Here is a 231,670-nt window from a genome sequence, read left to right as displayed (position 1 = left end):
TGATCTTTATCTCACTGAGCTGTACTCAGTCCTCACTTTGCATATGGTACCAGCAATGGGAACTGCCAACAGAAAAGAGAAAGCTTCTGTAGATTAAATGGAGCAGACTATTTTTATATTTTGAAAATTTCATTACTTTATTTGATTATCAGAGTTGTACTTTTGTTAAGAAAATGAATATTTTTTTTAAGTTAAAAGAATGGAAGACTTAAGTGCAGGGTAAGATTATTTTTGTACTTTCTTTAGGGCTCAGGGTTGGTGCTGTAAAATGAATGAGCTTTGTATGTCTCTTTGTCAGCTTTTAATGATGTGTATGCCTTACATGTGTTCAGAACGTGTGACTGAAAGACGCAGATTCTCATGTTGACAGCCATTCAGATTAAATGCTAATCTAATGTAAACCTCTTGCCTTCCTGCTGATTGGCAGTAACAGACCCCAAGTTCAGTCCTCAGGGGTTCTCTTTTAGGTAATACCCAAATACAGTTGTAAGAATATGGGCAATTGGATTAAACCAGTCGGGTGCCTAATGGACAGCACTTCCCCACCTGCATGCAAGCAATTCCAACAAATGGATTTACACAGATAGAGGAAGGAAAGAAAAGGATAATGGAGTTATGCGTCGCTGGGTAGTGCTCCATAAGGCAAACCATGCCCAGTTCCTTGTCCTTGTTGAAGCATAGTGATGGCAGCCCAAATCTTCCGTACTGGGCTGGTTGCTGGCAGTCAGTAGCTGAGCTGGTCACTAGTCATAGACTCATAGAATCATTAAGGCTGGAAAAGACCTTTAAGGTCACCAGGTCCAACTGTCATCCCAGTCTCCCCTTCCAGGTCATCCCCCTTGTAGTTCCTGCTTAACGATAATCACAGAATATGCTGAATTGGAAGGGATACACAACGATCAGCAAGTTCAACCCTTAGCCCTGCACAGGACCATGCCTGAGGCACACCATGTGCCTGAGAATATCATCCAAAGGCTTCTTGAACTCTGTCAGGCTTGGTGATGTGACTACTGCCCTGGGGATCCTGTTCAGTGCCCAGCCACCCTCGGTGAAGGACCTTTCCCTAATATCCAAATTAAACCTCCCCCACAGGTCACAGGTAACCACATATCTGAGCTGCTTCCCTACCTGGCACAGAGGGAGGGGGTTGCTGTTGGAGGCTGTGCCTCCTGCAGACGTGTTCTCCCTCCTGCCTCGCTGTGCCTGCCTGTGAGCTCCCTGACCTGCCTCGGCTTAGCTGGATTAGATCCCTTGTGCCGAGTCCCCCATTTTAATAGGTGGATACCACCTCAGACATCTGTCCCTGGGGAGTTCCTGAAGGCTGGGACCTTCTGTGTCAGGTCACTGGATTTTCAGAGAGGCTCTGAAGATTTGAATACTAATTCCCTAAGTCAGTCCTGTACTTTATAAGAACTGCTGCTCAGTTCAATCTCTGCTGTGTCGTCTCATCCCTATTTCACCGTCTGCATTCTCAGTAAAGTAGCTGAAGTGGGCAATGTTTTAAAGAATACCCTGCTCTTGTCAGTTCCTTCCCCCCACCCCCCCTTTTTTTTTTTACCTTAACCTTTTTACCTTAATTCTCTGCAAGACTACAGTTCAAATGTGCAGCACGAGTGCTGGGTATCATCACTACAAAAATGCTTATAAGCTGTAGTCCTAAAGTATGAATTCAGAGAGCTTTCATATCACTAAGCACCAAATCTGCTGCACAAACAGATGCTATTTCACTGGGAAGCTTCATTCAAAAGACAGAGCAGCAGCATTTGTCTGTCTCTGAGGCAGAGGAGGAGAAATTTTTGCTATATTGCACCTGAAAATTTAGTCTCTGAAGACACAGCCTGGCATGACAGAGCTGAACAAACAATGGAGGGATAATGGTCCTTGAGCTGTGGCACTTTGCAGAGTTGGGTCCTCAGTACCACTTCAGAGACATTACAGAGCAGCAGCCTCTGACCCCAATGGAATAGCAGCAGAGTTGTAGAATGGTTGGGAAATGTGCATGTTTGCTCTACAGCAGAAGCAGAAATAAATCTTATTTCCTGATCTATTTCTTATCCCTGATGATGTTAGATGAGACCATGACTTTCAGCTACACCCTTCAGCTGTCTGTCCTCATTTTTGCTGTGCACTTCTGTAGATGGTAAGGAAGAATTGCTCAGGTCTAATGGAACTGATGGTCACTTGCTCAGCTTCACCCATGGAGCTACTTTAGACCCAGCACCCTGCCAGTGTGTCCTTGCTGATGTACATGGAATCATCTACACTCAGCAAAGGGTAAAAAGGATTTTCTTTGCACCTTAGTGTTTTCCATCATGGAATTTTATGTTTTACCCAGAGGATGTTTTTTCCTGCCTAAGGCCAGCTTGGGCCATCAGCTTGTCACCATGATGGTAGAACCAGGTTTACAGTGTTTCTGTTCAAATTGTTTGGAGCCCATGAGGAATTACTTCTTTGTGTTTCCAAAAGAAACTCACCCTTTGATCACCTTTGAAGTCATCTGCACATTTGCCACATCCAGCAGCTTCAACAATTCCCCCAGTGCTGGTCGTGTTGGATCATGAGTCTCAGTGCACAGGTACTGCTGACATCAATGTGGGATGGAGCCAAGCTGGATCCAGCTCCAGACTCCTGAAGTCTCAGCTGTGCTGAGCTGGCCAGGCAGAGAGAATGGGCAACTCCAGAATTCTCAGAGAGACTTGTAGAGGTGAAAAAGGAGCCGTAAGAGAAGAAAACTCCCCCAAAACACTCTGTAGTCTCTCCTAAGGACTCTTGGGTTATGCTTGGTAACTTGTCACTGATTTGGGCCTTTTTTTAATGTTGTTTCAGTGCAGACCAGCCCATAGCTTTAGGAATAATCTTGTGATTACAAATCAAGCAGCCCTGAGGAGAAGGACCTGGGCGTGTTGATTGACAAGAAGCTCAACACAAGCTGGCAATGTGCACTCAGAGCCCAGACAGCCAAACGTGATACCCCACCTGGAGTGCTGCATCCAGCTCTGAGATACCCAGCAGAGGAAGGACATGGACCTGCTGGAGTGAGTCCAGGGAAGGCCACAAAGATGCTCAGAGGGCTGGAGCACCTCCCCTATGGAGACAGGCTGAGAGAGTTGGGGTTGTTCAGCCTGAAGAAGAGATTCCAGGGAGACTTTAGAATACTTTCCAGTGCTAGAGACCTGGAGAGAGACTTTTTACAAGAGCCTGTGGTGATAGGACAAGGGGGAAATGGCTTTAAAGTGACAAAAGAGCAGGTTTAGATTAGATAGCGGGAAGAAATTATATTGTGAGGGTGATGAGGCCCTGGCACAGGTTGCCCAGAGAAGCTGTGGCTGTCTCCATCCCTGTGGAAGTGTTCAAGGCCAGGTTGGAAGGGACTTGGAGCAACCTGGTTAGTGAAAGGTGTCTCTGCCCATGGCAAAGGGGTTGCAACTGGATGATCTTCAAGCTCCCTTCCAACCCAAACCATTCTATAATTCCATGAAATAAGCAATTCTCTTAATGTAAGGATTTCCTTCTTTTGAGATTCCTAGGGTTATACTTTAAATGCAGTATTTGCCCACAGAGTGCACCAGGGCCAGTGTAATCCCTTGACCAAACTTTTTAGTGGGTGACTTGCACTTGCTGTGCCTCTTCAGTTACCCCACATGGCAATGTCCTGTGTACAGGTAGTTCCTGGTGCTCACCTGGGAAGCTGAAGGAGCTCTTCAAATCTGTTTGGTGCAACCTGAGACTGAGCTCGCTTCTGGTGGGAGACTGTCTTTTGCCAATCTAGACATAATACAAATGGGTAACAATTTCAAAATAAGCAAATTTTCTTTGTTCTATGACATGGCCTGTCAAACTTGTAAAACCTTGGCTCTGTCTGTCCAGAATCTTGGATCTTTACCATTTCATCCTACTGAAGTGTCTAGCTTACCTTAAGACTACTAACCCATGGCACACTGGTTTCTATAATTACTAGACAGTACATACCAGAACAAAGCAACACTATTACTTCATGCTATTAAGAGGCTTTGCTGTGCAAACAACATTTTGCAAAGCAGAATTCCAAATTTCACAAAACCAGGGTTTTTGGTCTCTTTTCTTTTTCACACTGCTTGGCTGCATAATGAAATACTAGAAGCAGCATTTGAGGCAATTCAAGGGCAATGTGTCATGCAGAGCCAAGTGTGCTCAGCCCTAACCCTCTCCTCCTGTGGGCTAGTGGGATGTTAGAACCAGAAACAGGCATGAAGAAAGACTGTCAGGCAGCTGTGAAGAAACACGGACTGTCCCCAGGATCGAGCCTGCTTTGAATGCACACCCAGTGCTGAGGCTCTGGATTCAATGACTTTCTGGTAAGGGGAGCTTTAATCATGGACCACCTGCTGATTAAACAGTGACCATTACTGAGAACACAATTGTTATGTAAAGGACGAAGCCCATGGTTGCCAAATTATTCCATCCCTTTCTCTCCTCCCCTGTTCATCAAAAGCTGTAACTTGTAGTTGCACCATGCAATGCTGAGTGCTCTCAGCAGCTTTTGCCACTGTTGTAACTTTAATAGTGCATTTTTGTGGACAGTGGCTAAATTTCCAAATAGGCAATGAAAAAAAAAGATTATCTTAGTCCTGAGACAGCAGCTCCAATTCTATAATCTACTCACTTGATGCCTTCTCACACAGCAAGCGCCACTGTGAAAGCCTGATAAACTGCTTAATGTTATCATGCTGTGATTTTATGGGGAGCAATCTTGGATTAGTCTTTTCTTCAGTGCTGCAATCCACGTTACATAAACTTGTGCTTACATAAACTTTATCTAACTTCACCTTTGCATTTTCTCTCTCTTTTTCACTACAAAAACCCACAGAACATTTTTTTCTGTCAGGTTTTAACTGGATGTTCCAACCACAAAAAAGACACGTGACAGCCACTTCCCCAAATCCACAGAGATGGAAGCACGGAGAGGTGCTATGGGCAGGTACAGGAGGAGAAAAGGATCTTGCTTCTACACACTATGGATATTCCACATGATTATACTTTGTCCCAAACTCCATGAACCTAAACTGGTGCTTACACCAGTGCAAACCCAGGTGCACTTCTGCAGGCACTGTTCCTACATAACACCAGTGTAGTATTTCAGGCTTCCTCAGAAGTGAAGAAATAGGGGACAAGGCAGCGCTTTCGAGGATTTCTGTATTATCCCAGTTTACTATTATCTAAAAACACCAACATAGTAAAGACCAAGATGTAAACTTGAGCTCAGAAACTTGTAAGAACACACATTTTCAACTGCTGGTACAAAGACCTGGTCTGTACTGCAAGAGGCATAGTTAAAAAAACACTGCTCAGTATAAAAAAAAGTCAATGCTTCCAAGGATCAAATAAATAATTTACAATGTAACAAAAAGCATAGAAATCCAACAATCATTTGAGACTGTTGTTGAGAACTTGCAGTCCTACACAGTAAATAAAAAAGCCCCCCACCATCAGACAGGCATTGCAAAATCACTGTCAAAACTACATTTTATTGCCGGGCTGTTCCGAAGCGCTGCCGCTGTCCAAGGTCTTGGAGGAGCAGTCCCTGAGGACTTCCAAGGTGATATCCAGGCTTTCAGAAGAAGCAGATCTACACCCCTGTGTGGAACTGATGATGTCCAAAGTTTTGGAGGAACGGGCACTGTAGCCTTTTGCACTGGCATCTCTTATGATGATCTCCTGCATGGATGTAAATGTTAAGGGAACAAAGCCCTCGCTGTCCGCTGTGAGAACGATCCAAGAGGAACCTGTGAAGACACGTAAGCAGCTGTTGACAATTTTTGGTGTAATTAGGTATGTTTAAGGTATAAAACCTATTTCATAGAATCGATTGGGTTGGAAAAGACCTTGGAGATCATTGAGTCCAACCCTTGGTCCAACTCCAGTCCATTTACCAGATCATGGCACTCAGCAATCTGCGTTTAAAAATCTCCAGGGATGGTGAATCCACCACCTCTCTGGGCAGCCCATTCCAATGCCTGATTACTCTCTCTGTAAAGAATTTTTTTGTGATATCCAACTTAAATTTCCCCTGGCAGAGCTTAAGCCCATTGTGCCCCCTTGTCCTATTGCTGAGTGCCTGGGAGAAGAGACCAGCCCCCACCTGGCTATAACTTCCCTTCAGGTAGTTATAGACAGTGATGAGGTCACCTCTGAGCCTCCTCTTCTCCAGGACTTTCTTCTAGAATGAAATGCTTCTGTACATTTATAGCTTTTCTACCAAAAAAAAAAAAAGTAAGGGAAGACACAGGTTATATATCCCAAAAGACATTTGGCAACTAGGACGAAATTTGCCTCAAGATGAGACAATAATAAATGCACACTTCAAATGATTCATAACCATCCACACTTGTTTTTAATTAGCTATTGATAAGCTGCTTCACAGTTGTGCAGATATTGTAAAAAGCAGACATTTAGTAAATTAAATGACAAATTAATGTAATATAGACAATTTAGAAACTGCTTCTATTGTGTAATTTCAATATACTTCATTCCAATAAATAAAGGACAGAACACTACACTGTACTGTACAAACCCCATGTCTCTGGTCCATTTGCCTTTTGACTTCATCGTTAGCATTTTTTTACAATTTGAAATAATTTACTGAATCTGAAGTACTGACTTCAGCCAATCCATGTAAATCAGAAAATTTTTATACTTATATCCATTAAGCTGATGAAGCAAAAGAACAGAGTTCAGAGTGGGTAAGGGAATTCAGAGAAACATTTCCAGCTGTTTGTAAATTTAAATTATGTAACCTCATGTCACAAGCAAGGTCACAAGAAGATTGTAGCTTAAAAGCACAAAACACTTTAGTCTTTCAGCTTAATATCTCATTTGGACCAAACTTGAAAATACCATTCCTACTTTGCCCATTTGTATTTCAAAAAATCATATTCCAACAACTACTTAAAGAGAAATAAAACCTGCACAATGGTAAGAGCAGGGGCCTTAGATTTGGGATGGTTGCTCAGTGGTCTGCAAGCAGACAGCAGACACACTGGGAAAAAAGCTGGAATACAGTACAGGGAACACCTGGAGTAGTGAGGGATCATATCCCAAAAGTGTTTTCTACCTTTGCCATGAGTAAGACACTCAGAATTGACATGTACACAGACACAGGGGATGGGCATGGCAAGAACAGGTAACAGCAGAGATGACAGCAGTGAGACAGGCAGTGTCCTTCACTGCAAAAACTGATGTGAAATGCACTGCTAAGGGGTACAGAGCTACTTCTGTGTTTATAAAGGACTGCAGTGTTTCTTAAAGGAGACCAGATGCTGGAGCTACAGAATAAAACATAGAAAATTGTGTTCCCAAAACCACCAGACACCCAAACCTTGTAATTCAGACTTCTGTCTTTAGAATAGCTGAAAACTTAAATAGAACAGTACTGACAGTAAGTCCTCTGTGTAACCAGTTACTTGCTAAGGGGTTTTCAATACATAAAAGTTGGCTCTTTTCTTTTTAACATAAAGATTCTTCGCAGTAAAAAGAACAGAGAGGAATCTTTAAGTTCAAATACAAGTGAACAAACTTTTATTAATAATTGTTTGGGGTTGGAATATGTATATTGCTCACTGAGAATGTCACACAGAATCATAGAATCATGGAATGGTTTGGGTTGGAAGGGACCTTCAAGACCATCCAGTTCCAACATCTCCCACTAGACCGGGTTGCTACAAATCCCATCCAACCTGGCCCTGAGCACTTCCAGGGATAGGACATCCACAACTTCTCTGGAAAACACATGTTTAAAGTGTTTCTATTGGATAATCACAACATACCATGTTGCATTTCCACAAGAGAGAGGTTGAATATCTGCTGGACGACGTTTAGGCAGAGTTTACCATTGCAAAGAAGAACAGCTCGACTTTCATCTGAGTCACTTCTGGAAAGCTGCTTCTGTAAACGTGAGAAAGAGTCATTAGACACCGCGCCATACAGTAAGCATAGATGTCAGAATGGCACTAATCAGAACAGGATCACAGAAACTCAAATGCTACATTCATTCAGACCCATTTGCAAGATTTATCCTTTAAAGTCTCAGCTCTCAAACAGCTGCTCCGAGTGGCTGCAGCAAAGAACTGTGCTCATTCACATGTGTCAGAACAAGAGAGGACATCACGCACTGCTGCTGAAGAAACCATGAGCTTCATCCACAGTGCAATCCTCACTCTCATCCTTCCACCTGGGAAGGACATTTTCCCAGGGAATTTGTAAAGCTGCAGGTTTCCCATCTCCACACACCCCCTCTTTGATCCACAACTTAAGAAGATGAGAGAACTCCTGCCCGTGAATGTTGGGGTGAGGAACAGACTCACAACTCGGAAGAGCTTGTTTGTCTCACCTCTGACCATCACTGCCCCAAGCCTTAAATCCAAAAAGCATCTCCAAGAAATATGCCCAGTGGGGCAGAGCAAAACATTTTTTATATCTAAAAAAATTAGTTGTTGCCAAAACTACACACTTTGTGCAGAATAAAATTCACAAAACCACATCACTTTGCAGGGAAGCCTTGATAATATCTCTGGGTCACAACAAAAACGTGATCAAGTAAATTCTGTCTCCTTTTCCATGCTGTGAATGGACCGATGCACCCATAAGGACAGCGTATGGCAGAGGGGAAGGTGGAGATCATGGAATCACAGAACATCCTGAGCAGAAAGGGACCCACAAGGATTATTAAGTCCAACTCCTGGCCCTGAACAGGACCATCCCAAGAGTCACACCATGTGCTTGACAGCCTTGTCCAAACGCTTCTAGAACTCAAACAGGCTTGATGCTGTAACAGTTCCAGTGCCCAACCACCCTCTGGGTGAAGAACCTTTCCCTAAAATGGAACCTCAACTTCCCCTGACACACCTTCAATGCTCTTGCATTGAAGATTCTCATGTGCTCTTCGCCTTCTGTACTGATAAACCCATCCCTGTCAAAAACCTATTCATGTGGGATACTTTGGTTTCCGCAGTATTTTGTAAAATACATCTCATCACTTGGAAAGCTGAGAAACCATCAGGGCTCAGCACACGAGGTGAGGATCCCTGTTTGTCTGTTAACAATTTCTCAATCAAAAATACTCTGGCTGAAGTTAAAACCCAGCATTTTCTGCCAGATTTTCCGATGTCATTTGTAATTCAAAGGTCAAATGCTTTTCCTGCCATAAATCATCAGTGAGCAAAATTTTTGACTGAAAATGAGGCACTACTTTAATCTGTGAAGCTCCATGCAAGTGCAGCTAACCCAGCTCTTGGAATCACAGAATAGTTTGGGTTGGAAGGGACCATAAAGGTTGTCCAGTTCCAAGCCCCTGCCACAGGCAGGGACAGCTTCCACCAGACCAGGTTGCTCCAAGCCCCATCCAACCTGTCCTTGGACATCAAGACAAGGTGATATTTAGAACTCAGTTTCAAAGCACATTTAAAACAAGAGCCGAGTACGAGAATTTAACAAAGATTTGTGCTACCTCAAATTAAAGGTTTCTAAGAAACACCTCATAAATGCAACATCAGACTTTCTGAGGGAAATGTTCACTTTTCAGAGTAATGCTCCATACATAATTAATATTTAAGAGAGCTACAAAAATAAGATATTAGTTATTAAATGTTTACAATGGAAAAAAAGTGAAGAGAATGAGGGAACATGATCTAGGGCCTGAGAGTTCAATGCTGCAAAAGATGGTAATAATTTTTTGCAAAAATAAAGCTGAAAAATAAGAGCTTATTGCATATTGACTAAGGTTTACTAACCTGACTTCTAGAAGAGACCTAGTAGATTTGTGCCAGGTTTTGATACTCAGGTAACTTACCCTTTCTAGCATGAGATTTTGCAAGAGCAAATCTGTCAGGCAATGAAAGTGTTTTTCACAAGAAATTTCATTTTAAATCCATTTTAAATCTCTGTTAATGGAATTATCTATTGCATCCCTAATGGTCTCTTTCCTCCCAGATGCTAATTAGCAACATTTCTGTTTCTGAGCCAAAGCAATTAGCTTTACTTTCAGTCTCCATTATTTTAGTTGTCCTCACAGGAGAGTGGGAGATTGATAACAATTCCCATATGAGGAAATCTTGACTTGTCTAAATTTCTGAACATAAGGCTTTGGAAGTTGCTTAGGAAATCATTCCCTTCTGAGAACTCCATACAGGGCTTGAATTCCACAACTGAGCTGCCACATGTGGGTCCTCTGGAGTCCCAGCAGCCCCTGTGCAGAGGGAGCAGGTGTGGCTGCCCGGGTCAGAGCCGAGGGGCTCAGCCCAGCATGAGGTGGGAACAGGGAGCTGCACATTCCCGGATCTCCTATTGCTTTTCAAAACACTGGAAGTCTAAGGAGCAATGGGACTTTTAACAGCAGTCCCACCTACAGGAACATTACAAAAAACATTAAGCCATAAACGGATTTCATCATTAAGGCTTCCAATATTAAAATTACCTGGCAGGTGATGTTAATAAAAGACGGTTCCTGAGAAGGTGGATACACTGGAAGACTCCTCTTCCCAGATTTTAGCAGCTCAGTTAATTCACAGAGATGATGCTGCATTTCTGTGAAGTTACTAGACAGTTTCTCCACATTTTTCAAAAAGTAACTTGCCTCCTTTTCACTGAACAGGTAATTCTTGTAAGAGTTGGGTATTCTGGATGGTGCCTCTGCCTGCCTTTTGGGAGATGTTGGCTTGTTTGATGCAGCAGACAGTGCCACAGTCCGATTGACCGGTTCAGCATCCAGAGTCTCAACAGCTGGAGGAAAATTCAGGGAAATCTTTTTGTCTTTGAGGTCACTCATGTTCAACACCAAGTTCTGTTCATAAGCAGGACTCTTGATTTCTTCAATGAGTTTCCTTCGGCTTGTAGGGGACTGAAGGACAGAGCGATCCGGTATCAGGAGCCCACGGCTCAGAGGGTGAACATCTCTAGAGGGATCATGAGGAATGTTGGAAACATTCAAACTGGAGCTGCCATCCACTGATGCACATGTTGAAGGACCATCCTCAAATATTAGTTTCTTAATCATCAATCGGATCATGTATTTGTCTGATCTTGAAGAGGGAAGAAACGCAGGGTCACTGAATTTTTGGCTTCCAACCATTATCAGTAACAATTTATTGGTCAAGAAGCACAAACCCTTTGGTTTCTCACTTTTCTCTAGTTGGATTTGTTGAATATTGGGTAAATTGGATGAAGTCAGTGAATAGACTAAAATAACATTACAAGTATTGGAGGCAACCGATACAGTTTGAGTTCTGGGGTCAAAAGCCATTATGTCAGGAACCAGAATGCCAGGGATGCTCACCTTTTTGGTAGAGGTAACCTTTCTTTCAAACGTCACCAGGATGAGGTGTGAAGAATCTTGGCCACTCCCTGTCAGATAGTCCTTGGGCCTCAGGTGAAGGAGAGGGCTGGAATCAGCACCCTGCTTGCTCGAAAGTATATGAGTTAGGTCCACAGGAGATGTCACTACAGACAAGGGCTTCTCAGTGTCCAGGGACTTCTTCCCCCCATCCATGGAATACTCCTCCTCCCCGCCCAGGCTGGACTGAGAGGGGAACGACTCCGTTTCAACGCTCAAGGGAACTTCAAACGCAACCCCAGCATTTAAGCCACAGATCTTGTCCAGAGGGAGCTCAGTGGCAACGGCAACTTGGGAATTCTCTGTGGCCTTGACGGCACAGATGTAGCCTCCCACGTCAAAGATTGGGCAGAAAGAACAAGCACTCAGCGTTTTCTGAGCGTCATCCCAAATGTAAGAGTGAAGGGCACTGCCCACGCCCACGACCAGGCGGTTGCCATCCTTGGTCCAGCACGCACAGTGGACGAGCCCACTGCCCTTGATATCTGCGCTGATCCTGGAGCTGTTGAGGTGGACAGAGGGCAAGACAGAGGCATCCCGGGTGGTCAGCACGGCCAGCACCTCCTTGCTGGGGTGCCACACGCAGCCCTGGGGGAGCACAGGGTACGGCTCACTGATGTCACAGATCTGAGACACCAAGAGGTTGCTCCTGTCGGCACCGCTGAAGCAGAGCTGCCAAATGGTGATGTGCTTTTTGTGCTGAACCGTGAGCAGGGCTGGGCCCTCGGGGGGACACGGGCCCCAGTACAGCCCATGGACGTGCTCAAACTGACCAAAAACACTCGAGTCACCGAATTTGGGCTCTCCATTGTGCAGGTGTACTGCAGTCAGTATCACCTGTTTCCCGTCTGTCCAGGCAAGTCCATGCACTGGGTGAATTGCTTGGCATAAGGCATTGAGGCCGGTTCGCAGGAGCTTCGCCCTTCCCAGCTCCATGATTTTTAAACTGAGACATCTAAAAAAATCAGAATGAGAAACAAAAATAAATTATTGTAGCAGACAGAGTACAATACCTGTGTGATTACTCAGCTTAGGATCCTGTCAGTGCTGGACTCTTCCTTCCACTGAAGTCAATATACACATAATGTTCACCTATGCTTAGTTACCAAACCCTAGAATTTATAGTTTGTAATATTTCCACAGTGAAGCACAATTTTAAGTGAAAGAAACTTTGCTGTTTACATAGGCTTACCATCAGGTTTCTGCTGCATTTCCATGACAACACCAGTCCTTTCATTCAAATCAACAAGTTGCTGTTTTCACAGTATTTTCTGATTATTTCAGTATTAACAATTTTCAGCACATCACATCTCACTCTCATCTTCACAGACCATTTGTGATCCCTTAGAAGTATAACCAAGCATTAATGTATTATCTACAAATCTGATCCTGTCTTAAGCAGGCCAGAACCAGGCATTTGTATGTTTATTCCAGAAAGCTCTCTAAAAAACAAATGCAATTTTGAAGGAAGTTGGGATCAAAGCAGATTTTTCTGAGGAAATGAATGAGAAAAGAATTTAAAAGAAGCCATACACAAGGCACCAACACTTTGGAAAAGTCTGGGATTTTATATATGAGCTATGAGCAATCCCTACTCTGTGCACAAAAGACAATTTAATGGAAGTGATGGTTTCCTCACTTAAGATTCTCCACAGGGTTTGGTGCAGCTGCAAAGTCATGGCACAGAACAAGATGGAGCTTTAATGGGAAACATGAAAAGCAAGAAGTGTTTGAGAAAGTCAAACTGTCAGACTGGAAGGGTTTAACACAAAGTGCAGGGCCTGGCACCACTGGGTATTTTCATTAATTATTTGTGGATGATCCTAAACTTGGAGGAAGAGGATTGCAAGAGTGGATTTCAAAGACTAAAACTGCATAGAAAGTTATGTTATGATGATCAAGATAACTTCTTCTCAGACCAATAACAAGGGCAAAATAATATATTCAGCTAAGGAAAAGAACCCCACCAACTTGGATACCTCTTCAGGAATAGCTGCCTAAGTAGAAGTATAGCAAAAAACGGCCTGGCTTACAGTGGGTCACAAAGTGAGTATTTCAGTAATGTGAGAAAGTTGCCAAACAGCATCATTCTGCAATGTTTTTAGGAGAGATGCCATACACAAGGAAGGTAATTACCCCATCCCCTCACTGCTACAGCATCTCCACTGGAGTACTGCACCTACTTCAGAGTCCAAGGATGATGGAAATGCCTAACAGAGCTCAGGGACCAGAGAGACACACGGAGGATTGGGATCTCTGCCTGGAGAACACCCACCAGCTTGCTGATAGGAGAACATGGATCCATGCTCTCCAGGCATACTCTGGATAGTGCAAGATAATAATCAGATTAGTTCCAGCAAAGATTTAGGTCAGCTATTAAGGAAAAACTGTGATTATAAGTGATAGCTAAGCATTCAAGCAGGTTACCTTGGAGAGGGGGGAAAGGCACTCCATGAATTTCATAATCTGTAAGAGCCAATTAAGGAAATGCCTGTCAGGGATAAGTTTAAGTACACTGGATCCTACCTTATGGTAGAAAAGCACTATCAGAGACATTTCCAACTCAACTTCTCCACTATCTACCTGGCCTCTCCTCTACCCTCCAATACAACCAACCTCGACCCTGCTAAGCAGCTGCCACGTGCAGGAACTTTAACACTGGATGTTGGCTGGGCAACACTTACTGATGGCCGGGAGGCTCGAAATAACGTGCTTCACAGGACACGCCAGGATGCTAAAGCCTCCTGGGCCATCTGGAGAGGTTCCTGTGACAGAAGGGATGTTTTCCACTATCCCAACGAACCTGGAAAAGGCGACAGAGCAGGAGATTCATTTGCCACTGCCCCCCAGTGCCCCGCGCCCAGACCGTCACCGCCTCCTGCAGCGCCCACCAGGCCCAGCGCCCCGGGCAGGTGCCGCACCACACACCGGGAGCTCGACGACACACGGTGCCCGTCCCAGCCCCGGGGGCACAGGAGCCGCTGGGGGGACCCTCCGGCCCTGGGCGGCGGCGGCGGCCGCCCGGACAGCAACCGAAAAAAACCGCCCGACCGCGCCGCCGTCCCCCTGCTCGGGCCCGCCCGCACCGATATTCCCCGCCTGCCCGGGGGCCCGCCCGCCGCTCTCCGTCCCTCGCGGCCGCGGCCGCGGCCTCGCTCACCCGCCGAGCCCGCGGCCCGGCCCGGCTCCCGTGAGGCGGCCCTGGGGCCGTGCAGCGCCCGCGGCGCTGGGCTGTGGCGGCACCGCCCTCCCGTGCGGCCCGGGCCCGCCTCCCCCGTCCCTCCCGCACGGCCGGGCCCGCCTCCCTCCGTCCGCCTCCCTCCGTCCGCCTCCCTCCGTCCGCCTCCCTCCGTCCGCCTCCCTCCGTCCGCCTCCCTCCGTCCGCCTCCCTCCGTCCGCCTCCCTCCGTCCGCCTCGCACGGTCCCTCCGCACAGCACCGTCCGGCCGCTGGGGGCGCCAGCGCCGCCCCGCCCGGCCGCTCTGCAGCGGTGCCGCTCTGTGGCCCGGGGGATCGGCGCTTTGTGACCCGGCAGATGCGGCGGGCGCGGCTCCGTCCCTGCCGTGTGCCCTCGGCTGGGCCGGGGGCCATCTGGGGCTGGGATTGGGGATCAGGGAATGTCCGGAGTGGGAAGGGACCCATCAGGATCGTCGAGCCCTCGCCCTGCGCAGGACACGCCACTCCATGGGCCCGGGAGTGTCATCCAAACTGAGCTCTGTCAGGCTTGGTGCTGTGGCCGCTGCCCTGGGGAGCCTGTTCAGTGCCCAACCACCCTCTAGGAGAGGAACCCTTTTCTAATGGGCAGCCTAAACCTCCTCCCACTCAGCGTTGTGGTGTTGCCCCGAGTCCTGTCAGTGCTCACCACAAAGCAGAGATCAGTGCCTGCCCCTCCTCTGCCTCTCACGAGGACGTTGTACCTGCAATGAGGTCTCCCCTCTGCCTCCTCCAGTTTAACACACCAGCGCCCTCAGCTGCTCCTCATATGGCTTCCTGTGCAGACCCTTCACCGTCTTCATGACCCTCCTTCGGACACTCTCTTAACAGCTCAATGTCCTTTTTATATTGCAGTGCCCCAACTACCCACAGTATTCCAGGTGAGGCCACCCCAGTGCAGAGCAGAGTGGGACAATCCCCTCCCTCACCTGGCTGGCGATGCTGTGCCTGATGCCCCCCAGTACAGGGGTAGTGAAGCATCACCAGTGGATTGAGGGAGGTGGTTGTTGCACTGTCATCACATCCATCGCTCCCAGGGGCCACACACTGTGTGACACCTCAACCCACCACCTGCCTGCACTGAGTGACTCTCAGAGACGCCTTGGAAGGGACCACAGGAGATGCCTCCAGCAGCAGGACGTTGGGTTCCCAGTGTGGTGTGTGACCCCCTGCAATGTGAGGGGTCACACTGAGGTGAAGACAGCATATAAATATCATAGAATCATAGAATTGATTGGGTTGGGAAAGACCTCCGAGATCATAAAGTCCAACCCTTGGTCCAACTCCAGTCCCTTTACCAGATCATGGCACTCAGTGCCACGTCCAATCTGCGTTTAAAAATCTCTAGGGCTGGTGAATCCACCACCTCTCTGGGCAGCCCATTCCAATGCCTGATTACTCTCTCTGTAAAGAATTTTTTTCTGATATCCAACGTAAATTTCCCCTGGCAGAGCTTGAGCCCATTGTGCCCCCTTGTCCTATTGCTGAGTGCCTGGGAGAAGAGACCAACCCCCACCTGGCCAGAACTTCCCTTCAGGTAGTTCTAGACAGTGATGAGGTCACCTCTGAGCCTCCTCTTCTCCAGGCTAAACAACCCCAGCTCCCTCAGCCTCTCCCCATAGTCCCTTCACCAGCCTTGTTGCTCTTCTCTGGCCCCGCTCCAGCCCCTCAATATCCTTTCTGAACTGAGGGGCCCAGAACTGAACACAGCACTCAAGGTGTGGCTTCACCAATATAGCACAGAACCATGCAATACAACTTACCTGATCCCAATCTGTTGCATCAAGCATAACTCCTTAAAAGCCTTTTGTAAAAGTTAATTTTATTGCAAGACTGTGCTACTTTGCCACTCCTCAGCACTTCAGGTCATCATACACTTCTTGAAACAAACACTTTTGACAGGATGTTGAAATACTGGAAAAAGTGCCTTAAAGAACTGCCAAAGGTGTTGAAAAAGAAATGCTTAAAATTGTTGCAGGATCAAATATGTAAGAAGCTCAAACTTAGCAAAAGAAGAACACTAGGTGGTGACTTGGCCATATTGCATGAGTGCCTTTACAGAGGGAGGGAAAAAAAGCACTAAAAAGCTTTTAAAGTTAATGAAGGGAGGTTTAACAAGAGCAGTGAATGGATTCAAATATGAAGACACAGCTGTGGGTCTGACTGACCACTGGAACAAACTACCAACAGAGAATCTTCATGCTAAAGCTTGGTGACTTTCAGGCATATACCATTTAAATGCAGATTTTGTCTCAGTCACAGAAAAATTTCTGAGCTCAATAAATAGATTTTAGATATCTATGTATCTATGGGATTCAAGGTAAAATTCCATGGGCTGTCTCTAACCAAAAAAGCTTAACATAATTTGACTGTTTCATACCTGAAAGGGCACCTGCAAGATGCTGAAAGACAGGTTGGTGCATTAGAGAAGGTTTTAAGGAGTAAGAAGGTACTTGTTCTTATACTGTTTATAATGTCAAAGGTTTATGGAAGAGAAATCCCTGCTAATCAAGTTGAAAAAAGTTAGAAAAAGTTAGTTTCCAGATTCCTTTGGAAGCTTATTCAGAAAAAAAAAAGTGGTGATGGGATAGAGGCAGGGATGGCTGGAGGTGGAGAAAAGGATTTGTGTAAACTGTTGTAGTTTTGAAATGAAATAGAGGCATTCTGCCAGCTTCAGGCCCTTGATATGCTGTTAGTTGCAGTAAAAAAATAAAGAAATACATCAATTTTGGAGATAATGAATAGGTTTCCAAGGTTATGTTTTGAGTTTCTAAAGATAAGCAGAGGACCCGAATGCCAACTTCTCTGTGGTTTATTATCAGTTTATAATCAATTTACTGATTATAATTTTAATCACATAAGAATCATGTTAAATAGTAATGGTTTCATATTTTTTATTTTCATATAAACTTGAATTGACTATCCATGTTAATAGACAGAAATAGACATTTCAAAATTGTTTTAGAAAGCAGAGAGACCACAGTTTAATGCCTCAAAGACATTTTCACACTAAATGTTAATTTTTGTTTCCTATACCTATAATTATACAATTAAATATTTTTAAAGACTTATTTTCATCATGTAAACTCTCTTATATGTATAAATGCTAATAGAGTCCTATAAAGGAACCAAGAATATCACAAAAACTCACAGTTCATTGAAAATCTGTAAAATAATGTTTTCACTGAAATGAGATTGTCTCCGAATCACAGAATCAAGTCTTGGAAAAGACCTTTGAGATCAAATCCAACCTGTGACCAAACATCGCCTTGTCAGCTGGACCAGAGCACCAAGTGCCACATCCAGTCTTTCCTTCCACATCTCCAGTCACTCTACCAGCTCCCTGGACAGCCTGTTCCAGTGTCTAATAACCTTTTCTGTGAAGAAATGTTCTTCTGATGTTCAACCTAAACCTCCCCTGGCATAGATTAAGACTATGTTCTGTCATGCTGTCACTTGTTTCCTCAGAGAAGAGCCTGACCTCCACTTGGCTACACCCTCCTTTCAGGGAGCTGTAGGGAGCAACAAGGTCACCCCTGAGCCTCCTCCAGGCTAAGCACCTCCAGCTCCCTCAGCTGCTCCTCATCACACTTTTGCTCCATAGCCTTTCCCAACTGTGTTGCCCTTCTCTTAACTCGCTCCAGCACCTCAATGTCCCTCCTGAATTGAGAGGCCCCAAACCAGACACAGGACTCAAGGTGTGGCCTCACCAGTGCCCAGCACAGGGGGAGATTTGAGGCATTATTCGCTGCCTTGGGTAATGGTACAGGGTACACGAGGGCATCAGAAGAACAAATGAAACAACCAATTTCAAATAATGTGAGTGTTTTAAAAAGCCTATTAAAACAAAACAGAGGAGGCTGCACCATTTCCTGACCAGAGCACAGTCTCCTGCCATGCACTGAACTGTGCTTTAACTTGTCCCTGTCCCACTCACTCGCTCTGGCCGAGCGGTCCCACCTTCCCCTTGACCTCCACCCACCACAGATGGACCCTGTATCCCTGCATCTCATCCTCGATCCCTGCATCCTCCCTGCCTGCCCTCATCTCCTGGTTCCCTCTCCACCACCCACCCCACAGCCCTCCATGGGCTGCCTGGAGCCACAGCCCCACTGCCCCCCAGCACTGCCTGGCCAAGGGGATCATCCCCCCTCACCCCTCAGAGCCACCCCAACCAGTGCCTGCCCCAGCCTGTTCCAGCACTCAACCTACCACAGTGCCAGGACGGTGTGTGGGTAGTTATTGTTACACCTCGGTGTTTATTTCTATGCCTAACAGTGTGTGTCTTATTTGGGTAACCACAGCCTGGTTATTTTGCCTTGTAGAACAGCATGGAAATGGCTGTAGGCAGCTTGGCCAGCAGCCACGAGCCATGGCTACTCACAGTGGTTATTCCTCAGCAGCTGCACTGCAAATAAACATCTCCTGTTTTCTTTCTTTCTTTTCCAGACTTTTCAAGCTGTTCGCTGCTGATACATGTAGTGTGTCTGTGACTTCAGGGATTTTAATGATGCAGAACCCCTCAGCAGATGTATATAAGGTAGAAAGTGAGGCAATGAAATTATGCAAGAAAAAGTATTTAAAAGGCTGAAATTACAGAAATTCTTTCCTATGGCCATGCTCACTTAAAGTACATGTTTTGGTTTTTAAAAACATATGATTGCATTGAATCAGGCTTATCCTTAAACATTGAGCAGGCTCACAAATCTGTTCACAGGCCCTGCATGGAGAGCAGATTTGCCTTCTCATAACTTAATTTGTTGTATCATTTGGGTGTCTGCTTTTCAAATTAGTTGCAATATAGCGTTAATAAGAATATAGGAGAGTCTGAGGCAGAAGAGTTATGAGTATCTGTTAGAGGGAGGGAATGGCAGGGAAGGAAGGTGAAATGGATGTGGTAGAGAGACACACTGTAGAGTTTTTATTTATGTACTCCGTAGATTTTTTCTTTGCTCTTACTGAACATATATATATTCCAAGAACATAATGTTTTAAGGGAAAAGAATAATTTAAAGATGCTTCCTCTGAACTTAATAAACACCATTGAAAGAAAACATATATTTAATCCAGGTTATGGACACTACTGAATGAACAAATTGATCTCATAATAGTATTTCTTAATGGGAAAACTTAATGAGGCACTTCCATGTAATTTAGACCTCTAAAATGTGATGTGGTGAAGCTTAAGATTGGTAGCGAAAAGATACAGATGTTTTATGTGCTTTTTATGATTAGATTAAAATGTTTCTTCTTCATTTCAGGAGATGATTAGTAATGGAGATAATGTAAGACAAGCAACTTTTCAGAAAATATCCTAGTCCTGAGTCAATATCATGGTGTTAGAAGGTGGCAGACGGTGCTGGGGGGTGTGAATAGGATCCTTGTGTGTGACTCACTGAGAATTGTGTCTACTCAGCTTGGCTGAGTACAGCCAGATGGGGTCATAGTGTTTCCACAGCACAAGCAAAACTGAATTTTATGCTCTGTGCACAAGGTCTTGCAGGGGATTCCTTGTGGCTTCAGGCTTTGAGGAGTGGAGTGAATTAGTGCAAATTTTGGGATTAGAACAGTAACAAAGTCAGTGGGAATTACTGCTTTTCTCTGCAGCTGTAGCTACCACACATGTCCTAAAGCAGTTTCCACACCACTCCATGTCTCCTCAAGTCTAGCAGGTTGCACTGCACAGGTCCAACACTTTTCTGCCTGTTGTAGAGAAAAAGGAGACTCAGGATGTTGTTTATATTAGTTTTTAAATAGCTGATTGTTTCCTACACTGGGAAGAAGGCGTGGGCAATGCAGAAAACTCACATAGGGATGTTTTGTCATCCCCTGCAGTTGTTCTTGCTGTCACAGCCTACTTTTTCTGCAGGTAAAAACATGCACCAGTGGTTTTCTGTGTCTGAAACAGACCATCAGCTAAATTCTATGCACTCTGTTGCAGTTCAGGAGAGACAGATGCTAGAACAGAGCAGAGAAATGAGGTCCAGGGTGGATGTCTGTGAGAGAAACTGGACAGTGGTATTGCTTAGAGAAAAGGATACTTTATAAAGAGAGACCTAATGGACAGAATAGTTTTCAGGTATGTCACAGACAGCTGCACAAAGCAAGGACATAAACAGTAAATACGCAAAATCTCTGATTTGAGGGAGGAAAATGGACCTTCCCGAGCAGTGGCATAAAGCTCTGTGCCAACCTAATGTATTTGCTGTGCTGTGGAAGTGCTAGGAAGTAAAAATCAGTCTCCCGACTAGTCACACTGTGTTGTATACCATAAATAACATGCAAAACCAGAATAGCATAATGTATATTAAAAATGAGATAGCCTTTTGAGAGTCTTTCCATTTTAAAATTGATTTGGGTAAACCAGTTGTGTTGTAAATAAGGATTTGTGATATGACAGTGTTCCTTTGGAATAATCTTTCCAAGAACATTTCCAGGCATACATCTTAAGAACAAATAATATCTTCTTTTAAATTACACATCTTTGTAACTGTGGTTAATCCAGAATCAAGCTGATACACAAATCACATCGTTACAGATACTTAAAATTATCTTGTGAAAGAGATTGTTCAGATCTTAATCTTTCTGGTGGGCACCTGGAGTTCCCTTTCACTTGTGCCCCATATATAGACATCTTTTCTCCTTCTTCTCTGTAAACCTTGCTGTGAGAACTCTTTCTCATGGCTGTAAACTATTCAGTCCTAGATACTGCCTTCTCTTACTGGTGCTTTTACTATTTTCCTTTTATGTAACTAATCTGCAAAAGCACTGCTTTCATCTTTGCTGCTGCTTAGGGTAATTCTGCATTTCTGGCACACTGTTGTCATGCACAGTTTTCTTTTATGCTGTTACCAGGTACAAGTGCTTTGAGATAACAGTGTATCAATGCAGATCAGTGTAGCTATATTTTGTGTTGATAACAATATCATTGATAGCTAAATAAATTGTTAATGAGGAAAGGTAGACATGGAAATGGAGATGACAACTGTGTATGAGTTACATGAGCATAAGAATATTTACAAACTGACTGAAATTGCAACTTGTTTGAAGTTCAAAGGAAATTTTGACAATAATTTGTAGTGGAGCCAGTGCTCTGACTTACGCTTTTTTTGATTCATTTGACTTATTTTTGGGTGAACTAAGTTTCTGAGGGAGAGATAACAAGGGAAACAATTAGCAGCATACTTACAAATCAAATGGTTTTATGCTGTCTAAGGTAGGTAACATGTAACAAAATGGAATGAGTCTTATTGTGAAATGCACAGAAGTGTTAAACTTAAAAAGAAATTTATTGATAATTACAGAGACACAGAATTCACCAACATAAAAGGTATGAGCTATGATAGCAGTGGGCATATTAGTAACCAATTGCTGTGATTTCTCTATGCTGGGACAACTGTGCAGCTGAGCCGTAGGTTGAATTGAGAAACTGATCTGCTTTCAAAGTGTTCTGGTAGGTATTTTTATCCCCATAAATGTTTGGGCCCATATATTTCCATCCAGTGACTGCAGGATGAATGAGCAGGGGTCCAGTGAGTATGAGGAGGCTTGTCACCAGTGCTTCGGAAAATGTCACCTCAGCGTCCCCAGGCTAAATTTCCATAAGGACAAGAGAGCTTTTCTCACATGGCAAAAGTTTGCTTGTTGACTGCTGGATTTAGTATGTTATTGTGAATTTTGTACTTAAAAAAAAAAAAGTAGTGTTTGAGAGCTGTGTCTTTCCATAGTGCCTTTTATATTTTTTAAAATTTATTAAGTATGTTTGATTTGAAGGACAAGACTGTTGCCTCTGAAGTGAACTAAAGGTTTGCATTTGTCTGGAATTTCAGTTCCGTTTTTTTCAGTCATGGTGTTTAGATGTTTAGGTGTGTGCTGTGTCCTTCCTTAGCTGTTAAGGTACCATGGTGCCTGCTGACAAGTGGGATGGATCCTTGCTAAAGGACAGAGGTTGTCAAGTATTAATGGTTTTAACTGACAGGTCTGTGTAACACTGCAAATGTCACCTCATATATGGGAGATGTGTCTGTGCCAGTCCTGAAGTTTGGCACGGTGTGCCCCCAAACACTTAGTCTGACCTGGCTGTTCGTGCACGTGTCAAATAATAGTGGAGGAAAGGGAGGACAGTGCACTGAGCACTTTGGAGACTTGTGAGAAGTACCCAAATGTCACTGCCTTGGGGCTAATGGCAGTTCTCTCCTTGTCCATTAGATAATAGAGCAAGAAGTACAGAACCTCAGCAAAGTGAGTTTGCATCTAACATGAAGATTGTGAAATTGCCTCAGTCTGTTGGAAGCACAAAGCCACAGCATTGACTAATTAATGTATATCTAAACATATAAAACTACTATTAACATAAAACCCACTATAATACATATAATACATAAGTTAATTTCAGTTGTGCTTGACAATAGAAAATAAATTTATACTTTCATGTGTGACATTTCATAACACTCAGGATTTACCTTGCCTAACTCCACATGCTTAAATGTCAGGGCTGATGAGTCCAGTTCTAAAGGATGGGTTAGTGCAACCTGGTGCTGTATGTTGGGTTTTTTTTTAAGAACAAGTTAGATAAATGTCTGACAGGAGTTACTTAACAATTAATGGCACTGTCCTGGGTTAGAGAGACAGACTCTTCAACTACATTTTGGATGGGGAAAATGGTACAATGCTTCTGGTTTTCTGTTAAGGCAGGAAAATCTGAAAGGAAAAATAACTAAAAGTAAGTTCGTTTTCCAAGCTGAGAAAACACAGATGAAAGTGAGAATCAGGGGAAAGGAAGTTAGGCTTGATGTTATAGTTTGTACTATTTCAGTGATTGAAAAGATATTAAAGGAAATTCACGACTATAGCAAACACTATTCTAGAATATTAGAAGAAAAAAGGGGAAAACTAGTTAGGGGTGATACAGGGCATACTTTATACACTTCCTGCAGTAATCTTTCACTTTTTAGCTATTATAAAGAATAAAAAAAAATTTCATTGTGAAAAAGTCAGCATCAGAGATTTGCCAACAGAATTTCAGATTACTTTGACTTTGTTGCATTTCATTTATATATTGTTTTATTATTGTTCTCACAAAAATGTTTTCAAAATCAAAGAAGAAAAACCCTATGTGGAATATAAAACTTCATTGTTATAATTTTCTTAAGAAGTGTGCCAATACAAAAAAAAACATGAAGAGAAGGCAGACTGGTGCATGCTTAGCAGGTAACTTATGGAAAATGTAAGGTAAGTTTTAATTTTACTTTGAAGCAGATTGTACTTTTAAGTAAAGCTATAGCAACTCCTAAAAATATACTGGGATGCATATAAATGTGCTGGATAAAGATGCAGAGTAATTAAAATGGAAATTTAGACTTTGTGGTATGTTGTTTATTCCTCACAGGGGAGATGTCTTGGAGGAGCTGGCACACCATTTGGACTTCTGAGCGCCACTGGTGTGGCATAATGAGGGTAGTCATTCTGCTTCCACTTCTAATTTAAGCTGCTAGTCTTCCTAGCTTTCCTCTGCTTTAATTACAGAAGACAGAAGTCAGGTGGCTCTGGACAGGAGCTTAGTCCCAGTGGTCTTGTTATTCTTCCAGAAGAACCTGTCCTTTCTCCTGGTGAGATGCTAAGAAAGGGGGTTAGTGCTTTCATGATATTTAGGTGACCTGAACAACTCTCCTTTTTCTAAACTGAGTGATTTTGCCCCCATGAAATAGCACTTCTGGAGGATGGTGAATGCTTCTCAGTCTATGCTTTTCTCCTTTTCACAGCCTACTCTGTGCTCAGCTAGTTCAATACAAACTCGGTCTCCACATGCCTTTGTCACTCTGTGCAAAAATCTTCTGTACAGCTTGTGCTTAATAGAACAGTCATCCTCTACCTCTCTACTTCACTGATTCTCCATCTGTTCTCCATCCAAACCAAAGCTGAAAATTTATCCTCTGCTTTGAATAAATCTCTTCAGCACTTCTTCCTGTTTTTATTGCTTTCAATTTTAATTTTACAGCCCTGTGATAGACACCAGATATGATAGTTCTGCACTGTGCTGCTCTCCTAAATCATTGCCTGAAAACAAATATTTTGTTCCATTGTTGTTAATTTTTAAGTCAATCTATACACTTTAAAAACCTGTTTTCAAATATGTATACACAGTAGCATGTTCATAAGTGTGGGGGCAGTTCTATTCTTTAATATTATACAATTTTCAGTGATATATAGTATTTTTTTCTTAAGCCTTCCTATGAAATTGTGTCTAATGAAATGAACTGAAGTCCTTGTTTGTTACCAAAGTAATTGTGCTTGGTGATGACAGAGCCTTCAGACAGATTGGTTACTTCTTAGTTCAATATTCCTTGTATCATACAGCAGGGAAAACAAGCTCACCAAAGTATAACAAATCCAGAAATTCATTAAAGATCACAGAACTAAGTTTTTTTAATTTTACATACAATTATTCCCTGAAATTAATTGTTTTGTCATCTGAAAGTTTGTCATTTTTCAGCTCCAAAAAAAAAATCAGAGAATCTCCTCTTATTCCTGATCTTCTCAATATTCAGATTGTTTTGTGGAAGAGTAATGCATGAAAAATTAAAATGGTAATGTGACAGACTGACAGTGAAATGTCTGGTTATAAATTCTGAAGCATCTTCAAAGCCTGGATACTTAATGATGTCTGCTAATTCAGATTTTCACCCTCTCAGAGTTCTTCTGTATTATATTTTCTATGTTTCACTGGCCTCAGTTCAAGTGGACCAAACTATGGGACTGTCACTCATAGAAGATAGTATTTGTGAGAAAAATGTCATTGCAGTTCTTCCTTTAGTTGAGCCTAAGTAGTCCTCTAAAATATATCCTCTCATCATTCTAGTAAGTTATAATTAAGTTTCATTTTGCTTGGCCAAAACGTAAGTATTGGAAATGCCAGAGCGTGTTATGGGACACAAGGATGTTATTCAAGTGTATTTGCAGGATTAGAAACATCTGCTGCTTGGAAATTGCTATGTCATTTAGAAATCTGATAATGTCTTCCCTCACCATACTAAGTCTGTGAACCTTTGTGCTACCTACTTGATTTCAGTGATTTGTGCTGATTTCAGTGAAGGAAAGCATGACTTAAACCAAATTTTTGAAGCAGTAATAATACAAACACCCTTTTGAACAAAATTTTAATTCAAAGTAGCAGGAAATCCAATTAACCCAATAACTGTAAAGTAACAGATGTGTTTAATAGTTAAAAAGTCAGATTTATTTTATGTTTGGAGTCTTTTTTTTACAATCAGCAATGCTCCTTGAGACTGCTTGAAGAGATCTTTGTGAACAAGGCAGTACAAATACACCTTGTTACCTGGCATGCCTGTGGTCGTAGGTGATTTACAATGATGATTCCTTTGTCTCTGGGAGGATACTTGCATGAGGAGGACATGAACTCTATGAATCAAAACTGTTTACTTATTTCAGGAACTAAAACTGTTCCTTATGAGATTTCTGGCTGCATCACTGGAATGGTACTAATGCCACACCTCCAGATACATTAAGGTCCTTCAGAGCCCTGTGAACAGGCTTGCTGTGGTTCCCAGGCAGGGAAAAAAGACTCCCCAGGAGTATTTAACAAGACCCAACATGCACATATGAAAAACAACTCCTAAGAGTAGTTTAAGTGAGTGTCCTGCTTTTTCTGTTTCCCTGGCTGTACAGGGTGAAGCAGGCACACCTTTCCATGGTTTCAGCAGTACAAAATGCCCTCACACACGTGGCTACTCATTATGCATAATCCATCCTTTTGCATTTAGAGGAAAAAGAGTTGAGGAGTTCATTCACTTCTTCCCTTTTGCATAATTCTGTCACCATAATCATGATAGTTTAATTTTCATGAGTCTGCCTGACTGATTCTCAGCTGTACCTGTATTGCCTCTTGTCTCTGAGGGTGAGGTTCATCTGGCTAAGTGTAAATGTTTGTGTTCAAACCAGTCCCCCTGCTTGTTTTTGCAGTTAGTGGAAAGAAACAGGCACTTATTTACTTGTTGAATAGGGATGGTTCACTACAATCAGTTTTGGAAATCTCTGTTAGGGCATGAGTAATCTACTGTAGAAGTGCTTTTTTGGTTTTGACTGATGGTGCAGGAGTGTAGATGAAAGGTTCAGTGTTGACACTTGCATTTAGCCAAATGAAACTTACATTCAATGTCTTTGATCCTTAATTTATCTTGCAAGATTTTTTCTTTCTCTTCTGTGTGCATGTATAACTCTACATGCTGTGTAAGACGCTGGCAAGAGACAGTGATGCAGCCTTTTTAATAATTAAACATTTTCCTATAAAAAATAAACATTGCTGAGAATGTTGCAGGTTTCCATGGGATCCAACTAGAACAGAGAAGAGAACCTGAAGAAGTGGGGTTTTTTCCTTCCATGAAGATAAAGGCTCTTTAGTTCTATTTTATTCTTGTTGTTACCTTATGATTTTTAGCATAATATTGCTTCTCCTGAACCTTCCTGACCACAATCAAAGTAGACACTAGTCTCTCTGCACCACTGACTGCCATTGGTAGCAACAGCTGTGGTGAGCTTCACTCTAGAGCTGATCATTCAGAAGAAATCCTGAGGGTCCAGCCCACCCTAGGATGTAGCTATAGTGTAACCATGCCACAGATTTTACAGTTAAAATATATTAGAAGTACTGAAGACAGCTTTCTAGTCACTCAGCGTCTGAGACTGCAGAATGTCTCTGTATTGCAGAAGAAAAGAAGGTCATTAGAGTTCTTTGCTCAGAAATTATGTCACTCTGCTCGGTGGTCGCATCGGGATGGTTTTTTTGTAGGAGTGACCTCCACAGACTTCTGAACTGTCACTTCCATCCCTTATGATTATCTCTTGTGTGGCTTTGAATATTAATGGCACAAAGCCGTCCTTGTCTGCAGTGAGCACAATCCAAGAAGAGCCTACAAAATTAAGCAAAAATAAAAAGAACATGAGTGCAGTGCTCTGCTTACGTAAATGTAGAAGCACGTTTTTAAAAGTCATCCAGCACACAAGCAGAGCAGGGTTTCTTTTTGTGCACTAAAGCCTTATTACACTAATGACATTAAGGTCTGACAATCCAAGCTCAATACACCTTTGTATAAATGCAGTGAAGGGCTAAATGAAAGGGCTTGCAAGGTTTGAGGCATTTTGTCCCTTATTTAAATTAACTTCCAAAACGAGATGCATCTTTGCCAGTTCTGATAATCTGTAAGTATCTCCCTCTTCTGAAAACTCAGCCAGCCTTCCCATGCTGACTGTTGTTCTACTGACTTCTGCTTAGCCTTTTCACTCATCTGCTCTACCCAAATCATAAAGAGATCATAAAAACTGCAAAAGTTGGCAAAGAGAGTGACTGTGCTTTATTTGGCCTAGAAGGGAGTAGGTTTTTCCATCTCCTTTACTGTCAAACCAAGATTGTTCAGTATGTTTTCAAATTCATACAGCAAATGGAAGTTAAACCTTGAATATGATTTACCAAAGCTGATACAATAAAAGTTCTTGTCCTTTAATTATTTATTGAATCTTCTCATAAAGAGAATGAACAAAACCCGAATGACATTTTTTTTTACCTCTGAAAAGAGACAAGATTAAAAAACCAAAGACCTCAATACAATTCAGGTTCACGTTCTGTATTGCACAGAAGCAGAAAGTAAACTTTCCCAGCTTTGTTTTTTACTGTCCTTTGCTAGTCATCTTGAAAATGAAGCTATATGTACTACCTATTTATTTTTTCCAGTGATTCACCTGTTTTCTTTTGGACTAGATAATGCAATTCTTATAGAAAATAGTGAATTCTTCATTCATAATTATTTTTCAGTTCGACATTTTATGAAAAAGAAAAAAATTCCTTGGTAACTGAAAAGCATTGTGGGAGCCCTTGTATGGACACACTTTCCTTAGAGCATTGAGCCTGTCATTACTGAGCAGGGGCAGTAGCTGGGATAGGAAGGAAAGAAAGCCCTGATATGGTTTGTGTTGGGATTTTAGATTTTGGGAAAGAAAACTGTGTCTAAAGTGGAATATGAAAAAAGGAAGTGTGGAAAATCCAGAAGAACCATGCTTAATTTTTGTCAGTCATAGCAAAGCATGTGCCTGGACAAGGCAGATCTCCCCTCCTTCAACTCTTAACAAAGCACTTTTCCAGGCTGAGACACTATTGCATGTTGTCATGTCACCTGTTACATCATAAGAAGATTGTCATTCCAAACCATGAATCTCTAATCTTCTGCTCTTAATGCTTTATTTCTATTTCTGGACAGACTTCAGATTCTGTGAGCAGTGGGCCTGAAAGTGGAAGTCCTGCTGCCCAAATGAATGTTCCATTGTTGGTCAAATCAATGAATACTCTTATGTCAAACTCTTGGCACTTCTTATTTTCATCATTGAAAATGTTCATTGTAAATGTTGGAAATTCTCTGTGTCACTGATCACACTTGCTCTGAAACATATCCCACAAAATATTTCAATGGTGGAAAAATCTTGTGCAGAGTTTAGCACCCTTTTGCTATGAACAATTATTAAGATGATGATGTGCCAAAAGGAGATTTCTATGTGCTGGTACCAGGGCACTCCATGACAGACTATATTTAGCACAGGTAATGGTATTACAGTCCTGGACTTGGTGCAAACATTGAGCCTGAGCTCATTGCTCGTATAACTCTGATGGTCTTGCTGTGGGCATGAACTTGGCCTGCAGTTATGAATCATCCCCCCACCCCATCTATTAAATTTTAAGTGTTTATTCATAGTAAAAAAGGCCAGGCTGTCATTATAAGACAAGCATGCTCTTCACATACCCTTTAATTATATAGTACTAAAGGATGGGAGTGATATTTTTAAACTTCACATTTAATATTCAAGTCAAAGGAAACTTTTAGGAATATAAACGTGTGGCACCCAGAACTGAATAAGGAGCTGAATAACTGCTTCTGCTCCAAACCTGATAATTCTTCAGCTTTTCTTTTTGCTGCAAGCAAACAGACTCAATTTCAGAAAATCCAGGCAGAAAGAGGAATACATTAGGATGATTCTGAGAGATTATCTTTTTGACATCTCTGAACTCTAATGCATGAAATTGAGGAGTTGGGCTCTTAATGAAATATTCAACTGTTCTATAGAGCTGAAAATAGGTTTTCTCAGTCCTGTTGTTTATTATGGGCATTTCTCTCTAAAATCAAGAGCTGGAAATACAGGCCAGAACTGGTCTCTTTGTCCTGAAGTGCTGCATTGTGTTACTGTAGAAGGCTGGGAAATAACTCAGTCCTCAACAGCAAGGTAGAGTTTTTTCACATGTGCTTCCACTGCACAGTCTTGGGGGATTGCTTGACAAAAATATGAAACCTGCATATCCTTATCTTGTGGAACAACCTCATAAAGAGGATCATAATAGACAGTGATGAGAAAAGCCACCAAGAAGCATTATAGAGAAATGGCTAAAAATGTCAGTGTGTGTGTTGCTGAGAAGGTGACACACAGGAACCAACAGGGACAAGGCAATTCAGAGACCAGTCTGGGGCCAGGGTTTCCCTCACAGCTTTTGTCCTTACAAGTTAATTGGTGGTGAGTGGCAAAGATAGGAGATTGGCAAATAAGAACATTCAGCTTCATTGTTTATCTCACATTGAAATACTCCCAAATGCTAGTTGATACATAAGTATGTGTATCATATTCTGAGAATGAACTTTTCACAAGCCTGTTCTCTGGTGGCAGGTCTGGGACACGCTTGTAAAGATGGGTGAAGCAAAATGCCAAAAGGTCTCAAGGAAGCATTTCTACTTCCAACTTACATACTGTACTGAATATTTTCTCAGCCTTCCTCTGCAAAGACATCTAACATATTACTCTGCTAATAGGTCGATCTGCAGCTACTCAGCATTTAAATGATTTCAAGAGACATTCTGCTGTATTTCAGACAGGGGAAAACACACACTTGTCAAAAAAATCATCTGTCTCACTTTGCTACAGTCTGGGGTAATTATTCTACCACAAATGCCTCTTTTATGCTAAAAATCACAGGTGAAACCAGATACCAGAAATAAAAAGAACATACCATGTTTCATTTCAATGACAGGCAGATCAAACAGCTGCTGGACTAAACTCAAATGGATCTTGCCATCGCAGAGGAGAACATCTTTTGTTTCTTCAATAACTGATCCATTTGAAAAGCTTTTCTTCAAATGCATGTGTGTAAAAGAAAAGAACTTATTAATGGCTTAGACATTGAGCCTGAGTTCTTTGAAACATTCCTCTGCTTTTACTCCTTTCACTTCTTCAGTCATTTTGCTTTTCCTTTGTCTGTCTTTCCTACAGTTGAAACATGACATCACTGTGCAGTGCCATTCTAAACGCAATCTCAGTCCCATGTGAGGAGGATGCAAGTGCCTCTTTGCTTTCTGTTTTGTTTGCTGCAGCTCAAAGCTCCATCAGCCCTGTGTGTGTAATGTACTGGGTCATGTGTCTGTTGGGCCTCTCTGCCTGAAGAGTCAGCTCAGTGGAAGGGAATGTATCCTGCCTGGAATAATGTTGTCCAAGATGCTGCCAGGGGAAAATGAGTGCTGTGCTCAGTTTCAGCTGTATGTGTGGGCGGTTTGATAGCCATTGGTCAGCTATTCCACCCCAGCAGAGTAACCTCAGGGTTATTTTGGCAGAGGGAAAATTGCACAGAGACTGGACACAGTGACAGTCTCTCTGAGAAGCTGTCATAGCAAGGTAGCTTGGGAATCCTGTGACTTTCTTTGAGGGTGAGGAAATATATAGATTTACAGCCCTGGAATTTGCTCTGACATTCACTGAAAGAACACACTTGAATACAAAGGTGGCTCATTTGTACTTCATGAAATTTAGGTGGCCCTGAGAATTGACACCTTTGTGTTCCATCATTCTGGTGCATGGGCCAAAAGATAGTTGAACTACTATGGTTATGCAGTGAATATATATTTCCATTTACATTTTCCTATCTATTTCTCACTTGAAAGTATTTTTGATGAAATTATATATGAATGGGATGTTTTCTTCTAAATAATTTTGTTATACTTTGTCCTGTGAATTTAATTTTGTTCTTTCCTTGTTCTCCACCTGTGTAGTTCCATGTGTTATGTTTTGCTTTGTTTTTGTTCTTTTTTCTTTGGCATCTTGATGTTTGCAATACCCCCAGATTTTACATATTTGTTATGTGAATAAACAGTCTATTTGCCTCATTTCCTAGAGCTTTCTGTTTTATACATTCAGAAGGGATCCAAAGTAATGCTGCAGAATGAGTTGAAAGGATGCCATCTATCCTGACTCTTGTTCTAGTCCTACCCTGTCTGTGTCTACTTCATACGCTTGAACCTTTGTTGCTAATGTGAAACTTACAGCTGAATGAATTCACAACTGCATCTTCTCTTTCTGTGCACAGAAATCTAACCTTTGACTAAATAAATGTCTCTTTTAATGCTTGTCTTCACGTCTAATTGTTCTGTCTTTTGACAGTTGCTCTCTCAGTGAGCATGTGCTTTTTTCCTGTGTACAACCATCCTGAATCAATCACTTTCACTTTTCTGTACATAGTGTCTATACTGTCATGCAGCCACTTTGGATTCTGTAAATCAGAATGTCTACTGGCAGCTGCAAAAGTCTTTTCCCCCACTCTGTTATAAATTGCTCATGCAGATAGTCTATGGCTCATTGTTATTTATTTATGTATGAATTATGATTGATTTTATAAATAAAAATCATAAAAATGTCTTTCCATTAAAAGCATGAATTTTCCAACTTTCAAAAGTCTTCTCATTTCTTTCCCTATTCAAAACATTCAGAAATTTCTTGCTGCATAATTAATAAAGGAAATACCTAAGAAATGCATCAAAGAAGTTATAATTTTTTTCAGTCATAAACCTATAGAAACTTTTCATTATAACTACATGAGACAATTTTCTTTGTCATTTTTAGGTCTCTTCAAATTATGTAGTTTCATATTCTACTGAACCCAAATCCACCTAAAACTCAATGGGCTGAATGTTCAGCAATGAGCAAGTGCTTTGCATGGACATTTCAAAGATGCTCTTTGCCTCTGCAGGTATTTGTGGAAAGCTGCATATTGTGGATTAGCACATCTAACAACTCCTTCATTCTCCTGATTTCAGGCTGAAATAACAGAGTTTATTCAAACTGATACTTCAGTTAATGAATTCTAGAAAAAAGTGGACTGTGAAACAGGTACATTGCCTCACCCTGAGTGGTTAATTGTTTTCATGTAGATATGCTTCAACTCAAGAATAATCAAAAAACAATCCAGCTCTGCTGCTATTGACTTGAAATCAATTGAATGGAAATGTATACTAAGGATGGCTTTGCTCTGCTTTGTTTCCTACTTAGCCTTGCATGTTATTGTTGGAACAGCCATTGGAAGTGGAGCACATTTTTGTATGTACAAAACTGCATGACATCTGATTTTTATCCTAAACAGTATTTCAGGTCCTGACCTCAAAGATTGTTTCAGAGTTGTTTATCTTTCATCACTTGTGAGCATTGATATGAGCTATTCTCTCTGTCTTTGTCATATACTTCTGTTTATAATGATAAACATATTCATCTTTACATTTGTTTTTATCTGTAGACAAATTCTGTCATGTAGAGAATCTTCTATTTTAGTCTTCTAATTTTTCAGCCTTTTGCCTTTCATGCTTAGTTTAAGTGATGTGTGCCTGCTCTTTGAGGAATGTGTTCACACGTCATCACAGATTACCTGATTTAAACCCATGTGCTCTGGTCAGGCAGGTAACTCTTAGTATTCCCTTTTTATAGAGGATCATACCATTACACTGGAAGCTTAAGAGATTTACTCAAGGTCATAGAAGCAACTTGTGACAGAAGTACAACTAAAATCTCACCTTATTACTTCCCATTTTCATGCCTTAGCCCAAAGACAATTTCCTAGTAAATTATAAATTTAATCCACCTCTTCCCAAAAGCCATGCTTGGTTTTGTTGTTATTTATCTTCAATAGAAGCCAGAGGACTTGAAATTCCCAGACTGAAATCCCTTATGTTAGTTGCTTTATCCTAAACCAAAGTTTATTGGTAGACTAAGAACATATTAATCACAGAAGAAACAAGTATATTTTCGCTTGTGTGAGTGGATATTTTCAAATTAAGTTTCTTTAGCCAACTTCCTGTAGTATGTCAGTCCAACTATCCCTCAACAAAATACAATTCAATAATTGTTTTCCTTCCCCTATGTCAGCCTGCCCCAGGTCAGATTTTATAGCCTATAAAGGGTGTTCTGGGCAGCAGCCAGCCCATCACAGCAGTGCCAAACTGTCTCTCAAAACTCACTTTTTGGAATGCAAGTATGTAAGAGGAGAAAATCATTTACTAAGGCAAAGAGGATCCCTGCATTAGATGTTATATACTGAATGTCTGCATGATAAACAAACATGTTTTCTATCCCTTTTTTGCACCCCCCTGAGCCATCAGCTGGAGCTGCTTCTGCCTCTTGACCTTTTCACCATTCGTCGTGTATTTCCTAACTCTGCCTACGCTTGCCTGGGTGCTGAGATCATCTTAATGAACTTAAATTCAACAACTGATGAAACAGTGAGCTAAATAAGAATGTGCTACCAATCACAATTGGTTTTACTGACACTTGGTTGACAATCAGTGCAAGTCTGAATGTGTCTTTCTTGCCCATGAATTTCTAGGAATGTAAGTTGTTTTTCAGATGAGGCCTCCCAGCTGTGTGCCCAGTGCTGCATTGCCTGCTGAGTGATGTGCCTCACTGAGGTACCCACACAATGCCTTTGTGCTTTTTATGAAAGTCATCTCAAAGCCACTTAACATGTACAAGCTTTTGTCATCCTTGGTTGTTTCCAGCTAATGAATATCCAGTTTAAAGCAGATATTTCATCTGTTAATCCTAGAATATATCACTATGCATTTCATATTATTTAGTTCAATTCAATCCTTTTTACTCTAGGTGATAAGGTGATCACTTTTCAGGTGTGATATCCAGATCGTCTATTGAAAATACTACTGACTTAATGGCATATGCAGATTTTATTAGCACAACTCAGCAGATTGTTAATGAAACTTTTAGATGAGCCTGAAGATGAACCATGAGAAAATCCACTAATAATTTTTTTCCATTTTCTTCTATATTACTATAATTATTTGCTCTCTTCCTTCCAGCAAATTCCTTAACCATCCTATTTTTCTTCTATTAATCCCTATTCTCTGCTGTTGAACAAATAATTTCCCCTGTGGCACAATTTCAAGAACTGTACTCAATTACAGGTATTTTGAATATGCTTCATCTCCTTTGTGTTAATAATATGTTCTTTTATAAAGGAAAAGTACCAGGTTAGTCTGTCATATCTCTGCATGGTACAATGAATACTGCTGTAGTTACCTAGAACTGTTTTCATTCTCTTAAAGCCTTGATTTCAGCTCCATGTGTTGTGCTCAGTGCTATTCCAGATTTGATACCTTAATACCCATTAGTAAGCTTTATTTTACCTTGCCCCCACATTGTGCAGGATGAGAAAAAACTAGTAAATTAGCTAAATGTGGGGGGTTCTGGCCCAGAAGACAACAGAAAGATACTTAAATAGAGCACTGAAGAGGAACGAGAATGATGATGTTTCACATTCAAAGTACCATGTCTCATTGAGCCTTGAGCAGCATTGCCACAGGTAGTGCTGTTCATCAGGTTTGGCATCCTGCAAGGCTGTCGCTCTGATTCCTGCTTGATTTTTGGTACATCCTGGCTTTGTTGTGTTGGAGATCTTAATACATATGTGCTTGCCCTTATGTGGGACATTTCCAATTGCAACCTTAATTAACCTGGCAGAGAAGCATAAGCCTGTAAAATGTTTACGCTGGAAGAGATCTGAGGTGCTCAGAGGTGCTTAAAGCCCAGTGCAGTTTGCGTTTATAGCTCATCAGCATTCCAGGTGATACGATGCTGGGATTTCTCTACCCTGTAAATAGTTCTGCAACTACTGTTTCAGGTGTGTTGTTATCTAAGATACACCCTTTGTACTTTTGCTTCCATGATCCTTATGTTTTGAGTGTTTTGTTGGTTGTTTTGTTTTAACTTAGATCTTTGCTTTTTTTGAACAATATGAAAACTTGGCTTCATTTTTGACATCGCATGTTCCTTTTCTTTTGTGTCTGTGTATCCAACAAACAAATCATCTGCTCTAATAAAAGGTATTGTGTCTCCTCTGCCTGTCTGCTATTGATCAGCTTCAGAACACTGTTGACAGAATTTGTTCATAACAAATTCCTCAGCCTTTGCTCAAAATGTTATCCATGCATTAATCACACCTTCTCTTGACTACTGCAGGTCTTTCTTTTACAGTCATCCTAAATCTCTTCCTTCTAAATTTCAGGATAGCTGACTAGTTTCTTACTCTAGGGAGCAGTCATATCACCTTCCTCTTCCATCATTTTCATTACTTACTTTCTACTGTTCAACCCAAGTCAAAATTGCCCTTTGGATTCCAGAAAGGTTCATGGTCTTATTACAACTTATCCCTGCAACTTGGTCTTTGCTCATTTTACTGTGCCCCCCTTACAGCTCCCTTCTTTACATCACCTATTTCTATCAGAAGAACTTTACTGCCACAGGTTTGGATCCTATCTATTCATCTCCCAGTTCTGTGTAAAAAAAATTGTTTGTTTTATAGCTGACTTTGGCAACAAAGTTTCCCATAGTAAATTGTATGAAGATCCCATAAAAGCACAATTTGACTTGTATGCAATTATTGGTGAGCCCTAAGAAAAGAAAGTAATTGTGATGAATTGCTGGAAAATATTTATTTCCTGTTTAATTATGCCAGATATGCTCTCAGTGATATACACTTTTGTCATAATACTGCTTGTGAGCAAAATGTAGAGCTTTAAGATATTCTTCAGATTAAGATGAATCTTATTCCTTCTGCAGAGGTTTGCCCAAATTCCTTTCATTTCAAATCCAGATTATTTCCACTGTAATTAGCTTTTGAATGAGACAGTTTAAATATTCTGCAGCTGTTTCTTTTCTGAAGAAACAGGATGACAAAGGTCTCTTTTTGCAAAATGAAACAGAAACAAATCTGTGACATCCTCTTTTTTTTTTAAATTTTTAAATAATATCCTCTTATTGCATTTGTCTGTCTGCCCTCCCACAGTACCCTGAATCACAAGTCTGTATGTGATGAAAGAGCAATAATATTTGCTTTTCAGGGCTGAATGATCAAGTTACCTCCAGTGGCTGAATGCTATTACACAAGTGATAGTGCAGTGACATTTCCAAAGTGTGAGTGATCGTGGTTTTCTTCTAAGGCAATGGGCTACAAAGAATATAAATTCTGGTAGCACTGCATAGATGTGAATTCAGAGGAGTTATAGGCAGGTTTGCACTAACAGGATAAACAAAGGTTTTAGAGACTGTTTAGTGAGCAGACATTATGAATTATTAAGTAAAAATGTTTTGGTTTATAGCGTTCTAAGCAGAACAGAAAAACATGCATAAATATGTCAATAATGCTTCTGCACCACAGTGTTTGTAATTGCTCATTAATTATTGCTACATTTTTATCTATTGTGTTTTAAACTTTCCTTTTATGTTTTAGATGCATAAATATGGTTATGCAGTACTGATCATTAGATTTTATAGAACAATAGGTTTCTCAATGATGACTGAGCCGCTGCTGTGCTGGGGATTATACAGACACTTAAGAAGACATGCACTTGGTACAAAGAGCTGAAAGATAATGGCCATATTATTGACTGGACTGCAGTGTTCCTGAAGCTTAGAATGTTTTCCACTGGCTGATATTTATATTATAAGGCAATAAAGCTATTTCCTGACTTCTTGCACTGTGAACACAGAGTCTGGCTGGAACCCACAGCCCAGCTGGTCGCTGAGCTCACGGCGCGCTAATCAACTCCTGAAGGAGGAACATGGTTCAGATGTCTGAACCTAAACTAATCAAAACAACTATTTTCTCTGAAAATTATTAGCTGCCTATGAAGCAAATATTTCCCTGTCTGTCTGGAGACCTTTCTGCCAAGTCTATTTTTCATTATTTTTTGGCATCATGCTGTGATCCTGTTAGATTTCAGAAGAGGGGCTGAGCTATGCAAGGCATTAATCGAGACTTGCCCAGGAAAGCTGTGTGTGGAAAGGCATTTCAGTGGCACATTTTCTGAGTCATTATAATGTGGTGCTAGCAGTGCTTGCTGCTGGCTCAATGGGAAACTAACCTGCTCAGATAAATAAGCCTTCCTTTCTAAGTGTAACAGTATTTTAGAAGCACTGAATTTTTTTTGTCTTTGCTTCCAAAGGTAAAGAAAACCCAGGTTAATTAATTCTTACTGCTTGTGCAAGCAAACATGCACAGCAACTTCGGATCTTAGATTAATGTTATGTGTCACAAATAAAACTTCTCTTTGGAAAGGTTAATCCAATTGAATCCTAGAGATAGGGCTGCTTGCTAAATAAATAAGTTGATTTATGTTAAGAAATCAGAATTAATTTGAACATGCTGGAGAACAGAAGGCCTTGCTTCTTGGCCAATAAAATCCTAAATTATTTAAAGTAGATATGTTGCTTTTTCACCAGAATTTGTATAATGTATTCAACTTAAATTATTGACTAATACAGATCGAAGGCTTTGCTTTTATCTAGAGGAGCCAACATACAAGAATCTGCTTAAATGCCAAGCAAACAATTGCTGAAAAGTAATGAACATGATTGAATTGAGTCATCATCCCCTTAATGAGTGTTGAAGGAGGGGTACTTAGAAGTCTGTATGGATTCCTTTAAAGTAAAAGGAAGTCAGATTTGGTTTAGAAGTACATGCTTCAGCATCATCACAATGTAATGTATTGTCTTGACACAATGCTGCTTATGTTGCAGTAGATAAGAATGCATTTATAATTGGCAACTACATCCCAAAAGGGACCTCAATTTTAGCAGCAACACCACTATCATCAGCATGTTCAAAAATCTGAACAGTATAATGTTGATGTTACTGCACTAAGAAGAATAGCCAGAAATAATTACCCAACTTACATTCCTTAGTTGAAATTCTTATTGAAGCCAGTAGGAAATTTGCCAAAACAAGGGTAGATAGGAGCATGATGGTTTGACATTTTTCTATTTCTTTAACAGAATTATAATTACATATTGACAGATTGGGGGGTTTGTTGTTGCTGTTGAGGGTGTTTTTTCCAGAAAATTTTAAGTGGCAATATGTTTTACAAATTGAGTACATCCAGCTCTATGAAGATTAGTGGTGAGAAATCAAAGTAGTAATAAGCCAAATTCATGTCATGCCTCTTTGAGTTTTCCATAAATTGAGATTCAATACTTTGTTTCAGTATTTCTGTGAGTCTGGCTATCTTCAGACTTTGGGTATTTGAGTTCAGGTTTGAATTAATTATGTTTCTGGTGGGCCACTACCACCCTACTTGTTGGCTCAGTTCTGCACTAAGCTAACATATAAACCTTTTGTGCATTAGCAACTCTGGCTCTGTTCTCTCCCTCTGACAGATGCACACAAAATCAGCCAGTGTTCAACACAGTTGTGCATAATCAAAGAACAAACAGACAAATCTCCCACATGAAATATCCTCTAAGGTACCCACATCCTCCTGAGTTATTGTTCCAATGACAAATTATAATTCCACTTTAGATTAAGCTTGATGCCAAACCTAAGTTACATTTCTCACAGATTGATAAGAATTAAACTGCATCCTCTTGAACTAAAGCTGCTAAACAAATACAAGATTGTTGAAAAATTTAGTGTCCTATCACAATATTTTTAAGCTGATAAAATGTTACCTGGTGAGTGATATGAACGATGGGTGGCTCCTGTGAGCATGGATAGGCTAAAGAGATCCTCCTCCCATTTCGGGTGAAGTCTGTTATTTCAGAAAGACTCAGTTGTAACTCATTGAAGCTGCCACAAAGTCTTTCTAAATTCCTAGATATGTGACTCACTCCTCTTTCACTTGGCAAATTGTTGTTTTTAGGACAATTTGGTGTTTCTTGGATCACATTGAACTGCACTTTTGGGGACGTTGGTCTGCTGGAAATCCTGGTAGGTGATCCAAAACCACGAAGAGACACTGAGCGATTTGTAGGTTCAGCATCCAAAGTTTCCAAGGCCATTGAGGAGTCACCTGGGAGCCTTTTTTCATCCAAGTCACTCACACTTGATGAAGAGCTCTGTTCATAACTAGGGCTCTTTACTTCTTCAATGAGTCTTCTCCTGCCACTCGGAGATTGAATAACTGTGCTTCTTGGTATTAACAGCTCCCTGCTTTGAGGCTGATCTTCTGTAGCAAGATTTTCAAAGAACTTTCTTTTTCCAGGGATATTAACAGAGGATTCAAAGTTATAAAACATATTCTGCTTAGTCTCAGGCAATGCTGAAGAATTTTCTTCCAGCATCAGTTCTTTGATCATAAGACGTATTACATACCTGTCTGAACTTGTAGATGGAATGAGATTAGGCTCAGGGAACTTCTGCTTACCAATCAGAATCAATAAAAGTTTATTTGTTAAAAAGCATAGGCCTTTTGGTCTTTCATTTTTTTCCAGCTGGATTTGTTGAATGTGAGGCATGCAGGACGAGGTTACTGAATACACCAGAACAATGTTAGAAGTATTAGAGGCTACTGCCACAATCTGAGCTTTAAGGTCAAAAGCCATTATATCAGGAACCAGAATACCTGGGATAGTGACTTTTCGGGTGGTGGTTACCTTCCTCTCAAAAGTCACCAAGATCAAGTGAGAAGAATCTTGACCATTTGTTGCTGCAGAGTCTTTGCGTTTCAGAGCAATGAGAGGACTGGGATCAGACCGACGGTGGTTTGCAAGGATATGGGTTAAATCCACAGGACCTGATGAAGAAGAAGCAACTGAATCAACACCTGATCTATCTGAGTCTATGGACTTTCTTCGCACGTCCATGGAGTATTCCTCATCCCCAAGCACCAGAGCAGAATGTGAGATTAAAGAACCAGCTTCTGTACCAGATGGCACATCAAATGCAATGCCCACATTGAAACCACAGATATTATCTAAAGGAAGCTCAGTAGCTACAGCAATTTGGAAATCCAGTGTGGCTTCTATAGCACAGATATAACCTCCCACATCAAAGACTGGGCAAAAGGAGCAGATATTTAGAGTTTTCTGAGCATTATCCCATATGTAGGAGTGCAGGGCACTGCCTATAGCAACTACTAAACGATTGCCATCCTTAGTCCAGCAAGCACAGTGGATGAGCCCACTGCTTTTGATCTCTGCCTTGACCCGTGTGTTGTCAGTACGAACAGCATGCAAGACTGAAGCATCTCGTTTGGTAAGCACAGCCAAGACCTCCTTCTTTGGGTGCCAGACGCAGCCCTGAGAGAGCAGTGGAAACGGCTCACCAACTTCACAGGTCTGAGAAATCAAGGGTTTCTTCCTCTCTGCAGTGCTGTACCCCAGCTGCCAAACGCTTACGTGCTTTTTGTGCTGAACAGCGAGCAGAGCTGGGGTGTCTGTAGAGCAACATGGGCCCCAGTAAAGCCCATGAACATGTTCAAACTGACCAACAACACTGGAATCTCCAAACTTCAGCTCCCCATTTTGATAGTATAAAGCAGTCAATATCACTTGCTTCCCATCTGTCCAAGCAATTCCATGCACAGGGTGGATGGCCTGATATAAAGCATTGAGGCCAGTTCTCAGCAGCTTTGCCTTTCCCAGCTCCATCTTTTTAAGATTTCTGTCTAATGGTGGTTGTTCCAAAGTACAGAATCCACAGAATTCTCTTGTAGATCACGATGAGGAAAATTTTTTCTCATGTCTCCTTCCCTTCCTTTTCCAGAATGAAGCAATTGTTTTCTGCTAATAATCCAAGAGCCTATATTGTGGACTCCTCCCCTGTAGGCCTGCAGCTGCTCTTCTAAGAATAAATCCACGGCAAAGCTGCTTTGGCTATGTCTTTTCCTGGGAGGAGTTTCATCTTCATGTGATGGCTAACAAGGTTTAACCAATTACTGTGCATTTTCGTAGAAGACTATTTTTAACTCTTCACTGCTGGGAATACATTTAAAAATAACACTCTAATACAATACCTTGACCTTCAGTGAATGACGGTCTTTGATGAAGAGAGAGATCATACACTGTTAAGCTTAAGTATTAAGCTGTAGCCTGAAATAATGACCTGATACTTCTTTCAGCCAGCCTTTGAAGGATAAAAGAAGATTTAAACATAACTGAGAACTGTACAAGGCAGATTGCAATCTCTGATGGGCAGCACCTTTCAGAGAGACAAGATCTTAAGTGTCTGCGAAAGGAAAGTAGAAAAGAGAAATCATGCTCTGTTCTGTTAGTAGTTACAAGACAATGAAGGAAGGTGAGATTTTTTTTAAAAAAGAAAAAAAGCAAAGTAGTCTAGAAGAAAAGGCAGGTGATTAGCGATTGGAATTCATTTTACTGGGACAGATTTCCTAGCTACAAATATATATTGATCTCTTATTTGGTTTTCCCAGTCACCTGTATCTAAGGGCTGTTTCCTCATCATACAGACAAAATGCAAAGGGGAAGTAAAAATTTTCCTGTTTCTCTTTACTCTTCAGTGTCTACAATATGTAACATAACGTTGTGCAAGATCCTTGAGTTGACAAAGACCCAGAAGACCCAAGTGATAAACTGTCACACAGCAGAGCCCTGTGGGGATACACCAGTTTGTGTCAACTGTGTTTCTTCAGGCCCAGAGCTGGTTCAGACGGACTGCCTTGGGTGTCTCCATGCTTCCCTTCTCAGTGCATCCTTCTCTGGGATTGTCTTGGACAGACTCTTGCATATCACTGAACATAAATGCTCAGGGTGGGATTAATTACTTCAGTATAAGCAACCATTGCTATTTTCAGTGCCCTGGGATATCTGAGACAGTCACACTGGGCTGGCAGATATGGCAGAGGACTTAGAGAAGGGTAGTGCCATTCTGGAGTGGCAGCTGGCAACAGAGAGATGATCCCTAGATAGTCCCTAGACTGTCTAAGATGGCTTTAGAAGCTTATGTGCAGGTAACTGCATCCCATCCTCAGCATCTTTTTATAATTTGTGTTTTGCCCATGTGTCTCCTTTCAGCTTTCGTGTAACTTGTGTCTCTTGCATTTACATTAAAAAAAAAGTGAATAAATTAGACTTGGGGAGTGGTTTACAAATTATCAATGTAAAAACTATAGTTAAAGATGTGAGACTTTACTATACACAATTTGCATCTTTGGCTGATTTATACATTATATATTTTTATAGTACCACCCAGGGAAAACAAACTCCTCATTGAAGGCAGTTGGACCTTGATTGTAAGAACTTTTTAATATCCTTTTTCCAGGTGTATTTAATGAGGATAGTGCCACTTAAGAATTCCCAAATTTATGTAATCATATCACATGCTCATTCACAGCTACTTGCTTTTTGTGGATTATTTAATGAAGATTATATCCAAAGGAAAAATGTTTTCATATTCATCAAGGACAAACCAGTAAGGATGATTGGAATAGGTAAAAATTAAAAAGCTAAATATGCAGGTTAGAAGATCCCTTTTTATGGCAGACTCCTAAATTTTGGGTCTCTATCTGTTCCTCCAGTAAAACCACGTTTTTTAATGATTTCACCTTACATGTTGCTGGCACAGGTGCCACACTGCCATACCTATTTCACTGGGAGTTTCCTCCACGTGGTAGTAGAACTATTGTGTCATATATTAATGTCAATGTCCTATCCATAATAGTTATAATTAATAGATTACATTAAAGTACAATTCCACCAGCTCCACAAATTGGTAGAGTATAAGATACTTTTGCTTTGCTTTAAAATAATAGTGTTTCTCTGCTTTGCTGTCTTCTGGATGTATTTTGCTGAAACTGATAAAACTGTTCTTTAGCACAGCATCTCATCTATATTCTGCACCATTGTGCTTTAAATATCCTAACAAAACTATGTTGCAGCTGGATTCTAGCAACCTAAAATGTGGTTTGGATACAGAAACTTTGCCTCAGTGTGACTGAAATGCTCAGATATTTTACTGAGGATGATGTGTGTTCTGAAGCTATGCTGACCTCTTGAGAGCATGGAGTGACTACTCATGAGGAAGACTGGACTTTTATATACTGTTGTTTCTTTTTTTCATTTCATCATCTCTTAAAGCATCAGCTCGTCAGCAGAGTCTGTGACATTATTAGAGGGTGATGCAAGGCTGAATCTACAAGATTTGCCAGCAACAGAGCCATCCTCAGTTTTGAAATTCAGATCATCTCACTGAAATGTTGCTAACTATTTGCAGGAGAGCCACAGTGAGATTTTCATATCTCTCTGAAGGCATTAGGAAACAGGACTTCATCTGAGGTACTTACATTATTTATAGTTAATTCTCTAAGATTTTTAGATAGAAAAATAGCAACATCCACCAAGTTCCACTGGCATGGTAATGAGCTGGGAGGCAGTGAGCAGGAGTTTGCTGTGGCCTTTTAAAAAATCCCTAATGCTTAGTGTTCCTTGGAATCTGCAGGGTTTGGACAAACTGCAAGCTCTACCCTGTAGCAATTGGGCTGGAACCTCAGCAGTCATCGGGGGTAACATCTGAGGATCTCAAGGAAAATTTGCTCCCATGATTCGTTCTGTGGGTGGTTTTCGGTGGGAGGCAATAATGTGAGCAAAGAACTTCAGTGAGAACAGAATCGTCTGGTACCCCCATAAACACCACATGTGACAAAACTCATTTGAGATAAGACTATCTTTCAGGTTGTATCTTCAAAACACTGTAAGTAATGGAAGACTTGTAAAATATACAAAGGGTAAAAACCTGTAAGTTATGCCTTGTCTGTAGAATTTAAACAAGTTATATAGGGGATCAAAGCAATGAACTTTTGCTTGGCATAGTCTCATTTTTAAAACCAGGATAAAAATAGTAGGAAAAAACAAATTTCTGCTCATTTAGTTATTGTATTCTTCTGGGGAGAAGTATAAATTATAGAATCATAGAATCATAGAATCGATTGGATTGGAAAAGACCTCCAAGATCATCGAGTCCAACCCTTAATATTTCTGCATTACCCTGTGGTGCGCAGATCTCTTCAAAATAAAGGCTGGTAATTGAAAACTCTCCTGGGTGATACCACAGTTTTCCACCGAGACCCCAGAGAGCAAGATGAAGAGTAACCTGTTAGAAATCTGAGTCACTCCAGTGTGTGACCACAGTCTTTACACCGACAGTGAGCAAGATTCTGATCTTTTATCACCTCTGTGCCTCTGATTAACTTTGATACAACTCAGACCAGAATGTCACCCATGGTTCAAACAAGGTGGCCCCTCAGCTGGCTCTGCTCTGCAGTGTGATTCCAGCCAGCCAGTCCTTGGTGCTTTGGAGGAGATGGTGGTTAGAAGTCGTGTCTTAAGTCCAACACTGAACACGGAGCTGCACACAGCTGCCAGTTGGTAGCCATGAGTTCCCACAGCTCATAATGAGTGGTGGGAAATTAATCCAGCCTTCATCATTGCAGAGGGTGAGCTGCCCTTTCTTATAATACCAATTTTATATTGCTTTTTTCCCACATTGCTATACCCATTATTCAGGGAAACGGTGAATATCTTTTGAGTTCAATATGGATCAGAACTAATGAGTTCCAGGTTCTTAAATATATTTACCTGTCTATTTCTTGTCCAGTGGGAGACTGGTATCTAAATACCTCTGCGGATCTGAGTTCACAGACTTGCTGGAAAAGCTGTTTCAGACTTAATTTTCTCCTTTACTCATGGTAAAATAACTCTTCCAGGCTAAATCTTGCTTCAAGTTGATTAAATTGATGTTAATATTCCTGGTGACTTCAGAGGAAGACAGATCCAGCTCAATATGTAATAAAAATATAAGAGTAATAATTTTTCTAATACTAATGTAACTCAACTTTATGAAATGTCTAATGCTCTGTGGTGTTTTTACTTCAAAAGTATTTCTATTTAAAGCTACTCAGCATGATTTCACCAATTTAAGTTGATGTGTCATTTACTTCAACACTTTCAAGAAGCTTGAGTATTTATTTACGTAATAAATACATATTAAATGTCTTTATTTTTCCACATTGGCATTTCTTTTCCTTGAGATCTGATTTTAAAAAATAGTTATCTGTCACCAGCTAACTGGAACTGAATGTGAAAGTAATGCACAGTTAATAAAGACACAAAATCCGTAATCTGTCAGAGCAGATCCACTGATCATGATAAGTATAAATCAGTGCTCTTCTGACAGGGATGAGTCTGTGTGCTGTTACTACTCTCAGAACAGGATTTTTCCCACTAGCTACACATTTTTGTACATATGTCATGTAAAGTGGGAAAGATCTATATGGAATATTGTGGGTTTTGCATACATATATTTAAGAAACTGTTAAGAAGTTTGGTTAATTAAAAAGCATGTATGCAAATTATTATGTAATGGCCAGCCCCTCACCTTTTCTATGCAAGCTACATCCAAACTAAGTAGACTTCAGGAAGGACAGCCACCACTTCTTTCTAAGACTATTTTTTTTCATATTTGCAGAGCCTTGATCTGCCTGGGCCAAGGGCAACAGACTGGTCTGATCTGTCATCTGTAAATAGAGGCATCTGGTACAGGGACACATGATGGAGGAGCAAGACAACAGCTTTGCATCTTCTTGTAGATGTTCACAAAATCAGTAAGCTCACTTTCACACTCAGGGATATGCTGCTAGACAGCAACTCTCCAAATAACCAGAGTGTGTGACTGACTGTGATGTGGGACCTTGGATTCTCTGAAGTCCTCCTGAGTCTCAGGGAAGGCACCAGAGATCCTCCATCACATCATTCCAACCTGAGCTATCCATCCCTCTTGCAGAAATGTTGTCAGCAGTTCTGTTGATGTTTGTGGCTCTCAGAATTCCCTCTCCTCTGTAACAGAAAAGCAAATATGCAATTCTAACATATCAGTCCAACACTTTTGGGGAAATAGAGTCAGCAGAGCATTTGTTAATCACCCAATCTTCCCTTTTTTGGTTTAGAGTGAGACTCCTGTGGCTCATTGGAGGGGGAAGAAGGGAACCAAATCTTTCCAGAAGGCCACTTCATTCAGGCTCCCAGCAAAGGCCTAATATTTTTCGCGTTTTCACAGTGCTAAAGCAAAATGGGTGAGGAATTAGGAAGTAAAGCACATAAAGGGAGGTTATGCAAAGATGATCACAGAATGATACTCATTTCTCGTTTAATTGTATGTGTGAGATTCATCCCACAAATTAAGATTTCTGTAAATGTTAGTTTCTGTTGTGTAGAGGTATATACGTATGGCTCCCACTGGGCAACAGAGCTGAGCCTCAGCTCTCTAACGTAGGTCTAGACAAACACACTGTAGTTGTCTAAGTCAGACCCTGCTTACTGATTCACTTAAAAGTCAGTGGTGAGAAACAGATACTTTTAGGGCATGATTCATTCCATCCTGAAGTACCTAAAACAGATGAATAGCTCCTGCTTTATGAGCCTCGCTGAGGTACCCAGATAGGATACGGGTACGGACAGATGAACGCCAAGGAATGGCTGCGTAGTCAGTACGTGCATGTCTGTTATATGCAGCACATTTATCCTTGATCAGCCCACCAACAGCCCTTTGTAGAGCTGTGTGATTCCTGCCCACATCCTTCCCACTGCTGAGTGCCTCTCTGTTTCAAACCTCTAGTTTCTGACCTAATGCTCCCATATGCCAGCCTCTTGTGTATGCTTTATAAAACAATCAGGTTTTTGATAGAAACTCCGGCACTTACATTGTCAAAATTGTACTGGGCAGAAGAGCATGAAAAGTTCTTTAGGAAATATTCCTAACTTGGCAAAGAGAGGAAATGCATCTTTCCATCTGTAAGTCAACATTCATCTTCCAAACTATAAGAGTCTTTTTCTTTCATAGGCATTAAGTGTATTTATTTTTGAAGACATCTCTTATTAGTACCTTTTTTTAACATGATGGTGTAAATTTATACTTTTAAAATGATATTTTATGGTCTCCACCAGGCACATCAGATAAAAGATGAACTTCTTGCATGGCTAAATGCTCTTTGCCACGGTGTATGTGCTCAGTTAGATCACTCTCGATTGAAAGCCCGTTGAGACTGGAAGAAGAACAAAGGATAGTAATATTTTTAGCAGATATATGTTTATCCCAGCTTGATAAATTGCAAGGGTCATTAAACTCTGCCAGCTCTGGGAAAATAATTTATTATTGTAAAACAACTCAGGACAGCATAAGCTGGACATAACCCTGTATTCAAACAGGTTGGTTAACAGTGCAGACATAGTCAAACTCGTAGCAATGCTTGTTTTGGAAAGTGCACTAGAAAGCAAATTTTATAAATTATATAAAAATAGGTTGCTTCTGAACCATGCGGGTTCTATTTTCTATTCAAGAAGTTAAACCATGGTTGAGAATATTGACTGAGAAAGATTGTGGGGTCTCTGCGTCTTATTTTGCTTGATGTGTGGGATGTGCTTGATAATAACACTTACAATGGCCAGGATAGTTGAATAGTTTACTGTTGCTGTCACTGGTAGAGATGTTCTACTTGGGACAATTGCAGAAGTGTCTAAAGAAAGCTGATTCCCAGTTGTATTTGGAAACTCTTGTAATGAAACTCCTTTGACTTGGTCTTCCCTAGAAGTGTTCTTGCTAGTTAGACTTAGCAGGATCTCCCTACCTCCCTGATACAGACAAAAATACTGGTGAATGTTCTAACACAAACCTGCTAATTAAAATGAAATGGTGGAGACACTGGGATGCTGTTCAGCTGCTTGTTTAGGTAACTGTCCATGTAGGCTGAAACTGAGCTATAGTGGATGACATTTTTAATCCACAGCCTTTAAACTAGTTGAAGTGTTAGGTAGAATTGTATTGAAGGTCCTGTGGGGTCTCCATTTTTACTGAGAGGCTGCAGTGGTTCTGTTTCAGCTCTCTTTTTTAACTCAGGTAAGGCCTTAATTTAAAATAAAATAAAAATAAAATACTTCTTCCTCCTTCCCTAGTAGAGAGGCTTTTAAATTTTTTTCACTTGAAGGTCAGTGTAAGCCTAAATACCTGTTCTTCAGGATTCAGCCACCTTGACTCCATAGGTGCAAAACCTGCTTTCTCTAAGGGAGCATCAACCCTGATGGGGAGCTGAATACCTGAAACATTACTGTTTGTGTTTCTCCTAGAGATAACATAAAAAGCCTCAGATTTTCAGTGTCTGTTGCTGATCTGTTGACACTTACCTAGAATTAAAGCTGTCCCTGGAGTATCATGCAAAAACCCCTCAGTTTTTTACAATCTTTCTGTGCTGTCCTACTTGTAGTTGTACTGGTATGTCCTTCCTCTCTGCCTGCTGATCTTTTAGTTACAACTTCAGATCATTTTGGTCAGGAGGTTTCTAGAAACTCATTAAACAGTGCTATAATTGCACATGCAGAAAAAAGGAAAACAAATACAGCCTTAATTTTCCAAGTCCATTAGCCAGCTCCCTTGATTCATTTATCTGGAGGATTGAGAATGTCAGTTAATTTCATTTCCACAGTTACATTTCCCAAAATCATCGAAAGACTAATCAGGAGCTTGTAGCTAATATTTGCGGTTTGTTGGGTTTTCTCCTGTTGTTTGAACTGCTTCCAATATGTCTTGCCAGTGACATTTCTTCATGCAGCAGAATAAATACCAAAACTATAGAGAAAAGAATTTTACTGAAGAAAGCAGCAAATGTGTTGCCTTGTAAATACAAAGTTTCTCAGAGTCACTGACTTCCTTCTGTAATTTCCATGGCAAAGAAATGACAGAGCTGGAATAATTAGTTTAGTGTTTGTATATGTGATTCCAGTACTGTTCCATTCAGTTTGAAAGACAGATTTACTTACATTTTTTAATCCATTTTTTTGCTATGAAAGATTGGATGGAAGAGAAAATATAATACTCTTGGACTATCCATTTAAAATACAGTTATTATTGGAAATTTTATTTGTGATATAACACTGCTTGACTTTGTGTTTAAACTCTGGGTCCCAAGGTTTTTCATTTATTTGTGATAAAAGATGACCTCTCCACCTGAAGAGCTGGAATCTAAACAGACAGAGCAGAATGATCATTCTTGTTATATAAATGAAATACTGAGGCACAGAGCGATTCAGAGCATATCTTGAGTTCAGCAAGCTGCCTTCAAAACAGTAGGCAATGAAGCAATATCCCTGCAGCAATCTGCATGTGTGCTAATTAGTCTGGATGGATGCTGCAATTTCGTATTTATATTGCATCTGAGGTGCTAGCTAGCTTTGTATTAGCCACTTTGGAGCATTATGCATTGCAAACAGATCCAAAGTGATTTAGGGTCATGCAGTCAATTTCAGCACTGTGGTTAACCTCGCTACCATTACTTCATTTCCTTCTCTTGTTCATCTTTCAGGAAAAATATTACAGACTCATAAATCAGTTCAGGGGAAGGGATCTTTGGAGGCCATATGGTCCAGCCACTTGCTTGGAAAAGGGCTGACATCAAAGTTCAATCAGGTTCCTTAAGGCTTTGTTTGATAACTCATCTCGAAGACTTTTAACCTGTATTTAGTCAGAATTTCCCTTGCTGTAACTTGTGTCAATTGCTTATTATCCTTTTGTTGGGCATCTCTGAGCAGAGTGTGGTACCATCTTCTCCACCACTCACTAGGTAGTTGTAGATGGCATCTGAGACTCTTTGTCTTCTGCAGGGTGAACAAACCCAGCTCCCTCCCTCTCTCCATATTTTCCTGCCACAAACAATACTGGAAGGTCGGGCTTGCTCCAGTGTGTCAGTGCCTTTCCTTGGACTGGGGAGACAAGCCTATGAGACCATGAGCCTGTCCAAACCCGGGTGTTTTGGGAAGTGATAATTCCATTAATCTCTTCTGGAAGCAAGCTCCATTACTAAGGTACTGGCCTTGCAGAATTTTTGCCTCCATTTCGGAATACAAACTACCAAGTTCTCAGCTCTGGCAGCTGCTGGTGCATATCCGGATGAGCCGGAGTTCTTCCCTGTGCATACCTGAGGGGACTTCACCTAGTCCTCTAAAAGGCTTTAGAGATCAGGTCCAAGAACTTCATAATGATGCACACAAAAGTGCTGTGACAGAGAATATGTAAATATCCAAGTTGGGAGAGCCCAGTGACAGAGAGATGGTGGCTTTCAAGGCAGTTTTAATGCTACTGAAAAATTCCAGCTGCAGTTTTGCATTCACAGCCACAGCTACAAGAGGAAATACAGATACAGATGTGGATAAGGAGTTCCAAGAGGAAGATGAGGATTCAGAATAATTGCTTCAGGAAGAGGTCTTATTCTGTTTCAGGATATTTGGAACAAGTAGCAGTTGGGAGAAGGTGACTGTGCTGCAAACCTGTGGTAACCAGCAGTGGTGAGAAAGTGAGACAGCCTTCCTATAATAGATACATTGAGATTTTTGGGTTTGATCTGCTCATCAAATGGCTGACACTGTGGATGTGCTATGAGAATTGCCCTAGGCATGTGCTTTGAGAGAAATCCCCGATTCTGGCCTGACTCTTTTGTCAAGGCTGGTGATGCACAGGAACATTCGCAGTGACGTGACCTGCTGAGCTCTGCAGGCTGGTGTTTATTTTGATCAGGTTTTTTTCCAGCGTGGTGCTGCTTTTGCATGACCTGTACCCTTTAGGATTAAAATTACTTGGTGGTGCATGTTGGTTTAGTGAGTCGAACGGTCAGTATTGGTAACACATTTTTAGTTTGTTTTCAACGTTCATAGAACACTGGTTGGGTTTCAAAGTAATGCTGAGTTCTTCTCCATAGATGCTTGGAAGGGAAATGAGTATTTTTGGGGGTGGGGTGGGGTGGGGGGTGGCTTCCATGAATTTATACATTTGCAGAATTTATGCTTTCTGTTTATGGGCAATTTAGGTGTTTTCCTTCCGGGGTGTGCTTCATGTGCATATGGAATCTATTACACATGATTTGTAGATCCTTTGTAGATTCTAAAAACAATAAAGAATGGGATTTCACAATATAAGAACCATGAGCTAAATTAAAACACCCTAAAAATTTGAAAAATATTTGCCTTCCTAAAAGTGGAAGTGCACAAATAGTTTGTAAACAGTGCAGGCTATAGGTGGTTTAACTAAAGAAAACAAGATATTCTACTGGTAAACTCTGAGGATTTGGGTTTTTGAAAAAAACTCATAATGACTGTGGTCAACTTGTTCTCTTTGTGACCACTGAGGAATCTCAGATGTTGGAGTCATGTGGTTCCATGAAAACATGTGAGAAGGACAGTTGAGAGAACCTCCAGCTTTTCCAGGCCACTGTTTCTGTTGTCAGGATAGAAAAACATGCTGTGAGTGGGTCTTGTGGTAAATGGCTGTTCAGGAAAGCTGAGACTAACAGACTTTATCCTTGATACAGATATGCTGGGTCCCAAAGTGGGAGGAGTGGGTGTCATGCAATGGTTTTCAAAGTGCATTCTTAAAACACTAATCTGGTCTGCTTTGATAATCTTGTTTTAGCCATTTCCATGGTCATGAACTTTCCCTCTTAGTCCCTTTGTCCCTTCTGTTTTCCATCCAATTCTCTGCCCATCCTAAACCACTTTTTCTTGTATTTCAAAGGCTTTCCTGAAGATATGGACACTCCTTGTTTCAGTCTACTCTTCCAAGATCTTCATGTGCTGTGAACTTGTTAACAACACACCTTTGAGGGTCTTGATGCCTCCAGTGAATACTGTAAGATGACGTCAAAAATTTTTTTAAATATTCAACCGACAACTTTGAGGTATCCTGTACTCCCTTTTTGTGTCTTGGAATTTAGTCTCACCTTTCTTTGCATGTGTTTGGGAATATGAGTGTAAGGGATCTAATTAGCTCATGCCCAAATGAAACTCTATGTCTGCATTTAGAGACCCAGCATGGAGCAAGAGGCCATGGGATAGGATGCTTATTAGTTAGATACAACCTGTTAGACAGAGATCACTGCTTGGTGCCTCCTAATCCTGTCTTGTGGCTCATGAGTTTTGCTGTTTGTGGGGTTACTCTGCCTGAGGATGCTGCAGTCGGTGTTTAAGGCCTGTTTTACGTGGTGACATTCAGAGCAGAATTCTGTGATCCCACCTGAACTATATTTATTTTGTGATTGAGTCCAATCGCCTCCTGCCACAACACATGACTAGGGAACAGCTATCCTTCTCCCATCATGGAGAGATGTGTGGCCCTGAAAAAAGGAAATATGTACTCATAAAAGGAACCCAGCAAAGTATAAATGGCTTTTATCCATAAGACTTATGGCTTCTGATGTTCTGATTGTCTGAGGGGACACAGACATCTACCTGGAGCCCAGATGAAAGCAGCTCTTTCTTGTAGCCAAGGGCCCTAATAGGACACCAGGTACCTAGAATTTCCCTTCATAACTCCCCTTATGTGCTCAGCATTTCCTGTGCCATCCTTGTTGCTCTGTAATGACTCAGAGGCACATCTGGAACTAGAAATGTCCATGCATTCTTAATACCTCTGTGCCACTTATCTCCTACCTGGCATTTTCCTATTTCTCAAATGCATTTCAGTATCTTCCTGTTGATCAGAAATCAAACGACAGTCTGAGATTGGCATTGAAATGAATCAATTTTCAGAATTTGCACTGTTACAGACCTGCCACGATGAACTGTGTTAAGTGCCTGCTTATTCTATATATGCTGCATATAGAGGTAGAATCCACTGGGAGGCAGGTGAAAGGAATCCCTGTCCAGTCTTCACTACTGCTTCTGAACTTGTGTAAGCCCATGCTTTTCCTCACTTACCCCCCTGAGGGGAGCTTCAGCCAGCCAGCCCCAGTAATTTTAAAGTGTCTGAGCCACAATAAAGATACATGCAATAGAGCATGTAGGTGAACAGTTGGATCAGAGTAGTGTGAAAAGCTGCGTGAAGATGGTCAGTGTAGCTCAGAGCGTAGATGACTGTTACAAACCAACACAGTAATTCTCCATTTCACTCACCCTCACAACTGCCCATATAGAGGAAAGTCTTTTTGCTTGAATGGAACACAGTTTGCAACAGATAAAAATCCCAAAAAAGCAATGTCAGAGAAGTGCAGGTTGGAATTAGATGGATACAGGCAGCTCTTTCAGTCGGAAAACTGATGATGTTGCGGTTCCATTTTTATTTTTAACCCAGAACACAGAACTATAAACAGAACTATTCCTTTAGAGGCAGTGGAAACTCTTGATATTCAAGTACAGAGTAAGTTTATGAGAAAATAGTATTTTTCATCTATTACACTTGTACTCATCAGAAGTAGTTGCAGCAAGATTGAATATGTAATCTCACATCACAGGAACACCTGAGTGATACATACATGGATTTTCCTATTTAAAACACGAATATGAACAAGAAGTTATAAACTATTTTGCATTGAAACTCAAGATCACTGCCAGGCTGCTGGAGACCTGCCACTGCTACTGATGTGTGGGGTCACCACCGGTGGGTACCACTGCCCTGATGCTGCTGCTCACCAGCATAACAGGGAGGACATTCACTTCAGCGTGAACACGCAGTGTGCGAGTACAGATGCTTTCCTTCATGTAACGGGAAACGCCGACCCTCCATTCGCACCGAGCCCCGTCCTGGTGTCCGGATGGTCTCGGAGCGCGGTGTCTGGTTCTCTCGCCTGCCCCTCTGCCTGCGTTGTGCAGTGGTACCGCACCGGTACCCCCTGAGCCCTCCCGCCGCTCGGACTCGGCACGGGCACAGTCAGACACGGGGGGGGGGGGGGGGGGGGGGGGGGGGGGGAACGGCGCCGAACCCCCCAGAGGATCCGGCGGGGGCCGGCGCTAAAGCGAGCCCTGCCCGGGGATGGCAGCAGCATCTCCCGCACGCCCGCGGGGTGCGGGGCGATGCAGGCGGGCGGACCCTCCGCCGCACAGTGCCCCCGGTCCCCGCAGCCCCCGAGTGCTGGGAGTGGGGCGGCCAGCCCCCTCCCCTCCCCTGCTTCTCTGCCCCTCCCCGGCCTCCCCGCCCCTGCCCCGCATTGGCTGCGGGCGCTGACGGGCAGCCGGGGCGGCCCCTGCCCGCGGCCGCCCAGGGGCATTGCCCGCACTGGGGGTCTGGCCGCGCTGGGGAGCGGGGCCGTGCGGGCTGAGCGGAGCTGAGCCAAGCCGGGCTAAGCCGAGCCGAGCCGCGCCGAGCCGGACTGAGCTGAGCCTGAGCCGAGCCGAGCCGGTGCCGCCATGGGGGTGGAGATCGAGACTATCTCTCCCGGAGACGGTACGGGGCCGTGCGGGGACAGCGCTGCGGGGACAGGGCTGCGCGCGGGGCCGGCCGGGTGCGGGACTGCGGGAGCGGCGGGACCGCGGTGCGGGCGGGCGGCGGTACGGGAGGGGAGGAGAGGGGAGGGGAGACGCGGCCGCCCCCGCACCCCGCCGCTCCAGTCCCTGGTGCGGGAGAGGCGGAGCGGGGCCAGGCGGCCGCCCGGGATCGCGGCGGCGGCGAAGGCATCGGCGTTTCGGTGGCACACGGTGACAGCTGCACAGCCCGAGCGCGGGGTCAGCGCCGGCGCCGCAGGGGAGCCCAAACTTTCCTCGGTGGCGAGCCCGGCCTCGCCGGGTCCACCGGCCGTCCGTGTCAGCATCCCCCCGGCGTGGCACCACCGCCGCCCGGTCCGGCGTGGGATGCTGGCGAGGGCTGAGGTCCAGCCCGGGTGGCAGTCACTCACCTCTCCTTGGCACACGCTCGCCTTTCCGGAGCCAATTCTTAGTGTTCTGCTCTTTTGTGGGATTATAATGTAATTTCATGAGGGTTTGGGTTTTTTCTAAGAGGATGTAATTTCTAACGTAGTTACGTGTGTATCTAATAGGCCAGGTTCATCCTTGGCTCATACACAACCTTTCTTCAAGTTGATCGCAGCTTAAGTTTCTTGGCCCAATGTCTTTCCTTTCTTTTGGGTATGCTTTTAAATTGGCTTCTTCCTCTCCTGTTTAGCTCAGGGGATTGAATTCTTCTCTTGGTTGCACAGATGTAAAAGCAGAATAGTTGTGTGGGTATAAGTAATGGTGCTGGGTTGAGAGTAGGAAGGAGGGTTGAACTTCACCTCATAGTGGTACTTCCTAGCTATTAAATAGATCAAGGCTGTCTTTGTAACCAATAAGCTATTCCAAATAAGGTTATATGGATTAGTTCTCTTGGTTGCAAATCTTAATCAAGGTTATCTGACTTTAAACACTGTCTTAAACCACAGTGAGTCAGTGGTCTCGCAAATTTCTGCTTTTAATTTAGCTTTGGTGTGAAATTATGTAGCTTCATTGGCTTTGCTGGTGGTACACTCACACAGCAGAGTATGTGTCCACAAGGTCTGATACTGCTTTTCTCACATGTCTGTATAACAGTGTATCATTTGAATAATACCTGTTTTACCAAGGGTAGGGTTCATCTCACATAACTTTTCTCAGGTTAGCTGGCTAGTCTAGAGCAGTCTTCTGGGTTTTCTCTGTGGCCATGTCCAGAGAATAATTCATCTTGGCTCTCTCTGGATAGGCTGGCTTTCTCTCAAAGCACTGCTAATTCTCTGCTGTCAATAGAGCAAGCCCAGGAGACTGGCATATGATAGTTGCCTGTGTTTTAGATGGCTGGATTTAAAACAGATGAGTGCCACAGTAGCATGCCATGGTGCCTTAACTGGATACCTATTTGCACTGCATTTTGTGCAATCCACAAGTAGAGATACTCCAGCCAGCAAAGCTGATGAACGAGGCTGTTCAGGTGGTGCTTGGAAACACCATCTTCTCAATTTAATGTTGTAAATCTTGGTTCATCGCATTAGTGTGCCCTCCTGCCATTTATTGCTTGTGTGGTTTTGAGGTGTGAGCCCTGAGGCTGTAGCTTATGTGTTACTTGGTGTATCCCCCGCCAAGTGCCCTGTAATGCATATCTTGTTACTGTGTTAATTCTGACTACAGGGGCCAGAAAGCTGACTAAGACTCCTCAGTTTCACAGAATCATAGAATGGCTTAGATTGGAAGGAGCCTTAAAGATCATCCAGTTCCAACACCCTGCCATGAGCAGGGACATACTCCACTAGACCAGGTTGCTCAGAGCCCCATCCAGCCTGGCCTTGAACTCTTCCAGGGATGGGGCATCCACAGATTCTCTAGGCAACCTGCCTGAATCCCCAGGTTTTAGCTTTCTGTTAAGGATATTCTTTAATAATTAGTCTTGTTCATGCTTTTAAGTGCTGGTCTCGTTGATACTTTATGAACCTGGGCATTCCCTTGGCCAACCTTGAGGAATCAAGATTAGCAACTTTAATACACCATTGGCACCTAATTGAGCCTGGAAAATCATGCTTTAGCTTTTAGTGCCTTTGGCAGTACCTAGAACAGGTAAAATAGAAATGGTAATTTGATTTTCCAGTGTCAAGCAAATAATTTAAGCCTTTTTTCCTGTCAGTATGAACATTTTAGGAGGAGCTACCAGGCAAGAATTTAGTGTATTATTGCTTTACTGTTGCCCAATGCTACAAAATGAAACAGCCTTTGTATGTGAAAATTTGTGTAAAACCCACCCCTGATAATTAAAGATGCCCTCATAGAGCTCTCATGAGTGAAAGGCATTAGAGATGTGAATACAAATGGATTTTTTCACAATGTCAGACTAAGACTTTATTTTAAAAACTATAGCAAAAACATTCTAAGAATTCTAAGGTTAAAATCCATGAACTTTTGACTCTTGTTTTGCACTTATAGAATGTAAATATATACATAATATTGATATGTAAGGAAAATATTACTGGGTCTAAAAGCTAAATAGAAGCCTAACTATGACCTTGTACCCTAAACCATCCCATTCCTGTCTTGAATATTAGTGATTTGATAACATGGAGTCATAGAATTGTGGAATAGTTACAGTTGGAAAAGACCTTTAAGATCATCAGGTCCAGCCATCAACCTAGCACCAGCACCCTATCCAACGTTAAGGCACGTTCTCAAGTGCCACATCCACGTGTTTTTTGAACTTCCAGGAATGGTGACTCCACTACGTCCCTGGGCAATCAGTTTCAATGCTTCCCTTTCTGGGAAGGCTCATATCCAATCTAAACCTTCCCTGGTGAAACTTGAGGCTATTTTCCCTCATCCCGTCGCTTGTTACCTGGGAGAAGAGACTGATTCCCCACCTTGCCACAATCGCCTTTCAGGTGGTTGTAGAGAGGAACAAGGTCCACCCCGAGCCTTCTTTTCTTCAGTCTAAACAACCTCAGTTCCCTCAGATGCTCCTCCTCAGTTGTATGAGGATCCACTTGTGCTTACAGCTGTCATGTAAATGTCTCAGAGACCCGAAAGTAACCTAATACCAAATCTCAGTCCAGCATTTTCTACTTAAAAGATAAGCCTGTCTAGCTAGATCAATCAGAAAAAATAAAAGAGTAACGTTTTATAATTTCAACAGGACGGACATTTCCAAAGAAGGGTCAGACGTGTGTGGTGCACTACACAGGTAAGGCATGTTCTGAATATTCTCCAGATACCAATTGCCCTGTGTTCAAGAGTGATTTCAGATATTTGTTGTATTTGTTTGCTTTGTTCTGTCACTCATAATCCATTGGATAGTGTTGGGGTGGATTTCCTGAGTATTTCCCTTGGAGCTGAGCTGTTCAGGCTACAGTGCCTAGATGTGCCTGCTGGCAGATTTGCCATGGGTAGCATTTGATGGTGAGAGGTTTGCAGATGAAGCTGCAGACCTGATTCATTAAGCCATTTTACTAGTTAATGAAATTGAGCATGAAACAGTGAAAATGCTGGGCTCGTATTTTTCCAACCCCTGATCTTGATACAGACAATTAATGATTGTATATATCTTAAAAGCATGTGTCTATGTATTGGCAGTCAAATTCATTCCAGATTGAACAGATCAATACAAGGTCTATTTAACACCTGCTTTATGTACTTGTATGAATCTTAAATGGTGAGCTGGTTAATGGAGCTGTTTATGCTGCACCTTTGCTCAGAAGGAAATTGTCCTTTAAATCAGTTTATAACGTTATGCTTTGTATGTAGTTATGTAAGTTGTCAAAAGGATATGAAAATCTCTGCAGTCTGAGCCCCCACCTGGGAAGTTCACATCAAGAGCTGCCATTTCATGTGGCCTTTTCCTTAAGAAGTCAACACATGTAGGTGATGTGGGGTTTGACAGTTTCTAGTCTAGGCCTGAATCTCTGAGATCGTCTTCTCCTCTAGTGTCAGGATGATAGGGAAGTTCTCACTGCTTTCTGTTGCTTTCCTTCAATTTTGTACTTGCTTCTGCAGCTTGCAGCTGGAGCAAGATGGGAACATTTTCCAGTAAACATAACTAATGAAGTAAACCTGTTTGTGTTTGCAAAAAGCTTTTTGATATAATTTAATAATACCACCATGCAGAAGGTTATATGGGAGTTAATGCACTGGCTTGAGGTGTAGGTTTTCTGGGTATAAGCTCCCATACATTTATATATTTAGAGTATTTTGATCTGATGAGGATTTCTGGTTTGAATTAGGAGAAGTTAAACACATGGGTCTTCCATGCCAGTCCCAGCTCTTACAGACATTTCTCTGTAACTTAGATCTGAAAATAGATGTTTTGAAATTATTTTTGTGAAGATGCTGTTTCTGTTCCTGTCCAAACTTCAAAAGGTTTTATGAAATAAAATTGTCACCTCCCACCCCTAGTTAGTTCAAGATGAATTTAAATGTCAGAACTGAAATAGGCAAAAAAAAATTGAGCCTAGTGGCTCCCACAAAGCACAGTTTTCTGGTTAACTTCAGAGAGAGTGTGAGTGGTAAATGGGAAAAGATAAGAGGCTGCATACTCATACTGATATTAGATACTGTCCTGGATGAGGCTATCATAAGCTGGCTTTGACATAAAAGACTTTATAAAAACTCATTAAATCAATCTCTGGTGTAAACTGTGCTTCTTCCATACATCTTGCTGTTGGTGCTGTGTGACCTCTCTTAACTCCCAGGTTAGAACAGATACCAGGAAAAGCTCATCATCTCAGTTCCACTGCTGGTGCAGTCTTTGGTGCTGATGTTTGTAAAGAGAACCCATGATTAGTGGATAAAGTGTTTCCTTCCAGTGGTCTGTAGAGTATGTGGTTAAGATGATACATCAATGTAAAATTTTAATTTAAAATATTGGATCAGACTACAATATAGCTTATTTTCATACTGATGAGATTCTGAGTATGCCTGGTATTTATCTTGGAATAATCTCTTATTTATGTGATCTTATTAGGCCTCACTGTACTTAATACTTAACCTCACCATACTCCTGTGATTCCTGCTTTGGGAATTGGGTAGCTAAGTTACAAGGAAGTCCTCAAAGGTACCCAGAACATCTGTCTTGACACCTAAAATGGGAGTTAGGCTAAATTAAGACACCTAAGTGCAAGGAAATGATCCAGAAATCCTGCTTTCCAGAGCTGCTTAATATTGTGAGCGTGTATAGCTCTCAGGTTGCCTCCATGTTCAGCCCACAGGAGCCAGGCGTTGAGAACCGGTTGTTGCGCGACCCGCTGTAGCCTTGAAGCTGCAGGACCCGTCCTTGAGCCCGGAGCACTGGCCGGGCATGATGGCGTGCTGCTTGGACACACTGGAGGGGAACAGGAGGCCAGGGGGAGCCCCAGAGAACCCCCAAATCGTGGGACACCCCCCCCAAATCCGGGGAACCCCCACAGGGACCCCCCCAAATCCTGGGACTCCAATGGAACCCACCCCAACCCATCCTCGAGCCCATAGGACTGGCCTGGCATGATGGTGCTGCTTGGACACACTGGGGGGCATGGAGGGGATCAGGGGGACCCCCAAAATCTTGGAAGCCCTCCCATGAGACCTCCCCAAATCCTGGGACACCCCACAGGCATCCCCCAAAATCCTGGGACCCTTATAGGAGCCCCCAAAATCCTGGGACCTTCCCAGGAACATGAGACCCCCCAGACATTGAGCTCCTGCCTGAGCACGACATTGTTGAGGTGGACAAGGGCACAGCCCATGGTGGGACCCCCCAATGCCCCCCCCCAATACCACAAGGACCCCTCAATGACCCCCTCAAGGCCACAAGGACCCCCAATGCCCCAAGGACCCCCCCAGTGATCCCTGCAGACCTCCCAGTGACACCCCAGACCCACCGGACGTTGAGTTTCTGTCTGAACATGAAGTTGTTGTTGAGGTGGGTGATGGCCCTGTCCACGGCGTAGCCATTGGCCATCTCCACCATGGCCACACCAGGTTTGCTCTTCATGAACTTCACCTGCACGGGGTGGGGACAGGGGGGGACAGGTGAGGGCACACCTGGGGGGGCACACCTGTCCCAGGACCCCCAGAACCACCTCAGGACCCCCAAAATGCCCCCAAGCCCCTCCACTCCACCCACCTTCTTATAGAGGCAAAAGACGTTCTGTGCTTGTGGTTTCTCCTTCTCTGGTCCAGGAACCCCAAGCACCCCCAAAACCCCCACAAATGCCCCCCAGGACCCCCATAACTGCCCCCCAGGTGCCCCCCAGCCCTGCCCACCTTCTCCGTGTTGCCATAGAGGCAGAGCACGTTGAACACATGGTCACAATTGTTCCTGTAAGGAGACGTGTTCTCAGAAGTGAGGGAACCATGCACTGACTGGACTCCACTAAGATCTAGAGATCATTTGGATCCCCAGAAAAGCCTGACCTCACTGGAGTGCTCGCAGCACAGCTCTGAATCCATCATCAATCACAACAGAGACAGCCACCTCCAGCCAAAAACACGTCTGGTGGGAGCCCCCTTGATGTGTAATAACTGAACAGTTGTTTCGGACGTTGCAAACCTGTCCTCACCTGGCTTTTTCTGGAGAAGAGGGTCATAGCCCTGTTTGCCACACCCTTAACTGCAATCATTTTATTTTTGGGGGAAGAAAGCTGAAATTTCCCACTCCATCCAGTTTAGGGATATTCAGCACTGAGGAAGGCAAGAGCCATGGGCTAGGAAAGGAGCAGGCAGGAGGGTGAGTAATTGGTGCAGGCGGTCATGCAGAAATATGGGAGGAGCTCTGGTACAGTCCTTGTCTTCGGGAATTAATTCCATACTTTTTAATCCAGTGATTCTCCCATGTGGTGTTGCCCAGCCTTGACAGCTGGGCAGGCCACGCAACTTCTTGCAGTGGCTGTTCTGCTCTCATACCCACACACACTGTGGTGACACAGCTGCTGGCGCGGACGTGGTTGGTTCTGTGATTCCCTGAAGGGCTGTGTTTTTTTGTGTTTATTTGGAAAAAAACATTGCCTGTCCACTATTATTCCTGTCTTGAAGGAGAGAAGAGGCTAGAATGGACTTTCTTCTGCCAGAGCAGGTTACAGACCTAAGTTCCAGTGGCAGCAGGAGTTAAGGTGCAACCCCACTAGGGAGCAGTTTAGAAAGCACCTCTTAGTTTAAGCCAGGGTTTTTTTCCTTCCCTAAGGAGTGCTTCTCAGCTGCTTTACAATTAGAGCAGCATTTTTGGATTACCCTTCAGAAGTACCCAGTTACCCTTTGATAAGATGCCTGACTTTGGTCCTGTAAACCACCTGCTAATTTTTCAGCTTTGCACAGCTCATTGCAGATCATTGCAGAAGATTAGATAGGAGAACTGTGATATAAGATGAAACCCAGTCCCAGTCTTAGTATATGATGGAAAAATTATGTCAGATTCCACAATTTATCTTTGTTAAGAATTATAACAAATTTCTGCTAGCATCCAGCATCTGTGTTGAGTCTCAGAAGTTACCTGATACAGTATTATGGTAATGGGATTAATAGATAAGGCAGTGTATTGGCACTGAAAATGCATTTGCAGCAGCACTGGTTTATGTCTTATTTTTTGTCAGAGATTTCACTGAGCAAGCTTCTGAAAGCCTTTGGCAATCTGCTTACTCCTTCTGTTTTCCATCTGCAAAATTATAGTTGTACTTTGTCTGCCTTGTGTAGAGAGATTGCAGAGAATTTGAGATATGAGCTGTCTCCTTCTTCATGCCTAATGTAATGGCAATGGACCAGTGCATAAACAGGACTGAGGCATTTTCTGCAGTTTTTTGTTTCTTGAGATTTAAACTTGTTGACTCTGGCAACAGGAATTAGCAGTGCAGAGTTTTCAAAGATTTATGAAGGTGATGCAAAATGTGGCTTTCAGTTAGAAATGCCCCTAAACAAAACCTTTACTAAGGTTGGGAATGCTCTGTCTGGAGACCATGAGGTGAAATCTCCACTCCAAGAAGCTGAATCCCATTCCTGACCCTACTGGTGTGCCCTCACACAAGCTTTGTGTGTACTGAGTCCAAATCTGCACATAGTAGTGGGATGGCAGCTTTTTTTTTCCAAGTTATTTGGAGTTGTTATTCTCTTCTGTTGTCCCTTGTGTTGTGCTTGGGGCACAGCTGAATTCTTAACCTCTTTGTCTTTCTCCTTAGCCACCTGTAGAACTCTGATAATAGTACAATCACCCTTAAGGAACTGATGATATTTGTTGTGTGCTGGAACAGACTTATTTGAGTGAGCCTATAAAGGCACAAGAAATCATTAACTACTTATTAAACTGGATTTCTCTCAGAGAAGATTTTTCATAGACTTTTTAGGCTAGAGCAATGCTCCCAAATTTGCATCAAATACATTTTCAGTAGCATAGAATATTTCAATTGGAAGGGACCTGCAATGATCATCTCTTCCTACTGCCTGGTGATATCAGGCTGATAAAAAGTTAAAGGATGTTGTTCAGGGCATTGTCCAAATGCCTCATGCACTGGCAGGCATTGGGCCATCAACCACCTCTCCAGGAAACCTGTTCCAGTGTTTGACCACCCTCTCAGTGAAGAAATGCTTCCTAATTTCCAGTCTAAACCTCCCCTGGAGCAGCTCTGAACCATTCCCAGGGAGAAAAGCACAGCAACTCTCTCTCCACTTCAATATTTCAATACTGAGAAGTTGATTTTTAATTATTTTTTTTACACTTAAAGTGTAATTCCCTGTTGAAATAAATGAATACTATTCCATTATTTCAGCTGAGCTGTACAAATTCATTCCGTTTTAGGAAGCAGGTTTTTTTTAAAGCAGAACAAATGATTAATTGTTCTTTTCCTAGTGGTCTGAGGACAAATTTATATCATCTTCTTTTCCCATATACTGTCAGAATTACTTTATATTGTTTCTTCAGCTTTGGCAGTGGTGCAGTGTTGAGAGTTATGGTTGTGTCTGTGAAGTTGAAAGCTCTTTATATAACAAAAGCATAATACATAGATGCAGATGAACAGTAATTTATAGAATAGGCTTGATATATCATGATTAAAAAAGCTATTTTCCATTTAACACAATAGAAATAAAATGCAATTCCCTTGAAATAACTATTGCCGAGAAGAGAACAGATCTGCCTATTTTTCTTGGATCAAAATCAACCCAGTCTTAAGTGTATGTAGGAATAGCCAGAGATTTGTCTACACTGACATGCTCTAAAAAGACTAATGTAAATTCAGAGTAACTTTGCAGAGTATCATATATTTGTCTGTGAGCATGACTGGATGTACATTAGCTTTGTGTGAAAGCACTTTGTGCCAGGTGAGTACAGGAGGATGTTGTTTCTCTGGTCCTGCTTTCAGAAACATCTGTAGCACCTGAGTGGGAGCTCTGCATATGTTGCTGAGAGAAAAATTGTACTAAGTAAGGCATTTAATGAAAATTCTTGGTCTCCAGGAAGCTGTCTAGCTGGGTTTGGAAGAGAATAGTGAGCACTGCAATTAGAATTATCATTAATAAGAATTGTATTGTAACAGACATGATAATTGAGGCTTGATTTGTAGCCAGCTAAATCCTGCTTACCTAGAAGGAACTTAATTGTTTTATCAAGCATGTTTCCAAGATACATCATACTGGAGGAGTATGATGTCTGTCCATCTTTTGGTCATTGCCAGTTTTCTGTAATTTTTCACTTGATGCCCTGGTTTGAAAGGATGAAAGCCTTTTGCTTCTGCAGAGATCTTGGTGGCAGCTAAGCACTCAAAACCATCCTTTTTCTTTGGTGAATCATAACTGCAAAAAGTAGCTTTAGTCCTCTGTGAAGAATGTGCTCTTTTGCTGCCCCTTAGAAACAAATTTGCCAGTCTTAAATCTTTTGGAAAAACAGGTAAAATTCTCATCTTTGCTTATTTAACGTTGGTTATCTGGAAGTATTTTAGCTGTGACTTCAGCGTGATAGTGATCAGAGTCCAGAAGCAAAAGTCTGAGTAGAAGAGATTTCTCCTATGCATTTTGCTGCCAGTTTAGTGACTGATTCAGGTATATTACTTCTCTTTCATTTTTAAAATTTGACAGAAAAGAGGGCTGTGCCTCTCAAAACTGTCATGAAATTAATGTTTGCAAGTGCTGTGAGACTCTCTGTAAGAAGAAGCTATTGACGTGAAAAAGTGATTTGATGAATAAAAAGGTTCAGAGATTTGCAAGAAAAAAGGTAGCAGCTTCAGCAGCAGAGTGAATGAGTTTAAACTGAGCACACCAGGTTGTTGCCAGATGGAAAAGGATCAGTGTAATAAACTGTAGCCTCAAGTTTCCCAGTTGTTCCTCCTTTGCTGCATTGCTGTGTACAGTGCCCATCAGTTTCACTGGCATCACTTGTGGTGTTAGATGCTATTTAATGTAGGTAAATGAAGCAGAAAAGGACCTTGAAATTATCCAACAGCATTCTTACTGGCAACCTCAGCTGCAAAGCCGTGGTTTGACTAAGAATTGGAAGTGTCTCCCCTTGAAGGTGCTCCCTGTGGCACTGGGTGTTATTTGGACAGCTGCTAAGAATGCTTTGAGCAAAGAAAGGGAAGGCTTCAGGATTGCCCCTAAACACTGTCTTACTTTCATTAGGGAAGGAGGCAGGATGAGTTTCATTCTTGCAGAGTAAAGTAGATTATAAATAGATTTCTTCAAGATAGCATACATGGACACTTCCCCCTGACAGAGCCTTCTCTGTCAGCATGAGACATGCTGAGTGATTTGGTGACTGCTGGCTTCGATTTTGGAGCACTTGCTAACCTTTACAGGATTTCCTTTCATGGAGGGATTGTAGCATCATGCTCCCTTCCTATTGTGCATAGAAATGAAACTGCTAGCAAATAATTAAACCTCCTACTCCTACCTCACAAAAGCCTTGAAGAAGTGAATTCTGAGATATTAAAAAAAGCTCACAAGGCAGATTATCTAAAGTACCAGAGAACTAATAGCCTCTGTTCATCAAGTTTTTAATAGCCCTGAACTGATCCAGACCAGCGCCATCTTTTAGAAAATTAGATTGCTATTTCAAACAAAATACTTTTGCTGGATCCTCTTTGCACTTACTGTCAATGATCCCAGTGTCCTCTGCTTACAGCCCACACCTGTATTTGAGGACAGACCTGAAAGATTTGCATCAATTCTTGATCATTAGAATTCCAGGTCCTTACAAGAATGACATGATTTTTCAGTAACTTATGCCCCCCAAAATCAAAGCATTGTTGAAAAAATTGTGCAGTGAATAGTGTTTGTTAGTGTAAAATGTCCCAATGGTTTATCAGCTGACACCAGTGACAGGTTGGTCTCCCGTTATTGACAGAACAGAACTGACTTCACCGTATTTACCTAACTAAGAAGCCTAAATTGAGAGCCTGGTTACCTTAGGTTACCTAAATAATTAACCTGTGGATACCTCTCTCTCTATTGATAGATAAAGAGCTTAATACGGTTCCTAAGCCAGGCAGCTCAGCTGGGCAGGGTGCGTGGAAGGGGGATGTTCTCCTGATCAGGCACCACGCGGTGTCATCCCTCTGCAGTGGGTACACGGCAGGTGTTTATGTAACACACCACACTCAGGTGTCTTACTCGAGCAGGGGCTGTGTGGCCACAGATCTCTGCAGGCTTGTGATCTTCAGGGCTCGGTGTGTTGGTCTGAGTGCTGTAGGGATGTGTGGGGGAGCTCCCTGAGGAGGACATGGCTGGGTTTTTGGCACTGGGAAGCTACTGAGCCAGCAGCCCCGGAGGACGCGCGTTCTGCTGCGGGAAGTGACGAGTTGCCCTTGGCAGGAGTTCTGCTGAGTCCTGCTGAACCGGGGCCAGGGGGCTGGGGGGCTTCATTTTGAGAGCAACACCTTTCAATTGAGACGTACTATTTCGCTTTAGTTCCTCAAGGGCATTGTACATCTTCCTTCATTTTTCCCCCCCACAAGACTGCTGGCTGCAGAAGTTTGTACTGCACATCATTCAGTGTGAGCGATTTGAAGTGTTGTAGCCACAGTATCATCTACAGAGCCAGTGGATCTTTGTAGCTGAGGCTGCATATCCATGCACTTTGACAGTGTGGTGTAGTCCTTTATCTCACATCCAACACCCTGGGTCTTACAAAACTCTGTGTTGCAGCAGTGGTTGTGAGGCACATTTGATTTGTAGCTCTCCCTCTGTCTCTGCTTATGATATCCCAACTCTGCTTTTTTCCTTTCAGATCTTTTCCATTTAAATCCTGCACAGTTATGTTCTTAGTTGTCTCTCACTGCTCTAATTCACTTCCCTTTGCACACTGAATGACGTGACTACCTTGGTTTGGCAAGATTGTCTCCTCTTCCTCTATCTCAGTGAGAAATTGAAAACTTTTGTTTTGTTAAGGGTGGTTTGCTGCTGGACAGAGGAAAAGACTTAACACTTATTTAGTTCATTTTCCAATCACCAATTGCTACGAAAAAAATACACTCCTGGATGCACTGATTTATCTAATTTTTAATGACCAAAATGAAAATGCTATTTTGCTACTTCCTAACTGGTTGAAGTTCTGCTGTTGCAACATTAAAAGTAGCAGCAGCTACTTTTCTAAAAAAGATTTTCTATCGAAATTCTTTTTACTGAGGTAGGAAAAAATTCAAACCCAAAACCAAAACACAAATATTTGTTTGGAATTTACATTAAAGTACTATCTAGGGATTGTAGTAAGGGGTACTTATATTTTTGGTCTCTTCTGTGGATACATTTCTGTTTATGCTAAAAGCACTTATTTTCAATAAGAGTTGAGGGCCTCATACTTTGGGAGGAGAAATCCAGCCATATCTAGGGCACATAAAAGAAAATAGAAGGTGAGCCACACAGTGGACAAGTTCCTGAGGCATCGCCATCAAGTGTTGCCATTTTCTGACTGGAATGTACAATTTTCAGCCTGAAGAACTGAAGTAAATTTTTCTTGTTGTGAAAGCTTTAATTTTGGTGAAAAGGTCTTTCCTACAAATCTTGTTTTGAATGTTGAGGATCTGAGGCTGAAATTCACTGTCGAGCTGCCAACTCTGTATCTTATATCACAGATTATGAGTTAGAAGAGACCTTAAAGATAATCTCTTTCCAACCCCCCTGCCAGGGGCTGGGACACCTTCCACTAGACCAGGTTGCTCAAAGCCTAATCCAAACTGGCCTTGAACATTTCCAGTGTGCTCACATTGGCATCCACAACTTCTCTGGGCAAGCTGTGCCAATGCCTCACCACCCTCACAGTAGAGTTTCTTTCTTACATCTAATCTAAACTTGCCCTCTTTCTGTATAAAACTGTCATCCCTTGTCACTACAGACCATAGTAAAAAGTCTCTCTCCATATTTCTAATAAGCCCCCTTCAAGTACTGAAACTCCTTACTCCCTGGAGCCTTCTCCAGGCTGGACAACCCTGACTCTCTCAGCCTGTCTGCGAGAGGAGGTGCTCCAGCACTTTGACCTTTATCATGGCCTGCTCTGGATCCCCTCTAACAGGTCCACATCTTTTCTGTACTGGGAGCTGCAGAATGGATGCAGGACTCCATCCAGGTGGGGATCTCAGGAAGAGTGTGAGGGAGAATCACCTCACTTGTCCTGCTGGCCACACTTTAATGCACTGGCTTTCTGGGCTGCAAGTGCACAGCTATGGGTCATGTCTAGCATTTTATCCATAAGTGCCTCCAGATCTCTGTAGGGCTCCAAGGGCCATTCACAGAGAGGAACAATCCCTTCTGCAGTGTCATGCTGGAACACCTGACTTTGGCTTGGGCTTGAGATCACCCTCGGAAAGTGTTTCTCCACTGAGGAGAGCAGGAGCCACTCCTTTGTCATGCTGCCTGTGTGACTCACTCCCCACACCCTGGTGTCCCACAGCGGCCAGCTGGCAACAACTCTGGAAAAGCTATGGCTGTGCTGTCCCACTCTGCCAGGGGTGTTTATGGAGCACACAGACAGCCCCATCCATAGCTCTCAGTTTATTCTGTCCTTTGCATTTCTTCTGCCATCATTTGCACCTTGTCTTGAGGCAAATAACCAGGAGGGTCAGGTTCAGACGCTGGGTCAGTCAGCAGTGCCCCTGCACAGCACAGCTGAGGGCTGTCGTCTGACATGGCCTGAGCCTGTTCTGTCATGTCCTACCCCTTTCTGGCTGGAACTCCAAAGTCCTGACCTTTCATTTCTGAACACTGGGGACTTCCAGAGCTTGTAACTACAAGAGAAGACGTTGGAAAGTCATTGAAACAGGGTGGAAATGGGTCATTTTAAAATGATCCTTACCTATGCCATTAAGAGTTATTCTGTGTGAAACCATTGGTATAGCTCATCTGATTTTCAACATTTTCTGCGATTCCTGGCTGGGAGTGTGGGAGTTTTAAATGTCTGTGAGTTGATTGCAAATTTGGAGTTGATGCAGTCATGAAGAACTGCCATCATTAATCCCCTGTGGGCAACTTAAAAAGCTGAATCTGATCAAAGGGCTACACACTTCATTCATAAATCCCTTTGGAAAAGGAAAAGCTTTTGTTTGTTTACTCCACTTTAAAAGACAAGAGAGAAATGCTTTGTCCAGGGAACACAGCAAGCCTCAAAGAAAGCTGAGGCTAGAAATTCCTGTGCTTTTGAATTCTTTATCTATTATATTTACCTTATCTGCTTATCCATTACATTGCTTACCAATTATATACACATTATATATAGCCTATATCAACTCTGTGGAAGAGCTGTTTCTTTTTACACAGCCCTTGAAAGTGTCTACCTTTTGAGAACAAACTATTTATATCAAGATAAATGGCAGAAAATCACGATGTACTTTAGTTTTTATTAGGTTTTCTGTCTTTCTCTAACCAATCCTGATTTGATTGGTTATATAAGCATTGTAAACAGAATAAGGGCTCAATCTTTCTCTGCTGTAACAACAGGGGATTTGATTGTAGCAATTCTTGCATTTCAATAAAGTAACTAAAGCCTGCAATTCATTGATTCCCTAAAACCACAGAGCAATTTCTGAAGTGCTTTCCTAAGACTTGCCATCAGCACCTTCAAAACTCCTCTTCAGATGCAAAGGTTTCTAAAGCATTTGGGAAAACGATATGAAACAAAGTAGGCTGGACCTCAGAGAGCTTGGAGCTATAAACACGAGGGCCAAAGGGGCTGGAGAGCCTCACAGCAAAAGAGCAATAAAAATCTTGGACTGGGATTTTTCCCTGCACAAGTGTGGGAAGAAACACTGACTGATGGCAAAGCTGCTCCATACTGTAATGGAGTTACACAACCTGTAATCTTTCTGTTATTCAGTCTGTCACTGTAGGACTGGCCCATTTGTAGGCTACAAAGCATTTAAATGCTGACAGCTGTATTAGGCAGTAAGGGACATGGTTGGCCATTGTCTTTACAGAGGGCAGCAAGATAAGAATAACTCCCAGTCTTCAGATTTCTGACACCTCTGTGCGTTTTGTGGACAAGTAGCAGTGTTGAAAAAGTGGGGGCACCAGGGCAATAGTTATCTTAGCTCTTCTTTTTCCCTTGAGAAACTGATGTGCAGTACAGGCCAAGGAGGTGTCAGCTGATAAAAGTCAGACAAATGTGAAGTGTTCTCTGGATCTGGAGCCTGCCATCCGAGAGGAACCAGACATTGTCCGGCAGCACACGAGTGAGTGAATGAATATCCCCAATGTTCCCTTCCACTGTACACTCCTCTTGGTCTCTTACTATGCATAGGACCACCCTTCTAGTTTTTCTTCAATGCTTCAACAAGTTATAATAGACTCTTAGAAGAATTTTTTGGTCTGCTTGTTTAGTCACGTGCAAGTATTATTAGAGTTTTCAGTGTTACTCATTTTGCAGCTTCTAAGCATATTCTAGAAGTGCATTAAATGATGGGGCTTGTTTTCTGATTGCTCCCTCAGATGGAGCAATGGAGAGGTTTGACACATTCAAAAGAACACGTGGGTGCAGCCTGCATTTGCAAATGTTTCTTACTATGCAGCATAATTGCTTGTCACAGGCACTGAAGGTGCTACGATGAGAATAGGTGGGGCTGAAACGGAGGATGCAGGGACATCCCCACATATTTCCTCCTGCCTTTGCACCACTCTGTCCTGTGTGAAGAAATGTTGCAATGGCTGCCCTGTGAACTGGGGCAAAAATCTGACATGAACAAAAAACAAGTCTTAGAAGGAGGGAAGAAGTGGTTGTGAAGGATGGCAGGACAAGAGGATGGGAGTGCAGGGTGATGGAGAGAGCCACAGTCATGCTTGTGATCTGGCACTGCTGCAGGCCTGGAGTTGTGCAGTGCTGTGGGGAGCCAAAGTGCTTGGGTGAAAGAAGAGAAAAGAAGACCAGTCTGTAGGACAAGGGGAATATTTATTTCTGTTTCTTTCTCATACTTCTGACCTGACTTCCCAGTACTGCACAGTTTGGGGACCCTCCCACAGCACACTGTCAGTCTCTCCATTGCAGTAATGTACTGGGACAAATTTCTCTTTTTAGCATGTTCCATATGTATAATGCTGCTGTAGTGGGGACTGTCTAGTGGTGCTGTTATTTGTTTATATAAGTGATCTCAGAATAAATTTCCTTGACTTTTTTTTCCAAAAAAAAAAGAAGACAAAAAGTTTCCTACTTGAATCTCAAGACTGCAGCCTGGTTTTGGTGCACAGTTGTTTTAATGGCTGGATGGACAATCATTTCAGGACTGATATTATGATTCTCAATGAGAACACTTTACCTTGAACAGGCAGACAAGGGTCTATACACAGAGAAAGAATTATTGTTAAGAATATGTTTATTAATACAGTGTACATGACTTTGTTTAAAGGAATATTGTTGCCTTTCTGAGCAATTGCAAATTTTGAGCCTTTATAATTAGCTTCTTCTCAGAAAATAAATCAATGTCACCGGCCAAGGTAACTTCTGAGCATGACCTGCATAAACCTGTCCCTGAGCAGGATTTATCAGACTTGTATTTGTTCCTGATGAAGATAACAAGCACTGCCAGGGTGAAATATTTAAAGACCCCACCATACCCTGAAACAGTGGCAGTGCTGCACAAGGTGATGTGCCTGGTTTTTCCCCCCGCCAAAAGATTCATGGCTCTTGGATTTAAAAGTAAAAAAAAAAGGTTTTGCTGAACCTTCCTTTTGCTGCTCCTTGTGAAGCAGCATTTGCTAATTTAGAAATGCTTCTTTTGGCTGAGCTGATTGAGGGTGGACTTGATGACTGGCCCTCCATATGAAGAAGACACCTGGGACCTTTTTATGGAGAGATACTTAGGACATTTTTGTGGGTAGGAGCCACAACCCGTGCTTTTCTGCCTACTGTTCTACAGAGAGCTGGGGAAACAACTTGTGAAATCAGCATAACAAATACTTTTCAAACTGTAGAGCACATCCTAGTCAACAGAATAGGATATTAGCTTAAATATGGGATAAGCATTTACATATTTAAGGTGGATTAGGGTGGAATTTTCCAGTTTGTTTTCCTGATTTTGGATTTATTGAGTAAGACATCCCTTATACAGGTGTATGTGTGTCGTGTACTCTTGAAGTATAAAGATCTTAGATCATAATGTTCAAAACTTCATGTCAAGCAAGTTTTAATATTCAAAACATTTTAAATTCTGAATCTTGTTTTGTCACAGTATTGCACTTTTGAAATGTATTATGTTGTGTTGTACCTTGCTTAGCTGGTCTTTCTCCTCTGTGCTTTTGGTTCATCACAGCAAAATTCTGATTTAGGATAGCCTAGAAATGGAACAGACTATTTCAGTTGGAAGGGACCTACAGTGATCATCTAGTCCAGCTGCCTGACCACTTCAGGGCTGACCAAAAGTTACAGCATGTTATTAAAGGCATTGCCCAAATGCCTCTTAAACATTGACAAGCAGTTTTGGGGTTATGGATAGAAAATCTTGTCAAGCTGTCTCTCCAGGAGTAGGTATATGGATAATAATTCCAGAGGATCATGAGGTTTTCCATAATGACCTGCAAGAAGTTCATGATACTTTGAATAAGAAACTTAAAAAGATACAAAATAAACATGTCAGTGAATATAAAATTAGCTTTTTGAGTAGAAGACTTTCCAATGGACCTTAAAATAAACTGGTGTCAGCCCCACTGTGACATTTTTATCAGTGGAGAAAGATACCAAGGTGATGAAAATTAAGAGGTATATCCTAAATAAAGGGTGTCATCCCATAGGTCACTGATACACAATAATAGGGATCACTGTGTTAAATGATCCCAAGTCAATATCACATTTCAGTTTCTATAAAATCTTTACAAACTTGAAGGTGGAAGAGCAAAGAATGGTGCCTGTGCTTACAGATAAGAGGACTTTGTCATGTGAAGCAGTGACTTTGAGAAAAGACTTGGGGAGTGAAGGTTGATTATCAACGGAACACAAGCTCTGAGCTGTTCTTTAGCCAAAAAAGCTGACTGCAGTCCATGAATGGATAAACAGGAGCACTGAGGAGAAGGGAGGAGAGCCAGAAGGCCCACACTGCTACATCAAAAATGGTGTGCTCAGTTCTGTAGTCTAGGATGCTGGAAAGAGATGTGTGGGTGGTAGATGTGCTGGGAGACTTCTCTGAACATAAAATGCTAAATTTATTCAACAAAGGTTAAGGGATGGTTTGTTACTTTCCTGGAGAACAAAAAAATTGATAGGACAACTGATTTGATTTGTTAGTTCACCAAGACACATAAAGATGCCATAGCTGGAAAGAGAAATTTTACAAATTCACCTTAAAATAAGGAATATATTTGAACTGGCACTACTGATTTCTAAATGAACACCAATCAATAACTGCAATCACTTCATCATTCTGAGAAATCTTTAAATTGGCTTTAATTCAGACAGGACTGACTTATGGAAAATTCTACAGCCTGCATTAAAGTAGGAAGTCAGATGAAGAGATTGCAAGGATCACCTCTGACATATAGGTGCATTAATTAGTAGTTTTGTCATGTATTTTGGTCTTTTCCTTATGTAAATTACTCCTAGAGGTTTCAGTTCCTTCCTAAATTTATAGCTTTCAGGGCTGGACTGGCAATTAGTCTGACTCCCCCTGTAACAACATTTGAACTTGAACTCATTTGCTTCCCTAGGTTTGATCATGGCAATTATTTTTCTCCTTTTGCATTTCATTTTTTTGTGTGTCCATATCTTTGATACTTTTTCCTGTACAGATATGGATGACAGCTATAAAATGCTGCCAATCAAAATGTTACCTGCTTTTTTGACTTTCTGGCTTTATGGTGGCCAAATAATCACAGAATGGGTCATGTTGGAAGGGACCTCAGGGAAACACCTGGTCCAACCTCCCTGCTCAAGCACAGGATTGCATCCAGGTGGTACTTTAATATCTCCAATGAGGGAAACTCCACAGCCTCTCTGGGCAACTTGTTCCAGTGCTCAGTCACTGCACAGTAAAGAAGTTCTTCCTCATGTTCAGGTGGAACTTCCTGGGCATCAATTTTTGCCTGTGGCCCCTCGTCCTATTGCTTGGCACCACCAAGAAGATGCTCTGCCATGGGTGGAATTCAGTAACACCAGAGGACAGTCAGCATTTTGTAGGGGATGCTCCATACCATGAAGAATGAGCTGGTACAGAGTTCTGAAACCATTTATATCCACTTGCATTCTGATCACCAGCTTGTACTGGACATCCCTAGAACTGATCACTTCTCAGAAAAGTTAACTGAGTGATATTAAAGGCTGATTAAAAATGTTTGATCAGTTATGGAATGTAGTATGACGTTTCAAAGTCATTTTCCCTACTTAGCCAGAGGCCCTAATTATGTTTTCAGACCACTGTGCTGGATATGATTTTTATTAGATAGCACTTACTGTATATGAAAACCAAAATAGCTGCATTGAAATGGATGGATGTTTGACTTCAAGGTATGTCTTTGATGTGGGGATTACTGGGCAGAAACCTTTGACTGGGAATCTGACCAGGAAGTTGTAATGGCTCTTTCTGTAAAATCAGTGAGTATTAGAAAGGTCAACAGGAGACAGCAGCACCTACAAGAAGAGAGCCTTTCCATGGGGATCTGCAGTGCATGGGAACATTTGCAGCTCAGGAAGTTTGACAGGCCAGTGTGCTGCTCAGAGCAGCAAACACTGCATAAATCCCCTTGCAGTTATTGTGTCTCATTTGATTGACATCCCACTGCTTTGTTTTTCTTTAAACACTTTATTTGACTAACTCTTCTGGAAAACCCTGCCTTACCAATGTAGTGTAGGCAATGCAAGTTCCTGCAGCAGCTGTTTTCAGAAGTGGACATTGGCCCTTTGAAGCCCTGTCCCATCTTCAGCTCTGCCCTGTTTTGCAGCAGGACAGACTCTCGTTCTGCCACGTGCTCCTGCTCACAGGGCTGTGGCTGGGAGGTTCTCTGTGTCACACACATATCGGAACTGGCTCATGTTACAAGAAAACCCTACACTGGCACACAGCATTCATGGTTTGTGCTCCAAGCATTCCTCAAGGACACCTGTGTATGGGAAAAATAAAAATAATCACACTGGAAAGAACATGGAAAAATTCTCTACGGAGTGACTATAAAATAAAATGATCCCATCTGAAAATACAATGTGTACCTAGTGTGGACGTTCACCTTGTATTTTAAGTCCTGCTCACACTGGAGGTGGTTTAGGGACAAATCCTGGGGTCACTGGATGACCTGTGATGTGACTACATGGACACAGCAGGATCCTGGGATTGCCTGCACATCCCTGGGCAGTGCATGTGGCAGAGGTGCAGTCTGTGCATGGCAGTACTGAGTGTCTCGATGCCTTCCCAATGTAGCCCTGCATCACAGACATTACAAGGCATAACAGAGACATGGATAACCTCTGTTACTGGTAAAATACAGCCTCATCCCATAGCTGGTTTGGGTGTAAGACTTTCCACTTGATTTTGTAACAGTTTTGTCCAGTTTAAGTATAAAATGCTGCCTACTTTGTGTATTTTATAGACTTACTGATCAAACCAAAACCACAGCAAAACCTTTGTTAAAGATGTCATAATTCTTGTCAATGCAAAAATCTCTCCAATGCAAATCCACCTGTAGCCCTGATTATGCTGTTTTTTCTTGAAGTATCTATTCATCATTATTTTCAATAGAACACAACTCTCCCTTACTTGTGTTGCAGTAACCCTTGGAGGGTTTCATCATGTTACTCACAACTGACATAATGAGGTTAATTTTTTTGAGTGTATTTGGTCCCCTGTACCCCAGTGTTCAAGATTCATCATTTCCTTTGTCAGTGAAGAGTGAGATAATGAGATAGCAGGTTGACAAGGGCAGAAATACATTCAGGTTTAAAAGGACAGATGTGCCTTGTGAGTAAGTTCAGCCCAGTAGCATGTCAGTCTGTTCCATGGGGATTGCCAGGTCAAAGCTGACTCAGAATTAGTATTTATGAATACTCCATCAAAATGTAAGCATGAATAATGATAAATGTCTTATTAACACATACATCAACTGATATATTCCACTACCCAGTATTTTTTAAGTATCTATGCACCAAAGTTGGTAAGACTAATGTGAATTTCAGTATTAATATACCAGAATTATGGCCGCCTGCTGTGATGGAGTATGGATTCTTCATACTGGGTAATAAAAATACATGTTTTTTACTGTGTGGCCATGATAAACTTCGCAGTGTTCTCACTTGTCCATTTCCTCACTTGAAAGAGTTGGGGTTTTTTAAGTTGTAAATGTCAGAGATGTTTTCACACACTACTGCAGCTTAGGAAGTTGAACTTTTAAAAGGAGATGTTTAGGCTTTGAACTGATGGTAATTACTGTAACTTTGTGACAGTTCACTTTATGTCTGGAGAAAACTTTCTAAATATTTAAAAATATTTAGAGTTGAAAAGCTTTTAAAATAATTTAGTTGAAATCAAAGGAGTTTGATGTCCAGATGCATTTGAAATGCCCACAGTATGACTACTGCATCTTTAGACACCTAATTATCTTCAAATATCTGCCCTTATTGCTGTGTTTGCATGCAAAAAAATGCTTGGCAGTGTTAGGTTAATGGTTGGACTCAGTGATCTTAGAGGTCTTTTCCATCCTAGATAATTCTGTGATTCTACAAACTGTGCCACTTGCCACTAGAGTTGTGTTTCTGGCATGGATGTGTTGAAGTGAGCATTGCAGAAGTATTGGGAGAAATTTGTACTTCAACCAGCGTTTTTGTATAAAAGAAAGTGTGTGTGAGACCAGATAGTACATTCTGCTAGCCTGGTAGGTATGACATTTCTAATCTGGTTAACACCTACTGCATTTTGTGTACATCTGCAATTTGAGGAAGACTGTATGAGCAGCCCTGAAGCACGCACAGTGTGTTTCTCAGCGTGGTTCTCAGCTTTTACTGGACTTTTTGATGTTACGAGTTGTGGAGACACGTCTGGCCACATGAAATGGAGATCAGTCCCATTGGACTTGCAATTTTAAGTACTTATGGGTTTATTTAATAACGATGCTGACTGCCTTCTATGATATATGTGTGTGTGATCCACAGGTGTAGGAGACATGGCACGCTCAGCCTCTGGCTCGGGAGGACCTGCTGGGTTGGAGACAAGCACGTTCTCGTTCCCAACACCACCCCGGGCCGTGTCTACACTGCAGCTGACAGGGAGGTGTGTGAGCTCCGCTCCTGATCACAGCCCTGCCCCGGGGCACTCTGCCGGCTGCCCCTGCCTGTGCTGAGGGGCCTGGCAGAGCATTAATCTGCCAGACAGGCTTAGACATAGAGTCCCTTGGGCTGTGCCCAGGGTTGCACTTGTATTTCACTGTCTGAATATAGAGTGAGTCTGATCCGGAGGGCAGCCTTTGGATGACCCCGGCATGCGATGTGGAAATACCCACAGTCTCAGAGCTCTCTAAGCTGCAAAGTTGGGTTGGAGATGCACAGCTACAAAGGAGAGAGAGAGCAGTTTCAGCTGAGGAAACATCCATGACCTCAGCATGCCCCAGCCATGATTTTTTAGCTCTCTGCTGGTGATAATCCATGTTGGCTCAGACCCCAGCTGGGATCAGACAGGTCAGCGCCTGCTTAGAGGTTTCTGAGTGGGGAGCAGAAACAGAGCTCAAAACAGAAGGAAAAAAGTGAAAGGTTTTAGGATTAGACTGAGAATGACTGCGTTTGTGTTGGCAGCATCAATACCACACACACATACAGTGTTGGGGAGCTGCTTCCTGACAAAGTGCTCATGGAGCAGCATCCAGGCTGCATGTCGGAGCATTCACTCAACTTGCAAGTCTAAGTGTGGCTCTGGAGCCAGTCCCAGAGCTTGCTACTGGCCTCACTGGGCAGTTTATCGTGTCTTCTATTTAATCTTACTTTGAGCAGACTGAGAACCTGATGACAAGAATGTCCAATACATGATTTAGCTCCTGCAGATGGTCAGGATATGCCTGTCTTAATTTCTTGCACATACGAGCCAAAGGCAGAGAAAGCAAGGAATTTAGTGGGCACTGTGGAGTAGTTGCAGGAACACCCTGCTGGTACTCTGCAGTGCAATGTGAGTGTCACACCAGGTAAATGAAGTTTTTACCTGTGAGGGCACAGGGTCGTGTTTGCTTTATGTGGGCTGCATAGGAAGAATGTTCATCTACTTCTTGAAGGCTGCATGTTGCTGCAGTTTGTGACATTTGTGGAGTTACATTATTGATTTTATTTTGTTAGGAGAAAAGGTAATAAGAAATTATTCATTTGCACACCTGGGCATGCCTTGGACATCAAGACACTGAATAATTAAAGCTCAAGGTGACTGAGAAACGGAAGATAGTTTATTATTTAACATCCCACTGAAGAGCTGTGTTTACTTCTGTGTTACATAACTGCTTTTTCAGACAATTTCTGTATTTTTCCATGCATCTCTGACCATGTTTTCAATTTTTCCAGTAAACATGGGTGTGTAGGAAGAAGGGGAATAATTGCTTTTTAAATGTTGAAAATAATGCAATTAAAGCCCTATAATCAGATGCTTCAGGATGTGGCTATTCATTTCACAGCTCTCCTTGCCAAAGATCTATCCTGCAGTGATCAGCCAGTGGCAGTTCTGGGCTTCAGACAGAAATATAGAGGAAGGCAGAGCAGAGGAGATCTACAGATTGAATTTGTCCACAGTGATAAAGTGCAGTCCAGGGTGAGTGACACGTTCAGCTCTGGAAAACAAGGGATGAGCTAGCCAGTTATCACAACTAAACAACCATTTTAATGGTTCTTTGGTTGCTTTAAATGCAGAAGCTTTTGAACAAAGTTCTGCTCTTAAATGCCCTCCCCACTACTATAGATGTTCCCACCATTATTTTTTAATAGCATTTTTGTTGTTTCCTAGAACAAAGAGAATTTGATTATGTTTGTATCACAGCATCATTCAAGAACTCCATTGTGCTTAACTGTGCAAAAAACAGATGAAGAGAAACTCATTCCCAGACAGCTGAGCAAGGTGAACAACAAAGAACTGAGGGGGAGGGGACACAGTCAGATACACACATGTGTATTATGATTCTGTTGACTTTATGTGTTGAAAGGCAAATAAAGTAAGAGACATCTCTCAGCCAAATTGTCCATTTAATAGCTCATTTCCCTGTAATGTTAGGACATGTTTAGGTGTTGAGGAAAGATGCTCATAGAGGGAGGTGGCCTCAGAGAGATGCTCAGAGAGAAAGGGGCATTCAGGGCATGGAGCACAAGAGGCAACACCTGTGCCAGGTCTCCAGGATCATTTTGTTTGTTTTGAACATGTTTTAGCCTGCTGGCAGCCCTGTCTGGGCTCACTTCAGGGCAAGGGGGTCACTCTGCAGTATGTATAGTATGACTGTGCTGCTATTAATACCCCCCCAGGGAAGGGGAGGGCAGCAGGGCAGAGTACGTGTAAAAAGACATCTTGTGCTGGCAGCATCACCGTTGAGTCACCCCATCCTGTCTGCGGCTCCGGCAGGAGCAGTCCGGGGCCGGGAGCTGCCACGGCTAATCGGGATAATAAGCACTTCAGGCAGAGTCTGGTTTTCCCCCATTTAGTCTTCCTCCACTTTCTGTCTGTAAATATTTGCCCTGTCCACATCTATTGTTGGCACAGACACATCAGAAGAAAGTTCTCGTAAGCCTTTGCTTGCATAGTTGGCTTTGGTCCAGCCCAAGTTAAACCCGATCATCTCAGCCTCTCACTACCCCTGCTCAGCCCTTTTCTTCAGTAGTAAATGATGACTCTCTTCAAGATGGGCCGGATTTTCCTGGGGATAGGTTGGCATTTCCCCAAGGCATACACATTTAGTGGCATATGCCATGCAAGTAAATAGCAGGATAGAGAGTTTTTGTTCCTTTTGTACACACTATCCAACTTGTTCCTTGGCACTTTCCTCACCCACAGGGAAGGATGGCTGTCTCCCTATACAAGCCAGAGTTTGATTCATTTATTTTTTGCCTTCCTTCCTCTAGCTGTCTCTAGCAGGGACACCGAATTTCCAAAAATGAAGGTGCTAATACAAAGATCACTTACTGCCCCTCCTGTGGCATCCATGCCAGTGTTATTTCCAAGTTACCCAAAATGAGAAATGCAATTTGGATGAGTCAGGGAGTCTGGCCTGACTCAGACTCTCCAATGTAGGAGAGTCTTAGGGTCATGTATATTTCTATTAATGTAGGATCAAACTTGAGTAGGGAGCTCTGGTTTGATTTACCTATATTTAGCAAAGTCACACCAATGCAGCAAAAACAGCCAAACTAAACCTGGCTCAGTTTGCTTTGAATTTGTGTGAAAAAAAGTAAAATACAGTCATTATCTTAAGGTAATGTAGCATGTTCATTTTATTCTGGGTTCAGCCAGCACACTTGTTTTTATGTCTGTGGTGGGGAATTTTACACAAAATCCTGCTTTGCTCTTGCAGCCCCTGACTGATATGATCATCTGACATCAGATGTTCTGCTTTTGCAGTAAAAAGTGTTGAGACCCAACTATTTTTGTATCTCATACACAGGTCCTTTTTTTTCTTCACACAAATTAAACCATAAAGACCTCTCTCATATTCTAGTCCTTTCAAAGTGTATGTGCAAGGACACAGAGAGGCTTTATCATTTCTACTTCCTGCCCTCTCAGAAGGCTCTTGATGCAAGGACAAATGAAGAGTTTCTTACTGTTAAGAATAAGAAGTTGTGGGTAAATATTTGCTCTGGATCTTTTGTGATCCCACCAAGGTTTCTTAGTCCTGGGTCCAGCAGAGTAATTGCACATTAGAAAATCTCTGTGGTGCAAGGTTTAGAACATTTTCATTTTCTGTCTTCCAGGAAGGCAAATCATCTTTAAATACAACAAGTGAGAAAAAAATATAGGAAGAAATTGAATAGAATACCTAGGAAGCTAGGAACACTGTGCAAGAGAGTAGAAAATACTTACAGGAGAGTGTATGGTGGGAAAAACCCTGTATCCCAAGTCTCATATCTCTGGAATGGCTCAGTGAGAATTTCTCTTCAGCCAGGACAATGTAGCATTGCTCTATTGACCTTTTTGAGGTTCAATTGATTTGCCCCAGCTTAAAACCTGACCTTTTGTGTCCAGATAGCAAGGTGGCATAGAACTTGTGTGTCCAGATAGCACGGTGGGAGAGAGCAGAGCAACACTTCCTAATCTCCACAAAGGCTTCTGAAGCTGATAAAATGGCAGAGCTCCTGCTTTGCATTCTGTAACACTTTAGCAGAGCAAGCAGGATGTGAAGTTGCTCTGAATGAGATCAGGACAAGAGTTAGATGTTCCTGTAACCTTAAAAACACAGGTGACGCTGATTTGTGTTCTCTTCTGAGAGCCTGAATGATTGAGCTGTGAGCAACCGAATGGAGACGTGGCCCAGTGTACTTAGTTGGGTGGCACTGTCACCATGAAGACAGAAATAAAGATCCTATCTGGGCACCAGCCTAAAAAGGTTCTATGGACTGTTAAACCAATTAGGGATCAGATAACATGTTTTCCCGGTCACTGGGACAGAGTCTGTCTGCCTTAGAGTAAAACATAATTGGGCCATAGCTAGAAATGCTCACTGTCAGCATCGTGTTGTGTGTCAAACTCCATATCCTTTTAATGGCTGTGCAAAGCATTAGATCATTTGAAAACAATGACAAAAATCTGTAGTTTAAACCTTCTTTTCCTCTTTATTAAGCAATAGCAAGAGTCAACACAAGTCTTGGAGCTCACCCAGAGGAAATTTGGTATTTGATTTGAACATGCACAAAATTCTGAATTGATGTGCAGGCCAAGGCAAATATATTTTGTCTTGTAACTCCCTGTTACATGACAGCTTGATGTTGTGCTCTCAGCCTGTGAAGTATTTGTAGCAGAAATCATCTTTGCAGCATGGCAAACAAGACCTGTCTGTGTTTTTTGTTTGGTTGTTTGGGGTTTTCATTGCTAGGGCTTCACCTCTAGACATTATTAGATTACTAGATGGAGACACTGACACAAAGCTCAAGCAGATGTGAGAAAATAGAATTGTGTGTATCCACACATGCACCCTTTCTGAAGAACTGATACTGCTTATGTGTTTATTTGGTGTAGATATAATCCACCTCTAGGCTGTACTACAACAGTATGTGCATCACTGCCTTTCCCAGGGCACCTGTGATCTTCCTTGCTGATAGGGTTCTGTAATTTCCTCTCCCTTCACATCCTTCCAGTCTTACTTGCAGCAGGAAGGAAAAAAAAAGGTATTGTTGGTTTTCTAGTCAACAATATCCTGGGAAAAGCAGCAGTGGCTGCTCCACTAAAAAAGTTGCTACAGGATGATGTCATCTGGCAGTAGGGACCAAAACAAGACGGGGCATTGCAGCAGCTAAAAATGACAATCTGCAATGCACCAATATTTAGGTTTCATAGTCCTGTAAAGCAGTTCTGGCCAAAGAGATGCAACTAAACACTGTTGGAGTTCTGGCTGCTTGCAGGGTGCACTGTGCTTGTACTATCCACCTAGTTAGGTGTAACAGAGGTAGAAAAATACTACACCTGAACAGAAGCAGCCTGTTATATTTGCTCTAAAAATTACTCCTCTGCTGAATGCAGTGCTGCAATCCAAATGCAGATGGTTTATAAATCACTGGATTTTTTTTTTTTTGTAAATCCCACTACTTTCTTTTAAACCCTTGTGTCGCAGGTTTGGCCTGGCTGTTGCCAACCCTGGACTGGCCCCCCTTTCCCCTCCCAGAACTTTCCCAGCAAAGGAAAGGGGAAAAAAAAATGAAAAGAAACGCACTCTAAAGAAACTGAACTGAATAAAAAGAATAAATTATATTTACTAACATTTACAAACCACACTGTATACACAATACGTAGGATCCCACCCCCCAGGGGAGAGGGGAAGGGAGAAAAGGGGATTGATTAGCTGGAAAATAGGGAAGACACCAACCCAACCCAAAGAAACCGAATGAATCAAAACAAACACAATTAAAAACCTCAAGGAAGGGGAACAAGAATGAAACAATCTCACCCAGGACAGGAGAAACACCAGGGACCGGAGGGACCAGACCTCCACCACCTCCCTCCAGCTCCTCAGCCAAGGACCGGAAAAAGGAAAAAAAACCACTCCCCCACTGCTACGTGGAAGACACGTGTGGAATACTTGTAACTTCCTTAGATACAATGGTTACTGGGGAAGGCCTTGGGTCAAACCATTACATTCTCCACCCCTTATTCCACACTGGTCTTTCCACGCGATCTTTGTATTATTGCATTTGCTTATATCCCACACATATATATATATATAGTCCATATGCGGTCCTTCAAGGCAGATGTCTTGTCATCAAGGATCAACACCAGCATCAGTTCAGCTTTAGTCCATTGCCTTTTGGTTAGAGTCACAGTTCCAAGTTGAGGCCTAGTCCACAGTTTAGGGCTGCCTTATCGTTGGACATCATGGGATACCAGTACCGGCTTTGTTTGGGTTTTTCTCATCTCGTGTCTGGTTTCCTGCAAAACACAACTCAAAGCACATCATTAGTTCTTCCCCAAGGCTAGATTGCCTTGGGGCACACACTGGATCTCACCATCTTTCCTCATTACCCACCAGGTGTTTCCGGACCCTTGGGCAAAAACAATCCCAGGAATGGGTTTGTCTTGGCCCGAGGGAGGGGTAATCCAGACAGATTTCCCTAACATGCCTCTCAAGTGAATCGCTGGAACTTTGTCTCCATCTACCGTGTGGAGGGATTCTGCTTGGGCAGGACCTGCTCGATTGACAGAGCCTCTGGTGTTAACCAACCAGGTGGCCTTGGCTAAATGCTTATCCCAGTTCTTGAAGGTTCCTCCACCTAGTGCCTTCAGAGTTGTTTTTAATAGTCCATTGCACCTTTCAACCTTTCCAGCCGCAGGTGCATGATATGGAATGTGATATACCCATTCAATACCATGCTCCCGTGCCCAAGTGGCCACTAGATTGTTCTTGAAATGAGTCCCATTATCTGACTCAATGCGATCTGGAGTGCCATGCCTCCACAAGACCTGTTTCTCAAGGCCCAAGATAGTATTCCGGGCTGTTGCATGTGGTACCGAATATGTCTCTAACCATCCGGTGGTCGCTTCCACCATGGTAAGCACATAGCGCTTACCTTGGCTAGTCTGTGGCAATGTGATGTAGTCAACCTGCCAGGCCTCTCCGTATTTATACTTGTCCCAGCGTCCACCATACCAAAGGGGCTTCAATCTTTTTGCCTGCTTAATGGCAGCACAGGTTTCACAATCGCGGATAACCTGGGAGATAGTGTCCATAGTTAAATCCACCCCTCGGTCTCGCGCCCATTTATAGGTTGCGTCCCGGTCTTGATGGCCTGAAGCATCATGGGCCCATTGAGCTAGGAACAATTCTCCCTTTTGCTGCCAATCGAGGTCTACTTGTGACACCTCAATCTGTGCAGCTCGGTCTGCCTGTCTGTTATTATCTTGTTCCTCGTTAGCTCGACCTTTAGGCACATGGGCATCTACATGGCGGACTCTCACGTTCAATTTCTTTACTCTGGCAGCAATGTCTTGCCACAGATCTGCAGCCCAGATGGGCTTCCCTCTACGCCTCCAATTCATCTTCTCCCACCGGTCTAGCCATCCCCAGAGAGCATTTGTTATCATCCATGAGTCGGTGTACAAGTAGAGCCTTGGCCATCCTTCTCTTTCTGCAATGTCTAGGGCCAATTGGACAGCTTTGAGTTCTGCGAACTGACTCGATTCGCCTTTCCCCTCAGTGGCTTCTGCCACCCGCTGGGTGGGATTCCACACAGCTGCTCTCCACTTCCGGATCCTCCCTATGATACGGCAAGAACCATCAGTGAAAAGGGCGTAGCGTGTCTCTTCATCTGGCAGCTGATTATATGGTGAGCTTCTTCAGCTCGACTCACTGACTCTTCCTCTTCTTCATCTGCCAGGCTGAAGTTCCCACCTTCAGGCCAATTGGTTATAATTTCTAGAATTCCAGGGCGATTCGAGCTCCCAATTCGAACACGTTGTGTGATCAAAGCAATCCACTTGCTCCACGTGGCATCGGTAGCATGGTGTGTAGGGGGCACTTTTCCTTTGAACATCCAGCTTAACACTGGTAGTCGAGGTGCCAGGAAAAGCTGGGCTTCAGTACCAATTACCTCTGAGGCTGCTCGTATGCCTTCATACGCCGCTAAGATTTCCTTCTCCATAGGGGTGTAATTGGCCTCAGAGCCTCTGTAGCTTCGGCTCCAGAAACCAAGTGGTCGCCCTCGTGTCTCACCAGGCACCTTTTGCCAGAGGCTCCAGGAGGGACCTTTATCTCCAGCTGTGGAATAAAGTACATTCTTCACATCTGGTCCTGTCCTGACTGGTCCAAGAGCCACGGCATGTGCGATTTCTTGCTTGATCTGCTTGAAAGCCTGTTGTTGTTCAGGACCCCATTGGAAAATGTTCTTTTTACGGGTCACAAAATAGAGAGGGCTCACGATCTGGCTGTACTCTGGGATGTGCATTGCCAGAAGCCTATGGCTCCCAGAAACGATTGGGTCTCTTTCTTGTTAGTTGGTGGAGCCATTGCTACAATCTTATTGATGACGTCAGTTGGAATCTGGCGACGTCCATCTTGCCATTTCACCCCAAGGAACTGAATCTCTCTGGCAGGTCCCTTGACCTTGCTCTTTTTGATGGCAAAACCGGCTTTGAGGAGAATCTGAATAATCTTTCGTCCTTTTTTGAAGACTTCTTCTGCTGTGTCTCCCCATACAATGACATCATCAATATACTGGATGTGTTCTGGGGCCTCACCCTTCTCCAATGTGGCCTGGATCAGCCCATGACAAATGGTTGGACTGTGTTTCCACCCCTGGGGCAATCGGTTCCAGGTGTACTGCACGCCCCTCCAGGTGAAAGCAAACTGTGGCCTGCACTCTGGTGCCAGAGGAATGGAGAAGAATGCATTAGCAATGTCAATAGTGGCATACCACTTTGCTGCTTTGGACTCCAACTCATACTGGAGCTCCAACATATCTGGCACAGCAGCACTCAGCGGTGGCGTAACTTCATTCAGGCCACGATAGTCCACAGTCAGTCTCCATTCTCCATCTGATTTACGTACAGGCCAGATAGGGCTGTTGAAGGGTGAGTGTGTTCTGCTGACCACCCCTTGGCTCTCCAGTTTCCTGATCATTTTATGGATGGGAATCACAGCATCTCGGTTTGTACGATACTGTCGCCTATGTACAGTTGTAGTGGCCATTGGTACTTCTTGATCTTTGACACGGAGTAATCCCACAACAGAAGGGTCTTCTGAGAGACCAGGGAGAGTAGACAACTGTTTGGACCCTCCTTCAATCACTGTGGCTACACCAAAAGCCCACCGGTACCCCTTCGGGTCCTTAAAGTGTCCTCTTTTTAAATAGTCCATACCAAGAATGCTAGGGGCTTCTGGTCCTGTCACAATGGAATGCTTTTCCCATTGGTCTCCTGTTAGGCTCATGTCAGCCTCTACCACCGACAGGTCCTGAGACCCTCCGGTTACTCCAGAAATAGACACAGTCTCTGTACTCTCATGTTCTGATGGCATTAATGTACATTGGGCACCAGTATCTACCAAAGCTCGATATTTTTGAGGATCCGATGTGCCAGGCCATCGAACCCACACAGCCCAGTAAACCCGATTATCATCCTCGTCCCTCTCCTCCTCCTGGCAGGAGGCAGGGCCCCTCTATTGTTGTTCCTGGTCGGAGCATTCTCCATCTGACGTGTGCGATGCTCTGTCAGAGGCTCCTTCATCAGCATGGGGGGAGTTGTTTCTTTTGCGTCTCGGAGATCGATGTTTCTTTTCCGGGGTCTTTGCTTCAACTATGTGGACAGCTTTCTTGCCAGCTACTTTCCGTTTTAATTCTTGCACTCGGGCTCTAAGTTTAGAGGTGGGTTCACCGTGCCATTTCTTCATGTTTTCCCCTAGTTCGCGCAGAACAGTCCATAAGACACTACGCTCACTCTGTGTCTTACTCCTGGGGCTTCCAGTTTTCTCTTGTGCTGCATGAGATGACCGAGAACGGGAACGGGAACGAGAACGGGAACTGGAACGAGAATAAGAACGAGACCTTTCTTTGCGACCTCTAGAACGTCTGCGTCTAGGTTCTTCTTCAAACACAGAGCATCTAGTATTCCTCTGGTGGCCTCTAGTTCTCCCTCGTGCTGCATGAGGTGACCAAGAACGGGAACAGGACCGAGAACGAGAACAGGAACTTGAATGAGAATGAGAACGAGACCTTTCTTTGTGACCTCTAGAACCTTTGCCTCTAGGTTCTTCTTCATACACAGAGCGTCTAGGATTCCTCCCTACCCTTTCCCCACTGTAGAGGGAAGAATGCTGGTAGTTAGAGGGGACCCTCATGGTTTCCGATATTCTCCGTATCCAGTGACACATTCTGTCAACGTGTATCTCATTCTCGTCCATACTTAGAGGGTATGCAGATATCAGACATGGCATATAAGACTTAGGGGCCCCATTCATCACCTTATCCCACATCGGCTGTGTGCATGGCATCTTCTCTGGGACCAAGATGTCATAGTAATTTGGATCGGAGTATATAATCTCCAGCATGGCCAGTTCCCGCAGATACTGGATGCCTTCTTCTGCAGTATTCCACTCTCTCGGAGCACTCACCAAATACTCTTTAAATGGGTATCTTGCCCTCACGGCACGGAGGATTCGGGTCCAGAGACTGGATGCCATCTCCCCCTGTCCCATTTCCTGTTCTATTTCACGGTCTCGGGCAAGAGATCCCAATTGTTGTGCTTCATGACCTTCCAGCACATGACTACTGGCCCCCTGGTCCCAACATCGCACCAGCCAGGTGAGGATGCGTTCATCGGGCCACCGACTGTAATCCCTTCGTATATCTCGAATCTCCTTTGGGGTCAATGATCGTATAATTTCACTTTCCCTCATTATTTCCTGTCCATCTCTCCCACGTACTATTCTCTCTACCTGTGTTTTTACTCTTCCACTTCTTCGTGGAACCTCTCTCACTTCCTTTCTGACCCTCTCACGTGAAGATGGGGATTGTTCGCGCCGTGAGGACGAGCTTCTATGGTGTTCACTCCGGGAGGACGGGCTCCTACGTCGCCCACGCTGTGGAGAGAGACTTCTACTTTGTTCGAGCCGTGGGGAAAGACTCCTAGCTCGTGCACCCCGTGAAAGGGAGCTCCTGCGTTGTTCATCAGGTCTGATGAATGGAGGTAGCACATAGTCCTTGAAAGGCCGGGGTAAGGGCCTTCCCCGATCATCTATTCCCTCAAATGTAGGTCTAGTATGGGGAGGTGGAATCATACTTCCAAGGGAGGGTTGCCTTTGGAGAGGCTGAAACGGTCCTTCCTCAGGCTGACGGAAGCGCGTTGACCTCCTCTCTTCCTCCACTGGGTACTTGCGTATGTAGTCAGAGCACCAATCGTCGAATGTTATTCTATCCCAGGATGCTCGCACCGTCCCTTTCCTTTCTCCAGGCATGCCTCTGGTCTCTTCAGAAACAACATCGACCTCATGCTGTGTTTGGACTTCACTTTCGGTAGCCTGAACGGGGACTGCACAGGTCTCGGATGGCATATCTCCATATTCTATCCTGTCCTCAAGCCAGTGACAGTAGTCTATGGCACATCAATAAGCACTAGCCAGGCCCCAACACAAAGCAGAGACTCGCGTATACGGGTCCTCATAGGAAAAACACTCTTCTGATAAACAGCGGGCCACCTCAGCAGAGTCACACACTTCTTCTGACGTGAACTTCCAATAAACGGAGGGTGAGATACGCCCTAGCACTTTACCGAGATCCGACCAAGCCCCATCCCATCCAGGGACTGGCCTGTCCGAAGCCCCTTCCAAAGTTCCAGCGAGTCCCCCAGAGGCATAGCCTTTCTTAGGTCTGAAACAAGGGAAGCAACAAAGTGCCAGCATTCTTCCAATCTTATACAACAGTTCCATTACCCTCGTAAACACTAGTGCTGTCACAATACAATTTAGGTAATAACTGGGACCAATTGTAACAGTAGGGATCTCTCTCAATAGTCCATTAATGTCATAATTTAACAGGCCTTTAATGTCAAGATTCAGGAGGGCCTTACATGGATGACAATTATCAGGCAGACCTAGGTATGTCCCTAGGAGACCTCTCAGAGTGGGAGTAAGCATTAGCACCATCAGTGTGTAAAAGAATAGAAAGACACTTAACAGGAGGCCTTTCACTACAAGAGACTGCCAGGCCATGCCAGCATGGTTGGACTGACCTCCTCTGGTACCTCTCAGGTACTTGCTAAAAAGGGTGAAAACCATTCTTTCTATTGTTTACCTTATGCCTGAGTCCTCTGTTCCCAAACAAAAAACCTTGTTTATAACAAAAAGATACTCTTTTGATAATACCACTTCAGTTGGCAGTTCTCCCGGCCACTGTTCTCTAAACAGAGAATTATTTACAAAACAACTCAAGGTCAGTATCTCAGTGGGACCTCCAATAATGTCGCAGTTTTGGCCCAGCTGTTGCCAACCCTGGACTGGCCCCCCTTCCCCCTCCCAGAACTTTCCCAGCAAAGGAAAGGGGAAAAAAAAACTGAAAAGAAACGCACTCTAAAGAAACTGAACTGAATAAAAAGAATAAATTATATTTACTAACATTTACAAACCACACTGTATACACAATACGTAGGATCCCACCCCCCAGGGGAGAGGGGAAGGGAGAAAAGGGGATTGATTAGATGGAAAATAGGGAAGACACCAACCCAACCCAAAGAAACCGAATGAATCAAAACAAACACAATTAAAAACCTCAAGGAAGGGGAACAAGAATGAAACAATCTCACCCAGGACAGGAGAAACACCAGGGACCAGAGGGACCAGACCTCCACCACCTCCCTCCAGCTCCTCAGCCAAGGACCGGAAAAAGGAAAAAAAACCACTCCCCCACTGCTACGTGGAAGACACGTGTGGAATACTTGTAACTTCCTTAGATACAATGGTTACTGGGGAAGGCCTTGGGTCAAACCATTACATCTTGGGAAGCACTGATGAAAGATGTATTTCTGAAACTGCTTAGCAAAATGTTAATTTGAGATTTGCTGACTGGGAGTGTGGTGTCACAGTCTCCAGAGTCAGGGGCTCAGATCTTCACAGGAAAGGCTGTGTGTGTTGTGGAAGGCACCTTAGCACTAGGGCAGGTCACAGAAGGGCTCACTGGGTCATTTGTAAGCTGTGCAAAAATTTGTATGCAGGTTGATTCTTTTTCTTGGAGAGCTGGCTGCTAAACAGCAACCCTACTGGGCTCTCAAATGTGTGATCACCTCTCCAAGAAGACTGTGAACAGCAAGTAAAAAAAATGAAGATCTGTAAGTACAGAAGGCAGTATTTAACCCTCCTGCTAGAAGGTGAATACGGAGGCACAGAGTTCACAGGCAAGGCAGGTGATGTGTCTTAAACAGACAAAGCACCCAAAAATTATAGAAATATGCACAGATCACAAATTGAATTACCAGAATTGTTATGGCTGTCTTAGACTTTTGATACAGTAAATAATATAATAGCTGTAATTTTCCATTTTATTTCCTTTTTTTCCTGGCAAATGTTTCATGATGGGAACAGCCAGAATACTTACAAGTCTGATGAATGATTTCCAAAGGCTCAGTAGCCTGGGTGATTGCTGCCCTTGTAAGTGGGATCACTGAAACTCCCTGTGCAGGCAGCCAGTAAATCAGCAGACCTGTGTGTGAGCATTAAAATGGTACACAAAACACAGAGAAATTAACTGCCTCAACCTTTTTGCTGTGCAAAGTGGGAAAATGGAAGTAGCAACTTAAATGAATTGGGCTTTTATATTTTTCATAATATTACATCTTACGGATTGCAGAGTGAGCCTTGTTACCTGGTCAGGAAAAATCTGTTCAATTATTTTTAAAAGCAATGTAGAATACCCTTGAGTGTCTGGGTGAATGATTATTTTAGGCCAGAAAACTGTATCCCACTCACATAAATCTCAGCTTCTTTGATCCAAATTTTAGGTCAGTGCTGCCTTTCTTTTGTCTAGTTTGGCTGTCTGGATACTTGGATTTTATCTCCTATGCCTCCCCTTCATCAAGCTCCTTATGAATTTAAACTTTTCTCTTTTCCTTTTATGTTTGCTCCTTAATAGCTCTGGTGTCTTTTACGTTGGATGTAGCTAAACAATACTTGGTGTTATATAAATGGAAATGTGGTGGTGCTCAAGAACTCCTTCAAAGACCTCATCAAAGCTGAATTTTAAATAGATTTAAATATTAGTCATCAGAAAACAAAGCAGTGAATTCTCCCTAGAATAAAACATTTCAAATGAAAATAAGGCTCTTTTTTATTATTATTATTTTCGAAAGCAAAATGTTTCATTCTGTTCAACCCTGAACTGTATTTTCTCTGGAGCTTTAAAGTTGAACAGGACATCCATTATTTTTTCTACAGAAAAATACACTTTGTTACTGTGGTTTATATGGTTTTGCCCTTTGATTGCTAGGAACAGATTTTTATTAACTTCACATAGTAAGTTGATCATATAGGATGCAATATTTTCAGTTACACATGCTGGGATGATAAAAGACAGTGTGACCTGGGATAGAGCACTGTCTGGTCTACAGCAATCCCTGAGTTATGCAGTGTGTTCCACTGCTTTTACAGATGATAATATTACGCATTTTACTATAGAGTCTAAAATCTTCTGGGTTTTCGTTGTAGGTGTAATCATACATTTGTTTATGTAATGCTTTGCTGTTTGGTCCACACTCAGCTTGTGTTGCTCTCCACTCTGTTGAGCCATTGAGGTATTTTTGGCAGTGTTTATCTCTGTTGTTTGTGTCTACGGACTACTATTTCTATTTGTAGTATCTAAACTGGCTTAATTTATAATGTCTTTTGTTTGCAGCAGTCCTGGGTGTGAAAGTACTTTTGCTTTTAGAAAAAACATTAAGTTCTGTACACTCAATCCTCAAAGTCAACAGGAACAATGCAGGGACAAGCCCTACACAACATCAGTCACAGCTGATCCAACAAGTCTTGGGAGCAAGGATGGGTTGCCCCAAGAGGCTGTGGATGCCCCACCCCTGGAAGTGTTTAAGGCCAGGCTGGATGGGGCTCTGAGCAACCTGGTCTAGTGGAAGGTGTCCCTGCCCATGGCAAGGGAGTTGGAACAAGATGATCTTTAAGGTCCCTTCCAATCCAAACCATTCTGTGAGTCTGTGAATTGGGATCCAGGTCTCTGCCCATCCCACTTACCTTCATTATTACTTGCTTAGTTTTCTCCTAACCCATCATTCTCTATTTCCAGCTACTGTACATATTCAAGGAGGGAATACAGAGCAGGATCCCATTGGGTATTTGGTTTTCCAGTGATGAGAATTCCATCAGAAAAGGTGAAGAAAATGAGTTTAAATTCAGGCCTGAGGTGGAGTTGAATTTGTGCCTTGGCAAGTGTTTATAATAGAAATGGTGGGCAGCTGCACCCTCTCTACTGACCACCCTTTAAAACTTAGGAATGTTTCTCAGTCTGTCCTTAAAATCAGATTCAAAGCTCTACATCCAAAGTGAATGCTGCTGCTAAATTTTAGAAAGAGTTTAAAGCTGAGGTGCCTCCTTGTACTTCCCATGTCCTGCTAGCTGACTGCAGGCTGCACTTCACTCGGTACACAGGCTTGCTGTATCCCACCTTCTGGAAGTGCATGTTTGTACCCATGGCCTCTATAAGAAACTTCTGGTTTTTCTGTCTGTTGGCTCAGTAAAACTTAAGGGGAAAGTCACTAATAGGCGATACTCCTCTGACTCACATCTCTTTCTTGGTGATGTTTCTCCTATAATGCTTCTTCTCTAGTCCAAGACATGAGTGGCCTGTTAAGAAGATGAAAATAGATGCAGGCACTTGGGAATTCCTATTGTTCTTCAGAGAGACGACTGTCTAATGTCCAGCAGAGACCCATCTGTCAAGATAACAGCTGCCACTTTTTCCATAGTTCATTTATAAGATCACTGAGATCAAAACTTGGAGATGGAAAAGACCTATTTATAAGAACAAACTGTGCTGTTAATAGCTCCTTTCCACTGTGGCTCTGAAGATACTTTAAGGTCTTACTGAATGAAGGATGTCTAAGGCAAAGTATATTAATTAATAATATTATTGCTGGGTATGCTATTAACTGACTGACCTTGGTGAAACTACAGTCCTTGTTTCACAGGGAATAAAATGAAGGTGAGTTATACTTAAACAGCTGTCTGCTGATGGAATCTGTTCTTTGTGACATCCAGCTTTTTGCTCTTATCACAAATCTACATTATTCTGTATTCTTGAAGCATTCTGCTCTGGAGAATAGTCCTGAGTGCATCATTCAACTTAGACTAAAATTATTGTGATCCAGGTCTCAAACTGCTACATACATTTTTGTACTTTCATTAATGTCAAGGGAACTGTGCCAGTTTACACCAATGAGAATCTGCAACATCAGGAATGAGGAACAAAGATAGAAAAAAATGTGGCAAAAAAAAAAAAAAAGAATTTCTTAGCCAGTATTATTTCAGAACAAACTCTTGTAGTTTACAGCAGAGTGATATTTATGACACTGCTAAGGTCTGCCTTGGAGCACATAGAACACTGTTTACATTGAAAACATTACCTCAAAAATACTCTTTTTTGTGAAAGTGTTCCTTTTAGGTGGGAAGACAATCCGCACATCTGTGAAAAGATTTGTCCCTTTGATGAGTGTATCTCATATATATTTTAAAAAGACAGCCTAGAATAGTAAGGTGTGCAAATAAGACATTCTTCCATTGGAGTGTTGCAGCAAAGGATGAAGACTGCTCGACAAAGTGCTGGTTTTATGGTTTATCTGATCCTAATGGTAGGCTGAGCTTCTAACGATGTAGTAAGGGGTTACCCAATACATAACTTGTTAATGAACCCTTCTCAGAGTTCATTCAAGGCTTTTCCCTTCTGTTATTTTTACAGCCCTGTTGTTGTCTATGTGTATTGCTACACAGCAGCGACTGGGTAGGTCTGTGGTCACCGTGCCTAAAGAATCTCAGACAGCATAATCCACTGGAAGGTGTTTGGTGTGTAAATCAAACCCAGCATGGTTTCAAACTGCATTTTTTCACTCACTTTGCCTGTGGTCAAGTTGTTATGGGTGGAATTAAGCTCAACTGTCTTTAGCTACCTAGAAATCTACAGTCTGTCCGTGTCAATGGAGAGAGCACAGCACCAAGATGCCTGCCCTCCTCCATTCCAGGAAGGGATTCATCCTCTGAGTGAAACAGAGTGTGTTTCACCTGATTACCCTGGAAACTGTGTGTTATGCTGGAGTGAGGCCCCATGGTGGCCCCGAATTGGTGTCAGTGAAGTCATGTCTCATTTTCCTGCGTGGAAATGTAGGCAGGAGGAGATGACTCCCCAGGAATTCTCCGAACACTTGTGAAGGGAGGGGATATTGCATAATGCCAGCCAGGAGGGTTACACTACCTCTCTAAAATAAGACATATTACAGGGATGTCTAACCAGTCTAGATCAAAAACTTGGATACCCTGGATAAAAAGCATTGGACTTCTGTGTTATGTATGTTTTATGTACATGTCAGATCATGATGGAACAGTGGTGTCTGCCTCTGACTTACTTAAAGTGTATGTAATCTTGGCAAATTGACTGTGTCTTGTTACATGGCTCCATCAACACCCAATTCTATAAGCTGTTTACTTCTCTAGTTGCATCCTGTGTGTCTCTGTCTCCTTTTCCAAAAATGTTTTTCCTTTTCTCCATCTTATTTAAGAACAGAGTAATTTCTAAGTCCTTTGCATGGCATTAGACATTTGCTGTGTTTGTCAAGATGAGTAAAACATTCCTCTACTGTGCATTAAGTCAGATGTCACGAAGAACCAGGTAAAGAGGGACCTGTGTGACAGAAAGAGCATTCATTCACCGGGGATGTGGGGAGAAACATTATTTTCAGTTCCAAATGCTCTAAAGACCAACATACCATTTTAACATCTTAGTGTTAAGTGGTAACACATGAATAATATACCTTTTCATGCTCAGATTTATTGGCTTTGGGTATGCCCAGGGAAGTTGTGGATGCTGTATCCTTGGAGGTGTTCAAGAACAGGCTGGATGGGGCCCTGAGCAACCTGGTCTAGTGGAAGGTGTCCCTGCTCATGGCATTGGGGCTGCAACTAAATAATCTTTAAGGTCCTTTCCAACCCAAACCATTCTGTGATTCTCTGTGTAGCCTCTTAATCCAGTGTCCTACGAGAGATGGGTAGAGCTGTCACCAGGCTGTTGCTAGTGTAAGCCAGGGGAATTGGAAGTGTTGCACTGATAAATGAAGATTTTTAGCACAAATTCTATTCATAAGGGAATAGAAGCACATCCTGCAAGTCCAGACAGTTGAAAACGAAAGAATGCCAAATCTGGGAACAGCTCATCACCTAAGCACACTTAACTGCTGATGCAGTATTGTCATGTTGGGTTGGGAAGGTGTTGTGTCTGGCAGATCATTTAATATACTCTATCCCTGAGGAAAGGAGGAATTAAGAAGCTGGTTATTTTCTCCCAAGTCCCCTCTCTCATGTGATCTCACAGCCATGCTCAGAGCTTTCCCAAGAAATGTACCTTCTGTGGTGTTTTTCCATGCTCCCTGCACCCAGATATGTATTGAGAAACTTTGGAGTCCTACCTTGGACCCTTCTTGTGCTGTACACTGATAGACAGGTGTCTGCCATGTTCACTCCTGTTTCAGTGAGGTTTAACCCACTGCTGAAGTGTCATGAGGACACCTGCACAGTCCTGTATGTGCTACAGGATAAAACATCCAATCCTTACCAATGAATAGCAACTATGGGAAAAAATGGGGGAAGGGAGGGAAGGGAATACATGGGGCATAGGATGAAAGTGAGAATGAAACCAGGATCTAAAAAAAAAAAAAAAAAAGAAGAAGAGATGAATTGTATTGTCCTGTTGTCTTGGTGCACTATATGCCCAGAATCCTTTGGCCAAGCTCTGCTGCTTGTGTTTGGGTGGGAAATCTTGAAAATGTCTTATTTGTGTTACTGCTGTGCTTGTACTGCTCTCTCTGCTTCTTGGCTGGTACCAGAGGGCAGGGACAGAAAGATCTGTCCCCATGGGGAACGTTCCCTCTCCCTGCAGACCTGTGTTACAGTACATGGTTTGTAGGGGCAGAGACACAAGAGATGCAAAGTATTTCTGTAGTAATATATTCTCTCTAAAATGTTGCTTTAGACATCTCTCATCCCACTCATTAACATCCCCAGACTGACCTGATTCTGCCACTCTTATTCAAATGAAATTAGCCTTATGCTGCAGCACGTGTATATTTTACAGCTGTATTTTGTAACAGTAACAGAATCAAAATCTAAAATAAAATTACTTTCTTAAGGCGACAGGGTACCAGAGGAATTGTTTTGGTCTCCTTACAGCTCAGGTAGAATATGCTTAGTGAGCCTCTTATCTGCCTTGGAGGTAAATCTACTTCTGCTTCTCTTAAAAATTATGCAAATCCCTGAAGCCACTAGGACAGAATAATTCCTTTCAGCAGAGTGAACTAGACAATTGCAGGTAATTTTCCTGGCTGTGAAGTCAAGCTAAGTGCAAGGCTCTTTCATATTGTCTTGTAGTTGTATGCAACACTGATTCATAGCGCACAGTGATGCATTATTGAAGAGTTGTCTGTTGTGTCTTCATTGCACGCTGTCAGCTGCATAATAAATAATTGATTGTGCTGCTCTTACTCCACATTAAAGATATATGAGTATCTAATATGTGAAGAAAATGAAGCAGCAAGGCTGCCTCTTCAAAAGATCAAGTGTCACTGAAGTGTGCTGCGGTAGCAGGAACTGGGAAGTGACCACCACCACTATCCATTTTCCATTTCTTCACTCCGAGTCAGTTTGTCATGGCAACAAATGGCACATTCAAATCCTTGCTGTTGCCTTTTTAAAGAAAACAAAAAAAATTGTGGTAAAAAGCTGATATGCTGCAGAGATGTGCACCTCCCTCTCACCACTTTACTTCAACTATTATCCCTCTAGACTGAAAATTCCCTTAAAGTATTAATACTTTTCTCTTAAGCGGCTGCAAATTGTCAGAAAATACAGTCTAAGACAGTAAATCCTTTTTTCCGCATAAGGTGTTGTTTATACTAAGCAGAGGAAATGGTAGGAGGATAAAACTGAGTGTTGCAGTGGTACTAAACCTCTGCCGTTGAACCTTCCCCTTGGAAAGCCACTCTTCCCTGCTCAGTTCAGTTGCCAAGGTCCCTGAGCAGGACACAGTAAGATGGCCCCTATTCCAGCATAGCATAGGAAATAAAAGCATCCTCCAGCTCACACTCAACACTCCTTATTTCCATTACAACAGTCACCAGTAAAACTGATGTGATGATAGGTTTGTGCAGAAGAGTTTGCTTTGCAAGTCAAACCAAAGAAATCAGAGGTATGTGGTACTTACTCCATGGTGGTTTGGGGAGGCTTATGCCCAGGTACACCTACAGGTTACTGGGAGCTGTTGTTACCACAAAAAGGTGTAAAACAGTGAATAGCACTTTGAGATAACAATGAAGATGTAAGAAGTGTGAGATGTCTGGCTGGCACACATCTGGTGTCATGAGCTGGAGAGTTGCAGCATGTGAAGTTCTCTGGGCGTTTGACTGGGAAGCAGAAACACAAAGCACCAACTGTATTTGCCTAGAAAAGTGTTGCCCAGGTCTCTCCACTTAATGCTGAGACATAAGGGAACTGTTCTTGTTCCTGATGGAAAACCACCAGTTTTTCAGGTGTGTCAGCTGGAGACTCAGCCACAAGACAGGTGGGAACACCACTGGATGCAGAGGGGTTGCCCTGCTGTGCCATGTATGTCAGAACTGAGTCCTGAAGAGAGTGGATCATTTTAATGTAAAATGAGAGTAACGCCACTGAAGTCAGTGAAGTTTTGCTGCCATGACCCCATTTGGAGTGTCATTTGTGACTGTGGATGTGTTTCTCCCACCACTCCTATGTGCCTTCCTCTATATTTTGGGAAGGCATCAATGCTGACACAAGGGCTTTTGTGCAGTTACTAAAAAGTTCAGAGTAATATATTTTCCAGATTAAAGAGTTTATTAATAGTAGCTGTGAGTTGAAAATGGGGGGAACATCAGAATTTCCAGCCTTTGTGATATTATCCTGACAGATTGTCAGCGTATCTTGACATAGAAATGATGTATTTTATGAGAAAACAGAAATACTTGAGATAAAAAATTCTTAACCCACCGGAACATTAACTGCAGCAAATGCTGCCTCGGAGAGTCCCTAGGAACTGAACAGAGTGACAAGTCCATAACGGCACAGATTTATTACAGGGCATAATTGGAAAGGTGATTGCATTAAAGGGCATCAGAATATAGTCCCTGTCCTGAAGAGCCTCTGGTCTGCATAAAATGAAACAGGATATTGTCCTAGAAACACCTTATGAATGTCTGCCCCTCTTTCTGCTGCCAAAAAGTGTTCAGAAAGTGGCTGTCTTCAATCATATGTATTGTCCTTATGTTCTATCAGTAACTACTGCTTGAAAAAATAAGAGAATGGAATACTTTGCAGATGTTTGCAAATGCTGCTTTTTGGAAGTCACCAATTCAATTTATCCCCTTGATACTTGTGAGGGAAGTGAATCCCGTTGTACAGGATAAAAGGAGAACAACTAGTGAAATCAAGGGATTTGTCCTGGATTAGGATCTCTGGTTCCCAGAATTTGTCAACGCTGCAAAGACAAATAATTCAGTAAACAATGGAGTCAGTGAAGCCTGTGTTGCAATTTGGTCTTCTTCATTTAGGGATGGATGGCTGAATTAATACCTCCTCCTGGGGCCCTATAAAAACCTGGCAGTCTAGTGTTTGGAATGAATTTGTTAACTTTTTTTACTTTTCTAAGGTAGATGACTTAGAATGATAAACAGTTCCAGGAGGTTATTTCAGCCCTAACATCTAAATCGAGGTGGGATAGGAATCATTCTTGGAGATACCTCTCTTTCTCCATTAACCATAGAAGTAGCCTGGGTGACAGGTAGAGACACGGTTTCTGCCTTTGGGATGGATAACATTAGCAGTGGAATTCACACATAAATTTTCCAAGTTCAGGCACATAAGCTTGACAGACTATCTATGGGATGGCCTTCAGTGTTCTCTGTCCATCCATCTTTTGTATAGGTAATAGTTTGGCCATGGTTTGGGGCAGGGTTTTGTAGGGACAGGAGGTGTATGAGGTGTCCAATAGCTGGGCTGACTCTGTGGATTTGTGTTATGTGGTTGGTTATATTCCCACCTGAATCATTCTCAGATGAAGGAAGAAAAGGAAGTAGAAAGGAACAGAATGTGGTCCAGTCTTTCCATTCCTGACTCTCCTCAATAATAGAGTTTCTCTGATAATAAAAATTGAACCTTTCTCTTGGTAGAAGCCCTTGCAGGCTCTTCTTCCTGTGCAGATTTTTGTCATTATGTGCATAGAATCTTTATGTTGGTATGATCCCCACTCCAGTGCCAAACATGGTTGAAACTGGCTCAAAGATTCAGGAGTTATTAGGCAAGTGCAGACAGTGTCATTAGCCCTCTCCCCTTAGGAAACAGACTTCAATAATGGGATCTCAGCCGAGGTCAACTGACCTCAGTTCATGCTAACAGGTAGTGCAGGCACACCTGTGTTTTAATAAGAAGTAATAACTTATGTTAGACCGAGACTGAAGTTCTCTTTTCACTGCTGTTTTAGCCCAAATATCATGGTGGTTTAGGCAGTTTGGGTGGATCCCTGGTCATGTTCCTTAACAAAATGATTTGTCTGCTCTTTGATCTTCAGCTTCAGTGACCTGACCTTAAGGGATTCAGCAGGACCCATGATCTGAAATGTCTCCTTTTCTACAGCTGCTGAATTTTTAAAACCTACTTATCACTTAGGACACCTTGTAGATCAAAATGTTTTCAAATCCAGACCCCATTCTGATAACCAAGTTTGTACAATTAATTATTTTAATACAATGATTTAATACATTTCAGAAACAAATGCAAGGCAACAAGTAACCATATAAGCATCTAGATGGCCTTGCTCAGTCAAAACTCTTATTGATTATTCTGACTTTGCAAAACAATGTTGTTATTGAGTTCTGGATTGTGAGTTTTTTCTCCCTGCTGTTAGCTAGATAAATATGCAGGCTGAAGATGGGCATCCATCCTTGTTGAAGAATATTAATTAAATCAATTTTTTCACAAAAAAAAATCAATCAATGCATTAGCAAGAGAGAAAGTAAAGCATTGTGCTGTTTTAGCTCCCAGGAGCCTGAACAGTGGACTCTTAACTACCAGAAATAGACATAAAAAAGATCTAAAGTTCAGATCTAAATCTGTATCAGAACTCCTCCAGGGCACATGGGGACTCTGACTCATTTCTAGACTAGATGTGCATTTAAAGGACACTCATAAAAACTGACCCTCCTGCCAGAGCTTCGGGGAATACAGACACATCTGACTCTTTGTATCCCAAAATTGTTCTCCAGGAAGGTGATGACAGAGGGGGTTGCATTTCTGAACTCACAAATCTTCAGCTGTTGCTGAAAATAGGCAGCTGCTGTAAATATAGAAAAGCCTGATTTCTTCTGCAAGGCCTAACACATCTTCTGTAGCCTTTTGATAGTGAAATGAGTAAGTTTTTATATGAGATAGCAGACTAGCAAGCTCAAGGGCAGATGGAAATGGTATTTCAAATGGGAAACATTGTCCAGGAGCTGTTGTCAGAATCTCTGAAGAGTTAATTCTGATTCTGCTGGTGGTGTGTTGTGGGGTGTTTAGTAAACCATCAGAGCTTTAAGCTAAATGTTTTAATAGGATTTAGTTACAAAATGAAGTAAATGCATACTAAAGTGTTGTGGAACTTTGCATCTGAATCTGAACTTCCAGACTGAGGCTATTTTATAATAAATATCTTCTTTACCTCCTTGGGCTAATATAAAGAATAATTAATGTTTGCATACTGCTTTGAATGTGCAAACTGTAATGATAGTACTAAGTTTCAATATTAAAACTATTAAATATTGGGATTCTACAGTAGTCTCCTTCCATTTCATAGAATCATAAGGTTTTATGATGTGTTTAAAAATAAAATTGCTGTGAGGAAGGACTGTCATTTAAATTTAAGATCAAATACTTCAAAAAGGATTAGGTGATATTCCTGAGAGTTTCCCCAAAGCTGCTTCTCCCTGCCTGCCCTCCCCCATATGTGGGCTGGATTTCTGTATTAAAAATGAATTCATGACAGTTTGTAGCTAGAAAACCTTGTGCAGGAGCTGGTGTGGCTTCCCAGCCTGTGTGGAGGGGTTTGGGGTATCACTGAGCTGATACATTGCATAATATATGCATTTCCTCACTGCTGAGGCCACATCTGGAGTGCTGTGTCCAGTTCTGGGCTCCTCAGCTCAGGAAGGACATGGAGCTGCTAAAGTGAGTCCAGAGAAGGGCAACAGAGCTTGAGAAGGGTCTGGAGGATAAGTTCTATAAGCTGAGGGAGCTGGAGCTGTTTCATGTGGAGAAAAGCAGGCTCAAGGGATAAGTACCTGAAAGGAGGTTGTAGCCAGGTGGGGGTCAGGATGATAGGACATGGCCTCAAGCTGCTCCAGGGGATGCTCAGCTTGGACATTAGGAAGAATTTCTTCAGAGAAAGGATGATCAGACATTGGAATGGGCTGCCCAGGGAGGTGGTGGAGTCACCATCCCCAAGGGTGTTTAAGGAAAGACTGGATGTGGCACTCAGTGCTCTGGTCTAGTTTGAGTGGGTGTTGTTTGGTCAAAGGTTGGACTTGATCCCAGAGATCTTTTCCAAGATTGATTCTGTGATTCTGTAATCCTGTGTACTTGCAGAGGAGCACACATGCAATACTTCATTATTTTACTGTGAAAAACTTAAGGACTATGACAAGCACTAACGGTGATGGTTATGAAACATTCCTTATGGACAGGTTATTCCATAATTTTCCTCCTAAGGCCTTATCCACACACACACACACACACACACACATGTCTCTGAAGGATCAACTTTGACAAATATTGGACTTGGCCAATGGCTAGTTTGCCTTAATATGGTATTTGTTTTTAATATTGCTGTAAAATGTCTAGATGGAGAACCCCACTGGAATGATCAAATTCTGTGTACTCATTGGCTACAAGTCCAGAATGCCATCACCACTAATTTAAGTACTCATGAATTTGGAGACACCTGTGTCTGAGCTAGTTGTTTGGTCTTCCCTTTATTCATTGCAAAGAAACCAGCAAATAAACAGGATGTGATTCATTATGTCCTAATGTAGATCCCTAGATTTGGTTGGATGAATTGCCCCCTGAAACTGCATTTTTCTCTGACTTGATTACAAGACTAATTAGCTCAGAAATACCTGGCTACATCTTTGAAGCACAAAGGTTGTTACAATTAATCCTACCTTTTTTAGCCTGTTTTTTATTCTTGCACATCTCTTCATGTTTACCTTTGATTCATAGCACAGACTTTTTTAAGCAAGCAAAATATGTCATTTTTGTTGTTTGGACAAAACTGATGGTTTCCACTGAAAAATAAAACTTGTGCATCATGCTGGTCTATTAATATAACTCCTTTAATGGAAAGAAACTAGTAAGACTGTATCTTTCATATTGGATCTTAAAGACACTATTTCTCAGCATTTCCTGTCAAAGCTGGACTTGTTAATGTTCTTTTCAGCCTGAGACTTCCTCAGATTAATGAACTTCTCTTTGTGCAGCCCCTTGCACAGGAGAGTCATGGAGAGCCTAGAACACTGGCACTAAAGCCCTACAAAGGATTTATTCTATTGCATAAATATCAGCCCAACTTTGCAATATCCAGAGTGTAACAGTTTGAAAAAGCAATTACCAGGTACTTCTAAGTTGAAAGCTACCATAATTACCCATTGTTTGAAAAGAGAATGAGAATAGCCAATCATGTAGTGCTCTGTGATGGTCTGTGCATTTGTTGGAGAATCTGGGCATGTGTTCAAAACCCATGGGTTGAAGAAGAGTTGTGCCCATCCAAAAGGAGGAGTACCATGTTCTTATGGCTGAATGAAAATACTGGATGAAAAAAGAAGGGTAGTAGAACATTCATATAAATGTCTTTGCTATTTTGATATTTGTGAGTGCAGAGTCTCTTCCGTTCTTTCTGTATGAAGAGGAGGCATTTGAGTTGTCATGTTGTTGTCATGTGGAGAGAAAAAGAGAAAGGGAGAATTAGAAACAAAGATTTCTTGTCCCACCCACACTTGTATTAATATATATATTTTATGAGCTTTAAGCATCCTCAGAATATCAAAGCCTTTTAATGCCCAACACTGTCTGCATTTCACCTAAAGAGACTCTTTGCTGTGATGGATTCACTGGTTGAACAGGATTTTTGATACTCCAATGAGAACTACACTTAATAGCAAGAGAGACCCTTTTCCACCAGGTTCTCTTAAAAGTTATATTGTTGCCAGCACCAGAAACAAACTGAATAAACTCTAGCAGTTCCCAAAATTATTTTTATTAATACAAGAATGTGACAGTTATTGTGGGTTTCGTGTTGCCAGTGATAACGTTTAGCTGCATGATTGTATTTAATTGATACCAAAAACCCCAAAAGAAACCAGCAGAAAACACACTCCACAGACAACACACCCACCTAAGCCTCAATACAGACTCAAACATCTTCCCCTCACTACATATTAAACTAACAACAGAAAACCACTAACCAGAAGCACAACAACCTAAAACAAAAATCTAAACCAGAGAGATGACACAGGCCTAAGTAGTGGCTCCCTGTGCTCCCAGAAAGATGTGGCAAAGGAAGGCCGTGCTATTTCCACAACACTCCAACCTTTGGTAATCTTGTCAGTTTGTTGCTGGAAAATCTCCCAGCCCTCTGGAACGTCACTGGAGGACTCTTTGTCCTCTTTTTGTGTATGTATGTATGGCCAGACTCCGTGAACGAAGATTTGGGAAGGGCTCTCCCCACAGTGGAATTTTTAGGTGAGGCTCAGCATGCACAGAACTGGCCTCACCATTTAAGTCCTAAGGTCCTTTTGCCACGGCCGAGCAAGCTTGGACAGTGACAGTGAAGTCCTCGGGACTCTCACAGCACCTGGTACTAACCAGGACTGACCTTGTTGAGATCTGACGGGATGGGATGGGATGGCATGGAGGCTTTAACTGCCAGGGGTTGGTCCCCACTGAGACTCAAACTCACGACCTTGGGATGCAGAGTCCAGAGTCGTATCCATTACACCACAGGACCGCCCCTCTTTTTGTGTAGCCCATTAACATCTGACAGTGGTTCCTGGGAACACCCTTCCCGAGGCTGAGGTGTTTCCCTGTAACCCACCATGAGCGTATCACAGTTGTGCAGAAGTTTCACACCCCTGGTGTGGAACAGACCCATTTGTGTAAGACCTGTTATCCTGGTGCTCCTGTCGGGAGCACTACAATAGGGAAGGTAGACAACCTTCAGTAAGGGAAGGTAAACAACCCAAGGTACCAGATATTCCTCCAAGGTGTTCTGGTGTAAATTTGCAGGACCAAGTCAAAGAAGCTGCTCTATACTTGCAGACGTTTAACTGGCAGCAATTTGGCTCAAGAGTTCCCAAACTTGAACCTACATCCCTACCTTCTGAAGGGGAGGGGAAGCTCCTGCTGGCTGTGCTGAGCTGTGGGACAGCACCCCAGATTACCCCACAAGGTAACCCCCAAGGACTGTCCCCTTTGGTCACTTAGGCTGCGAAAAGAAACCTTAAAATAAGTGATAAGCATTTAACAAGAAGTAAACCTCAACATGTCTATGCTACATTTGGCTTTTTTGTCTTGTCTTAGGATTGTTTTAGGGACCTTCTTTGTGTTTAGGGGTGGGCCTGCATCAGTCATCTGCGTTGGGATTCTCTCCTGCTGCCCCTATTTGTTCCTTGCCTGCTTTTATCCACTTAGGCAGGGAGCTCCACTGTGTGAGCAGCAGCTCACTTGGTACAATATGGGTTATAACTTATTGCATTGAGAATAATAAAAATAGTGTATTTCTATTTTAGATTCTAAATTACAGGAAGGCAAAGGTAGCAATATGGTACCAGTGTGACTGACTTCCTGCCTTATCCATTTTTGGTGAGACTTGAAAGTGAAGATGGAAATGAGCAGCTGATGTGACCAAGATATTAATTTTTTGCTCCTTCCCTCTCCTCCAGCACGTAAATTGAGATGTAGCTCAAACAAAAACTATGTGTCTTGTTTTGGCAGGAATGCTACAGAATGGAAAGAAGTTTGATTCCTCCAGAGACAGAAACAAGCCTTTCAGGTTCAAGATTGGCAGACAAGAAGTCATCAAAGGATTTGAAGAAGGTGTTACACAGGTACAAAGCAATGATTCTAGGCCTTGGAACCAGCTGAAGGGTGTGTATTCATGAGTCCATGCAGGGGTGACAAGAGCAAGTGGAAATCCCAGTGTAGGAATATGGAGTGGCTTTCTGAAAGTGTGGTCTATTTGAGCACAGTATTTCCTGTACTTCCCATCCATCCATCCATGGCCATCCCTATTCATGTGCCTTTCCCCAGGGTATGCATTTGGGAGGGGACAGGTGAAGTCCCCTCCCTGGGTGCCAATGTCCCTCATAAGCCCTGCCCCTCTCCCATGGGCAGCTCCACAAATAGACAAGTGGCCTCTAAAATGTTGTGGTGGCAGCATTTTATGGAATGACCTCAACTCAGTCACTTCATAAAAGTCCAAGCTGCTGTTTTTGATGACATCCATGACTCAGGTACAGATTCTGACCCTTACTGAATAAGGCAGCAAACTATACTGTTACATTTTTATGACCTCCCAGCTACAAAACTTAATATTCACTGACTGTCCCTACACTGAGAAAAAGAAAGCTGTCCTCTAGTAATTACAGTTTGAGTGCCAGCACAGTTAAACCCTAGAAGAGCCCCCCAATACAATTCATTCCCAGCTCTTGCTTTTTGTGCAGTGCTGTGAAGGCCCATGATATGAGGAGTATGATCAGGCTGCTCCAGATCAGGGTACAAATTCCTTCTGACTTCCCATTTCAGGGTCCAAGAGGTCAGTGTAGGAGGAAACTGCTCAAATACTGTTATAGGAACAATTTTAACAGGAACAACTTCTTATGCTTAAATAGAGAGAAGGGAAGAATGTAAAATGAGAAACAACCCACTGAGGAATGATGCATCCATGCTTTTCCAGAGAAGGATGGAAGAGACCCTACAGATATAGTGATGCAAGCATTCCCTTCTCTCCAGCCAGAGAATCATAGAATATCCTGAGATGGAACAGACCCACAAAGATCATCAAAGTCCAACTCCTGGCTCTGCACAGACAGCCCCAAGAATCCCAACATGTGCCTGAGAGCCTTGTCCAAGCACTTCCTAAACTCTGTCAGGCTTGGGGCTGTGACCACATCGCTGTGGAGCCTGTTCCAGGGCTCACCCACCCTCTGCGTGAAGACCCTTTTCCTTATATCCAACCTAAACCTCCCCTGACACAACTTCATACTATTCCTCGGGTATTCTGGGTTCCCCAGACCTGTTTCAGTATCAGGAATACTGTTTCCCTGTGCAGCAGCAGAGGGAGCAGCTCATTTGAGGAATCCTAGACTCTAAAAAATACCCATCTTCCTCTCAAGGATTTGAGTTGGACTGTTTATCTGTTGTTTTGCAGTAAGGCAAGAGGATCTCAGGACCCCAGAGCTGTAGGAACCAGAAGCCAGTGCAGATAAAGCAGCAGCGAGCACTTGCTCCCAGTTTCAGGCCCTTAATTAATAAACGGCCAAAACCTGTGTGGCCACACGCTGCCCTCCTGCTCCTCCTAGTGGACCACTGACAAACCGAGCTCGTGGCCTTCCATCCCAGGGTTTGAGGGATTTAGGGAGTGTGATTGGCACAGGGCAGTTGAAACAGGGCAATTCCCTGTGTCCAGCATGCAGAGTTCTCAGACCTTGGTATGATGATTCTCAGATGTCAGCAGTGCCTGCATTTCTCTGCTCAGCTTCTCACAGTTCAGGATTGTCCCATTCCTTAAAACCAGACATCACCCACAGCTGGGTTGCAGGGACACATCCCAGCAATGGGCAGCCTGACACACGGAGACCCCTGGGGAGAAATCTTCGTGTACACCCCCAGCCCCCCGGCATGTGGAAAAGTTCATATTCACATTTTTCTTCTACCAGAAGTAATTGAATCTCTAACTTTGGTATATTTTATAGAACCTGAAAATACTCAACCTGAAAAAATTAAACAGGAGATACCACATCATCTGTAGTCCAGTGATGTGCCCGATCCTGGGAGAAAGTTCTGAGCCAAAATCATTGGCTTGTTCCTTGGCCAATGAATATTAAATCACCTGTCTATGGTGCATGAATAGCAGTTTAAGAATGTTCCAAAATACTCTGTTGGAAGAGCATGGATTTGATTCTTGATACCCCAGACCTCAGTGAGCACGGTAACCTTCAGAGCTAGCCAGGAGTGAGGGAAATCAGCATTCCCACCCATCCCAGGGGCAAGGGCTCTCTGCCCAGATAAGCAGCATAAGTGAGATGTCTGCCCTGGGGCTCGGGCTGAGTTTAGGGAAATAAGTGCTGACCCTGGCTGTTGTTTGGGCACTGATCTCTCATGAACAAAGAGCTCCAGTCCTACATGTCACTGGGGCTTTTTCCTAACACCCACTGATGGTGTTCCACGTATCCTGTGTTCTGCAGAAGGACCTCACACCTGCTGCAGTTGGCTCCAGTGTAGGCGGGATGGACCAAATGGGTGCAGTAGCCTTTCTGTCACTTCCAGGCTGGCTCTGGCACTTTACATAACTGCTGTGAGAGGCCTGAGGACTCAGAAGGCCCATGTCTGAGCTGTTTGTGGCAGCTTCAGTTGGAAACTGAACCAGATGGACTCACAGAATCACAGAATGGCTTGGGTTGGAAGGGACCTTAAATATGATCTAGTTCCAACCCTCCCATTCAATAATCTCAAAGGTCTTTTCCAACCTAAACAATTCTGTGAATCTGATTATCCCAACTCTCCTTGCTTCTGTAAAACTGCCAGGTTTAATTTGTTGTCCTCCTAATACCGTTTTTGACTTTTGTTTTTTTGTCTTCTCTTTCCCTTCCTTGCACACCCAAACCCCAGATGAGCTTAGGACAAAGAGCGAAGTTGACCTGCACACCTGAGATGGCCTATGGTGCCACAGGCCACCCTGGGGTCATCCCTCCCAATGCCACGCTCCTCTTTGATGTGGAACTTCTCAGGTTAGAGTGAACCTTCCCGGGGGAGTTGGCTGGAGACATCTGTTAATAACCATCCGTTCCTTCCCGCCTTGCCAGCGGAATCTTCACTGGAATCCCACCATTGCCTGCCTGAGCTGTCCTGTCAGTAGCACCTGCTGCTCAGTTTCTTATGCCTTCCTTCTCTTTTTCAACTTTGTGGTGTCCGTATTTGCCTTTTACTAGAAGCTTTGCTTTGAGGAAAAGCATCTCCCAGTGTAACATTTTCAAGTTGTACATTTTATTTAATTTGCATGTACGAAGAATTCATGGTGATGACTGAAAATATATATAAATATAAATATATATATATATATTCCTTATTGAAAAGAAACCACTGCCTTACTGTACACTTAAACCAAGAAAAAATAAAAAACTATAAAAGGTGCTCAAAAAAAAAAAAATCCAATGTACACCTCGTACATGAACGGGCATTAGCCAAACAGAGTTACCTGCGCTGCCACTTTTCTCAACTTGTACGTTCTGCTTGCTGCTGTTTTAAAAAATACTGTCTCATTTAAGAATTATACGTATATATGTATAAAAAATCAATAAAATCTTGATACTTTACAGTTTCTGTTTCCTGTTTTTCTCCTCTGGCCACTATGGATTGCTTTTTGCTAAGAAGTTCTTCAATCAATCAGTAACCCATTTTTTGTTAATGATCTCTCTTATGTGAAATACCTGTCACTCCATGCGCTGGTTCTGTTACAGATGGCCCAGCGAAGATCTCTGTGGGACCAGATGCATCAGGAATGGGAAAGTAAGGGCTCCTGGGGCAGAAAGGTTTCCTGACTCTCCATTTCCCTTGCCCTGCCTATTGCCCCTCAAGTCTGGCCAAAATTTGGCTGCTGAAGAGATGGAAAGTGCTGCTTGTCAAAGACACACAGTGCTAATCTAATTCTGTGCCTTCACAACATTAAAATCAGGATAAAATTTTCTACTGGAGCTGAACAAGGCTAGAACAGACCAGGATTATGTGCATGAACCTTTCAAAGCAAATCTGACCTGTGGGATGATGCATCTGGTTTGGGCCCTTTCCTGAATGCTCCAACCGTGAATGGTGATGCCAGGGATTGGCTCAGCACACCTGGAAAGGCTGCACATTCCCTCCATCCTCTCCTGGCCCTGTTTGTGAGTTTCTGCTGCACCTGAGGCAATAGGCAGGACATGGCTCTGCCCTTCCACTCCTGCTGGGCTTCTTACCAGGAAAACACGTTCCTGCTGGGCTCTGGGAGCTGATCATACTCATCTTATTGCCTCTGTCTGCAGAGCTGCTGTCGTGCTCGTTCCTTTTGCCCTCAGCATTCAACCAGCCATTCTCAGCTCTGCAAAATCCTTGATACAGCTGGCTGATGGAGCACTCCCTCATCACCCATTCTCTGTGGAGACCTTGGCTGGAAGCAGGGATTATTACATTTTTCATGCCAATTTCATTAAAAAAAAAATCTGAAAGGAAAACTAATTGTGCTTTCTGATACTTAGGGAAATTAAGTCTTCAAGGAAATGTAATCTTCTGCTTTTTATTTGACTGCAAATGCGTTAATTTATTTAATTGTATCATCGATCAACACAGTACATATAATTATTACCCCTATGTAATAGATTGGAAAAAATTTACTGTCATTGCCTGTGTAATCAGATATGCTGTTGTTACTAATTTCTAAAGAGTGAACGGGGAAAGAAAAAAATGACCTCTCAGGCTTAATTTCATGCCCTACTTCCTGAAAAATTACACAGGAAGTGAGCACCACAAACCCAGCACAGATGCAGAGGGCGAGGCTGGTAAGATCTGCCTTATTTGCTGCCCCTCTGCCATTCACAGAGCTGAACTCATTTCCCTGTCCTTTGATATTACATTTCAAACAAAATCTTGAGCAGATCTCATCAGAACAATCCTCCGGGCATTCCATTTCCATTCCCAATGTCTTGCAGGTACAAATCATTATTTCATTTTACGTGTACAGGGACATTGAAAGCCCTGAACAGGCACTGGAAGAAAAAGTATGAAATGGAATATTTAATGAAATGCAGCAGCTGAGCTCTCAGAGAAATCAAAAGCTGCTGATCTTGAGGATTCATTGAAGGAATTTTTATTAATCTTATTACCCTAAAGAATTGCTTTTTATGTATGTTTTTCAAACAGCATCAAATCCTCATCAAAACAGGCACTGCAGTACAAGCACCAAGCTCTCTGCTATTGACAGAAGCAACGTGGTATTTGCATGATTATAAACAAGGCTGGCAGTGCACAGCACCATTACCAGCACCCTGGTGTTATTATCAGTGTTTATTATTATTTATTAGAACCATAAATCCAGCACCTCCAGTTCCTGATACATTGAGGGGCCTCCTCTGTGTGTGTGTATATACATGACATATAAATATGTATATAAAAGAAGACATATTTGGGGGCACAGTGGTTTGTAACCCTTAAAAAGCTATGGATGTTCACATGGCAGCAAGCCTTCCAGTAAGATCTCATTCCTTTAAACATTTTTAAGCTGGTTTTTGCCTGAGAACCTTCAGTTTGTGTTAATCAGATGGGCAAGACCTGAAGACCAAGGTGCCAGCAGAGGAGTGGCTGCTCCCTGGCCCCCAGTAACACGCTCCAAGTCTCCCAGTGCCTGTTCCCCACCTCATGGATGGATTACTGGGGCCTCCAAGGCTTAAGCTGCAAAAAGCTGCGTCACCTTTAAGGGAAGGGATCTCCTCCCTGTGAGTGCTGGGCCCTCCCATCACCCACAAACACACAAGAACATTCCTGTAGGGATGGTGATGGATGTGCTACAGCTCCTGCCTGTACCACAAACATTCAAGTGATGACTCCCCTTCCACAAGGATGGGTTACACACAGAACTGGCACAGCACATGGCAAGCCTTGATGAAGAACAGCAAAATATGCAAACATTTATTTTTCACCAAATGGACACCAGCACAGAATGGTTCCTAAAGTGACAGATTCCAACAAAAACCAAAGGAACTGTGAAATGGGAATGTTTCCTTATGACAGTACCATCCATGTACTGAATAATACAAAATTTAATTACAAATTCTCAGGCAAAGTATGTTTGTATCTGCCTGTGTTCTGCACTGGCTGGAAGTTATTTGGTCAGAGTAAAACCATCCATGCAAATAAATCCTCCCAAGGCAGGAGTTCACATAATGTCCAGCTGTCTGAGAACACCAGCAGAGCTTGTTCTTTCCCACTTCCAAAAGATACTGGTTATGCACACTCTGTATGACACTCATTTTTATACACAGGACATGAGTGCTGAAAAAAAATTACAAAAAATGTAAATTTGGTTTTCCTCCACCAGATACTGCACCTAAAAATTTCTGTACAGAAAATGTGTTACAGTTCAACCACACGAAGTAGAAAACAATCACACTACAGGAACCAAAACAAAAACCTTCACCTACTGTCTTGTTCTGGTCAGGTGTTTCCTAACCCACACAAAGTCCTCAGTACAAACCTGGTACACACAACAACCACCTTGTACAGCCTTGGCTCAGCCCTGAGAGAGCAAGGTTGTTTCACTGCACCTGGACAGTGTTGGCAGGGCCACTGGGAACAAGATATTTTGACTGGAGTCACTTTACCAGCTGGATACTTTGTGAAAGAAAGTTATTTATAAACATGGGCTTTCCTTGTTCAGTCAAACACCAGCTCAGTCTCTTAAAGCTGCTGCTACAAACAGCAGAGAGCAGCCTTTGCCTGGCCACCCTCAGAGCTCGGAGAAGCCACATCCACTTGGGGGATTTAATCTTAAAGCAGATCTTCCCATGTTTTCTACTGATTGAATTCTAAGGTGAAGATGTAAAGATTCATATTGCAGCTTATCAGATTTGTAAAAGAAAAGGTTACACTTCGTTGAGAATTCCTGTGTTTGGGTTAAGAACTGAGGAGCAAGGCTGGAAAACTGTTTTCCAAAAAAGATCAGTTTATTTTGGTGGGTCTGTGTTAATTCCGTATTTTTCCTTGAGAAGCTTAAGCTGTTCTTCCTTCTTCTTTGTGTCCATCTTCTGGAATGCCTGTAATTAGGAAAACAAAATAAGTGAAATGACAAAGACTCTCTCACCTTAGGACATGTTTCCCAGTAACTGCAAATATCATCAAACATCCATCACCATCACACACACACAAGGCCCAGACACCGTCAGGGACAGGCAGGACATCCAGAACTGGAGACTTTTTACCCCTAAACAAGATCTCACATCCTGCTGTTGCTGTGAGGCCTCTGCTTCCCCTTCTCCAGAGTACACACACCAAAACCACCTTTTTAACATTCTTGGTCCAAAGTACTTTGTTTTGCACACAAATCACCAAGTAAAGATGAAATCCTGACTATGTATCCCATCCACTCCTCTGACAGTGTGGATTTATTTCTTAACAACACCCAAGCAACTGTGTTCACAAACTGATTTTGGGTTTGTTTTTCTCTGCTAGCTCTGTTCACAGGTAATTAACCACCCGTGGTGCACATACCCTGTTTGCATTGTAGTACAAAACCACGAGGTATCTGTTGCACACATTGAATCCCGACAGGTGATCACAGGCGTTCTTGGCATCGAAGATGTCCTCGTACACCACATAGGCTGTTCCTCTGGTCTCAGGGGTGTTCCCACTGCAGAACAACATCAGTTTAAACAATGAATAAAATGAATAAGAAACAGCTTTATTAGTCTATTCATTTACTTATTTCACAGTGAGTGAGATTAGGTGAAACAATGCTACTTCACTAAAAAAAATTTGGTTGTTTTTTTTCAGATATTAAACTACACCCCTGCTTTCCACACCAAACAGTTCAGAGCCACAGACAACAGGGAAATGTGCTGCATTTTGCTCCTTAAGGGAAATGCACCTCCCCACAACAACTATCAGAAGCCTTTGTCATAGAATCATAGAATCGATTGGGTTGGAAAAGACCTCCCAGACCATCGAGTCCAACCCTTGGTCCAACTCCAGTCCCTTTACCAGATCATGGCACTCAGTGCCATGGCCAAGCTCAGGTTAAAAACCTCCAGGGATGGTGAATCCACCCCCTCTCTGGGCAGCCCATTCCAATGCCTGATTACTCTCTCTGTAAAGAATTTTTTTCTGATATCCAACTTCAATTTCCCCTGGCAGAGCTTGAGCCCATTGTGCCCCCTTGTCCTATTGCTGAGTGCCTGGGAGAAGAGACCAACCCCCACCTGGCCAGAACTTCCCTTCAGGTAGTTCTAGACAGTGATGAGGTCACCTCTGAGCCTCCTCTTCTCCAGGCTAAACACCCCCCGCTCCCTCAGCCTCTCCCCATAGGGCTTGTGCTCCAGTCCCTTCACCAGCCTCATTGCACAGTTGCCATATGTCTGGAAATAATTTAGGTCTTTATTACAGCAATTAGCTTGTTTTACTTAATATTACAAGACCTGGCTGTCAGTTAATGGCTGTCTGGATCAGACGTGTCCCTGGGGTGGAACAGGGCTCCTGGCACATCACAAAGTCAATTTAGGAGAGTCAAAACAGCCCTGCTGGTGCAAGCCCAGTGCAGAGACACAGCCAGTGGAGCACCAATTCCACTCCCTTTGCCTGAGGGTGGGACACACGTCTGGGCACATAACACTGATGAGCCCAGAGGGACTGCAGAGTTTACGGATCCCAAAGGTCTTGACTAAAGACAGTTATAGAGATTTAATAATCAGGATAAGTGTCTCCAAGGTGCTTCTGAGAACTCCTGAGGACAAATAATATCTCACCTATCCACACTGGGATTTATACTGATGCCAAAGGAGTTTTTGTTCTGATTTTCACATTTTGTAGATTTTAGGAACACAGTAGTTGTGGATTTTTAGAGGGTTAATATTTCTAACAGTTTAAGTTTAATGCCTTTCTATCACTACCCCTGTCCCAGAACAGGGAGCTCAAATTCCTTTAGTTAATTAATCTTGTTTAGACTCCTTTCCAAGGTAAAGAGCTGAAGGATATCAGAAGGCCTACAGAATGAAACATAAACACAGGTCAGAGTGACCCAAAAGCCAGAACTGGATGAACTCCAAGAGTCCTTTGCGTGCCTGAGGAAGAAGAGTTGATGAAGACAGAGGGTCTTGATGACCCCAGACCCAATTCCAGGGGTTGGACCAGGGGTGGGACTGGGGCTGGACTGAGAAATGTGTAAAGCAATGACTGGAGGGATCTTATTATAAAAGCCATGGAAACAAGAACTGGGGCACATGCATGTCATCCTGTATTCCTGTGGGCTGTAGGCCCTGTGTTATTAAAGGACCTTTACTTTTTATCTTACCCTACACTAACGTGGCTCAGAGTCCTGTTTTGGGGGGAAGGGTCACTCACGGCATCAATACAAAGGTGCAGAATGGAATAAAAAATGCACAAAGCACAAAAGCCATGACAGAGAGGGATCCACATTATGCCTTGTCTCATGATGATGTTGGGATTTCTGTGGGAGACAATGTGAATTAGCAGAAGGTGTCCCTGCCCACGGCAGGGGGTTGGAACTGGATGGTCTTTAAGGTCCCTTCCGACCCAAATCATTCTGTGATTTTAACTCCTACAGCTCTGAAATGAGCACTTCTATTTGAGGCTGTTACACTTGGTCTGTTTAAGCAGTTTGAGAGTTTAGGTATTTACATCCTGCATAATCAAAACAAACATATTGTGGATTAATTAACCCCTGTCAGCACACAGGGAAACCAAGGGTGGTATAAATGACAAGGGTAAGTTCTGCTCTCATCTGATCAGCAACTTAGGGAAGAGCTCAGGAGGTGCTGCAGGTTATTTTGCCACCATCAATCAGAGCAACACAAAACCCCAGCCCATATCCAATACAAACTACATTTTCTTTCTATGAGTCCCTCTGCTGCAACGTGACTTACAGTGTTTTAAGTATTAAACACCAAGTTTTGTTTCTCCCCCTTTCTAAATGTTCTTTAGAAGGGGCAAAAAATATTCCTTTTGTTTGAGCATCCATACTCCAAACAACCTTCCTGCAGTTCTCAGAATTCCAGCCTCAGCCAACTCTTTCTGCCAGAAACTCAGTGGATCACAACACCCTGGTTTAATCCACAGCATCCAGGCTGGATGGGGCCTGGAGCACCCTGGTCTGGTGCAAGGTGTCCCTGCCCATGGCAGGAGGGTGGAACAAGATGATCTTTAAGGTCCCTTCCAACCCAAACCATTCTGTGATGACTCAGACAGTTCGGAGGGTAACAGGCAACACCAGAGCCTCTGCACTTGCAGTGAGAAGACCCTCAGAGCTGCTGCAGACACACAACCTCCAGGCATTTCACAGCAAGGTCCCAGTCCCATCCCTGCTATCCAGACCCCGTGTGGCTCGAGGACACCCTGTCTGACCCACCGGGGCTGCTGCTCTGTTTGTTTCCAGCCCACAGGTCCAGAAACAACAGCAACATCTGTTTTCCCAGTAATTATCTCATTTAAACAGGAAAACTGATTCAGCTTCTGCCTTTCTTATTTGTGCCACGAGTGAAGGTAAAAGCTCAGCTGTATTAGAGACTTAAGAGAACGAGTCTCTTGTGTTTTACCAACGCCCACAAGTTCAGGTTAAATTGAAGCTGCTTCTCCCCCACCTCCCAGCAGTACCTTTTTCTGACCAATTCACAAGTAAGAGCATCATCACATGCCCCTCTGGCCCTCAGGGCACCGAACCTTTCCAGCGGTGGGTCCCAGCTGTGACCCACCGCGGCGAGAACAGCGGCCCCGGAGCCCGAAACCCTTCCCGAGCCGAAGAGAACCGACACACTCACACTCTGATCTGCCGGATGGGGCCGTACTTCCCGAAGATGTCGTACATCTCCTCGGCCGTGATCTTGTACGGCAGGTTCCTGATGTAGAGGATCCGATTGACCTCCGGGGGGAGCCGGATCTGCGGGGGGAAGGAGGCGCCGAGAGTCAGACCCGCGGCCCACGACCCTTAAACCCTAACGGGGCTGAACCGTGGAACGCGGGTGGGAGGGGCCCCAAAGATCACCCTGTTCCAGCCCCGTGCCACGTTCCGCTCAGACTAGCGGGATGTCCGGAGCGGGACGGGCTCCGTTCCCGGGAGCGGGGCCGGCCCCCGCAGGCGGGAAAGGGCAGGGCAGGGCAGCAGCGCACTCACATTGGCTCGTTTGGCCGCTTGCATCGCCATGGCTGCGGGTGGAGATCGGGGGCCGCGGCGTGGGGCAGGAACAGCGGCGGGAAAGGATCCCTGGACAGGAACAGCGCCGTGGATCGGGAATGTCGGGAGGGAGACCCGGAAGTGACCGCCGTGCCCCGCGCGGGGAGGGACACGTGACCGCGCGTCACTCTGGCCCCGCCCCCACAGGCCCCGCCCCTTCCCTAGCTGACCCCGCCCCTCGCAGCACAGGCCCCGCCCCTCACGCACTCCCTCGGCCCAGGCCACGCCCCCGGCCACGCCCCCGGCCTGTCCCGCGCTCCGCCCGCGGTGCCGCAGCCGCTGCGTGAACTATTTTTTAATAAACGCTCCCGAAGTGCTTTACCCCGCCCGCCACCCGCGGTCAGCGATGCCGGTTCGCAGCAGAAAGCGGCGGGATCTCTGCAGCCCAACCCCCGCCGTGCTGCTGTCCCGAACAGCTACTGCAGCGGCCCTTTCTTGCCGCAGACGGGCACTTCAATGACGATTTTTCCGCTGTTCCTGTTCTCCTCCATAGCCCGGTGCGCCTCGGCGATGGCGTGCAGGGGGTACACGCTGTCCACGAGCGGCTGGAGACGCGGGGAGGCCCCTTCGGAGAAACTGGGCAGCACGTCCTGGGTGAAGGCCCTCACCAGCCGCTCCTTGTACTGAGGGAAAAGAGCATTTCGAAGGTTATTCCGAGCCATTTCACACTCTGAGGTTAAAACTTGGTTGTAATAATGCCAAGGTCATGGGTTCGATCCCCTATGTGGGCAGTTGACTTAAGAACTGGACTCGATGATCCTTGTGAGTCCCTTCCAACTCAGAACAGTCTGTGATCTCTGGGCAGAGTGCCCAAAGTGTGCACAGCCCTCCAGGACACACTCCTGACAGTCTCGCAGTGAAATGGACACAGAGACATCTCACTGCTCTGAATTGTATGTATGGCCAAACCTCGCGGACGAGGATTTGGGCAGGGCTGTCCCCACGTGGGTGGGCCCTTCCAGCCTGCGCAGTGGATTTTAGGTGAGGCTCAGCGGGCGCAGAACTGGCCCCACCGTTTAAGTCCTGAGGTTCATCTGCCACGGCCGAGCGAGCTTGGACAGTGCCAGTGAAGTCCTCAGGACTAGAACCTACAGCACCTGGCATTTCCCAGGAGGTCTCCCATCCAAGTACTAATCCGGGGCTGACCCTGCTGAGCTTCCGAGATCTGACGGGATCTGAATTACAGGCAAGAGGAAAACTTTGAGATTTGTTTCATTTAAATTGAATGACATTCTCCAGAACAAGTGGTGTAAGCTCACTGCAGAACCATTTAAATTCAAAGTGATGAAGTTCTTGAGAATACAATATATATGTATGTAGGGCCAGGCTTCGCCAAGGAAGATTTGGGAAGGGCTCTCCCCACCTGGGTGGGCCCTTTGAGCCTGTGCAGTGGATTTTTTAGGTGAGGCACAGTGTGTGCAGAACTGGCCCCATAATATAATATAATATAATATAATATAATATAATATAATATAATATAATATAATATAATATAATATAAATCTGAAGTCATCTACCCTAGGGCACTGCACTGCCTGCCTTTTACTGTAAGAGCTGAGAATCTTCCACATAAAGCGATTTTTTTCTGTGGTAATTGGGCATCCAAATGGCCCTGTTTTCTACTTTGAAAAATGACCTAAGAGAGGTTTTGGTTTTCCCCTCCTCAGACGTGATCAAGTTCCCTGATCACTGGAGCTTTCTTTCTTTTTAGGCCAAATCTTTAAATTATGGTACTTGTGAAGTACATTAAGAACTCCTGGGTGTCATTCCTCTGATTCAGGGAGGAATTTGATAAAACCAGAAAAGGGACACTATCACTCAATTTTTCAAAGGATGTAACCATTCAAGCCGGGTCTTTTTTTAGCAAGTATATGTTTAACATGGGTTTTAAAAGAAAACTGCCATCGATTTTATGGTCAAACTGCACAGACTGTTGATAGCCATTACTTGCCTCCTTGTCTCGTGACCGTAGCAGACTCGTGTGGATGCTGGCTCTTTTGGAAAGAAGCCTTGCCAGCAAATCCCCATGGACTTCACCTCCACTCAGCAGTCCATAAATAATCCACCGGCCATCAGTACTCAGACAGTTGAGATTCTTCTCCCAGTATGAGCCACCAACACAATCTAAAATAATATCCACTCCAGAACCTCAAGTAGAAACAGAAGAGATTTCAACAGTGGAGTCAAGCTGCATTAAAGGTGGGATAATCTCAGGAAAAACTAAAACCTCATTCTTTGCAGGTACAGAATCGACCCTGCAATTCTGATTCAAATCTTTCTACTGAAATTAGGAATTGGCACAATGATTTGTAAGGAACTACAGAACTGGGCACCAAAAATATTACCTAACAGTATGAGAACTGAGTGTGGTGAGGCCCTGGCACAGGTTGCCCAGAGAAGCTGTGGAAGTCCCATCCCTGGAAGTGTTCAAGGCCAGGCTAGATGGGGCTTTGAGCATCCTGGTCTACTGGAGGGTGTCCCTGCCCATGGCAGGGGCTTGGAACAAGATGGTCTTCAAGGTGTCTTCAACGCAAACCATTCTGTGATTCCATGATGATTCAAACACAAGTGTGAGGACTTGGTCTCACATTTCTTTGTGAAGGCAACAATATTTATGCCCCAAATGAACACAGACAAAGAGAGCCCATGCAGGAAACACCACAACTAAACAAGAAAAGGCACATTCTGGGCTGAACTGGTTGTCAGGTACTGTCTGCTCCCTCACCAGCTAAGGTGGCAGCTGAAACTGAGTGTATGTGCACATGTTGGGAGGTACAGTCTCCTCCCCAGCTGTCATGGGCTCTTTCACAGGAAGGTTCTTACCCTGAGTGAACTCCAAGACCCTTTCACTAAAATCTTCATTCTTGTAGTTGAACCCAGCAGCTGCTCCAGCGTTTGCTGTCGCTTTCAGTTTCTCTTGAGTTCCTGCTGTCACGATGGGAATTGCCTTTGCCAGTCTCACCAGCTGAATGGCTGCCATGCCAACTCCACTGGCTCCAGCGTGGATCAGCACTGTCTCACCCTCCTGTACTTTACCTGAAGGAGGACAAAAGGGAAGTGGTCACCCTTTGGGCATCACCTTTGGATTAAAACATGAACAGCATGGAAAATACTGAAGAGGAAGCTGAAAGAGATGCCCTTGAGTGTGCTTTGTTTACACCTTCATAAAAGAAACAAATCCAGAACTAACAGAGGTCACAGTGTGCTGACTGAACTTCACTTTACCAGTTTCAGTGGAATGACTTTATCTTGGCCTTTGTCCAGTTCTGGACATCTGTGACTGAGATGCTTAAGTGAGTGCAGTCTGCCTTTTTATTCCACCAGTAAAAAACACAGTTGGAGGATGTTCATAATGAAAAACCAGACACTCAACAATAGAGAAATACCATAAGTGGTGGGTAATGTTAAGGACCAGTTCCACCAATCATTTCACCATCTATCAGTTTCTCTAACCATTCATTTATGGTGGAACTGTAAGCGAGGCACTGAGTAGTCTCCCACTGATCCCCAGGAAACAACACTGCTCAGAGCAAGTCTACAGGGGAGTTACTTGCATGGAACTTCTGTTCTTTATTGTAGCTTTTAGATGCCACTGGTGAAGAGGGTACAAGAAGGGTATTTCTCCCCAAGGAAAACCCTGGCAAGTGCTAATGCAGTGCCATGACAGCATATTTTCAAAATGAAGGGTGTGAACTTCTGTCTGTTTTAAATCAGCTCAGAGGGGATTTTGCCTACAATTAATGTTTCTGTGAATCAAGGTACAAGGAGATGTTGCCTACAGTAGGTCCAAAGGCAATTAGTGAGAAAGTCCATGGTATGTTCATGTTTGCAAGTGAATTCAGCATGACTCTTCAGCTGTTTGGAGAACATGGAAGTTATTTCAGGGTTAAGGTTAATGAAAGGTGTCCCTGCCCTTGGCAGGGGGATTACAGCGAGCTGATATTTAAGGTCCCTTCCAACCAAACCATTCAGTGATTCAAGCTAAGAAATCCAGATGAAAAGAAAACTGAGCATCTTTGCAGATCCTTGCTTGTAAATATTCAATCAATAATATAAGTTGTGACTGGGGAGAGGTGGTCAAGATTTCAGGATTTGTGTCTGGCATACCAGATTGAGACCCACAGGAATGAAGTGACAGAGAAAAGGTTCTTCGAAGGCAAAAAGAGCATTCAGAAGGAGGCAACAGAGGATTTCATGACAGAAAGGAACACGAGCTCTTTTGGGGTAGATGGGCAAATACGCCTCTCACCTACAAAATGCAGCAGCTGAAATGCTGTTAACCAGGCTTCGGGAATGGCTGCAGCCTGGATAAAAGTCATACCCTTGGGAATTGGCATCAGGTGACCCTCAGGAACTGTAACATACTGTGCCTGGCCTCCTCCGGAGAGCAGAGCCATCACTGCATCGCCGATTTTCCAGCGGCCCGAGCAGCCAGGGCCCAGCCCAGCCACGCTCCCAGCTGCTTCCAAGCCTAAAATATCACTTGCTCCTTTGGGGGGAGGGTACTTCCCTCTCCTCTAAAATAAAAGAGAGGGCAAAGAAGGAAAAGCCACACATCAATGAGTGTAATGACCTGCAATATTTCATTCCAACTTAAATTCCTACTTATTTAATCCTGATTTTGCACTGTGAAAATGTTCCAGTAATGTGAGGAACTTCTGTTCTCTCAAAACACTTTTTGTTTCCTAAATATATTTTATTATTTAAATAAGAGTAAATCAATTTTTTGTCAGTCCCCTTTGTCGAGGCCACTCTCCACTTGAGGAGGTACTGCGGTCTCCAGTGGCACAGCATGGGTTGCAGATCAAAGTTAATAGTTTGAGTGTGATTTTCTCCTGCTAGAGCTGGGACAGTGGAACATTTCCTGTTCATCACAAATGCCCAGAGAAGGGTCTAAGTATCTAGAAAGACCAGAGCTTTGGTTTTACATGTTTTCTTGAAAGTTTCCACACCAGCTCAGCACTGCAGTGACCCAGATAAAAACATTTATCTGCTGAATCAAGAGACAACTCTTCTTTCAGCCCTATGAAATCTCCCATGCAAATGCTCACCAGGTCCAATCTCTTTTAACTCTTCAGATCTGTCAAGACTTTAGAGAGGGACTTGACAAATCAGTGTTGTCTTCAGGTGCATAAATCTGCTTAACATAAACATACCTGGAGTAAATCTGCCCTATTCAGAGCACTGGCAGAGACCTTCACAAGAACTTCTCCTTCTCCTGGATGTGGTTTTGTTACTTGTTTCATATACAGATTTTCTGGGCCTCCTGGGCAATCAAAATAGGCTGCAAACATTTTCTCTGGGAAAAAAAGAAACCAAACCATGACATGAATGCAGGCACACTTATGTGCAGTGGGAAAATCTCAGTAATGAAAGGTAACAAATGGTTTTTAAAAGTCCTGTTTATTTCCCTTGCCTCAGCAGGTGATTCCGGTGTGCCTGATTTGCTCTGGGAGAGGGTCCCACTGCTGCTGGAGTCCTGCAGGTACCTCCTCAGTCGCTGTTCTTGGTTCCTCTTGGCAGGAGCAGCTGCTGAGGTGGGCTGAGATTTCAAGCCTCTTCCTGCCTGGCAAAATTAAACCTGTAAGAGCCTCCCCTCTGCTGCCTGGGTGCTGTGTGGAAGCAGATGAGGAGGGGGAATCACAATGGGAACAGCTGTGTTACTTCCTGAGAGCTGGTTCTTTCCTGAATGCAGAGGGTGGGCTGCTGGTCAGAGCCTCCTCAAGTAACCAGCACTGTGTGACAGACCACCGTGCCCTCTGTAAAAACGCCTTGCATGATGATGATACCTGCAGAGGAAGAGCTAAGTGCATACCTAATTGTTTGTGCTAAGGCTGCAAATGCAGAATGATAAACTTGAAACGGCAGGAATGTCAGTCCCCACAGGGTGGTGCTCTATGGCTGTTTTGTGGTCAATAAATACTTCCAATTATATGTATAAAATGCATTTTAAAGGCTTTTCTTTCTCAGGCTGCCTATTTGGTTTTTTTTTTCAGCTGAACCATTTCATACAGTCCCACAGCATTTGTCTGTGTCAGCTAAAAAGTTCAATGGGAAGCCCACCTGATACCACCCTGTAACAAATGCTTCTGCTCTCTTAATTTTAGTCAATTAAAAATAAGATGGGAAAGAAGCTTTTTCCCTCTTCCATCAGAGTTCAGTAGCCTCCATTTTACAGATGAGTTGTTGGTAGAAGCAGACCCACAAAATGTTTAAAAAAGGGGGGAAAAAGGATCTGAATAACCTACACTGCTTTCAAGTGCACAGAAAACTGCAGGAACTGAAACCCCCGTTTCCAACCAAGCACAACAACTTCAGACTCTCAGATCTGCCAGCAAGGGCCCCAGACAACAATTCTAAGAAGTACGTGGCTCCCGAGCACAATTTGCTGCTCACCTTTTTCCTGTAAAGAGGGACGGACAGTCTCTGCACCGGAACAAACCCAGCCTGGCCTCGGGAACAGAGTCCAATCCCAGTTCCTCCTTTCCCAGCTCTGCCCTTGCAATTGGCCACCCCCCTGCAGGTCAAGGGGTGGAACAGGGCGAGGCTGTTTTGCTTTGGAGGGAAAAGACATGAGCAGAGTCAGAAGTATTAGTACAACTCACTGTTGTTTCTACTCACTGATCTGGATTATTCCACAGACTGAGACAGAAATCCACTTTCCCGTTTGGCCGCTCCCCAGCACACAGGGAAGCTTGGCCTGGTGCCCTGCTGGGCTCGGTGTGTGTGCCATGGTGTGTGCTGGAGCAGAGCATGAGCCACTGCTTTCATTTCTGAACTCTGGCTGTCTCAGACTCGAGTTATTTCAGCGCGACTGGGGGCACAGGAGCTCTGACAGCCCTTATGCCATACACCCCCCCGGGATGGGGGCACAGGAGCTCTGACAGCCCTTATGCTTTAGACCCCCCTGGGATGGGGGCACAGGAGCTCTGACAGCCCTTATGCTTTAGACCCTCCTGGAATGGGGGCACAGGAGCTCTGACAGCCCTTATGCTTTAGATCCCCCTGGGATGGGGGCACAGGAGCTCTGACAGCCCTTATGCCATACACCCCCCTGGGATGGCTGCACTGGGCTCTGTTCCCTGGGAGACAGGAATGTTCATGGCTTTCTGGTTGATGTCCATCAGCTGCATGTCTCTCTACCTGATGGTTTAGAGTCATAGAATCATTTAGGGTCATTAAGGCTCTTAAAAACTGGTGACATCTCCTTGAGCTTTGCTGTTTCCCCCGGAAGGAGCAGGATCAGATCATGCCTTTCTCTGTGTCCTTAGTCACCAGCTCGTGAGTATTTGAGATGTCAGGGAACAAAACTGACACTTCAGGCTATTTAACAATGATAAATCATATGTGTGTCTATGTGTAGGATTCTTCTGTGGATTTGTTTCCTCTTAATAATGAGATTTTTGGAGTTTGGTTTTTAAACTCTTCTTGAAACTAAACAAATTTAGAATCAAGTATAGCTCAAAATTCTTTTGTTTCCGTGTGACTCAAAGAACTAATAATTTATGTGCTTCTTCAAATGAAAAGATCATGAAGCCTGTTGTTCTTGAGGCTGCCCTTCTCTGATGTCCTGTAGTACACACAGTCTGATTCAGTCCTGACAGTGACATTGTCTCCCCTCCCTCATCCTCACAGAACTTTGCAATCCACTTCAGTTTAAACCAACTTTCTGTAGCAGTCAATGGCAATGCTAATTCACATGTTAAAAATATATTTGATTTTTAATATTCAAAGATGTACTGGAGAGTCTGAAAATGTGTTAATGTAACAATTTTCTTTGTCCTTTGGTTCTGTGATGCCTTGCATGACCGTAATGCCATTAAAGAACTTTACTTAGTGAGATTAATTATCTTGTCTGGAAACAGGCTAAAAGGCAATGTTAGAAAGATCAAGCAGAGTATCTGTGCTGTTTTAAAGGCGAACCAGCAGGGGAAATGAACTCACCAAGAGAGAGATTATAAGTCAGACCTAAAATTTAATAATAATATTACAATAAAAACACTGACACAAAAGGGAAATTGCTTTCAACTCACAAAACCCCAGCAGTATAACCCAGTGTCCTGGGGCACAAACCCAAGGGGTTTGTTTGCCCTTGTGCTGAGACCCCTGTGGCTCCCTCAAGTCCAGAGCAAAAGGAAATGAAAAACCTGTTGGTGCAGGCGAGAGCGGTGATCTCCTCCTGTTGAGGTCCTGCTGCTCCTCTGGATCCAATGAGAAGTTACCAAAATCTTCTTACCCACCACTTATGTACCCTCAGGGAACACCCAGTCCCTCCCCCTGGGCAGGGACTCACACAATGGGTGATTAACTCTGGGAGCCAGGGGGTATTGAACTGTTGATGGCCCATTAGCAGCTCTGCCCCCTCAGGCTGGGTGTGAAGGTGATAATGGCTCCCTGGGCAGCTGCTGCTAATGGCCCATTGTCCTTGGGGAATGAATAGAGGGGGTAGAATACACAGCTTTGATCACCCTCACACACAGTGTCAGCTGGTCCCTCCTGCTCAACTAGGACAGTATCTTAAGCCAAATATTGAAGACATCACTTTCAATTCACTTAAGAGACTCAGATGGCAGATGCATAGGGTTGTCCTTTTATGAGCAGTGAGCCCTCGAGTGTTCTGAAAGAAACTGAAGGCAGCTCAGCAGCTGGAATGTTGTAAAGCAGCAGTTTCTTGTTTAAATTGGATAATGTTTCAAACTTCTGTGCTTTATTTCCTCATTAGCAGTCCTGAGGTTGATGAAGTCCAAAGTTTTTGCTGATTCAGCTACCTTTTTCTCTAAAGTTGTCTGCTGTAATAATATGAGGAAATCAATAAATATTTTCTTAAAAAAACCCACAACATTTATAAAAATCATATACAGAATAGCTGTAATGGAGGTGCTCTTTTTTTTCAGCTTCTAAAACACCTCAGATTATGCAACACTCACATGAAGAGAGTGCAGTTATAATGTTAATTCCAAGTAATCACTTGGATATTTGTAAGTTTCTCGAAATTATGGGATGTGATTGTATTTATTCAGCTCCTGCCACATCAATTGTTATGTTCTTACTATATGCTGACTCAAGACCTGCTGCCTACCCCTATTGGATCCAGAACAGATCAGGTCCAAGAAGTGTTTGGACAATGCTCTCAGAGACATGGTTTGATTCTTGGGCTGTCCTGTGCAGGGCCAGCAGCTGGGCACTGACACTGGTAGGGCATGAGCATCTTGTCTTTCTTGGGGTGCTGCCAAATCAATCATAATAATATAAAAAAACCCAACAAATATAAAGGGCTCGAGGAAGCCCCTCTTTATGTGACACTTGGCTAATAATGTGAGACCTCTGAGTCAGTGCAGCACTGCTGGGGTAAAAACCCGCACATTTCCCTCGTCTGTTGGTGTCTCTGGCTGACTTCAGGTTCAAATTTTGTGTCATGGCCACCAGAACTACATGGTAGCGTGTGAGATCTTGTAATGCAGTTTAGTGAACTCTGGATAAACCACTGAGACCGACTGGGCCTGCTCGGCTCGGCTCAGCTGAGCTCAGCTGGGCTCGTGTGGGCTTGGCTTGTGTGGGGCTCGGCCCCGCTCAGCTAAGGTGGGCTCGTGTGGGCTCAGCTCGGCTCGGCTCGGCTCAGCTGGGCTCGGCTAAGCACGACTGAGCTCGGCTCGGCTCAGCAGGCCTCGTGTGGGCTCGGCTCGGGTCAGCTCGGCTCATCAGGGCTCGGCTCGACTCGGCTCGGCTCAGCTGGCCTCGTCTGGGCTCGGCTCAGTTCAGGCGGGCTCGGCTCGGTTCAGCTCGGCCCGGCTTAGCTCGGCTGGGCTCGTATGGGCTCGGCCTCGCTGTCCTCGCTCCTGATTGGCTCACTCCCCGCGCTCTCGCTCTCTGATTGGTGGGAAGCCCCGCCGGGGCGCGCGCGGGGCGGGTTGCCATGGCAGCGCGGGACGCTGCGCGGCTGCGCGCGGAGGGTCCCGGCCGTGCCCCCGCCCCGGCTGCGCCCGCGGTGAGGGGCAGGGAGCGGCCGCGTTGCCGTGACCCTGTCCCCACGGCCCGCCTCGTCCCTGGCCCCGCGCGCGGCTCCTGCTCGTCCCGAGAGGCTGTGCGTGATGGGAGGGAGACTCTTTTGCCCGGCGGAAGGACATGGAGGGGCGCCATCGCCGCCGTCAGGGTAGGGGGCACCGCCATTTCCCCCTCAGCGGGGCTGGGCCGAGCGGGGCGGCCTTGGCTGCCACCGCAGCCCCGTCCGCCGCCACTGGTGCCTGCAGGACCCGCCTCAGGGGCGGGCAGGTTACGGGGAGGGTGGGCTCGAGTATTTCCGCTCACTGGCCTCGTCCCCCTCGCTGCCTCCGACGTACAGGGCCAGAGCAGGCGGCTCCGGCGCCTCCGGGCCCGCACACGTTATCTGTTAGCTCAGCATTCCCAAGCTGCGGGTTCACAGAGCTGCTGTGCTCGCACTGGAGACTGGTTCTCCCCTCACAGGATCCCAGAAAGGTTTGGGTTATTAGGGACCTTGAAGGTCACCCAGTTGCAGATCCCTGCCGTGGGCAGGGACACTTTCCAAGGGACCAGGTTGCTCAGAGCCCCATCCAACCTGGCCCTGAACACTTCAGGGACGTGGCACAGTGGAACGAATATCCTGATACAGAACAGCCAACCTGCTTGCGGGATTGGGCATTTGCAGGCTGCAACTGCTACGTTACTGCAAGTCTTGTTTTATCCACTCTAATTTGGAAATCCTTTACTGTATTTCTGCCCAAGCCTGTGATTAAACCTTTAGTTTTAAGACCTGTGAAACAGCTGCTGTCTCAAATCAGTGGGCCCTGCCTTTGCCAGCCCTAGTTGGTGTCTCCTAGCGAGAGTCCAAACAAAGCAGAAAAATAAAGCATTAAGAGTCTGTGGCAGCTTGATTTACAAAGACTGGGGGGGTAATATCTGCAGCTAGAGTGTTACTGGGCTCCTGAAGGCAGATTACAGAGGCAGATTTTTCTATCTTTTGTCTCCTCTGGGTTCTCTGTAATGAGATGAAAGACCTCCTTTGCTGTGTGTTCATGGAAAGGTTCAGTCTTGGTGGGATGGAGTCTTAATACTCATTACTGAAAGTAGGTAAAAAGGGGACTAATGGCTGGCAATTTGTTTTACTTGCTTTGTAAAGTTGGAAATATTAAAATAAATACTTTCCTCATCCCAAGCTTGTCCAGGGTTTTACACCATCCTTATCCCAGAAGAACAAAACTACTTGGCATGGAAGGAAATCTGTAAAAGATGGCATGACCAAGGAGCCCATGGCACCTGTGCAGGTAGGTGGGATGTCTTGCTCATAGTGATGCCAAAATTCCCAGTAGATTCCGGTCGATAAAGAACTGCTCAAAGAGTTTTGCTCTGTTAAGCAGCAGGTATTTGTTTTATTATCACCAGTGGGGAGAGAGGGGCTAGCAATTGTGCTGGATTAAAGGTGAACCAGCAGGGGAAATGAACTCACCACGAGAGAGATTGTAAGTCAGACCTAAAATTTGATAATAATATTACAATAAAAAACACTGACACGAAAGGGAAATTGCCTTCAACTCACAAAAACCCAGCAGTATAACCCAGTGTCCCGGGCCACAAACGCAAGCAGGTTTGTTTGCCCTTGTGCTGAGACCCCTGTGGCTCCCCCAAGTCCAGAGCAAAAGGAAATGAAAAACCTGTTGGTGCAGGCGAGGGCTGTGGTCTGAGCGAGAGCGGTGATCTCCTGTCGAGGTCCTGCTGCTCCTCTGGATCCAACGAGAAGTTCCCAAGGTCTTCTTACCCACCACTTATGTACCCTTATGGAGCACCCAGTCCCTCTCCCTGGGCAGGGACTCACACAATGGGTGATTAACTCTGGGAGCCAGGGGGTATTGAACTGTTGATGGCCCATTAGCAGCTCCGCCCCCTCAGGCTGGGTGTGAAGGTGCCAATGACTCCCTGGGCAGCTGCTGCTAATGGCCCATTGTCCTTGGGGAATGAATAGAGGGGGTAGAATACACAGCTGTCTTGGTTTGAGATAAGCAACTGCCAACCCCCCCCAAGCACAGAGAGAAAAGCCTCCCTCCTAACACCAGGGAAAGGGAGGAAAAGAGAGGGGAAAGAAAAAAAAAACACTTCAAACTGCATTTATACTAAAACTACATATATTTTTCACAGAAAGGAAGAGAATTAGAAGAGAGTACAAATATTCACTCACACAAGTCTGCAACAAGTCCCCCACCTCAACTTCATAACGAACACACAAATTCTACTGTCTTGACTACACATTACTTAAGAAAAGACTTATTCCCCAGGGAGACAAACTCAAGCAGAAAGGAGAGACCCAGAACAACACATTTTACTTTCCTGAGATACCCTGTGAGCCAGTGGTGGGCCTGGTCCTCTCCATCCCCCCTGGGACAGCATCGTGCGTCCTCCCAAGAGGAGGGCTGAGAAGCGACTGCCTTAACCACTCCCACACTGGTTCCTACTTCCCTGGAGATGATGTCATAATGTGGTATGGAATATAAAATTACTGGCTAGAAGAGGTCAGCTGTTAGCTCAGCCCAGCTCAAGTCAGCTGACAGCTTCGGCCTAGTCCAGACTTCAGAGCCCAAATGTAGGCCCACCTGGGTGAACCCATAACAACAGCTTTGATCACCTCCACACAGTGTCAACCGGTCCCACCTGCTGAACTAGGACAGCAATGCATGACCCACTCCTCCTTCTGTGCTATGTCAGCTTTACATTTTATATACTACTCTACTACATATGCAAAGCAATGGACTGAGAAATGTAATACATATGCATAAAGCAAGTGGAAACTCTTCATACAGCTGGGTGTAACTGGGGCAGTGCTTTGAACTGCACCTGGGCAGTGCTTTTCTTGAGTAGGGGTCTCACTCTTCTTTGGCATCACGGGTGGTCTTTTCAAGAGCTCTTCCTCACTTAAACTTTTAACCTCTCTGTTGGACGAAGTTTGATTTAATTGGCTGGTTGTTGACAAGTGGTACCAGAAGTCCCCAAACCCCAAGATTATATCCCCTCTGGTTCAGGTGGGAACGCCCAGTACCTCCCCCAGGGCAGGGAGTTCCACAATGGGTGATTTAACTCTGTGAGTCAGGGGGTATTTTTGGAATAGTTGATGGCCCATGAGCAGACACGCCCCCTCAGGCTGGGTGTGAAGGTGCTAAGGACTCCCTGGAGGGAAATTATCACAGCTCCTGTCTGACAGTCCTCTTTACCACCCAGCTCACAGCCTGAGGGGTTGGGTGAGCCGTGAGCAGCTGCTGCAAATGGTCCATTGTTAACAGTTCTTGGGAAATGAATAGGGGGTGTGGAATACACAGCTTTGGTCACACCCACACAGTGATAAACTGGTCACACCTGCTGAACCAGAACACTGAAAGATCTGGCTGAAGACTTGAGGTCAGTATCTCTGCAGAAATAAGCCTTTCCTTTGTTCCACTCTTTACCTATGTAATGTAAATCCATTGTTTCCTGGAAGCAGTGTGTCTCCAGTGAATCTGAAACAAAAAGAGGTTTAAATGGAGCTTCCTGTAAAGGGCATTTTGCCTCTGTGGTTCTACTGTCTCTGTTATAAATCGATCCAGATATATTGAGGCACATACCAGAGAGGAGATGGAATTTTCTGGCTGGATCTCAGAGTTGGTGCTTCAGCATAAGCTTTGTCTGGTAGAACTGACTTTAAAACTCACTGAAATGCAGCTATCCCTGGGGTGGGATGTAGCAGTTACATGAAAGTGACTTTTATGTGATTGAAAAAGGCACAAGGGAAGAAGTGATAGTCCAGAGGTGAAACTTGATAACTCTGAAATGTTTTCAAAGCTGACAGGCATTCTGGAACGATTTGTGAATCGCTGTTCTTTGAAGCAAAATATACTGTCCATTGTTTGTGGAGACGAGGACAGACAGTCCCACCAGAGGCAGTATCTGACTGTAAACCTGACACTTCACATCTGCTTCACTTGCTGTGACAGGAGAATGCTGCTGGCATCAGCACTTAGAGTCCCTGTAGAGATTTGGTTAATTGATTGGTAGGAATTTTAAGCAAACAAACTTTTTGCTGTTTATACAAGAGTTTTATGTTTTTGGCTGTTTTAATGTTTCTCCCAGACTAGTCCAACCATGCGTAGTGTGAATAGCTCAGAGACTCCCTGGCTACAAAAAATGACTTGTCTGAGACCTGTGACAGCACCTGATCAGCAACGGCTTCAGCAGGTGAGTGACTCCCAATATTCCTTCAGCTGTAGGTTTTACTGTGAAGAACCACAGGAAACCAGTATGTGTAACTGGGATCTCAGGGTATTGTGACTGGGCTCCTGTACTGGAACAAACCCATAACAAGGTGTAACACAACATGCGAGTTGTTTCAAACAGTAGGATGAAAAGGTGTTAAAACATGCCAGAAATTTAGGTGTCTTTTTTCTCATTTGTTTTTGATGAGTTTTTTCATACTATTTGTCTCTTCCTTGCTTGGATAGTAAACTTGTTGGGGCATTGAGCTGATCAGCAGGGTCATGGCAGACATGACTGGAAACGACACTGTTCATTGGAATATTAATATTTAGCACAGGGAGTATCAGACCAATTTTCCATTCTGTGCATGAAATGCATTCCTTGAGTCTTGTGCTGCCACTGGCATGGTGGGCTTGTGTAAAAATGCCATGGCTGTAGCTCAGTTTTTAAACAGCAGAGGAAAGTCACAGTAAAGATGCTTTTGAATTCATCTGTGGAAACCATGGGAGGAGTCAGTAGGTCAGACGGGTGAAATGTGAATGTTTCAGCCCTGCCTCTGGCTTAGGCCTGAGTAAAACCAGGTCACTTGAGGTCTGGGATAACCCCTTGTCAGCTGGGTCAGCTGTCCTGGCCGTGTCCCTTCTCAGCTACTTGTGACCCCCCCAGGCTGCTCACTGGTGGTGTGGGGAGAAGCTGAGAAGTCCTTGGCTTATTGTAAACACTACTCAGCAACAATTAAAACATCAGTGTGTTATCAACATTACTCTCATCCAAATTCACAACACAGCTACTAGGAGGAAAATTAACTCTAGCCTAGCCAAAACCTGGACAACTTGTTGCTTATAAAAGCTGCTGATGGACTCACGAAGACAAGGTCTCTCTGGTTAACCCACAGAGTTGGTGCTGCCTGATCAGAAGGGAGATACCTCCCTCATCTTCCCTGCAGGAACTCCATCCCCATATGATAGATTTGCTCTGTATTGCCTGTGGTCCTTGGCAGGGGTGTAGGAGTTGAGTTAACGAGCCACATGTTTGTTACAGGTGAGAAACAGTGGGAAGGAGCAAGTGGTGTGTGATCCTGGTCTGAACATGTACATTCCAGATCTCATTCCACTTCTTCCAGCACTCTTCTGTTGTTACTTATCCCCACTGTTCGGAGCAAGTCTCTCAAGGATTTGCCAGCTGGGTTATCATATAATGTCCCTTTAATCACACCACCAGTAATTATTTTGAATTCAAATCATGCCAAAGGGGTTTTTGATTTCTGATTTTCACATTTTGTAGATTTTAGGAACACAGTAGTTGTGGATTTTTAGAGGGTTAATATTTCTAACAGTTTAATGCCTTTCTATCACTGTCCCAGAACAGGGAGCTCAAATTCCTTTAGTTAATTAATCTTGTTTAGACTCCTTTCCAAGGTAGAGTTGAAGGATATCAGAAGGCCCACAGAATGAAACATAAACACAGGTCAGAGTGACCCAAAAGCCAGAACTGGATGAACTCCAAGAGACCTTTGTGTGCCTGAGGAAGAAGAGTTGATGAAGACAGAGGGTCTTGACGACCCCAGACCCAATTCCAGGGGTTGGACCAGGGGTGGGACTGGGGCTGGACTGGGAAATGTGTAAAGCAATGATTGGAGGGATCTTATTATAAAAGCCATGGAAACAAGAACTGGGACACATGCATGTCATCCTGTATTCCTGTGGGCTGTAGGCCCTGTGTTATTAAAGGACCTTTACTTTTTATCTTACCCTACACTAACGTGGCTCAGAGTCCTGTTTTGGGGGGAAGGGTCACTCACGGCATCACAAACATAAATCTAACTCTTACTCTGAGTCCTGCTTTTACTTCATGTGGGTTTTTTATGTTCTGTTAGGTAACACCTGACCAAAGCCGAGACATCATTGCTTCTGTTCAGTGCATCTTGGACAGAGAAAATTGTTTTGTGAGGGTAAGACGTGGTACCTCTTTTCTCATTTGCTGTGTGCTTTCCTGCATGTCAGTGTTTTTAGTTTCCAGTCAGTGAGTTGTGAGAAAATGTCTGTATTCTTGAAAAACTTATTTAGAAGTATGAGTGTGTTGCCTCCTCAGTCTCCTCTGGATATGAGTGAGGTAGTAACCCTACCTGTGAATGACAGGTGACTTACCTGCCTGTTTGCAAAGGGCAAGAGGGCTGATCTGGTCTAGCAGATTGCCAGTGCTGCAGGGAGAAGGTCCTTCTCCGGCTGCCTGTCTTGCACAGGCTGGTGCTTATCAGTTCTGTGGTGATTTCAGCTCAATAACCTGATGGGAACAAGTGAGTAATTTTCTTTCAGTCTTGCATGACAGTTTCAAAAATTAAGGGTCTGAATGCCAGAGCTCTTATCAGTGAGAGCTGGAGGTTGGAAACAAGTGGTGGGAAGTGGAGAGAGGGAGGAGCACAAAGAAGGGCAGGAAAACAGGGCCTTGGAGCAGTGGCCAGTCAGATCAGCCAGCCTTCATCTGTGAAACCTTTAATGTGGTCAGCCAGTAGTTTTGTGCTGGTTTAAAGGTAAACTGGCAGGAGAAACAAATCCAACACAAAAGAGGTTATAAATCAGAGTTACAATTTAATAAAAATATTACAATAAATGCAATGTTACAAAGAGAAATTGGTTTTAACCCACAAAACCCAGAAATATAGCCCAGCACCCTGGGGCACAAACAGAATGGTGTTCATTGGCCCCTGTGCTGAGCTCCACATGGTTCCCCTGAGTACAAAGTAAAAAGAAGGAAAAGAAAAACCTGTGAGTCATGGGGTATTTTTGGAATTGTTGATGGCCCATGGCAGACACGCCCCCTCAGGCTGGGTGTGGAGGTGCTAATTACTTCTCAGAGGGGAGTTATCACAACTCTTATCTCACAGGCCTCTTTCACACCCAGCTCATAGCCTGAGGGGTCAGGGGTGCCCTGGGCAGCTGCTGCAAATGGTCCATTGTTAACAGTTCATGAGAAATGACTTAGAGGGTTTAGAATACACAGCTTTGGTCACACCCACACAGTGATAAACTGGTCACACCTGCTGAACTAGCACAGTTTGTATGGTTTTTATTTTCCGTTTCTTACTTAGGAGCTGGACAGATACCTGAGGCACAATGATTTCCTAAATCTGAGAAAGAAGGAGATTGTCTACAAGGAATGGCTTAAGAATGTTTCAGAGCCACTACTGCAGAAAATTGAGGACAAAATGTGCAGCCAGTCAATTGAAGAAATTCAGAAAAGGAAACAAGAACAATTATCTCAATATTTAAACTACTGTAAAAAGAAGGTAACAAGGAGAAGTACATTTCTGTCTTGGGGGGGTTGCATACAGAGGGTTATGGACAAGATCAGGGGTTTGACTGTTATTCATTGTCCATTCAGTAGCCTGGAGTTCAGATACACCTGACCTGTAACTTGCCTTTCTTTCCCAAGGACTTCTGTGTTTCAGTACTCAGAAAAGTTGCAGTCACTATAGGAAATACTTAGTTTTCTTCACTTTGCTCTGAATTTCACACCATTGTTGAGTATCAGATCCCATGACAACTTTCTGCATCTCAGGACTGGAGATACAGAGCAGTAAGTGCAGTTACATGAACTGCCACAGAAATAACATTTTATCAAGAGCAGGCATTTGTTGTCAGTGGAAACCACTGTACAGTGCAGTAGTGAGACTGTAAGCAACCTTCTCAGCCAGAAATGAAAATGTCATGGGATCTGTCCTGTTGTAAATAGACAAGATCGTTTAGTTTTCCAAGGCCTGATGTGCCAGACCCACGCATTTAAGCTGCATGGAGCAACAAAGAGCTGACCCGGTCCTGCTGCTGAAGTCCTGGGATTTAGGACAGGTTTGGTGCACTGTACATATCCAGCTCCGCATCAGTCCACTTGCAAGCTTCTGTGTCGGGTCAGGAGTTGGCTGGGTGTCCTCCAAAGCAGTGGCTGGTGTAGTGGGATGTGTCCTCCCTCAGCTGGAGCACCAGCCTCAGTGATCATGCTCCACCTTTTCTCCTTGCTCTGTGGGGTCAGCTGTACCATCAGCATGTCTGAAGAGCAGGCTGAACCCCTTCAGAGTTACAGGACAACTAATTCACATACTTTTGCATTAACTGTGGCAGCATATGATAACTTTTGCAGAACTTGAGACACTTGTGAGGATTGGTTAATATACTGACTTCTGGCTGTGTATTTCCTCCTCCCTGCCCCCCTTCTTTTTGTCCATTTTCTCTTGCTCTCTTCCATGCTATTAGGCTGCTCCTTCTCCTGTTTCCTAGATTTCCTGACCTTCCAATGTCTGTCACTGATCCATTCCTTCTTTCCATGTCTATTATTCTTCCTCCAGTCTCCCCTCTTTCTCTCTTTCTCTCCAGTCAACCCTTTTACTCCATCCCCAGATCTCTGTTTTGCCCTTCTATCTTCTGTCAGACTCCCCAGTGCTGTGTCTCCGTCTTCTTGTTTCTGATGATTCCTCCAAATTCTTCACTGTCCTTTGCTTTCCAAAACTGCCTTCTTCCCTTTTCCTCCATTCTCCTCCTCCCCTCACTGTCCTTCCAGGTTCCTCCATCTCAGTCTTTCTGTCAGCTTACTTGCCTTCCTGTTTCATACCACCTGACCCCTCCTCTTCTACCTCCCTTCCTTGACTCCCTGTTCTTCCAACGACCTGCTTGTAGGCGGGGGTTTTTGCTTTAAATCTGCCTTCTTTTCACTGCTGTTCCCACTCCTCCTCCCCTCCAGCCCTGTGGCCACAGAGTGTGGATGCCTGATGAGATGGTTGGTCACAGAGTGACAGAGCAGCCTGCAAGGAGAAGGGTTTCCCCTGCCTGGGTTTTCTGCTGTGTTACCCACAACTCAGCTTCTGGTAGTCCAGGCTATTGTAGCATCATGTGCTGCAGAGAAAGAGATCCTGACTCACTTTGAGGAGCTGTTACTCTGCTTTCTTCCAAGGGCCGTGTGAGGGATCGTGCATCAACTACATGAAGGGATCGGGCCTGGGAGTGCTGCACAGCACCTCCATCATCCACTGAGGTCTCAGCACACCTTCTAACAGGGTGATACGTGCAATAAACCAAGGGGTGGCACTAAAACTCTGCAAATTGAGCTGCATTAGGGCTTGAAGCTTTCCAGGGACAGAAGCAGGAGATGGTGAGAGTGGGGAATTGCCAGATCCTTGGCAGCAGAGGCCCCTGCAGAGGCAGCTTTGTTCATACCCAGCAGCAGCGAAGCCCCACAGAGCTGCCCAGGTGCTTCCTGAGTGTCTGGGAACAGCACAGGCCCTTGGGATGTGGCTCACTCCCATGTGAGCTGCTTCAGCACAGTGACCTCTTAAATCTACCACAGATCCCACTTTCTTTGTGTTTGGACTTGTCTTCCAGAGCTCCTGAACTGTTCAGGTTAAATGATGTTTTTTTCCAAGTCTTGCAGTCACATCCACAGATTGCCATAAAGAACTGTGTTGGGCTGAGATCTGGGGGGCCGTGGGCTGAATACTCCCTCCCTTCCTGGGACCCCTGGAGAATCATCTGCACAATAAAAATGAAAAAAGTTTTGGAAGAATGAATATTAGGGAGAAATACTTTATAAGCTTGTCATAGGGAACTTGAACTGCAGAACATGTTGCTTGTTGAGATGGAGTTGCTGATGAGATGGAGTCATGGCCTGGACTGTGAGGCTCAGGTCTTCACTTCCATGTATAGATGGAAAAGCCAGTGCAGGAACCCAGACTTGGAGCTGGTGTTTCACAGACCAGTGACCTGCCTAGGGCTGTGCCTGCTGAGGGCTCACTCACTGCTTTCTTTTTTAATTTTCTTTTTAATACCTTTCTCCTTCTCTGTCAAAACATTTTCCCTTGAATGAAATTTCCATTCTCTTGACTGACCTGGTTAAGTTTAGCATCTTAGCCTGATATTATTTCTGGATGCTCCATGAAATCATTTATTATGTATTTATGCCTATGATAAATTAAAATGGATAGAGGAATTTTCCCATTGCACTTCAGTCACCTTATTTGTGAGGTGCAGTGTGTGCAAATCTGGGAGTCCTTTTCTCAACCACACGTGCCACAGGCTGTGTCCCCCTCAGGCTGGCTGCTCTCACTGCTGTATCACCTATGGCTTCTGAGACCTGACCCAGGACCTGCTTCTCCCACAGGGCTACGTGACTTTGGATTATTTTGACCCAGCAGAGTATGATCCGTTCTCTGTGACGACGCGCACGGACCGCTGGAAGGTGTGAGGGAGGTTTGGAGTCCCCCTTGGACCAGCAGGCAGTTCACAGGAAGCACAGCATGTTACTGATGTGCTGCTGCTTTAGAGCAACACCTTCAAGCTTTATTAGCTGAACAAAGAGGGGTCCCAGTTCCTACTGCATTTAAGCCCAAGAGCGTTTGAACGTGGTTCTTCCCTAGGAACATGGTTTGGATCCACACTATGCCCAGATCTGGAGGCACAGTAGGCGATGGCTGGGAGCTGGGGTGGGGTGATGCTTTCCTTGTTTCAAATCCGCTGTGGCAGCACAGGGAGGGTGTTGTCTAAGGAGGGCAGGAGAGTTTCCAGGCCAGCTTGGGGGTGTGCTCTGCAGAAGGAAATAACCAGACAGCTCAACTGATCTTTACAGAAGCACGGCAACAGTTTTTCCTTCTGTTTAAAGGAGGAAAGTCGTTAACCACCACACTGACAGTGAGAGACAATGATACCACCTGTCCTCCAGCTGACCAGGGCAGCAAGCACAGCCATCAGAAGGTACCCTTTGCAAAATAGATTACATCTGCTGCCAAAGCAAGTGGTAACAGGGCAGGTCTTCTGGCAAACTGCAATAAACTTACTGTCTTTAACCTGTGGTTCTCAAGTTCTGTTACCCAGCAGCCAAAGAAATATCTGAAATGTTTCTCCTGTTCTTGCCAACTCCAGTTCATGCTCTACAGGCCAAAGGTTGCTATTTTATGACGTTTAACTTAGGCTCAGCTCAACAAAGACAGTGCTGGTGTTCTCTTCTGGAAACAGTGTACAAGCAGTACCTCAAACTTGCAACATACATATTAGGTGATATGAGATGGCAGGAAAGAAGTAGGGGAGAGGAGATGGGAAGTGCTGTTGTACAAAATGTCTGGTGCTTTATGGAGAGTCAGTGCTGAGCAGCAGCTGCTGCCAGTGCCCCACAAACCACTCTCCTGTTCCAGTGTGGTCCCATCTCCCCCTGGTGTGGTTGCACAGCAGCTCTGGTCTCAAAGCCTGGAAACAGAGTTTTCTCTAGTCTCCAAACTCTCACTGTACAGACACAATCTCTCAAGAGTTGCCAAGATTGAGTTTTATTTAGGATTAGAAATACTGAACCACAGAAAACTGTTAGAAGTAACAGAGGCTGACTCAGTAACAGGAGGGTGCACAGATGGTGACTGATGGGAAACTGCCAGACTTCAGGAGGAGTTGCTGCCCCCGTGGAAAACAAGGGCACGGGCTGCTCAGAACTGCATGCTGTGCTTCTGCAACAAAGCAGTTTAAGGAGGCAGTAAAATGGTTACAATGTATCAAACTGCTTATAAACAGACCTTTTTTTTTAACCATCCCTGATTTGGTGCCAAGAGAAAGCTTTTGCTTTCAACCAGCTCTTTTTACAGGTTTGTGTTGGGGTGACAGTTCCCCCTGAGCAAACCTTTTAAACTTGTAATAAACTTTTCTTGAACAAATCCTACAAGTTTTTCTCATTATTTCACATTTCCCTGTACAATAAAATATACTTTTTAAAAATCACTATGCATCAATAAACATCTGTAGACAAATTACATTAATAAATTTATATTTTACTCTCTATATACACGTTGGCAATGTCAAAGCTTCAAGATTCACATGGAGGTCTGCAAGACCAAGGAAATGTACACAAATAATATTTAGGAAAAAACCCCAAAAGCTGAAGAGTATTTTGCCACATTATTGTGGGTCACAGTATTTAAAGTATTTTTTCTAGTTATTCTTCACAACCACATTGTCTCAGCAGAGAACGATGAGTCAAAATGAAGCAGAAAGAAAAATCAAGTAGCAGTTACTGATTCCAGTGTAGAACTAAGTCAAGTAAAGAACTACACCTGATTCTTAAAGAATATACAATATATTGGAGACTTCTCCAGTACTAAGGCTTCTTCAGCATTTAACCTTTAAAACTATCATCCTGAGATGGGAAGTTTCCAGTGGATATCACTTTTAGGATTTCAAATGGAATGATTCCAGTGCTGAGCTTAAACCATTCCTCAGTCTGCCTGTCAGACTAAGTGGTAAAATATACAAACAGCTTGGTGCCACATTTCTGCTTAATACTTTTTATGGCCCTGAAAATGGAAACATTGGCATCCAAACCCAAGATACTCCAACATAATAAAAAGGCACTGAGCTATAGTACTGTATATACAGTAACATTTGTGTTTGCATAGATCAACAACAACTGGGAACACTGCAAGGAACTACACACAAGCAGGAACTAAAAGGAAACACAGAAGCAGCAGGAACTCTTGCTTAATAACCAGCATAGGGCAAGTAATCTTTTACCAAAAGATGCTCAGTCTGTCAGCTTTACATGTCCTTCATAAATTAAAAAAGGGTGTTCTTAAAAGAGTGTTTTCTGATCGAAGAGCTGCAGATCAAAGCGCACCCAGACTTCTCCTGTTGGAACCTCGTGCAGCAGTAAGTGTTTAGTTGTGGGGCCTTTGCTCTCTTGCTCTGTTCTGATTTTTGCTACTGGAATTTCAGTGCGACCCAAAAAATCTGTTGGGCAAGTGAATAAGAAATATTATTAGGCAAAGACAGCTTAGAAAACCTGAAAGAGCCAGTTAAGCAGCACTGCTGTGCAGTAGGTGTTCAGTTCCAGAGCACTGCTCCCAGACTTGAGGATGGAGAACATGCCTTTATGTTACAGTTTGAGCCAAGGGCTTTAAAAACACACTCAGAAAATACCCTTTCAGAAACACAATTTCAAATGTTCTCCAGTTTTAGAGCTGGCAGGTCAGAGTTAAGTGATGGCACCTGTTTACAAATCAGCTGAGGTGCTACAAAGACAATAAAAAAATCAACTATTTTGGCTCAGCCAACTTTTATTTAGGCTTATATATCATTCTTCTCACAAGCACAATGACCTTGAACAATTACTGCCACTAGTAGCTTTACAGTCCTGTTCAAAAATCATATACCCTCTTTGTGGCCATTTCTTTTACACTATTTTTGTGTGTGTCTATCCATTAAAAGGTTCACCATAGACTGAAAAAACAGGGGACTCTGCTGTCCAGCTGGGAGAAGCAGCCAATGAAAGTCACATTAAGTCACAGGAGAAAAGTCTGAGCTACAGTTACACACACAGCAACTCGGGTCAAGGCAGTTCGTTGTGAATCTGCAACAATCAACCATGTGTCAGCCCTGAAAAACCACTTACCTTTTAGGGAGTATAAGAAGCAAAAAACCCACGTTCAGTTTCCAAGCAAAACAAGAAAGCTTATCAAGCTGTTGCTGTGCAATTTCAACCTGGCACCCTATTTTTGGGCACCTACAGTGAGAGAGTAAAACTTCTTTCAGCTTCTCAGTCTGACAAAAAAGTACTAATTCTGTGTCTGACACAAAAGCCAGTGAGGGATCAAATCTGACTGCCTGGAGCTGCTGGCTCTGGAAGGCTGTTGAACTTTCTGTGGCCTGAGGCACCGTTTTTACACTACATTTTTCAGGCAGCGATCAGACCTACAGGCTCTTTGAACCACTTCTTTTCCTAAATGTTCACACTTACCATCGGGTGAGAACTGATCCCTGTCAAACATGGTGATGCACAGGACATCCTGATACAGATCCTTGATGAAGAACTGGCAGTTGAAGTTCCACTTGGGGTTCAGGGTGTCCTGCAGGGTCCTGGTAGTGTAACTCTGCGAGCCCATGCTGATCTCACAGTATGGGTTGCTCTTCCCTAGACACAGAACAGGGAGTGAAAACCCTCTGCAGCACAGAAACCTCCCTGTCCCTCTGGAGCCTGATTGGACACACATCGATGATGCTGCCCAGAGGATGTGGATCAGGCAATCCCAGAGCAGCACAGAGCTGGTTCTTCACTCGGTCCTCTGAAGCTAAAGAATGGCTAATTCAAACAGAAACTGCAGCTGAACCACAGTGTTTCCCTAATCATCAAACTATTCTGAGCAAGCCTTTCCAAATGTTAAATAAAAGTGATTTGATACTGTTTCCTTCACTTACCATTGGGCTTACAGGCCTTTAGTTCTGTTGCTTCAATCACGTGCACCATCAAACGTCCTATTCCTGAGGTTTTCTGTGAGCGAGCTGGGAACAGAGAGGTCAGAAATAAATGGACTGGTTGGAACTGTAAAAACTGGCAATATATCTGAAGAGGGAGATCCTACACAGACACTGGAAAGGCCCTGCCCATGCATCCAGGTGGATGAGAGAGAAATACAGAACTCAGCAGGTACCTTGGTAAGCCTTTTCACGTTTCTTCTTCTCCGTTTCGATGTACTGCTCTGATGCTGCTTTGATTTTCTGGACCCAGGCAGTGCTGCAAAGAGCAATCCCTACAGTCAGGGTCATCCCACAGGCAGGAAAATCTCCACTATCAGTGACTCTGCCCCAATCTCTTTTGCTATTCCCCCTTCCCTGGGTTTCAGATCACAAGTCGAGTTAGTTCACAGACTAAAGTGATGGAGTTTTTGGATTTAATCTTAAGCCACATTCCAAATCAGACTAAATAAATGAAAAGTGGAGCTGCTGTTTTATTAAAGACTGTTGAGTCACATTAAAAACTGGTAAGAACTGGGGAAGAATCCTATGGAATGCTGGAATTTGCAGCCCTGATATACAACTGTAACTTCAAGGAGCAGCAGATGTGGCTGGATTTCACTGCAAGAGCTGCTGCACAAGCAGAACAAAATCAGAGAAAACTTATCATTCAAATCAGAGTCAAGCGAGTTTATCTCCTGAGCTCAGAGCCCCCCATGTCTGCTCATTGGAAACATGGCCTGCAACCTCCATCAACAAGTTTAGGCTCAGATCTGCACTTTCACTACTCACCGCTCGTTGATGTTGTCAGTTTTAAGTGTGTAAACTCTGTCGATGTGTGATATGTGGAAAACTGGCTCATCACTTGAAGGGTCTGTGGGCAATTTCACGAGGACTTCATTAAGGAAAACGGGCTGCAAGAAGAGCAAATGTCACTGTGGCAGAATCACCCTGTTTACAACGAGCTGAAAGTCTACAAGGATGTTTAAACAGGTTGTTTTACTGTAGGGAAAATTGAAGTCATAGGACACAGGATAAACAATGAAATCACTGTGTAAAGGATCTGAGAAAGGGTTACAAGAAAAACTACTCTGGTGATACATCCCATTCTGTCTTCCTAAGTGGAGAGCTTTGTGAAAAGGGCAGGATCCTGTAAGCAGAGCTGCAGTGTGGAGCTTGAAATTCACAGGAATCTCTCAGGTTTCCTGCTGGAAAGCAGCCCTGATATTTAAACTCACCTCCCTAACTTCAGAATCTTGAGAACATGCACTATGTCGACAGTGTAACTAAAATTCTGCACCTTTTACTGTTTTCTGAAGAAGGACAGAATTTTCTTGGGGAAGCAGGAACTTAGGCAAACTCAAGTCAAGGCTCCTGCTTCTGAACATCACACTGAGCTGCTCAGGCGTGATGCCACTTCTGCCCTTTCCCCCCAAAGTTCATGTGAGTGTTTGTTAAGCCTGTCCTTTTCCAGGGTCCAAGCCAGCTGGCTGCTAGAACATGCCCATATGACAGCAAAAGGGGCCAGGCAGCCAATCCCAGCAGGAGGGCAGCATTCCTCATCAAAAGCCAGGATCCACTGTTACCAACATGACCATGGAACACTCACTCACTCACCATTTTGTACATTTTGAACTGGGAGTTGGATTTGGGGCTGAACAGTTTATCACATCCAGAAGACACAAACTGTTTAACCATGTAGGTGAGCAGAAGGAAGTCATTGAAAAGGAATCCGTACAGCTCCTTACTGCTCTTGGCCTTGTACAGCTTCCCACTGTGCAGGAGCTTCCGTGGTCCCAGGCAGTTTGTGAGGGAGTTGAACACAGGTTGCTAGGAGAGACAAAACCCATTAGCAGCAGCAACTTCATGCAGACAATCAGCTCCTGCTCCCTTCACTGCGGAGATTGTTCAAGCTGCTCAAAATGCTCTTCTGTTTTATTTAAGGAATTTAGTTATAAATGAAGAGAAGGGAAACTGTTCTGTGATCTGCCAGGGTAACAGCACAACTCCCAGCTCAGAGTAGATGTAACCTTTAACCAAAACACACACAGGGTTCTGATTGGATGAAGGCATTTACTGCACAACCAGTCCTCTGTTGTCCAGAAGTTGTGTTTAAGAAGAGGCTGCACAGTCTGCAATCAGGGCACCTCTAAGAGGTGCATGAAGAGGTGATGGAACCAGGACAAACATTCTGGGCCTATCAAACCCTTGTTCCTTACACAGACAGTGGAGAACTGTCACACATCTCATTCTGAAGGCTGTCCTAAAAGGTACAGGAGCCTGAACACCACATACCTTTGAGGATCTGGAACTGAGGGCTTCTGTGCCCTCCCTGCATGAAGGAAAACCCTGGGAAGCACACACTAAGTGAAATTCCACACATAACACCTGCTTAGCCCAGTGGCAGCAGGAGCAGAACTTCATAGAGAAGAGTTATTTCTGTCTGTGTAAACAGTTTAAATGGTATCAGTGTTTAAGCTGATAAATCAAGATTTCTCCACCACCAAAATCATGTAAAAACAAGACTTCATAGTGTTACATGGCTGTTAACAGAATTCAATAAAAGCTTCTCTGCCAAAAGCTCAGCAGTGGATCACATTCCAGTAAGGGACGTGAGCAGGGACTCCCTTTTCCCACTGGAGACTTTCTGAAATGACTCTGAAAAGGCTCTTCAGTGCAGGGTATCAACACAGCTCTACCTCAGCAAGGCCTTCGCACTGGACGTGGGACTGTATCCATTCCAGCCTGTCCGAGTTCTCCTTCTCCCGCACGCCTTCGTTCACCTGAGAGCACAGCTCCTCCGCACGCTCCAGCGCCAGCCTCAGGTTACTGTGGTCCGGGTGGTTTTCTGGAGTGTTCTCCAGAATCTGGTGTGGATCAAAGGGGGGAGAAAACAAGGGAAAAACAGAGGTTAAGCACAGGTACTTCTCAGAGAAATCCCCATAAAGGGACAAGGCTTTATCTTTGCTTTTGCTATCAAGACCAAACCCAAAGTATTCACCTACCACACCTCACTCAGGGTACTCACACTCTTTATGAGCAGAGGGTAGCGAGTTATCCTTTGCATTGGTTTCAGGAGGAAACTGGAGAGGGGCATTCCCTTGCAGCGAGGGTCCAAGGCAAGTTTCTGTGGTGGAACCCAGAGATTTAACAAGAGACATTGCATTAATCATTAGGAAACAGTTGCCTCACTGGCATTGAATACTGAAAACACTCTGATCAGAATAATTTTTCCAGGCATTCCAGGAGATCTTAGATTTTTTTAGTAAGCAGACAATACTTGTTTCCAGAACAAACAGGAAAGCCAGTGCTGTCACTGCACCAGACGCTTTACCAGCACAAATCGTAGGGTTATTGTTCATGCAGAATCCTCACATTCAAAACTGTTCCAGCTTTTATTTTGACACTACAGGCTCCACTCAGGTTGAAAAAGAACAAAGCAGAGAAAGAAACAAATGCCTGATGTCAGCAACTCTGGCAATTCTCCTTTCATGGCCTCAGTAAATTAGCTAGACAGACAGGGATATAAATAAAGAGCACACACACTGTTAACCATGGTCACCATACAAATACGCCTTGGAAGGTCCTTCACTATTTTTGCAGGATTTTACTCTTCTGGGTTATTTTGATCTGGTCAATGCTGGTTAAACAGGCTCCTCTCATTGAGGAGAGGAGAAGGCACAAAAGCTATGGAATCAGATACCTTTAAGTAGTCTTTGAAATCAGCATCTTCATCAGTTTTCTGCTGCAGCAGCGACGCCCCGTTGAGCTGGCAGCTGCAGAAGCGAATGTAGGCCTGCATGTGGGACAGCTCTGCTGCCAGGATGTCCCCGATCATCTGCACCGGCATCTTCTCTCCTCCTGTTTTCTTACGCACCCGCAAAGCTCTGAACAGGAAAGAATCACCATTCAACTTTGCTACCAAGTCTGAGAGATTAAACCATGACCCCTACAACCTCCACCTCTGCAAGGACTCAGAGCCTGGGACGTGAATTCCCATACACAGCACAGGCACTTCCAGGCCATGCTGGCTCCATCCTGAACCCCCAGGAAGTCACCAGCACAACATGCTGAGCTGAACAATCTGCCTGGTGGTGTTTGGGGGACTGGAACTTGTCTTTGAGGTTTATGGGACAATCAGCATCAATCCCTACAATTCAACAAGCATCCCATTCAGTGAATTATTAGTCACTTTGTCTCTCCAAAGTTTATTTTTAGATAATAGAGGGTTGCTTTGCAGAGAAGTGGAAAGAATGCCTCCCATGCACTTTTGTCTAGGCTCTGTTTCTAAAGTATTACAGCAAATGTGCATCTGTTTGTGCTGTTTACTCCTCCCTCTCTCTTATTACAACTCCTTTTGAAGCAGTCTGACTGCATTTAGCTGTTCTGATTGCACACATGCACAGGAAATAATCAGCAAGGACAGAATATTTACTGTAAACCCAGGAAACTTCCTGAGGAAAGGAACAAGAGAATAAAAAAGAGGAAAATGTAAGACTGTGGGTAAGTACTCACTTCAGTAACTTTGTATTTGACATGATGAGTTCCTTCCAGTTAACAAAAATCAGCCCCATTTCTCCTTCGGTGAGACAGCCCGAATCAGCCATTGGTTTTTGGAAAACCTGCAGCCAGAAAATGAGAAAGGTGACCCATTCCTCAGAGACAAAAGCAGCTTAGCCTCTTGTTTAACCTAGCAGTGACTTTGCTTTTTCTGAATGCTCAATATCTAGTTTCTCAGCAGTTCAAAGCAATTCCTTACTAGCACTTGTGACAGCTGTTGCTATTTCCCCTAAGTGTGTGACCCCATTCTGACAACAGCAGCATCATCTGCAAAGCATGAACAAGCACTGGGACCTGCAGGCTGACCTTTCAGCAAAAGAGCTGATGATTTCGGAGTCAATCATTGCACAAATTACACTTGGGCATCATGCCTTTCCTCCTACCCAGAGCTCTCAGGGTAACCTGTGTGCAGAACCACAGCTGCTCCCAGGGGCCCTTGGCACTCACCTCTGCAGAGCAGAGTACCTGTGTAACTCAGTCTATGTAACACCTGTCTAATTTCACCACAGGTGTTTTATATAGAGAGGTCAAGTCGGACACCCAAGTCCATCTAATGCTGACCAGTCCCTGCCCTGCCTAGTGAGGTGGTCCTGCTTCCAGAAATAAAACTGGAGAGAAGGCATATGATAAAACTTTAATGGTGCTTCTACAGCTTCTGTCATGAGCCTGTGCAGCTCTGCTCAACACCTGGCTCAGCCCATCATCTTTCCATTGAGCCCAAACACCCAAGAACAGGACTTTGAAAACAGGAAGGTCCTCATAAGCTGATGGGTTTCACAGTGTGGTTTTGCCTAGTGGGGAACCACGTAACATCCACTGGAAAGGGAGATGCCTACACACCTTTTCCCCTCTAGCATCTCACAGTTCCTAAGAATCCCTTTATTATTATTATTCAGCGGGACAGAGGTGCTCTTTTTCCAAATGCATTTTCCCATCCAAGACATCTCACCTCTACGACGAGCTGCAGATCATCCATGTACCTTTCCTCTGTCTGAATGAGCTCGTGAATGTAGCCCTGCCTTTTCCTTTCCATGGGCTGCATGGTGTCAAGGCTCTGGAGATCAGCACACCCTACAAGAAGTAAGCCAGGAGTTTAGATCCCACTCAAGGCATCAGGTGTGATGAATTAGCAGAATTGCACCAGCACACACAGCCTGTGCCTCAGCCTACACAAACAGCAGCAGAGGGTTTCAAAATTGAGCAATGTAGCGATCGACCCTCTCCCTTCTTTGTGTCACTTTTCAGTCACCTTTTTATTTCTTCAAACATCCCTTTTTCCTGTACTGTGATGCAAGAATAAGAACTCCTGATTCCCTGCCACTTCATTCCTCTCATGACTTTTCTCACCTCTTCTGCCACACTAGTTTGCAACTGTGATCTTCTCTTACCTCAGGCAATGTCTTTTTGGACTTGATGATCCAACCTTAATGATCCAACCTTAATGATCCTATGGTTCTAACTTGTCTTTTGTGAGATGAAATCATTGAAAATGATGGTGGATGTCTCAAAATCTCCAGCCCTTGTTCTTGTGGGTGACTTTAACCTGCCAGATATCTGCTGGGAGCTTCATACTGCAGAGAAGAGGCAGTCAAGGAGGTTCCTGGAGTGTATAGAGGACAATTTCCTTCATCAACTGGTAAATGAGCCTACCAGGGGTAAGGCCCTGCTAGACCTACTGTTTACAAACAGAGAGGGGCTGGTAGATGATGTAGTGGTTGGAGGCCGCCTGGGGCATAGTGACCATGAAATAATAGAATTTTCAGTCCTCAGGGATGTAAGGAGAGCCACCATTAAAACCTCTGCTTTGGACTTCCAGAGGGCAGATTTTGGCCTATTCAAAAAACTGATTCAGAGCATACCCTGGGAAACAACCCTTAAAGGAAAGGGGGTCCAGGAGGATTGGACACGTTTTAAGAAGGAAATTTTGAGTGCACAGCAACAGGCTGTCCCAGTGTGCCCAAAGGCCAGCCAGAGGGGAAGACAGCCAGCTTGGTTAAAAAGGGAGATTCTGCAAGAAATCAGGGATAAAAAGAAAGTTTACAGACTATGGAAAAAAGGGCTGGCTACTTACGAAGAATTTACAGATAGAGGTGGGTCATGCAGGAAAAAAATTAGGGAAACAAAAGTCGAATTTGAAGTAAATTTGGCTATTTCAATTAGGGATAACAAAACGTCCTTTTATAAATACATTAATAACAAAAGGAGGGGCAAGGAAAACCTCCATTCTCTGTTGGACTTGGAGGGAAATATAGTTAAGGAAGATGAGGAGAAGGCTGAGGTACTTAACACCTACTTTGCCTCAGTTTTCACCAGTAAGACAGGTGGCCCTCAAGACAATTGGCCTCTGGAGCTGGTAGATAGGGAGAGGGAGCTGAATACCCCTCCTGTATTCCAGGAGGAAATAGTGACCGACTTACTGAGCCATCTGGATCCTCACAAGTCTATGGGACCAGATGGGATCCATCCCAGGGTGATGAGGGAGCTGGCAGAAGAGCTTGCCAAACCACTCTCCATCATCTTCCAACAGTCCTGGCTCTCTGGGGAGGTCCCAGATGATTGGAGGTTGGCCAATGTCACCCCAATCCACAAAAAGGGCTGCAAGCAGGACCCTGGCAACTCCAGGCCTGTCAGCCTGACCTCTGTGCCTGGCAGGGTTATGGAGCAGTTCATCCTGAGTGCAATCACACAGCACCTTCAGGGTGGACAAGGGATTAGACCCAGCCAGCAGGGGTTTAGGAGGGGCAGGTCCTGTCTGACCAACCTGATCTCTTTCTACGATCAGGTGACCCACCTGGTGGATGAGGAGAAGGCTGTGGGTGTGTCTATCTGGACTTTAGCAAGGCCTTTGACACTGTCTCCCATAATATACTCCTGGAAAAGCTGGTAGCCCATGGCTTAGACAAGTGTAGCCTCTCCTGGATTAAGAGCTGGCTGGAGGGTCAGGCCCAGAGAGTGCTGGTGAACGGAGCTGCATCCAGCTGGCGGCCGGTCACCAGTGGTGTTCCCCAGGGGTCTGTGTTGGGTCCAGTCCTGTTTAACATCTTTATTGATGATTTAGATGAGGGGATTGAGTCCATCATCAGCAAATTTGCTGATGACACCAAGCTGGGAGGGAGTGTCGATTTGCTGGAAGGCAGGAGGGCTCTGCAAAGGGATCTGGATAGACTTGAGAGATGGGCTGATTCCAATGGGATGAAGTTCAACAAGGCCAAGTGCAGGTCCTGCACTTTGGCCACAACAACCCCCTGCAGCGCTCCAGGCTGGGCACAGAGTGGCTGGAGAGCAGCCAGGCAGAAAGGGACCTTGGGGTACTAATTGACAGGAAGCTCAACATGAGCCAACAGTGTGCCCAGGTGGCCAAGAAGGCCAATGGGATCCTGTCCTGGATCAAAAATAGCGTGGCCAGCAGGACCAGGGCAGTGATCCTTCCCCTGTACTCTGCATTGGTGAGGCCACACCTTGAGTGTTGTGTTCAGTTCTGGGCCCCTCAGTTCAGAAAGGATATTGAGGTGCTGGAGCGAGTCCAGAGAAGAGCAACAAGGCTGGTGAAGGGACTGGAGCACAAGCCCTATGGGGAGAGGCTGAGGGAGCTGGGGTTGTTTAGCCTGGAGAAGAGGAGGCTCAGAGGTGACCTCATCACTGTCTACAACTCCCTGAAGGGAAGTTCTAGCCAGGTGGGGGCTGGTCTCTTCTCCCAGGCACTCAGCAATAGGACAAGGGGGCACAATGGGCTCAAGCTCTGCCAGGGGAAATTGAAGTTGGATATCAGAAAAAAATTCTTTACAGAGAGAGTAATCAGGCATTGGAATGGGCTGCCCGGAGAGGTGGTGGATTCACCATCCCTAGAGATTTTTAAACGCAGATTGGCCGTGGCGCTGAGTGCCATGATCTGGTAAAGGGACTGGAGTTGGACCAAGGGTTGGATTCGATGATCTTGGAGGTCTTTTCCAACCCAATTGATTCTATGATTCTAAAATGTGTCTGGTCCTGACTTAGGACATTGCATCTTTAATCCCCACCCCATTTCTCAAGTCCTCTGCTTTGTTTATTAATAAACCACCATTAAAAATTTGTAAAGTTATAACACATAATGTTATAGTTGTGTAACTCACAGCTGCATAACTTTTTTTTCAAAATGAGCCTGAAATATGTTGAATTATTTTTATGCATCAAGTACGAACAATCAAAATCATGCACAGGAACACACCAACAGTGAGTGACACAAACCTCGTTTCTGTAAGAACATGCAGACCCTACAGCTTCACACAGCTGTTCCTCTACTGTATGTTAGTAAACAAGACAACAATGTTCAAAATTTAGCAACCGAACCAAACACTGGTAAAATCAGAGTGGTGAATATATTTAGCTGGGTAAAGGGGAGCACAGAAAGTCAATCTGGATCTGCCTGTCAGCCATCACATGCCAGCAGAGGACTGCAAAGCAGCAGGGTGGGGGTAAAAGGAAAAGAAAGGAACAATTACAGAGTGTTTGAGAACATCCTTCTATTGCTGGGTGCGATGGCATCGGATTGTAATACCAGGTGGGCTGTGGGTTTTGCAGGATAGCAGAAAGGACATCGCAGGGACTCACTTAGATCCGGCATTTCTAGAGGAACAATACTTCATGAAAATTTACAACAGGTGTTGTGAAAGGCAGCTTGACCTACAGCAGGAAGGGCTGTGTCTCCCATCACCCTGACACACCTGGGACACGAGGATGTGACTTTATTCACAGCCAATGTATAGATCTGTTTATGGGGAGGCTGCTCCAAACAATAAAATGGAGTTAGCAATATACTTGTGGGGAAAAAAAAACATTTGGCTAAACTTGATGTGACAGTGGCCTAAAAAGAACCTCACAGGCTCCTGCACCAGCATCAAGATGCTCTGAAGGAACAGCAACTGTCAGCAAAAGTGAAACTCTTATCAAGTAAACTTATACCTTCCCAAGTATTCTAACAGGGAAACCCTTTGAACAACACAAAGAAGTAAAACAGCAAAGGCAACAACTAGGATGAAAATCAGGACTATGCAGTTCTGTTTTGCACCCTAAGGAGGATCACAGATTGTAAGCTTTCTTTCAAGATTTGAAAAAATACTACTTTTTACAAAGAGATCTGGGATTGCAGCTCTTTTGATCATGCAGAATGCTGCTTCTGGCCTTAGTTATTCCCAAAGTTACAGACCAAAATTAGATGAGAAAAAAGAGTAAAATTACAGATCAAAGTCATTCTTGTGAAGTTTGCTATCTCAGTCCATCGAGGTGGTCTGTGGCCAATGTGTGCTATTTCTGTATTCCAGTGTCACTCTTCGGTCTGTACAGCACTGAGTTTAAGCTCACCTGGTTCCTAAAACATGAAAATTTAGGATAATCAGGGGTTTGCACAATAACCAGGCTTTATTTATCCAGATTTGGAAGTCTCAGCTTTGGCCATGTGGTCATGTCAGCAGGGATGGACTGAAGCTCCACCTTGCTTGTATCCCAGCTGATGGGACAAGCTGGGATTCGGGTCTGTCTCATGCTGTCCACTGAAACTGAAGCAAACACTGGAAGAAAACCAGGATTTTTTCTGTATTAAAATAGATTTGGTTTATATGCTCATTATGAGATACAAAAATGCAGTTACATTAACTGGCTCCTGCTCTAGCCTTGTATTTGGACTGTCTGCTTCTGGGATGAAGGGACAAGTGCCATTCTGTATTTAGTATTTTATTTAATTTTATTTGAACACTAGTGTTTACTAGTGAAAACACTTCAGGTTTTGATAGATCTGATGATACTGGCATAAAAACAGAGTATGCAATCCCCACATCTCATTTCAGAGGTTGAATTCAGGCATGAAGGGAAGAGAAAGGTGAATGAGCCAGAGAACAAACCAGCCTACCTGGAGCCTTTGCCAATGTTTTCCCAAAGTGTCCATAGCAACCCATGGGCTCACTGGTACGGAAAGGGTGGACCTACACCTCTACACCTTCTCCTCCCACATTCCTGTTCCCTCCTTTCCTTGCATCAGTTCTGGCACTTATCTCACTCCCAGCTCACACCCTGGCAGCAAACAAATCCTGAGGGGGTAAAAAGAAAACAGTACTTTTCTGCTAGTTTAGCAGCCAGCAATGTGGATGGAAGCAATAAAACTGGCTTGTTTGGCAGCAGAAAGCTGTTGGTTTGCCTTCCGTCTGGTGAATGGTGAAGCTTCATCCCAAGCTCCAGAGGCAGCTCATGAAAAGCAGTGAGACTTGTGGGAGCACCTGCAGGGGCAAATTGCAGCTACTCACCCCCTCTGCTTCCTGGGAGGGTTTCCTGACCTTTGCAGGGAAAGTCAGCCTGCCTCCAGCACCAAGAGCAGGTAGTGCCAGGGTTTCAGTCAGCCTGGGGCAGGACCTGCCCAGCTCCCTCTCCAGAACATCCACCAGAGTGAGCAGTGGGTTTCTGGTACCCTGGGAAGTTGGGACATGGCAACAAAGAGGAGCCTCCACCACCTGTGGTGCCTTCTGTGCTAAATCCTGCTCTCTGAGGGGAGGAAGCAGCTGCCTCACCAGGGCAAAGTAAAACAAGTTGGAGAGTTTATAAACAGGAAATCCCAGTCTCTAAAATTGTATTTAAAATTATACTTTCCCCTCCAAATATACCTGAACAAGGAGTATTTTTTCCTACTAAAGTAATGACCCCTGCATGAAACACTATCACACTCCACAGGCAAAAGATGTTCTGCTCTGCAGGAAATTCACATGCCTGAAAAACATGGGGGCTGGGGAAGAAAACACTTCCAATTACTGACATATTTTGGATTTGAGCACATTCAAGGGGAAGAGAGACACTTTCTGAAGAAAAGAAATCCTCCAAAGAAAGAAAGAAAGGAAGATGAATGACACTTCTCACCATTTCATTTTCTCTTGGTTGAAAACAAGTGAATTAAAATTCTTCATTTAAAAGCCAGTTCCAGAGAACTGAGGTAAAAAGCAGATGGATAAAAGGCTTTCCTAGATGACCAGACCTGCTTGGGCACTGAGTGCTTGGTTTCCTTCCCCAACAAACTTCACTACTCAATGAACAAGGAAAAAACACATGAGAAATGACAATTTATTCCACCAACAGGAGCTCAGGCACTTGCCCAGAAGGATCTATCCAGATCAGAGGCATTAACTGCTTTGGGTCTCCAGTGAAGAATTTTTAGGGGTAGAGAGGAGGTTTAGATTAGATATTAGGAAAAATTTCTCCATGGAAAGGGTTGCAAACCATTGGAACAGGCTGCCCAGGGAACTGGCAGGGTCACCACTCCCAGCAGTGTTCAGATGTGGCACTTGAGGAGATGGTTTAGTGATGAACATGGGGGTGCTGCTGGTTGGACTTGATGATTTTAAAGGTCCTTAACAATTCTATGATAAATTCTATGATTCTGTATAAACTACCTTTTGAAGGAAGTATCTCTGTTTGTTTAGGGCTGTGAGGTGGATTTTTTCTCGGAGAGTTTGGCTGGTTGCGTTCAGGACACCACCCACAGCTCTGCTGGCACATGTATGGCCAACACACTTGTGACACACTCCTGTCACTGCCTGGAGCTGTCAGCAGGCTCTGAGCTACTGAAACCCACAAGAGGAACTAATCCAAGAAATCTGTGGCCATGGAAAACGTGGTTTCCATCAGGCCCTAGGGAAAATAATAGAAACATTTATCCAATCTCCCCTAATCAGTAAATGCAGGATACTCTCTCTGCTGCAACAGAGGAAATTTATGATTCAATTTCCAAGATCAAGTCTCTCCATCACAGAGCCAGGTAACACAATGCTCGTACCAAGCCATTCAGCTGGGAAAAAAAATCCTCCCCAGATGGACAAAAAACCACAACAGACAAACTAGATCCTTTTATGTGTCCCTTTAATAAAATACATTTGCATAGTTATCTTACAACCTTGTTTAAAACCAAAGATGAGCAATTGCCTCATGCCAAGCACAGCCTACATTCGCGTGTCTTAACAACCATCCCCACGCACGGACACTCAAGCTTGGGAAGAACAACAGGAGGGATCTTAAGGCAGCACACACCATTACACAGCAGTTTTATTAGTTCATTACACTGAAGTAGCACGACCCTGCAGCAACTCCTGCTGCTGCTGCAGGCCAAGGATTGTCGACATTCCTACGAGCAGACTTATTTACAGGTGTTTCCAGCCTGGCTCAAGGAAGTAACACAGGGATATGATCTGACAAAGCATTGAGATGGCAGAAACACTCAGTGACTGGTAGGATATATTTCCGTTATTAGTGTGTAACTTTTTGATGGAGCTTTATGCCTTCTGCACTCCTGACTGCACCATTAGGTCAAAGGGTGGACTCAGTGATGTCAAGATGTCTTTTCCAACCTAGGTGATTCTGTGATTAACCATATGGAGAAAGTGCTTTTGATGCTCTCAGCCCTCACCACCACTGACTCCTTGCACAGCCCAGCCCTGAGACCAGATCCCAGGTAGCGTAAGACCTTCCTGCACGGATCCAAGTCTGGACCAGGAACTAAGCCTGTGTAAAACTAGGCCTGTGCAGGTTGTTAGTGCATTACCCAAACCAGACAGTTCCAGAATTAGGAAGCATTTCAGTACCTGTTCTTGTGCTTTTACAGCACTGTTTATGTTCTCGCCCCAGTGACACCAGGGCCCCTGTTCTCTGCTGACCCACAGCAAACAACACTAAGCAAGTCCTACACTGCAGGCACCAGCATCTTTTGCTTTCCATGTTGGCTTCAGTGATAACCTTGTGTGGCTCTGAGCAACATTTACACTCTCAGTTCTCACCTCGGAACCATCAGTTAAACAAAAAACTCTATTTTCCACCTTGCCCTTAGCTCCACAGCCACCTTTTTTCACCAGGGTGATTTTACTTGGCTGGCTGGGATGAACAGCTGAACTGAACTCTATGGACCTTAAGCAACAAGGAGGTGGATTGCACATAAACAGAGAAAAAATAGTATTTTTGAAAGAAAAAGTCTGATTTAAGCCCAGCTTCTATTAGCTACATCTCTTCATTGATACAGAACATTATTAAAAATAATCTTGCTGTAAATACATCCTTGCCATGGTCTTTCCTGTGGATGACAATCCTGTATATCCAATCCCTTCTGCACCAGTGTGCAGAAAAGCAGAGCTCTCAGGTGATTGTGCTGGAGCTGTGCTACACAGACTTTTGCAGTACAGACAAATACTGAAGGCAGGGACTAAGTCTCTTTCAATTAGCATTACTAAGGTGTGTTGTTATTATTATCTTTGTTATTACACTAAGGGAATTTAGAGTGTACTCAGGTAATACTGAAACACAAAAAGCTAACTCTGAAATCACAAAATACTTCACTTTAATACTCTTCAGTTCAAATTTATAGGCAGCAGTTACCAATGCTCATACCTACACACCCAACAACAGGGCTACCTGTGTGAAACTTTGCCTAACAGTACCCTAATCTCCAATTGTATCAGTTAAATAAAATAAACAGCAGAATGCCAGTTGCTTTTGGAAAATGCCACGTAACTATGTCCTTGAACACCCCAGAGAGGATGTGAAGTTGTTTTTAGTTTTTCAAAGACAATCAATAGCAATCTGGCATTCAAGGAAAACTGACTGAACACTGGGAAGTCAGTGTGGCTCAAATCCCACAGGTTAATGGTGCCTTTTAGAAATGGGATAATTTAGAAGATCACCCCATTCTCAGAGTACAGGAAGGGACTGCTCAATGCCACTGGTGCAGCACAACACACTCCAGCCTGTATGAAACAGGCTTTCCAAGACAGAAATTCAGAGAAGGCAATTCTGGGTGAGTAGCACATTTTAGTAGAAACACTTGAAATGTAGTTTCATAAGGAAATCAAGTAATCTGGAATACTCAAAGGATTATCTAACACATTGTTTGCCTACAACAACATGATTTCATTCAAAAATACTGGTTCAGACAAAATACATCCAGAATAAAAATCCATTTGCAGTTTTCTGTAGGCACATTGCGTAGTCCATATTGCACAGAAGATACATCTCTGAACTAAAGGGCACACACACATTCTTGGATCAAGTATATTAAATACGTAACATTCAGATTTTGGAGAAGGGCTTTTACATCTCTGCAATTGGACTAATCTTTTCCTGATAGTACCTTCACAACATTCATACATATTTTTATATATATGTCTATATAGTAAACAAGCAGTGTTTTGTAAACATTTCTGATTGCATAAGTGACCTTTGCTGTTTCGTAACCAAGCTCAGGAAACCAACTAGATTAAATACTGCATCTGCGAGACCTCTCCTGTTGCTACAGGAGCACATATTTAATCAGAGAAGTCTTCAATTAAATTAATCCTTTTATATAAAGGGGAATCAAAGTTGTAAGTCCCTCCTTCCCTCCAAACATTACAGTCAGACATGGGCACCATCACTGCACCTCCAGGTGACACACCAGGGCTGTGAAGGACCATCTTTGGGCTGAGGAGCACAGTTCCATTCCTAAACCCAAATGCTCTGCTCTCAGCTCCAGGTGCCTCTTAGTGTCTCTTTCCTGGCAACACCTCTTTATCGAGGTTATCTGTGCATTAAGGCTGCTGGTTTATTCACCAGAAGGAAGAACAGCAGCTTTCAGACAGTGCTTTGATTCGCTGCCGAGCGCAGCCGGACACAAACAATTCTGTACCATTGACTTTTTAATGAGGAGAAGGGGCAGGGGACACAGGGGCTGTGACACAGGGGCTGTGTAAGTACTTACTGCAGCAACTAGTACACATTTGCCAAAACTGAAAGCAAATATAAATGATCAGCATAAAGTATTTTAAGGAAGGAGGTTGTTCAGCGATACAACGTATTGAGCCAAAACAACCTGAATCCCTGCCATAGCACTACTGTGAAGGAAGAAAAAAATTAAAATATCCTCCACTCTATGCTTAATAGTTCTTTCCCCAGTTAAAAAGGGTGTTAAAAGGCTGGATGGACTGTACCAGATCTAACCCTTAGATCTTGTAGCATGTTTGTAATCACAGTGACTACCAGCAGCAGACAGGTAGGGTTTGTTTCTGGATGAGCCATGTAGGCTGCCAATTTTAATGTAAGAGATTAAATCAAGCCCATTAGAGCAATAATTGGTGAACATTTTAATTCTGCAAAATATGTACATTACAACATTGAAAGAACACAACTGCCCGTTCAAAACAGCTCAGATAAACTGTGCAAATAGTGGGTCTTTGTGTGTCTGCAATCCCACCATGCAAAAGGTAACTTGATATGCATGCTAATGACTACGGTTATCAATACCAAAGGAAATACTAAAGGAAACAAGAATGAACAGCAGTGAAAGCCACACAAAGACCCACTATCCTTTCTGCTTTTACAAATCAACTGAAACTGTAGGTTAGAAGAAAAAGCACAAAAACCTAATTTCTTGATTGGCTCTAATGTTCAAACGAAGCAAAAGGATTGTGTCAGACACGTGAGCAGGGCTGGCCACCCTGCCTCCACGCTAGTCAAACTTGGATAGTGGGTCTCTGAGGTGCTTTCACACTGGAAGACAACATTGGGTCCTAAAAAAAACAAAAACAAAAACAAAAAAAAGAAGGATAAAATGAACATAAATTTGAAGAGTGAAACATATGAGTTCTAAGGACAAAGACAGAACAACACCAAAAAGGTCAGAAAGGAATGATGAACAATTCAACTTTCTGAAAACAGACATCATGAGCTTCCACCTTTGCAGTTTCATATTTATAAACACACACAGGTTTAAAGTACTTGTGAACAGCCACTGCTGACTCTGAAAAACCTCTGTAGCTGACTCATTTGAAGAAAAAGTTTCTTCACAAGGAAGATTTCTGTTATGTAGATTCAACACAAGGCCAAGCCCTAGGGATTTTTTTAAAGGCAATGGCAAAATTCCCTGAGATTTCAACAAAACCACAATTTCTCACAAGAAACTTGTAATTGGACATTAGAAAATCAGATAAAAACTAAACTTGTATAGAAAAGCCTCATTGGAATTTATCCCTATCAGTACATACAAATTCACTCTGTTTGACTCTAAGCCTAGAAGAAATTAAAGCCTTGTCTCGAGTAACATGTATCCATGGAGTGGAATGTACCACATCCCTCAATTCCCCATCAGAAACCAAGGGCTACACAGTCTGGAAAGGCTCTGACTGAAAGGCTAAAGGCAGAGGCATGATGGGGGCTGCAGCTGCACATACCTTGTGGGCAATCCAGAGACTATTCCATACCCCAGGATTTCAACCTGGAAGTTTTATCCAGCCCGACATTCACCAAATAGATTTAGAAATACAAAGTCACTATGACACTATGAACTAACAGACTGATTTTGTATTTGCTCTTTGGTAAAGGGGGTAAAACTCTGGAGCTGTTGAGTAAAATCTTACAATAATTTATTAATGTTCATGTGATAAGGCGATACCTCAAAGCAACTGATAACATGAACTCTCACTCCACAGAGAGAAGTTACTCGGCAAGAATTAAGAGACCTCCAAAACATGTTGTCCATATACAGACACAGAAACACACCCACCACAACCACATCAATTCAGAACTAGTTTTCTCACTATGAACACCCTTGAAAATCAGTGAGCTTCACTCACTGGACAGTGTGTACAGGAATTACTAATGATCTTTGGCACGTAGTAATAGATTTCTGGCAATAAAGATTCTTGTTGCTGAAAGGACAGGACTTGCCTCATGTCTCTAAGATGTCCTGTCTACAGGTGAGATGTGGGGAGGAAAAACATTGGGCAGACTAATGGTATTACTATAAATACCAAGTTTGTACCTAAGGCAATTCTCATTGTTGTCAAACGTGTCAAGACCTGTCTGTGGAGAGAGGATTTGTGCCCAGTCTCAGCACTGGCAGAAGGCAGCACAGGCAGGTTGAAATGGGGAAGGAGGTGTTTGTCAGGTTATGGGACCACCTGGAGCTCAGGCCGGAGCAACTGAAGGGGTAAGTCAGATGTGTGAGGAACTGCACCAATGCTGGTCTATGGAAAGGAAAAAGTGTGAACAGAAACAGTAACTACATGTACACAAGGAAGAAATTCTCTACTGTGAGGGTCATGAGACACTGGAACAAGTTTCCCAGAGAGGCTGTGGATGCTCCATACCACGCAGAGTTCAAAGCCAAATTTAATAAAGCCTTCAGCAACCTCTACTGGAAGATGTACCTGTACATGGCAAAGGGACTGGAACTAGAAGATACTTAAGGTCCATTCCAACTCCTTTACACCTTATGATTCTATCAGAGTAGAAAGAACTGGCACAACATTCAGTTCTGTGCAAGACCAGTCTCACAGAGGGAGAGGAGACACCTTGGCAGGATGAACCAGAAGCCTCTCTGCATCCCAAACAGGTGTGTCCACCTGGCTGAGCTGTCCAGCTGTCAGCAAGAACGTCTCTGAGAGAGGAACTGATCTCTAATACTAAAGGACATTCAGCAACCAAATCTGCAGATGTAGCTGGAGCAGCTGTCTTGCCACCAGCTGAGGTACTTAAAAGGGAGAAAATCTCAGCTAAATAAAATACAAAGGCAAGGCTCACACTGTCCCATGGATAAGAAAACAAACTGAAAAAGCTGTCTCACTGAAAAAGGCAATAAATAATGAGACAATGAGTTTCCAAGAGCAAGACAGGTGAAGACTGAAAGAAGTAGCAAACTTATCAGGCCACTGAGAAGAACTGTAAAGTGCCAAGTGCACCATGCCTACCCTGCCTTACACAGCCCTTAAGGAAGAACAGGAAGAGAACTTGGTAGACGTGTTTTAGACAGGTACTGGCAACACAAAAAAAATCTGATCTCGAATGGCTGAGCAAGCACTCAAAGAACAGAAGAGTCTGATTCTGTGCACATTTCTTTATAGCTGTATTTTGAAACCTCCTGTGTATTGTATTTATTCTTTATGATTTTTTTTTGTGCAAACATTAGAGTAAGGGCTGTTAAAATGGCATTAAAATATGAGCAAGTCTAATCATCACCAAGGTTACTGAGAGCACAACTCAAAGATTCTGTGTTCTGCAATCCCCAGGTATTTAAGAGACCTGCTGACAAACCTACAACACCCCGAATTGATTTTATTTTTTATCTTGCAGAGACTCTACATCAGAATGTGCAGCTACACCAAGAGAGAAAGTGATCGTGTTCTGCTCACAGAGCTATTTCAGCAACTTAAGAGAAGAAACATCTTGCTGACCTCAGTTCCTTCTTTGCTAGGGAAGTTTGCCACTACAACTAAAACTAGTAACTCCCAGAATGCACTCTGAAAACAAAGGTGGTCCATATAAAAGAGTTTAAATGTGAGGGAAACCCAGAATTTTCCTACACTACAAACCTATTTGAGTAGATGAAATCTGCCTGTCTAATACTATTGTAATTGATCACCTAGAAAAGACAGGAGGACAAACTGCTACTCTTCAACAGAAACACTGCAATACTCAGATTAGCAGTTCTTTAAAATACAAGGCATTTTAAAAATTGCCTTTTGTCATATCTCTAAGCTGGTCCCTAGAGGGCCACATCAACACTTCTGTGGGACTATTCCTTAGTGATTTCTCAAGAACACGAGTCATTGTTTCTGCAGGGAGTTTAAACAAGATCAAAAAATACTGTAAGGAAAGCCAGGGAAATTTGGAAATTCAGTCAGTACATATTTAAATATTCCTCTGGTTACAGAAGAATAGTACAGAACTGGCTTACAGTTTAACCCAACCGACCAGCAGCAGCCCAGCTGGAATCTGCACAATGGTATTTACACAGTAAGTTAACAAGCCATCCTGGTTGTTTTGTGCAGGCTCTGGGCTTGAAGCAGGACTTTTCCTGAAGTTTCCAACTGCCTGTGTTTTAATATCACAAGAGTGGCAGACCCTAGCACAAAACTGATTTATAGCTCAGTTTGCTTGAAATACTCAGAAAATTTAAAAACTAGATAAATTCAACATCCACCAGTAGGTGGATTTTGTAGATCTGATTCACAGACTAAAGTTCAGTGACCAGGTACAGGTGACCTGGTGCACATGTGCTCACCTGACTGACCTTTGACAATACACTTTCAAAGCACAACCACAGTTTGATGTGGGTGGAAATGTTTTTATTCCACAACATTAAAACCTAAAGAAAAGCCTAATGTCATATCAGCAAACAATGAGAAAAAGTCACTCACCCTATCAAAACTTTCCAATTACCACTTGGTCTTAGCACTGCTTTTGCTGAAAATCAGTGGTACAAGATCACCTTGAACTTATCAATTCAGCCACATAACTCGAAATGGCAACACACCTGGTATGACAAGCTGTTATCTCTACAATTCTTGAAAATTCATTAACTTTTAATACTCAGCCAGAATCTTGATTTTATAGCCCACCTGGGAGTAGTCTATACTGTTTCTTCAAAATTGAGATTTGTAAACGAATTAAAGCTATCAAAGGACCACTTTAACAATCTAGCTGTGCCTAATAAAAAAATTAAGTTCAATCTAAGTGCAGAAGTTTTTGACATCCCAACCACACTGTCAGAGGCATTTAAAAAAAACCAAAAAACAACCCAAAACAAGGTATTACCAAAAATGTGAGCACAGAAGTAATTCAGCTAAAAAGAAAACTTCAAGAAGGGTGCACACTATTTTGCCCAGGAACCATAACAAGCTTCCCAGGGGAAATATTTTAACTTTTCAATCCAAGCTGTACCTTCATTATGAGTTTGTGAATACTTGTGTAAGAACACAACTACACTGATCAAATCTGAAGTGCAAACTGGTCCTACACACAAGCTGGAGGCTATTAAGAGTGAGCCTCAAACAGACTTCCAGGTATCTTTATAGTGAGAGAACTCCTAATGAAGCCAAGTGAAAAAAAGCAAGTGAAGGGACAAGGCCTGTCATGTCCAAGGAGCAATTCTGGCATCAGGGTATGTCCCCAAACCACTGGATTAATGTAACAGTTGGTTTAATCACAGGATGAAAAGCTGAGGTAGTAAAAATGGTGGTAAATTTTTCTGTCAAGAGAGGCCAAAAAATGGGGTGTGCATGTATGTGGGACACCAAAAACCCTGACTGTGTTTATGTGCAAAAAAGGCAGAGAAAATACGGACTGCCAGGTGCACAGTTTGGCCTTCAGTCCTCAGCCTGCAGCTGGTACTTTTCAGCTTAACCTGTGTTTTGATTATATGTTGTTTCTCAGAACTGGATGAGAGATGGATTGCTGGAAGCCAGGACATGGGTATTTGCCACAGGATAGACCACTTGCTAATGCCACTATTTTTTCCTATCCTTTTTATGGTTATTTTTACTTAACTGATACATATGTTAAAATGACTACAGACACTTCTTTTAATTTTATGAAGCTCCAGTAAGTTCTTTAATTGTAGTATGCCTGCACTGCTTCCCAGTCTGTGTTAGTTATCAGCATCTTTCATGGAAAGGGAACTCCTACGAAATCCAGTATCTTTAGCTCATCCTTGCACTCTCACTATCCCACACTGGCTGGCTGGTAATGTGCTGGCTGTTTGTAGGCTAAATAAAAAAGGGTTTACAGTACTTAGTACTATTGCAAAATATTTAAAGAAAGAGTATTTAAAGTACTAATCAATTCAGCTGATGCCCAGAACTACAAATTCCAGACAGAAAGCAAAACAACAGCAATGCACTTTTGAAATAAAGTAACAGAATTAATCAGAAATAAAAGTTGCTTACACTGCTGACTTGGATCGGAATCCGTGGTCATCTTCACATAGTTTGAGGGGAAGAGACCTGTCACACCACTGATTTCTCCTTGCCACCAGTCAGCATCATCTTTGTTCAGCACATTAATCAGCTGCCCCTTGGAGAAACTGAGCTCATCCTCATTGTTCGCTGTGTAATCGTACATGGCTATCACTTGACACACTACAAAGGAAAAAATAGTAGAATAGAGTTATACAAATATTAAGGCTGTTTTTTCAGTGTTTTACATAACCAAAGGAAAGGAACAACAACTTCACATACACTGTTACATAAGAAAAATGCCACACAAGCTTATCTTGACGTGGAGCTTTTTATCTCTTACATTTTTAAAATTGAGCAGGGCAGTAATTTTATTTGCCCTTTATACTTCCATGCACTTATATAATGAATGGGTTCAGTTAGTATAGCAGCTACTGGCCTTCTAGATACTTTAAATATAATCAAGTATGCTTCTGTTTCTTTTACTGTCTGAAAACAGTGAGTTTTATTATCTTACAGCAGATAATTCTGAGAAACATGTAGCAAAGGAAGAGGAAATCTGAGTTAGCTAATCCTAGGCTGCTGCTTTAGTCACAGGGAAGTTCTGTCCAGTAAAACCCAGGAAGTTGTTGTATAAGCAAATCATAACTGTAGAGAACAGCACAATTTAAGCAAGCACAACCAAAAAAGCTTCCTTTCTGCGAAATAATTTCATTTGCACCCAGCCACTCAAACGGGAAAATCTACTGAAAATTTGCTGCTTAGTCTCCCTCTTTATAAGGAGCAGTGCACATAATTCCAAGTTGTTTGTCAATGACTGCTGGCTCTGTGAGATTTTTGGTAGCACCTGGAAACGTGGAGTTTCCAAATGAGATGGATGTGGCTCTTTTCAGTGCATTCAGAAAAATTAAAAAGCTCTTGCCATAGAAGATGGCACTAATCATCAGATATTTCTGAATATAAACAGCTTTGTGTGACTGAGAGTTTCTGCTGTGAGGTGCATAGAGGACAGTACATGACAGAGGGGTACCCTGTGAATAATTTTTGATTACAAAGTTGTGAGATTTTGCCTCTCTTGGGCAGAGATAGGAGCTGACAACACTGTCAAAAGACCCAGTTTCTGACTAGAACTTTACCTGCACAGTGACACTGCAATCAGATATGGGCACACAGATATGGGTTTGTGTGGCCAGGTTTTGGTAGCAGGAGAGGGAGTACAGGGCTGGGTTCTGTGAGAAGCTCCCACAATTTTTCCCCGTGTCCGACAGGGCCAATGCCAGCTGGGTCCAGGATGGACCCACTGCTGGTCAAAGCTGAGCCCATCAGAGATGACAGTAGTGCCTCTGGGCTAACAGAGTTATGATGGGGCAAAAAGGGAGAGAGGAATGAGAATATGTGAGAGAAACAGCCCTGCAGATGCCCAAGTCAGTGAAGAAAGAGGGGCAGGAGACACTCCAGGTGCTGGAGCTGAGATTCCTCTGGAGCCCGTGGTGGGGCAGCTGTATTCATACAGTCCATGGAGGTCCACAGGGAAGCAGAGATCCACCTGCAGCCCATGGAGGTGCCCACACTGGAACAGAGACTGTGACCCCATGGAAAGCTGAAGAAACTGGAGCATGGTTTTGGTAGGACTTATGACTCAGTGGGGGACCCACACTTGAGCTGCCTGTTCCTGAAGGGCAGCACCCCATGGGAAGGATCCACACTAGGACAGTTCATGAAAAATTGCAGCCCTTGGGAAGCCCCACATTGGAGAAGCTTGTGGAGGACTGTCTCCTGTGGAAGGGACTCCACACTAAAACAGTGGAAGAGTGTGAGGAGTCTCCCACTGAGGAAGAAGGAGTGGCAGAAACAACATGTGATGAACTGACCACAGCTCCCATTCCCCCAAACCCCCGTGCTGCTGGAGGGGAAGAGGCAGAGAAAACTGGGAGTGAAGTTGATCCCAGGAAGAAGGGAGAGGTGGTGGTGGGGTGTTTTAAGAGCCAGTTCTATTCCTATTATTCTACTCTGATCTGAGTGGTAATAAGTTAAACTAATTTCCCCACGTCAGGTCTGTTTGGCCAGTGATGGTCACTGGTGCTTGATCTCTCCCTGCCCCTACCTCAACCCACAAGTCTTTGTGATATTTTCTCTTCTCTACTCAGCTGAGGAGGGTAGGAATAGAGCAGCTTTGGTGACATCTGGGACCCAGCCAGAGTCAACCCACCACAGGCCATCAAATACAGTACTAGGCTTGTTATGTAATCCATATTAATATCTGAGCAATTGAAGTAGTTACATAAAAACCCCTAAATTAAATACAAAGGTTTCTATTTCACCTGAGGGAGCGGCAGATGTGGTTCTTTCACTGCTCGGACCAAGTAACTTCACATGGCTGGCTGGGAACCATCCTTTCTGCCTCTTTTTCCCTCTTGCCTGCAAATGTTCAAAATGGTTGTTACACAACCGAAAACCCAAATGGTCTATAGACTAGAAAAAATGCAGTAAATACGTCACACAATTCTGCCAACAAAAGACAAGAAGTCAGGCTTCCAAAGACCTCGTAAATACTAAACAGATCTCAAAAGGAAAAAATCTGGCTGAAGGACAAAACCACCCAGTTGGAACAAAGCTGAACCCCAATATGTTCTGGCAAACATGTTCACCCAGAATTTTCACAGGCAGATTTTAGAGTACAACTCAATTGTAGGGCTGAAATTTTTTTCTACAGATATTCTACTTATGCATCATATCAGGAGTTTCTAATGAGGTTGACGGTATTGTAACATGACACTCTTCTTAAATCCAGGTGGAGAAAGGAGAAAAGTGGGAACAGCCACCTTTGCAATAAAACAGCTTCCAACTCCAGCTTCCAAGAATGTCTGTTCTTTCATTAGAATAATATCCCAGTTTAATATTTTACCAATTAAATTCTAAACAATTTATTAACTGTCAATTTCCCTCTCCCTCATCCTATGCGTAAGTTCAGTGACAATTTTACTGCTTTCTGTGACAAAAAAAACCACCCCAAAGCAAAAAAAACAAACCCTCCAGCAACCTAAAGTTTAAAAGAACCCCCTGCAGCATATACAAGATGAAAATAACTTTCTGGTCACATTTTATATAATTCTAAGTTGTTTTGAATTAAAACCAAGGGCATCTCGTTGCCATTCAACAAGTCACAATTATTTGTCCTTGAGTAACTACCTGCAACTCCCCTTGCCACCATCCACTGGCATTTTTCTTCAGGATAAGTATTAGCTGTCCTGGAGCAAGACTGAGCTGTTCAGTTCCTGATGCAGTGTAGGCAGTAGTAACCTGAGCAATTTCTGGAAAGAAAACATATTAATTACATTTGTTACTTTTTCATTGCAGTAAGAGCTACATCCACAGAAATATCCTGCTACATAATTTGCAGACAAGAACATCAGCCACACCATCAGAAACTGATATGAACCAAAATTCTCTGAGCTGCTTAAGAAACAGGCTTAAAGGTTAAAAGGTTATCACAACTTACCCGGTTTCTTATTTATTGTTCCAGTTTTGCCAGCATAACTAGAAGCCTACAAAGACACAACAACCACCTTTTAATGTGCAGTAAAACCAGTAGATTTTACACTAAAAGCATGTGTAGATTTTAATTTTGAGCCCGTATTTAAGGAAACACCATCCTGCATGGACAGAGAGAGTGTGACACTGGCTAGACCACTCATTTTGCACTCAAACTACTAAGGAGTTTCTTTCCTGTCAAGCACACTAACCTCTGCTCAAAATCATTATCTAAGAGCTATGTGTCAATAGAGTAAAACTGAGAGAAAGCACCGTGTGTTAAGTCTTGGAACATGAACTCACTTCTGGATCCTTTGGTCTGACATAATTGGAGGGGAAGATTCCAGTTCTGCTGTCAATGCTCCCAGTCCACCATTCCCCTTCCTTCTGGGTCACCAGGATTTCCTCACCTTCCATGAAAGTCAAGTCACCAGGCTCGGAGCTCGAATACGAATAGAGTGCAACGTACTCTGTGCAAACAGCACACAAGGGAGGAAACAGTTTCAGACAGGGGAGTGAAAGCACACCAGGTGCAAATAAAGGGATATCAGCATTCACCAGTGTGTTCATAACATGGATCATGTCTTCTCAAGTCTGTTAACTGACCTATCTACTTGCTTGACTGCAATCCCACCTTGCCTCATGCTTACGGCTTACAGGTACACAACTTTTAATGAAAAAACATAGGTGCAATTAAAACATCATTGGGGAAGCACAGAGATACACTAGGTTGTAAGGCTTAGAAAGTGCTTCCCAAACCATTTTTGCCCAGTAATATTTGTTTTCTCCACTCCTTACTGATTTGAAGAGAATGATCCACACTCAGAAGAGTAAAAATTCATTCTCATGTCTCTACAGTACAGCAGAGAACAGCAGAAAGAGAACTTGGCTAATGAGTACGAGACATGTTCAGGCTTTCAGAAGTGTACACATGTTCAAGCAAAAATCTTAAAAAAGTCTTAAAAACAAAATCAAAACCCAGGCCTATGCTCAACCTGAATTAGTTACAGTTTTAGAAGTCTTGTATCAACAGCTCAACATTTGCACTGTGTCTTCTGGATAAGCACTAAAATGGCTGCTCAGTAAACCCTCACAAATTTAAGTATATTCATGTGCCATTAAGCAGGAACAGACTGTAGCATTAGTTGGCATGTTTCTTGTTGTCTTACCCTCTCCTGCTGGGTAACACTGTGCATTAGGCCTTTTGTTTACAGCTGCATAAATAGCTTCTGGTCTGCAGAGAGAAAAAAATAGAGGTTTGTGTAACTAAGAAGCTGATCAAGAACCAATCTCTTAATTTGGATGACAATAAGCTCACTTCAGTTGTCTCAGAGCTGGTATTGACTCTGAATTAACTGCAAGGACTTTCCTCACTGTCCAACAGTGACAAGTATTACTGATATTTAGTATATTAATGACACCCAAGAACACACTTCAGGGAAAAATAAAGTCATGTGATGAAGGACGAGAAGATAAATTCACAAATTATGTTATCCAAAAGAAGTAAGTTAACTAAATTCTCTTATTCTAAAGAATGTCTAAGAACTTCTGTCATAATCTATGAAAAGAATAATTCACACACATGATGAAGCCATTCCAGCAGCAACCAGACTTTGGATTGTTTACCTGAACAATTAACCTGCAGCATTAGAATAGACACACTCTTTTCAAGTAAAGAAAGCACACTACTTCTGCCAGATGTGCCTCACAAGCTTTCAATTAGTTGTAGGTAACTTAAAAATTGGTACCTTCAGAGGCAGAATGTGACTGCACTGCAAGAGAGCTGACATGGTAATGAACGAAAAGTTTGGCACTTGATGAATAATCAGACACCACTGATTTCTCACAGCACTCAGACTAGTAAGACTGTCTATTTACACAGCAGTGAGCCCAACATTACCCATCTTGCCAGAATGAAATAATAAAAGCCTAAAACGATATGGTGTAAATTGTAAGTGTAATTTATATTCTGCACACTAAAGCACTGTAAGAATTTTGCACTTCAAACCACTCCTTTTTGTTAGCTGCTGAACACAACAACAAGTCAGACTTACTCCTCTTTCTTGACTTCACTCCCAGGTAAGAGCTTGACATACGACTTTGGAAACCAACCCCTGCCTCCATGCACCTCCCCGAACCACCAGTTCTCCTGCTGCTCCAGGACAGTAATGATATCATTCTTTGAAAAATTCAAGTGGTTATCTTTTTTTGCAGTCCAAGAACAAAGTGCTTGTGCTTTTAGGTTCTCGACAGACTGCCCCTGTAAGACAGAAATGGAGAAGTTCATTGATCACACTACCTCGGGCTAGTACAAATGTTAAAACCAAACACCAATGCATTTTGCGTTGAAGCTTAAGCAACTTCCTTTTAAGTGATGGCTGAGTAATTTATTTTTATATGATGTATCCACGTAACTAAGTTTCTTACTTGTTAAAAATATTTCTGTGTCTCATTGCAGGTGAGAATGATTTCAGAATTATGAACCATGAGCCTTCTTGCTCAGTGGTCCCTGGAAACATGGAATTATGTCAATGCACACTAGTGAGCATACAGACGAGCTTCTTCATCTTCTAGCCTGTTCAGTGCACCCAGCATTAGCAAAGTTGTGTGTGGTTTTGTTTTCATTTTAAATAATTTTCATTCACATGAATCCAAACCACAGCAATTTTCCCACTCTCACACAATGTACCTGTCCGTGAACGGGTGAAACAGATCCAGGGGACACAGTGCGAGTAAAAGCTGATTTCTGTTGCCAGGCTGCATTAACGTTCAGGCTAGAAAAAGGGATATTTTGGTAATCAGATTCTTCTGCAGATTTACCTGGTGAAAGTGGTCTGCAAATTGAGCACAGGCATATTTATCAGATTATAACTTTTATTTAAAAAGTACCTCAAGCAGAGTAACTTTCTTTTACCATCTATAAAACAGATATTCTATACAATGCAAAGCAGCCTATTAAATACTTTAAATTTCCAAGCTAAGACTTTTGGATATGTTCTTCAATAGATTTTCTGCCTTTAAGTTTTAAAAACAAACATAAAGCACATTATGTACTAGCTAAAATTAGAAAAAGCCATTTAAACACAAACATAACAAAAACTCACTCTGAAGCAGCTGAGGTAGTAGATAAAGATACAGTAGGAGGAAGTAAGGCTTTCTTAGGAGATAAAGCTTTTTCTCCTTCTGGTATTTTTTCTACATAATTGCATGGAAACCAACCAAAATGTCCTTGAAAACTCCCATAAAGCCAGCCGGGCTCTCCCACGGTTTTTTCATCCACCTACGGACAGGAGGATTAATACAAAAGGAACAGAATTAGCAGCATGAAACAAACAGGATACCTGGTGTGTCAGCACCTGCTGACACTGAACTGAAGAGTGAGCAGTGCTCACACAAGGATCAGCATTTTCCTTCTTCCCTTTCAGAACTGAGGTGATTCTGCTCTGCTCACAAAACAGGGTGGTGGTGCAGCCACACTGGCTTCAGACACAGGCAGAGACAGGCCTCAAAGATGTTATATTCCTTTAAACAGGTCCCAGACACGCACATGGGGATAATGTAGTGTATCTGGAGCCACTCTGGCTTGCCAAAAATTATGGTGCATTGTGTTGTATTTTGCTGAATGTGCAGCCCACAAGCAGTGGCTGGAGAGCCCAGCAGAGCAGGGATACAACTGCTGCTGTTCTGCTTACAGATATAATTAACTTGCCAGCTGACTGCATCCAAAACACGCCTCAAAATTCTGCTATTTACTATATGATTAACTACAGAGCATCCTTAAACATTCACAGCAATACACAAGCCTCCATTATGCTGCAAATTAGCCAGTTACTGAAAATTGGCTAAAAATTAGCAACTCATCAAATAATATCAGCTTGTTAGCTTAGCTGAGGTTTGGGGTGTAGGAGGAGAAGGAGGTGGCAGCTCTTAGCCCATTTCTGAAACCAGTTACCAGTAGTTAGATGATACAATCATAGCTGAGAAGGAACTCAAAACAAAACCTGCTCTTGTTCTCTCTTTCAGGCTTCAATGGTATGAAAATGCAAATAAATGATTTAACATTGTTAAACTGAAGGTTAATACCTCAAGTGTTTTAGTACTTTGTACCACATTGCTTATCACCTACCTAGATCACTTATAGTCTGAATGGAGAGGAATCATATGTAGTTAGACATTAGACATAAACATTAATTGTATGACCACAGCTGTAAATCAGTTTTCATGCATTCACCTGAAGGCACAGGCTTTCAAAACCATGTATGCTGACAAGTGATGGAATTACACAAAACAACAGATTTTAACTGAGATCCCACAAGGCATTTCCAACCTTACAGTCCTGCTGTAATATTATAGAAGCAGGTTCAGTTGAATTCAGGAAAGTGCTATGAAGTATGGATACAAAAATAAACTACTATATTATCTGCCTGAGGGAGGATTTATAAAGGACCAGTCAGAAAGAGAACCACAGAATCATGAAGGTCTGGGTTGGGAGGGCCCTTAAAGATCATCTGGCTCCAATTCCTCTGCCATGCGCAGGGACACCTTCCACTAGACCAAGAGAGGAAGAAATCTATGTTAACAATATACTGGAAAACAGTATTAAAATTCAGAAGAACCTTTCACATCTACTTGTGTGGTAGTTTTGGCTTTAGTTCCAGCCAGGCCTCAGCCAGGCCTCAGTTTCAGCAGACCCAGAGAGTATATGTACATTAGAGGGGACAAACATCACCTGACTTAAGCAACCAAAGAGATATTTCATATCATTTTGACGTCAAAATCAAGTCTAAGAGGAGATGTGGGTGGTGCCTGTCTCAGTCCCTTGATGTCTGGCTGCCAAGCAGACCTGCTGTCACTGCTGCCAGGGGAGCTGAGCCTCATTCACCACTTCACAGCTGTTTGGTTTGGGAAGTACCTTTTCTTGTTGTTGGTTTTCTCCTCTCTTGCTGGGTATCCTTTGGAGGGAGCTTGTTGGAGTATTTTTGTGAGCTGGGGTGGTGGAGGTCTGTGTTGTTGGGTGGGCATCTCAGTAGTTGTTGTTGTTAGTTTGTTTTTTCTCACATTTGTATATATATCATTTGTATTATATCATATTCTGTTTTTAATTGTCTCTCTTTTGTATAATACAACATGAAGCTTGCTATTTCAGGTTTTGGGTTCCCCCCCCTCCCTTTGTTTTTTTTTCCTCCCTCTTCTTCCCTTGGTGAGGGGGGTGGATTCTCTCTCTCTCTTTCTGTTGAGCAGTTGGCATTTTGCCAGCTCAACCTAACACAACTTGTTAAATAACTAGTTTGATTTTAATTCAAATAATTTATGCTTCTATTTACTATGCTCATATTTCAAGCAGACACTTAAAAGCCAAGTTGCACAAGGACAATGAACTGCAACAATGACATCATCTACTAATTTTTGAAAGCTTATGTTTAGCATTCACTGTTATTTTTAAAGAGATTCTCAACACCTTTAGGATGAATAAGATTCAGAAAAATATTCTGGCTGAACTAATCCTAATTTCATCTGTCAAGAAAAAAAAAAGCAGCAATCCAATTTAGATCTTAAGTAAACCTTAAAATGTTTGTCAACATAATGCTTTCAGCCCTTATGACCTTGTGCATCTCAAGGTCATTTTTGCAATTCAAATGTGAATGGCAAATCTTACCTGAATCACATCTCCAGTATTAAAGCTCATCTCATCGTGGTTCCTTGCTTCAAATGGATACAAAGCTCTGTAATTTACCAAGGCAACAGAATTCCTGGACTCTGTGACAGCTGCTGCATTGCCTGGAAGGATAAGAACCAGTTACCACTTTGATACAGATGAAAGACGAGCACTGAGGTGCAGTGCCAGCATTCTAAGCAACTGCTTTGAATATAAGAGGAAACAGTTCTTGCCCCAGACACTATGCAAGTATCCAAGGAGATCACCAGTGGTTGCAGGCCCAAGGAAGCACAAAATAAAAATAATAAAGACTCAACACTATTATAATTTTCCAAGTTGAAAAGATACCACTGTTGTAACAATAAACCATCAGCAGCACACATGAAGATTTTATTTAGAGATCTAAAATAGCAACCTATAACTATTTCTATTTTCTTTGCATCTCCGTTCTCCAAGTCTGCAACTGAGTTGCTAAGAGTGAATGTTTCACAAGGTGTATCTGAGGTGTGCAAGTATTTTTCAGCCAGTTCTTTGTGTTTTTTAATAAGAAGAATTGGGTAATGCAGAAATAAACTAGATTTCACTGTTAATAAATCATTTTAATGAAAAAAAGCACAAGCCTTAGGAAAAAGCTAAAGTATTACTGTTTCCAGCATCTGAGATCACAATCATTGGAAGATTTCACATCAGAGTCATAGGTGCTGAAAGCTGAAAAAAGTAACCAAAGTCAATAGGATGTTTTACAACTAACCATAGACATGAAGCATCGTTGGTTTGGGTGTTTTTAGTATTAGGCAATGTCTAAGCCTGCCTTGTGTCCTATTAACAGTAATACATATGAAGATTGAAATGACACTCAGGAAAAAAAGAGTCATTAAAGCAAAAATCTAACAGACCAAGATTACCTTCATTTTTCCAGGGTGGTTTAAGACTTTTACCCTCTGTTGGTTTCAACAGATCTGCAAACTTTTCATTTATGTTTATTTTAGAAGTGTGTTTCTCCTCTTGAGAGCTGGTTGCTTCTTTTATCTTTTTTATTTCTTCGTTCTGCTTACGCCTTTCCTCAGCTTCTTTTGCTATTTGTTCTTGCTTTCTTTTATCTTCTTCCAGTTGCCTCTGCCTTTGTTGTTCTGCCTCCCTCAAGATCGTGGCTTGTCTACCTTTCTCCTCCTCTGCAAGAAGATGTTGTTTGTTTTCCCTTTCTCTCACCAGGGCAAGAGCTTCTTCAGCTTTCAGCTTTTCTTGGACTTTTTCCTGCATTCTTTCTTCCTCCAATCGCTTCTTTTTCTCTTCCTCTTCCCTTCGGATATTTTCCTGCCATCGGTTCTCCTTCTCCCGTTTTGCCTTCCTGAAAGAAAAGCAGGAGAGAGGTAAGAAGACATTCATATAAAAATGAATGAGATTGTGCTCCTAATTGATGGCACTTGCCAGCGAAACTGAACCAATGCTATTGATCACTCTGCTCTCCAGGCAATCGGCTCTTCCACAGAAGACTGTGCTTGGTCTTAACATGAGTGCCTTTATATTCCACATAAAAATAACAAATGGATTAGAATTCTTGGTACAGAAACACTGCCATGGGCTTACTAATCCAGTGCCTTCAGGAGCACTGCTGTCAACCCACATCCTGATGAGCAAGAACTGATCTGTTGATTGGACCAAGCTGGGTTTATGCTTCCCACCAAGGTAGTATCCAAATCTCCTGATTGGAAAGAATGATTTCCAAACAGATTGATTTCACTCACTTACATACACAGAAACAGCCTTTGAATACTGGTTTTGCTGCTTGAATTTTTCCCTTCAGCAGTTGTAATCTATTCAATACCCATATCCCTACCACGACCACACTCTTCAGCAGACAGCATCTGGAAATCTGTCTAAACAACTGATTAGCCAATTCAACACACTTAAAAACCATTGTATTGTAGCTGTCAAGACCTTTCTTCTGAAAAGAGAGGACCTAACCCTTTGGACCACCTTCTGGGGAGGTTTGTTGAGGAGGGCCCAAGCTCAGATTGAGACCATTCCATCAATTCACTGTGGGAGATCCACTTCTCTGATGGGCATTTCCCTGTGCATCCCAAGCACATGGCAGGATCTAGTAGGAGGTCTGCACTGATGTTGTTACTCTATCACACAGCTCTATCAGCCAAAAAACTAACACAAGACAGGTATCTGATAGCAGAAGGACTGGAGAGGGTAAAAAATCCAGTAGCATCTTAAGATAGAATCACACTAAAACTACAGTTTCTTAGTCAGTCAAACAAAAGAAAACAAAACAAGTCAGGAACAAGACCATGAGAAACTAAGAGCTGAGAACAGTAAAAGTTTGAGTGCTTGATACGAGGCTGGGCTTAGAAAAACCGAGACGTGTAAGTGATGGGATGATCCTCTCAAACAGAATTGAGTTTTTTCATTGTCCTCCCTCCCAAAAAAGGAATCAAATTTAAAGCTCATAGGTTGCTCACTCATCCAGCTTTCAAGATTAACACAGGAATTAAGCAGTCAATGCCCTTCCATAAGGAATTATCAATCTCATAACTATTGGGATATATGTGACAAAAAACCTGGTAACTACTCAGTCAGAAGTGCTTTTAATAAAAAGGGTCTGATGTTTGTAGGCCATCAAAACAAGGCAGAATATGGGAGGAATTTTAAATGTCAGGATCATCTATTAAAGGTACTAAAAATCTTAACAGCGCAACTGACTACTTGGTTTATTTATACATCAAATATGAATTGTAAAGATGTTTTTTTAGAAAAAAAAACCAGATTGGCAAGAGGCAATTCAACCCATCTTACACCAGTGGTACTCCACATAAAATGTTTCCTCTAAGGCAAATATATGTTATCTTAGAAGTCACCACAGCTTATTTTGCTTTAAAAACTGCAATGCTGATACATTCAGCCATGGTACCTTGCAACCTCATCTTCCAGTCGCTTCTTCTGTACAAGTTCAGCTTTTCTTTTTTCTACCTCTCTTATTTTGTCCTGTTTGATCCTGTGGAGCTGCTCCAAGGCTAATTGCTGCGTGCTGTAACTTTCTCTCAGGTCCTGGGGAGGGAACACAATGAAGTACATCAAAGGGAACAAAGCCAATCTTTGAGAAAAGCAATCCAGGCATTTAATGCTTTTTGAATCAAGTTTTAATACAAATGGCCAAAGTAGTATTAAGTTATTAACAGTCCTTGGAGGTCACTGTAAAGAAAGTCAAATCAACAGAAAGATAAAAGGAGATGGCAGATTTGCAAAGTCAGTAACATAATTTAGGTTTTCAAAGAGCCCTTCCAGTCAGACACCTGCTGGAAATGCCAGATATGACAGAGGAGGGGGGAGATACAAAACTGTGTTCACACACCCCATTATCTAAGGGCACAGAAGGCAGTGAACTACATTTTAAATAACTACAAGGAGGTAGATTTCAGCTGAAAACCAACACAGTACCACAAACCTGAGAATGCATCCTGCAGTGGGGGCTTGCCTTTGTGATGCTTTCTGAAGAATCAGTCCCATATTTACATCAGAAAAACTTTTATAAACTACCCAGCAGGCTTACCACAGTGGGAAGCCACAGCTTAAAGACACTAACTCTGACTGGAGTTCTCCTGTGGCTGTAAATGTCACAATTTTAGTCTTTTTCTTTTGAACATAACCTTCAATTCCTACTCCACTTCCCTCTGGTAACAACCTTTTTTCAGAGGAAAAAAAATCTGCTTGAATCTTTGGAATAATTAAATTTACAGAAGAACAAAAATCAACAATATTACAGTTACTTTAGATTGTACTTCCCCATGTCACAGAACATCTATAAGATGGTAGTGTTTTTTCTTAGCAATCTTATTGATACACATCGAGCAGTTCAACAGGAAAACCCTGACTTTTCATGTCTGATCTCACAAATGCAAATAAAGCAATCACATTGTTCCATTCCCACTACAATATGCACCCCTATCAATAATCACGCTGCCTAAGAGATACTGTGTAATTTGTATGACAAATTACAAGATAACAAGATTGCTGTTTCAGTGAAAGTCTCTGCAGCAACAAACTAAATCAAGCAATTGACTACAATTTCCTCCCTAACACATTCAGCAGAGAATACTTTTTTCTTCTCATTTTGTATAGAAATTTAGGGTTGCTTCAGAAGCAAGTTTGAATTATAAAAACTCTCATATCTTTGATTTAAGGACAGAAAAGCCCTAATGAAATGAAAAGCTCAGTACAGTAATTCTGATTTTTATCCCTCACAAATTATTCTAAAAGTTAGATTTCTGACCCCAGCAGACAAAAGCAGTGTTGAAGAAAGACAGCATGTAGGTTTTAGTACTGGGTTAATCTGGAGGTTTCACAGCATTGTGTTTGCCATGTCATATGTCTGCACACTGATGCTATTTCTAGACTTTCAAACTTGGACAAGAATTCATATACCTGACTCATAGCTTAAGATGCATGGATACAGGGAGACAGCAAGAGATGGAAAAGTGAGAGAGGACACTGTTTCCATCTGAGACAGTATTTTTTTGTTGACGTTACCTTAACTAAGAAGAAAAATATCTGGGTAAAACAACTTAGTGAACACTTTATTAAGAAATATAAGAATTGGTATTTTTTAGTTTGGATTTCTAAGCAGATAGGGAAATGTTTAATATTTAAGAGGATGTAAAAGCTAGCAGAAAGAAAAACAGCCTATAAATTTTCTTTTAGAAAAACATATTTAATAGAAATTGTACAACTAAACAGAAAGGGTAAGCAGAGAAAAATTGCGAAATAATTAAAAAACCAAAAAAGCCAAAGATTAGAAAATAACCTTAAGTAAGAGGAAGAGGTTGTTGAGACAGCTTAGCAGAGACAAAAGGCACTGAAGAACAGAATCATCCATATTCTCACACTGTAAGATAAGGTAGATAAAAAGCCAATTAATCTTTGCACTGTATTTTGAAAACATATTTTAGGGAAGAGTGAATTGTGGATGCAGCCACTGAACACAGCAAGCCATGCAATAAACAAGTAACTGAAAATGCACTGTATGAAACCATTTCTAAAAATAAAAGAAATTCCTTAAGTGTTTATACATTTGTATGATTTTTTTTTTTAATTGGGAGAGTGCAGAGCGAGACCCACCATCAATTCACTACGTAGGGAAAAAGTTCCTGTCAGAGCCACTAAGAGTAAGCTGGAAAATAAAAGTTAAGTGGATGCCACCCTGTGAGAGCTGCCTGAGTTGCCTCTGAAACAAGAATGTTTTCAGGGACAGTGTTCAATATTTCTTAACTGCTACACAAATAAGTGGTCTAGGCCTACTCTTTGGATAATACCCAAGTCTGCTCCCAGGATCTTGAACAGTGTACTGTGAAAACATGTGCTCCAACAGAAGATAAATGTTCAGTGCACAACTCAAAAATAGTACCCAATACAACCTCGCACTGTAAGAACAGAATTTGAAAGTGTCTGAAAAACTTTAAGTGAAAAAGAATTCTAGAAGGCAAAAGGGGAGAGTGAGCAACAGCTGAGTCATGCAAAGCAATGATTAGCAAGAGATTTGTCTTTTAGTACATTACCAAGAGGTTTAGGTGAATTTTCAATGTACTGTTTACTCCAAGACTTTTGGTAGTTCTTATTTGACACTGGAGGTTGGGAAGAGTGTTTTTGGAAGCCTGGTGGAAGTGGCACCAATCTTTATGACTGGATGAAGAAATAAAATATAGTGCTTACAGGTATAAGATATTTAGATAACGCACATACCTTAAGCTGACTGTTAAATTCATCCATTTCAGTAAGTTTAGAAGCAGTTTCCTTCTCAAGGGCATCCAGTTGTTCCTTAAGTCTTTGGCATAATTCCTCTTTTTCTAGGGACTTCTTGTGCACTGAATTGACTCCTGTAGCTGCATAAGGAAAGACAAGCAATTTTACAAGGATTTCTCTTTTCACTAATTATTGTATTATTTTCCTAGTATACACACATTCCCATACTCTTTCCTCACACAAATTCCCTGATTTAATTTTATATTCATATACAGCACAAAAAGAGATGGCCCCAACACTAAACTGAGACATACAGGCATCATATGGAATACATACAGAATAATTTGCAATCTGGTTTTTTCAGTATCAGAGCAATTCACAGCAAGCTTCTCTAGACAGTCTCTTCCAGTGTGATTTGATGTAAAGACCTGTGTAAACTTTACATAAATGAACTCCCTTGAGTTTACACTCCCAAAAAAAGACAATGAATAATAATAATATCTGTGGGTCACATAGTCTGCATAAATAAAGTCTCAAGCAAAATCTGTGCTTTCTTGCAAAAAATGTGTTTGTTTGCTCCTCTTTTGGAATATGCAGGAAATAATGGAATGCAGATGAAACAATGGCACTAACTGAAAGGATATAAAAATGAAGGATGTGTTTAACCCCTCTGTATCCTTCAGCCTTGTTTAAGTGTTGAAGAGTCAGTAATGCAAACAGAAGAGAATTCACTTGCAGGCACTTACTCTGAGTGTTTTCAAGTTGAGCATTTTTAATCCTTTCACTTAACAACTGCTTTTCAGGAACCAAATAGATTAGTTTGTTCTGATAATCCTGTAGACATTGAAGGGAATATGACAAATTTTTAATATTGTTTATAAATCAGCAAGTAAAAATGGATGAATTTTCAAACGTAACTTCAACTCATGTTAATGAAACAAGGATGCAAGTTATCATTATGGGGTAAAGGAAAAAATTACCTCTATACTCCTAACAGAAGTAGAATTAAATTGAAAGCTTTTGACCCAAAAACATTAACACAGCTGGAAAAAAAATCTAACAAGCATGCTGAAAGTACAAATATTAACATGAGACCATTTAAGTTGACTGCCCCAAGCCTAACATAAAACAGTAACAACATGAATAGACATGCAAGAGCATTAATAAAATACAGAATAGGATGATTTATGGTAGTCAACTCATCTGAAATAATTCACCTCCTGTTAGCCAAGCCAATAAAAAAGAACAAAAGAGTAGCAAGGTAATTCAGCCTAAACATTAACTTGTTCTGAATACAGGACAACACTCCTCATAAAAATTTGAGTCTTGAGCCATAAAAGAATTCATAACTAAATACAAGTCACTATTATCAGTTCACAAAAGAACAGCTGAGGTTTTGACAACTGTTCTCCTTTAACTATCAGTTTGCTGTAGTACATATAATCATTTCTTTAATACCACATATAAGCTAAAATCCTCTGCAATGCTAGCAGCCTTGCCTATTTCCTCTCCACTATAATCCAACTGATTCCCTAACCCTAACCCTAACACTGTTCCTCCCTATGGAGATGCATTATCAACAGTACTATGGAAACACAGAATACAGTAAAGGAAAATAGGTTTAACAGAAAGTTACGTACCTCAAGCTGTTGTTGCAGTTGCTTGACTTCCATGATTCCTTGGTCATATTTCCTATCTAAAGCCTCCAGTTCAGTTTTTCTAATTTGCTTTTTGCTACGAATATCTTGCAATCTGCCTGAGATTTGCTGATGTTTGTCCGTCTAGAAAGAAACCAAAGACAGATTATACCACACAGGGCAAAAATCACTTCACTAAATCTGTGGGCAGTTCAGTTCACAATCAGTTCTTTGAAACAACCCAAAATACCTGCTTTAGACTCCTCATCCAGAACACAGTGAAACTCCTAGTGGGCCATTAATGCAGATATTAAGATTTGCATAGTTTAAAATACTGTATTTCTACACATGCAGTGAAACTCCTGCCTTACCAGAGCTTCTAATTCAAGATTAAGGCTTTTCTTTTTGGAGGTCAGCTTGACAATTTCTTCCTGTTCCCTGTTACGCTGATTAAGAAGTTCTTGGCGACGAATCCTCTCCCACTCCAATCGTCGCTGGCGCTCAAGTTCTTGCTTTGCTGCCTGTAGGAAAGTTACATTACCTTAAATTACAACAGAGATGCAGAACTCAAGAGACCATAATTTAACATAACGTGCTCTACTTCTAAACAATGTTACAGCAATGCAACATAATGTCTTTTGTAAAGTGCTTTTATGTACTTCAGCATCAAAGAAGGGAAGAAGTGATCCTGTAAGATTCCTCATATCATGTTCCCAACTCTGGATGAAGAAAAGCTCATAATTCAGGAAGTCTATATAGCTTGGAATACTGCCCAAAACCCAGCACACTGACAGATACTGCTTGTAACCTCCTCTGAGTGTTTCATGAAATAGGCAAGTCTGATGCATTGCTGAGACACCAAACAGTAGCAAATTTGTCTCAAGTTCAGTTGTCAAAATGTTATCGATTATAAATTCAGTACAACCTTGCTTGGAATACAAATCTTTGCAAAAATCCAAGAAAGTCTCATCTGTCCTAAGAAGTATCTGAAAATATTTAACCCACACCAACATTCAATTCATTTATAACAGACACAATATTTTCAGACACAAATGATGTTCTCTCTCCCAGACAATGTGCCAATAGCCGTGTGAGGAGACAGAACCAAAGGCAGAATTCAAATGCTCTGCCAAGTGGGTACTGTATGAATGTACACATTCCTTAGAGCATTTAAAGATAATTTCAAGAAAACAACCTCCCGCCTTTCTATTTCTTTCCTCCTTTCTTCTTCCCTTTGCCTTTCCAGCTCTCGTTGTCTCTCCAGCTGCCTTTCCATTTCCAGTTGTCTTTTCCGTTCCTGCTCCTGACGTTCCCTCTCTCTCCGCTCTTGTTCTTCTCTTTCTTTCTGAGCCTTTCGTTCAGCCTCTCTCTGCTGCTGCTCCAGCAGGACCTGTCGGCGCTTTTCCAGCTCCATATTTCCCCTCTCATAGTTGGCTTTCCTTTTGTCCTCAAATGTCACTGAAATAAGGAAAGGTCGTTATTTCTGTCCTGTGCAAAACACTGTTCTCAAACAGTACCTCAGCTATGCCACTAAAGATAGATACTTTTTGGCAAGCTCAGGTTGTTCAGTCATGGATGATGTCAGCACCTTGCATTTGTTAAACTATTATTTTTCTGTTCAAACCTCTAAATTTTCCTAGGTCTATTTCAATTTAAAAAAAACAAGTGTTCCAGTTTACAAATGACCACAAAAATGAATGTTAGAGGAAAGTCTCTAACTCTAAGGAAGGAAAGAGGAAAGAATGTTAAAAGAAAACATAAAAGAACAGCTTTTATAAGGTGGGAGAAGACTGTCTGCTGTTAAAAACGTTTTCCCATGAGCAAGAAACATTAAAACACTGATAAAGAGCTTAGTTTTTAAGGGTGTTCCCTGTAAGTGCTCCTGGAATTAAAATCATCAGAAACCAAGACAGGATCAAGCTCAATTACTGAACATAAGGATAAAAAGAGATACAAAGGAATGGTGTAGGCCCCCAGCAACCACCCTGCCAAAACAAGAGGCAAGTCCTGTCTCGCAGTGTGCCTGTGAGAGACCTGTGCTGGTAGCATCAGAGTCAGCAGCAGAATCTGTGTTATATGCAAATTGCATCCAGTTTTCTCAGAACTAAACCACATTGTCCACAACAAAGTAATGCCAGGAACTTTCGACTGAAAAAAATTTGCAGCAGCATGGCAGCATTTGGCCATGAAGGACTTTTTCCAAAATACATTATTAATCAGTACAATTTACCTTTCCTACAGCTAAAAATAACCCCAGTCTCTGCCTTCTCAATTCTATTAGATGTAACAGGCTGACTGTATCCACTTAACAACTTTCCTACCATCCAGTTAAAAGAGATCTAGCTCCTGAAAAGAAGCTCTCTACAGAGTTGATTGTGTCTTCTGCTTTTTAAATGTTTTTGTGCCCCTCAAAACCAGCCCTGTACATTAAGGATGTGAAACCTGCTTTACCTGGCTGTTTTTTCTGTGGCTCCTCCTCCTGCACATGCTGGTAAGAGGGCAGAGTTCCATTTATATTTTCAGTGTATTTTCCACTCCTGGAGGGGGAAAAACCCAAACCACGATTGTTAGAGAAATAGCACAGTTACGTCCAGTATCTTACATTTCACTGCCCTCAGTGATTACCTGAAAGAAGGTGGTACCAGCTCGAGGGGCAGAGTCAGTGGCAGTGGTTGCCCAGCTTTGGCCATGTCAGTGAGGTGCATGGCCAGAACAAACTCGTCAGCCTTCAGCTGCCCATCTCCATCAATGTCAGCCAGTGACCTGCAGGGTTTTAACAAAAATGCCAATTAGGACCAAACATCACAAGACCTCACAAATGACAGCTGAAACTAGTTACTGTAAAAGTAATTTTTAAAATAGAGAATTCCTGTGAAATGTTACAATAAAAATACTTAGTGTTATTAACATGAATAACTGATGAGTGGAGATACTATTTTGTTTTATAATGTACTGTTATTGAGATCACAGAAAGGTTTGGGTTGGGAGGGACCTTAAAGATCATTTAGTTCCAACTCCCCTGCCATGGACAGGGACACCTTTCACTAGGCCAGGTTGCTCAAAGCCCCATCCAACCTGCCCTTGGACATTACCAGGGATGGGACATCCACGGCTTCTCTGGGCAACCTGTTCCAGTGCCTCACCACCCTCTCAGTAAAGAATTTCATCCTAATATACAATCTAAACCTGGTCTGTTCTAGTCTGAATCCATTTCCCCTTGTCCTGTGACTCCATGCCCTTGTAAATGGTCTCTCTCCATATTTCTTGTAGGCTCCCTTCAGGTACTGGAAAGTCGCAATTATGTCATCCTGAAGCCTTCTCTTTTCCTGGCTGAACAATCCCTATTTTTTTATTAAGTTTTCCTAAAACACTCCAGAAAGGATAGCAAAGGGTAAAAGGTATCTGTTGATTTATTACATCATCAATAGAAGAGCTGGGAAGAGAATCCAGGGCTGTTCTTAACTAGCTCAAAATGCTACAAAACACTTTTTCATTTTTTTTTAAAGCAAAAGAAAGCATTATATAAAATTACATCAAATTCTATAACAGGAACTTTTGCATAGAATTCTTTTCCCCCCCTTGTGTCTCCTTGACAGTGCAGGGAAGATGTGAGCTGCCCCAGAGCACCTTGCACTGGGTAGGAAAAGGATCACCTACACCCTCTAAGGAGAAGGTGATTGTATAACCAGTTTACAAAATGTTTCCCACACAACTTGGGGGTGGTGGTGTGTGTGTGTCTGGGAAGCTGGTGAAATTGTTCCTGATGTAGGCAAGAGAGTAGAAGCCTCTATCAAAGAAACATGGAATGTATCCTTAGACTGCAATTAAGTGAAAAGCTTCACAAAATAACGCATTGAAAAGAAGAAGTAAAAGAAAAAACACCCATGAAAAACAAAAAGGAAAAAATAAACAAAAAACTCCATCACCCGCCACCCACACAGAAACCACAGTGAAAAACAAAAGCAGGAGATGATGAAATGGGATTGTTGCTATGTCCATACACTGGCAATACCCACACATAACAGCACCATTATTACAATAATTTCCATGAATACAGCACCCAGTATGAATATTAGTAATTCCTTACTTTGGGCAAACCTGAAACTTGGGCTGTTAATTCTCTCTACATGGGCACAGAGACTCCCTTGCATTGGCTACTGATACCTTCAGGTTATGCATCCAGGAGGAAAACAGACCCTACACACCTGCTTTATTCCCTCATACTCCAAAGTGGAGCTACACAACCCCACACTCCATGTTTGCCTTCCCAGCATCCAACTAAACAAGCTGAACAAACAAAAACAACATCTCAGCCTGCTGCTGCTAAAGACAAACAGAACTGTCCTGGGATGGAGGAAGAAGAAAGAGAATTCAGGAGATGTAAAGCTGTTGTGAATTCTGCTGGTCCACTAAATTTTATGTGTAACACCTAAATCATGTCCAAGGGGGTAACCTAAACTACAGTGCAGATCATTTAAGCCTTCAGACAACTGTAACCACTTCCATCACCACAATAAATGCAAGTCTTAACAAATGTGTAATGTGCAGATACATTTATGGCAACCACAGTAAAACTCAAAAATGCTGAAGGCTTATTTAATTTTTAATCTTCCTCCATATTTTAAAGCTAACAAGCTGGATTTCAGAATCTTGCTTTTGAAATTAATGAACCCTCATTTCAGCTAAACTAGTGCATCCCTGAATCAGAAACTGAAATTAGTGTCTGTTCTATTATATGGAGTTTAATAAACAGAGTGAAAAATTATGTCAAGGTATCTTTGAGAAATATAACTAATGAGCAAACTAATTTAAGTAGCAGCTTAGTTTCTGTTTATAATTTTAGATCTATGGTGTCTCTTTATCATTTCTTATTTAATAAAGCACATTTCCTCTCTTAACACTGTCAACACATTGAATGTGTAATCAGGAACTACACTCACCAAATAGTAGCCAGCTGAGTCTGTGAAAGGTTTGATTGCAGAAGGGCATTCCTTGCTTGAAATCCTTAAGTGAAAGTGTAATAGATTTTAATAAAAATAAACACTTTGCTCAAAGATTCACATGAGGCAAAAAATGGGTCACGAATTAGGGCATGTTTATTTTTTATATTAATCTAATCCACTTTCATCAGTTGGTTTTACTTCCAGGCTTAACAACACGTATTGCAACCTGAACACAATGAAGATTTAAGTATTCTTGTGACTCTTTTTCCACTCAGAGCACCTAACAGAAAAACTGACATGAAAAAGAGATTTATATGGTAATCCCCACAGCTGTTACAAAAGGACAGCTGACCTGAACCTTCAGCTACCCCACTGCAAAGCTGTCAGCTTTCTTTGGTAGCAAAGAACCATATACCTTTCTAGGCAGCTTGATGAAACCTTCAGACCCAAATCAATTGAACATAAGAATGAATTTATCTTGTTAACTTTGTGTGAAATCTTTTGAAACCACCATAATGCTGTGGTACAGCACAGATGTCACTGGAAGTCAAGAAGCAAAGACTCCCTTAAATTACTTTGTAAAAATTCCAATCAAATAAAATCCAGGTATCCAAGCAAAGACTAATGCAGATACGTAGGAGCACATGGCACAAAAATGATTGTCAGTGTCCCCCATTTTCATAAGAAAGAGTCTTGGTACAAAGAGTGATGCTTGAAAAACACCTGCTGACTTTACAGAGCTAAGTTCCACAGCCTTATGGTTCTCAGGCTCTTTTACTCAGGTATCACTGCCAAGCTCCTCTTCTTCCCTGCACCAGCTGCTGTAGCTTCCCCTGTGTATCTGGCTGCCCCAGATCTAACACAGAGCCCAAGTCAACAAACTGGTGGTTATTTCCATTTCTTGGCTGGCTGAAACATACTCCCTCCTACACAAGTCTGAACATCAACTATTACAGCTTTTATTTCATATGCAGGTCAGATCCCAAGCTGAGATTCCATACCTCTGAGAGAGAAAACACTAGTTTTTCCCATCCATACCAAACACCATACTCACCTGATAAATATCCACTCATACTTTTGTCAAGACTGTTAAATTTCTGTCTGTATTTTAATCTGGAGGCCTGAGGAACTGCCCAGTCTGAGGATGTAATCTTTGGTGAATTCCCAGCTAGTGATGCACTAGAGGAAGAATTTGAACTGTAATATAATTTCAAAACCAAACAAAACAAAAACAAAGCAAAAAAATCAAACCAACCAACCAAACATTGAAATAAAACCAAAAGAGAAAAAGAGATAAAGAAAGAGCTCTAAGTCACTTGGCTTAGTACACATTCATTGGAATATAAGATTACTTGTGGTAATATAAAACTATTTCCACAAAGTTTTATCTCTGCTAATTTGCTATAAATATTTTCATCACAAAAATGGACTTTTACTGTGAAAGTAAGGACATGTATCTATAAATAAACTCTTGAAGATCTGGTTCCTTCAGTATCACAGGCATATGCCACAAAATTCATGTTCTACCACTGCAAATAGTAGTATAGGAAACCAGAGGAAAACATCTCAACTTTGCTAGGTGTGTTTAAAGAGCTGTGAAGCTTTGGGTGCACGTCTGAGTAACTTTAAGAGGTATGCAAATGAATAACCATGAGAATAAAAATGCACCTTAAACTCATAACCAAAAGCAGCTTCTAAAGCTGTTTAAACCACCATATTCCACCTCCACCTCTTCTATCAGCGGCAATGAGAGGCTGAAGGGAGCTTTTCCAGCTCTCTCAGTTTCTGCACGATGGAATGCTTGGATACATCTATAAAACTTCCACCTGCAAGGCCCAGCATTTTCAGTGTCCCATCTTTGAAAATGAGGCAAACCCAGGTGCATCCAGGCTGCTTTGTTTAAGGTAATCCCCTACTCTGTCAAGTAAAAAACTACTTGAAGCATTATCCAAGACAATGGTGAATGCTGACAGAAGCAAAGCCTCTCCAGCACGATGCTGCATAGACATCCTCTGCATGGAATGGGACATGAGGGTGAAAATGCTGTCAACAGTAACACTGCAACACCACAGCACCAGCAAAAGGGAGCTTCTGATTAAAAAAACCCAACAAAATCAAAACAGAGAGATTCCAGGCACACGCCATGCCTGCAGTCATGTTACAGAAATGTGCTAACTTCAGGTGTATGAGGACCCCAAATCAGACATGCATCCACTCCAGGTGCCCTGTACAGGCAACAAAGAGCTGCAAGAGCCTCTGAGTCACCCCATGGAATTGAGTAGGGGTTGAGGTGCCCTCTGGACTGTCTTTTGGGAGACATCACAGGATACCTAATGGGACAGATAAGCTTAGTCTCTCACTCTGTGTGTGGCAAAGTTCTAAAATCAGTGAACCAGCTGATTACAAAGATTCATAATCTTCTATTATTCATAAAACAAATTCAACATAAATATTGATAACGAACCCTACTCTTACATGCCCCTGCTGATCACACGGTGCCCTCTATAATGAATGAGTCCATCAATGCACAAACATGGCTTTTATAACCACTTGGTAAGTTTTACTTCCATCTACTAAAGAGGTACAGCCCCTTCTTTTTCACAGCAGCATTAAGGTTGGGAAAGACCTCTAAGATCCTCAAGTCCAATCATGAACACAGCATCATCACCACATTAACCCATAAATCATGTCCTCAAGTGCCATATCCATATTTTGGCACCACTTTCTCTCATTTGAACTCCTCGCCTACTTCAGGTAAGTTTTGCCAGATTTATTAAAAATATTACTTCTTGTGCATATTAAAAAAAAATCTATTTTCACACTCGATAGGTCAAGTTAGATAACCTAATTTCAGTGGATATATTTTGAAAATAGAAATGCTATGTAAGTTTTGGAAGGTATACTACTTAAAGTGTTAAAATACAATCATTTTAAACTGAAGTTTCATACCTGCTAGATCCTAAATCAATGAGTGACTGTGCCTTCTGCATACTGGAACCACCAAACCCTCCTGCCACAGGACCTAAAGAACCAGTATGAGGCAGTGCTGAAACAAACAAACCAAACAAAAAATTAACCTGAAGAAACTGTAAAGCATAAGATAATGCTTTATAATCAACATTCAGGGCTTTGAAAGAAGAAAGGCTAATTAGTGCCTTGTTAAGATTAACCAGTTAGAACAGAATTAACAAATGTGAGCTTTGAAAAAAACCCACAATTTCTGGGTTGTTTGGTTTTTTTTAAAGCTCTCAAGCATGTATTAGCATTGCTGACTGAAATTAGCCATAGGGAAAATAAGATTCACAACTCTGAAAGCGAGTACTGGCCTGGACTTACTTGAAGAGAAAGGTACTGACAAAGGCTGCAGAAGGCTGGATGTTCCATTTGGCAACGAGGATGTACTGACAGAAGGCACCAGGGGAGCAGAGATAACCAGAGGAGGAATGGAAGTCATGGAGGCCAAAGACATGGGAGCTAATGGTGTGATCGTAGACATGGACGTTGGCATGGAGAGATTTGGCATACTACCCATTCCTAGAGTAAAATCCAATAATTCATGATTTAATATTGCAGAGGCTTCAGCAAGAAACTGGGTCCCTTACGCTAAGCAGAAACTACACAAAGCAACCTGTGTCTGGAATGCAGTGAGTTAAAATAGATGTTCATGTGTAATGTTGACCTTTTCTCTAAACTTAGATGAGACAGCTCACAGAAGAAAATATATTGGAGAATGTGAATTGAAAAAGTCTTTATGAGCAACTTCATTCTCAGAGTAGATTTAGTTGGTATTTCACAACAGAGTAAGATCTAGTTTTCTATAACTGCAGCTATAACTAGTTCCTCAACAAACCTTTCCCCATCCGGCCCCTGAGAGAGAATTACAACACACCTTAAAAGCTGTGACAATGCCCTATGGGGAAAAGCCAACACTGTTTCTGAACTAAGTCTCCTCCAATCATCAGCCTTGGAAGAATCCATATGGGTGAAAAGTCCTTCCTTAGGGGCCAATGCTTAGCAAAGGGTTTCCTAAAGGCAATGGCCCAAGGCAAATAAGAGCACTTGAATTACTGGCAGAATCTTGTGGAAGACAACAGTATGCTGGTGAGATGATCCTTCCCCTGTACTCTGCGTTGGTGAGGCCACACCTTGAGTATTGTGTTCAGTTCTGGGCCCCTCAGTTCAGAAAGGATATTGAGGTGCTGGAGCAAGTCCAGAGAAGAGCAACAAGGCTGGTGAAGGGACTGGAGCACAAGCCCTATGGGGAGAGGCTGAGGGAGCTGCGGTTGTTTAGCCTGGAGAAGAGGAGGCTCAGAGGTGACCTCATCACTGTCTAGAACTACCTGAAGGGAAGTTCTGGCCAGGTGGGGCTGGTCTCTTCTCCCAGGCACTCAGCAATAGGACAAGGGGGCACGATGGGCTTAAGCTCTGCCAGGGGAAATTTAAGTTGGATATCAGAAAAAAATTCTTTCCAGAGAGGGTGCTCAGGCATTGGAATGGGCTGCCCAGAGAGGTGGTGGATTCACCATCCCTAGAGATTTTTAAACGCAGATTGGACGTGGCACTGAGTGCCATGATCTGGTAAATTGACTGGAGTTGGACCAAGGGTTGGACTCGATGGTCTTGGAGGTCTTTTCCAACCCAATCGATTCTATGATTCTATGATTCTATTCTATGATGGGAAGTTAGCAGGAGGTAACTGTATGCCAACCACAGCTCTCCATAAGTGCATGCCCTTGTAAGCAAACACACAAGATTCAGTGAAGGGCAGGCATTTTAAATCATGTATGTAATTAATATATGCATACATTTAATTTCAGCACAGAAGTATGCATTCATTTGGTAATCCAGTTGAAGTCATTGTGGATATTTTGTTCTACACAACAATAAAATAGCAACCATGCACTGAATCCCAAAACACTGTCAGAAAACAAAAAAAAAGTTAAAGTAATTCTGTTCAGTTAATCATTTAACTAGAATAGACAACCTGAATAATTTTGAAAAAAAATATGTAAAATAACTGTTCTACCAAAACTTTGACCTTTGACTGAATTTGACTTTAAAAAACCCAAGTATAAATAGATGAATGAGTAGGAGGGAGACAAAAAAAGACCAAGAGTGCAAAATAGGAGCTTGCAAGTCAGATGGCAGATGTGAATGGCCTTTTTGCACCTCGTGTCAAAACTGAACAGAAGGTTTTTCCTTCTTATTAAACATCTTCATAGAATTAAACTATCAAAAATATCAAAAAAGCAACTTGACGAAATTCCTAAATCAGAGAATCATTATGGTTTTTTTCACTGATTTGCTGAACTTTTGTGGTCACATTATTGCCTTTATTTGGCTACACTTTAACTGTGGGTTTTTTACCTCTGAACACTAAGTAATTATATATTCATAAGTACCAAAGCGAGCTGACATTAATGGCGAAAACACTGGAGCTTGTTTCATGACAGGAGGGAGAACTGCAGGCAACTGCTGTCCTTGCAGTGTCAGCTTGATGAGTTTCATGGCTATGGAGAACTCCTGTTGATCCATTTTTCCATCCTTGTTCAGGTCTGATAGCGTCCTTAGAAACAAAATAAAATAAAATTAGAAAAGCCCACCAGGAAGAAATGTGAATTCTTTAATCAACTGGAAGCTTTTTTATCAGATTTATTTACTGGTTTTGTAGAAGAAAACAAGAAATTTATTGTGACCATTTGTAGATATTCTAGTTTTGGCAACATTCATCACCTCAGAAGTTTGACTACCCACTTTTTAGTCTTCTGCAGAGTTCAGTTTTAAATACTTATTCCTGAGGAAGCAGGAAAACATTTGGAAAAGCAGAAGTCCCCTGCCCCAAGGATATACTTGTTGCCTTCACCTCAAGCCTCTGCTATGCGTTTTTCTATGCTACTAATCAGAATAATTATTTTAAATTAATGCCTGGTAATGTAAGGAATTAATGCAAGAATCTGCAAACAGGATGCAGAAACCTGCTGAAGGCACTTTCATATACCACTATGAAAACTTCACTAATTCACAAACAGTACTGTGAAGTTTTGTAAACCTGATATCCAGAGTCTTCCTTTGACACTTTTCCAAATGAGCTTAAATACAACAGGAAATATATGCAATAGTGCATACATAACCACAAAATTTCTGGACAGACAGATAACATGAAATATTATTAACACTTAAGCATGCAAGGACCAAGTTCAGGAATATAAATAAAACTAGGAAGGAAAAAAAATAAAGCAGAAAATGTTAAGCTACATTTCCCCTTTCACTCTGTTATTATTCAGTAGAACACACCAAGGCCATGCAGAAAAATTTCCTTGTCTTCTTTTCTAGGCATTTAAATGTCTGGTTTAGTGGTGAACACGGCGGTGGTGCTGGCTTGATGGTTGAACCTGCTGACTCTAAAAGCCTTTTCTAACCTTAACAATCATATGTGTCTGAAGAAAAAAACTAACTTGCATTTTGTTAAGTTTCAAATAGTCTTTTGCAAGTGAATTGTTCTATGAACTTTTTAGCACGTTACGTCTTGGTAAGAGCCAAGTACCCCAAAATGAACATGGGATTCTGCTGGAGATCAAGGAGTTACAAAGAAGAAAACGTCTGTTTCAAGTGTTGCAATTACCATGCAAGGAACAGCACTTTTCCCATTTCCTGTATTACAGCATTGCTTGCTATCTCACAGGGTATTACAACTGCTCTTCTAGTAACCTTTTCTTTGGGTTTGGATTTTTTTCTTCTCTTCTGCTTTCAGTGTATACTCCACTCCCAGTTTAGTAGTACTTCATTTTCCCCACACTTTATGTTATTGCCATTTTTCAGTGGCTACTAGTATTTCAAACATCATCCAGTTTGGTATCTCCAGCAATTCATTAATCCATTATTGACATATTTTCCATATCCCTATTTAAAGTGTTATTTTTTTCAACCTCTTTTTCCATATTATTATTTAAAATATAAAGACCAGGCTTAACAATGACTATTTTGGCAGTCCAACAGGCACTTCCCTCTATTAAATTCACAATTTATCATCACTTTTTGTTTCAAGCACTTTCAGTTTAAAGGGGCTGTGTTCAATATGATCTAATTTGAATTAATATCATAAGAAGGATTTAAAAATGCTACTTTTTAATTAAGTGTTGGTATGCATTTGGGCTGAATCCCTCCTCTAAATTCAGTAAAATTAAAACACTAACACTTCTACCTTGACTGCTGAAAGCCTCTGTGAGACAACACAACACACCAGAGACAGGAGAGGTACAGCCTTCAAGTACTATCTTTAAAGAGAAAAACAAACAGTAAATGCCTTACCATATTTCAGCAAGGACTGAAGATGGTAATCCTGACTGCAAAAAAAAGGTACGTGCTTGATCACCTACGACAAACAAGAAAGAAAGAGCCTTTTACACCAGACACAAGATTTTCAGAAGAGCTTAGCACTCTCTTGGGGGATCAGGTTTTCAAAAGGAATCAGCACACTGGATGCCAAGTTTTCCAGGGTTGTTTTCCCAGCTTTTAACACTGGTGACAGTGATTGTCAGGTACCCAAGTATCCTGTAATCCCCAGTCTTCTCTCTGAGAAGTGATTTCTGATAAGCTATGAAAGCTTTAATGGGTCACAAATCAACAGTTGTCAGCAGTTTAAAAGATGCAAGACTTGAAGTAAAAATGACTGAAAATTTAGTCCTGCTTCAATTACTTTTATATAAAAGGATGAGCATGCTATTTCTTTCCTTCTCCTCTATTCCATCTAATTTGAGACAGTATTTTCTCTCCAGAAAAACTAGGAAAACACCATGTTCTAAATAATATTCTGTTCTGTTAGAGAACACCCACTATTTCAGTATTTCAGGAAGGGAATGGGAACTGTTGTGCAATCCCATACCAAGTTTCACATCGACTGGTACTGATCATGCTGTAAACAAACAGGACAGGCACAGTTGGTGTTTATGATTCCCTAAGGGTGAATTACAGATGCTTAAAGCTAAGACTTCAGGTTATTCTTTCAGCTCTCTCTTCCCTTATATTTATATACAGCCCTTTACTTCAAGCACTTGCCAAATAAGTAATGAAACCTCAGATGTACGTGCAGGTAAGAGCTCACATGTGGCCTAAAGGTAATCCCCAGGCCTGCCTATTTTTCAGCTGTAGGTAAACACCAACCTCCCGGTGCTGTCACACAGCAAGAAGATGCGCATGTTCCAAGTAGAGCATTCCCACTCTTCAGTCCTTTCCAGTCCCAAAAGAGGAAAAGCACAGGCAACTAGACAGGGCATTAGCAAACAGCTGGGCAGGGAGGAGGAATCAGGACTGGTCTGCCCACACACAAAGAACAGGGAATTCTTGAATTCACAGTATCATAGAATTGATTGGGTTGGAAAAGACCTCCGAGATCATCAAGTCCAACCCTTGGTCCAACTCCAGTTTATTTACCAGATCATGGCACTCAGTGCCACGTCCAATCTCATAGAATCATTAAGTCCTCTTTACCAATGAACTTGAGTCTTTTCTTGATATCACAAGCAGATTCTTACACTTAAAATCTGCAAATTCTGAGGTGCATAGCAATATGACCCCGTTGTTGCAGCAGCTGAACACAACTGGAACTGATAGCAGGGCAGTGCAAAATGCCATCAGAGTACCCAGAACCTGCTGAAGGCCCAACGGGGAATAAATTCCAAGCAGTTGCTAACCAGGAAGAGCTGTCAGTATCTCTCTCCCTGCCTCCTCCTCTGAAACAAAGATATCTAACAGCACAGTATTCCCTAACACTGCTCAGACAGAGGAGAGCCACTTCTGGTGTCTCTGGTGTCACTTGCCACAATAGCTACTGTAAGTGCTCCTTGGCAGCCTCCCATCTAAGCACAGATTTTGCCTGATGCTGTTTGGTTTCTGAAACTCAACAGAATGACAGCACACAGCTGGCAGCTGCAGGAGTGACAGGGTTAATGGAACAGAGCTCCCGTGCCAGACTTCAGCGGAGAGTTTGTAAAGTTCACTAATAACCTGTGGCTGTTTGCCTGAAGAATATGGTTATTAGTCACACAACAAAGGGCTAGAAATAGGATGCAGCTCTCAAACTGTTTTACAAAGATAGGTCTGTGTACACAAAAGTTAATGTGTAATGCAGAGCCTCAGACCCACCTGTAATGAAGCCTCCCGTGGGTTTCAGGCTATCAAATTGCTTGTCATGCTTGGCCCGCTCTTCGGAGGTGATGGCCCATATGTTTGGACCTCCTGAAAACAAACAAACAAAATCCCCGGTGAACAACGTTTAAAAAATTGAGGGAGTCACTTGCAAAACAAAAGCCTGGCTTCTCAAGAGACAAAGTTAGATGTAGACACACCCAGCCCCTACCAGTTTGGCAAGGGGGTTATGAAACACAAACCTGCTCCCCAGATGTGCAAGCGGAGCTGAGACAATCCCTCGGTCACATTGCTTTACCCTCGGCTTTCAAACAAGCTCTGTCGTCCTTCAAAGCTGGTGCAAAGCAGTTTCCTGTCGCTGCTGATTGTTTGAACCCCGGGCAGGATGCACATGTCTCACCATACCCTGTGTGAACCAAATACTCCCCTGGTTCACCGACAAACAAATGACATTCAGTGTCACTCGGGTTCTCGAGCAGAGGGAGAACACCCTCCAGCTGCCAAGGAGGTTTGTGATGGTCTTGCCAATACTCTAAAAACAAAATTGGTGCTAACAAAAATGTGTTGGGTTTGTCTGACAAGGGAGTGACATTCTTTGTTGGGGTTTTTTTTTTCAACTTCACATTTTTCAACACTTCACAAGGTATAAAATATTGCAGCTTCAGAGCAGCAAAGAGGAATCACAGGGAATAATCGTGTTTACAGAGCGGTGCTGGTAATACCAGGCAGAACCAGAGTGACTTTTACAAATGCTCCAACCTGCTGCATAAAGGTCAGGGGGTGTGTCCTTTGCAGGAAAAGCAGTTAGAAATAATTTGGCTTGGGTTTTAAGTAGGAGGAAGTTTTAGTCAGGAAGTTCTTGACAAATATTTAATTTTTCAAATCAATGAATGCAAGAAGTAGCCAAGATTCTGAATGGAAGCCCTCAAAACAGCATTAAAAGGTTATTACATCTCTAAAATTACCTTCTCCTGAGCATTACTACTTCCAAAAAACTGTTAATCTGTTAAATTATTTGTATCGCTCACAAAAGACAATCAAGATCTCAACAACTTGCCTTAAACCCCACAGCACTTTGAAAGGAAGTTACTATAAAATGCTTCCTTTTTTCCTACATAAACTTCACATCAAAGCTTTAAACCCAAAAAATTTCCAGAACTTTTCGCACTGTTTTTCAAAGAATAATAACAAGGTGAAGGGACTGCAAGCTGACATATTGCCAATATAGACACAGTAATGATGTCAATCATCTCTCATCTGTCTTCATCCATATAAGCAGAGACATAGTCCAAAAAAGACTTAATGTCTTCTCTTAAGAAGGTCCTGTTAAAACTGTCATTCTCCTGGCCTGTGTACAGATTTAACTCTTTACCCCTGTTCCTTAGTCAGGAAATCAAAGGGTTAAAAAGAGCCCAAACAAATCAGAAACTCACTGGGGAGATAAATGACAAAAAACATGTGAGGCCATTAGAATTCAACCTCTATGTACTTGAATTTGGAGCTTTGCTTCCTCCTCTTGAGGATATACCAATTTTTTACTGTGGCTTCAGTTAAAGGGTCTTCTTGCAGGTTGCTGTGAAATTGCACCTCAAAACCCGCCCCTTCTCTCTTCTGATTAAATGAGTATAAATAAATCTAGAATAGTTACTGATGATAAAGTGAAATAAACCCAAATCAGATGCCTGTAAGTCAATGGGGCAGTGAGAGTACTGCTGTACTACACAAATGAGGACAACTTGTGCCCAATGACAAAAATTAGAGCATCACTCAGATCTCTTTAAAGTGTTAATTTTAAGATACAAGTGGAAATTGCACGATGTGGTTATGCCTATAGACATTATCTGGAGAAGATGAAGAAATGCTCCTAAAGCTGCCAGCAGCAACTTCAGAGAACTAGATCATTGTTTTCATTTATGGAAAATAAAAAAATTCTTCTTTACATCTAGTTTAAATATACCATCTTTTAGTTTAAAACCATCATCTCTTCTCCTATCACAACAGGTCCCACTAAAATGTTTGTTCCCATCTTTCCTATAGGGCCCCTTTAAGTACTGAAAAGCCACAAAAAGGTCTCCCCGGAGCCTTCTCCTCTCCAAGCTGAAAATCCCAAAGTTTCTGACAAGTATAAATTTCATTTTAAAAAAACTTTGACTACAACTACATTATTATATAAACATTATGACATAAACAACCTTGTACAGTCCTTGTGAGTCAGTGCAAGCAGGTACTGTCATGGGAAGGTGATAACTACAAACATACATCATCAAAAGAATATTGTGAGAATGTTCCAGGGAACTGAATTTATCCAACCTGCTAAAATTTATTTTCAAAATTAAGAATTTCAGATTGTCACTTCCCCAAGGGAGAGAGACTGAAAATCTTTTTTCTGGTGACTAATTCCATAAAGATATGCTCTCTGCTTCTTTTTTATAGGCATGGAAGAAAACAATGCAGTAAAAACTAAAATGCACAGCAGACATCCCCCCCATGTAATTTGATTGTTTTACTTAAAAGCAGATATATAAAAGTATTTTTATGTTATAAATGTAAATATTTGTGGCAGGAATTAGGACCTAGAGAACAGCCTACCTTCAAATCAGCACAGCTCTCCCAGTCTGACAATGAGATTTTTGGGGCTTGTCTATAACTGAACAAGTCCCAGAAAAGTAAGTTTTTCCCTAACATCACCTAAGAGAGTTTGCCATCTGCAGCCTGAAGTAGAACAGGTCCTTATTGTAGGAATACAGGTTAATAACTGTTGGACAATTAAAGTATTTGTTTAAAATAATAAAATAGGGATCCAGTTAGGGCAGTCAAACCCCACCCACACTTCTTATTTAAAGGATTCACTGTTTTTTCCAACTCCTGGCCCACAAAAACAAGATAAAAAGCACAACACAAGAGGGAAAGTTAAAGCACTACAAGCCCCTATTTTTAGCTTAAGCAGGTGCTCATGACTCTTTTGATGTTACCATTTGGTGATACCATTAAGAAAAGTAAAATTGGTGTAAAGAAAGCATCATTCCTCAAAATACTGAGCAAAAATACCACACCAGTCTAGCTGAAACACTTGGAATAACAAGATTCACAAGGTCTTGGCAATTCCACAAAGTACATCATGACACCATTCTCCAGAGTAACTGTCGGGTTTGCAACCAGTACAACCAAACCCATGAAATAAAGACTTGCACAGACAAAATCAGTCTGAAACTCAGTTCTCCCATGTGATCACCATCAAAACATGCTACATACGCTGTGACTGCTTCCCAAAACTACCACAAGTTGTAAAAGTGGACACTCAGCACAACTGCTGAAAAAACCTACACTGCCTGGGTTACCCACAACCAACTTTTGGGCACAGGAAAGGAAGAAAACTCCTTTTCTTGGAAGGCAAAGATACAGGAAGAGTCAAACAAACATCTGCTACTCAAATTGTATCATCTAAAGTTATCTGGCTTAGCTCAACACTTTTTTGCACTAACATGCCTTCAGTCACAGGGTTGAGAAACATCTTGCCCATAAACCAGATTCAACTAATTTTGCCCAGAGACATTGCTGTTCTTCTTCCTTCCTCACAGTCCCAGTCCTTACTCACGGCCAGTCATGCATGAATCACAAACCCAAGTGCAGGTGTCTCCTCTTCAGACACCTCCCTGACCACTGGCAGGAATCTCCTTGATGGAGCAGAGGTGAACCTTTGGCTCTCCAGAGATTCTGAGCTGGCACCAAGCAGGGGTGAGCTACAACACTTTCATAAATCAGTTCTGCATAAATTGAAATACAGTTGCTACTACATGCTCTCATGAGAGGCTTTGTGCAATAAACAAATAGTACATTACTACTTTTCTGACTTAGTTTAAATTTCCTGGACATTTTTAAGAGATAAATCATTTTCCCCAGAAGTAGCTGGGGAAATTTTGGAGTGGAAAAACAGCACCATCTTTCTGACAAGATGATATGTCATAAAATCATTATTCTTCTAAAGAGGTTACTTTACAATCTCACAACTTACTGCATGAAGCAAGACCCACCTGGATAAGCAAACACTGTATTTGAATACACTGCATTTTCAGGAATCAAAACTCAAGAAATTATGAACTTGGGAGATTTTCCCCACAGAGACTTTCCCCAGAACAGAGTAACTATTGTCTTCACTTGCTTTTTCTGTTTATGAAAAAAACACATCTACATTATAGAATCATAGAATCACAGAATCATAGAATCATAGAATCAATTGGGTTGGAAAAGACCTCCAAGATCATCGAGTCCAACCCTTGGTCCAACTCCAGTCCATTTACCAGATCATGGCACTCAGTGCCACATCCAATCTGTGTTTAAAAATATCTAGGGATGGTGAATCCACCACCTCTCTGGGCAGCCCATTCCAATGCCTGAGCACCCTCTCTGGAAAGAATTTTTTTCTGATATCCAACTTAAATTTCCCCTGGCAGAGCTTGAGCCCATCGTGCCCCCTTGTTCTATTGCTGAGTGCCTGGGAGAAGAGACCAACCCCCACCTGGCCAGAACTTCCCTTCAGGTAGTTCTAGACAGTGCTGAGGTCACCTCTGAGCCTCCTCTTCTCCAGGCTAAACACCCCCAGCTCCCTCCGCCTCTCCCCATAGGGCTTGTGCTCCAGTCCCTTCACCAGCCTTGTTGCTCTTCTCTGGACTCGCTCCAGCACCTCAATATCCTTTCTGAACTGAGGGGCCCAGAACTGAACACAGTACTCAAGGTGTAACACTTTGGAAGGCAGAGGTCAAACTATCTTTCCTAGAGAAGGATGATACTTTCAGAGAAGACTGCATAAAAGTTAGGATTGGAAACTGTTCTTGAGACCCAACACAGGAAACCTGGACTCATGATCCCAGAAACGTCTCCACAGGTTCCCTATTCCAAAACAGAAAACTAACAGTGAAAACTCCTTTACTTTCCCACTCCGCAACTTTACAACAGAGTTCAAAGTCACATGTGGAATTACCCACACAGAAAGTCCATCGGAGGCTCATCACGACTTTCATGTACTGTCAAGACTTCTCTAAAGGTGACAAAACACACACTGACCTCACCTTCATGTAACAGGTTATTCTGTAATTCAGTGTGTTAGCACTCAGTTTTATAGTGTTGGAAACAAGTGACTATGCTGGGGATTTAAGTGACACTTTCTCTTCCTTTAAGTTCACTTTAAAGAAAAGACATCTCTCTACGAGAGAGTACGGGGGTCTGCTTATGGCAGGATCACAGCATTTGGTAGGAAAGTTCCAGAAATACCATCACAAGGCTGCATCAGACAGGTAATCTTCTGCACAAAATAAAGGACTTGCTTTGATGGGCTGCCAACATTAGAAACAGAAACATACACCATTTTTTTACTTAAAATAGTAAGTCAACACCAGAAAAGAGGGGAGAAAAGAAAGTGCAGTCCTAGAAGAAAAGCAAATAGACTTGAAAGCATTCTGTAAGACCTCTGGCACTGCTTAGTACTCCCTGTAGGCAACAGGTGGCTGCAGCAAGAGCAGCAGTATTAGTGATAAGGATAGAGACAACTCTTCACTTGTGGAAAACCATAAGACATTTCTTACATTCTCCAAAGAATTGTGTTTGTTTTTCACTTACAGGCATGCCTGGGTTTTTTTTCTAATAAAAGCTCCACTCCTCTGACATACAAAGTTAATTAACTCCACAGAGATTATAAACCTAAATTGGAAGAGCATTCCTTGTACACATAAGTCACGAGGATGACTGATAATACCACCACCTCTTTAACCATCCAGAAAACTAGCATGAAGCTTCATAATGACCCTAAATATTTATCCCTGTGTTTAAAGTCGGAAATTTCAGCACAGACATGCAGCAACGTGCCTCAAGCTGTACAAGGGGTTTTCCTTAATGCAACCAGTAATCGCATTACAGTCTCCATTAGGAGCCTCCAGAGAGTTGTTTGGCTTAGGACATACTGGGATAAATCTAATAATTCCAGTTTTTCTGTGTTTGTTGATAAGTTTACCACAGAATTATTTATTACAGATTAGATTTAACACTCCCAACTGAGATGTTGAATCAGATTTCTGATTTTTTCTCAGCAGTGAGTAAACACTGCAGGACTCTAAAAATATACAGAACATTTTACCATCAGTCTGAATCTGAGATTTCTTACCAGTGTTAATGCTATTTTCAATATTTGCCTCCCTCCTTCATTGTTGATTCTTTGCAAAAAAGACAGGAGAAAAATACTGACCAATAATCAGCATTTTTTCTTATTTAGGTGTGCTAATGTGTTATGTGGTGGCTTTGAGTCCACCCCAAAGCATCACCTGCCCTTCCCTGAGTATTGCACCTGCTATTCCCAGCCCCTGCTCCCAGGCCATGGCACAAGCCACATGCAATCTCCTTTCACAATGCATACACTAATTCCCAGACTATTTGCCCTACCAGACATGCTTCACAGAGGTTCTCAGCATATTAAGCAACTGACAGAAGAAAAGGGTATGTCTATACTTAAGTCCAGTAACTTCTTTTAATGTGCACACAGTTAAGAGGAAACACTTGTAGCTAATGCACATTAAACACAGGGAAACATGTTTCTCCTTCAATTTTGTACTGTCATTAAACTTACAAGAATTGTGCCCACTCATGCCAAGAGAATTTTTAAAGATTTTCAAACATGTCTGGTGTGTTACCCAACCATGGCCTGAACAAGTGTCCCCTCTCCTGGATTAAGAGCTGGCTGGAGGGTCGGGTCCAGAGGGTGCTGGTGAACGGAGCTGCATCCAGCTGACAGCCGGTCACCAGTGGTGTTCCCCAGGGGTCTGTGTTGGGTCCAGTCCTGTTTAACATCTTTATTGATGATTTAGATGTGGGGATTGAGTCCATCATCAGCAAATTTGCTGATGACACCAAGCTGGGAGGGAGTGTCGACCTGCTGGAAGGCAGGAGGGCTCTGCAGAGGGATCTGGATAGACTTGAGAGATGGGCTGATTCCAATGGGATGAAGTTCAATAAGGCCAAGTGCAGGTCCTGCACTTTGGCCACAACAACCCCCTGCAGCGCTACAGGCTGGGCACAGAGTGGCTGGAGAGCAGCCAGGTAGAAAGGGACCTTGGAGTACTAATTGACAGGAAGCTCACCAGGAGCCAACAGTGTGCCCAGGTGGCCAAGAAGGCCAATGGGATCCTGTCCTGTATCAAAAATAGCGTGGCCAGCAGGCCCAGGGCAGTGACCCTTCCCCTGTACTCTGCATTGGTGAGGCCACACCTTGAGTGTTGTGTTCAGTTCTGGGCCCCTCAGTTCAGAAAGGATATTGAGGTGCTGGAGCGGGGCCAGAGAAGAGCAACAAGGCTGGTGAAGGGACTGGAGCACAAGCCCTATGGGGAGAGGCTGAGGGTGCTGGGGTTGTTTAGCCTGGAGAAGAGGAGGCTCAGAGGTGACCTCAGCACTGTCTAGAACTACCTGAAGGGAAGTTATAGTCAGGTGGGGGCTGGTCTCTTCTCCCAGGCACTCAGCAATAGGACAAGGGGGCACGATGGGCTCAAGCTCTGCCAGGGGAAATTTAAGTTGGAGATCAGAAAAAAATTCTTTCCAGAGCGAGTAATCAGGCATTGGAATGGGCTGCCCAGAGAGGGGGTGGATTCACCATCCCTAGAGATGTTTAAACGCAGATTGGCCGTGGCACTGAGTGCCATGATCTGGTAAAGGGACTGGAGTTGGACCAAGGGTTAGACTCGATGATCTCGGAGGTCTTTTCCAACCCAATCAATTCCATGATTCTATAACTGGTTATCTGTAGACAGGCTGTTAAACAGCATCAGGCAAGGGCAGAGCTAACACAGATTTGGCCAATAAATGTTTGCTTAACTGAAGAGCACACATACAGAAATGTGGACAAAGCAGTAGCCACACTGTATTTTAGGGTGCAAATCATAATGTCCAGGATTTCCAGATATTTTGGTATACAGCAGTTCACTGAAATCAAATATTGGGCTCATTTGAACTATCCACCTACTCCTACAAGACATGATGCACAATTCTGCCTGATGGCATCACCACTGGCACCTCCCCACATGGATACACAAAATTCATAGAAGAAAACATTAAAATTTCTGTGCTATGCAATGATCTCAATGTGGAAACATAATCCTTGCTTTTAGAAGAGTATAATCCCTAAAACAATTTAGAGATATATAATAGTCTAATCCATGTTAACAGTATAAATCTACTTTTTTTCTGAATTCTACAGCACACTTTGCTATTTCAAAGACCTTAAACTATCAGTTTATAACAACAGGATATTATTGCTATACTTTAAAAAAATCACAGGAACTTTTAGCTCATTATGGCTATCCATTTTCAGAAGATTCTTTTTAATTAAATTATTGCCAACTCCACTGAAACATAAAACAACACACCAAGGAAGGAAAACATTTTAAAAAAAAACACCAAAAAAATCCCAAAAGAACAAAAACACACACACACAAAACACAACAACAAAATACATACAAAAAACAAACCAAAAAAGCAAAACACAGACATAACATTACTTGAAGATGCACAGACAAAAAAAATTGTTTTTCTAGTTCCTGTAATGTAAAAAACACATTAGAAAATGTATATAAACATGACAGTACTCTGAACTGCACATGGACATGCTACCTTTTACTCTAATTTTCTGTAGAACTTGTGAGAATTCATTCAATAGGATTTTTTTCTAAGTTTTAATGAAGGAGTTTTCTATTTCTTATCAAAAAGTTAAAACTACTGTGACAGGCAATGTAGGTAAATTTCTGTTTTCTTCTTGAAAGTTAGTTAACTTCTCCTTTTCTTACAAAGTAGCTGACATACAGAGTTGGCTTAACCTAAGCCTTCTCCACATCTAGATTCAATACCAGCAATTAACAGGAAAGTATTTTCTGCCTAATTCTGGAGAAACAATGACAGTGAAACCACCTGTAGTTGCTGAGTTACTAACACTGATGCAGCACTGAGACAACCCCCTTCTTCTATTCCACAACACAGCTCTGTCTGTGCCCAGAATCACAGAACCAGAGGATCATTAAGGTCAGAAAAGACCCATAAAGATCACTAAGCCCAACCATTAACCCTGCACTGCCAAGTCCACCACTAAACCAGCTCCCCCAGTGCCACATCTATGGCCTTCTAAATACCTGCAGGGATGGTGACCCCACCACTGCCCTGGTCACTGTGCCCCAATGACTGACAACCCCTTCCATAGAATCATAGAATGGATTGGGTTGGAAAAGACCTCCAAGATCATCGAGTCCAACCCTTGGTCCAACTCCAGTCCATTTACCAGATCGTGGCACTCAGTGCCACGGCCAATCTGCGTTTAAAAATCTCTAGGGATGGTGAATCCACCACCTCTCTGGGTAGCCCATTCCAATGCCTGATTACTCTCTCTGCAAAGAATTTTTTTCTGATATCCAACTTAAATTTCCCCTGGCAGAGCTTAAGCCCATCGTGCCCCCTTGTCCTATTGCTGGGTGCCTGGGAGAAGAGACCAGCCCCCACCTGGCTAGAACTTCCCTTCAGGTAGTTCTAGACAGTGCTGAGGTCACCTCTGAGCCTCCTCTTCTCCAGGCTAAACAACCCCAGCTCCCTCAGCCTCTCCCCATAGGGCTTGTGCTCCAGTCCCTTCACCAGCCTTGTTGCTCTTCTCTGGACTGTTCCGAATATCCAATCTAAAACTTCCCTGGTGCAACCTGAGGCTGGTTGCTCTTGTCCTATCACTTGTTACTTCTGAGAAGAGACTGACCCCCACCTGGCTACATCGTCCTTTCAGGGAGCTGTAGAGAGTGACAAGGTCCCTGCTGAGCTTCCCTTTCTCCAGACCGACCCCCCCGAGCTCCATCGGCTGCTCCTCATCAGACTTGTGCTCCAGACCCTTCCCCAGCTCTGTTGCCCTTCACTGGACACATTCCAGCCCCTGAATGTCTTTCTTGTCCAGGATTCCAGGTGAGTCCCCACCAGTGCCCAACACAGAGGGACAGTCCTTTCCCTAAACCTGCAATCAATACTTTTGAGCGGATTTTAGAAATGGAAAGAAGAGAAGAAAAAAGTCACACCAACAAGAATCTTTCCAATGGAAGCTGTGAAAAGTTCAATTAAGCAATATTATCAAGACATAAAATAATCATATTTTGCCAAATTCTGCCTCCACTTGCTGTTACAGTAAGCAAACTTGCAGCTGATGGACTGCACAGCCTTCCTTTCCAGCACAACACAGATGGAAGACACACCCTTCTGTTAAGGACAAGTCAGAAACTTTTTTGAGTAAACTCAGTCGACCTGTACAGCATCAAAGTTTTCCACGAGGAAAATAAAAGTTTTTAGTCACCATGTTTGAGGAAAAAGACTACCAGAGCTTAGACTAAACCTTTCTAATTCTGGAAATGGATTTTTTGTGCTGCTGTTGCTCACTAGCACAGTCACATTCCCCCCCTCTGAATTAATTAAAACTTTACAAAAGGATAATTTGTTTAATTATTGTCTAGCAAATCTCTGTAGAGTGCAGCAAAACTAATAAGATGCAGGTGAGTTTCCATCTGCAGCAGCCAGTAAATCTTTCTGCACCAAGAGAGTTGCAGGCAATAAAAATACCAGGCAAGAGGATGCAAAATGAACCTTGAAATTAGGTGGAGTAAAGGAAATTATTCTCCTACAAACACATACACTGACATAAAATCAGAGCAAAACTCTGTTACAGGAATATTAGATCTTTTATAATAATTTTTGTAGTTCTATCTGGCCATTAGAGTAAAAACCACAATTCAGGGTTCTCAGACTTGAGGAGGAAGTCTGTGACCAGAAGGAAGGTTGATAGGCTGTATTTGCTGAGGACTGGGATAGAGGCTTGAAAGAAAAGAGGAAAAGAGTACAAACAAAAAAAAAAGAAAAAATACTATACAGGAAGGGTGGGAGAGAAGGAAAATGAAGGGGCATTTCCTGAATGATCTTGGGATAAAATGAAATTAGGAGACAGTTTAGGAAACAAGATACAGTAATGGCCCTTTCAGCACAGACTGAATATTTCCCCAGCTGAGATCCCAGACAGAGCCACAGGCTGAGCCAAGCACATGGTGGTACTACTGCTCCAGGATGTCTTCTCAGCTCCAAGTGCAGCTCCTCAACCTTCCTCGTTAGTGAAAGGAAAACCCACCTATCTCCAATCATTTACGGAATCCAGGTAACATTTTGGCATCCTCAGCTTCCTACAGTTTTCACTACTTATTTGACACTGTGCAAAGTGCTCTGTATGTTTGATATCTGCCAATGGTACTTTAATCTGACACTGGTTCATTCTCGTGTTATCAGAGATTAATTACCATTCCCTTGCCTACAAAATGACAGATGACCTGGAGAAGGTGACATCTATTGTATCCACCATCCCCACACTTTCTTTCCCAAACTGGAATGTCCTAGTCAATTTAATTATTCCACATATGGAAGCTGTTCTCTATTTTTGACCACTCTTGTTAATCTCCTCTTTGTAATTTCTAGTCCTGTCACAAATGAAAAGCACAGGGAAAGCTGGAAGAAAACACAAAGGTAACAGAAGCAGAATTTGCTTTACTAGTACTCCTTAGGAAGTTAAATTACTAAGCAGAACCTGCCAACTCTGTCCAGCACATATACAAGACTACTTTTCCAGCACAAAAGGGAGTTTGATTTTAAATATAATAAATTAAAACCTGACTATTTTATGTTCTTAAAACCATTGGTACCAATTTATAACACAGTCCCTAATCCTGCCTCCCCAGTGTCTCATGGGCACTTTTAGGGACTAGAATTTGGAACAGGCTTTTCCCTGGGTATTACAGTTTCTTAACTGCCAGAAACCTGAAATTTGGCAGGCTTATTGAGCCCAAAAAAGCACAAAAATAAAAAGGCATTTAATAGCCATGACATAGATCTTTCCTCCTTCAGTTTTGATTCTATGTACTGGTTCCAAAGCATCTTGACAATGAGTCCCAAAAATGAGTTTTTAATTGTGTAAAACAAACCAACCAACCAAGAAACCCATTTTCTTCTGCTTGCCTTGAACTCAATAATTTCACTAGGTATTTCCTTTTCAGTTATGAAAAAAACCCAGGGAATATTCTTTCCCTTGTCCACCTTTTCTAAACTGTTATGGCTTTACAGGTTTCTATCATATCCTCAACTCAGCTGCCTCTTTTCTAAAATAAACTAAATAGCTCTAATCCATTTAGTCTTCCTTAACACAGGAGCCACACCCTCTTTTTGGCCATTTTTTTTCACAGGTATCCTAATTTTGTGTTTCATTACAGATTTTCCTGAGCCTTTTGTGTAACTGATTCTGACAACTGCAGAGCGGATCATTTCCAGAAAGAGGAGCCAAGCAGATGCAGAGTTATCTTCAAGTCAGGTTAAAAAGTTCTGCCTATGTATTTCTTAATCCAATCTGAATACAAAAAATGGGAGAAATAAGAGAAGTAACTCTCCTGGCTTTCCAATCTGCATCATCTCTACCACAAAATGGTTGTACATTAACTTGCAGGTGCATAACTTTCTTCCCCAAGTCTGAAGAATTCCCGTGAGACAGGGCTGTGAAAGCACAATCATTTGTTGCACAGCAATTTTTACCTGTAGCTCTTAGGAAAATATAAGTGCATTCTTTACAGTACTGCTATACAAGTACTAAAACACACTCTAACAGGTGCAGAGCTTTTCTATAAAGGTGAAGGCAGGACTTTCATGAAAGGCCTGTTTACTAAAGAAATAACTACTGTTCAACAGAAAATCATGGCTATGAGAAGAAATGCAGGGGAAAACGTTGGTACATGCTTTAAAATATACCACCTATTGTAAATATATATATATATATATTACACATATATGAAGCTTTTAAGCAAATTACTTCAATAAGCAGCACTAAAACACCTCTTGATATTGAACTGACCTTACCTGCTCTTGAGACTCGCATACAGAGAACCTCCCATCCAACTAAAGCACAAGTGTTCTTAAGCTATTAAAATATCTTCTCTGAAGGTACCCAACAGGAATGCAAGTCCCACAAACACCAACATTCTTTCAGCTTCCCAGGGTTTCCTATCTCAGTGATGATTTAAGGTTACTGCTCCATTGTAGGAAAAACAACAGATGTCCCAAAGAACTGATGCAGCCTACTGAAAAGTCTGGACACACAAGATTCCTAATTAAAGTAATAGGGCATTATATAAATACATTTGACAGACCACAATGCCTAAAAATGTGTTTATTGTTGCCATTATAATTAGTGGGCTAAACCTGAACTCATTCTGCCAATACTAATTAATATCATCTATGGCCTGCCCAAAGTGGCCCCGATGATCACAGACAATTTGGAATTTAGTGGATGGTGCCACTTCACACATGCTCATCAAGCCTACATGACAATGACCACATAGAGTAGTTTATTGGAGTAGTATATTTCCCAAACTTTGGAGCTGAATATTCAAGGACATGAAAACTTTAACAGTAAAAGCCCTTTGAAACTTGGCCATTAGATTTATTTATGTTTCTGAGTCCCTTCAGCTAGCTAAGCCTTTCCATTTTGGGAAAGTATTTGTAGATCTTATTCTGGTTTTCTGTTTAGGATTTTATATGCTTTGAAGAAAGAACACAAGGAAGTCTCACTGACATCCCAAATGAATAAAGCAGCTTATATTGCAGGTAAAAACTGTCCTGGGTTTCCCACTCAGTGTAAACCCATTTTTTAAAAACTAACACATAATACTAACAATATAAAATCTTAGCAAGACAAAGCAGCTATAGGCTTAAATTAAGTTAATGGATGAAGACCTAACACTAATCTCCACTATTATCTAATTCTTTATTACGTTTTAGGAGCATCGGATTGGAAGGGAACTCCAAGGTCACCATGGCCAGACTGCTGCTTCTCCAAGAAACTCTAATACATTAACTCCTTCCTAAAATGCAAGCTCTGCCTTAGGGCAATCAGACTTTTTTCTTGACTATTGTCCAGAGCATCACTGCTGACAGAACTGTTCCCATTTCCAGACCAACAGCTGATTCATCTCTATTTACCCTTGTGCTCAAAGACAAGTTAGGGTCCTTCCTTAATGTTTTTCTTCCTAATAAGAAAAATTAAAGAGCAAATTTATTTACTGAAAAGTAAATGCAGTGAAATTTAAAAAAACAAAGCCCAAAACCAAAACACAAAGAAGTAAAGCCAGTCTCTTCATTCTTTCCCAACACAATTCATTTCTCCTGGATATCACCGGAGCCCAACTCTGCATCTCTCTCACTTCCTGGGTTTTTTTCCCCTCTTAGGCAGATAAACCAAATTCTACCCTGTGTTCTACAAGATGTCTCACCAGAGCCTTAGGCAATAGCACACAGGTACTCCTTATTTCTCCCACCACATTTTAGGATGCATTTCCTTTCCCTCAAATCACGTAATTACTACATGATCATCTAATACATCCGGTTGTCTTCCTCCTTAGTCACAGAGCCAACTGCTGAGTTCCCAGCAGACAGCAAAAACCCTTCCAGCCCATAATGGTGTGGCTAAAAAGCTATTTGGAGACAGCATAGCACAACTGTGATAGAATTTAACCAATGGTATGTGGTCCACACTGTGTAATTCTGGCTGGAAAATGACTCCAAAGTTTGTGCCATAGCCCAATCCAACCAGCATATGTTTACTTTTTACTGTTATTCCCATAAATAATAACTAAGACTGGCCTCAAGATAAAATCCATGAAGAATACCATGATCACAATATTCTAGCTTAAAACTTGCAATCTCTGTCTCTTTTATCAGTTGTTTCTCTAATAAAGTCCAACCATGGGATCTGTTATACTTTGTCTACAAAATTCAGTTACTGAAGAAGGCATAAAGCACAACATTCCCTTGTTAAAACCTTACTCCACTTACTCCATTTACCATCTACCTTCAGGTCTAATTATTTCTTCCTTCTAAGATTGCCTCTTGCATCTGCCATATGAATCATATTATCCTTATAATCAAATATGAATCAGACACTGCATTCTGCAATCCTATAGCACTATATCTGACTTGTTAGAATTAAATAAAACATAATATGGCAAACACAACTGGAAATCTAACTTTTTCTGCAGGGTGTAATAATGGAAGATACACACCCCTGACTTGAGCATTTGAATTTTACTCCATATCAACTGACGCCTCTGTCCTCACTGAAAGTGGAGGAAGAATTAATTCTTAAGCAAGGGCAGAGAAAATATTTGTACATGTCTTAGAATTTCTTCCCTTTTCCTTCTTTTAGATGGAAAAAAAAGGTCTGATATTTTCTTTGCAAGGTGTAATTCAGCTTTCTATCTTTATCTATGCCTGTTGATATCCAAGTCTACAGTTTCCATATCTACAGTGCACACGAGGTTAAGAGTCAGGTTACATTCAAGCAGCTTTTAATTGAACTCTGATGACCAGGCTCTTCCTAATTAAAAAAAAATTCAGACCATAAGTCTTGAGACTGACTTTTTAAAAAGATGCAGCAGAACCTATCAGTGAGTGTTCTGCCTTTGACACCAGGAGCTCACAAAACCCCTTCATGTCCACCCTGATCTCCTACACACCTAAGCGTGGGGAAACAAAACTCAATTCTATTCACAGCAGCACAAAATCCAGTTTGACTTATGAAGGTTTAGGAGCATATGAAATGAGTTATGACTATTACTTTTTGCACCTCAGTTTATCAGAGATATTTTCCTGCTGGACCACAAAAAATTTATATCGAAAGGAAACAGGTGGTAGGAGGGAAGAGGAAGGACAAATAAAAACATAAACAAAAAAAAGCACAGCCCAAAAAATTCCACTGGCACTTAAGGAAACAATGTGACAGATACTGATCAGCAAATACTGCTTTCCTTGTTCCAGCTGGACTGTTGAGATTAAATCTCCCCAAACCAAGATCCAGCACCAGCATGGATATGAAATACTGAATAAATCCAGACTACAGAAGAAGGAAGAGGAGTTAGTTAGAAGAGAAACACTGAGCAACTGCTCTCCAGCTATCAAGAACACATCCCATGGCAGTGGAGGCTACTTCTTCCTGCTCTGTGACAAGCTGCAATCACACACATATTAGACAAAAGCAGATTTTAACCTTTAAAGCCTTTATTCTTTTAAGTGTTGTTTGTGGTTAGTACATTAAGTATTTCTTTAGAAACACAATTGTTGAAGATATTTGTTATTTAGGATAACTAAATGCCATTTCCAAAAGCTTTTGCAAGACTTATGATGAATTCCTAAGAAAGCTTTGTCCAGATGGAGAGCTGGATGTGAGGAGAATCAACTACCAGAAACTGGGTTTGTATTATCATTTTCACAGAAATAATGAACAATATTCAGACAGTTACAGGATAAAACTAAGCCCTCAGTAGGGAATCCTTGATTTGTTTGCAGAATGGGGAGATGGATTTGCCTGGAGTGGCTCTTTGATAGAACAGGACTCCACACAGAAAAAGATATGTTACCCATCTGGTGCTGTAATTGGCAGACTATACATGAGAACGTGTTGCTCAGCCTTCACTGTTCATATAAAATTTCATAATATTCTTTACATTTTGCATGGAATATGAATTTATAAAAACTGGAAGGTCTGCTTTGAGTTCCATAAAAATAAACAGGCCTTCTTTTGAATTGCTTTTCCTCTTTGAATTCCCAGCTTAACAGCAATGCATCCACAAAGGTCACCTTGGACAGCAATGGAGAGTCAAAGGGACCTCCTTCTCCATTTGCTGTGTCCTTTCACGACTTTAGAGAAGAAAGGTCTAGCAAGAGCACGTGCCCCTGGAAGAGCACAAACACTGCAAGGAGCTGAAGTTTACACATGGCCACAGAATTACCAAAGAACATGCCAGCTCTCAGTACAGCACACAGTTTGGCCATCAGCCACGTGCTGAGGCTGGACAGTCCTGGGAGCCTGCTTGGCCAAGGTATATTCTGAAGGTGTCTCAGTGAAGGTGAATCTCTCCACTGGAACTCCAGCACACGGCTCAGTTACCACCCTTCCCTCTCTGAGTCCTGTGCAGACTGACTTTCAGTGCTTAGGTTGGTAAATAAAGTGTTGTAGCATCTCCTGTATTTGTTTGAGACTGAGTATCATTTGAACCCTGCAGTTCTCAAATTCATTTTCTCTCTGTGTCTTATCATCACACACTTGTACACCCATCTGCTTCACACTATCCACTCACTCCTCTGTAACACTGAATGTCAAGAATAACTCTGAAACAGAAACCTGAAACAGAAACTACTTCATGCCTTACACTAATCATGAACTAAAATCTACCTTCCTTCAAGCTACAATACTGTATCTTGATAAGAAAAAGTGTTTTTCCCCCAGAAGAAAACCACCATTTCTCCCAGCAGGTTCAAAAGGGAAGGGTCAAAGCCAACGCGAAGGCGAGGCAGCAAGCCAGAGCTCCGAGGCTGCAGCAATGCCTAATGGCTCAGCTGCCTCACACATTACCTCATTCCTCACCTCACGCTTCAAGTCACTACCGAGGTCTGACAACATAATTAGAGGTTTCCTGCAATGAGTGGCAAATGCAGGTGATCTACTTTGAATGCAACCACTACAGCAGTGGTAGGCAGAGCAAGGAAGAGGAACACAGGTTAAAGAAAAATTTCAAGAGCAAAGATTACTCAGTATTTATCCAGAAATCACATTAAAACTATTACTTTTTCCCACCTGACTTGTTTGAAATTTAATCAATTCTGATAAGAATTATGACTACAAAACTACACACCAAGCTACTCAACTGTTCTGTGAGAAGCAACAGTTTAACTATTGCCTGGTGTGTCTCTTACTCGTGCTCTCTCTCTTACTATGCCTTTCAACACAGTAAAGCTCTGAGTGGGGAAAGGCAGCCTCCTCTGGCCCTGTTCCCTTTGAGAGCAGCAGACTGTGCTGCCCAGGGGATTTCAGATCAAGGAAAGGATCACTCTCCCAAACTAAGGCTTCTGAGATCCAGTCACGCACACGCCCAGTGCTGTCAGGACACTTGCAATCCTCCAACAGAACCAAGGCGTGAAAAGCCAAAACAAATTATTTCTTCATATATAAGCCATGGAGACAGCCAAGAACATAAATTTATACCTTCCCCAAAGAGACCTTCTGATTATTTATTTAACACTGAGAAGCAAAAAGCATGGGGCAACAAAAAACCTCTATTTTTCATTATGTCCAATGCAGTGGAAAAAACATCTGGTATTTAGATTTTCCCATATTATATAATATATTGACTCCTTTTATTTCTCTTTTTTTGTTAGGTCTGTGGAACAAAGTCTGAAACAAACTGAATGAAAAAAGTGTTGATCAGAAAAATTTTTTTCACTTATGAAACAGGCATATAAAACAGAGTTAATTTGAAATCTGAATGTTGTTCTTCTGATAAAAAACCCAAATTTCCCCTTACTCACCCAATTTATCTCAGCAGTGACAATTTTCTAAATTAGTTAAATAAAGACCTCCCAGTCCTGCAGTAACCTTCACAGATAAATGAGCTAAGCAATACTCATTCCTCTATCTATTTCTCTACTTTCATCAGAAGAAATACTCCCTATCTGGAATATCTGAACATGCAAAACAATGCAAAACATCACTTCTATATTGGCATTTTCATTTTGGACAACTCTGTAAACAACAACATGCAAATGTCAAATCTCTCAGCTGATCTTTGCAAATCACATCTTCACAAATAAGCTTGCTATAGAAATAAAGAGCTCCGTTCCATACATACACACAGAAACAATTTTAAGGTTCCAGCTCTCATGTGCCTTTGAAAGGAAATCACCAAGAAACAAATCCAAAAGTTTCTATGTAGAAAGGGGAACAAAATGAGGAGGCAAATTCTTAGCTTTTTTTTTATTATTATTGAGAAGGACTGGTTATTTTCATCAGTGTCACAAACTGCTGGATAACTTAAAATATTTTGTCTAAAATAAATAGCATAATGAATTATAATGGAACACGGTTTGTGTTGAATTACGTAACAGAAAAGGTATGCAAGTTTAATCAACTATTACTTAGCATATTCCCCACTTGAAGTCAGGCAGCGTTCACACTACAACTCACACATTCCTCAACCCTTTAAATGACCCGAGACTCCCAGGCACTCCAGGCGAATCCGTACTCCAAATTACACTGCAGTGATGCCTTTGCTGAGCCTCTCCCAGGCACAGGCTGAGCCACGGGAAGCATCTGCAGCAAAGTGACCACAACGCTGCTGCAGGTACCAAAAAACACAAACAGAAACCAGCCAAACCTCCCACCCCGATCTAGGCAAACCCACCGGAGCTACTCACCATTCATAGCTGTGGGAAACTGAGCCATCATGGTCCCGGATCTGCCTTGCTAGCTTTTAGCCATCTGCAACATAAAAACATCGTGCCATTAATAATGCAACAAGGGCAAAGCTGCGCTCCCGCGGAGCGGGGGAATGTCCGTCCCTTCAGCTCCCACTTCCGACAGCAAACAATGCCCGGCTGGGGCTGCTGCTGAACCAGCTGAATTTACACTGGGGAGGGGGTGGGGGAATTTTTTGTGCCTATTTTTTTTTTTAATAGGGTATGCAGTGCAGTCCTGGCCCTTGTGGCACATTCTTAAAGGAAAACAGCACCAACTGTTCAGCAACTGCTGCAGGATGTTCACCAACAGTTGCCGAACATATGGCTGGGGACAGCCTTCTCCTGGCTCGGGGTCCCAGCACATCTCTGCCAGCTCTCCCTGGTAAATATTTATGCATATCATGAAAAAAAGTGCAGTGCTCAGCTCCGTAACGGAGCAAAGTGAAAGCACAATTATTATTCAAATTCATCCATTCTACTCCACGCACTATTAACAAAGAAAACACTCTGATATGGTGTGTCCCGAAAAAAAGACTTGTCCTAATAAAAGTCTGTCAGCAGCCAATTTTCCAGGAGAAACACAACGAAGTTATTCCTTTTTCTGAGCTACTGTACAAAGACTCAAAAGCAGTATTTCAACAGTCTCAACAGAATTTATTTTCATTATAAACATCAGAGTACTAAGATGGATTTTGTTTTTCTAGTATGTATCCTTTAAAGAGTACCTGTATTAATAACTCTTCAGGATTGCAAAATATTCACTAATACTTATCTAAGGGGAAAGCATAAAAAAATCACTGCTTTAAAACATAGGACTAAGATAATGCAGTGCTTTGGATGATACAATTTAATTAAATACTGAAATGCATCCATCACTATTCCTGTGCTCTATATGGAGAAACTACTGTACAGGGTGAGGCTACAAAAATGAAATACTTATTTTAATTAAAAAACCCACACTTTTTTGTCACTCCCTCTTTAGACACAAAACCTCCCCACAACAAAAAAACCCAACACTTTTCCCCTCTCAATAACACTACAGATTTTAATACTAAGTACAGAAATATCACAACCCACATACTCCCTTCCTTTGCAAGAAAATTCCTGCACATCTCATCACAAAAATCACACAACTGCAAAGTATCGTGGTTCCACTTTTTTTGTATCTATGGCACATTTCAATAAAAATAAAAGTGTCTGGGATCTGTGGCTACACACACACATATATATTTAAAAAAGGTAAATAGAATAGTTGGTGAGTCCAAATGATCTCTCACAGAGACATTAGGTATACACTGCAGGAAGATGAAAAAAGGAACCATGGAGCTGTTCCAAGACATGAACCTACCAAGCAACCTACCAAGAGACACTTGAAATCTATATATAGCCCTCCCCAAAAATGCTGCCACTGTTGTTAAACATTCTCCAGCACACTTCTGTGCCAAAGCTGTTCTGTCAAGGAGGTCTAAAAGAGAACTTGAAACTGGAGAACACCCTCAGAATCAGCAGGTTTCCACCTTCATGTGATTTGCTCCAGATTTAGTCTTATGGGATAAGGGCTACACATCTGATCTTGCCTCCAGCTCACTTTATTCTCTTAATTTTAGTCTGCTTTTAGGCTTCTTTAAATGACTAATCACAACAGAATCACAAAACCACAGAATAACCCATTGACTCCAAGTTCAGCTCCACACAGGACACTCCAACCCATGATGTCTCTAAAGAGCAATGCCCAAACACTTCATGAACACCAACTGGCTTAGGGCCATGACCCCTTCCCTGGGGACCTTGTTCTTCTGCATGACCACCCTCTCAGTGGAGAACTTTTTCCTTATATCCAATCTCAACTTCCCAGACACAGCTTTAAGCCATTCCCTTGTGTCCTGTCACCTGGGAGAAGAGACCAGCACCTCCCTGACTGCTCCCATCATAAGGAAACTGTAGACAGCAGAGATCACTCCTCAGTCTCTTCTCTAAGCTGAACAGAACTGGTATCCTCAGCTGCTCCTCAAAAGCCTTGCCCTCTAGTCTTGTTTCACTCCTTTGGACACATTCTGTCACTTTTATATCCTTCTGACATTCTGAGGTCCAAAACTGCACACAGTACTCGAGATGAGGCCTCACAAGACATGTCTGATAATCATCAGACAATACAGATCTGATAACAAACTGATTAACTCTTAGAGCCCCGAATCTTAAAAGGTATTTTTAACATACTTTATAAAACTCATAGAGAAAGATTGTTTTTGCTGAAATAACTCATGCAGACTGAGCTTTCAAAACCCTCAACTGCTGACCAGGAGTGGGAAAAGTAATCCAGGCAACTTCATGCACACAAAACGTGGAAATCTCCTCTCCCTCATTCTGATGTCCCTGGGGACTCAACTATACCATATTTTAAAATCAATTTCAACTGAGAAATTTTGAGGGCTTTGACCTCACTTTAGCTTGGTGAGGGTCCTTCCTGTTTATGAAAGCTCTGTATCTATGGAGCACACGTGTCCCTGGTTCGTTCTCATCAGACAGAGTCATTTCTTGGATACAAGAAAAGTCTTTACAGTGAGGGTGGTGAGGCCCTGGCACAGGTTGCCCATCGAAGCTGTGGCTGCCCCATCCCTGGAAGTGTTCAAGGCCAGGCTGGATGGGGCTCTGAGCAACCTGGGATAGTGGAAGGTGTCCCTGCCCATGGCAGGGGAGTTGAAACGAGATGATCTTTAAAGCTCCCTCCCAAACCAAACAATTCTATGATTCTGTGGTAACAGAAGTTTCTTAGCTCATGTCAAGCAGAATTGGAAGCTGTAGTCAGACACTGAATACAGCACTCCCAAGTTATCCTCCTCTGAAAAGAAGGATCAGATGTTCAAATGCCACACTCTTTGACACTCCATTCCAGTGCACTCTCAAAAATACTGAACATCCCAAACAAACTTCTCAACAGAGGATTTTTCAGCATATCTGAAAATTCCCCAAGTTTCCCAGGCTTGGGCTGACCCAGCCTGGTAAGTCTGCATGGGGCATTGCCACGTAGATGTACCAATCTTAGGTCCAAAACCCAGAGGGCACTGCCCAGTGGGTCTGTACTGGGAGTACATTACAGCCAAGTGATGTGATTAAATCACAATTTGTCTCTGTCATCTCACCTCAGTTCAGAAAGGATATTGAGGTGCTGGAGCGAGTCCAGAGAAGAGCAACAAGGCTGGTGAAGGGACTGGAGCACAAGCCCTATGGGGAGAGGCTGAGGGAGCTGGGGGTGTTTAGTCTGGAGAAGAGGAGGCTCAGAGGTGACCTCATCACTGTCTAGAACTACCTGAAGGGAAGTTCTGGCCAGGTGGGGGCTGGTCTCTTCTCCCAGGCACTCAGCAATAGGACAAGGGGGCACGATGGGCTTAAGCTCTGCCAGGGGAAATTGAAGTTGGAGATCAGAAAAAAATTCTTTCCAGAGAGAGTAATCAGGCATTGGAATGGGTTGCCCAGAGAGGTGGTGGATTCACCATCCCTAGAGATTTTTAAACGCAGATTGGCCGTGGCACTGAGTGCCATGATCTGGTAAATGGACTGGAGTTGGACCAAGGGTTGGACTCGATGATCTTGGAGGTCTTTTCCAACCCAATCCGTTCTATGATTCTATTATGTCCATATGCAGATCTTGTCATATTTTAAATAAATTCTAAACCTGAAGGGCACCAAAACCCTCCTACATTGACCCTCACAAATACTGAAAACTATGACCTTACAGAAGCAATCAAAAATCATAAATTAGCTTTTTGCAGGATTTCATATCTCACCAACACTGAGATCCCATTCTATCCCTTTGCACAGATCCACTTCATCTGGACACTGGGATTACACCAAGGACATGGTGCTGTGATGACAGATTCTGAAGTTGTACTGATAGGCAAAAAAAAAGAAGAAATACAAGTATTGCTGCAACATAATTTCCCCTCATTCATTTTTTTTCTGAGAAGGAGGAAGCAGTCCAGTAAACTTGAAGTCTACACAAATTTTTCAAAAGTCTGTGAAAACAATCCTACCCAAAGAATGGAGCTTGCCCTCAACAAGTATTCTGTTTTCTATGTTTTCACAGCATATCCCAAAGGCTTAGAGATTATGCACATATTGAAGTTAAAACAGCTTATTTTCAAAAACTCCAAATAAAGTGGCTCTAATCATCCATAAAGATCTGTACAGCACCTTGCACCTTTGGGACACAAATGTGAATCATTTATTTAGCAAGGAAAATCTCATAAAAATACTGAAACTTGTGGGTTTTTATAATGATTCTGGTAACTTCTAATCATTAATGGAGGTGAAAGCTCATAATTTCCAAAGAACCTTATTACACAATACTACAGAGAAAGCCAGTACCATTTAAAAATGGAAAAAATAAAAATCAAGGAAATACTATAACCTGTATCACAAACAGATGATATTGATTAAATCACGGCCATCGCCACCAGAATATCTCACAGAAAATTATTTGGTTTGCAATATGTTTTAGGATAGGTGCTTGGTGAACTCAGTCATAAGAAACTGTGGCAGCCAGAGCATGAAATCCATGTTGAAACAACAGGATCAAACATCCCTGTGAACACCATAGATGACATTAAGTCCTGCTGCCATTTAGGGTGAAAACAGGAAAACTTGGACCTCACATTTAAATAGCAGAACAGCAAGTTCTTGTAAACAAACCATCTGACTAGTCCCAATGTTTAAAGCACTAATTGTTTTCACAAACTGACCCGCCAAACTGCAACTTCTGTTCCCTCTCTCAGTGTTCACTATAGTTGATACAAATTGAGAAAACAAAAGAGGAGATGCCAAGAAGCAGAGTGGACCTTAGGACTATCTTGACGGCGTTAGAAAACATTAGAGAGCTGGGCAGACGACAGGAGAAAGGGGAAAAAAAAGCTTCTTTCCCATAATGGGCATATTGACATTTTATGAAGAACAGCCTTACCACAATCTTTGTTAATATTTATACTTGCATCAATTTTTTTTTCAAAATATTTCTCAGAAAAACCACAGCCACGTAGTTTTAGTAGGAATGAAGGTCTGGTGCACCAGGCTGTGTCTGGAAGAAAGCAAAACCATAGAAGCACCATGTGTGGACACACTACTAACTACTTTTCCTCTTCTCAAGTGCAGGAAGAAGATTTTTGCTGCAAGAACCAATTAGCAAAGACAGAGACTGCACTATGAGTTGACCAACTTACTCTTTACAACACCTGTAGATCTGCACAACACAAAGAGAATTCATTATATTTGCAGAGCAAACAGTGACAGTGTAATAGCCCATGTAGCTGTTCCCTGCTATTTTTGGATTACTCTCTTGAAAATGAGAAAATAATAGATATTAGTAAGGCATTATGAACAAGCACAGAATAGAATTTCTTGTTATTCAAGATGTATTGGTAGGAAATTTACCAATTAAAAAAAAAAAAAAGAAAAACACCAGAACATTTTGTCAGGCCAAGCATTTATTTCCTTTATACAGTGAAGTCATACACAGTGACATGGCCTTTTCAAAATGCACTGTGGCCAACTTCACAAAGTCCACCCACTCTGATAACAAATGAATGACAACAGTGACAAAATGGAGAAGTCGATTCCGGGCAGCACTTGACTGGCTCTTCTTGCTGCCTGATGCTACTGTGGGTAACAGGACTGCAAACCTTAGTTAATACTTGGACATTTCAAGAAAAAAAAAAAGGGGGGTTAAATATTTTACTTCTTAATCCTATGGTATGAAGTCCCCTCCCTGCTGAGTGTGAAAAAGCAACTTCCTTCCCAACAGTGACCCAGACAGAATCATAGAATCATAGAATCAATTGGGTTGGAAAAGACCTCCAAGATCATCGAGTCCAACCCTTGGTCCAACTCCAGTCCCTTTACCAGATCATGGCACTCAGTGCCACGTCCAATCTGCATTTAAAAATCTCTAGGGATGGTGAATCCACCACCTCTCTGGGCAGCCCATTCCAATGCCTGAGCACTCTCTCTGGAAAGAATTTTTTTCTGATCTCCAACTTAAATTTCCCCTGGCAGAGCTTGAGCCCATCATGCTCCCTTGTCCTATTGCTGAGTGCCTGGGAGAAGAGACCAGCCCCCACCTGGCCAGAACTTCCCTTCAGGTAGTTCTAGACAGTGATGAGGTCACCTCTGAGCCTCCTCTTCTCCAGGCTAAACAACCCCAGCTCCCTCAGCCTCTCCCCATAGGGCTTGTGCTCCAGTCCCTTCACCATCCCTGTTGCTCTTCTCTGGACTCGCTCCAGCACCTCAATATCCTTTCTGAACTGAAAGGCCCAGAACTGAACACAACACTCAAGGTGTGGCCTCACCAATGCAGAGTACAGGGGAAGGATCACTGCCCTGGGCCTGCTGGCCACGCTATTTTTGATACAGGCCAGGATCCCATTGGCCTTCTTGGCCACCTGGGCACACTGTTGGCTCATGTTGAGCTTCCTGTCAATTAGTACTCCAAGGTCCCTTTCTGCCTGGCTGCTCTCCACAAAAAGTACTTTTCTGACAAATATCCTTCTGCCCACCTTGCCCAGCTAACAGGCTTTCTGAACATACTGACATGCAAAATACAGGAATCTCTATTTCTGTTCAAAAAACAGAATTGTGTGGTCAGTATTGCTGGGTTTAGTCTGTTTCTTACAGAGCTGCTGAGCTGTGAAAGCACCCATTCAAACTATCATGACACAGTTCACCTCTCTCCTATGTCTCTGGAGATTAAAGCTGATCTTTCCTTCCTCACAGGAGAAGGTTTTCCCCCATTTTATTGCACAATCATTCAAGGAAACTCATGAACAGTGTTTGGAATAGTAATGTTAACTCAGGACTTCAGCCTCCTATGTGAAATTCCCTACCATTAAGGCCGAGATCTGCAGGTCCCTCTCTCTGCCTGTGCCTGCCCAGCTTTGATTTTTCTTTGCAAAAATGACATTATTCTGAAAGAGGGAATGAGAATTCCACTTCAGGAAGCTCACTATTTAAATCCCTGGCCCTTCTCCCAGGAGACACGTACATTAACTTCCTCAGGAAAAGATGGGAATTGAACCCAGCTCTGTCACACCCTGGAAGAAATACATTCACTAACCTGATCCCAGACACAAACAGACACCACTCGCTCTGCTTGCTTTGCCTAAAATGGGAAAGAAAAATAGCAAAAAGCAGAGGGTAGACTATTTAAAAGTGGGGTTTTTTTAAGGCTCTGAGCCCGAGGCTGCACAAGGTAACCTTTTCAGCGAGTTGAGTGAGATACACTTTCTCTTCAATGGGTGGTAACTTAAAATACACTCTTCTCTTTTTTTGCTTCCTACTTTTTAATTTACATGACTCTCCACTCCATATGCTGCTTTTTCTAGATTCTGTTTTCAGACACATCAATTCTCACACCTAATTATTTGCAAGCATTGTACAAGAGCCCTAAAATGCTGTTTGGTGAGATCCACACACCTTGAAACCTGTAGTTCTCAACTTCCACATTGCAACTCCTAATTCATGTCAATGTGGACACGTGCAGGACACAACTATGTGATGCATTTTCTCTTCATTTTCTTATTTCAACCATGTATGGAAACACTCAGAGCATATTACTTTTAAGCTTATTCATTTGAAATCTTAGAGGAATTTTTGAGCCCACTCCTGCCCTTCCATCAGAAGGACAAGCAAAATCTGCCTCTTAACAGAGAAAAAAAAAACTAACAGAAGAACTCTTAATGTTATCTTCTCTTTAGAATGGAAGAGATGCTACTTAACTTGCTGCTCAGCTTTCAGTCTCAGATAACAGTGCCAAACATACAGAACATCTAATGGTCTGCTATAAGCTAAGCATAACACAAAAGATATGTGGGCAGTCTCTGTGCTCAGTAGAGAACAATCTTTCACTATTTGTAAGACTAATGAAGGTAAAGCATTCAGTGACACTGAATTTTAGGCATGTTTTCAAGCTGGGCAGGTGCACAAACCATTACACACTTAACTTCTCAAAACTAAATGAGACGACAAGCAGAGAGGGGAAAGGCCACAAGAGGCCTTTAAAGCAAAGCAATGGCATTTATGTGATGAATCAAAAAACAAGGAACCTCATGGGAGAAAAAGCAAAGATCAGCATAAGGCAGTCAAAACAGGAAAAAATAAGTAGGTAGTATTATTTCAGATTGGTAAAAATGCATTCCCCAAAGTGAGATAGAAAAGAGAGGGTTTAATGGAGGTCCAAGAGATCGCACCCAGCATGGGAACCCTGGGACCAGCATGCTGGTCTTTAGCTCGACCAGGACATGGGCAGTGTGGCCACAGCTCCTCTGACCTGCCCCAGCTGAAGCCTCCTGCTCCTGGCCCCACTCCCAGCCACAAGTCTCATCCACACTCCATTACCAAGAACAGTCCTTCAAAGCATCCAGTTGAAACTCGTTCTCTTAAACCTTTACCACTGAGCTCTACAGCATACAGTAATAATGCTCTAACCATCACAAATTAATTTAATGAACTTAGGGAATCAGTTATCACCTGTGTTAGACACACAACTCAACATCACGTAATGTCTTGAGGGACAAAAGTATCTCAGTTAAAAAGAGATTTGTCCTACCTTAAGAAGCTCATGAGAGTTGAAAGGAAAAAGTAAGAGTTTTAGATTCTGACTAGTACAATTCTTGACCTTTGAAAGGTAAGACTAAAAGCATGACTTAAATCAGCTCTGATTTTTACATATATTTATTAATATAGCTATAATAGCTCATTTTTTCACATTCCAATTGTAATATTTTTAGAAACAAAGAAGAGTTAACTCCCATTTCCTGTTCTGCCCCTACTTTATGTGTATGCTGCTGAATCACTAACTGCAGATATCGCTCATGGCTGATGCCACAGCATTTCACAAGCTCCACTTGCATCAGCCCTGAACATCTTCACTACAAGGGCCAGCTCAGAGTTATTAACTGCTACTTCTGAAGCAACAACATCCCATAGCAAAATGTCTCAAGTCAAACTGGCTGCTCTCAGAATTGCTGTTCCAAAGAAGCTGTGACTTTTCTGGATCAACCATGTCTTTTCAACTATCTGTAACTGCCAAAATGTTTAAAAATAGTTCTCAGGTACTGATCCTCTATTAGGTAATTCCAATGCTTTGTACTGCTACTGTCATCACGTTACATCATTTGAATTTCATGTGTTGTTCTGAAAATAAGAGTTACACAACGTGTGCTCATCTATATATTAATGTTCAATCCATTATTCTAACTCTGGGATCCAAGTAACTCACCTGGCCAGGCTGCTTTCCTACACTGACAAAGCTCTAAATGTTCCAAATTTGAAAGAAATATGACATTTCACAGCTCCATTTTTACTTTATAATTCCTATACGACCTAATCCTCACCTTTAGAACATTTGGTGCTAATGGCACAACAATACCAGAAAAACAAGTTACTGCAGTCTCGGTATCATCTTGCAACACAACAGCATATGCATGAAAGCGAAAACAACTCATGAAATAAAATCTCCTCTCTTGTTTTCTAGAGACTTACCCTTAAATAAACGTGAGAATTAAAAAAACCAACCCAAGCAACCATCCTGATAAACAAATGAATTAATGAAAGCAGTAACATTACAGTAACCAAGCAACCAGGATGCTCAAATTCTTAGCTTGGCTTTCTAGGGGTATGAAAGATGAGTAGCTAACATGTACTTTGATGAATCCCATCATCCAACATGAACCCAGCTCAGCAGAGGGGTGTGCTTTGCAAAGATCTTAAGTGCCTACAAGATTCATGGAAACTGCGAGCCAGACAGAGAAGGCAAAACCAAATTTAGTGTCCTCAACAAAGAGAAAGACTGTTGTGTGTTTGAGTACCAATATTAGACACCAGATAACCCACATGGCTAAAAGCTGCTCTAAATAGACTGCCCATGAGAAAAAATTCAACACAAACTCACATCTGATTAAATATGGGCAGACAATGCCACACAAAACAAGGTCTCACCAGTGGCACTGCTCACAGCTGGCTTAAAATTTCAGCTTAAACTGGTCTGTCACTGGAAGCAACTTGAATATAGAGATAAGCCTCCCAGTTCTATATAGATCAGGATTCAAAACTACCATTTCCAGAGGTAGAATCATAGAATCATAGAATGGATTGGGTTGGAAAAGACCTCCAAGATCATCGAGTCCAACCCTTGGTCTAACTCCAGTCCATTTACCAGATCATGGCACTCAGCGCCACGTCCAATCTGCGTTTAAAAATCTCTAGGGATGGTGAATCCACCACCTCTCTGGGCAGCCCATTCCAATGCCTGATTACTCTCTCTGCAAAGAATTTTTTTCTGATATCCAACTTCAATTTCCCCTGGCAGAGCTTGAGCCCATCGTGCCCCCTTGTCCTATTTCTGAGTGCCTGGGAGAAGAGACCAGCCCCCACCTGGCCAGAACTTCCCTTCAGGTAGTTCTAGACAGTGCTGAGGTCACCTCTGAGCCTCCTCTTCTCCAGGCTAAACAAGCCCAGCTCCCTCAGCCTCTCCCCATAGGGCTTGTGCTCCAGTCCCTTCACCAGCCTTGTTGCTCTTCTCTGGACTCGCTCCAGCACCTCAATATCCTTTCTGAACTGAGGGGGGTAATTGCAGGTAATTCAAGTACTTGCAATATTTGCAACTAAGCACTTGAAAATTTCAGGATCACTTAGAACTGCTGCTTAGCAGTTCCAAAAATCTGACCAGACACTCTAACAAGAGTGCTTCCCCCCAAAATAGACTGTTGTGTCATCTATCACCAACCACTGTACACAAGGGCAATGCAATTTTAAAAGGTGAAATTAAAGGGTGATAATGTTTTTAAAGGTAAAAGGAATACAGTAACTACCCTATTCACCCCACACCTAGGATCAACCTCTAAACTTCAAATTATACTTTGGGTTAACTGTTCTACTGGCAAGGTGGTTGAAACAGATCAGTCATAAAAGAAAAAAAAAGATAACTAATTAGTTTATCTTTGTTATCTTTATAATCACTAATAGTCACCTAAGATGAAAAAGCTCAAGAAAAGTCACTGACTTTCCTACATCATTCAGATACATGACATGACCTCTCCAGTCTAAAAGCAACACCAGTCAGCAAACCATTGCTCTCACAATTTTCACAGACTGTGTCTAAACCAAAACTTAAAAATATGGCAGGATCCATCCTCTAGTGCTATTTGCCAAAAGATATGGCATTACAGTGAACTGAAAGCAGCTTCTGAAAGTCAAAATAACTTGAAAACAAGGAAATAGAGCAGTTGCATGCACATATATGGAAAAAATCACAGTCTAGGTGCTGTAAATAACACTGGCTAATGTCACTGCAAGACCAAACTGTGATTTTTGGGGGCCCTTGACACACTTCATTCTGTCTACAAGAATGGTTAAAAACATTATCAGCCATAAAGTTTTGGTGCTTTGATCTGCACCTATGTTCACTAACCCCATTATTTTTATGATTAGCACAAACAACCATAGATACCCAATTTCTTCTATTGTTACTCCTACAGGAACACGATCCTTGTTTCTATTATAGTGAAAGCCACAACTCAGCCAGGGACAGATCCAGTACCCCAGTTCTTGTACAGATGGAGGAGAAAAAAAGTAAATTCAATTCTCTTAGGATAGTAATTAAAAAGATAAGCACATTCACTTGAGCTAATTTAGGCATGAGTTAGGAGGCTAATCTGACAAAAAATTTCTGTTCAAGAGACCACAGAGCAGCCTAAATCCATGTTTGCAGGGATCACGCAATTCTCCTCACATCATAGGGAGCCTGAAGCAGGGTTTCTCTAAACATTGGGAGGTACGGCGGTGCAAACGCCCCTCCCAGCTTCGTCAGAATGAAAAAAACACAAACAAACCAAACCGGGGAGGTTGAGTGGAGAGACGAGGAAACAAAAAAGAACCAGGTTTGGCAGAAGAATGAAGCCCAGGCAGCTATTCATCCAATTAGTTCCTAGTGCTCATTAGTTCTAAATGTCCCCGTCGCATCAGCAGATGCAGGTGCCTGTTACAAGCAAATTTCAGAGGAACAATTGAAAACTCTCGAAAGCTGCATTATATGTATCGCTGATGTCCGCACCACGCTCTGTGTCTGCGGGAGCTGCTGCCACCATAGGCCAGCACGAACAGAAGGCGAGTTTAAACACATCATGCCCCCAAGAGACCGATGCACAGGACAGGGCAGCCCGGGCGCAAGGGCAAGCGGATTCTGACTCCTCATTCCAGTGTTTTAGATGAGTTTCCCACCAAAGTTTAAGAGAACCGCTGCGAGAATAACTTAAAGATCGCAGGCACCACCTAAAGCACGATCTGCTTTCGGGTTCTGCAGTGTGACAGATGTCAAAGCCTCCACTGCTGCGAAAACCACTGACTGTATTCAAAATGGTACCTTGATGTTTAGGGAACCGAATCACGTATCTCAGCCACATTTTATTTTCTGAATTACGCGCTGAGAAGCCGAGACTAAGAAAAGCCGGTCTATTTACAGACAGAACACTTTGCAAACTTCGCCTGCAGAAAAACAGCTCGATTTCCCCAAGCTCCGGGTCTGCACAGCAACTACAGGGCACAGAATCACCATCACCTCGGTGAGCCGGGGGCTGGAAACACGCCCGAGCCCCCTCACCTGGGCCGGGCGCTGCGGGGTTGCCGGCACGGACACCGGCGGGGATGGGGGCACCGGCGGGGATGGGGGCACCGGCGGGGATGGGGGGCACCGGCGGGGATGGGGGGCACCGGCGGGGATGGGGGGCACCGGCGGGCACGGGGGACACCGGCGGGCACGGGGGACACCGGCGGGAATGGGGGGCACCGGCGGGAATGGGGACACCGGCGGGAATGGGGACACCGGCGGGCACGGGGGGCACCGGCGGGCACGGGGGGCACCGGCGGGGATGGGGGGCACCGGCGGGGATGGGGGGCACCGGCGGGGATGGAAACACCGGCGGGCACGGGGGGCACCGGCGGGGATGGGGGGCACCGGCGGGAATGGGGGCACAGGCGGGGATGGAAACACCGGCGAGCACGGGAAGCACCGGCGGGCATGGAGGCTCCGCAGCTGCCGCCGCCGCACAAACTCCGCAACCTCCCCGAAGAAACACAAAAATACAAAAAAACCAACCCCAACACAAAAAAAACAACAAAACTAAACCCAAACCCCACCAGCCTCAAAAAGGGGAAAGCATAAGCAAAGAGGTTCGGGGCAACAGAGCCCCGCAGCTCCCGTCCCTCCGCGGCCGCCCCGCCGGTACCTGTTGCGCTGCCCGCGAGCGGCGGCCCCGCTCGGGCTGCGGCTCCTCCCGTGCGGCTCAGCCCCACAACATGGCGGCGGGGGCGGGGGAGGAAGCGGCGCCGGGCGGGGGGGCCGCCGCGGGGCTGCCGGGGAGCTGCCCGTCCCTCCGCGTCCCGGAGGCGCTGCCGGTGTGGCGGTGCGTGTACGAAGCACAGTGAGGGACCCACCGTGCCCCTCTGTGCGCTGCCCGTCCCTCCGCGGCCCGGAGGCGCTGCCGGTGTGGCGGTGTGTGACCGGAGCACAGTGAGGGACCCTCCGTGTCCCTGGAGCGCTGCCCGTCCCTCCGTGGCCCGGGCCCGGTGCGGGGATGTGTGTCTGGAGCCCACTGAAGGACTGCCGGGGCGCTGCCCGTCCGTCCGCGGCCCGAGCCCGGCGCGGGGTGTGTGTCCGGAGTCCAGGGAGGGACCCTCCGTGCCCCCGGGCGCTGCCCCGCCGTACCCGGCCCAGAGGCGCTGCCGGCGCGGGGTGTGTGTCCGGAGCCCAGGGAGGGACCCTCCGTGCCCCCGGGCGCTGCCCCGCCGTACCCGGCCCAGGGTCATCGGGCGCTGCTGTGGGCACCGAGCCCGTCCGTGCCTTTGCCGCACAATAACAGCTGCTGCCTAAAGACCAGGCGGACAGGGAATTTACCCCATCCTAGCTCGCCGTTTCCTCGGTTTTCCCAACGGCTGCCTCCCCATCTGCTCCATAAGTTACCTTTCCTTTAGTTTTCCGGCTGTATCGCAGTCCTGTCTCGACTGGAAGGTGAAAGCCGTGGCCTCTGGGTGGTTGGCCGTTCTGCACAGGCAGGACTCAGAGAGGAAGCTGAAATTTTCCACCTCGGAGCAGGTGACAGCGGCCTTGGTGCTTTCCCGTGGGAAGTGTGTCCCAGCGAGGACACAAGGAGCTGAGTTCGGCTCACACCAGCCAGGCTCAGTACTGAAATACGTAGGGTTTCAGGGGTTTATCTTTTCAAAAAATCTAAGAATCCTGTAGGAAGGAAAAGCATGAAAAATTACATCCTTTCCAAACACGAATTATGTTCCTTCTTCATGGAGCGGATCTCGCGGTGCACAGGCGATCACAGTACCTTTCTGTTGTGCTTTTGATGTATAGATAATTACCCATCACCTTCGTACCGAGCACATTTTTCCACTGACTCATTCCTCTGGGTTCTTAATGAGCCTTTCCAGTTTGTTACACCTTTTGTCACTCATTGTGATTCCAGAACAGTCACGTTACTGTGCCATGCCCTGGTCATGGCCAGGTATCGGCATATGCTGCTGGTCCGTGTTTGCTCAGACACCTGATGTTTGCGTTTGCTGTTGCAGCTGCCACAGTGGACTGGTATTCACACATTTACCCCTGTTGACCTCCACAGCCCTCATCTGATTCACTGCTTTTGAAGATGCAGCATTCTCCTTCCTCACTGCCAGCCCCAAAGCATGCTTTGTATTTTTGTTCCTACGCACAGGCAGCAATCTCGGTTTTGATGCATAGATATTTGCCATGTAGGTGGATTAAACATATGTTGTTCAAGGGGCATTTGTTGCCTCCATGATTTAAATCACTTGGCAGCCACCAGCCTGGGTGGCCTTTGGCTGTTTTGAAGTCATCTGCAGATTTCATGAGCAGTGCTTCATGTAATTCCAAATAATTGACTGGGATAACAAAGCAGCCCTGGGCCAAGAACAGGCTCCTCTGGAGCCTAGTTAAAAAGTCTCTCATCTAACATTTTTCACTTGAATTACTTTCTAACACCTCTTAAAACACTGCCTTTTATCTGTTCAGTACACATCATAGTGATATGGCACTTCTAAATGTGACTCTGTTGTGTAGGCAACACCTCCAGTCTCTCTGGATTGAAGACAAGTGCTTGCATCAGCCCTAACAGTTTCCAGGTTCATAAAGGCCATTGCAAAGAGGATTAAGATAACAATAAACCAGATAAACATGTTTCTTCTCATAGGAAGGAACAGATCAGGTTACTTATTACAGTAGTTAGGTATAGAGAAGGGCAGTGTAAAAATCTGTCAAGGGAAGCCTCTAAGAACAGGTTAGACATACCTGTGAGCATTTCAGTAAATACAGTTAACATGCCTTGAACACTGAACTAGGTGCCTTCTCAAGGAACCTCACAGCTCCTTTCTTCTATAATTAATGCTACTGCCAGGTCCCAGCAAGCAAATGAACTAGGGTTGTGTCTGTGCTTAACCACCTGACTTTGAGGTGACAAAGTACATAAAGCAGGAATTGTATAAAGAACACTGGGATACTTGGTTCTGTAAATATGACAGATGGGGAATGCCCCATCAGTGTTATTAATGTTATGTGAGATCCCTATAGGAAAAAAGCAACGTACCTCATTTGAGATCACTACGGATGTTGCCTAATACCTCTCCTGAGACAAAACTGAAGTCAGAAAAATCAGAGAATTGTACTTTGAGTTGGGCAGGAGCTTTAAAGATTACCTAGTCCAAACTCCCTGCAGTGTGCAGGGACATCTTCAACTAGAGCAGATTTCTCAGAGCCCTATCCAACCTGGCCTTGAATGTTTGCAGGGATGGGGCATCCGCTGCTTTGCTGCCACTGTTCTACCACCTTCATTGTAAAATAGTTTTTTCTTAGATCTAATCTAAATTAACCCTCTTTCAGTTTAAAACCATTACCCCTTTCCTATTGCAACAGGCCCTGTGAAACAGCCTGTCCCCACCTTTCTCATGGGGCCCCATCAAGTACCGAAAGGCCACAATAAGGTCTCCCTGGAGCCTTCTCTTCTCCAGGCTGAACAATCCCAACTCACTCAGCCTTTCCTCATAACAGAAGTGCTCCAGCCCTCTGATCATCTTCATTGTCTCCTCTGGACCTGCTCTAACAGGTCCACGTCTTTCTTGTGCTGAGGGCCCCAGAGCTGGACACACTACTCCAGAATCACCTCCTTTGACCTGTTGCCTCAGAAGGGAGGAGTCAGAGGCAATTAAAAATTCAGCTGACTCCTGAGAGAGATAACCTGGTATAAAATTAGCACATCAAAGCTTTATGTATTCTGATGCTGGACAAATCGAACGCTGTTTCATTTACCAAATTACCACAACCAACCAGAGCTAATCGAACAATAAATATCTCTAAGATTAATTAATTATCAGGAAGAGGAACAGGACTCACAGTCAATTGTGAAGACACACATGAATGCAGCAGCTCCTCAAGTCACTTTTTCTTGGAAATTGTGTATATAGACATCCAAAGTTTAGTGTGAGCTATAAAAAATGCATCCTTAAAGTGAAGCTGAACTCTTACTTAACCTAAGAGTTTTACAGAGATGTTTTATTAGAGATGTCTGAGGCACAAACTAGTATTACACCTACTTTGTCTAATTTGTTTTGTTTTAATTAGTAACTGCATTGTCATTTCTTTAAAATGGAGATTGAAATTTGTTTCCATTCCGAGTTTGATGGCTGCTTGAAGTAGGTTCAAAAGAAAAACACTACTTTTATGAAGGTGGACTTTCTAAAGGCACTGCTGCAGATACTGCCTTTGGGTATCTCAGGGGTTGGAGAGAGTGCTTTTTGCAAGCTTTAACATGTGGTTTTGGGAGCTGATGTCAAATACCATGTGAAATCAAAGTCCCTTCTGGGAGGAGCAGAAAAGAAGTAGGACTTACTATAAGCAAAGTTTCAATCTCTAATATCACTCTGTTATCATTTATTATCCTGCACTTCTAGGTGAAAGTGTCCCTGCCCATGGCAGGGAGGTTGGAACTAGATGATCTTTAAAGTCTCTTCCAACACAAACCATTCTGTGATTCCAGGATTCCATGACATTTTTGTCATATCTCAGCCGAACCCAACATACAACACCAAAAACTAACTAGATATAAAGAAGATGAACAAACTATAACTATTAAAAGACACAATTTTCACATTAAGGCTTTACTTTTTAATCATTATCTGTACTTTGTCCTCAATTTCCTGTTACAGGCAATTTTGCTACCTTTAGAATAATACGGGAAGATCTGCACTGACAGCAAAAGAGATCCTGAATAGAGTTGCTTAGACTGAACTGAGTGGCAGTTGATAATATGACTTCTTCCTTGCTCTTAGTTTACACCATAATGTTGCTTATTTTCTCTGCTCTGCTGCAGGAAAACACACTAGAATTGAATGTTTCATTCTCCAAGCCCTCTGACTAGGCAGTATCTAAGCTTGTTAATAGACATGTTTCTGCAAACATATGTTTAAAACATATAAAGTTAAGCCAGAACACAAATGAACACCAGAAGCAGTTACTGCAAGAATAAGCCATGCTATGTGTACAGTTACTGTACAGTTAAGGAATAAGGAATATAAAGTGACAAATATTCCTGAGTGGTAAAAAAGCAGTAATTGCACAATAGTGATCTTCACAGGTTCTTCCTGTGGCGTCCCAATTAATTTTGCTTGCTCATGAGTGGCATTTCCTCATCTGGAGAGTCCAGCATGTTGTCCAACTATAAAGAACTACTTAGAAGCGGCCACACCTATGTAATGAGTGACAGCTCTGACTTATTAGATTCCACTCTATTATTCATGCTAAATTTTCTTTTGCACCTCCTTTTCCCCCTTCAGCTAACACAGAAGCAATGAGCCCTCTCTTAATGCTGCTGCCAGGTTTCATTTTTACATCAGTATTCAACTGCTTTCTTCCTTTTGAGTAAATGCTAGATACTGACTTCTAGCCCACATTTTTATTTAAAAATGGATGCACAAAACACAGCAGGATAAACAAAAGGACAAATTAGTATTTACTTTCCACACCCAACAGAACAGGAGTGGTGTATTTCTGATACTGATTCTGAGCAGCAATTTATCAAAAAGGTACAGAAGGCACAAAGCACACGCTGCATCAAAAATAGAACTTGTGGAGTTTCTGGTTTGGTTTCTGAACCAGAAGCCCACACAGGTTTTAAAGTGACAAATGGCTACTGTATTCATTTGCAGGATTTTCTGTTACTTCATAGCTGTATAAAATAAAATATTCATGTCCCAGCTCTGTTCCCTGCCAAGCACTGATATTATTTAGTAGTGTATAGGGAGCTGGACTGTATTTGTTCAGAGTGGCAAAAGCTTCTTTGCCTACTGCACTGAAATTATTTTGAGATTTATAGAACATCTATGTAACCATAGAGAAAGCAGCTTTCCAGACAGGCCAGACTGTTGTGAAGGGAGGCAGCGCTGACTCATGCAGACTGAATTATGGCAAATAAAATTTTGCCAACTGCTGAGCAGACACGAGGGTTTCACTTGCAAACCCTAACTGCAGCACAGGCAGGCAGAAACGTTCAGGCACACAGGAATTTCACACGTGCCAAGTGCTGACAATAACACAGAAGTTAAGCAAGGTTATTTGTTGCAATTTGCAATCCTTATGCCTTAATTAGTAAATAATACCTTGGTAAGCCAGAGTTGCAAGTTCATTTCAGATGCATTTGTTTCTCCACACTCATGTTTTAATGCAAGCCAAGGAGCCAGTCTCATCCCAGTAGGTTACAAATTAGGTTTTTCCCCATCCAAGTCTTTCAGTTTTAGGTGCTGAAAACCTGCCATTGGGTACATACTGTTCAGTTATGTGGTAGAAGCTCATGTGCATGCCCACAGAGTGGGGAAGAGCAAATACCCAGGGCCATCAATCCATCAGGAATCCATCTCCACAAGCCCAGAGGAGTACAGGAGCACAATGGCAGGTGACAACCCAAG

The 231,670-nt window shown here is 42.8% G+C and overlaps 7 protein-coding genes across 17 annotated transcripts; 2 read left to right on the top strand and 5 right to left on the bottom strand.

The window, feature by feature from the left end:
* Window positions 1–5,347: 5,347 nt before the first annotated feature.
* LOC139668597 (WD repeat and coiled-coil-containing protein) lies at window positions 5,348–14,630 on the bottom strand. 2 transcript variants are annotated; one of them, XM_071548261.1, is made up of 5 exons: window positions 14,523–14,630; window positions 14,047–14,165; window positions 10,448–12,317; window positions 7,803–7,920; window positions 5,348–5,762 (listed from the first exon to the last, which is right to left on the bottom strand). In XM_071548261.1, the coding sequence occupies exons 3-5, from the start codon at window positions 12,296–12,298 to the stop codon at window positions 5,497–5,499; spliced, it is 2,235 nt and encodes a 744-aa protein (XP_071404362.1). In that variant the 5' UTR covers window positions 12,299–12,317; window positions 14,047–14,165; window positions 14,523–14,630; the 3' UTR covers window positions 5,348–5,496. The 2 variants fall into 2 exon arrangements, with proteins under 2 accessions (XP_071404362.1, XP_071404363.1); XM_071548262.1 differs by lacking the exons at window positions 14,047–14,165; window positions 14,523–14,630 and adding an exon at window positions 12,555–12,927.
* A 12,703-nt stretch (window positions 14,631–27,333) lies between these two features.
* On the bottom strand, window positions 27,334–41,313 carry WDCP (WD repeat and coiled coil containing). The gene is made up of 3 exons (XM_071547782.1): window positions 39,394–41,313; window positions 30,632–30,752; window positions 27,334–27,500 (listed from the first exon to the last, which is right to left on the bottom strand). Exons 1-3 carry the CDS (start codon window positions 41,311–41,313, stop codon window positions 27,334–27,336), a joined length of 2,208 nt encoding a protein of 735 aa, XP_071403883.1.
* Window positions 41,314–54,661: 13,348 nt separating this feature from the next.
* Window positions 54,662–109,279, top strand: FKBP1B (FKBP prolyl isomerase 1B). Of its 2 annotated transcripts, XM_071547780.1 has the most exons (4): window positions 54,662–54,871; window positions 58,046–58,093; window positions 105,685–105,797; window positions 108,580–109,279. In XM_071547780.1, exons 1-4 carry the CDS (start codon window positions 54,835–54,837, stop codon window positions 108,706–108,708), a joined length of 327 nt encoding a protein of 108 aa, XP_071403881.1. In that variant the 5' UTR covers window positions 54,662–54,834; the 3' UTR covers window positions 108,709–109,279. The 2 variants fall into 2 exon arrangements, with proteins under 2 accessions (XP_071403881.1, XP_071403882.1); XM_071547781.1 differs by lacking the exon at window positions 58,046–58,093.
* Window positions 109,280–111,598: 2,319 nt separating this feature from the next.
* SF3B6 (splicing factor 3b subunit 6) lies at window positions 111,599–117,013 on the bottom strand. Its single transcript, XM_071547779.1, has 4 exons — window positions 116,834–117,013; window positions 116,481–116,599; window positions 113,203–113,341; window positions 111,599–112,748 (listed from the first exon to the last, which is right to left on the bottom strand). The coding sequence occupies exons 1-4, from the start codon at window positions 116,861–116,863 to the stop codon at window positions 112,659–112,661; spliced, it is 378 nt and encodes a 125-aa protein (XP_071403880.1). The 5' UTR covers window positions 116,864–117,013; the 3' UTR covers window positions 111,599–112,658.
* Window positions 117,014–117,173: 160 nt separating this feature from the next.
* TP53I3 (tumor protein p53 inducible protein 3) lies at window positions 117,174–123,373 on the bottom strand. Of its 3 annotated transcripts, none has more exons than XM_071547776.1 (7): window positions 123,290–123,373; window positions 122,310–122,505; window positions 122,050–122,192; window positions 121,143–121,410; window positions 119,717–119,929; window positions 118,845–119,041; window positions 117,174–117,516 (listed from the first exon to the last, which is right to left on the bottom strand). In XM_071547776.1, the coding sequence occupies exons 3-7, from the start codon at window positions 122,185–122,187 to the stop codon at window positions 117,310–117,312; spliced, it is 1,023 nt and encodes a 340-aa protein (XP_071403877.1). In that variant the 5' UTR covers window positions 122,188–122,192; window positions 122,310–122,505; window positions 123,290–123,373; the 3' UTR covers window positions 117,174–117,309. The 3 variants fall into 3 exon arrangements, with proteins under 3 accessions (XP_071403877.1, XP_071403876.1, XP_071403878.1); XM_071547775.1 differs by having other exon boundaries at window positions 122,310–122,459; XM_071547777.1 differs by having other exon boundaries at window positions 122,310–122,455; window positions 123,290–123,368.
* A 3,431-nt stretch (window positions 123,374–126,804) lies between these two features.
* Window positions 126,805–138,796, top strand: FAM228B (family with sequence similarity 228 member B). Of its 3 annotated transcripts, XM_071548260.1 has the most exons (7): window positions 126,805–127,043; window positions 128,065–128,172; window positions 131,000–131,104; window positions 132,999–133,073; window positions 134,211–134,408; window positions 137,267–137,344; window positions 137,765–138,796. In XM_071548260.1, the coding sequence occupies exons 1-7, from the start codon at window positions 126,807–126,809 to the stop codon at window positions 137,777–137,779; spliced, it is 816 nt and encodes a 271-aa protein (XP_071404361.1). In that variant the 5' UTR covers window positions 126,805–126,806; the 3' UTR covers window positions 137,780–138,796. The 3 variants fall into 3 exon arrangements, with proteins under 3 accessions (XP_071404361.1, XP_071404359.1, XP_071404360.1); XM_071548258.1 differs by lacking the exons at window positions 137,267–137,344; window positions 137,765–138,796 and adding an exon at window positions 135,854–137,257; XM_071548259.1 differs by lacking the exons at window positions 137,267–137,344; window positions 137,765–138,796 and having other exon boundaries at window positions 134,211–135,940.
* ITSN2 (intersectin 2) lies at window positions 133,697–227,008 on the bottom strand. Of its 5 annotated transcripts, none has more exons than XM_071548253.1 (39): window positions 226,656–227,008; window positions 212,612–212,675; window positions 193,286–193,378; window positions 191,453–191,516; window positions 189,547–189,710; window positions 187,481–187,678; window positions 187,094–187,190; window positions 185,199–185,341; window positions 184,142–184,205; window positions 181,827–181,964; window positions 181,653–181,738; window positions 180,397–180,659; window positions 179,573–179,722; window positions 179,205–179,345; window positions 178,311–178,398; window positions 177,565–177,704; window positions 174,740–174,876; window positions 172,728–173,170; window positions 171,823–171,944; window positions 169,271–169,446; window positions 168,856–169,000; window positions 168,221–168,426; window positions 167,336–167,400; window positions 166,470–166,636; window positions 166,135–166,180; window positions 165,825–165,946; window positions 164,957–165,053; window positions 162,627–162,818; window positions 146,879–147,000; window positions 145,885–145,991; window positions 145,073–145,256; window positions 144,398–144,496; window positions 144,069–144,236; window positions 142,987–143,199; window positions 142,162–142,283; window positions 141,567–141,649; window positions 141,334–141,417; window positions 140,876–141,049; window positions 133,697–139,869 (listed from the first exon to the last, which is right to left on the bottom strand). In XM_071548253.1, exons 2-39 carry the CDS (start codon window positions 212,640–212,642, stop codon window positions 139,712–139,714), a joined length of 5,292 nt encoding a protein of 1,763 aa, XP_071404354.1. In that variant the 5' UTR covers window positions 212,643–212,675; window positions 226,656–227,008; the 3' UTR covers window positions 133,697–139,711. The 5 variants fall into 5 exon arrangements, with proteins under 5 accessions (XP_071404354.1, XP_071404353.1, XP_071404356.1 ...); XM_071548252.1 differs by lacking the exon at window positions 226,656–227,008 and adding an exon at window positions 225,922–226,020; XM_071548255.1 differs by lacking the exon at window positions 226,656–227,008 and adding an exon at window positions 225,922–226,020 and having other exon boundaries at window positions 168,856–168,940.
* Between the last annotated feature and the right edge of the window lie 4,662 nt (window positions 227,009–231,670).

This window comes from Pithys albifrons, chromosome 2, assembly GCF_047495875.1.
Source record: "Pithys albifrons albifrons isolate INPA30051 chromosome 2, PitAlb_v1, whole genome shotgun sequence".
Lineage (NCBI taxonomy): Eukaryota > Metazoa > Chordata > Aves > Passeriformes > Thamnophilidae > Pithys > Pithys albifrons.
The sequence above is the reverse complement of the archived record's forward strand: the minus strand, read 5'-3'. Positions and strand labels throughout refer to the sequence as shown.

Coding starts and splice junctions, on each gene's coding strand:
- LOC139668597 (XM_071548261.1), bottom strand. CDS start 12,298: ATGGAGCTGGGAAGGGCGAAGCTCCTGCGAACCGGCCTCAATGCCTTA. Junction 7,921..10,447: donor TTATTAACATCACCTGCCAG/GTAATTTTAATA, acceptor TCACGTTTACAG/AAGCAGCTTTCCAGAAGTGA. Junction 5,763..7,802: donor TCTTGTGGAAATGCAACATG/GTATGTTGTGAT, acceptor GTGTCTTCACAG/GTTCCTCTTGGATCGTTCTC.
- WDCP (XM_071547782.1), bottom strand. CDS start 41,313: ATGGAGCTGGGAAAGGCAAAGCTGCTGAGAACTGGCCTCAATGCTTTA. Junction 30,753..39,393: donor TCGTTCATATCACTCACCAG/GTAACATTTTAT, acceptor ATGCATTTGAAG/AAAAGCTTTTCAAATGGATC. Junction 27,501..30,631: donor TGTCATTGAAATGAAACATG/GTATGTTCTTTT, acceptor TTAATTTTGTAG/GCTCTTCTTGGATTGTGCTC.
- FKBP1B (XM_071547780.1), top strand. CDS start 54,835: ATGGGGGTGGAGATCGAGACTATCTCTCCCGGAGACG. Junction 54,872..58,045: donor GACTATCTCTCCCGGAGACG/GTACGGGGCCGT, acceptor TAATTTCAACAG/GACGGACATTTCCAAAGAAG. Junction 58,094..105,684: donor GTGTGTGGTGCACTACACAG/GTAAGGCATGTT, acceptor TTGTTTTGGCAG/GAATGCTACAGAATGGAAAG.
- SF3B6 (XM_071547779.1), bottom strand. CDS start 116,863: ATGGCGATGCAAGCGGCCAAACGAGCCAAT. Junction 116,600..116,833: donor AAGCGGCCAAACGAGCCAAT/GTGAGTGCGCTG, acceptor TTCCCCCCGCAG/ATCCGGCTCCCCCCGGAGGT. Junction 112,749..113,202: donor TGTACTACAATGCAAACAGG/GTATGTGCACCA, acceptor TCCTAATTACAG/GCATTCCAGAAGATGGACAC.
- TP53I3 (XM_071547776.1), bottom strand. CDS start 122,187: ATGTTTGCAGCCTATTTTGATTGCCCAGGAGGCCCAGAAAATCTGTAT. Junction 121,411..122,049: donor ATAGGGCAGATTTACTCCAG/GTATGTTTATGT, acceptor CTTTTATTTTAG/AGGAGAGGGAAGTACCCTCC. Junction 119,042..119,716: donor GGTCTTGGAGTTCACTCAGG/GTAAGAACCTTC, acceptor TTTCTACTTGAG/GTTCTGGAGTGGATATTATT.
- FAM228B (XM_071548258.1), top strand. CDS start 126,807: ATGGCAGCGCGGGACGCTGCGCGGCTGCGCGCGGAGGGTCCCGGCCGT. Junction 128,173..130,999: donor AGCCCATGGCACCTGTGCAG/GTAGGTGGGATG, acceptor TGTTTCTCCCAG/ACTAGTCCAACCATGCGTAG. Junction 131,105..132,998: donor ATCAGCAACGGCTTCAGCAG/GTGAGTGACTCC, acceptor ATGTTCTGTTAG/GTAACACCTGACCAAAGCCG.
- ITSN2 (XM_071548253.1), bottom strand. CDS start 212,642: ATGATGGCTCAGTTTCCCACAGCTATGAATG. Junction 174,877..177,564: donor AATTTAACAGTCAGCTTAAG/GTATGTGCGTTA, acceptor TTCCCTCCCCAG/GACCTGAGAGAAAGTTACAG. Junction 142,284..142,986: donor AGTTCAAAATGTACAAAATG/GTGAGTGAGTGA, acceptor CTCTTCTTGCAG/CCCGTTTTCCTTAATGAAGT.